Source organism: Podarcis cretensis (genome assembly GCF_951804945.1).
Source record: "Podarcis cretensis genome assembly, chromosome: 8".
Lineage (NCBI taxonomy): Eukaryota > Metazoa > Chordata > Lepidosauria > Squamata > Lacertidae > Podarcis > Podarcis cretensis.
In genome coordinates, this window is record NC_137177.1 from 22,150,187 (window position 1) to 22,397,394 (window position 247,208).

General features: G+C 44.6%; 6 protein-coding genes and 3 long non-coding RNA genes across 15 annotated transcripts; 3 read left to right on the plus strand and 6 right to left on the minus strand.

Annotated features, from left to right (window-relative positions):
* Positions 1-671: 671 nt before the first annotated feature.
* On the minus strand, positions 672-17,951 carry SMPDL3B (sphingomyelin phosphodiesterase acid like 3B). Of its 4 annotated transcripts, XM_079986155.1 has the most exons (10): positions 17,630-17,951; positions 15,603-15,809; positions 14,009-14,225; positions 12,917-13,014; positions 11,306-11,449; positions 9,712-9,884; positions 7,844-8,024; positions 6,386-6,519; positions 2,047-3,193; positions 672-2,016 (listed from the first exon to the last, which is right to left on the minus strand). In XM_079986155.1, the coding sequence occupies exons 2-9, from the start codon at positions 15,661-15,663 to the stop codon at positions 2,822-2,824; spliced, it is 1,380 nt and encodes a 459-aa protein (XP_079842281.1). In that variant the 5' UTR covers positions 15,664-15,809; positions 17,630-17,951; the 3' UTR covers positions 672-2,016; positions 2,047-2,821. The 4 variants fall into 4 exon arrangements, with proteins under 4 accessions (XP_079842281.1, XP_079842280.1, XP_079842282.1 ...); XM_079986154.1 differs by lacking the exon at positions 17,630-17,951 and having other exon boundaries at positions 15,603-16,256; XM_079986156.1 differs by lacking the exon at positions 17,630-17,951 and having other exon boundaries at positions 14,009-14,222; positions 15,603-16,254.
* A 147-nt stretch (positions 17,952-18,098) lies between these two features.
* Positions 18,099-25,781, plus strand: RPA2 (replication protein A2). Its single transcript, XM_079986531.1, has 9 exons — positions 18,099-18,250; positions 20,324-20,415; positions 21,266-21,367; positions 21,692-21,805; positions 22,379-22,453; positions 23,244-23,357; positions 23,648-23,761; positions 24,939-25,033; positions 25,134-25,781. Exons 1-9 carry the CDS (start codon positions 18,232-18,234, stop codon positions 25,216-25,218), a joined length of 810 nt encoding a protein of 269 aa, XP_079842657.1. The 5' UTR covers positions 18,099-18,231; the 3' UTR covers positions 25,219-25,781.
* A 3,335-nt stretch (positions 25,782-29,116) lies between these two features.
* THEMIS2 (thymocyte selection associated family member 2) lies at positions 29,117-48,409 on the minus strand. The gene is made up of 6 exons (XM_079986075.1): positions 48,253-48,409; positions 40,670-40,810; positions 37,326-37,556; positions 34,671-35,701; positions 31,443-31,614; positions 29,117-29,504 (listed from the first exon to the last, which is right to left on the minus strand). The coding sequence occupies exons 1-6, from the start codon at positions 48,344-48,346 to the stop codon at positions 29,407-29,409; spliced, it is 1,767 nt and encodes a 588-aa protein (XP_079842201.1). The 5' UTR covers positions 48,347-48,409; the 3' UTR covers positions 29,117-29,406.
* Positions 48,410-54,416: 6,007 nt separating this feature from the next.
* Positions 54,417-68,255, minus strand: PPP1R8 (protein phosphatase 1 regulatory subunit 8). Of its 3 annotated transcripts, XR_013841428.1 has the most exons (8): positions 68,117-68,255; positions 63,157-63,217; positions 61,738-61,891; positions 59,636-59,856; positions 58,998-59,142; positions 58,734-58,798; positions 56,298-56,927; positions 54,417-56,222 (listed from the first exon to the last, which is right to left on the minus strand). XR_013841428.1 is itself a non-coding variant. In XM_079986226.1 (7 exons), the coding sequence occupies exons 1-7, from the start codon at positions 68,203-68,205 to the stop codon at positions 56,574-56,576; spliced, it is 1,089 nt and encodes a 362-aa protein (XP_079842352.1). In that variant the 5' UTR covers positions 68,206-68,255; the 3' UTR covers positions 54,417-56,573. The 3 variants fall into 3 exon arrangements, 2 of the variants coding, with proteins under 2 accessions (XP_079842352.1, XP_079842353.1); XM_079986226.1 differs by having other exon boundaries at positions 54,417-56,927; XM_079986227.1 differs by lacking the exon at positions 68,117-68,255 and adding an exon at positions 65,927-68,086 and having other exon boundaries at positions 54,417-56,927.
* Positions 68,256-69,141: 886 nt separating this feature from the next.
* On the minus strand, positions 69,142-88,097 carry STX12 (syntaxin 12). Its single transcript, XM_079986341.1, has 9 exons — positions 87,864-88,097; positions 83,485-83,554; positions 82,677-82,776; positions 80,149-80,286; positions 75,602-75,645; positions 74,499-74,604; positions 73,170-73,242; positions 72,087-72,169; positions 69,142-70,612 (listed from the first exon to the last, which is right to left on the minus strand). The coding sequence occupies exons 1-9, from the start codon at positions 87,970-87,972 to the stop codon at positions 70,520-70,522; spliced, it is 816 nt and encodes a 271-aa protein (XP_079842467.1). The 5' UTR covers positions 87,973-88,097; the 3' UTR covers positions 69,142-70,519.
* A 143-nt stretch (positions 88,098-88,240) lies between these two features.
* Positions 88,241-99,363, plus strand: LOC307221795. Its single transcript, XR_013841525.1, has 3 exons — positions 88,241-88,729; positions 97,915-98,001; positions 99,168-99,363. It is a non-coding gene; the product is annotated as an uncharacterized lncRNA (long non-coding RNA).
* On the minus strand, positions 97,200-108,139 carry LOC307221790. The gene is made up of 3 exons (XR_013841518.1): positions 107,628-108,139; positions 103,724-103,876; positions 97,200-97,344 (listed from the first exon to the last, which is right to left on the minus strand). It is a non-coding gene; the product is annotated as an uncharacterized lncRNA (long non-coding RNA).
* An 8,860-nt stretch (positions 108,140-116,999) lies between these two features.
* CITED4 (Cbp/p300 interacting transactivator with Glu/Asp rich carboxy-terminal domain 4) lies at positions 117,000-122,550 on the minus strand. Its single transcript, XM_079989293.1, has 2 exons — positions 122,227-122,550; positions 117,000-119,118 (listed from the first exon to the last, which is right to left on the minus strand). Exon 2 carries the CDS (start codon positions 119,103-119,105, stop codon positions 118,431-118,433), a length of 675 nt encoding a protein of 224 aa, XP_079845419.1. The 5' UTR covers positions 119,106-119,118; positions 122,227-122,550; the 3' UTR covers positions 117,000-118,430.
* A 7,938-nt stretch (positions 122,551-130,488) lies between these two features.
* Positions 130,489-222,939, plus strand: LOC307221815. Of its 2 annotated transcripts, none has more exons than XR_013841546.1 (3): positions 130,489-130,532; positions 167,420-167,539; positions 222,666-222,939. It is a non-coding gene; the product is annotated as an uncharacterized lncRNA (long non-coding RNA). The 2 variants fall into 2 exon arrangements; XR_013841547.1 differs by lacking the exon at positions 130,489-130,532 and adding an exon at positions 155,246-155,328.
* The last annotated feature ends 24,269 nt before the right edge of the window (positions 222,940-247,208 follow it).

Here is a 247,208-nt window from a genome sequence, read left to right on the forward strand (position 1 = left end):
TACAAGGAAACTCAAAGAATCGTAGGGTTGGAAGGGACCACACATTTGAAACCTGGGTCTCAAATAAGCCTATGTGGTAAGATGTCACAATACATACCCTTTGACTTGGACTTTAAACATGCAGTCTCTGTGACGAGAAAAAAAAACAAGGTTTGGGTTTTAAAATGTACAAGTGGGACCTGCAACAAAATATTGCAGTGTATTTTCACCTTGCAGGAGTGCTTCACTCTCTTGCTTGCTTGCTCTCTAATTTTATTTAATTTATGCCCTATCCATGTGGTTCCAGGCCTATTTGCCAGTCAGCCATAACATACTACATTCCATCCCTCCCTTCTGACACAACATTCCATGGTTACTGAGCATGCTCCAGCCTCATTTTACTCTTAAGTTTGCTTTTTTAAAAAAGATTGTCCTTCTATTAACCTCAGAATTCACCCAAGCGTTTGGGTACCTCCCTCTTGTTCCTTCATGGTTCCGTTTTGGTTCCATTTGTGTTTGCACTTACCAACTACATTTGTTATTAGAGAGAGTAATGCATAATTTTTTATTAAAAAAACCCTGTGGCACTTTGCCCTTTACTTTGTATGGCACACCCTTCTATCACATGTTTATATTCCCCCTTGAAAAGTAGGCAGCACATGGGTAAATTAAAAGCAGAAAGTAAAAACAAAAGGTATTCATCCTGTATTCAAACTGTTCCAATCACTCTTGATACATTCCCCAGAAACAAGGCCATCGCTTGTTCTTCTTTGTATTTGTTTTCTTAGTTTCGATTACCAGACAAATATTAATTTTCATATATATTACAGACATTGCTGAAAAGAATAATATTTAGCTTTTGGAGATGTGCATTTTAGTTTCTTACATTCTCTTGTTCCTTGTGTTCCGACTACTCCCAGGTTAGTTACATACACACCATTAGAACAAGATAACATAACATAATAAGAGCTTTTGTTTCACACCAATGGCCCATCTAGTCCAGCATATTGGTCTTAACAGTGGCCAATTCAAAGCGCATCCCTTCCAAGAATCATGAGACCCATAGTTCACTATAATCCCTAGCACCCTTAGCAGACTACAATTCCCAGAATTCTTTGGGGGAAGTTGTTCTTTAAATGTATGGTGCAAATACAGCCTTAAAGCCTGGAGGTTTCTCCTTTTGGTGTTCTGCTGATTGCCAGGGCTTCAAAGCACCACAAAAACAGGTCACCTGGAATCATGATGCCAGGTGATTTATGGGCAGCGCCACCCATATGCCAAACCTGGCCTGGGCAGGGAAAGATAAGAATCCGGCCCACCAGGCAGACGCAGTTCCCCACCCCTGTTGCATAGGCAGTGGTGCAATTAGGTTATTTTAGACTTTGGACTTAATGGTGTTATGGGCCTGCTAGGAGAGGATATCTCGTTATCCAGGAAAAACAAATAAATAGGGAGCAGATGAATAGTTGTGCACAGCAGAATTTCAAGGCCAGAGGAATTAAAAGTATTCAGAAACTTCAAATGATAGTACAGGACACAGCAGCTCAAATTTTCTTAGGAGCTTCAGGACATATATTTGGTTATCATCTTGGGCTTAATGCACATAGCTTCCCAAATCCTGGGAACCATAGTATACTCCCCACAGGGTAAACAGGTGTCCCACATAAGTTTTTAAGAATGTAAGAACCCTGCTAGATCGGCCAAGACTCATCTAATCCAGCAGACTGGCCAGCAGATTTGGCCAGCCAAATGCCTGTGGGAAGCCTGAGTGCAACAACAACTCTTCTCACTTGTGTTTTCCAGCAACTGGCATTCAGAGGTGTATCGCCTCGAACCGTGGAGGTAGAACATAGCCATTCTGGCTAGTAGATACTGATAGTCTTATCACCCGCGAATTCGTCTAATCTTTTTTAAGTCATTCACATTAGTGGCCATCACTACATTTTCTGGGAGCGAATCCCACTAACTATGTGTTGTGTGAAGAAGTTATTTCTGTTATCTTCCAACATTCAGCATCACTGGATGTCCCCACCCTCTCTCCCTCTCCCCCCACTTCCCCACTACCACTATGCATAGTTTTATACACTTCTGTCATGACACCTCTTATTTCTCTTCTCTCTAAACCGAAAAAGCCCCAAATGCTGTAACCGTTCATCATAGGAGTTCCATTCCCATGATCATTTCACTTCCTCTTTTCCGAACTTTTCCCAGGCAGCATTCCAAGCAGCAGTCGCACCACAAGACTTGTATGACGACAGAAGAATATTGGCAATTTTATTTCCTAATGACCCCTTGCGTGGAATGCACTCCCCCCCCCAGCTGCCGCACATTGGGTCAACGACGTCTTCATCGAGCTATTTGCTATGACCCAAGCACTCGTTCCTGGTCATTCAGTGCCATTTCAGAGCACAAAAGCATACATGTGAAATTAGACATTTTTGCCCCACTGTGCATCATTTTACACTTGATTTACATTGAATTCCACTTGCCATTTCACTGCCCATTCCCCCAGTTGGAGAAATCCTTTGGGAACTCCTTGCGAGAGGAGACCACACTAAGCTTTGTTTCTTATTCTGCTAAAATGGTCTTGCCTGATGCTGGAATGATGTTGTCATAATCCTGTGCTCAGACAGTCCAATAGCCCATGGAAGGACAGTGAGCTACAATAGTCAGCCATTTGTATGCATACTTTCAATCCTAGGTTTGCCAAAATGAATAAAACCCAAACCCCAAGAAGGGTGATCTCCTTAGGATGCTGAGGCCTGTGGCAGTGGTCGCATCCTGTGCTTTTTCTGTGTAGAAGCCAGGTGCCCATGCTCGTATCATGGTTCATTCAAGGCTCTCAAAGGCCTAGAGTAACAAGCCCCATCACGCAGCAGAAGAACAGAAGACCCAACTCTGGGACTGAAGGCACTGCTGCGTCACTTCTGGCTTGAATACACTGGTGGTATTTTGCAAAATCAACCTCCCTGATGGCACAGATGTGGTCGGTCTGGCAGGCGTCATCACAGTCTGAAAGGTCGTATTGAACTGAATTATACTGGTAGTATTTTTGTAGGTAGCTTTGGTCTTTCTGAAGCTTCTCCACCAGCAGCTGCATGGAGTGGGTGGAACCATCTGGGATCTGGAAAGCTTCTGTTAGGCTGTACTCTTTCTCCCATTTAGGGGCCCCCATGTTAGCATGCGTGAGGTTTAAATAATAAGTTACCATATCCTGAAATGGAAGAGAAGACATTGGGTCAAAGGTGGGTATTTGGTTAAACATATTTTGTTTGTTTTTTTATAATAATATTTATTAATTTTATAAAACAAAAATCCACATAGATAACAACAAGATCTTTCTCATTAACCACGTTTCATTCACATCTTTGGACTTCCTCACATCTCTTGTTCCTGCTTTCTAAACACATAGATTTTTCTAGCAAATTATTCACTTAATTCAATTTATATCATTTAATTATCCAATATTAAATCTCAAATCTTATAGTTTAAAACACTCTAGTTCTAACATATTGTTCATCCAAAATTTATCTTTTCTTTCAATCACATTTAAATTTATATTCTTTGTAACTAATTTGTTGGAACCATCTTATTGCGGATCTTACATCTTTCTTAACATTCATACAGTTTACAATATTTTTGTAGATAGTCCTTAAAATTCTTCCAATCCTCCTCCACCAATTCTTCTCCCTGGTCTCGGATTCTGCCAGTCATCTCTGCCAATTCCATATAGTCCATCAGTTGCATCTGCCATTCTTCCAATGTGGGCAAATCTTGAGTTTTCCAGCTTTTAGCAATGAGTATCCTTGCTGCTGTTGTGGCATACATAAAAAAGGTTCGGTCCTTCTTTTGCACACTCTGGTCCACAATGCCCAAAAGGAAGGCCTCTGGTTTCTTAAGAAAGGTATACTTAAATACCCTTTTCAGCTCATTATATATCATTTCCCAGAAGGCCTTAACCCTGGGGCAAGTCCACCAGAGGTGAAAGAATGTTCCTTCAGCTTCTTTACACTTCCAACATTTATTATCAGGCAAATGGTATATCTTTGCAAGCTTGACTGGGGTCATGTACCACCTATATATCATTTTCAAAATATTTTCCTTCAAGGCGCTACATGCGGTAAATCTCAGACCTGTAGTCCATAACTTTTCCCAGTCAGCAAACATAATGTTGTGCCCTATGTCCTGTGCCCATTTTATCATAGCTGATTTGACCGTTTCATCCTGTGTATTCCATTTTAACAGCAAGTTATACATTCTTGAGAGTATCTTAGAGCTGGGTTCTAACAGTTCTGTTTCTAACTTTGATTTTTCCACCTGGAATCCTATCTTTTTATCCAACTTAAAAACTTCTTTAATCTGAGCATAATGTAGCCAATCTCGCACTTTATCTTTTATTTTCTCCATACTCTGCAACCTCCAATTATCTCCGTCTTTTTCTATTATTTCCCAATATTTCGGCCATTTGGCCTCCATATTGAGTCTTTTCGGGGCCTTAGCCTCCATTGGTGATAGCCACCTTGGGGTTTTGTTTTCCAGTAAGTCCTTATATTTTATCCAGACATTGAATACTGCTTTTCTGACAACATGGTTCTTAAAAGCCTTATGTATTTTAACCTTGTCATACCACAAATATGCATGCCATCCAAAAGCATTGTTGAATCCTTCCAGATATAAAACATCCGTGTTTTCAAGAAGTAGCCAGTCCTTCAACCAGCAGAAAGCTGCTGATTCATAGTACAACCTTAAGTCTGGCAGGGCAAAGCCCCCTCTTTCTTTAGCATCAGTTAATATCTTAAACTTAATTCTGGGCTTTTTGCCCTGCGAGACAAATTTAGAAATATCTCTCTGCCACTTCTCAAAACACCCCATTTTGTCCACAATCTGTAGAGTTTGAAAAAACAACATTCTTGGCAATACATTCATCTTAATAGTAGCAATGCGTCCTGACAAGGAAAGTTTCAATCTTGACCAGATTTCTAGATCCCTTTTAATTTCAGACCAACATTTTTCATAATTATCTTTGAATAAGTTCCTGTTTTTGTCTGTTATGCTTACCCCTAGGTATTGGTTAAACTTATTTTGACCGACTAAATGCTGAACTCTTTAAAACACAAGAACGTACAAAATCAGCAGGCATCGTTTTAGAAAAGGTATTCCCTGCCCCAGACTCATGGAAACTTTTGGAAGGGCTTACTGGACTAGGGGCTATGGTTAGCCTTGCAAAAAAAAAAACCCACAACAAAAAACCCCCCTCATGTTATCAGTATTTATCCTAAGCTGCTTTGTATGTTCTTTGTGCTAAAAGAAAAAAAGAAGCTGGCTGCCATTATTGTTTTAAAAGTTTTTACAGTGGTACCTCGGGTTACAAACACTTCAGGTTACAAACGCTTCAGGTTACAGACTCTGCTAACCCAGAAATAGTACCTCGGGTTAAGAACTTTACCTCAGGATGAGAACAGAAATCAGGCTGCAGCGCCAGGCCCCATTAGCTAAAGTGGTACCTCAGGTTAAGAACAGTTTCAGGTTAAGAACAGACCTCCGGAACGAATTAAGTTCTTAACCAGAGGTACCACTGTACAATAAAATACAATAAAAAAATCTCCCTGTCTCTATCTCACTCAACAAACATATACATGCCAACGACCTTTTTCTAAGATGGTGTCTGTTGCAACATGCAAGTGCATTTTGGGAAAAAAAAGGTAATTAAAAATAATGGCTTAAGTATTTTAATGCAAGAAACAAGGTACCGTATTTTTCGCTCTATAGGACGTACTGGACGATAAGACGCATCCTAGTTTGGGGGGGAGGAAACAAGAAGAAAAAAATTCTGAACCCCAGAAGCCAGAACAGCAAGAGGGATCTGGCTTCTGGGATAGCCTCTTGCTGTTCTGGCTTCGGGGACAGCCTTTGAAGCCTCTGCAGGGCAGCGGGGTGAAGGCTTTGCGCAGCCATCCCCAAGCTAGAACAGCGAGACGGAGCGCTGCGCAGCAAGACGGAGCACTGCGCAGCGCTGCGTCTCACTGTTCTGGCTTTGGGCTTAGCCACGCAGCCTGCATTCGCTCCATAAGACGCACACACATTTTCCCTTACTTTTTAGAAGGGAAAAAGTGTGTCCTATAGAGCGAAAAATACGGTAATTAAAAGCCCACATTAGCAGGACTGTGCCAGCTGCTGCTGTCTTCATGGCATCTACTGCCTTGCTGGCACTATGTAGTGCAATCCAGGGCAAAAGATAGTCCCAGCCAATCTCTGCAGAAGGCTGATCCACTTCTCTGGTCTTTACTGGGCAGGATTAATAACTCTGCCAGAATGCTCTCCCTCCAGGGACTCATTGTCAGGTCACCCTTGACATGAGCGCTTGCTTTACTAGAGACAAACGCAAGCAAATGACGGTGCCCCCTACCTTCACCAGCAGGGTGTCACGGTCATATGTGAAGACCCGGATGCCAGGGTTGTTGGCCCCATTGTGCACGCCTGGTAAGGTCGTCTTCCATGGTGTTACTCCTGGAGCTAAAAACATGACGCTGGTGGGAGAACCTGGAAGAAAAGGCAATATTAAACTTAAATTAGACCGCTTCCCAACAACTGAGTATTTAGGGTGGAACAGGCATGTTCTGGTCACTCTTTTAATGAGGTGCCGGCAGGATATAGTGATCGAAACATCCTCCTCCCATGTATTCCCTGCTCAGAGCTCCAACTTCATTTTATTTTATTACACAATGGAAGAACTGCAACCATTTCTTCCAAGTGTAGACAACCCCATTGTACAGCTGTTTCAGCCTATACAGGGGGTTAATTGCCTGTACTTTGGTACCTCAGGTTACAGACGCTTCAGGTTACAGAGTCTTCAGGTTACAGACTCCGCTAACCCAGAAATAGTACCTCGGGTTAAGAACTTTGCTTCAGGATGAGAACAGCAGGAGGCCCCATTAGCTAAAGTGGTACCTCAGGTTAAGAACAGTTTCAGGTTAAGAACGGACCTCCAGAACGAATTAAGTTCTTAACCCGAGGTACCACTAGATAGTGCTGTAGGCATTTCCTTCTTTATGGTCTACAACTCCTCTTTCCAAAACAACTCTATCACCTTAACCCTTGCATTCCAAACTAATACTGTCTTATATTCATTCTGCCCTCCCTGCCACGTGGGGCAATCATGCTTGAGACTGCAGCAAGGCGAAGTATTTAACCCTTTTCAGTCCCAAAGAAAATTGGCCCTCTCCAGGATTTGAGGCTGGAGTGCCCAGTTCATTACAGATTTTTTTTTGTTTTTGTTTACATACGTCTGGAAGCAGAGTCGCTATTTCACTTCTAGCTTAAAACACAATAGCAATGTCCATAGAATGGCATTAAATTATTATTCTTGTTTGTGCTTTTAAACTGCTGGTTTAAATTATATTTTGAATTTTTAAAAACTTGCTTCAAACTTTGGCTGTTACTGATTATTCTGGTGTATATGTTATCATTTTTTTTGTAAACCGCTTCGAGGTTTCATTTGCAGTTAAGCAATATAACAAATAAAATAAATGAAAAGAAAATGGTGAAAAGAAGGAGCAGATCCAAGGGGGCACAGCAGAGTTTCACCAAAGCATGCTGGACCTTTGATGCAAACCCATCTTGGTTCTATTGAAAAGCAGTGTAAAAACAACCTGATAGCCTACAATGGATTTCTGAACTTGTAGGCATAGGAAGCTGCTGTATACTGATAGACCATTGGTCTATCTAGCTCAGTATTGCCGACACCGACTGGTAGTGGCCCACCAAGGTTTCATATGGGAGTCTCTCAAAGTCCAATATGGAGGTGCTGAGGAATGAACCTGGGACCCTCTGCAGGCAAGCCAGATGCTCTACCAGGGGGATGTACCTGTGTTACTGTAAAACATCCTAAAGCTATCAGTGTGATGATGCCCAAAGAACTGTGCCATGATCGCTCCATGATGCTTCTGAATTATTTCAGTATATCTCTGGTTAAAGTGTTCTCGGAACCAAGGCTTGCCCCGTTTCTTCTCAAAGAAGCCAGGAGGGACGTGCCCAATAATATAGACCTGTAAAGAGAAGGAGAGAAGGAGAAAAACATGCTAAGGTCCAAGTGGACAGAGCAGTAGGACCTGCTTGGCAATACATTCCTGTACAGCCCATACGCCCACCAAGTAGCCATAGGTTAATAAATAACCTCCCAGCCTCAGAGCCTCATCTGTGCAATGGGAATTATAGTGATCCCTCACATTTATTTTCAAATGCTGAAAACTAGAGCTGATATTTTAATCATATGGGTTTATTGATTATATGAGCATACATTTGCATAAGGGTAAAAGCCATATGTCTGATGCAAGAAGAGGCTTTCTTTGTGTTTAGGGTAATAGGCACAACCATAGAAGAAGCTTTCCTTCCTCTGTGGGAGAGAAGTGAGAATGTCTCTTTTAAGATGCTGCCTGCTAACTACAGTGTTAATAAACATTACAATAAAAAATACATATTTTTCAATATATACAAACACACACACATATATATACACACTACATAGTAGAAATCTCTACTATGAAAGCGATGACAGACCTAGACAGCATCTTAAAAAGCAGAGACATCACCTTGCCAACAAAGGTCCGTATAGTTAAAGCTGTGGTTTTCCCAATAGTGATGTATGGAAGTGAGAGCTGGACCATAAAGAAGGCTGATCGCCGAAGAATTGATGCTTTTGAATTATGGTGCTGGAGGAGACTCCTGAGAGTCCCATGGACTGCAAGAAGATCAAACCTCTCCATTCTTAAGGAAATCAGCCCTGAGTGCTCACTGGAAGGACAGATCCTGAAGCTGAGGCTCCAACACTTTGATCACCTCATGAGAAGAGAAGACTCCCTGGAAAAGACCCTGATGTTGGGAAAGATGGAGGGCACAAGGAGAAGGGGACGACAGAGGACGAGATGGTTGGACAGTGTTCTTGAAGCTATGAACATGAGTTTGACCAAACTGCGGGAGGCAGTGGAAGATAGGAGTGCCTGGTGTGCTCTGGTCCATGGGATCACGAAGAGTCGGACACGACTAAATGACTAAACAACAACAGTAGAAATCTCAAAGCAGTTTATCTAAAATACACCTGACATCCTTGGGGAGCTCTTGGCACTCCAAATAAGACCTGCTGCTAAATCCTACCTTGGTCCTCTGTTATAAAAATGGCCGCCTCAGCACAAGAAGCTCTGCTGATTGGCTGGGCCTAGCTATCATATTCATCTCCCACAATGCCCTGCAGTAGCACCACTCCAAGGCATTGTGGGAAATAACGATGAGACAAAACGCAACTACCTGGTCTTGCCTGTAGTATTGCTTCAAGTACGGGCACCTGCCCTTGCCAGATAAGCCTGAGAGGGCCCACAAACAGACAAGAGGGCCCACTAAGAGGTCAGTTTGCTGACAGACCCCTGAAACCTGGAGCCAGCCTCGCTACAGCAGACACATGCCACAGTCCTAAGTATCTGGGATGGAAATTTGTATTTCACACAGATTTTACCGAATATATGTCACAGCCCAGTACAATGGTGCCTGCTTCATTTCACCTAATACTTTCCCTTGAGCCCAATCTATAATACTTGATATTATGCAACCTTGCCCCCCCCCCAAAAAAACTCTGATTGATACTGTTTCTGTGACCAATCTGTAGTAAGGCCTTCACCAGTCATGCAGCTTTCAACTGGGTAAGCTTAGTAATCCGTAAACAATAAGGCAAGTTTAAGGAACCTTTTCTCCTGCTTCTGCTGCCTTGGTCAACATGTCTTCCAGCCAAAGGAACTGGCCTCCTGGATCTTCTAGGCTGCTGGTTTGATTATTATTGTCATAGTACAAGTTTGTGTTGAGGACAATCATTCGCCTTGCCGGGCCAAGACCAGATAACATCTGACTGTAGAAAGCACCTGCAAAACAACCAATAACACAGTTCCATCTAGTTTTGTTGTGTTCCTCATGCCATCTCATTTGCACTATACATTTAAAGCAGTAACAGATCACTTTAATCAGCACTGGCTTTCCCTAAAGAAGGTTTGAATTCTCTTAGTTAATGCCTTTTCTATTTTTGCTGAAAAGCCATCAAACTGTCTTTTGAAGAATGGGCAGATTAGCACATGTCTATGACAAGTGAACAGAAATTTTAACACCTTGCCTTACTGATCTGTCAAATAGATACTAACCAACTGGATCAATCACAAAACAAAGAGATGGAAGCTATACGGAACCGAAGATAAACTACCCTCTAGATCAGGCATAGCCAAACTCGGCCCTCCAGATGTTTTGAGACTACAATTCCCATCATCCCTGATCACTGGTCCTGTTACCTAGGAACGATGGGCGTTGTAGTCCCAAAACATCTGGAGGGCTGAGTTTGCCTATGCCTGTTCTAGATCAGTGTTTCCCAAACTTGGGTCTCCAACTGTTTTTGGACTACAATTCCCATCATCCCTGGCCTAGCTAGGGATGATGGGAGTTGTAGTCCAAAAACAGCTGGAGACCCAAATTTGGGAAACACTGCTCTAGATTCTCAGGGATAGAGAACCGGTGGTGCTCCGGATGTGGTGCTCCATGTCCAATTAACCCCAGTAAACATGGTCAATGCTCAAGGATGAAGGGAGTTGTAGTCCAACCTAGAAAAAGGTCCTGTTCCCACCAGGACAAAAAAAAAATGATGGAATAAAACTGTGATAGCTCAATGCCAGAGCACAGGCTTTTGCATGCAGAAGGTGTCGGGTTCAATCATACACATTATTTGAAATCAGTCTATTGGTGCATCTGGCTCAGTATTTCTATAGAGACTGGCAATGGCAATCTGGGATTTCAGAGCTGGAGTTTTTCCCATGAGGCCTACCTGGAGACGCTAGAAATTGAATTTGGGGGCCTTCTGTGTGCAAAGCAGGTCTTCTCTACCATGGAGCTACAACACTTCTCTGACATCTTCAGTTAAAAGGATCAGGTAGCAGGTGAAGATAGGTATCATGCCAAACCATCTGCAATCAAAGTAGACCAGAGTTTCCCAAACTTGGGTCGCCAGCTGTTTTGGACAGCTCCCATCATCCCTTGCTAGCAGGAGCAGTGGTCAGGGATGGTGGGAACTGCAATCCAAAAACAGCTGGAGACCCAAGTTTGGGAAGCCCTGGAGTAGACCATACTGAGCTAGACAGGCAATAATCTGGCCTGATACAAAGCAGCTTCTGACATCCCCCTGCTTGTGATCTTTTGGTTTTCTTTTCACCTGCACAGATGGATGCATTTCATTTTGGCGTACTGGATCCCTCTTCAACCTCCCATGACCCGTATCAGTTCCTCAACTGGATCTAGCACGCACCTGCTCTGAATGTTTGCAGAGAGCTGTTGCTGAGCCAGTAGCGCCAAAGGTCTGCAGTTACATCGTAGATCCTATTCTCCTTAGCTGGAAATTGATTTTTGGGGTGGAAGTCATGATTGCCCATTGCAGGATAGACCTGAGTTTCTGGAAGGGATACAAGAAAACAACAGTGCAGTGGGTTTAGAGGCAGAGAAAGAGAAGAGTTTTTGCATCCAAACAGGCTGGAGGTGACTGCAGAACAAACAGCTCAATGCTGGCCCTATCTGGAACCTGCTTTGTTGTCGCTTACAACAATTAACATTACAGCATTTTCCTAAAATCGTAATGTCAGGCAGAATGCAACAGAGGCAAACACTATATCTACTTGATTCAGCTGGCAAATGGCACCTTGTGTGAGGGCTGCCAAACCAGCATATCAAGCCATGGTTTGAAGCTGGCTTACAAATCACAGTTTGGGCCAACCGTGGTTTGCAAGTCTGTCTGAATTCATGGTTAAGGGCCATTAAGAGCACCATGGACTGCATTTATGAACTTCTGAAGCAGGGCGCTGAGCAGATGGAAGAAGAAAGCAGGCAAGCAGCTCTGAGCCTGCAGGCTCAGACCACGACATGGGTTTATAACAATGGTTAGTACAAACCATGATTTAGCATGACAATTCGACTGACACACGACTATGCTACAGGGAGTAAGGAAAGAGTGCAGCAAGAAAGGCTTATGGTTGTCACTCCAATGTGGGAAGAAATTAATGGGAACAAGCTGGGGTCTAAATATCTAGGGCTGCAGGTGATCCTTGACTTACTCTGGTGCAAGTGAGAGGATGAAAAAAGGGAGGGGAAGGAAGTGTCAGAAAGAGAAAGAAGAGGGTGGTTGACTCACGTTTGGCTCTGTCAACCTGCAACAGATTACCTACAAGGAAATTGCAGGCCACTACAGAAAAAACGCAGGTGGGACGCAGGTGGCGCTGTGGGTTAAACCACAGAGCCTAGGACTTGCCGATCAGAAGGTCGGCGGTTTGAACCCCCGCGACGGGGTGAGCTCCCGTTGCTCGGTCCCAGCTCCTGCCAATCCAGCAGTTCGAAAGCACGTCAAAGTGCAAGTAGATAAATAGGTACCGCTCTGGCGGGAAGGCAAACGGCGTTTCCGTGCACTGTTCTGGTTCGCCAGAAGCGGCTTAGTCATGCTGGTCACATGACCCGGAAGCTGTACGCCGGCTCCCTCGGCCAGTAAAGCAAGATGAGCACCACAGCCCCAGAGTCGGTCACGACTGGACCTAATGGTCAGGGGTCCCTTTACCTTTACCGAAAAAATGCCTCCTCCCGTAAAATAACTACCTGGATCATAGAATCATTTGGGGTTGAATTTATTAATTTTTCTAATACAGAATATACACAACCCTACCTACACTTATGGGGTCAGCCCTGCCTGTTCTTGACACTCTTCGAGGAACTACATTCCGCAGTTTGGCTCCATTGTTGAAACACGTAGGAGACTGAAGACATTCGCCAGCCTTAAATCCTTCTTCCTGCAATTCAAAACCCATTGACTCTGTTTCTGGATTATTATTTTTTTGGCACAGCCTTCTTACTGCCCAATTGTTCTGACACACCCTACCTGGAAATACATGTTTGATCAGGTTGGTTAGGTTTTCAATTATCTCCAGCACAGTATCTTCACCCAGTTTCTCATCAGCTACATGAGGAGTGTCGTCTCTGGAAAACAGGACAAAGGCTATTTGGTTCGAGGACAGAGATACTGGGAAAAGTCAAGTCCCTGGATAGATGTAGAGGAGTTAACAAATTAAGAACATAAGAGGAACCAAAAGGCCCATCTGGTCCAACATTATTATTATTATTTTTAAATTTATTTTGTATATTCTGTTGCCAAACAGATGCCTACAGGAAACCCATAAGCAGGTGATGAGGGCAATAGCTCCCTTCCACTCATAGGCCCCAGCAACTGGTATTACCTGTAGGTAATATGTAGTCATCATAACTAGTAGGCCACATTCACACCATGCATTTAAAGCACAATGACACTACTTTAAACAGTCATGGATTCTTCCAAAGAATTCTGGGACCTGTAGTTTGTTAAGGGCGGACAAAGTTGTTGGGAGACCCCTAGTTCCCTCACAGAGCTATAATTCCCAGAGCGGCATAACAATCAATCCCTCTTCACAGGGAACTCTGACCATTGTAGCTCTGTGAGAGGAATATGGGCCTCCTAACAATTCTCAGCACCCTTAACGACCTACAGTTCCCAGGATTTTTGTGTGTGGAAGCCATGCCTGTTTAAAGTGGGAGAGTTAAAGTGGTGGGAGTTGCAATTCAGCAACATCTGGAAGGGCAAAGGATCTCCACACCTGGCTGATACAAAGGTTGGCCAAACTTGAGTGAGCAATGAAATGGCAAAGAAGAAAGTCATACAGTTGTACCTCGGGTTAAGTACTTAATTTGTTCCGGAGATCCGTTCTTAACCTGAAACTGTTCTGAACCTGAAGCACCACTTTAGCTAATGGGGCCTCCTGCTGCTGCTGCACGATTTCTGTTCTCATCCCGAAGCAAAGTTCTTAACCCGAGGTACTATTTCTGGGTTAGCGGAGTCTGTAACCTGAAACATATGTAACCTGAAGAGTATGTAACCCGAGGTACCACTGTATTTGTTTTGTTTACGGCAAAAAAGAACAACGCACAAGCACTTCCTTACCCAGTCCAGAGAATGAAGTCTGGGTTCGGGAGGACCTGCTTCATAGCATAAACAGAAGAGTTGACAAGAATCCATGGAGCATCACACAAGTAATTTCCCCAAGCCCCTGGATTGGCCACCGGTTGGGCGCCAGCGGACGGGCACACCTTCAAGGGGTCTGGGCTCACTTTGTACTGTGGGTCCAGATGAAGGTCTGTGATGTGCCAAAAATAACCTGCTAAGGACAAAAGGAAATTTTTTAAAAGGAACTTAAGAGCCCTGCAAGATCACGCCAGGGGCCCATCTAGTCAAGCATCTTGTTATCACGGGGCAACCAAGTACCTGTGGGACCTGAGAGCAACAGCCAAACCCTTGCACCATGGTTTCCAGAAACTAGTATTCAGGAGCCTACTGCCTCCAATAGTGGAGGCAGAATATTGTCATCAGGATTAGTAGCTAGCCATTGGACTCAGCTACACTCGTCAACTATATTGTTATAACCGTGTTATAAACATGTGGCACCAGATGGCACTGTAGAGCAGCTATCCATTGCCAATAGGATTTTGCATTGAGAGCTCGTATAGCGTTTTTTAATCAGTGTAGATCCAGCCATTGATAGTCTTATGAAATGGTTCTGCTTTTGCTTTAGGAAGTGCTTAGTGAAATCCAGAGCAGGAGTATGCACTCCTGGGCCATATAGAGCCCACAGCCAGATTTCATCCAGCCCACTAGATCCTTCCCCTCCCCACCAGCCGTTCTGGGGAGGGGGAGGAACTTTTGTGTTGTGCAAGGCGCACAGTTGTAGCTCCTTCCTCTGCAGTAAGATCTGCTAAAAGAAGACCAAAGTACAGGCTGAGCTCCCTGACAGAGGGCAAACTATTATTATTTATCAATTCATATATCTTGCCATGATAGGCTTCTAAATTGTTTTAAAAGCCCCATTACACATGCATTAAAACATAAACATCCATAATTAAAATACGCAATAAACCAATCCCTTAATAAAACAACACAGCAATTAAAAAAAAACAACTAGCTGCTACACCAGGTGTGGGGGACCTGTCACCCTCCTGATGCTGTTAGGGATCCAGTTCCCATCAACTTTGACCACAATAAATCATCTGCATTTTAATGCAATTTTCTCTTAATCTACACAGTTTTGATTCATATACAGATTTCTGCAAGCAATTTCCCCCCAATTAATACATTTTTGTAAGCTTTTTTATGTATGCATTTGAATACACACATTCTCCTAACAGATGGAGAACTGCATTTTAAAATTCAGGTGCATGTGAATTTCAAAAGATAATTGTGTATCAGTTCACTTGTGGGTTTGAGGTAGTGGGAATTGGGCAATTTCTCATTAAAATGCAAACAAAACTAAATTCCAAACCCCCCCCCCCATCCCTACATAAAACATGGGTGTGAGAGGCGCAACCTTATCTTTGTCCTCAAGCAGCAAAACCTCATAGGTTGGCTCTGTGCAGCCAGGAGTTAGTGCCATGGCTGTCCAGCCTAACTGTGAAACAACCAACCTGCCTTCTTCCCTTAACCCCCCACGGCTGAGTTGTTTCCTCTCAAACTACCAACTTGTGCAGCCAAAAGGGTAAGTTACCTGAGGCAGCGGTTGCAGCTCTGCAGTGCATCAAGAGCAACAGGACTCCCAAAAGACCCATCTTCCGCTGCCAGCGATCCCTGGCTGAAGTTCCACGCCTGTAGTCGCAGCTCTGGGAAAAGTTAGCCGTTTCCTCTATCAGATCTCTGACTCACAGGCTCCTTTTGCTGCTGCAGCAACTCTGCTCTGATTCAGAACTGTATCTTCCTGTTTAGCAGAGGGTTTGCAATACTTTTTTAAAAAAAGGTGTGTGAGACTTGCAGGCTTTTACCAAAGGTGTATGCTAGGACGCTGAAGGAGGCAGCGAGCTAGCTGGCAACTGCGTTGCTTTGGAATCTCCTACTCTGGGACTTCAGTCGCTGAAATACATTGCTGACCCAGCAGGGAAGAGTTGGCTCGCTTCTAATTTCTTGGCACAAGGGCCAGCTTGGCATGGCAGAGAGTTGGAAGTTCAAGCTTTGTGGCCCTTCCTCCCTACGTCAAGAATATGCAAGTTCAGGTGAACTTTACTGGCAGGGAGGAGCCTGGGTTGCTGTTATTGTACCCGACCTATTTAATGCTTCCTTTTTATTGGGTGCACTCTTCCCACCTTGGTTCAAATCTATGCTTCCAGGTGTCATAAGAAAACTACAGAGATAGTGCAGGATAGTGCGCACCCCGGAAATTATCTCTTTCAGCTTCTGCCTTCTGGAAGAAGGTACAAGGTTATAAAGACTAAGACTAGCCGCCTGAGAAACAGTTTATATCCAAATGCGATTTTGGTTTTAAACACAGTGTAAGCCTTAAGGTAGTCTCTATGGGAGTATATTGTATTTAATTATGGTGTATCAGAGTTTTTAGGGGATTAACCAGGCTGTGATAGCAGGCTTGTTAGTTTTTGAATGTCTGATGTAGATTTTTTCAATTTCATTGTTTTGTATGGGACAATGACAATAAAGATTATTGTATCTTATCGTATTCCTTACATGATTGTTATGAAGACAACAATAAAAAGAAACAGGGAAAATAACAGAATTTGGTAAGTTTTTAAGGAGTCTATTGAAGCAGCTCCTGTACATTGGAACTCCCTGCCCCTAATTTTAGGCAGGCATCATTACGGTATTCCTCTAGACACCTGCTGAAAACGTTTCTTTTGGCAGACCCAGACAGATGAGCTGATAAGTTGGATGCATCTGTTCCTAAATTTGTATTAGATGTTTTATTGTGTTGTATTTAGATGTTTTAATATGTTTTTAATAGCTTTTAGAAGTTTTAAATAGCTTTCAGGTGTTTAAAATACGCTTTTATTTCATGTATGTGTAAGTGTAATTACAGAACTGTTTGCTGTCCTGGGCTTCTTTTGGGAAGCAGGGTGGGATATAAATTTAATAAATAAAAATATATAATATCCAAAAAAACAGCGTGGGAGACATTTCATTCTCCCAGGACACTCTGTAAGTGGTCTTAAAGTGGCGATTCTGGAACAAAGGAATTCCTAAAGGAGGCTGCAAAGTGAAGCTACTGAATCAGGAGGCTCAATGAACTTGTGGACTGAACATAGACAAAGGAGTTTCAGCACTTCATAGGTGTTACTTGGTTTGTCAACATCAGGAGGACCTCTAAGTAAGCCATTAACTATGTAATGATCACTATCTGTGCTTTTCTGAATTTCATTTCCCTCTGAACCCGCCGAGTTGTATTGCCAAGTCCGACTCATGAGTAGATCTATTGAAATGAATTGACTTAAACTAGCCATGTTGATTAATTTCAGTGGGTCTGCACTGAAAAGGACAAACCCTGGAGAAAGACAGCCTACTGATTACAATTCCACTTTAGACTGTAGTAGCCCACAAAAGCCCATGCCATAATAGATTTTGTTAATTTTTAAAGTGCCACAAGACTCTATACATTGATTTCATATCCCCACTTGCTTGCCAGACGTTAACCGTAGTATCTAGGTGTGCAATGCAATGAAAACCTATAGCTAATAGCTGAATCCTGGCTTGTTCGAATGGAGAAGCAGAAGTGCTCCAAGGAACTCTACTCACATGCATTCCTTGAGTCATGAAGCCTCGAATCAATCATGCCGGACCAGTCCAAATGCACTCGCAGGGTGGAGTGCAGTTGTGCAAATGCAACTTTCTAACTCCCACCCATCCCTACATTGAAATTTGTGGTGAGCAATTAATAAGCAATGGTCTACTCTGAAGGCATATGATGCACCTGCCTTCCTGAAACGCTGTTGGCCTTTGCATATTGCTTTAGCGTGCGCATAAGAGGCAGCCACCGATTTGGACAGCTTTAGCCCGCCGCCATCGAAAGCCCGACCAGCCAGCCTTGGCGTTCGCACGAGTACCTACAGCGTCGCGCTTCTCCGCAAGACCCTTTCCTCTATACTCCCGGGGCTTCGCGCGCGGCGCGTCAACAGGACCCGCCCCTCGGGCGAGTACCTCCCCTTTGCCTTTCCTCGATTGGCCCGCTCGAGTGGGCTGGCCTATCCTGAGCGCTCGTTTGGCGCGCTCGGGATGGGGCGGGGCGAGAGAAAAAGAGCCTGGTGAGGAAGGAGGAGGAGAAGAGCTCGTGGCGCCGCTTTCCTACAAGGGTCCCTCTCTCGGCGTGCGCTGCTCCTCCTGCTCCTCCTGCTCGCGGCATGTGGCTCGGCGGTGCCGGTGAGCGGCCTGGCGCGGTGCCCGTGCTTGTGGGGACCCGCCGTTCCGCGGAGGCGGCTGGCCAGGGAACGCCGCGGAGCCTCTTCCCCGGGGTGGGGGTTTCGGGCTCCCTCTCCTCCCTCGGGCCCCGCTTCTCCAAGCCCAGAGTTTGGGAGTCAATCCAAGTCTCCTCGACGTGCCTCGCCTCAGGCCTGCAAAACCCCGGCGAGGGAGGGGGGCACGGGAGTAGGCAGGGTTTACGTGGGGGGAGGGGCAGAACCTCATTGAGTTACTTTATTAAAAATTGATTCAGGGCCTGTCCTCCCCCCTTGTCTACGTCCAGGGGGGGGCAGTTTTGGGGCGGCGCCCCTGAGCCAAGGCTGGCTACCATGGGTAAAACTAGGCAGCGTCCCCACGTTGTAGAAGGCCTCTTCCCTCCCCCCCACCAAGCAAAAAACAACCCTTTGTGCAGCAGCTTCGTGCCTCCTTTATACAACCAGCCAGCCTCCGTTTTGTATTTTGCATTGCATTCATTGCATTATTAATATTAATTGCGTTATTAATCCTATAAGGAAAAAGCTGTTTATCGTTGAGCAACACAGATAACTAGTGATATTGAGTCACAAGGTTGCTGGAGGAACTAAGACTCTTTTGTTGGGGAAGTCATTTAACAAGATAGGCGGAGTGGAAAGGTACACAGATATTGGCACAGGAGCACGTGCGTTGGGGTAAAAGATTCAACACGGCTCGACCGAGTTGCCGAGGGGCTGCATAAAGCAACCAGAAGCAGCTTTTGTTCCATTCTGAGTTCATTTGGCTATGCAGGGCTGTCCTAACCACTAGGCGGGGTTGTTAGGTTCTCGCCCAGAGAAAGCACCAATGCGTGTCCTGCATTACAAAGAGCAGTGGTGGGGGCTGTACTGTTGGAGAAGCTGGCCACTGACACTGCTGCTGCAGCATGCTTAGTGCTGGGATGGGAGGGCCAAAGGGGCCTTTTAGTTTCTGGTGGCGGCAGCTGGGTGGCTACGCCTGCAAGGAAGGGAGATGGCTTTGGGGGAAGGCTTTGCTGTGCAGAAGGTCCCACATTCAGCTTCCAAGGTAGGGCTGGGAGGTCCTCTGCCTTGAAACCCGGGATAGCTGCTGCTACCAGTCAGTGTGGACTGTACTGAGTTAGGTGGCTTAATGCCATGACTCTGGATGAGGCCTCTTCCATACACTTCTGAGGCTTCAGTTCCTGCACCTGATGGCTTGGCTTTGCCAGGCAAAGTTGGGGGAGGTGGGGAAGATAATAAACCACCCAATCACCACCCCATGTCACAGTAGGATTCTCATCATCACTTGAATGAAATTGTATGGACTCTCCTTCCTTGGAGGTTTTTAAGCAGAGGTTGGATGGCCATCTGTCATGGATGCTTTAGCTAAGATTCCAGCATTGCAGAGGCTTGGACTAGATGAGCCTTGGGTCCCTTCCAGCTCTATGATTTTATTGAATTTTAATGAATTGGCGAGGTGGAGGTAAAAGGTGTATCAAAGTGGGAAGAGGGCAGCTCTGTGTGTAAAATATCTGGGTGTGGAAGAGAAAGTTGTGGGTGATCCTCAGACAGAGGTGTGGGTTAAAATGACTGGTGGACCGTGCCTTCAACTCTTTCCCTTATGCTCAGGTGTTTTGTCACCTACCTCTGGCCATGCAGCTTACCTTAACTTTGCATATGAACCAGTGCTGCTTTGTTTATGAGTAATAAGCCAAGAACAAACCTTAGGTTCCACTTAAGGTTTGTGGAAAGAAAATTGGGTGCTGGTTCACATGTAATATAAAGCCAAGTTTTGTGAGTAAGCTGTGGTTTATTTCTGAGCATGGCTTATTGTTATCAGTGAACCAGAACAGTGTGGTGGGCTTTTTTTTTGGGTTACTTGGAAGCTGCAACTAATGGCTTCTAGGATCCTTGTGTCTGTCAACTCTCCCTAAAGTGTTCTGTAACTTCTTTGATAGATTTTGCTCCATTCACTTGGATGACTTTTGCTCTTTTTAAGTTCAGCGACCTAACAGTGTGAAAATAGCTTTGCGACTTAATTTTTTTCTGATCTCATTCCCAGGTGGCTATGACAATAGTTATGGTGGTAGTGGATATACACAATCACCTGGAGGGTTTGCATCACCTTCAGCAACCCAAGGCGAAAGAAAATCGGTACGTAAATTGCCTGTAACAAGTGAGGACTGTTACACTTCTGAAATATTATTATTATTTGCTTCCCTTCTGAAAGAGTTGTCGTATTGGTTTCATAGAATGAAATGCACTTTGTTACAGAAATAATGTTTGGATCACAACTTTTCCCCTCATCTGAGGACAGAGCTGAATTTGCTGCTGCTAGGCTAACCTGTTGCCCTTGGGTGTAGTGGTGCAGACATTGTTCCACCACCACTGTTGAAGTAAGAGTCAGTTGCTAGTCTGATTGGTGTCTGTATTTGGAATGGGCTAGGGCACTATCTTGTTCTTTGCCTTGGGCAGCAAAATGTATTGTGTGGGCCAGTTGTGCTGTACTGGTCCTCATGACTCATTAGCATGTTTATTTTATGTGCAGGTTTTAATAGCTGGCTTCTTGGTGTATAACAGTTATAATAGTTAGCACCACAAAAATCCCATTCTCTCGAAGCTAGAAATTGACATTTTAACATTTAAACTTGATAATGGCAGTCTTAATTTATGTGGAAAGAGGTAAACTGTGATTTCTATTGGTGGCAGTTTATTTGTGGATCATATTTTAGGAATTTTTACAGGCTTTGTAGTTTGTTATGCATTCATTTTAATTGTTTGCAGTGATCCATAGCAGTACAATGATAATTAATTAGAACACTTTTACTACTCTTGCTTATTTTTTTAAAAGTTTCTCATTTCTTCCTCTAAGCATTCTTGCTGTTCTGTGTATATATTTTTTTCAAGCTGCAACAAAACTTGTTAATTGAACTCTGCAATATATATTTTTCTTTTCAAAGAGCAAGTTCCTGAAGATGAAAATTTTAAAATATTGTCTTTGCAGAGGTCAAGATCACAAAATATTGTTCCCTGTACAGTGTCCCAGTTACTTTCTGCTGAACAGGTAGATGATGCTTTCAGGGTCCGAGATGTTGAGCTTTCACAGGTAAGCTGGCCAGCCACACTGCTGTATATTGTTCTGGGATTAAGGAAATCTGCCATGTGCCACTTGGATTGTTTTACTAAAGTACTCCTCAGAATTTCCCTACCTGCTTCCTTAAATCGAGCATTCTTCTCAATCATGAGACATCTCTGCTGGTTGTGGCAAACTATTATTCATTTGGGGTGGATAGATTTGTGGGCATTAGTTAATAATATATAGAATGTTACATTATTTAACTAAATGCCCTTGAGATAGTTTCTAAGCTCGTGATACAACTTGAAGCTAGAGGTTGTGTCATTAAGAAATGTCATCTGTTTCTCTGTGCAGGTCATTGTTGTTGGCATAATCAGGCAAGCAGAAAAAGCACCAACAAACATTCTCTACAAAGTGGATGACATGACCGCAGCCCCGATGGATGTCAGACAGTGGGTCGATGCAGATGTAAATATCAGTTTGTCTAAACTAAGAGAGCCAGCATAATGTTATAGTTAGACTAGAACTGGGGAGACTTGGTGGTAGGAGACTTGCCTGGCATCTTACCTTTCCCTCCTTTTCCTGTGCAGCAGAAGTAGAATACATAATTTAAAATAGCTAAATAGTTCAGATTTGCTTGATTGAATTATTAATGCAAGTTGAATAGAATTTGACTTCATTTGGTGCAGAATTTTTAAATTTGGCCTAGTGTCTGCCCAGTACCTGCCCATGATTGTTCCACAGGTTTGTTATCAGGCAACAATGTATTCTTGCTTGTACCCATTGCAGCAGAAAAACTTGTAGGGAAGCAGTCATAAAAACAAGAGGAGCCCTTCTGATTGGACTGTGCAAACTATTGACATCTCTAACTGTGCCATAATTGTGAAAAAGTGAGAAATTGTGTTTTGAATGGCTTTACTCATATTGTTGTATGGATTATATATGATGGTTGTTAAAGTTAAAACACTTTCTCAAATTTGATTACCAAATTGCTGGTAAAGGCCAAGAAACCACTGTCCTATTCTCAATTTTATTATACAGGAGGCAGGTAGTGAGAATGTTGTGGTGCCTCCTGGAACATATGTGAAAGTTCTAGGCCATCTGCGATCTTTCCAGGTAAGAAGACAAGATTATCCATTACTAATATTACTCTTCCCTCCCACACACCAAAAGGACTAAGCCTTGCTGTACAGAGTCCTGTTCATTTTTGTGTGACTATTAATTACTCAGGTAGGAAGGATGTGTGCTCCTGTGAAATCAGTCCTTGATACTTAAATTGAAATGTGTTCCTCCTTGGTTGGGAATTGTATTGTATTTAGTTTATTAGTAGATACACTCTAGCTTCGTTGCGATGGAAGACATGCTTCCAAGCCTAATATACCCCTCCCCATTTTATTCACCACTATATAAAATATAGTGTCAGAACAAGTGGATTTGGCATATGTGAAAACAATATTCCCTCTAGAGAGAGAATATGATTTGTCAACTTCTGGTGTACCAAATTCATTATAATTTGAAAATGTTGATTAGTAGTGGTTCATTTACCAGTGTATTCTTGGATGCAGAAGACTCTTTAAGATGTGGGGCTAGTCCTCCACAAACGCTGAAAATTTGAGCTTTGGCTTTAAAGGGGAGAGTGAAAGTTTCTTAAGATCATGAACATAATTAGGAAAATGCACTCAACCATTGTTTTAAGATGCCACTAAAATTAGCAGGGAGCACATTTACATTTTTTTAAAAAGTTTGTTTCCCCCTATCACTAATGTAAAAAATTTAGAAGCTAACATTTTATCTGTAAGTTGCCTTGAGTCCCTGCCAGGAAAAAGGCAGAGTATAGATAAATATATAATAGTAATACCTGGGCAATAACCGTTCAATGAGATGTCATTTGTTTCCTTTATCACAGAACAAGAAGAGCCTGGTTGCATTCAAGATCCTGCCGCTTGAAGATATGAACGAATTTACCACGCACCTGCTTGAAGTCGTAAATGCCCATATGATCCTCAGAAAAGGCAATATGGTACATGTAGAAACGAGGCGCACACTAACCTTTTCATGGAGGGCAAACAACTTTGAAACATACGATTGAGCAGCACAGAAAGTGTTAGCAAGCAGGAGGTTTGCACTAGCACAGCCAGAGGGGCCTTGGGTCTTTTTCAGTGGCACAGGCAACCTCCCAACAACCCTATCTTTTAGAATCTTGTAGTTGCCTTTCAAATGTTTTTTCCCAGTTCTAAAACTTCTAATTTCACACCTGTAGTATTATATAATAACCAAAGTTGGTGGTTGTTCCTTTTCCATGTATCTTAGCCCATGTCAATGAAGATGCCGCAACCAGTTGGTTTGATGGGGATGGGCAACACATCAAGCTATGGAGGAAATGGCGCCTTGCCAGTGAGTGGGCTCACAGCACACCAAACTCAGGTATGCATAAGGATGACAGGACAATTCTGGGCAGCATGTCAGATTTCTTGTATCTCGGTCTTCCAGTGACGGCTTTGTCCAAGGTCTTGGGATCTGGGTCACTTTTGTTGCCTTTTCTAATGAGAAGAAAAACTCCTGGCTTCGAACTCATTGCTTTCAGCCCCTATATCTACAGAGGCAGCAGTCTGACTGCCTCTTCTGAGTTTCTGTCATGCACACAATTTATTGTACTTTGGGAATTTGCCATACAGTCTAGTCATAAATGTAGTGGGTGATAACCAATTCTAGTCATGCTAAGACTAGCCCTTTCAGTGGGTCTACTCATGAGTAAGACTAACATTAGATATCAAGCAACATAAAACACTAAAGCAGCCTTCTAGGAGTGACAGTTGGCTGTTTAGAAAGTGGGGAACTTCCCTGATTGGCAAAAACAAAACCCTAAGAATGAACTGAATTGCAACAGAGGAGATTCACATAAGCTAGGGCCTTGCTGCTTCTTTTTCATGTAAACATTGCTTAAGGTAGAGTAAAAACACTTTTTGCTGTGTTCTTCCCCTGAGATCAAGTACAGAAAGCTGCATATGAATTATTAATTCTGTCAAAATGCCCCAATTACTTTTGCAAATTACTTATTGTTAAAAATACATATTTCCAACACTTATTTTTGATTGTTTCTATTTTGTCTTTTTGTTAATAATCAAGGCAGCTAAATAAAAAATGAATATGATCAGCTAAAATGTTATAATTTGATGTGACAGCGACAAACACACAGTAATAGTATGAAATACCAAACCATTCATCATAGTATAAAAAGAATAATATCAGAATAAAATCCTGTTTGGATCATAGCTTGCTAAAGACCTTCCTGAACAGGAAGGCCTTGAATTGTTCTCTAAAAATGTGCAAGTAGTCTTTGTCAGTAGTAGTTTAACCTCTTTATTATCAGTTAATGTTAGTATATTATTCCACTGCTGAAAGTTGATTTGCTTTTGCTACACCTCTGTTTAGAATTTCAGCAGTTATGTTCATCATGACAACAGGAGGAATAACATTCTTTCTTAAAATTGTGATGTGCATTGAACGTATTTCTTAAAGCAGATTGAATATTAGTATTGGAAGTCTATACTGCACTGCTATTTGTGTTTGGGTAACACTCTTTTATTTCTTTCTGTTCAAGATTCTGAATTTGATTAAAAGCTCCACATCTGCTGAGGGGATAAGTCTTCAGGATCTGCAGTCCCAGTTGCGTAGTATTAATCTGCCAACACTGAAGTACGTATATATAGGCAGCCTAGGCTTTTGAAAGGAGAACTTACCCAGTGTTTATCTCAATTTTCCAATTGGATCTTTTATTTCTTGTTCTCTTTTCCAGGAAAGCTGTTGAATTTCTTAGCAGCGAGGGACATATCTATTCCACTATTGATGATGAACACTTTAAATCTACAGATGCCGATTAATGCTTTGTTTAGATATAATACCTTGGTCTAGTAAACTGTTAGACCAAGATCATCATATCTGAACTGAGCTGAAGTGTCCTTTGAATTTGACTGTTATGGAATAAGTGGTTTCTGCCCAGATCAACCATCAGATGATAATGCAGAAGTGACAACAAGCTGTACATTTATAGAAGGAGGTATCTTTATCTGTTGATGGTGAACTTACTATTCTGGATAGACAAAAGTAGTGCACAAATTTATAATAGTATTAAGGATACACAAGCAAGTGTATGTATTTCAGAAGAGAAAAATGGGCTTGATGGGAAGAACATACAAACTTATAAGTCTTTGATCGTGTTATATTTTGGGCAATTTTGGAAGTGATCACTCCACCCAGCTGTGACCCTTGACTGGTTGCCATGGTTTGGAAATGGCATGTCAGATTTCTCCATAGGTAGAAGAAAAATGCTTAGAGTTATATTTTTTTTTAATTCTGAACACGTCTGTTCCCCACTGCACTTTGAATGCCAAGTAGCCTTTTTTCAAGAAATATTTCCTATCTCAATAAAGCTATTTTTATTTTGCATCAGTGTTTCTTTGTCTTTTGTTGAGAATAGTTGATCATGCAATTACTATATATAGCAAGCACAAGGGTGGGGAACTTCTCGGTCTGCGGGACTCTGGAATCTAGTGTGGCATATATATTTTACTGCAGTACTGATAAGACCTAAAAGCTAGGCTTTTTTTTAGTGTGGCATAAAAGTAGTTCAGTGACATTAAAAAAGAAAGTCAGGCAAGCCTCAAAATTTAACCACCACTTGAATCATAGAATCATAGGGTTGGAAGAGACCACAAGGGCCATTGAGTCCAACCCCCTGCCTAGCAGGAAACACCATCAGAGCACTCCTGACATATGGTTGTCAAGCCTCTGCTTAAAGACCTCCAAAGAAGGAGACTCCACCACACTCCTTGGCAGCAAATTCCACTGTCGAACAGCTCTTACTGTCAGGAAGTTCTTCCTAACGTTTAGGTGGAATCTTCTTTCTTGTAGTTTGGATCCATTGCTCCGTGTCCACTTCTCTGGAGCAGCAGAAAACAACCTTTCTCCCTCCTCTATGTGACATCCTTTTATATATTTGAACATGGCTATCATATCACCCCTTAACCTCCTCTTCTCCAGGCTAAACATGCCCAGCTCCCTTAGCCGTTCCTCATAAGGCATCGTTTCCAGGCCTTTGACCATTTTGGTTGCCCTCCTCTGGACACGTTCCAATTTGTCAGTGTCCTTCTTGAACTGTGGTGCCCAGAACTGGACACAGTACTCCAGGTGAGGTCTGACCAGAGCAGAATACAGTGGCACTTGCATTTTAGTTACGCTAAAATAGACCGTTGTCAATACACAATGCAAATGCAACTGTGCAGTTTTGAAATAGGCAAAAGTCTTATGTTGAAACCCTTAACATATTTGTGTTCCCAGTACACTGGTAAAAAAACAGCTGCATTTGAATTGCAGACCCATATCATTTTATGCTTTAGCACTTTTTTTTTAATGGTAGCTCTTAGGCCCCAGAAATATGTCATCTCCAAGGGAGTTTGGCAGCCCAGATAGGAGGGACCCCTTATAGTTTCTATGTACTGCATTGTGTTTGGCATGGTTGCTTTTTGCCTAAGGTTACCACATTTTTTTTCGATGAATCTGGGGACTCTTTCCAACTTTAATGGATTTTGTATGGGGACTGATTGGTAAATCTGGGGACTGTCCCCGGGAAATGGGGACATCTGGTAACCTTATTCTAGCCTAACTTCAGGTCCTCATTTTACTGTAAGGGTGGGGACAGGCGACAGTACTCTAAAAACCCTCTTTGTTGCCAAAGCTAAGTCTCCTGAAACAAGGAGATTGCAGTTTCTTCACCCTGGGTGGTCTTTGGTAATGTTTTTTTTTTTTTAGTATTCTTTTTATTAACTTTCATTTATCATGCACACACAACGAAAAAACAAAACCATTTACAACAACAACTAAGACAGAAAAAAGAAAAAATTACATTAAATCCAATACTTATTAAATTAAGTAACAGAAAAATAAAAAGCGACGAAAAAAGCACCAAAGAAATAAAAATAAAAATGAACTAATACATAACACATACTAGCTGACTTCCTCCCTCCTGAATTCGGGTTCTTAATTTTAAGAGTTTCATTTTTACAGCTGGTGTTGGTTAATTGATCTATCTGTACATCGAAAGTTTCTTAACAAGCCTGCTATATTTGGTAGGTTACTATAGTTACCTTCAATATATGTCATAAATTTAATCCAATCGTTATTTAACTTTGTATTCTTTTGGTTTCTAATTCTCTGTGTCATTTTAGCTAATTCGACGAAGTTATATAGTTTCGATTGCCATTCCCTCACCGTTGGTATATTTCTATTTTTCCAATTTTGGGCAATTAACATTCTGGCTGCTGCTGTTGAATATTGAAATAAAACTCTGTCTTCTTTCTTAATTTCCTTTCCAACGATACCTAATAAGAAGGCCTCTGGCTTTTTAGGGAATGTATATCTAAATATTTTTTTTAATTCATTATATATCGTGTCCCAAATTTTTTTTATTTCTTCACATGTCCACCACATGTGTATGAAATTGCCTTCTTTTATTTTGCATTTCCAGCAGGCCTTGTTTCCAGTCTTATACATCCTACTTAACTTCTCTGGCGTAATATACCATCTATATATCATCTTCTCTAGATTTTCTCTGATTGCAACACTCGCCGTGAATTTTATTCCTTCGTTCCACAATTTTGACCATTTTTCATACTCTATATTATGCCCCAGATCTATTGCCCATTTAACCATAACTTCCTTAATTTATTCATCTTTTGTGTCCCATTCCAATAATAAATTGTACATTTTAGATAATAATTTAGATTTACTTTCTATTATTTCAATTTGAAATTTGGATTTCTTTTCATTCATTCCAGTTTTTTTTTATCTTTTAACCAAATTGCATTGATTTGATGGTACTGTAACCAGCTTGTCAACTTTCCCTTCAGCTCCTCATATGGCTTTAGTTTCCAGCTGTCTTCCGATCTTATCAATAGATCTTCATATGTTAATTTCTGCTCCTCCATATTTATTTTTTTAATAGTTAGGATATTTATTGGGGACAGCCACCAGGGTGTTCTCCATTCTAGCAATTTTTTATTTTTTCCCCAAACTTCATATAGTGGACCCCTAATGATGTGATTTGAGAAACCTTTATGAGCCTTCTCTTTATTTGCCCATAGGTAGGCATGCCATCCGAACCTATTGTCTGCCCCTTCAAGGTCCAATAAGTCAGTATTTTCCAAGGTTATCCAATCTTTAACCCAGCATAGGCAGGCAGCCTCGTAGTATAATTTTAAGTTAGGGACTGCAAGTCCCCCTCTCTCCTTTCGATCCGTAAGTAATTTAAATCTAATCCTTGGCCTCCTTCCCTGCCAAATAAATCGTGAAAGAGTTTTCTGCCAATAGGTCTTTGGTAATGTTGATTCCTTGCAGTGCTGGTGACTTATTTTGGAACCAGACTTCCTTTAGGTAAAGCATAAGGACACACGTGAGGCTCTAAAGACCACATTTCATACGTTGTGCTTTCTTCAGAATGGAGAAAGTGGTCATGGTCTGCCAGTTTGGGGCTTGGAGGTTATAATTACAGTCGCACACAGTCTCCTGGCACTGGGCTCAAAAGCAAGGCTGCTGCTGGGCAAAAATAATGGGGAAAGAACGAGCAGCTTGTTATAGTGGCCTAGGGATGGACAAATCTGTTTCTGGTGTAATTTCACAAGTGTTCTTTCGCAAGTCCATTCTTAACCCATTTCTACATCAACCTCAACACGAATGCACACGAAAGCTCATACTAATAACAAACTTAGTTGGTCTCTAAGGTGCTACTGGAAGGATTTTTTTTTATTTTGTTTCGACTATGGCAGACCAACATGGCTACCTACCTGTAACTAGAACCTCTGAACATGGTTATCTGAATATGTATTTGAGCTCAGGGTCCATAAATTCAGTGAAGTGTGCAGTATGACATTCTGATTGGTGTATTAGTCCAGGAAGTGTAAAGTTGATCTGTTTGCTTAAAAATACAGAATTCACCTCATTCCTGAACTGGCTCTGACCATGGAAGTGGGGAACGAAAGACCTAGCCTAGCACTGTGGCTTTGTAGACAGGTATCTCAGTGTTTAATAACAGCTCTTTGCAGTTTGGAAGTCATTTCATAAACCTCCTTAACTTCTTCATAGTCATGATCCGAATCATCACTGAAAGCTGTCCCTGAAAAATAATTCATGTAAAATATTTATTATATCCCACTATGGTACTTTCGCATTCTGAAAGGTAGCATAAAATAATAATAATAATACACACTTCAAATCAAGCAACAATTTACTGAAGGCAGCAAAAGAAAATGTAAAAAAAGTCATTGCAGGGCAATTTATTCTATATCCGCAAGTGTTCTGCATTAACTGCACATTGACCTGCTGTATAGGATTGTTTGATGAGTCAGGTGAGATTTTCACAAAGGAGGCACCACTGTAGAAATGGCTGTGTCTTGCCTAGTCTAGCTGGTTGGCAGTTCAGACAGGAAATATAACGCAGGACCTTGGATCATGATTTAAAGAGCATAGCTGTCAACCTTCCCTTTTTTGCGGGAAATTCCCTTATTTCAGTGCCATTTCCTGCTGCTATCCCAGATTGTTAGATATCCCGTAGAGTCCCGTAGACAGGTGAGGCTGCTGATCCCTTATTTTCAAATCTGAATGTTGACAGCGATGTTTAAAGAGGCATATAAGGATCACTTGCCATATGAGCCTAAAAAAATGAGTTTGACACATGTACAACCAACATGAACTTAGGCCTTCAGATTCCTGCAGCAGGAACTTCACTCACTATTCCCCACAAGCAGCCCTGGTCAGCATAAATAGGTAAATTATTTTATAACACTGAGGCAGGTAAAGAAGGATAATGTTGCCTCAGCAAGAATGTGAAGCCAGGTCTCTCTCAGGCTATGTCCAGTACTCTACCATCAATACGCTGAAGGGAGTCATGCAATTAATTTGATTCCCTTCCTCCCTCTCTTTTTTTTTTTCTTCTCCTGCGATGAGGCTACATTTTAATATTTTAATGTTGTGTTTTATTTTTGTTTTTAAGTTGTAATCATTCATCTTGTTTTTATTATTGCTTGTAAGCCGCTCTGAGCCCGGCCTTGGCTGGGGAGGGCGGGGTATAAAAATATTATTATTATTATTATTATTATTATTATTATTATTAATTAATACAAATCATTTTTATCTACTTATTCTGTTGTCCTAGTGTTGATATCCAGGGACTTGCAGGTGAAGACCTCTACTGTTGATTCCATTAATTTCTAAGATTCCTTGCTGCTAAACTACATTATAATTTAAAACTCCATTCTAATCTCTGATGCACAAGGTTTCCCCTTATTGAATACAGGTGCAATTGGAACAGTTTACTTGTTAAGGTGTGTCCATCCTTTTCATAATTTCTTGGGAGTAATCTGATTTCATAGGTTCAATTTCTAAACCATTTGCATTTCTAAATGATTCAGTCTTGCAATGATATTTATCATTAAAAGTACTAGCATTCAGCCTCTTCTTGGACTTTTATCCTCATTTTCTCAACATCTGTGCTAGTCTGGCAAACTGCACCCCTGTGCTCCCAATCCATCTATTCTGACTAGGGTCTTTCACGTCATCTGCTATGTGATCTTTTAACTGCAGCTAACCGGGATTGACAAGAGCATATGCTCTTTTGAGTTATGGTCCCTTTCCCACTTAGCCTGTTTGCTCCCCTTTCCAGAGAATACTGAGCTAATGATTTGAGAGATCTAGGGAGAATTTGATTGGTTTGATATGTTCAGTGCCTTCACTGTAATTCAGAGCTGGGGAACCTCAGGCCCAGGGGCCAAATGCAGCCCTCTAAGCCTTACTGCCTGGCCCTGGGCAATCTACCCAGGCCAGAGCCCTCTCTAGGCTAGCTTCATACGCCCTTGAGTGTTTTTGCTTGGCTGGAGTGTATCCTTGAACTGATAAATGACTTGCTTTCCTGGATGGAAGACAATGAGGAATGTGTGTAGAAGCTAGCTTACTCAACAAAGTATTCATTGCTCCACCCACTTTTTCCTTTGGCCCTTGGGCTGAACAAGGTTCCCCACCCCTGCTGTAGTTGTTCACAAGCAAAAAGTAATTATACCTGTGGTTTGTTTCCCGGGATTAGAACACTCCTGGAATCTTTGACTTTCGCATTCCATGGTGTACTCATTATGATTGTTCAGGACACTCCCACTTGCGCCTGTTTGCTTAGGTCCAGAGAAGGGAAGTTTTGCAGGCTCTCTAGATGTGCTGCTTGACTTGCCAGAAGGTAACTGGTACAGGAAAACAGAACAAGTATTTTTCCCCCCTGAAGGCAATTTATATCTTAAGATGCTAAGACCAGTTTAACAAACCTACTCAAAACCCAGCCCTTAACTTCTGTCTTTAAGAAGGAAACTTAATGATTGCTTCAGAAGCCAGTGGGATAAGCTAGGTAAAGGTAAAGGGACCCCTGACCATTAGGTCCGGTCGTGGCCGACTCTGGGGTTGCGGCGCTCATCTCGCTTTATTGGCCAAGGGAGCTGGCGTACAGCTTCCGGGTCATGTGGCCAGCATGACTAAGCCACTTCTGGCGAACCAGAGCAGCACATGGAAACACCGTTTACCTTCCTGCCGAAGAGGTACCTATTTATCTACTTGCACTTTGCCGTGCTTTCGAACTGCTAGGTTGGCAGGAGCAGGGACCGAGCACGAGGAGCTCACCCCGTTGCGGGGATTCAAATCACCAACCTTCTGATCGGCAAGTCCTAGGCTCTGTGGTTTAACCCACAGCGCCACCCACACCTCTGTGGGATAAGCTACTGCACAGTAAATAAGCAGAGGCTAGCAGGCTAAGAAGAATCTTTTAGCAGTGTGTTAATAGTTGAGGGCAGAGCTGGATTTTGTGGAAAGTGCCCTCCTAGAGTGCCAAAGTGGGAAGTGGGTGTCTGGCTCAGGAAGCAAGGCGGTGGGGTTGAGGTGGGGCTCCTGTGTAGTTAGTTAATTTTACACTTAACTGGATGCTTAAGATAGTAATGTGTATTACAGTCATACCTCATGTTACGTTTGCTTCAGGTTGCGCGTTTTCAGGTTGTGTCCCACAGTGACCCGGAAGTACCAGAAAGGGTTACTTCCAGGTTTCGCCACTTGCGCATGCACAGACGCACAAAATGATGTCACGCGCATTTGCTGAAACGGCGAGTCGTGACCTGCGCATGCTCAGACGTGGGTTGCGTTCTTTTCAGGTTGCGAACGGGCCTCCAAAACGGATCCCGTTCGCAACCAGAGGTACCACTGGACTTCCTGGACTTCAAATGGCCTCACAGGGGTTGAAGTTATTACTTTGCATAACTGTTGTTGGACCATTCCTGTTTATTGTGTTGAGCCATCTACCCTGCCATCCTCTGTACTGTCAGAAAGTCAGAACGAACTTTCTGAGCGTAAACACTGTTAGACAGTGGAATGGTTTCCCTTCAGAGGTTGTGGACTCTACTTCCTTGGAAGATTTTAAGCAGAGGTTGGGTGAACATTGTCATGGATGCTTTAGTTGAGATTCCTGCATTGTGGGGGGTTGGACTAGATTATCCCCTTTGTCCCATCCAACTCTATGGTTCTATGATTGTATGTTTCCATTATTCTAAGTCTTAACCAGATGGTGCTCTTGCTTGCCACCTTCTGTCTACTCAGCTATCCCCTCAACAGCTGAGATAAATAACACAAACATTTCATCTTATTTTGTCAAGTTGGGAACTCTGACCTGCATGGCCAATGTTGTACTAACATTCCTTTTCTTTCTTTTTTAATTCACTGGAAAAATGATAAAAGGTAAAGGTAAAGGTACCCCTGCCCATACGGACCAGTCGTGTCCGACTCTAGGGTTGCGTGCTCATCTCGCTCTAGAGGCCGTGAGCCGGCGCCGTCCGAAGACACTTCCGGATCACGTGGCCAGCGTGACGAAGCTGCAGCTGGCAAGCCAGCACCAGCGCAGCACACGGAAACATTGTTTACCTTCCCGCTATAAAGCGGTCCCTATTTATCTACTTGCACTTAAGAGTGCTTTCGAACTGCTAGGTGGGCAGGAGCTGGGACCGAACGACGGGAGCTCACCCCGCCGCGGGGATTCGAACCGCCGACCATACGATCGGCAAGTCCTAGGCACTGAGGTTTTACCCACAGCGCCACCCGCGTCCATGATATCCACGCCCAATTAACAAATCAGTGGGTGGCAGGGGGCGAGCACAATTGTGATTATATCCATGCATGCAAAGTTAGCACCTTGTGTTAGGAATTAATCATTCATTCAACTCATGCATCCAAGTCATGAAAGGGCCACCTATACAATTTTTTAAAAGCCATTCAGAAGTTGAACAAATGGAAGAGGGGAATCAAAAGGCACAACTTGTTGGGAGACATAACTAGGTTTGGAGATAGTTCTGCCCTTACATCAGTATTATTTTGTCTGCTCCTAGGGACAGCACACAATTTGGCTTTCCCAATCTTTCAATATGATGAAACTGGTTCTGAACGAGTGAGAGTTATCTTTATTCATTTTTAGATTATGTGTACCTGTGTCGTAGCAGACACAATTTTAGAAGAAGGACTCCCAAATGAAAGAATGCCTCTTCTGAAATACCTGCAATCTATAAACTTTTAAGGCCACAAAATACAAATAAGTATTCTTTAAAACTTAAAGTATTCTTTTAAGTATTCTTTTAAGTTTTAAGTATTCTTAAAAACTTGCTGGCTTATTAAGCAGTGGTAACAAGCTGTGCTATCATAATAATTAAGTAAATGATAATTTTAGGTTATATTTTAGTGGCCAAGTTTTAATTTATATATTTTTTAACTTGCTATATCTGTATTGTCCCTGCTATACCTAATTGCAAATTCAAATGTATCCCTATCGTGTTTTATGACTTCCTTGATACTGTGGACTGGAACTGGTCTGTGACTGAAATAATAAATTCAATCAGTGGCACCTCTTTCATCAGTTTTTTGGAAATGCATTACAGTGGTACCTTGGTTTACGAACTTAATCCATTCCGGAAGTCTGTTCTTAAACCAAAGCGTTCTTAAACCAAGGTGTGCTTTCTCATAGCAGCAGGGGACTCAATTTACAAATGGAACACACTCAACAGGAAGCAAAACATGTTCTTATTCCAAGGTAAAGTTCACAAACCAAAACACCCACTTCCGGTGTTCTTCATCCAAGTTGTTCATAAACTAAGCTGTTCTTAAGCCAAGGTACCACTATAGTTGACTAAACGGTTCCAGTCCTAGTATTTAATGCTTTGCACGAACACATCCTGCCCCTGCTGTATGTCTCTAATTCTCCCGTATTCCTTATTACCTTAGATGTTTCTGCTGCATTCTTCTCTCCTCCTTTGGCCTTTCTGAGGTCCATGTTGCACCTGGAGTCCTTTCGCTTTGGAGGTCTCGGAGGTGCTGATGCATTGCTGGGGAGTAACTTTAGCAAACGATAATAAAAGGCCTCTGTCAACTCTTCCACCGCCGGACTGGAAGTGGGAGGGGTGGCCTTTGCTGGCCCTCCAGTGAAGAAGAGAGACATGTCCAACCACTGTGGAGGAATGTCAAAGGTGAGAGCTGGCTCCTTAGCCAGGCTGATGGTGAGAAATTGCAAGTCGATCCTGGTCTCCAGGGTCAGGACAGAGGAGCAGCCTAGAGGATCAGAGGCACAGTCAGTGCTAAGCACCTTGACCTCACAGGGCAGCTGCAGGTGCTCCACTGCCTCAGAGATGGTATATTTCCGGCTGTCACGGACATCCTCTACAAAGCCAGCTTCCAGGAACAGGGGCACATGGATTTGCTCTCTGTCCTCATCTCCATTGTCCCTGCAGCACACAAGCACGTCCATGGCTGAAGGCTTGTTGGCCCTCGTGACCCGCAGCACCTCTAGCCGGTCTCCTACACTGAACAAAGGAAATTCCCCTTCGCTGGTCTCACAGTCCTTGGTGACAACGACCTGCAGTTTCTTGGCTGTGGCTAAACTGAGGGCCAGCTCCGAAGTGCAGCTAAATCGGCGTGGGCATCGGCGAAAGCGGCCTTGGTAGCTGCTGGAGAGGAGGAAGTAGCAGGTCCGGGTCTTGCCTTTGCGAGAAGAGGCCAGGACCCTCCATGCTGAGGACTTGCTGTGGATGTGAATCTGGCAGCCCTTCTGTAGGCGGGAGAACCATTCGCTCTGGAAGACAGGCAGGCTCTCTGGGGCCTCAAGGATCTCTGCCTCCGCTGGCAGGGCTTCCTCCATTGCCAGAACCTCGCTGAGCACCAGCGGCTTAATGAAGTGGATGTGCTGCGACTCCTTGGTGACGTCGACCACCTCTACATCCAGGGTAGAGTTGATTTGCACAACGTCATTTCGAACTGGAGAAATAAGCACCACATGGTCATTAAGAGCCCTGGGAAAGATTCCCACAAACAGGAACCTGACCACCAGTTGAGATATCCTGTGGAAGCTGTGTTTGGAAGTTGGGTGGAAGGCTTAAGGGAGAGAGGACTTAACATACCCGTATTTTTCGATCTATAACACGCACCAGACCATAACACGCACATAGTTTTTAGAGGAGGAAAACAAAACAAAACAAAACAAATATTCTAAACGAAATAGTGGATATATGATTTTTGTGGTTCATGCTGTGGCCACAGACATGTGATCTGATAGTGAGTTTGGAGTAACCCAATGCAAAAATCCTGAGAATCCATGTGGATCCATGCTTTGTAACCATGGAGGAGGGAAGGAAGGGGAACCATGGGTCCTCTGCTCACGACTGCAGCAGATCCCCCCGCCACCCGCAGGCATTCGCTCCATAACACGCACAGACATTTCCCCTTACTTTCTAGGAGGAAAAAAGTGAGTGTTATGGTGCAAAAAATACGGTATATATATATATATATATATATATATATATATATATATAGTGTGTGTGTGTGTGTGTGTGTGTGTGTGTGTGTGTGTGTGTATCCACCTGTTGCCATCATTATTGTCTAGACTCCAAAGACAGCCAATCTTGATCTCAAACCAGTAATGCAGAGGTAGGAAACCTGTCTCCCTCCTGCGGGACTTCAGCTGCCATCAGCTGGAGGGCCACAGTTTCCCCATCAACTGCTTTAATGATGTTTCATGCTGTCCCCCTTTGCCCAGTTTACTGTTATATTGAGTTCCTTGTTTCGCTGCTTTCTCCCCTGGCATTTATTGTCTTACCTGTGCCTCTTGTGTGTTTCAATAGTATATATTAATTTTTTTTTAAAGTGTGTTACTAATGTAAGGTTTTAGTCAGTTGTGAAGGGCAAAATAAAACACAAAGAGGTAATATGTAAGTGAAGGATTGGGGGCAGGGAAGGGGAAAGAGTGGCACCAGTCTAGTGCCTTCGAGGGAAAAATCAAATCCTTTTCTGGCAAGGGTAGCTTAGCAGTGTCACAAGAAAGAAGCAAATTGCAAGAAATCAGTTCCACCGTCTGGCTGCAGTGTTAACTCAGGACTGGAGAACCTGTGCAACTGGTCAGATGTTGCCGGACTACAGCTCCCATCATCTTTGACCCTTGGCTATGCTGGCTGGGGCTGATGGGAGTTGTATTCCAGCAAGATCTGGAGGGCCACAGTTTACCAACCCTGTTTTGATTTCATACTTCAGCAGTTTGAAGGATGGTTGTGTTTCAGCTTGCCTATTTCTTCAGAGAGTGCCAGTTAGATAGGTTTCAGAGTGGAACTGAATTGAATTTCACACAGCTACCATTTTTGTAACCCCTAAACGGCATGGGCTTTCCCATTGCCTGCTATCAGATTTTTTAAGCAGGGAGATATCGGGGTCTGAACCTGGAACTTCCCGTGTGCAAAGAAGATGCTCTATCAGGAAGGTATGTTCCCCAAGCAGACATTTTGGCAGATGTGTACACATGCACCTTGCCTTGGCAAAGGCAAACCAAATCACGCTCTTCCTCACCACGCCTTCCCAGCCTAGAGGAAGCCGCAGCTCAGTCTATACTTACAATGCATTATCGCTTTCACTTTATACGTTGGGTAGAGCTGGACCTCACTCTTGCCAATTTCCGGGCAGGTTAGCCTCTTCCGCCGCAAGACTGCTGAACGCAGGACCTCCTGGATCGTGTAGCGCTGTGGCTGTTGGCAGTCCAAAAACTTGTCCTTGCGGAAGGGAGAGCCCCGAGAGAAAGATTTCCTCTTTGCTCCATGCGGCAGTTCTGAACTGGGCTGAAAAAGACCTGGGTGGGGTATGCAAAATTAGAGTTGTTATTTTAAGTAGCTATATCCTGAGAAGGGGCCACCTGCAAATTGCCAGGGTGGCGGTGATGGAGAGGACACCGATTTGCATAGCAACTTCATGTGCTAATTTATATGTACAGACTCCAAATTATAAGTAATTCCTATTGCTTTGATAGGAATACAGTACAATCTCACCATAGCAGGAAAGACCAGGTGGCTCAGGCGACTGCTCAGTTCATCTATGGGCAGCTCCAAGTCTGCTGCTCTCTCTTCATAGGGCTCTTGATCTTTAAACTAGACTTGGACTGAACAGCCCTTCAAAGAGAGAAATGGCCAGTGTGGTGAGCTGTGGCCGCCTGCCTGACACCAGGTTACCTGGATGGGGCAGGGCAGTGGCGAGGTTGCAGGCAGGGCTGGTACAGCAGCAGAGACAGTCGGGTGCTTCCGCTGGTGGTCTGCACTGCCCCAACCTCACCATTGCCTTGCTGCATTAGGTAATAAATAATAATAATAATAATAATAATAATAATAATAAATTATTATTTATACCCTGCCCATCTGGCTGGGTTTCCCTGGCCACTCTGGGTGGCTTCCAACAAAATGTTAAAATACAGTGGTCTGTTAAACATTAATAGGGCTGCCTTCAGATGTCTTCTGAAGGTAAGCAGCAGCGCTGGCAGTGTCAGGAGGAGAGTCCTGCCCCACCTGTTCCTGGCACTGTTCCGTGTAAAGCAAAACATATGACAGCTCTATACATGCCAACTTTCATTACAAGCTATTTCTAAAGCAATAAAATACAAGGCAAGAGCTGTGTACACGCCGGAGTGTTAATTCACATGGGCTTTTGTGCACCATCATCCACACACAAGCACTTTTGGTTGAACTCAAATCTCAGTGTTTCCCATTCACAAACGTGGGTGGTACTTGATGGGATGCATTTGCACACTGTGTTTTTGTCTCCTCCCCACAATTAGTACTGTACTTCTTCACCCTCCCTATTCCAGGAATCTAATGTCCATTGTGGCCATGCATGCAGGTAGACCAATTTTTTAATAGGGAACAGGTTTTCTGATATATTGAACCTGCACAAAACAGAGGGTTAAGAAAATAAAGTTGGAGGGGGTGGGTGGGTGTCAGACCCCAGCAACATCCCACTAAATAGTGCCTCTCACCAGTGGAAGTAGGGCGTGTCGGCACCCGTGTCCAAGTATAAACTCTGTGCAAGTACATTACATTGAATGCTGAATAAACAGGTGATCAGGAGGGGCCCAGTGTACATTTAAAGTACATTGCTTCCTCCAGAGAATAATGGGAATTGTAGTTACTCCCAGTCCCAGCACCCTCAACAAATTACAGCTCCCAATATTATTTGCTTTAAATGTATGGTGTATATACGCAGCCTGAGCCTGGTCTACCTCACAAAGTGATTGTGTGCCAGGTCCTGCCTTGTCTTCTAAACCCCTGGCAAATCCTGCTCTTGCAGATGACATATTCACTCCCGAGAGAAAAAGCGCCAGGCTCTTCTGTTTCCTTGCCCTACGAGAGGGCTCATGTGATTCATATTGTTGTGAAGTTTGAAGAGGAGAGAGTTAATGTCGCCAGAAGTCCCGGTCCTTTGGCCTGGAGATGCCAGGGATGAAAACTGGGGCCTGAATGCAAAGCCCATGCTTTACCGCTGAACTATGGCCCAATGTATGGCAGAGTGCAACAGCTAGATCAGGGCAGATGGCTGACAGCATGCAACACCTCTGCTAAGACATCTGCACTGGCCACCCATAAAATTAATAAAATAATAATAATACTTTTTAAACATTTATATCCTGCCCATCTGGCTGGGATATAAATCCACTGAGGTCATCCAGAGTAGCGATGGCAGCTGTTGCCCACATTATAGAGCCGCAGCTTGTCTTAAGCAGAAGTCGGGTACAGTGGTACCTCGCAAGACAAATGCCTCGCAAGACGAAAAACGCGCAAGACGAAAGAATTTCCCGTTTTTTGAGTTGCTCCGCAAGACGAATTTCCCTATGGGCTTGCTTCGCAAGACGAAACATCTTGCGAGTTCTTGCGAGTTTGTTTCCTTTTTCTTAAAGCCGCTAAGCCGTTAATAGCCGCTAAGCCGTTAATAGCCGCTAAGCCGTTAATAGCCGCTAAGCCTCTAAGCCGCTAATAGCCGTGCTTCGCAAGACGAAAAAACCGCAAGACGAAGAGACTGTATTTGGTGTCACTAGGCCCATGGCCCTCTTCTCTGTCTCGATACTGTTTCTGCTAAGCCACTTCCTGGTGTCTGTTCTCTTAATACAGTGGTACCTCGGGTTACATACACTTCAGGTTACATACGCTTCAGGTTACAGACTCTGCTAACCCAGAAATAGTTCTTCAGGTTAAGAACTTTGCTTCAGGATGAGAACAGAAATTGTGCTCCGGCGGCACAGTGGCAGCAGGAGGCCCCTTTAGCTAAAGTGGTACCTCAGGTTAAGAACAGTTTCAGGTTAAGAATGGACCTCTGGGACGAATTTAGTACTTAACCCGAGGTACCACTGTATGTACCTTCCTTCTGAGTCACTATATTTCTATCCTTGCCTTACTCTTCGAGGCGTCTCTTGAAAACTCCTTTTTCCTGCTGACAGGACTATGCCCTTGTTTAATATTTTCTTGAGTAGCCAGTCATTTTCATGAATTGTTTCATACTGCTTTTGAAAGGTGTTTTTGTATTGCTGTACACAGCCTTAATATTCTACAAGAGGGTGGGTTTATAAATGCTGTTATAACTAACTAAACAAAATGCAATTTCAGCCAAACCATGCCTACCTGCCCAAAGCACCTGACATTATATATGACATCATGTATGTTAAGTTATATAAGGAGAGACTGGAAGCAGAAGTGGCTCACGAGTCGTGTGTTCCAGCGGAAGTCCACTGTAAAAGTAAACGTAAAAAATCCACACACACCCAGTCATACAGGAAGGTTCACATGCTAGACCCATGATCTGTGAAAATTCCACTGTGGGCACTACTAAAAAGGGCAGAGAACACTTTTTTGTATTGTAAACTGCCTTGAGAGCAGCTGAAGGACAGAGTACAAATTTAATCAAACAAGCAAACAATGCACATACCTTTAAAATCCAGCGGCAGCTCATATATGTGCCCATTCTCCACATTCTTGCAGGAGATGTTCTGCAGCTGAACATCAATAATTTTCATCAGATCTCCTGTTGATAAGCAGCATTCATTGCCAGAGACTTCATAAACAGATCCTGGAGAAAGTGGAGGTCTTAGTTAGTATTCAGGAAGCCAAACTGCTAGCAGGGTGGTTAAAAAGACAATACTGTAAAAACATTAGTCATCATCAAATATCCTTTTTTAGGCATAGCAAACCACACATTATCAAACAGACACTGTAGCACCCTGCTTGTGGTTAACGCTTAGCTGGAATGAAATATTCAACGCAGCAATAGAGAAATTAAAATAATAATTTATTTGTCAGACAAATAAATATGAGGCATAGTGGTATATGGTTACCAAGCTCTGGCCTGGCCTCCTGCCATTCTGGCCAGCACTTATATTTCCTTAATCCAGCCCCCTTGCTCCTCCTGTGGCTGCCTCTGTCCAATCAGCCTGGTTAAAATTCCTATTGGCTGTTTGCTAGAACCAATCACAAAAGATACACCCATTTCCTTCTGTCCTTTTATGGGAATCAAAAAGCTATATATTCTTCTATCTATAAATGACAAATAAGTAGTAATATATCTTACATGTGTCTCAACAAGGAACCTTAATTACCAGCTCACCTCTTGCCCTCCTTGCCCTATTGCCTTCCAAAACAGATGGTTAATCTTGAATTTTTATCTTAAACATATGTCAAGGATTTTGAGTTCACATCAACATTGAGAGATCTCCTTCATTTGAAGGTTTCTAAACAAAAGGCCTGACAACCATATATCAGGAGTGCTCAATGGCGTCTCCTGTCTGGCAGGAGGCTGGGCTGGTGGCTGACTTAATTTCAGGATAGTTACAACTCTTACAACTATATGAAATAAGAATCTAGCATTTCTTAAATCCTTTGCATAATTATATTTAAGCTAATATATTTAATACATAAATAACCTTTTAAAAGGAAAAGAAATCTTAAAAGGATCTTAGTTTAAGAAAGAAACAGCTTTAGAAAAGACTTCCCAAAAATGCTCTCTTTCTGCCAGCCAGACCAGTTGCTTTTCAATTTGCTCTTGGCCTTTTTAACCTTAGGAAGAAGATATGGCTCATTTTACTATTTATCAACCCTTAATTTGTAGGGTCAGTGTAACCTTGGCTCTCAGCCTGTAATTTCCTTTTTACGACTTTGAGAATTGTTTTCTGCTATAAATCAGGGGGCCCCCTTGTCTAGGAGTAAAAACATTGCCAAGGTTCTTAGGCAGCTGCTCTTCTGCCTGGCATGAAACAATTGAAAATCTTTAAGCTCATTTTAAAATACAAGCCCTGATTAAACATATAAGCTTTAATAAAAATGCAGGCTTATGATTAGATGCCTCAACACCATATACAAATTGTGCAAAATACGAGCTCAGCATAACAAGGTTTGTCCCAGTCAGATCTGTAACTCCAGAGGAAATCAATTTGCATAAATAATACAGTACCACATCACTGATCAATTAAGAACCACTAAATCTCTTTATAATGGCCTAGTCTTTCTACATGGACAGCACTCAAAAATTCAGCCATTATTAAAGTAATTTATAATAATAATAATGTTTTTAAAAATTACTTTAAAAACATTATTAATTAATTAATTAATTAATTATAAAAGACAATATGGTCTAGTGGGTAGAGTGTAGGACCAGAGCTGTGGTGCTTCTAGTTCAAATCCAGGGAGGTACTTTGAAGAGCTGCTGTCTCTCAGTTTTAGGAGCCCCCTCTCTTCTCTCTAATGTTGGGAATGGCAGTATTGTCCTACCTTTCAGGAATGCTGTAAAGATTTTAAAAAGTAATGAAAAGCATTCTACAAATGCTAAGTATTATTATTATAAGATCAGATTATTATTATTATTATTATTAACCTAGATAGAAGTAGGGCACACAGCCACTCTAGGTGGGAGAAGAAATGCAACTTTTTCTTACAGGTTTGGGAGTGGGGGGGGGAACAAATCTGTTCAAATAGCATTATTTGTTCCTCTTTTTAATGACCCTTGGAAAAGAGGTAGCCTACATCTGCTTCGTGGGGACGCAGGTGGCGCTGTGGGTTAAAGCCTCAGCGCCTAGGGCTTGCCGATCGAAAGGTCGGCGGTTCGAATCCCTGCGGCGGGGTGCGCTCCCGCTGCTCGGTCCCAGCGCCTGCCAACCTAGCAGTTTGAAAGCACCTCCGGGTGCAAGTAGATAAATAGGGACCGCTTACCAGCGGGAAGGTAAACGGCGTTTCCGTGTGCGGCTCTGGCTCGCCAGAGCAGCGATGTCACGCTGGCCACGTGACCCGGAAGTGTCTCCGGACAGCGCTAGCCCCTGGCCTCTTAAGTGAGATGGGCGCACAACCCCAGAGTCTGTCAAGACTGGCCCGTACGGGCAGGGGTACCTTTACCTTTACCTTTACATCTGCTTCATCAAGTGCATGCAGAATCCAAATGAGGGAAGGGAAGGCACAGGTGTGTGTCTGACTCAGAGCCAGCCTCAAGATTCAGGACTGGATAGAAGTAAAAAGCCACACAGGTGAGCGATGACTCAGGCCAGTGCTCCCTTGCCCTAACAGACCAGAATCAAGTGACTAAAACCAGCACAACACCTTCCCACTCTTTCTCAGATCTCTTTTTCCCCATTCTTCCTTGCCCGCCCCATCTAACCCCATTTTGCTCAATATCCTTTTTCCCAGCCACCAATCACGGGCCCCATCACCTTGAAGCAGACTTCCCTAGCTCAGTACTATGGAAATGATCCCTGAAAGCATGAGACCATGGGTAGGCAAACTAAGGCCTGGGGGCCGGATCTGGCCCAGTCGCCTTCTCAATCCGGCCTGCAGACAGTCTGGGAATCAGCGTTATTTTTACATAAGTAGAATGTGACCTTTTATTTAAAATGCATCTCTGGGTTATTTGTGGGGCATAGGAATTGGTTCAACCCCCCCCCCCATATAGTCCTGCCCCCCACAAGGTCTGAGGGACAGTGGACCAGCCCCCTGCTGAAAAAGTTTGCTGACCCCTGCATGAGACCAATGAAATCTGAGTCCTTTGCAGATATTAAACCTTGATTCACATCTTCCTCTCTCTCTTTCATAAAATTTGTACGCTGCTTGTTTTTTAAAAAACCAACCCTCCAAGTTCTTTATGATGCTTTTAGCCTTTCCAATTTACATGTTCCTAATTTGTATACATGCCATCCTCAAGTTGGTATTTTCTATTCTGAGCATTCGTCAATGCACACAACTCTATGCCACTTTCTGCTGTCTGTTTAGTAGGGGAGAGAAAGGGGAAGCCCGCCGGGCCTGAAATAAACCAGTCCTCTGCTGTTCCCACCCCCATACAAGCTACTCTGAAGGGTTCTGCTTAGCTTTGCCCTTCTTTAGCCCAAGGCGCTGCAATCTGTCACAAGAACTTCCTGATTTCCCATACCCAATCTATTTTGTCTTCCTGGTAACATCACCAGTTCCCACTTTTCAACTCCTCTGACGCAATATGTGTAGTTCCACCCTTCTGCTTTATAGCTTCCCTCAATATCTTCCATGCTCAGGCCAAAGAAAGAAAAAGCCCAATGCAATTAGCGATGGGGGAGAAATAATCTGAAATGCATACTACCAAAATTGCAGTGTCCAAAACAATACACAAACTGAAACCGCCCTTTTTCGAAATTCATACTTCACAGAATTATTGCAATGCAGTTCTTCAGCCGTGTAATGTTTGCAAAAATGCATATGGGTTGTTGTTAGAATCTGTCTCGAAATGCAGTTGAGTGTTGCCTCCAGGGGCGAAGTCAAATCAGTGGAGAATCACAGCGCCTGCTGTGGCTGCAGAGACCAGTAATGTCTGCCTCTCGCTTTGTTTTTGTTGCATTAGCAGAACCAAAGTGAACTCTGCAAGGCACACACCCGGGCAGTGTATATGGACGTCCTGGGCTGCCTCGACAACATGACCCATCCCCCTCAGCCTTGCTGATGTGGCACCAACCTGGCTGCAGGAGTTGCTGGAAGGAGGCGTACAGACGCCATCCAGCCATCTTGGGGACTCCATTTTGGATTTGAGTAGGTTTTACTCCTTAGGCTTTTCTTTTCCAGAAGAGGTCCCACAAGGCAGCATATAGGTGAAGTGTGCATATTAGTGATGATTACACCCAAAAATGCATTATATAAGGAGAAATTGCTTTGCAAAAATGTGCATACAGTGGTACCTCAGGTTAAGAACTTAACTCCTTCTGGAGATCCGTTCTTAACCTGAAACTGTTCTTAACCTGAGGTACCACTTTAGCTAATGGGGCCTCCCGCTGCCGCTGTGCCGCTGCTGCACAATTTCTGTTCTCATCCTGAAGCAAAGTTCTTAACCTGAAGCACTATTTCTGGGTTAGCAGAGTCTGTAACCTGAAGTGTATGTAACCTGAAGTGTAACCCGAGGTACCACTGTATTGGACAAAGTGACATACTATTGTGTATAATAGGAGAAATTCAGACTAAAATGCTGATGAATTTTCATAAGGACTTAAATAAGTGAAATCTCAAACCAATTTGGATCTTTGAAGGACTGAACTTAAAGAGAGAGAGAGAGAGAGAGAGAGAGAGAACACTGAGGGAAACCAAAATTGACAGATTTACCCACCCATACAAATAAAACAGAATTCAGTACAGGAGACAACACAGGAGCCCTGGCTGGATCAATGTGTGAGAGAATGAAGTGAGAAAGCAAAGCCCTGCTCTCAATGTCTCCACACGTGAATACCACTTTAGACCAGGGATAGTCAAAGAAGTGCCCTCCAGAGAGATTGTTGGACTGCAGCCCCCATCATCCACAACCAGCATGGCCAGTGGTCTGGGATGATGGGAGTTGTAGTCCAGCAACATCAGGAAGGCAATCATGGGCAATCTCATGGGCAATCTCTGCTTTAGCCCTATCCACATTCAGCGCAAAGGTCTGGAGGATCAGATAAAAAAGCGGGCAAAGTAAACAAGTCAGCAGGAAACAATAAAGAGGAACCCTGAGCAGCAGTTTCAAATAGCATGCATGCCACAAACGCACACCATTTAAAAATAATATAAAATCTAAGATACACTTAGAATCCCCACGCACTCTAGACTCACACATATTTGCTGAAAACAGGTTTCTTTCTTCAAACTTTTATTTTTCTTACTTTCTCCAAAACACTGATGTAATTGCACACGTGATTGTTGTGACACAGAAACTTCCATTTTTCAAAATTGTGTCAATTATAAAGGTGTCTTAACAACATTGGTCATAATAGCAAAATAGCAAAATAGTATTCCGTCAAAACAGTATCTTAACACCATCTTAGCCATCTCTTAATGTTTTATTTCACTTTCCAAATTTACTCCAATAAAACTTTGAGGCTAAGATGATTATCATTACATATGTCTTTTAAAAAGGTTGCTCATTCTCCTCTTCCCAAATTGTGGCATCAGAATGCAATGTTCAGGCTCATTGGATGCTTTTGGTGTCTTAACACCATTTTTCTACCTAGTATACATATATAGCCTGAAATGTGGAGGAGAAAGACTTTGTGCTGGCCATTGGGGCAATGGGTTTTTCCACCTGCCTTGCCCCATCAACCAACCCTAGGAACATTATCTGTAGATGTCTTTTCACAAACTGAATAGAGTGGAAGATTATTAGTCATGGAGGTGGGGAGTGTGGGGGTGTGAATTCAACAAAACTTAAGCTTATTTTTTATTTGCTATTTTGTTAATGTTAATATTGTTTTATATACAGTAGTACCTCAGGTTAAGTACAGTGGTACCTCAGGTTAAGTACTTAATTCGTTCCGGAGGTCCGTACTTAACCTGAAACTGTTCTTAACCTGAAGCACCACTTTAGCTAATGGAGCCTCCTGCTGCCACTGCACGATTTCTGTTCTCATCCTGAAGCAAAGTTCTTAACCCGAGGTACTATTTCTGTAACCTGAAGTGTATGTAACCTGAAGTGTCTGTCAACCTGAAGCGTATGTCACCTGAAGCGTATGTAACCCGAGGTACCAATGTATTATGAATGCTGTAGTGCATTGTGAATGCTGTAATTGTGTTGTTTAGCTTATTTTTTTAGTTGTTTTGTTAATAGTGTTTTATAGATGGTAATTGTTTTACTGATGATTTGTTAATTGTTTTATATGATTTGTGTTGTATTTGTGATGCTCTGTTATGTTATTCATTGTTTGTAAGCCACTTTGCAATTTATGTGAATGAAAAGCGGCATAGAAATAAAACAAAATAAATTGAATCAAGTCAAGTCATGCCACTTCAAGATCCAGCTTCTTAACCAGCCTGACTCATTGCTGCCCCAAGGCCACCCTCCTCTCCAGCCTCCACTTCCACCACCGATTCTGAACTGCTCTCTGTCACAGACTCTTCCTGTTCACTAAACCCTGTTACCTCTTCAGCTTCCGACACCCCTCCTCCCAGTCTGCTCTCTCTTCTCCCTCTGGCCACTCATGGTCATCCCACCGCCAATCCCTGGGCTCTGAGCCTTCTTCCCTTGGGGGTACCCCACAGCTGCTGCCTCCCATCACCTCCTCTGCATCCAGCTAGCCCATGGCAAGTGGTCCGTGGAAGGAAAGGGCTTGGGGACCACTGTTCTATAGTGCTAGCAATGGAGCTCTATTAATTAACCTTGACCTTCCATCCTCCCAAGTAAATTTGTTGCATAAATGCTGCACCATGGCTCCTGATCACATCCAGAAACAGCCTTGCTCAAGTCACTTAGGAAGGTAAGAAGAGCTCTCAGAAGACAGGAAAAAAGGTTGATCTAGTCCACCATTCTGTTCTTCACAACGGCCAACCAAATGCCTCTGGCAAGCCCACAAACAGGCCCACACGAAAGCAACAGCCCTCTCCCATTTTCGCTTGCCAGCAACAAACATTTCAAGGTATACTTTCCCTGAACTAGCAGTGACTAGCAGTCACTGATTGACATATACTGTCAATTTGTTCATAAGAACAGGGGAAAAAACATGCCAATGTCTTCTTCAAGGAGCTCGGGTCAATCAGAACTAAGGTTTCCATTTCCCATAGTGGACAAGCAGATACCTTTGGCAAGTCCAAAAGCTGGGTGAGAGATCAGCGGCGTCTCCTGTTCCCACTTCCCCACTTAGACACAGTTGTGGAAGGAGTCCTCACGCACGACTCTTTCACAGTGAGCAACACAGTCATTGCTTCCCCAAACCCTGAACACTGGCCATTTCACCCGCAATGGCTACGCAAATCAATCCTGGCATATCTTAACAGCTTTGGACAGGTCTGGGCAGAGGGGAAGCAGCCAGGGACACTTGCACTGGACCGCGGAGGGCTAAGTTTAGAAGGGGCTTGCTGAGCTTATGCCGTCCTGCCAAGAACAAGACTCACATCCCAGGCCAATCTTGGCTTTGGTTTAAGATTGTAATTAAGACAAAGCTTCAGCTGCAACCAGCATGCTCAAAAAGCTCCATTACTTGTCTTCACCTCCCGCCTCCCAACTTTAGAATGAATCTGCTGGCGGCAAAGAGAGAAGCAGTCAGTGATGCTCACCTTGGAAGTAGACTCCAGAGCAGATCTTCACCACTCTAGGCAAGGAGCAAAGATCCAGATCGCAGATGTACTGGTGGAAGGAAACAGAATCCATAACTCCTGTTGCAGGCAGTGCTGCTGAAGTGTGTGGGAGTCTCTGCTGCTCTGCAGGACAGCTGTGCTGTGTATGTTCAGCTGTGATTTTCACTTCCTCTTTTAAGGGTTGTCTTAAAGGGGTAGGCTTCCCAAGACTGGGTTTAATGCTTGGCACTTAACAAGAAGTGCAACACAGACAAGAGGTAGTGGCTTATTGTGGTGACAGTGCACCACATAAATGGGCTGTGTCACCTGAGCTTATCCTAAAGGTAAAGGTAAAGGTACCCCTGCCCGTACGGGCCAGTCTTGACAGACTCTGGGGTTGTGCGCCCATCTCACTTAAGAGGCCAGGGGCCAGCGCTGTCCGGAGACACTTCCGGGTCACGTGGCCAGCGTGACATCGCTGCTCTGGCCAGAGCCAGAGCCAGAGCCAGAGCCAGAGCCGCACACGGAAACGCCGTTTACCTTCCCGCTGGTAAGCGGTCCCTATTTATCTACTTGCACCTGGAGGTGCTTTCGAACTGCTAGGTTGGCAGGCGCTGGGACCGAGCAGCGGGAGCGCACCCCGCCGCAGGGATTCGAACCGCCGACCTTTCGATCGGCAAGCCCTAGGCGCTGAGGCTTTAACCCACAGCGCCACTTGCGTCCCCACCAGAGCTTATCCTACTGGTGGCCAAATTGCCATTTAAAGTACTGTAGGCGAGTTTGACAGGAAATCATAATGCAGTCCCTGGGTGATTTGGGACATGTTCACAGCCTACAGTTATTATTATTATTATTATTATTATTATTATTAATAATAATAATAATAAATTTTATTTATATCCCGCCCTCCCCGGCCGAAGCCGGGCTCAGGGCGGCTAACAACACTAAAACAGTGCAACATTATAAAAACATTAGAAAGAGTTAAAGCACTCTTATATCATGTTAGCAGTCATGGGGAATCCTGGGAACTGTTTGTTAAGCGTGCTGGAAATGGTAGATATGTGAGGTTAGCACCTTTTGCAAAGTTCCCAGGATTTTTTTTTTTTTTTTTTTTGGGGGGGAACCATGACTGTAGAAGTGTGCTTTAACTGTATGGCATGGATGCGAGTGGTGTCACCCACCAAAACCGCCCCGTTGGAAGTGGCAGAAGAGTGCTTTTGCACCTTTTTGAAGCAGGCCTGCAGGAAATGTACAGTTTCGCACAAGGAAGTTCTCAGGTTCAGGGAGGGATCATGATGTAGTGGTAGAGCACATGCCTGCTTTGGATGCAGGAAGTTCAATATTCAGTCCCTGGTATCTCCAGTTAAAAGAATCAGGTAGCAGCTGATGGGGAAGACTTTCTGCCTGACCTTAGAAAACCACAGAGGAGCAGGGATAGGGGATAAATCTGACTCAGTTCACTTTTAAAGGCAGGTCTATGAAACTCATGCCTTACAAAAACAACCAGAGAACTGAAACACAGCCAGCCACCTTTCAGAATCCACACCGATCCAAATTTTGCAACGCAGTTCTTCCAACCAACCAATGCTTACAAACACGCATATTATTAGGGGACAGTATGTATGCAAATGAATATACTGTGGTGGAGAGTAACACACAAGAATGCAATCTATCAGGAGGAGAAATTGCTTGCAAAACTGTGTACATTAATCAAAGCAACATGCAAAAATGTGTTGATCAGGAGAAATCTGCATTAACGTGCTGGAGAATTTACATGATTTTTAAAAAAATTGCTGCAGAAATGTGGAGAACTGAATTTAACATTCATAAAAATGAGAAATTAAGAGAACTGAAATTGACAGATCATTCCACCCCTATAGAGGAGACAGTCTTCATCTGGGTGGCCCAATGCCTTGACCTGATATAAGGCAGTTTCCTATGTTCACATTGGCTGCAAACCAACTTTTGCACATCTAGCAAGGGTTTTATGCTGATAATACAGTTACTAGGGGCTGCTTCCCTCTACACATGACCAATCCCCTCCCCTTTACAGGTCATTCCTCCTCACCCCAAGCCTTCTCCCCCCTCCACAATGCTTCTCCACCTTGCACTGGGGTGGGGGGGAGATGTGCTTTATATGTATGGTGCATATGCAGCCTAAGTCATGTTTAGAAATGCATTCAAGGCACCTTTTCAAACAACAAATACTCCCTAGAGGATGAAGTTATATGGAGGTTCAGAACAACAGATACTTAACCTGAAGGAAATACTAATCAGTTGGAATCTTTAACTTTAAAATCAAAATATATGCACACTTATACAGCAACACTGATACAATATGCAGTCAAGCAAGTGCCATCTCATAGATACACTCCCACTGAAGCTGGATAGAGAAACAATAAACAGAGGTGGTTTTTTAATGGAAAAAAATGATGAGTTGATTTAAAAAACCCCACTGATGCGCAATTTTTAAAGTTTCAGCTTCAATTTCTCTTTCAAAGAATAGCCTGGTTGAAAATGAAAGCTAAATTTGATGCAAATGCATAATTTGTTAGAATTTCTCTATGAACCTCTTATGAAGTGATGAAGCTTTTGTTTTCATTCTTTTATTCATTTATTTTTTAAAGAGAACTTTGTGGAAAATGCTATTCCGACAATGCCTTGGCCCCCAACATCAATTATCTGCTGAAAATTCAGCAGGATCCTAGCAACACAACATTTAGGGAACCTACTGAGGAAATGTTTATTTAAAGAAGGCCTAGTCGTTTATTAATTTATTAATTGTACATCTATAGAAATGGTTTTATTGCTTTTAGAGTTTGTATGAATGGTTTCAATTGTTTCTAGAACTTTTCTGGGGGGTATTTTATCTCGTTTTTATCTTGCTGGACACAGCTTTGATGGCTTCTGGCTGTGAGTCAGTTTCTAAATTTCTAAGTAACTAGATGAATACATTACATACGGGAAGCCTGTTCTTCTCCAGAGTCCGGTCACTGATGACTATTGACATCTATTTCCTGGAAGTCTCACTTTACACATGTACGCCTTTCAGATCTTCTTTTTGAAACTCTTAATTTCCCCTCCCCCCAACACACCTATTTTCATGCATCACCAGGCAGAATCACACACATTCATGACCAACTTTTGTAAACTCAATAATGGCTTTAAAACAAACAAAAAAAAGTGAGTCTGTTTTGGTCACCCTTGTTACAGGATAGAGGTTCAGTGGTATGACTGGCTATCCATGGTACTTGGGGCTATCACTTTGCTGTGGTCTAAACCACAGAGCCTAGGGCTTGCCGATCAGAAGGTTGGCGGTTCGAATCCCCGCAAAGGGGTGAACTCCCGTTGCTCGGTCCCTGCTCCTGCCAACCTAGCAGTTCAAAAGCACATCAAAGTGCAAGTAGATAAATAGGTACCACTCCGCCGGGAAGGTAAACGGCATTTCCGTGCACTGCTCTGGTTCTCCAGAAGCAGCATAGTCATGCTGGCCACATAACTCGGAAGCTGTCTGCAGACAAACACCGGCTCCCTTGGCCTATAGAGCGAGATGAGCGCGCAACCTCCGAGTTGTCCACGACTGGACCTAATGGTCAGGGGTCCCTTTAGGGTAGGTTGCTGGCGTCCACAGGGTGGGGGCTAGTATTGCCCCCCCCCATGGAGGGTGAACAGAGCAGTGGCCTAACACGTTTATTTGCAACCACAAAAGGGGCTAATTAGGCAGCTTAATGCACTTATTCACAACACCAGCCCAATGTGCTTTATGCAACAGCCAGAGTTCTAAAGACCTTGCAAAACTTAGAATACAGTGGTACCTCGGGCTACAGACGCTTCAGGTTACAGACTCCGCTAAGCCAGAAATAGTACCTCGGGTTAAGAACTTTACCTCAGGATGAGAACAGAAATTGTGTGGCGGCGGCGTGGCAGCAGCAGCGGGAGGCCCCATTAGCTAAAGTGGTACCTCAGGTTAAGAACAGTTTCAGGTTAAGAATGGACCTCCAGAACGAATAAAATTATTAACCCGAGGTACCACTGTAATAGAATTGTGCAGTTGGAAGGGACCCCAAGGATAGTCTAAGTTCAATCCCCTGCAATTCAGGGAATTCTTAACATACTTGGCTTTACAAATGTGCTAGCAGTTTTCTTTCACTATGTATCAAGAGCCAGTGTACTATAGTGGCTAGAGTGCTGGACACCCCGCCTCAACTCGACCACGAAGCTCGCTGGGTGACCTTGGGCCACTCACTATCTCTCAGCCTAACCTATTTCACAAGGTTGTTGTGAGGATAAAATGGGGAGGAGAACCATGTTCACCATCTTGAGCTCTTTGGAGAAGATGTGGTATAAAATGTATAATAATAATAATAATAATAATAATAATAAAAACTTGGAAGTCCCAATTAATACAGGAGCATACATATACAGTGCAGGATGTAAAATTAAGGTTTCTTTCTGAAATGCTATAGTTTGTATACAAAGTGTGTGTTGGTTTTTTCCTTTAATTTCCTGTAAGATTCTCAATTTACCAATCAGGAGGTAGTACCTTTTCAGTTCCTGATAAAAGATCAGGAATCATTTCTTTTGCAGGGGTAGGGAGTAGAAATCTATTAAAAACTTGCACAACAAAATATAGTACAAAAATAAATAGCCCTCAGCCACCCTTTAAATCAGGTTTAGCCACAAGCACAACCCCCCTCCCAAAAAACCCCACCCCAATTTGTTTTCAGCATCACCCTATGCATCAAGTTCAGTGGTGCCTACTCCCAGGTAAAAAGGAGATTGCAACCCCATTTGGCTTTATAATGAAATATGCAACCTGACTATGCGCCTTTATTTTCAGAGACGGAAAACTCTACATTTGAGTAAGGCTTCTGAGGGGAAGCAAGGAGGACCACGGGCTGGAAAAATTCAAAAGATAGGTGGTTTTCAGACCTTTATCCATAGGGGCTGAAGCTCTGGCTCTCTCCTTCAGCAGGGTGTGATGGAGCCGCAAAACCTGAGCACCCCTTCTTTACTTGGGAAACAAAATGTACTAGATTTGCCCCCTGCACCATCAACAGCCTTATAACAGGCTGAAATTCTACAGATGAAGAGTTCCCACCATCACTGCACCTCCATAGTGGGAAAGGCTGCACACACCTGTTTAATTTCACCCTGCCACCCAGCTTTTAACGCACCAACATCCTGCAGTTTCCTGCACTTTGGTGGTCATAGAGTATAGTCTTCCAAGGCATGTAGAGTGGCCTTGGTGCAACCATGGTGGCCAAAAACGCAGCAAACCAAGAGTCAGGTTTCTTTAAGGAATGAGTGGGAATTAAAGCAGCCTGCTTCTAGAGGCCCACTCTCATAAAAGAAAAAACAGGGTTTCCTGGTTCTCCTTTCCATTGAAGCTACACAACCCCAGCAGGAACCCGGACCATCTGATACATCAGTCATGCAAGCCCAGCAATATGGCAGTTCACCATTCTAACTGAAATCTGTCAGAATGAACATGCTCTGCTTGTGCGGAAAGAGCTATACAGGTTTTCAGTATGTTTCTGGATGCACTTCAAAGTGCTGGGTTTGATCCATGAAGTGTTTAAACAGCCTGGGTCCACTGTAGTCATATATTGTATTCTATAAACCTACCTGCTTACTTAGATCAGGGGAAGGGAAACTGTTGTCCTCCAGATGCAGCTGGACTCCCGACTCCCATCATCCCTGACCACTGGTTATGCTGGCTGGACCTGATGGGAACCCAGCATCTGGGTGGCCCCAGGCTGCTTGCTTCCAATTTTGATCCTGGCTGGTGGACCTGATCTGGGTACCCCTCTCCTTCCAAGGTCAGATGGATGGCAACATGAGAAAGGACTTCTGCAAGCACATGTTTGGAACACCATGCTTTGTGCTAGCGCTTCTGTCATTTAGGTGCCATTTTATATTCCTAGGCTTTTTAAAAATTTCTTTATTGGACTCTTGCTTATTGCTGTTTTTATTATTTTCTGTTAGCTTGTTCACGGATTGATGTTCTTCCTGATTTTCTAAAAACACAATAAGCTGCTTCAGAAAATACTGTATGCTGGTTTGGGAAAAGAAATATTTAAAACAAATAGACCAGAAATGGCAAAGGAGCATTTCCTGGCCCACTGCGCTGTTAAGATTTGGGACACACATTGAACTCTCAATTTGGCAAAACAGTCATTTAATTTACAGTGTAGTAAAGGTTACAGGTAAAAAGCTCAACAGAGTGTGAAAAGGCCTATTACACAAATGTACAAACTTCTGTACAGAGCCCCACACCTTTCACTCATCCTCCCCCATGCTCAATGTTGGCCAGAACTGGCTTCCAAGAAATTTAAACTTTGAAATTAAAAGTCTGCACCATCCCATGGAGGTGAGGGGCCAAGACCAGCAATCAGTAAAATCCCAAGGGACACATCTTGCAAAGCAAGTCACTTAAAAAAAAAAATCATTTAAAATCCAGCAAGGGAAACCTTAACTGCTTTAAACTGGTCACATATCCTGAAGAGCTGCCTTCCATACCAGAAGACTGCTTAATAGCCGGGTAAAAGTTAACTAAAAATATCCCAAAGATGAGAGGTTGCAAGTGAGGCTACAGAAGATTTGGAGTATGGAATCCTACAGCTCACAAGCCATTTCATCACAACCTAGATTATGATGTTATATAACTACACAATATAGACACAACTTCATCTTCACAAAAGGGTCCTATGTACACTGTCAGATGAAACAGAGAAAAGCAGATTGTGTAGAAGTGAAGTGACTTCAAGACATTCCATTCAGACTCCCCCCATGATAGAATACATTGTCTCATTTTTTAAAGCAGCAGCAGATATCCTGAATTATTTGGCCCCAAATCTCTGTCCTGCTCAATACTTTAGGTGGTAAATGGAACCTTGGATAGTTGTAACGTTTCTGCAATAATAGACACAATCTAGCTTTTTAAAATCCCACTTGGTTCATTTGGAGGACTTAAGAATGTGGTTAACTCCCCACCCCCCTGGGGAAAAACCAAACCAAACAGGATGTGCCTGACTCTGGCTGAGCTTTGACCACTGTTCTGCCATGTTGTACTACAGGGAACAGTAAACCACTGGAGATGCTAACCATCTAAGTACACAGAACCAAGAAGAGACTCATCAAGCAGTGTGATTAAGAGCCTGCCGAGTGCCAAGAGCCTGGATAATAAGACTCTCAAACAAAAACAATACAACTCTGCTTCCATAGTTACTTTAGTGTGTACAATATACACATCTCAATCATGTCTTTTGATTCCAAACATCTGGAACTAGAGTCTTAGAGCTACTTTTGGTTCAACGAAAAACTGAAGTCAATAGGTCAAACCGCACAATGGTGGAGCTGAGATCCGGAAACTATTTTAGCTCACGCAATATCCCCATTTGACAGAACTGCAGTCATTATGCACTTAAGAAACTGGATAACCTTTCATGGGCTTTGGGATTAGTTAAAAAAAAGAGAAAAAGTGACAAATTCTGCTTGTGTATAGGAAACCAACCCACACAGAGTGTTATGCAAGTACACTGCTTTTTCTCTGGAAGGGCCACTGTTAAAAGTACCTTAAGAGCTCTCATTTGATATTCCTTTCCTTCTTGGTGCATTCAATCTAGAATGCTAAGCAGCAAATAATCTGCTTGATTTTTATTTCTTACCATTTCCCTGTGCTTCCAGCCTTCAAGATGATACTCACTTACAAGGCAAGCACAACGGGGTGTACCTAGACTAAAGCACTTCATGATCCGCATGTTTAAAAGCAAGCTATGGTTATCTGACTTACATGAGTACTACTTATACCCAAACCAGGTGCTTCTTTAGAAAACTGATCAGGTTCACATACACTTCTGAGGATGAATATTCACCTGAGACCAGCTGGTTAAGCTGAACTCTGCAAGACAGAGTTGTTAATTTTGACTCTGTGTTACCTGACAGTGCCCCTTAAATTCATGAATAACCTTAGGATAAAAATAACCATTGTGCCCCTTAAATTCGTGCCCCTTAAATTCGTGCCCCTTAAATTCATGAATAACCTTAGGATAAAAATAACCAGGGTTGAGTAAAAGAAGAAAAGGCTGTTAGGCAGTGTGGTTCCGCAGATGGGGGGGGAGAAGAACACCTCTCTTTTCTAGATGCCTGTAGAGTTCTTCCAGAGGTTGGTTTTGTAGGGGAGCTGACCCCTGTAACCTGGCTATGACACACAGTTAGGACCCCGATTCTGAAAGCTGTGGGTGCTGCACTTGGAAGAGTTTTTTGTCCACTCTGGCTGGTTGTGCTCCTGTCTCCCAGGACAGATCCAGCTCTGCTCCTCAGATCAAGAGAGAAGGGGTAGGCTTCTTGCCCGGCCAAGCTTCTTTTGCATACTTCTTCTTCTTGGGCTCATTCACAACTTCGGGATTAAAGACAGCAGGGTTTGGAGCTGGGTTCATGGTGACCGTTGAGGGTGCAACCGGAGTCAAGTCCACATCCGGGGCAAGATTAGGATAGGGCATTGGCAGGCCTCCAATGAGCGCAGTGCCATGAATGCTATGGGCCTGGGCGCCTGCCTCGTTGTGAGTGGGAGGCAAGCCGCCGTACAATCCTCCGCTATAGGGAAAGTTCTGCATGCGCCGCGTGGCAGACTCATCCGCGCTCAGGGAACCGGAGTTGTCCATCCGCTTTTTCTGCAGTAGAAAGGACAACTATTTAATTTTTGAAACAACCTCTCAATACAAACCACTGCAGAGGAATCTGTGCTTCCCTCTTTCCAAATATTCATTGGTATATATAATACGGTGTATGAAGAATTAGCGCCTGAATCGGCTTGCTTTTCATGTTCGATGTGGCCCTCGAGTGGATGCAATGAGTTGCTTAATGCAACTACTTTGTAGCATCAAGCCCATTCCTATCTGTTCCATCATTACTTTTATTAAGTACAGTGGTGCCCCGCAAGACGAACGCCTCGCAAGACGGAAAACCCGCTAGACGAAAGGGTTTTCCGTTTTGGAGGCACTTCGCAAAACGAATTTCCCTATGGGCTTCCTTCGCAAGACGAAAGCCCATAGGGAAATCTCCAGGACAGCGGGGAAGCGCAGCGCGTCTTCCCCACTGTCCTCGGACCTCCTCCGAAGGCTGGCGGTGGGGCGGAGAGACCTCCTCCCGCCGCCAGCCTTCGGATGGCTGTCCTGAAGACTTGAGGTGGGAGGAGGGTTTTCCTTCCCACCGCCAACTTTCAGAATGCTGTTCTGAATGTTGGCGTGGGGAGGAAAAACCCTCCTCCCACCGCAAGCCCCGGGAACAGAGGAGAAGCGCTGCGCGCCTTCCCCTCTGTTCCCGTACCTGTCCTGAAACCTTGCGGTGGGGAGAAAAGCCCTTCTCCGCACCGCCAGCCTGGCAAGCGGTCTCCATAGGAACGCATTAATTGATTTTCAATGCATTCCTATGGGAAACCGTGCTTCGCAAGAAGAAAAACTGGCAAGAAGAAAAAACTTGCGGAACGAATTAATTTCGTCTTGCGAGGCACCACTGTACTTGCTGGAATGAACCTGGCAAGGAGTAATACCCTCAGGGAATTGGTTGCTTAGTCACAACACAGTAAGAGGTTCCAAGGATGTTATCTGTTTTATCTGGTTTAACCTAACAACTCTCCTTTCCTACCGGAACATAATGTCACTTGGCAAGGACAAAAAGCAGAGAACAGTGGGAAACATATTACAGCCACCTAGGAAGCTGCACAGAATACAACTGCATTATAGAGCAGCAGGATGTGGTATTAACAACATATTACTTTTTTGACAATCCAAATCTTTCCTGAGTTCATGAATTCCAAGGCACGGGCCTAAGTAAGGCTGTCACTTGCAACTGTGACTGCCTTGAGGTGGCTGCCTTTGGTGTTTTCTTTCTAAGTACAGTGGTACCTTGGGTTACATACGGGTCAGGTTACAGACTCTGCTAACTCAGAAATAGTACCTCGGGTTAAGAACTTTGCTTCAGGATGAGAACAGAAATTGTGCAGCAGCGGCGCAACAGCAGCAGCAGCAGGAGGCCCCATTAGCTAAAGTGGTGCTTCAGGTTAAGAACAGTTTCAGGTTAAGAACGGACCTCCGGAACGAATTAAGTACTTAACCCAAGGTACCACTGTAATGGAAACAACTCATTGATCGAGGAAGGAGCACAGCACGAGCTTGCCAGAAGCCTTTTTGTTGCATTAAAAAAATTGACTACTTATAACTTAACCATATCTTTCTAAATAAAAAAGAAATTAAAAAGGTTAAACTGTAATCCACAGTACAAAGCAAAGGTAAAATGTCATTAGGACGCAGCTGCAAGTCTTATTTACATGTCTTACCTATAAACGTATTTCTATTGGTCTAGCAATAAAAAGAACCAAACATCTGGATCTAATATTATCCTGGCTACAACTATCCCTATCTAAGATAGCAGTTTTCACAGGCTATGTTAACAGGCTGTTTTCTCATTTAGAAGCATACCTTCACTGGGACAACTGCAGTCTGTACCATGTTTCTGAAGCGTCCAACAGAAGGGTCCACATCCTCTGTATGGGTAAATCAGATTGAAATACTGTGGTTAGTTTTAAAATGGATTTTGAAGAGTGTATTCAGCACCGAAGGAGATTTAATGCCAGCTTTCTCAAAGTGAAAGGTTACCACCAGCAAAACCTCTATACATTAATACTCACAGAACAGACAGCAATATGCAGCAAGGCCTTCATAGAACACATCCACAATGCTCACCTGGATTGATGATTTCGTCATCATCACTGAATGTTACTCTGGAATTCTTTCGTTTTCTTTTTGGTCTCTGGATATCCAAATTTCCTTCTTCTATAGTTAACGTGGAGATCCTCTTGTTATGGGCTGTGTTAAATTCTGTCAGGTTCTAAAAAACCAACAAAGAATAAAGATTAAACTCCCCATCTCCTGCCTCCATGAGCATTTAGGATTGGACAGGCTTCAAGGTGCCCACAATATTATAGGAGCAAGCCAACTGCAAGTCAGCTGGTAGCCTGCCTGAACAGTCACCTGTTTTAGCCGGGGGAGAATGGGAATTTGGTCTAGTGGTCTGAAATAGCACAAGACTCACGGTTGTGGGTTGGAGCCCCACTTTGTGCAAAATGTTCCTGCCTTGCAAGGGGTTGGACTAGATGACATTCACAGACCCTCCAACTCTACAATTCTATGAAAAGGTCTGGCCATACTGGCCAGACCATGGGGGGCTGCAAAAGTAGGCATGTCACACACAAGCACAGACTAACATTTGCAAGGTCAGAAGACTTTTGTTCTGGTGCTGTTGCTTATGCCATGCTTCCAGCCAAGGAACCCCATGCTCCCTCTACAAGGGAAAATGGGTGTCATGCTGTGGGTGAACTCACATCTAATTCTGTCTCCTCTTCTGGAAGTCCAAGCAAACCCTTGAGCTCGTCGTCCTCACTGGTCATCTTCTCGTCTCCTTTTACTGCAGAGGGCAACGTCTGAGGTTTTTCCCTCAGAGTATAGGCCCTTGTGGAGGCGCCAAAGGAAACTGTAGAGTCAATGGGAATCTGCTGTGGTTTATGAGGCTCCAAACGAATATGACCCAAAAATGTGCCATGTGCTGGGAACATTGGAATAAAAAAAGAAGAAACTATCCATTAGCTGTCAGTTTATTCAAAGCTAGATGTGGGGCCCCACTGAAAGTGTATGAAATTATTTCACTGTGTTCTTCCAGGAAAATCTGAATTAGTTGATTTAATGAAACATTTGCAACCCAATTCTCCAAGGCTTTTGAAACTGCTTCCAAGAGACAAGCAGCACTAAACAGCCAGTGTTCTGCAATTTTGCTTGCTATGGCAAACGATCCATTGGCCTCTGGTATGAGTCAGAAGGAACTTGAGTGGTTAGAGTAATTCTTCAGCTTGAAGAGGTTAGTTTTGTTTGTTTATTTTCATACATTTCTGTTCTACCTTTCTTCCGTTACAGAACTCAATGTGGTGTATTGGCTTTGCGTTTCCCTCCTTACAATCAAGAGGTATATACATATGAAGTAAAGTACATAGGTGTTCCCATCCAGGCACTGATCAGACTATATCTGCTTAGTTCAGTAAGGTGGCAGGCTCATGTGCCTTCAGACCACAGCTGAGCTATGCTTCCAGGAGGAGCTGCAGTTCTAGGGCTGGCTGTGTTGGCACATGTCGTGGCAGCAGCAGCACTTTCCTGCCTGCCCAGTGCTCTCCAAGCAAAGGGTGAGGCTGGCTGTTTTGGTGATGAAGACATTCAAAAGGGCCTCAGCATCGCGTTACCAAAATACTCTCCTCCTCCCAACTCCAAATTCGGAGTTAGGGAAGGGGCTGGAGATTGTTCCTGAAGTTGCTCTTGGTTTCCACAACTATGGGGTTGGCCCCAACTGCTCCAGCTCCAAACTTAAGAGCTGGCGAGGAGGGGAAGTGAATGTCCTTGACAAACATGTAAGCTTGTAATTGGGGGAGGATTCTGGCACCCTCAAATTTTGGCTTTAGGACGATGACCAGCTAAAATCTGTGAACCCTTAAAACAGCAATGAACACAAGTCAATAATATACAATATAAATTGACAGTGGCAACACAAGACCACAGTGTCCCTTTCTGAGTGTGAGCTGAGTGCAGCAACTTATCTGAAAAAGCCACAAGAACAGATCAGGGATGAACCTCACTAGGGAGGCCATTCTAAAGCCTTGGAGCAATTGCAGTGAAGGCCCTGTAATGATAGTAATAATAATAATATAGCTATGGGGAAGAAAGATGACTTGAGAATGTTGCTCAGAAAAGTACTGTTTCAACAGCACCTTCTCCAATTTCCACCACCTACTGCCATGGGAATCTTAAAACTATAGTGGAAACCACCAGGGCATCCTTTTTGGAAATGACACCATCAGGGTTTGAAATTAGCAGGGCACCAGGTGCATTTTGCACCTAAAGATTCTCTATTTGCGAGCACCTCAAAAAGCCCAGGTGCCATTTTTTGCACCTGGCTGACACTCAAGGATTACTGAAATGTAAGTGCTTTGAAGCCTCGAAGTATTTATTAAGGACAGACAATATGTTAAGGAGTTTAACGATAAAGAGTAGAGTGTTTTGAAAACTGAAGTAAGGTACCAATATTTTTATTGTAAACACCAAATTAACATGTATTAACAATTTCTGATAAAAATGTGATATTAACAATGAATTGTGTATTAGTTCATGCTTTCCAAAAGAATAAATAAAAAGTGTTGCCAACCCCCCTCCCCAGTGGGGACTAGGCATTCTGTTTTGGTGCCCACAACCCAGGTCCCAGAAGCCATTTGGCTCCTAGCTTTTCTATCCCAGTTTCTAACACTGGCCACCATGGTTCCTATAATGAAGCCTTATTCTACTTCAGCTAAATGTAAGGATAAACAAATCCAGATCTCTTGAAAATTCACCCCAAGCATTCCTTCTGCACCACCCACTCCACTTGGTTAAATATCAATCAACTTACTGCTGTTGAGGTCTATAAGAAAAACCCTCTTCAGATGTTTGTGGTAGACTAAGGCAGCATGGACCCGAGAGCATGACTGGTGATCAATGGTGAAGTCGCACAGGTCAGGGTTTCTCCCAAAGAGATAGTATTTCTTTTCATCAATGATCAGTTTCTATGATAAGACATCAGACAGACAGCAACATAAGGTCACCAAAAGAAGACATTTCCATCATGACTGCTGCTGCTACAGAAGACTATAAGCTATCAGCAACAGAGGGAAGGGCTTATCCATTTTTTTATCAGTGCTGCTAGACCAGGCACCCCCAAATTCGGCCCTCCAGCGGTTTTGGCACTAATTCCCATCATCCCTGACCACTGGTCCTGTTAGCTAGGGATGATGGGAGTTGTAGTCTCAAAACAGCTGGAGGGCCGAGTTTGGGGATACCTGTGCTAGACCTTTCAGACAGTAGCCAGAGGAGTGGCCATATTCAGTTACAAATTAAAAATGATATTCCATGCCGCAATTATGTTTCTGATTCAATGCTATTGGTAAAGATACAAACAGCTTTTACAAGTTGAAATGGGAACAAAGGATCAGCTTCACTGCTGTTGAAGCCACAAGACAGGTAAGAACTCATTTGTGCCTCTGAGTTATAACCCAGTGTGATCCTCCACACACTGAGCTTGATTACTTCATGGCTTATTTTGATGTTGCACTTTTTAGACCTAGCCAATCACTAATTATACCTCTGAACTCGAAACAAGAACAAAGGTAAAGATGGCTTGGTTAGTATCAAGTGCTTAAGAAACCTGTGTGAATTGAACAACATGTGTACATTGCAACTGACAATTTACAATGTGCTTCTTTCAGCTTTGTGGGGCTCAAAAGGTATTCCATCCTAGGGGATGCTTACAGCTCAAATAGACAGGCACTTAGTTTGGAGGTAAATATCTCATGTTAATAAGCAGAGATATGGGCAATTCTTGTGTCAACACAGTCCATTCCATCCTTGGCATGCTACATCAGAACTTGGACCTGGGAGCCCTTCAGCATATCACTTTGTCATACTTGTCTGTAAAATGGAAATATCTGGGATTCAGTTACTGTGAAAACTAACACAACCCCCTCAGAACAGCAAAAAATAGGTTTGCCCTTCTTGTTCTGAACTGTCACCTGTTAAAAGGTGATGCCAGAAGGAAGCACTGGGTACCAACACCTGCTTCTAAGGTACTTTGGAATACTTGGATGCATAGTGGGTATTCAAGCAAAATGGGAAGCAACTCGGGGAGCTTGCTGAAAGTGCTCATCAGACATAGCAGGAGAAAAAGGGGAAAGGATGCAGGAGATTTTATTGCTGTGCTTGATGCTTGTGATTATTTCTATAGCTACCCAGTACTAGGAGTGTATTCCTGGTCCAGGATAATTTGTTTTCATACCTCAATAAGTTTGTCTCCTTTGACTACATCCAGGTGCAACCCGGGTGGAGGCTTTCCTGCCCTAGGAAACAAAAACAGAAATATGTTTTGTTTTGGAATAAAGTCACATTTAGAACCCCTACAGTTACCCATTGATCTGAAGTCACCATAAAAACAAAATCCAACTCTCACACTTTCTTTCTTAAGCAATACAGTGGTATCTCGGGTTAAGTACTTAATTCGTTCCAGAGGTCCATTCTTAACCTGAAACTGTTCTTAATCTGAAGCACCATTTTAGCTAGTGAGGCCTCCTGCTGCCGCCGTGCCGCTGGAGCACGATTTCTGTTCTCACCCTGAAGCAAAGTTCTTAACCCGAGGTACTATTTTTGGGTTAGCAGAGTCTGTAACCTGAAGTGTATGTAACCCGAGGTACCACTGTATGTTAACCATAAATGCTGCAACACATTGAAATTAGATAGATGGAAAACCTGGACTTTAACACAGGAAACTGGTGCAAAAAGTATGAGCTGAAGTGAAATTAATAGTCAGCACCTTTAGGACACTGCCATGTACATGGGTCTTCAGACAATGTATAGTATGGCACTACCATAAGATGAGGGACGCAGGTGGCGCTGTGGGTTAAAGCCTCAGCGCCTAGGACTTGCCAATCGAAAGGTCGCGGTTCGAATCCCTGCGGCGGGGTGCGCTCCCGCTGCTCGGTCCCAGCGCCTGCCAACCTAGCAGTTCGAAAGCACCTCCGGGTGCAAGTAGATAAATAGGGACCGCTTACCAGCGGGAAGGTAAATGGCGTTTCCATGTGCGGCTTTGGCTCGCCAGAGCAGCGATGTCACGCTGGCCACGTGACCCGGAAGTGTCTCCGGACAGCGCTGGCCCCTGGCCTCTTGAGTGAGATGGGCGCACAACCCCAGAGTCTGTCAAGACTGGCCCGTACGGGCAGGGGTACCTTTACCTTTTTTACCATAAGATGAGATGCTGGTCACTAGCTTACATGGCTCTAAAGTGGAATAGATTGGGCCAGGCCTACTCATGACTATTGGCAACAATAGTGACCAGAATCTGCATTAAGAGAAGAGCCATAGCTCAGTGGCAGAGCACACACATTGCATGCAAAAGGGCCCAGGCTCAATTCCCAGCATCTCCAGGTAGGGCTGGAAAAACTCCTGTCTGAAAGCATGGAGAGCTACTGCCGGTGAAAGTAAACCAGGGATGGGGAACCAATGCACTCTAGGCATTGTTGAACCTAAATTCTCATCATTCTGGATCACTGACCATGGTAGGTGGGGCTGATGGGTATCCAACCGTATCTGGTGGTTCTCTATCCCTGAGGTGGGTGGAGCACTGGTCTCTGTGTAAGGCAGCTTGCTTTGATATTGCATACTAGTTGGCCTTTTGCCTGATCCAGTTGGGCTTTGCGCATACCTTCAGTGAAGTAAGACCTACTGGCACACCCCTTTTGATAAGAACTCCTCTACAGTAATGGATATCTCATTTAAGCAATTTAGTATGGAGGAAAACAAAAACTGTGTTTGCAAACACTTAAGGTTTTCTGTGTTATTCAGAAGTCATTATACTTCATTTAGAGGGGCTTGTTTGTAATATAGTGGTACCTCAGGTTAAGAACTTAATCTGTTCTGGAGGTCTGTTCTTAACCTGAATAACCACTTTAGCTAATGGGGCCTCCTGCTGCCGCTGCACGATTTCTGTTCTTATCCTGAAGCAAAGTTCTTAACCAGAGGTAGTATTTCTGGGTTAGCAGTCTGTAACCTGAAGCGAATGTAACCCGAGGTACTGGCCTAAGAGAGTGAGCTACAAATTGCGAGTTCCCCATTCAAATATGCTATGAAGTCACTAGGTGCTTCCGCCTAGTGTCTCACACCATCTACAACATAGGGATAATATTCACTTTAAAACAGAAGTGAGGAATTGGGTCTGGCCAGTGGGCCGAATTCTTATTTCTTCCAAACATTGCCAGCAAACTTGGGCAGGTGGGTGCAGCTGCCCACCTGCCAAAGTTCAAAGGGGCTCACTTTGACCACCATTACAGTGGAGCCCTTTTGAAGTCTATTTGTGGGCATCGTATGAATTCAAATGGCACCTGCACTGGGACAAAGTGGGGCTCGCGAATCAAGGAGCCCCATTTGCAAAGCAACAACTGGGAGCTCACATCAGGTTCTCAACTGTTCCGTTATAGCCACATATTTACCTGTCTCACACGTGACATCACACACATTGACAGGTGTGGGGCAGGTGGATGTAGTTTGGGGGAAACGGCTTTGTTAGGCCTACCGTAATTAGTTCCATGAGCTGGAGGTTCTTCGCCCCTTGCTTTATAGGGTATTTGTAAGGATAACAAGATAATGTATATGAAGTGCTTTGAACACTCAAAACAATACAAGGTCTTATTAATTTAATTTTTTCAGAGTCCATTACTTAGGTTTTCTCCATTAGAAAGATGAAGCTCACTCAGTGCATGTCACAATGCCTTAGGAACACCAGGGGTTGTCTTATACTGAGTCAAACTATTGGTCCATTTAGCTCAATATTGTTAACACTGGCTGGCAGTGGTTCTCCAGCTTCAGGCAGGGGGTTCTCCCAGTGTATTTGGAGATTACAGGGACTGCACCTGAGACATTCTGCATTCAAAGCATTTCTTGCCCAATCTGTGCCAAATATGTACAAGAACTCACTGCTAAATAGTTCACTGCTGGAGAACAATACCCAGGGGCACTGTTCCTCTGTGTGGCCGAGAGAAGCAACCATATGAACTTACCTGAGCCCCAAGGTTAGCATCAGAGGCCCTCCTGTCATTAGTTAAAATTCAGGTTGGTGGGCAGAGAAAGGTCCTTCTTGGTGGTGGTGACATGATTGTGCAGCTCTCTTCCTAGGGAAATCCTACAAGCCCACTTCCTTCCAATTTTTAGATGGTCTTTTAAAATTTGTTTTTATTGTCAGGCTTTTTAGGACTGGTTGGTTTTTTGCTGATTAGATTTTTATACTGCTGTTTTTGCTGTGTGAAACTGTAATTTTTATTTATTTATATTTCCTGTTTTGTGAGCTGCTTTGGAAAAATAGTTTTTAAAGACAGAAGAAAAAGCATCTAACAACAAGGGTGGGGAAATATTACAATATCCTTCCACAGAAAAAGATAAATTGGAACTTGATTATATGAAAAATATGTCATCTATCTTCCACTCACTATAATTCTTCCTTCTGTCATTAAAAAAAGAGTGACACAGTGGATAGCTCCAGCTATAATTAGCACAGAAGGTAAAACTTTGCTAAGTCACAACCCAGAGAGCTCTTCTGATGATTTAGCAGCCCCGTCATCATAAAGGAAGATGTGTTCATTAGACTCTCAAAGGATATTAATTATATAATTCATTGTTTAACCAAAAACTGAAACATGACATCTGTACCAAAAGATAAACCTTTGTGGGCAGTTACCAAAATCCTTTCACACTGTGAACATATATGACATACTTCCAGTCCTGTCATCAAAACCTGTCCTTCCAAGACCAGTTTTGGCAAAGTGGGTTGCAGACCACATTACACTACACCTTCTGTTTTGGAGGGAGGAAGAAACTTAACCTCTAAGTCACTTTTGTATGTATTTATATATTAGGATGAAAAGGGCATATTCTATAACTCAAATGCATTCCAATGTGTTATCCTACAAAAACTCATCCTTTCCCTTCAGTCCTTCAGCATAGTTTCAGACAGCTGGGGCAAGCACATGGGTAGACTTGGGGGCAATCTGTAGCAACTGCTCCAAGTGAAGGGTCATCAGTTTGGCCAGAGGGGCTCACTATGACCATAGTGACCACTGCTTTTTGTCATAAAAATTCTTACTCAAAAACAAATTCCCAGAAAACGCAAGTGCAGTTACCTATGTAACTCCTAGAATTGGCACAGAAGAAAATTGTTTCTGTATGAAGAAATAACTGCAGGACACACACGCTTAGTAGGCTCAACACCCATTGAAGCAGAATACCGAACAAGCAAAACGAATGATGCATTTCCAGCAGGGAGTAATCCCCCAAAGACACATTTTCTTTTGCTTCTCCATCCCACAATACTAACACTTTTTTAAAAAAAGTTTTCTGAATTTTAGACATACTTGCATGACCTAGTTCTCAAAGAAAACAAAGAATTTTCCTGGACACCTAGGTGCAATTAGCATGTAAACACCTCAACAAAGACAGAATTCACAGTGCTGGCCAGTACCTGACAGCGAAAAGCACACATAGGCAATACTGAGAATATATTCCTTAGATGCAGGTCACTGTGTACATCTTTCAACACAACTCCAGAGAGCCCCAGGTTTCAAGTTTTGCTTAATTGCCCCAGCCATAAACATGACCTGCTACTCAGACCTTAACAAACCGTCATTCCTCTTTGCAATAAGGTTGTCTCTCCTCCAAAGCATCGCAGCTACGGGATTAAAATGTGCCTCTGCGCAGGAGCACACAGCCACAAATGCTTAAGGTGCAGATCAAACATGACTAGAAACACTCACTCCCATATTTCCGAGTTTAGCAGTACTGAATGAAATTGTTTTACTAGGGAGGCATGCTCAGTGATAAAACGGGTCGTTTCCCCCCTTGCCTTCCAGGCGCAGAAATACCCTCCCTTCACTAAGAGACAGGCACTCTGCTCATGTTCAGAGACGCCCTTTTAACTCCACACAGCAGTGTAAGAAACACGTTCTCTGTCCATGCTCAGAAGCACCTTCCGTGGGTTTTTAAAAATTGATTTTTTAATATATATTAAATATATATAGGTGCATAACATTCCAGGGCGCGTAGCACTTTCCCGGTCCTTCCCCCGCTTGCAGGGGCTGCTGCACCCAGGCCCACCCCCCGCTTCATGATGCCGCTCCCGTCTCCCCGGGGGAAATATAGGCCCTTCTGCACGGCGGGACCCTTTCCTGCTCTCCAGTGCCACAGGCCCCCGCCCTCACCAGGTCGGGCAGTCAAAAAGTGGGAGGATCCCGCCACCGCCACTGCCGCCGCCGCCGCCACCACCGGCAGAGTTCGCGTTCGCCGCCATCTTGTGACTGCCCCCATTCAGCTGGGCGCGGGGCACGCCGGGAAGCTGGAAGACCCGGCGGGCGGGAGGCGATCCCGGGATGCACCGCGGCGAGGTGGGTGTGTGGAGGAGGGAGCAGCGCGGGCGCCATCTGGTCTGGTGTAGAGAAGCTCGAGCGCGGCGTTGCGTAGCGACGTCAAAGCGACGGTACCAAAAAGCGCGGGAACCTGGCGGTGCGCTTCGGCTTCAGCTCCGATGTCTGTCAGTCGCGTGGGATGCCGCGGCGGCAGCGGCCATGTTGGCGGCAGAAGTCCAAACGGCCCAATGCGGAGCGCTGGGCTTCGTCTCATTTCCCCACTCGGCCCGCTCCTTAACTGCAATCTGCAGGCTTCACTCTCATTTTCCTCCCCTTCACCTATTTTTGATGTGTAATTCATTTCTTACTGTATTACAAATGGTATAAGCACATTACACATAAAAGGGGAAGAAGCGTCGTGATGCACGTTATCAGTCATTGTATTAAATTATCTTAACTTTTTGTAACACTGGCATCTCTTGAGCAAGATTTTGATAAAACTATTAGCTCTAATCCATTGGTTCCCAATTGCTGATGACCCTGTGCATATTATCCACTTTCACTTTTTTTTAAAAAAAAAACCCCTCAGAATGGGGTATACACTATCAGGAACAGCGTTTCAGAAGTTCCTGTCACTTGTTTTAAAAACTAATTTATTATGATGCAAACTTCCAGACACAAATTCACGTCAGAAGCATTAAATTTATTAAATTATATTATGCACTTCCTCCCAAAGGAGTCCAGTATAGCAAAAACTAGCAGCATAATAAATTATCGGAATGTCAAAGACTTTACCCAAAGACAGTTGTTTTCTCCAGGCATTGAAAGTGATTTGAACCTTGCATTTAGGTCTGAGCTGAAGAAAATACACAATGTCAAAACACTTTTAAAAAATGTTTATTGACAGTTAAATGGATGGAATGATGGAGCAATAGTGCAAAGAAAGATGTGCAACTGAGGGCATCAATCTTCTCCAGCGCCAACTTTCACAGTTTAGTAATTTCAATAAGTAAAATGTGAAAAAGAATAAATAGTGAGTGTGTCAGTAAAAAGATTTACAATTCTACCCAAGAAATTGCTACAAGTCTATAAACAAGTCAACTTTTCAGCCTTTTTTTACATCAGTTATCCTGCAGGAGTGGAATAGACCTAAGAGCTCTACCCAGCAATTCAGAGCAGACAAAAAGTCTAGGTCAGATCTCTCAGCCAAAGGAGATAAGTAACGTTCCTAGCCTGCAAAGGTGAAAATCTTCTCTTGGAAAGACAGATTTGCCATAGTTGCTCACAAAATGTATAACTATTTTTCTATGCCCCCTCCATTGTTTACCCATAACAGGCTCTGTGCTGTATTTTTTACGTGCTGCAAATGTATAATATATGGGCTTAGAGGTACAAGTTGGGAAGACAAGAGTAAAGCAGCCCACCATCAAATACAGCTTCATTAGGCAACAATACATTTGGACACACTGCTAAATGATTCACTGTCACCACAAAAATGGATCAAGGAGAAAACTTCTTACTGAATACTAGATACAAATATCTCTAGCTCAGAAAAGTAATCACGGGGTACATTCTCGGTTCCAAATGCAAGTGACCAAAACATTTTTCATGGTATACCATTAAAAAAGATGGGAGATGTTTAAAGTTCTCTTGAGAAGTTTAAAACAAAGGCTACTGTGTAGCTTGGACTTTTAATCACAAGACTACCATGCTGCAATGATGAGCAACTTCTGGAAGTTTCAGAAGTGGTATACAAGGCAGCAGAGGAACTGAAAAAGAGTTGCAGCTCACCGCACACTCTTAAAGCAAATCTCTGGATCACAGCAACAAATTCATTGGAGAGTTGCTTAGTTAGTGAAATTCTGGCGTTCTCAGAAGTTATTCCTATGCAAGTTGCTTATAAAAGCAGTATGTATTTTTAAAAAGTTAAATTTGTAGTGTATGTTGTCAATTAACAGGTTACCAATCACACTCTCCAACACTTTATATTCAGGACAGCAATAGTATAGTAAACAAAAAAACCCCACAAGTTTTATTACATAAAATAATTTTACATTAACTGATAAATACTGTCTTCATGGTTCACTAAATCCAATAACTAGTTATCTTCATGTTAGTTTCTATATATTATAATTACTAGAGGAAAACCAGTTTGTGTTTCATCTCTCAATCAATTCATTCCACAGGGTTTGTCTACTTGTTTTCCCTTTGGGGAGGAAAACAACAACTCTGCAATTAATTCAGTTCCACATAAGGGCTTCATTTTGATGCCTGCCAGATAATAAGTCCCAGGATTAGAACAGCCACAGACAGACCAAGAATCAGGATACAGATCTTCTTACGAGATTTCTTCTGTTAAAAGAAAACAAATAGGGAAAAATCCATTTACCCCAGGAAGATGGTAAGAAAACAACATTCAGCTCATTAATATTTGTACAATAGGAAGGTGGGATGTGTTTGGATGCAATACTTAACCAAAGAGGAATAAGATATCAACAAGAAGAGGCCAACAACAGAAATTGTCAAAAGAGTGCTTAAACAATCAAGGCTGAATATTTAACATGTATTTAAAAGGAAGCAATAGAAGGTACAAATTTATTGCTAGTGGTGTTGACTGAGAGAAACAACCAGGTAGATTTGTGCACGAAGTGGGGCTTTCCCCCTTCTTCTTTTCATTAAGGCTCCATACTGCTTTGAAAGCTCCTTTCCAATTCCCCAGTTTAAATACACCAGCAGGTTTCAGCATATGATAAATAAAATGCTGCTGTTCAGAAAAACAATGAAAATGCCTGTTCATGCATAGGTTGCTCTGTGCACATTTCTGAATCACTAGCAATATCATAATCACGACTGTCAGATTAAAAAATGCTTTATTGATAGGTATGGGGATATTGACTTATTTTGCTTCTGTATTTTTAACATAGGGAAATTTTCTGAAATGATGTAAATGGCTACCAGAGCCTTTTCAGTCTTGGTGCTTCAGTTATGAAATGCTTGCTAGACATCACTCTTTCATAACTCCAGGGCCAAGCAAAGATATCATTTTCTTAAGTCTTTTAAACTCAGTGTCCCATGGCGGGCTTCCCCCTTGTTTTATTCTACTTGAGATTTATAGTTTAGTTGTTTTTATAGTTATTTCTGTCATTTTAATTACTGAATATTATGCTAAACCACATGCAAAATTTTATTAAAGCGCGGTACATAACTACCTGTAATAAATATGTCATTGGCCCATGTATCATTTGCACTTTTCATGTAGCTTTAACATTAATATTTTAAGATGGTGCCACACAGTCCGGGAGATAGAAATAGAATGTGTTAGAAATTCAAGAGAAGAAAGGACACAGCCAATTGGGTAGGATGTTGATGTACACAAGGTCCTGGGTTCAACAATGGGCAATTCTAGCTTTCCACCACTCTGTTACAGGTCCTCATATATAGACTTCAGTTGTGCTTACTGCCTCTAGATTGTGCAAAGGGTAAATTCACTGGGAAGAATCTCTCCATTAAAAGCTATGCATTTTTCCATCAGTTTGAATTTCAAGGTGTCACAAGGAATTGAAAAAGAGAAGTATGTAGATACCATTTTCCTTTCGTTTTAGAAGAACCATGGGTGGTATCCAATATTAAAGCCAGCTCACTGAAATTAATGGGCAAGACTAACTTAGATTCATTAATTTCAAAGGGTCTGCTCTGAACAGAACTTGGCTGGAATCCAATCCGTCGGCTTCAAGAGGCTTTGCTTTCTCTTTTCTGAAGAAACTTAGCAAGACTGATTCCGCTCCCGCCTCCCTTCCTTTTAAAGTGGTTGTGCACACATTGTTACCTGATAATAAGCGGCTCTTTGTAATTGGTCATTGGCACTTTCCACGTGGACTTCTGCATTTTCTACATTTGCTTCTATACTATCTATAGGGAAGAAGAGCACACACAGATGTACAATTCTCTTACAACAGCCTGTATATATAACAACAACAGCCTGTATATCAATGATTGGGAATCTTGTTCTGTCGAGGGCTCCATTGCTGCAGGAGTAACCTATGGAGTGGTGGTGGGTGGGGCCAGAGCTAAACTCTGAATCTTATGAAATAAAATTAATTAATTAACTTACTTGGATGGGGTCACTTGCTTCTCTTCCCATCACCCTTCCTGCCTGCTTGGTGGGCTGGGGGGGGGGCAGGGAATGATCACTTTTGCCAGAGGTCAGGCAATGCTGGCAAAGAACTCCTCACCCGACCCTTCCATTTGCTCCACCTGTTTTCAATTTTTTTTGCACCATTTTGATCTTCCCCACCTTTCTATTCTCCCTCCACCCACATGAAATAAGACCAAGTAACACAGCTTTCCCACCCCTTAACATTGCTATAATTAGGGTTTCCATACGTCCAGAATTTCCCGGACATACCGCAGTCAGAAGCAGTGTCCAGGTGGAAATTGGGGAAATTTCGGGAAAATACGGATGTATGGCAACCCCAACAACTTTTGTGTCCAGGTTTTCACTTTTTGAAATAAAGCCTGCTTAGTCAGTATATAAAATGGTTTTATCATAAAAATCACAGGTGCTGTGAGCCCTGATATACTGTGTCTCATAATCCACTGACAAACTACTACCAGCTCATTTTCAAAAGGTATAGCGTGAACAAGTACTTACGGCCCCACCTTCTGAAGTGGTAAAAAATGCCTCTATTTTGCCCAGTTAAAAAAAAAAGATATATTTGATAAAAAAATGATATATTTAGAGCACACTGCCTGGCACAAAGAACACTCAATTTGTTTCAAAGATCTCCAATATGAATTCTCAGCTAGTAACACACCATAGGCTGAACATATAACCATAAGCATCCATAAAAAGTTGCACAATTAGCAATTTGGAGGGAAACTGTCATAGCAAACACAGGTAACATCTTACCAATCATGTCTCCCTGATCATGGATCATCATAGCCAAATCTTTAAATATCTGGTTCACATCCAGGATATCTGCCTGAAAGGAAGAAGGTCATGAAGAGTTACTCTCTCCAAACTGCATGTTTACAGAACCCATTTGAAAAAGTAACACAAATGGACATCCACTCTACTATGGTTTAGATCTAAATAGCAACACCCACATGATGAGGCTTTCCTGCCCACTTTTCTGCTATAGTAGTTTGATCCCCTGAAAAGTGAACCCCGGGAAACTGTCTTAGTATTATTTACAAACATTTGAGATGACATGGTTTATAGGGTGTATAAAAATGCCAAAAATTAAAATTACATTTTTATTTTTGGATCAGAGTCCTCACATCCCTTTGAAATGAAACATTTACAACCACATTTTCCAGAATTTATGAAGAGGTCTCTGTCTTCAAAACTTGGATGAGGTTTCTACAACTTATCCCCTGTTCAACACCAAAGAAACATCATTGGCTCCATCTGTCTGGTTCCTGTATTCCTAAGTGCGGCTTCTTGCCCACCTGACCTGCTTATACATCCTTCAAGCAGATCTCCTTTCTTTTCCTAGTAGCTCCTACATTTGTTTCCAGCCTGGGATAGCCACATCCTTCACTCCTCCCTTTCAGCAACTTCAAGAGAGTCACAGTCTATGTTTTCTGAACACTTGCCCCAATCTTTGATTGTGTATATACTAGGGGTGTGTGATAAATTTGTGATAAGTATTTCTACAAGGCAATACTGTATACTGGTGAAAGAAAGGTTGAGACTTGACAGCCTCCCAGGGGGTAGCTCAGCTGAACCGATACTTTACAGATACTTTGCCACAACTGTCAGGACTTCAAAGTGCAGTACAGGGTTGTTTGAAAAGCAGTGTGGGACTGCTTGCAAAGGGGCTTTCAAACCTCACCCCACCCAATTGATCTTTAAACCTGTAGCTTTCAGAGGTTCAAAAAGCAGCATGTAACTCTTCTGTTTTGGTTGTATTCACCTATTCCCAACGGGGTACTGGAGCATACAGCTAATGCAGAATCAAACACCACCACGCCGCATATCCGATGATTGGCATGTGGGCATGGTTTCCAAAAAAATGGCCCCATGAGCCAAATTATACCCCCTGGCAGGTCAAGATTCCTGTGGGTCAGAGGTTCCCCACTGCTGAGTTACAGCATATCCCAGTATGCAATTAAAGAAAATACAGATGGGACCAGTGTGGTTCAGAAGAACCTTGAAGTCCTCGCTCAGACCTATTTAAATAGAACAAAGCGATTTTTAAAACTTTGCATCTGGTTCAAGTCCTAATCCACTCACCTCCAACTGCCTAATGGCAGTTTCTCTCTCCTTAATTAGTTCAAGATCTTGTTCTGTTATTGCTACGTCTTCCTCTTGAGACTGCATCTGATTCCACTCTTCATTGCTGCAGGGAGAATGCTACGTTACAGTCTGCTATTCCAATTATTACTGAATACTCACTTGGATTTTCACCTAAATACCTGATTTGTATTAAAGGAGGGAGAGTGCTCTCCAAATAATGAATCACTTACCTATTTCATAATTTATTGCAAAAATATTTGTCTGTTTTTATTCGTTTCTCCAATGAAAATTCCTATGCTCAGATCATGAGTCTACTACTCCAGAAAAATCTGAATCTGTTTTTATAGGTATTTTATTGATGTATTTTTGCCACCTAGGTTACAAAAGCTTGCAGACATCATCCGAAAGTGAATTAAAATACATATACTGGCAACCGTATGCATGCTAATAGTTCATTGGGACTGAAAGTACCAAGAAAATAATTTGAAATGTCCTATGACATAGAGAGTCAGAGTTTTCTTGCAACTCTGCCCCCAACAGTCAAATGTAAAAATAATGTTGGTATAAGTCAGGATCTGTATTTATACTTAAGTGCAACAGGTCTGACTGAGATGTAACAGCTCAGTCATCGTTTGACAATCAGAGCTGTGTCCAAGACTGGCATACTCCCTCCTAACCCTCCCAAATTACCTCTCTCTCCTCCTGGTTTGCGTTAACAATTACTTGCTCAAACCAGATGCCACAAACAAGTGCTCACAAACCAGTTTGCTTCTAAGCCAGAATTCAAGCCGTGGTTCAAACTCAATTTCCAAAGTCTGGATACAAACCATGGTTCAGGTCTTGGCCGTCATTGATGCAAACTGGGAAGTAACTGAGGGAATCAGAGAGCATATCAAGGGAGCACACCGGCCTGACATCTGAAATGGGCCATTTTTGTTCTGATTCAAGAGTAAGAAGCTTATGTACTATTGGAACACATTGTTAATTCACCAATGCCTGCGTTTTCTTCCTGTTCCCCACCCATTTTTCCCCAAGTCAAGAGATATGATTGCATTTGAAGAGATAAAAATGATTTGTCACTTTAAAGAAGGAAACATTACCTGTCAAATGAGACCAGCTGTTCTTCCCTGGACCTGTCATCTCCCTGGAAAAAAGAATTTAGTTCTCATCAGTCAACAGGGTAAGGTTTGTACTAAGTAGGCTGGAGGATGTGATGAAACACTGAAGCATTATAATGCCTGATCACTATCAGTATTCATGTCCTGCTGATTTCAATGGGCATGACAAAGAACGATAGATTAAAAGGCTTTGTGATAGTCAAGAGAAGATAACTTATTTTTAACTAAAAGATTTTAAGGTTGCCTTTCAAACTAAGCTTCCAAGGTGGCTAATAAACCAGTACAGGAAGTTGGGTGTTTTTTGTTTCTAAAAAATACCAATAACTTGAACAGAGCAAAACTAAATAGGAATGGATAATGATCTCATCCCCCTTCATGGATCACTGCCTTGCCATGGCGAAGGGGCTTGAAGAACTCAGAGAAGCTATGAGCTATGCCATGCAGGGCCACCCAAGATGGACAGGTCATAGTGGAGAGTTTTGACCAAACGTGATCCACCTGGAGCAGGAACTGGCAAGCCACTCCAGTATCCCTGCCAAGAAAACTCCATGGACAAAGACAACGGGCATATAAAAGTTATGACGCTGGAAGATGAGCCCCTCAGGTTGGAAGGCGTCTAACATGCTACTGGGGAAGAGTGGAGGGCAAGTACAAGTAGATCCAGAGCTGATGAAGCGGCTGGGCCAAAGCCGAAAGGACGCTCAGTTGCGGATATGCCTGGAAGCGAAAGCAAAGTCCAATGCTGTAAAGAAAAATATTGCATAGGAACCTGGAATGTAAGAACCATGAACCTGGGTAAGTTGGATGTGGTCGAAAATGAGATGGCAAGAATAAATATTGACATCCTGGGCATCAGTGAACTAAAATGGATGGGAATGGGTGAATTCAGTTCGGATGACCATTATATCTACTACTGTGGGCAAGAATCCTGTAAAAGAAATGGAGTGGCCCTCATAGTCAACAAAAGAGTGGCAAAAGCTGTACTGGGATGCAATCTAAAAAATGATCATTCATTTCGATACGAATCCAAGGCAGACCTTTTAACATCACAGTAATCCAAGTTTATGCACCAACTACTGGTGCTGAAGAAACTGAAATTGACCAATTCTATGAAGACTTACAACACCTTATAGAAGTGACACCAAAGAAGGATGTTCTTCTCATTATAGGGGATTGGAATGCTAAAGTAGGGAGTCAAGAGATAAAAGGAACAACTGGCAAGTTTGGCCTTGGAGATCAAAACGAAGCAGGGCAAAGGCTAATAGAGTTCTGTCAAGAGAACAAGCTGGTCATCACAAACACACTTTTCCAACAACACAAGAGACGACGCTACACATGGACATCACCAGATGGGCAGCATCAAAATCAGATTGATTATATTCTCTGCAGCCAAAGATGAAGAAGCTCTATACAGTCAGCAAAAACAAGACCTGGAGCTGACTGTGGCTCAGATTATCAGCTTCTTATAGCAAAATTCAAGCTTAAACTGAAGAAAGTAGGAAAAACCACTGGGCCGGTAAGATACAATCTAAATCAAATCCCTTATGAATACACAGTGGAAGTGAGGAACAGGTTTAAGGATTTAGATTTGGTGGACAGAGTGCCTGAAGAACTATGGATGGAGGCTCGTAACATTATACAGGAGGAAACAACGAAAACCATCCCAATGAAAAGGAAATGCAAGAAAGCAAAGTGGCTGTCCAACGAGGCCTTACAAATAGCAGGGGAGAGAAGGCAAGCAAAATGCGAGGGAGATAGTGAAAGATACAGGAAATTGAATGCAGATTTCCAAAGAATAGCAAGGAGAGACAAGTAGGCCTTCTTAAACAAGCAATGCAAAGAAATAGAGGAAAGCAATAGAATGGGAAGAATCAGAGATCTGTTCAAGAAAATTGGAGATATGAAAGGAACATTTCGTACAAAACAAAATAAAAAAATTCCTTCCAGTAGCACCTTAAAGACCAACTAAGTTAGTTCTTGGTATGAGCTTTCGTGTGCATGCACACTTCTTCAGATACACTGAGTGGCAGACCAACACGGCTACCTATCTGTATTTCGTACAAAGATTACCATAATAAAGGACAAAAGTGGAAAGGACCTAACAGAAGCAGAAGACATCAAGAAGAGGTGGCAAGAGGAATTATACCAGAAAGATATAGATGTCTCGTATACCCCAGGTAGTGTGGTTGCTGACCTTGAGCCAGACATCCTGGAGAATGAAGTCAAATGGGCCTTAGAAAGCACTGCAAATAACAAGGCCAGTGGAAGTGATGGTATTCCAGCTGAACTATTTAAAATTTTAAAAGATGATGCTGTTAAGGTGCTACACTCAATATGCCAGCAAGTTTGGAAAACTCAGCAGTGGCCAGAAGATTGGAGAAGATCAGTCTACATCCCAATCCCAAAGAAGGGCAGTGCCAAAGAATGCTCTAACTACCGCACAATTGCACTCATTTCACACGCTAGCAAGTTTATGCTTAAAATTCTACAAGGAAGGCTCAAGCAGTATGTGGACCGAGAACTCCCAGAAGTGCAAGCTGGATTTAGAAGAGGCAGAGGAACCAGAGACCAAATTGCAAACATGCGCTGGATTATGGAGAAAGCTAGAGAGTTCCAGAAAGACATCTACTTCTGCTTCATTGACTATGCAAAAGCCTTTGACTGTGTCGACCACGGCAAACTATGGCAAGTTCTTAAAGAAATGGGAGTGCCTGATCACCTCATCTGTCTCCTGAGAAATCTCTATGTGGAAGCTACAGTTAGAACTGGATATGGAACAACTGATTGGTTCAAAATTGGGAAAGGAGTACGACAAGGCTGTATTTTGTCTCCCTCCTTATTTAACTTATATGCAGAACTCATCATGTGAAAGGTTGGGCTGGATGAATCCCTAGCCGGAATTAAGATTGCCGGAAGAAATATCAACAACCTCAGATATGCAGATGACACAACCTTGATGGCAGAAAGTGAGGAGGAATTAAAGAACCTTTTAATGAGGGTGAAAGAGGAGAGCGCAAAATATGGTCTGAAGCTCAACATCAAAAAAACGAAGATCATGGCCACTGGTCCCATCACCTCCTGGCAAATAGAAGGGGAAGAAATGGAGGCAGTGAGAGATTTTACTTTCTTGGGCTCCAATGATCACTGCAGATGGTGACAGCAGCCACGAAATTAAAAGACGCCTGCTTCTTGGGAGAAGGGCAATGACAGGCCTAGACAGCATCTTAAAAAGCAGAGACATCACCTTGCCAACAAAGGTTCGTATAGTTAAAGCTATGGTTTTCCCAGTAGTGATGTATGGAAGTGAGAGCTGGACCATAAAGAAGGCTGATCGCCGAAGAATTGATGCTTTTGAATTATGGTGCTGGAGGAGACTCTTGAGAGTCCCATGGACTGCAAGAAGATCAAACCTATCCATTCTTAAGGAAATCAGCCCTGAGTGTTCACTGGAAGGACAGATCGTAAAGCTGAGGCTCCAGTACTTTGGCCACCTCATGAGAAGAGAAGACTCCCTGGAGAAGACCCTGATGTTGGGAAAGATGGAGGGCACAAGGAGAAGGGGAAGACAGAGGACAAGATGGTTGGATAGTGTTTTCGAGGTTGCCGGCATGGGTTTGGCCAGGCTGCGAGAGGCAGTGGAGGACAGGGGTGCCTGGCGTGCTCTGGTCCATGGGGTCACGAAGAGTCGGACACGACTAAACGACTAAACAACAACAATGATCTCATCAGTCAAGCCCTCTGTTGCACGGCATGATCACTCACTCGCCCAACTCCTATAATTAATCCTCTTAATCCTGTGTGTGCCACAAGTGTGTGCAAGGGAAACATATGCAATCCAGGGTCACTACTCACATGACTTCCTGTCCTTAAATACGAGAATTAGTCAGACTCCTATCTACTCAACCAACTTGGCCAATGCTGACCTCAATGCTGAAGGAGGGAAAAACTCCCTAATGCAGGGGAGAAACCATTTTAATGCAGTGTTTTGGAAGTGTTTTAGTGGGAGCGGGAACCTTACTCAACATTTAAAAATAAAGATAGGAGAATTCGCCTAATTACTGTGGTCCAAGGGGTGGCTTTGAGTCATAGACCCAGGAAGTAATTTCCTCTCAGCAAAGCACTTACCCTGGTAGGCTCCTCAGATCAATACAACACATCAGAGGTCTGTTCTTGGTAGGATGACCTACCTGATGCCCCTGGCTGATTAAACAATCTCTGACCTTTAAAATTTGTTTGTGGCAGGGGGTGTGGTTGTTGTTGTTGTTTTATGTATTGCCTCCAAGTGGGAACCATGGTGTACTCTGAACACACTTCAACTATATTTTGGTACTGTGTTTGCTGAAAGAGTAATCTCAACCTCACAGAATAGGCAGAGTATAGGATCTGTTATGAACCCTAGCTAAAACCAGGGTCAAGAACTGTCATGTTTACAGGATATAATGCAAAACATTTAAAGCCTTAAAAAGAAACATTTGAAAGGAGCCTGTAACAGCCTTTTTCTTTAGGAGAGGCTTGGCTGACCAACTTACAGAAAGACGAGAACCAGCTCTTGCCCGGGCAACAGTCTCCTTTTCTTTTTCAGACACTCTTCTTTGCACCGCCTGAAAGTTATTTAAGGCTGCGGAAAAGTCATTCATTAAACGTTCCTTCTGAAGTTTCTGCTGGCGCTAGAAAACACAAATTATGTCCATGGCTTATTGTGTAGAACAGCAAAAAGGAGCATCCAATAACAAGGAAAATGTATATGCCTTATTTCTACCTTTTATGGATTCTGTTTGTAACAGTAATCCAACAGGATTTCCAAGGGTTATTTCCAAGGTGGAAATAACACCTTGTTCCACAGATCAAAGTACAGCTTCACAAACTGTGAGGGAGGAGACACACAAACCACAGCATTTCCAGTACATGTTTCTGGGTCTATACAGTGGTACCTCGCAAGACGAAATTAATTCGTTCTGCGAGTTTTTTTGTCTTGCGATCTTTTCGTCTTGGGAAGCACGGATTTTGGAAAAGCTTCAAAAATCACCAAAGTCTTCAAAAACCTCAAAAAAGGCTACCACACCGCGTGCTATGAGTTGCTCCTCGAAGTCAAGTCACAACTGCACCCCCTGAATGCACGGTTTTAAGAAAAAGGAAACAAACTTGCAAGACAAAGGAAACAAACTTGCAAGACGTTTTCGTCTTGCGAAGCAAGCCCATAGGGAAATTCGTCTTGCGAAGCAACTCAAAAAACGAAAAACTCTTCCGTCTTGTGAGTTTTTCGTCTTACGAGGCATTCGTCTTGCGAGGTACCACTGTACTGTAGTTTATAGGCATCTGACAACAGAAATGCAACTGAGCAAAGTGGACTAAGGCTGCAATCCTAACCTCTGGCTATGCTTGATCAGCCCGATTGCTCATACCAGTTCAATAGCTCTGGTCTAACATTTGGGCAGATGGGTACATTGAGGTGCTCCTCACCAGTAGAACTCCCTTGCTGATGTTGGAGCTTCTCCCCTAGACAAAGCTGGTGAAGCCCAGCAGGGCTGGGCGGAAGGAGACCTCCGCTCCATCCAAACCCCCTCCAGCACAGCACATCAAGGGCTTGGATTCCTTTGCCCAGCCTCCATTCCATCTTCCTTTGAAGTTAGTGGAATACATATTTATTTAACTTTTTTTTGCAGCTCCATAGACAACTTGTCTTTTGTTTGCTGGTGCAGCAGTGAGCAAAAAGGCAAACTACTTAAGAATGTTCTACAGAAGCTGTAGGCAGGAATGGGGCAGGGAAGTGAAAGAGGAGTTTCAGCTGACTATCATCGCAATGCTACTTGGGCAAGAATCTCTCTTTGGATTTGATATTTGGATTTGATATCCTGCCTTTCACTCCCCTTCAGGAGTCTCAAAGCGGCTAACATTCTCCTTTCCCTTCCTCCCCCACAACAAACACTCTGTGAGGTAAGGGGGCTGAGAGACTTCAAAGAAGTGTGACTAGCCCAAGGTCACCCAGCAGCTGCATGTGGAGGAGCGGAGACTCGAACCCGGTTCCCCAGATTACAAGACTACCACTCTTAACCACTACACCACACTGGCTCTTATTGTTTATTGGCATTACACACTGAAATAGAAGCCCCTCACTTTCAGCTGTGCTACCATTTGATATGACATGGGGAAGTTCATCAATAGGTCATAGTTAAGGAGAAGTGATTTCCCCCCCATTTAACCTCTTTCTCCCTTCCTCCATGGTTTGCAAAGCAAAATAATACAGAAGTGGATAAAGCCTTTTTACACACAAGCAGAGGTACGCAGGCAATGCACAGGCAGTCTTAAAAGCTGGCCTCTTAACTTTAGTATTAGTTTTAGCCCATGTGCTGAATCTTCCTATTATCATTTCAAACACTTCTCTGCACTGTGTCTTGCCCATAGCTAGTCACCTCATCTGCTTGCCAGGTGTTGAGGAGAGCAGCAGATCTTGCTTGTTATTAGACACCCAGAGCATCTCATATCTGCTGTAGGCAAATACCAGTCTGCATTTATGGCTCAATATATGAACATTAGCAGCCTGGGAAAAGAAAAGAACTGGCCTAGATAACATTCAGCTTTAGACTAGCATTTAGAGTCCTAAAACTGAGTGTTTACATCCATTTCATGCACTAGCAGATACTGAAAGATTCCCTTGCCTCCAACCATCTGTTGTTTCCTCACTCACTACAGCAGATGGAAATGAGGGATTAACCCTCTTCCCCAGAATACTAATTAAATTCCAATGGAAAAACCACCATGTGCCAGTAAATTGCAGATATAAAGAGTTCAGCCTTTAAATTAGGGATGGGAAACCTGTGGGCCTCCCCATGTTGGTGCATTACAATCTCCATCATTCCTGACCATTGCCTATGCTGGTGGCTGAGGTCCACAGGTTCACCATCCCTGCTCTAAATGGACCTCACTCACCTTTTCACAGTATCCTACACATCCCATCAAAACAATGATGTTGGTATTCCATTAAAAACATCACTAATATCGCCATTATCAAGAAATAAGCTTTCCTTCCAATCTATTGCAGCACAGAAGACTCACATACCTGTTCCGATGCAGATAAGGGGAGTGGCAGGGAGCCCAGCTCCTTCAGGTATTCATTGGTCTCTTTGGCAAGCCGGTTTGCTGTGTTCTGCAACTGCTGTCTATGAAAAAAGAATGCATTCTTTTGATTTCTAGACTCTTCAAAACGGAAGCTTGAGCACATAAACAGGAACTATGATACCCACAAATCTAATTTTTCATTCACTCGGTTATGCAGCAATTTAGGACAGCCACATGATTCTTGTTGGGTGCCTCCCAATATTAAAATTTCATTTCCCCCAGAAGTGAATAGACATTCCTTCCACATAAGCATTTCTAGTCTCTTTGGTATTAACAAGTTGTACAGCAGTTTGTTACTGTGTCCAATGGCCTACAGATGCAGCCACATGAGATGGAGAAGTCTTGATGTAGAATGGGCAGTTTTTTAGACTGCAGGTGGAGAATCACATTCATGAATGTTCTGCTACATTAGCTATGCTGGCAGAAGCTGATGGGACTAAAAGTCCAACAGCACCTGTAGATTCCCCATCCCTGCCCTATATGAACTTACCCAAAGTAGTGTACTAGCACAACAGGCAACAGTCTGGGCTAGAACCCCTCTCCTTAAAATACTATAGCTATTTTATTTTGTGGGATACATGAGCAGGAGAGAGTATTAAAAAATGCTATGCCTCCCCTTGCAGACTTAAGTGGCATCATCTCTTCAACCAACCACATTCTACTGCCCATGCAGGATATTCAAAATTTATCCAGGTATTTGGGTTTGCCATTGTAATGTGCACTTTAAGAACTGCTCAGGTCATACGTACAGGTTTTCCTGCAGTTTGCTGGAGTCCTGCTTAGTTCCCAGCTGACTCATCAAGTTCTTTATCTGAGAAGCTGTGGAAGCAAAGTTGATTGTGCGTTATCATTGAGCATAAAAGTTCTCCTCTAAGGAGGTATTGCCAGGGGAAAAAACCATTGCTGAAATCATAGCCTGATCCTAACTATAATTACTTGAGGATAGGTTACATCCATTTCAGTGGTGTGTTTAGCCTAAAGCTTCAAAAGGAATTTAAAGGGGATTTCACTATTTTCAGAAGGAGACATTCTTTGGGGCAACACAAAGTTGTCTTTCAATGAATTAATTAAAAAAAATCTAACAGACTCTTGTTATGACTGTAGAGAGTACTGGAAGAAAACTTCAATCGATTAAAAAACTACTTCTGAAATCACTACATGTCAGCAATAAGTGACAAAGTGCAAAGCAGCAATAAAGCAAGTAAGTGACAGTGCAAAGGTTAAATCTAAAATACAAAGGGAGGGAGGTTGGGGAGAAGAAGACAGACACACTTACTTGGGAGGCCCCATTGTAGCCTTCCCTGACCTAGTGCTCTCTAGGTACCTTGGGGTACAACTCATATCAGCCCCAACCAGCACAGCCAACAACCATGTTCAGCCAACATGGCCAATGGGGGTTGTAGACCCAAATAACTGGAGAGCATCAGATTAATAAATGATATCCCATTGAATTCAATGGGACTGACTTCTCGTAAATTTCCGTAGGAATGGGCAGGAAGTCTTTCTTTGGAACTTAATATTAATATATATTTCAGTGACTTCCTTCCTTTTTTCTTGTACAAATTAGCAACTTTTTGAAAGACGAATTGAGATGAGGTAGAGACAGGTCTAAAGACAGAGACAGGAAGAGAACTATTCTGCATTCACATTTCAAAACTGTTCAGTCCCGGGTTGATGCTTATTTTGGCCTTATGTTGGTAAACCACAGAACAGATAATTAAATCAGACATAATAAACACCTTCTGAGAGTTATAAGCAAATACAGTATATATAGTCCTAACACTCACGGCTTGCTTGTGCTAGGTTGTGAACATGATGAGATCAAGCTAGTCTGTAACAATGCTTAAATAAAGCCCGAAAATATCAAAAATCTTGCAATTGTGAATTACTTGTGCAGAATCACAGAACAATTGTCTTGAATATTAGTCTGGAAGAGCATGCACATTTGACTGTGTTTCAGCATAACACTAAATCCTGGTTTAGTGTTAGGTGGACAAATCTCTATGAACCCAAGAAAGTGTCATGCTCGTATGCTGCTGCTCCCCATCTTGTGGCTACATGGGATGAGAAGCATGCAAGCCTAACACTTTGTTTGTGCTCACAGAGGCTCATCAAACCACAGTTTAGCATTATGTGCAAACTGGGCCACAGCTTCCTAATCAATCAATTAGCTTCAGAGTGTGGCTGCAGTTCAGCTACAAGTCTGCTCAGAAGATGTGGATTATCTAGGCCCATTTCATTCCAGCTTCGAGTCCAGCTATAACACCTAAAGTGCACTGGACACCTAGGTGGCAGAAGGGCAGGAGGACGACAACCCTGCTGGTTCTCTTACTCTCAGCAGCTTTTGATACCATCAACCACAGTAAACTCCATGAGTGATTTGGTGAGTGGGAAGTAGACAATACCATGTTACAGTGGGTCTGCTCCTTGTACCGGGACTGTTTCCTGGGAACAGCATCAGGCAATTGTTGCTCAATACCATAGAAGTTGACCTGTGGTTTTCTACAGGGTTCAGTTTTGTCCCCCTTGCTGTTTGACGCCAAATAGAGCCACCCAGTGTTCGAAACTCCCATTGTTCTAGGCACATTTTGCGCCAGGGAATTTCATTAGCATGGGTAGTTTTTGAGCTCTGGGCGCAATACTGCGCCTAAGATTTCAGATTAAAAATGCAGAGTGGAAGGAAAGGAGGACCTTTTTCTGCCTAGCGCTGAACACCTTAACCTGATTTTATATAGTTTTGTTGTGATATATTACTTGGTTTTTGTGTACCTTGGTAATAGCTGCTTCAGGCATTTTTTGATAGAAAGATGAGAAACATATGTAACAAATAATTTATTTACTAAAATATTTATACACCATTATTTATATTAAAAACTCAGAGTGGTTTACAATATTAAAAAATAAAACATGGGATGCATCTGGGAAAAGGGCGCTTGCCTTTTTTCTAGCATACTTCTCATGCTCCCAGTCACAAACTACAGAGGCAAAATGTAACCTCTGAAGGTTGTTTTATATATATATCTACCAATATCAAAGCAGACACAAATGTTACTAAAGGTAGTTAATTCTTGAAACTAACTGCTTATGCAAATTGTCTACTCCCCCCAGCCTTTATTTAGCTCCACAACACCTGAGATTAGGACTAGTGGAAAGGCTGCAGTGCAGTAGAGTGGGAGCTGCAAGATTTTTTTCCCCAGCCACAAAAGTAGTACAGTGGATGCTCGGGTTGTGAATGTGATCCGTACGAGATGCACGTTCGCAACCCGCAGCATTTGCAACCTGCGTCTGCGCATGTTGCGATTCGGCGCTTCTGCGCATAGCACGATTTAGTGCTTCTGCGCATGCGTGACTGCTGAAACCCGGAAGTAATCCATTCCGGTACTTCCAGGTTTCGGCAGTCCGCAACCCAAAAAAACGCAATCTGAAGTGGCTGTAACCCGAGGTATGACTGTAGCTGTGTTCCTCTCTACATTTGCACTTCAGATGTTAATTTATACATAAAAATTGGAAAGTCTGTCAAAGCTCAAGAAGTCTGTCCTTTCTTCCTTCTGTAGCATTTGTAAATGGGAGCAGAAGAATGGGATCAGGCAGGTAACTATGTATATTTTCTAGGCACTGTTGTCAGACTTAAGACTGGGTGAGTTCTAGGCGTAAATAAAAGTCAAAGAGACGACATGGCAAATAGGTCTCTTAAGGCCCATCCCGATTTGCCCACAAAATCCTCGTTTTACATAAGGGCTTTGTCCTCTTGCAATCTATACTTCAGCAGTTTATATTCTGATGTGATTTTAAACCCAGAGTTTTGGCATCCATTCTCCCTGTTTTCCACTATATGCTGTTTCAAGCAACCCCACCTCTGAAGAAGTTGCTTCACACTAAAAAAAAAAAAAAAAAAAAAAGAGAGAGAACCAAAGATGCCCCAAGCTGACAGGGACACTTTTAAAAGGAAGCATATGTCCTTTTTGGATTTTTGAAGGAGAGGGAAACTTCAGATTTAGGAAGGAGAAAGTTTGGGACAGCAGCTCTCTCTGGTGATGATTGTATAGATGAGGGGGAATTAAAGGGTACATATTCCATATTAAGATGAGGTTGGATGGGCCCTTACTAACTAGACTCAAGACAATTGCCTTCCTCAAAAGCACTTTTGTGTAGCTGGAAACAATATATAGAGACTGTTACGCAGTGATCACATGCAAGTGTATTTTGCTACATGTACACATAGGGAAACCAGAAGAGATGTCAATGGTTTGGCAGAATTAAGACACACAATGAAATACATAACCACAGGGCCATTATATTCTATATGCAGGTCACACCTCTTGACTACAATGAAGTGACTGCCTTTTAGTCAACAAAGAACACGTGAAGTGGCCTCAGTAATACTTATAATTGTTAGGAAGCTATTAGGTGAAGCATGGGCAAGGTAGCAATGAGCAGAGATTGACTCATCCCTTTGCAATAATTCTCCCACTCATAATGAATATGAATAAGGAGACTGCTTGTGGCTTTAACTTCTTCTTTTTTTATAAATACAGATCTTGCTTCCTCTTGTTTGTTGGTCTATTTTACTGTATTTTTTGAAAGCAATACTTTATGATGCAGACCAAACCAAATAAATAAAATAATCCTTAGGACAGAAACACAGAGGTGTGGGGTGTAGATAAGGGGGGACGGACCTATTGGGGGAAAAGTGGGCCTTTAAAAAAAAAGAGAGAAAGCCATGGGGGTGAGGGATTATAATGGCTTTCTATCGGTTTAAAATATTGTCTTTAATAGACCATCGGGGTAGAGAGCGGGCAGTCCCTGCGGATTAAAGTTCGCTAAATGGGGGCCCTTGGAACTGCCTGCCACTGCAGCTAAAGGAATCAAGTGTACAGAAGGTCGAAAAATTGCCTTAGGGAGCTGTGAGCCGCCTTGAACGTATTGTAAACGGAAAGGCGGGATCTTAAAAGAAAAAAAAGACGAATCTAAGGAGGATAAGGCGGAGTTGGGAGGTGGAACACATGACAGGGGGGCGGTAACAGAGATTGTTTAGGCGGTCGGGGGACAGAATTCAGGAGGCCTGAGGGGACAAGACTTAAGACACAGCGGGTCGTGTGGGGAAGGGGAGGAAGCGGTTTTCACTCACTGCATTGTGCCAGGCGCTGTACATTGGTGCTGCAGGTCTGGATAATGGCGCTGAAGTCCCGGGGCGGAAGCCCCCCGGGCCGGTACGTCTCTAATGGGCCGTACGACATGGCCGAGCCTGAAACCCGGACAGAAAACGAAAGAAGGGAAAGCACACGATAAACAACACAGGATCCGTGTCACGGTCAGCCGAATCTGACTAGCGCCGCTTCCGCCGCCTTCACGAAGACGCACGCGCAAAGGACAAGGCCCTGCCTTCTTTCCCCCTGCTCCGCGCAGGCGCGGGGAAGAAATGCGCGCACCCGCCCCGCAAGTGACAGCCTGCGACGCGACCTGCCCTCGGCTTCCCCTTTCCTAGGCGGGTTCTGCGCGTGCGTCGCGTTCCCCTCCTCGCCCCGCCCGCCGAGACGCGCGCGGCCTGAAAAAATGGAGGCTGGGCGTCATGGCAACGGGATGCGGCTCGGAGATGTCGCTGCTTTGGGGCAGGCCGCAACCGCGGGCGACGCCTTTGTAGTGAATGTACTGTACATCCAAGGGCGGATGTAGCTCGTCCCGCACCCGTTAATATGCAGAAATACACATTGCCCCTTCTGCGTCCCGTCGTTCACTCTTTTTTCTGCTACCCCTACAGATTATGCGGGCGGCCCTTGGCTACAGCTGCGCCTTGCCAGGCATCTTGTGATAAGGTTCCTCTCCCGGTCAAAAGCACGATTATCCGTATGGCATATTTTCCTGGGGGTAACTGTCGGTGTATGCAGTGAGCCCTGCTTCCAGATCAACGTGCACCGGATTGCATCTTTGCCACGAAATTCTGTGCATGCTCCTTGAGAGGCAAGTTTCACTGTGCTCAGAGGAATTTGCTCCCAGGTAAATGTACATAAAGGGACGCAGGTGGCGCTGTGGGTAAAAGCCTCAGCGCCTAGGGCTTGCCGATCGAAAGGTCGGCGGTTCGAATCCCTGCGGCGGGGTGCGCTCCCGCTGCTCGGTCCCAGCACCTGCCAACCTAGCAGTTCGAAAGCACCTCCGGGTGCAAGTAGATAAATAGGGACCGCTTACCAGCGGGAAGGTAAACGGCGTTTCCGTGTGCGACTCTGGCTCGCCAGAGCAGCGATGTCACGCTGGCCACGTGACCCGGAAGTGTCTCCGGACAGCGCTGGCCCCTGGCCTCTTAAGTGAGATGGGCGCACAACCCCAGAGTCTGTCAAGACTGGCCCGTACGGGCAGGGGTACCTTTACCTTTACCTTTAAATGTACATAGGATTGCATCGGCGCAAGAATCCTCTGCAAATTTACTGAGAAACAAGATGGTTTATTCCAAGTACTGACACGCGTTAGCAGCGAGTTCAGCAAGACTCCCTCGGAAGTAGGCTTGGGCAGGATAGCAGCCCATTCAGCACATTTCATTATAAGTTTAATTAATTGGAAATCCCACTGTATTCAGGATGGTGTGCATTGGATTGCTGCCTTGGGTGTAATATTGCACTATTAGTTGTTGCTGCAGAAGCAATAGTCCATAGTACCTTTAATAGACTTACTGTGGCATCAGAAGTTTTTGTGAGCTAGTGTCAAATCATATTCATGAAGTGGCAGATATATGCTTGCATGGGGAGTTGTAAAACAGAGCCAAAAATGTCATAAAATGTGAGAGGTGCAGTCATTACTCATGCAAATTGGAAGGCGTAGAAGTCCTCGTTTCCATTTGGCTCCACCTGTTCATCATTTATGTATTTATATATCTGCCAACTGAATGCATCTGATGTGGTGGACTCTGGTCCATGAAAGCTTATGCCACAATAAATCTGTTGTGTCTTTAAAATGCCCCCCAATTCCTTGTTAACTGGTTGTATCGCAAGGCTTAATTTATAGCAGCACTTAGCCCTAGAATCTCTTCTTAGGGATCACGTCTATGATAAGTGATATAATAAAAAAATGAGAGTATAGAGATGGGAAACCTGCTGGATTCCAAATCCCATCAGCCACAGCCAGCGTGGTCAACCATCAGGGAAATTGAGAATTGTACTCCAGCAACATCTGGATTGCCACAGTAACTGCACTGGCCTGACAGCACTGGCTGCTAATTAGTTTCTGGGCCCAATTTAAAGTGCTGGTTTTGACCTATAAAGCCATAACCGACTCAGGACTCTAATACCTCAAGGACCGCCTCTCCGCATATGAACCAACCCTGCAAGCCTCATCTGTGCCTCCTCCATGAGAGGTCCAGAGGGTGGCAACATGAGAACAGGCCTTTTTTGCAGTGGGTGCCCCTTTGTGGAGACTCACCTGGCACCTTCGTTATATATTTTTCAGCATCAAGCAAAAACACTTTTTCTCCCAGGCCTTTGGCCAATTAAGCAATCTGGGCTTTTAAATGGGTGTATGTTTGTTACTATGTTATGTATTTTTGTGTTTTTTATGTTATAACTGCTCTGTGATCCTTGGATGAAGGGCGGTATAGAAATTTAATACACAGTAAAGTAATAATTCAACTGAGTACTTTTCTTTCATCAGACTGGGATTCTCAAAGCACTGGCAGACAATGAAGTTGTGTTCAAACAATCACATCTCAGCGTAATTAGCCAAGAGGATCTGCTTGATTCTGAGCTGGTCTCAGTGCTGTCATGTGGTGGCATCAGCACCCATTTTGAGCTGTATACCAATTTGGTACAAATTGGGCTTAGTCATTCTGCTATCACCACCCCCAGCCACAGCTGTGTCACTCTCCAGTGTGTGGGATGGGTTGGGTAGGATTGCATCCTAACTGTGCAAGCCTTATTTTGAACTGTTTGTATGATTCCTTTTAATTGATTTTATCCACTCTATGCTTTTTTGTAATCTTTATGTGCAGCACTTATAAACATTGGTGACTAAGCAGTATATAAACAGCTTAAATTAATAAACTGGGTCCAGCTTTAAAAGCCTGAATGTTTTTGAGGGCCAGGCAGCATGGGTTTGCACACATCACTAGAAATCACAGCAAGATATGAAAATGACATTGAAGTTGTTTGATTGAAGGACACATCCAGTCTTCTGAAAGGGCTTCATTTCAGCATTGTATATTATTGATGAAATTCAACTTCCTTTCCTTTTCCTGAAGCTTAATGACTTGACAAAAAAAGGATCTTTTTGTTGCCTTCTGCTTTGCATACTGAGGGATTTGATGAGGTGACAATCAGAAAGCCCCCTGTGAGACTAGCCTGCTTTATTGTGCAAATTTTCCAGCCTTGATAATTTTCTGCATTGTTGTCTGACTTGGAAGAAGGAGCCTTGTCTCTGGATGCCTCTGTAGTCCTTGTGAGTTCACAGTGAGGGATGCTGTGCTGTGACTGGATCTCCTGAGGCAATTTTCATCTTCTAAAAGTAGATACAAGGGGCTCAGTTTAGATCAGGGCCACAGCATAGGGGGGAGAGGGGATTGATTGAATTCATATCCTTCCCAGCCAGGCGGACAGGCGCAGTACAGGTGCCTGTATATATATTTTCTCTTCACAGATAACAGCAGCTTTGATGTATGTGTGTGTGCTTTGGATCTGGGTCACGGCATGGGAGAAAGTATTAGATCTCTTTCCTCTCATCATGGAACATCTAGTTTGACACTCAGAAACATAACTCACATACGTTCTGCATATGATAATTCAAAATAGCATTATCTGCTATTGTTAGCTGTTCTAATTAATGGGCAACACTTGTCAGATTGCATATAATCTTCAATTATATTCAAGCCAATTATATTCCGTAGTAACATCCCTTTTAACCAGGACTAAAAGTGCAACCCTATTATTATTATTATTATTATTATTATTATTAAAATTTCTATTCTACCCTTCCTTCCAAAGGAGTCCAGGGTGGCAAACATCAAAATGTTAAAATAATGCAATTTAAAGAACATTACAAACATTTGAAAGTGATCACGTGCCCCACTGTTACTAATGTTAAGGTATCTTTTAGCCATCAAATGCCTCAGTAGACATTTTAGAACATTTTAAAATTTATCCTGAAATTTCCTTGGGGTAGGGGAGCACCTGCTTTGCATTTTAAAATTCTCAGGTTCAATCCTCAGCATCTCCATTTAGGGCTGGGAGAGACCCCAGTCTGAAATGCTAGAAGAGATCTGCTGCCAGTTCACTGTAGACAATATTTAGCTAGATGAACCAGTGGTCTGGCTCAGTATGTACCTAATAATGAGTGAGACAGATGCACCTATACGTTTCTACTCAGAATTCAGTCCCTGTTAAGTTTAACAAGGCAGACTCCCAGGTTAGCAGCAACCTACAACAAATTCTGAACAGAAGGAACTCTGTTTTGAGCAATTTGCTATGCATCAATAAGGCTGCCTGGATAGGGGTATTGTTAGGTGGTCGCCCAGGTCCTATGGGCTTAGCTATCCTGCCCCCTTCCTTCCCTTTTGAAACACTGAGCACACTGCAAAATGCAGTGCTGAGACCCCAGCCTCCTACCCCAGCTCTATACACACCATACATTTAAAGCACATGACTTCCTCCAGAGAATCCTGGGAACTGTAGTTTATACCTCACTTAGCAAGTACAGTTGCAAGGATTCTTTGTCATGTACTTAAAACATATGATGTGTGCACAGCTTATTTTTATTGACCCCAAATATTTGTGCAAATTTGTGGCAGGCCTGAGTGCTCTGAGCACCCGGTGACACTCCTGTGCATGCTGCAGCTGCTTTAAATTTAATTTTTTAACAGATAAACTTGGGAAGGTGGGAGGTTCCAGTTGTGTTTGTTTGGGTCCATGGGTGCATTTGTTGAGGATCACCATGTTAACAAAGCACAATGGCTTTAGGGCAATTCCCTTTAACTCTCTGTCAGATCCCAGAAGGAAAATAATTGTTAGCCTTGATAACAGAGAGGACAACAATAGAAACAGGTCACACAGGATAAGTATTAACCTTTGGACACAATATAGTCAATGCACTAAAAGTTGGCGTGGGGTGTACGGAAAAACCTTTGAAATATTCTTTGGCTGACTTGGCTTTTATGATAAGTAAAATATGGATACCTAGAAAGAAAGTTTTGGGAGAGCTGTTCTCAGATCATACGCAGGAAGTCTAGTTGGCACAAACCCTCTGGAAAAGGGGTCTCTGCTCTTTCGGTGCCTGTGGACACATTTGCAAGCCAGAGAAACTGCAGTGATGACTACGCACATACCGCAACCTGTTTTATTGGCTACAGAGGAATGCTTCTTACAAGCCTTATTTCAGCAGGGGGGTGGGCACATTCTGCGAGTGCCAGGGAAGACTCCTCCCTGTAGGAGCATGATCTGGAATTGCTGCCAGAGAATTGCATTTTGGAAGAAAACAGGCAGCAGGGGGCAGCAGCATCCCGTGAAAGCTTTTCAGTGGCGCACATACAACTTGATAAGCGGAGCTCAGAACTGCTAAGTGTTATGATGAAATGGCAAGCTTCCTTTCTTTGTTTATTTGCTTTTGCTGGCTAAGTTTCAGAATAGCAGGAGCTGGTTCTCAGGGCATGTGTCAGTGACACATTTGCTCTTGAAAGCCACTACCCTCCCCACCACAAGAGAGACCTTCAAAGTAAGCAGGGCTTGTTGTTATCCTGCAAAGCTTTTAATAACTCAGATGCCAGAGACCACTGCCTCCTTTATGCCCCGTTGCGGTGTTCAGTCTCAGCCTGAAATATCTTCTGCTTAGGATCCATCTTGTCTGTGTGCAGAGTTCATATAGGGAAGACACTTTTTAAATATATAAATAGACAACGTATCTTCTGGGCCTTTAACAGTTATACACTTATAACTTGCTACATGAAGCTTTCCCCAGCAGGGACTGAAAAAAGCTTCACCTGTTGATTTCAGCCTACCCTTCAGCTGTTAAAATCACATGGTCTCTGTCCTTAAAACAATGTGACAACCCTAGAGAGATGTGGCCTCTTGATAGCTGTCTCACCTGTAGAACTTGCTTCTCCTAGCTAGATGCTTACTAAAGTCTGCAATTGCTATTGAGCTCTCTGAGTGGGCTGGCTTTGGAAAGATGAGGTTGAACGTCAAGCTGTCTTAAGTTGTGCACTAGTATTTTAACCATGTCTTATTTATCTGGGCTCTCAGGGTGGTTAGAAAGGTAACGAGATCAGGGCTGCCACCTGAATAAAGACATCTTAGTCAATTCATCCTATGAGCTGGATCACGAAATCCTATAGTCTAGTTACATCTGTGTGAGGGGATATGCTGCCATATCCTACGGCTGGCATAACTTGAGCATAGGATTGCACCCTCAACTAATTAAATTTGCAAATTAAAAAAATTCTGCAATACTTCATTTGTCTTTTAAGTGCTGCACATGTGTGTTGTAGCAGTTATCATCTGCAGCGTGTGGCAAGAGGGTGCCTGCCACCTGCATTTTTTATGAGTATTAAAAATGATAGGCATTTTTTTTAAAAAAAATTGCCACCAAATTAGGGATACCCTTGAAGCCTTAAAAAAAAAAAATCTGATTGCTTGCTTTAAAAGTTGCTGTGCTAAAATTAGTATGTAACACCAGCAATGTTAGAGAAGTAGCATATTTCTATTTATTTGTTGGCATTATTTTGGCACTCAGGTGTCTCACAGTGACACATTAAAAATAGAATTAGCAAAGACATTAAAATCAAATATAAAAACAACAGTAAACGAAAGCTAGAATACTCATCTGAAAATATACTTAAAAGGAACAAGTCCTATCTACCCCACTTCAAAGATGAGCAGAACTAAGACCACTGACCTATCTAACTACCCTCCCAATTAAAAACCCAAAGAGTAGGTAAATAAGTACATTTTTCTCTGGCACCTAAAGACAAACAACAATAGTGCCAGGCATGCTTCCTTGTGGAGAGCATTCCAGAAGTGGCAGTCATTAAAAAGGTCCATTCTTGTGGCGCCACCTTCCACTCTTCCCACATTGAGGGCACGTGAAGAAGGGCCTCAGATGACAAATGTAGTGTCCAGATTAGTTCATGTGGGAGAGGCAGTCCTCAAAATACAGGGGGTCCTGAGCTGCAGAAGATTTATAGCTCAAAACCTGTATTTTGTGTTAAGCCCAGAAACTAAGCATACCTTAATAAAAGATCAACAAATTGGACACTTCATATTGAGAAGTAGCACTCACCCACTTCTGAGACTTCTTCCTTTCTTCCTTTCTTCCTTTCTTCCCCGTTGCTCTTTTCTGGGAGCCTAGTCATTACAATGACCAGGACCTGGGAGACCCGTGTTCAAATTCCCACTCAGCTTTGAAGCTCACAGGATGGCCTTGGGCCAGTCACTATCTCTCAGCCTAACCTACCTCACAGGGCTGCTGTGAGACTAAAATACAGGGTAAATGGTGGGGGGCGGGCACACACGACAACCATTGAGGAAAAGTGGGACATAAATATAATAAATTTTAAAAATTATTTCCAGAGGAGTAGCTGTGTTACTCTGTTGCTGCAAGAGCAAAGAATCATAAAAAGGTAAAGGTAAAGGTACCCCTGCCCGTACGGGCCAGTCTTGACAGACTCTGGGGTTGTGCGCCCATCTCACTTAAGAGGCCAGGGGCCAGCGCTGTCCGGAGACACTTCTGGGTCACGTGGCCAGCGTGACATCGCTGCTCTGGCGAGCCAGAGCCGCACACGGAAACGCCATTTACCTTCCCGCTGGTAAGCGGTCCCTATTTATCTACTTGCACCCGGAGGTGCTTTCGAACTGCTAGGTTGGCAGGCGCTGGGACCGAGCAGCGGGAGTGCACCCCGCCGCAGGGATTCGAACCGCCGACCTTTCGATCGGCAAGTCCTAGGCGCTGAGGCTTTAACCCACAGCACCACCTGCGTCCCAATGTGATACCTTAAAGACACATTTAGGCCCCCTCCAGATGTTTCTTTATTTCATTCATACAAATTTGTGCTTTTGATGGCGTTGGGGTGGTAATACATGCTTTCAAAGCTGCTTATGGCTGCAACATTTTTGGGGGGCAGGAATACTGCTTTGTTTTCAAACAGTGTTTGTCCTTTGGTTTCCTGATGAAACCCCGTAACTTTTCATACTGCGAATATTCTGGGGTTTGTTTGGTTTTTGTTCCACTTTTGTTGCATTATAGGTCTGGAGTTGCCACTCTAGACTACAGTGATGCCATAACATTGGTAATAATAATAATAATAATAATAATAATAATAATACATAATTTATTTATACCCCGCCCATCTGGCTGGGTTTCCCCAGCCACTCTGGGAAGCATTGCAGAACGACTAATAAAGAAGAATGATGTATGATGGTCCAATATAGTATAAAGGTAAAGGTGACCCCTGACCATTAGGTTCAGTCACGGCTGACTCTGGGGTTGTGGTGCTCATCTCGCTTTATTGGCCGAGGGAGCCGGCGTACAGCTTCCGGGTCATGTGGCCAGCATTACTAAGCCGCTTCTGGCAAACCAGAGCAGGGCATGGAAATGCCGTTTACCTTCCCGCTGGAGTGGTACCTATTTATCTACTTGCACTTTGACGTTCTTTCGAACTGCTAGGTTGGCAGGAGCAGGGACTGAGAAACGGGAGCTAACCCTGTCGCGGGGATTCGAACCGCCAACCTTCAGATAATGCATCTGTAAAAACAAAACAACAAAACCAGGCTGGAGGGACTCGTAATATGAGTTTCTGGGCACCAGAGTCCACTTCATCATATGCATGGAATGTTATTATCATCTGGCCGTAGGGTGGCAGTAAGGTCAGAAAGAAACCAAATGCAGAATATGCCGATTGTGATAATTGCATTGAAGCTTAAATGTGAAAAATAAAAAAAATCAGTGACCATTCAGAAGCTGTGCTAATGATAACATCCTGGCATTTGTAAGCCAGGATTTGTTGCTATTGCTGAATAAATGGCACCACTTGTTCCTCATACCTGGTTTATATTCAACTGTTGTGATCCGCACATCTGTGACTATGAACTTTGACAAGTGCTAGTGCCAAAACAAATGTTTGAAGAACTGCTGAGAGCACGACATGTGTGAGTATTTAACCTCTGGGGAAGATTGCATCTGATTTGCATATCTCAGTCCCCTGTGCCTCTACTCAGATGTAAGCCCTGTCGAGTTCAGTGGTGTTTTCTCCCACATAAGTGATCACAGAATTGCAGACACAGTGTTGGGTTTATAACCAGCTACTCAAAGAAAGCTATTTTCCATCTTTTAGGCTGCAAATGGCTAAGACAGGTGTACATGCATCAGACAAGCCAATACTTTTTTTCCCTTGGGAGAGGATGGAGTAGCATTGGGACTTTCATGGCCTTACCTGCAAGGGTGCCTTATAAAACCAGTCCAGAATGGGATCAGAACCAATGGAAGAAAAATGCAAACAGGGGAGTAGGGAGCTAAGTTCAGCCCACCTCCCAAGGTTCTGGCAGCAGAACATTGAAAGTGGTGGATAATCACACTTAGGACTGCATCATAGTTGTATTTTCCAAGGATTGTGTCCAGTGCTAGTCCTCCTCACAGCATCAGACCCACTGAAATAAATGAACATGAGTAAGTTAGGTCCGTTAATTCCAACTGTACCACTCTGAGTAAAGCTTAGATTCTCAAATGTCTAAACAAACGTTGATACCTTTTTGAAGCAAGAACAGGTTTGCAACATTTGGGAAGCATGGAAGGTAGTAGAAAATTCCCTTAGGTACACTCATCAAGAAGGTGCAGATCAGATCAGTCAGCACCACGATTTGCAGAGGTAAAATTCCTCAAGCATCTCTGGGTTGAACTAAGAATCATTGCTTCTCTTCAGTACTTGAATTAAAGTGGGAGGGGGTCTGTTTCTGTGATGGCCCCTGTAGCTGCTGTCTTCAGAAGGCTTTTGAGGGAGGAAGGCATGGTGTAACTAAAATAATAATAATAATAATAATAATAATAATAATAATAATAATTTATTATTTATACCCCGCCTATCTCTACCTATCTTTGAACAATTTCTATAACAATTGGTCATTATTAGAACTACTCTTTATCTTTAACAATTGGTGTCCAAGTTGCCTCCCCCGGCTTCCATCTCCAATCCTTTTTCCTTTTGTGTCCTGTCTTTTTAGATTGTCAGCCCCTGAGCAGAGGCTGGGGGTGGGAAAGATTTCTGTGACCAGAGCTTCATCTCCTCTCCACCCTGAGACCAAACTTAGGTAAAGGTAAATGTACCCGTGACCATTAGGTCCAGTCATGGACGACTCTGGGGTTGCGTGCTCATCTCGCTCTATAGGCCGAGGGAGTCGGCGTTTGTCCGCAGACAGCTTCCGGGTCATGTGGCCAGCATGACTAAGCCGCTTCTGGTGAACCTGAGCAGCGCACGGAAACGCCGTTTACCTTCTCGCCACCTATTTATCTACTTGCACATGCTTTCGAACTGCTAGGTTGGCAGGAGCTGGGACTGAGCAATGGGAGCTCACTCCATTGCAGGGATTCGAACTCCGACCTTCTGATCAGCAAGCCCTAGGCTCTGTGGTTTAGACTACAGCGCCATCCGCGTCCCCAGAGACCAACCTTAACCCACCTGCAAATCACATGACATCAGGTGATTGAGAGGTGGCTGGCTTTCCGCATCTGTCAAAGTTGGTCTGCAAGGCAGGGCGAAAAAGATAGTGAAAAAAGCAGGATTGAACTCCCCTTCCAGCAGCTGATAGGTGGGGAATTCAACACTGCTTTTTGCCCAGACCAGCTGCATTAGCATTTCTACCTGACATCTCATATATGACATCAGGTATGGGGCTGGAGGGTGTGGTTTGGGAGGGAACAGCCTGGTGTGACAAATGCAGATGGCTGGTAGGCCAAATTTGACCCATGGGTCAGATGTTTCCCACCTCTGTTTTAACTGATCGGTGTAAGCTGTTCAGGCAGCCATTTGTCCTGAGAAGGGGATTAGAAATGCTCTTAAGAAATTGGGGGAGTCAGAAGTTGTGAAATTCAGTAAGGGCTCCTCTACCTTTCCTTCCATAATTTGAGCACTGCTGCTTCCCTACAAGAAACCAGGCATCTCCTTCAGCAGTGTGTGTGTGTGTGTGTGTGTGAAGGACAGACTGGCATCCGAAATGGGTGAAGCCAGGTGGGTATGAATGAAGTCCAGTCATTGTCAAAGTGCACCAGATGCAAGGCTTTCAAACCGAAAGGATAAGGCGGCCCTTTTTCAGCTCAAAAAGCTGTTGATTCACACTGTGTTCTTCTGACAGCCAAGCGGAAAGTGCCTTTTCCTGAACCTGGTTATTTATATACAAGAACTTGCTGGTGCTCATGCTAGGGGCCAGCATGCTTGCTTGCAAAGTTATTCTCTCTCCCTGCTTTCTATTCACTCAAGGATGTTTCAGATCTGGGTGGAAGAAAATGGAGCTTGATTATGATCTACTGCAGGCATTCAACAGAACAAAGGCATTCATGTCCTTGTTTGGGAGTTTAATAAAGTCCAATGAATATCTAATTAAGTTTCAAATATCTCTGCCTCGCAGTCAGCATGGTTTCCAAAAACACAAACATTTGTGCAGGGTTTGAGTGTGTGCATGTGTTTTCCTCTCTGCTGTGATGACTGATTGCCTCTTAGCTATTCCCCCCCTTAAAATGGTACTGAAACGTATCAACGCTGAATTTCAAAAAAATGGAGATGGGGAAGCTGGGACCAATTGGATGTTGTGTTCCCTGCCTGTTGGCTGCACTGGCTGCCTGGGGCTGATTGGAGCTGAAATCCTTCAACATTTGGAGGACCTTCGCTCAGGTCGTGCTTGCAGGTTTCCTGCAGTGGGCTGGCCACTGTGAGAACAGGGTGCTGGACTAGGTGAGCCACTGGCCTGATCCAGTAGGCTCTTCTTATGTTATTATGTCACTGCTTCCCTCTTCTTGCAGGGAGTCCACAGCAGCCACACCCTCTGACCCCCAGCTATGTGAGTACTTTGATCATTTGCTTTTTCATCACATTTATATCCCACCTTTCCTCCACAGAGCTCAAGTTGGCAGCTGTGGAGATTCACTACAGTGGTTAAGAATTTGTTCCAGAGGTCCGTTCTTAACCTAAAACTGTTCTTAACCTGAGGTACCTCTTTAGCTAATGGGGCCTCCTGCTGCCGCCGCACGATTTCTGTTCTCATCCTGAAGCAAAGTTCTTAACCCGAGGTACTATTTCTGGGTTAGCAGAGTCTGTAACCTGAAGCGTCTGTAACCCGAGGTACCACTGTACTTTTATCCTCACGACAATCCTGTGAGGTAGGTGTGACCGAGATATAGCGACTGGCCCAAGGTCACCCAGCTTCTTGGCTGGGTGAGGAGTTATACCTGTATCTCCCCTGTCTTCATATTTAACCATTTACACTATTTGTGATTACTTTGATTGTTCACAATCTATGCACATGGCACTTTGCAAGGAACAGTTCCGATAAGTCACTATCTCCCAAGGGACTCACACCCTGAGTGCTGGCAATTACATATGTTCCATTCGGCCCTATTTACTAGGGCTGGTCCCTATTTTGCAGACATTACTGCCCCTGTTTTTGCAATGGTCATCTAATCTAGCCTCCAACCTAGTGCACTGACAGATGTCTATCCAGTCTCTGCTTAGTAATAATAATAATAATAATAATTTATTATTTGTACCCCGCGCTGCCAGGGAAGGATAGCCTACCTCCAGTGACAGCAGGCTGGTAAAAATGTTGTTGGTGTGAGTTCCTAGAGATGGCATTCTCCTGGGTCTGGCTCTCACCCTGGCATCTCAGTCAGTTTAATCTCCCCCCTCCCTTTCACTTTATCTTCTCTCTCCCTGACATGCATGTAAATGCACATAGGTGAAGACTTACACACACTTGCACACAGCTTGCCATTCTGCCTGATTCCAAGACAGCCTTTTGAACTGTTGATAGCAGATTGTCAGACAGGGCTTGTGTAACCTGTTGCACTCCAGATGTTTTTGCACTCCAAATCCCATCAGCTCTAGCCAGCATTGCCAATGGTCAGAGTTCCCTATCCTTGCTGTAGGACAAACCCAGGGGTCAGCAATTTTTTTCAGCAGGGGTCCGGTCCAATGTCCCTCAGACCTTGCGGGGGGCTGGACTATATTTTGAAGGGGAAAAAAGAACAAATTCCTATGCCCTACAAATAACACAAAGATGCATTTTAAATACAAGGACACATTCTACTCATGTAAAAACATGCTGATTCCCGGACCATCCGCGGGCAGGATTTAGAAGGCGATTGGGCTGGATCTGGCCCCCCCCCCCGGGCCTCAGTTTGCCTACCCATGGACAAACCTCTCCCCTCTCCAACACATATTTAACCAAAGGACTGCACACTTTATTGACTTTTAAAATAGCACAGGACCTGCTGTTGCAGAGTAAATGATCACGTCATGAAAGCAGATGTGTAAATGGTCTTGGAGAGGCTTGGGCAAGTAGCCCTTGGTGTGGGTGTTGAGGGTGTTAAAAGCTTGTTTCTATCTTTAGCTGTGAAATGTTGGAAGGGATGTAGTTGTTTGGTGAGAAGGGGAAAGTTCTCTGCACTCGGAGGCGTTCTCTCTTTATGCCTGCGTTTTCAGGCTAAACCCAGCGCTGAAAACAGGGTCTATGGTTGAACTCTGTTTTGCCCAGGCTCAAAATGAAGCTCATTCCTTGGAATCCAACAATTTGGTTGGAAGAGGCAGCGGTTGGTGGTTACCATCTGTTATTGCATTGTGATATTTGAAGCCGTCTGTTTAACGGTCTGCAGCGTTAGTCTTCAGCTGCATTTGATGTTGCAACTAATATGTGCAATAAGGTGGGGGGGGGGAGGTCAGGGTGGTGGTGGAGAGAGTCTATTGACTGTGGCACAACAGTGAGCTTTTACTTCCACCTCACTCCCCCGTGCGTTGCAGATCTGTGATCTTTCTCCCACTTTCCCTGTCTGTTATGCCCATTGTTGACTGCAAGCCTTCTGGGAAGGTGTTGTGGCACTTTGTCACATTCTCCTGCACAGTGCCTAGCAAGTTGTTAGCACTATAGGAATATAGCAGAAGAGGTGAGCACCAAGGTAGCACTCTTGGGCACAACCTGAGGGTGTGGTGCCCCCACAGCATCGGCTCAAAAATCCAATTTATTTTGGCCCATAAGTCTACAAAGGTTGGCACAGTCTTGGGTGCAAGATCTGTTGGCATGCATACTTATGGTATGATAAGGTTAAGATCAATAAGGCCTTCAAGAACCATATTGTCAGGAAAGCAGTATTTAATGTCTGGACAAAATACAAAGACTTATTGGAAAACAAAACTCCGAGGTGGCTTTCACCCTTGGAGGCTAAGGCCCGAAAAAGACCCAATATGGAAGCCAAATGGCCAAAATATTGGGAAATATTAGAAAAAGATGGAGACAATTGGAAATTGCAGAGTTTGGAGAAAATGAAGGATAAAGTGCGAGACTGGTTACATTATGCTTAGATTAAAGAAGTTTTTAAAAATGATAAAAAGTTAGGGTTCCAGGTGGAGAAATCGAAGTTGGAAACAGAACTGTTAGAACCAAAGACTAAGGTATTATCAAGAATGTTTAACTTGCTGTTAAAATGGAATACACAAGACGAAATGGTTAAATCGGCTATGATAAAGTGGGCACAGGACATTGGACATAACATTATGTTTGAGGACTGGGAAAGGTTGTGGACCACTGGGCTGAACTTCACTGCATGTAATGCTCTGAAGGAAAATGTAATGAAAATGATATATAGATGGTACATGACCCCAGTTAAACTTACTAAAATATACCATTTGTCTGATAATAAATGTTGGAAATGTAAAGAAAGTGAAGGAACATTCTTTCACCTCTGGTGGACCTGCCCTAAAGTGAAGGCCTTCTGGGAAATGATATATAATGAGTTGAAAAAGGTATTTAAGTATACCTTCACTAAGAAACCAGAGGTCTTTCTTCTGGGTATGGTCGGCCAGAAGGTGTTAAAGAAGGACCGAACATTTTTTATGTATGCAACAACGGCAGCAAGAGTACTCATCGCTAAGAACTGGAAAACTCAAGATCTACCCACACTGGAAGAGTGGCAGATGCAGCTGATTGACTACATGCAACTGGCTGAGATGACTGGCAGAATCCGAGACCTGGGAGAAGAGAGGGTTGAAGAAGACTGGAAGAAATTTAAGATTTATCTACAAAAATATTGTAATTTGGTTGAATGTTAAGAAGGGTGCTAGATCTGAATTTGACGATAAGTGAGATTAAGGAAAATACAAACTTTCTGGAGAACTGTTAGATTTTATTTAAATGAGCGGATATAAGGTTGTAAACAAGAGGATAATTTGCTTGAAAATTTTTTTCAACGATGTAAGTGGGAGCGGGAGACGTGAGGGAGTCCAAAGAAGTGAGGAAACTATGTTATGATATAAGTAATGTTGTTTATTATTTATGTATTGTATTGTATTATTTATGTATTGTATTCAAAAACTTTAATAAATATTTATAAAAAAAGAAAAAAGATCTGTATCACTGGAGGGCTGCAAAGTGCATACACAGCAATATATCGTGCCTTGAAATGGTCTGGTGTTCCATCTGAGCTTATAGATGAGTGCCTGAGGGCTTCTTCAAACACCTTTGCAAAATTGATTGCAAACTCCGGAATGGAGATGCTAAGATTGTAAATTAATTCTAATTAAAATACACTGCCTGACTCTTTTTCAAAGATTATAGGGCTCTTCCCTCAACACACACACCAGATGCATATTCTCTGCCTATCCTCCACATTTAGATGGAGCGAACGTCTGCAGCTGCCACCAGTGTGGATTTGATGCATTTGTAATGCGCATCTGATTTGCATCTTATCTGTGTTGTCTGCTTTGAGAAGATACCAGGGAGCTGGCATGCCTGCAATACAGTGATGTGTGGCTGTGTTGAAGACTGCTACCTTGAAGAGGTCACCTTGCCACACTGCAAAAACCAAGGTGACAAGGATCTTGTGAATCAAGATCTTCTGTAGTCTGCTGTACTTTGAAGTGTTTTAATTGTTTAATTGTTTTGCATACTGCGCATTGCCTAGAGGTTTATCGCCAGGAGTGACCTAAAAAGATATATAAATGAATGAATGAATGAATGAATGAATGTCAATTTCTCTTCCTTTATCCATCTTGTCTGGTACAAGAAATGTCTGACAGTGATGATGATGTAATTCATTATCCTGGCCGTTGCACTAGTTCAGCATTAGTGGTCTCCTTTGATGAAGAATGAAAGAGAAGCATCTATGATTGCTACTATGCCAAGGCACAGGAACCAGTATTTGAAATTGGCACCCATGAATCTGGGTGGGAAAAGGCACTGCTGCTCCCCACTTGTATTAGCTGTTCCCAGTTCATACTGTGGTCCCTATGAGATAACCAGCTTCATATAACTAACATGCTTAAGTAAGCAATGCATGAAGGGGTTAATACCATAGAGTAAGCTGTCCTACCAGGCTTAGCTGTGTCCCCCTGCACCTTGGGAGGAACTAGATAATAAAGCATTTGTTCTCCTCCAGTCTACCCTGAGAAGCAACCTGTGTCAACAGGTTTGAGTTGTTTGCTCCTGCTCAGACTGCATGGCTATCACCAGCCACCAATAATTTAGGAACTTTGATCACTTTGTAAGATCTAAGTTTTACTGCCAACATAACTTTTTTTTACTGATGTATGGAAAAACACATGAACCAGACCTTTGAGGAATTTGTAAGTGAACCAATTTCAACTTACCGAATGTGTGATTTTTTTCCTGTGCTCCGGGAATTGGGAAACTTTGGAAAGAGAACTTTTAAAGTACTATTATTGTCTTAATACATTGTCAGCGAAGCTCAGATGCTGACAGGAGAAGAAGGAGCAGGCATAGGGAGAGAACAGTTAGCAGCAGAAAGCAGAGAGGAGGGGGAGAGCAGCTGTAATCTGAGCTCTGACCAAAGGGACAGACAGATTTGTGAGAACTACGATAGTGGGCAAGATGTTGGAATACAGAAAATACGCTCTGCCGAATCTTGTAGGATTTCAAAAGTGGCAGAGATGCGTGAAAGATACCGGAAGAGAAGGTGGAGGCTTCCGTGCTGGGGAAGGAGCTCAGTCCGGGCAACTCCATCTTCTGGGGAGGACGATGAGTAGAGGAGCTCCGTCTTAGTTTGTTGTTTTAGCAATAAATCTGAAATAATTAACAGCCAGAGTCATCTTGCGTTTGTGGGAGAGACCTAGCCATAACATAACAACAACAACAACAACAACAACAACAACAACAACAACAACAACAACAACATCATATTATTTATACCCGCCCATCTGGCTGGGCTTCCCCAGCCACTCTGGGCGGCTTCCAACAAAATATTAAAATACAGTAATGCATCAAACATTAAAAGCTTCCTTAAACAGAGCTGTCTTCAGATGTCTTCTAAAAGTCTGGTAGTTGTTGTTCTCTTTGACATCTGGTGGGCGTTCCACAGGGCAGGCGCCACTACTGAGAAGGCCCTCTGCCTGGTTCCCTGTAACTTGGCTTCTCGCAGGGCAGGGAGGAAACCGTCAGAAGGCCCTCGGCGTTGGACCTCAGTGTCCGGGCAGAACAATGGGGGTGGAGACGCTCCTTCAGGTATACTGGACCGAGGCCGTTTAGGGCTTTAAAGGTCAGCACCAACACTTTGAATTAGGCTCGGAAATGTACTGGGAGCAAATATACATATATGATTATCAATAACATACTATATTCTGTATAAACTCATTCCAATTGCACGGGTTGTTTTGGACCTGGAAGAGGGAGGAATGGGGGCGGAATGGGGCAGGGCAGGCTTAAGCATGCTCCGCTAATGTGTACTTTAACCCAGAACGCAACCCCTGCAGAAATGGGGAGTTGCCTGGTACAAAATTAGATGTGGCAATGGTCTGGCTTAGTATAAGAGCAGATTCCTATTTTTCCTATGTTCCTATGTTGAACAGCTTTTAAAGAAGATTAGAGAAATTCATAGACTCAAAGAGATGGAAGGCACCCTGAGAGTCATCTAGTCCAAAACCCTGCAGTGCAGGAATGCTTTGGATTTCCTGGATGATGAGCCTATCAGTGGCTACTACTCATGAGAGTTATCTATTGGAGTCTAGTATCAGAGGGCAGTATGACAGAGGCAGGTGCAAGAAGCTGGGGCTCATTAACAGGAGTGCTGTTTCGCTCATGCCCTGGTTAGCCTGCATGAGAATACAAGACTAGATGGGTCCCTGGCCTGAGCGAACAGATATTCTCGACTATATTGCAAATCTTGGCTGCGCAATGTGCTTGCTACCACAGGGAAGATGACAAAAGACCTTTGGATTTTGTCATCCAAGCCAAACAGTCAAGTCAAACAAACACACCCACCCATGCAGCAGATCCACAAAGCTGCATTCATCTTTCGGAACAGAAAACAGCGCACTGCCTTTTACACGAGGGGTACTCAATGCAGGGTTGAGTTGCCGCCTTCATACAGTAAGAAACGCTGGAGTACCAAAGCGCAACTCTGTGAAGAAGCCCATCCTGGCCCTTTGAGGGGAGGACCAGGGCCAAGGTCAAATTTAATTTTTTTGCTGCACCTTGAGTGAAGTGCAAAAGCGCTACTGATTTAAGCTGCTTGCACTAATCCTCTCCTTCCTGGGTGACTTCCAGGCTCTACTTTGCACCCTCCTTGGTGCTTTTGCCTGGCTAGAAATGTGTCCTTGCCTGGGTGGAAGGCCGAGATGTGTGTCAGTGTGTGAAGAAACTAACCTGCTGTAAAATGCACACAGGGCCGTCTTAAGCATATGTGGCGCTGGGGTGCAAAGATCTGCCCAGCACCCCTAGGTTGCCCAGAGTTGTTGACCATTTTTTAGGGAGGACACCCCAAAGTTGTTGTCCTTTTGACCTTTTTTAGGGATAGAACCCCCAAAGTTGTTGACCTTTTTTAAAAGTAAATAGTTATTTACCTTTGGAATAGTTATTTACCTTTAGGGACTCACAGCGCCAACCAACGGGGGTGCCAGCGCCCCACACACAGGGGCTTATGAAGGTGGGTGTGAGTTCCATGCTGGGGGGAACGGCTTGCAACTCTGCTTGGATTTTGCAACAGAGACAGGAAACGAACAGCTGTCTGTTTTTTCTTGCTGGCTTGCCTGTGAGGCAACCCAACGAAGAACCATTCACAACATTTCTGTGTTTTGAAACACATCTTCCTCCGTTTTGCAGGAGTGGCATCAAAAGAAAACCAAGCCAACTTTGTGGGATGAAGAAGGTGGAGTGTGGGGTTCGAGTAGTCCAATTATGCACAGCTATTCCATCCTCTTCTATAGGTACTTTATGGGGGAAATGTCCTATGTGTAGCCTTTCCTGACCTGCTGTAGCCTCCAGCATTTGGGGTCAAAAGAAAGTGATTTAAAACAACTGTTTTTGAGACATTTCATTCCGAATCTGCTGGACAGATCCAGACAGAGGATGATGACAGGTGGGTGTCCTGCCCCCCACAACATAAATCCTGGCTACACCCATGGCAGAGAAAGTAGCCTACCATAACAAAGGTACAGTGGTACCTCGGGTTACATACGCTTCAGGTTACATATGCTTCAGGTTACAGACTCCGCTAACCCAGAAATAATGCTTCAGGTTAAAAACTTTGCTTCAGGATAAGAACAGAAATCTTGCTCCGGCGGCGTGGCAGCAGCAGGAGGCCCCATTAGCTAAAGTGGTGCTTCAGGTTAAGGACAGTTTCAGGTTAAGAACGAATGTCTGGAACGAATTAAGTACTTAACCCGAGGTACCACTGTATAACAGTCATGCATTGTTCCTCCTATTTTTGCCTGCAGCCCCACCCACCACCGGGATGCTGCTCTCAGAAGGTTCTCCAGAAGGACCTTAATATCTGATGAAAAGAGAATGAAATAGGTCCCAGCCCCTGCCCTAGGGCATTGTGGGGAATAAATACGGTGGCTCCCAGCACTTTTTAAAGCAACCACCCAAGAATGCTGCCTGTTCCCCTTACAGAGATTGCAGGACATTCAAGTAGGCGACCATACCACTTCCATTCTGTAAGCCGCTCAGCACGCAGCTGTATTGACGTATGTTCGTTTATTTTGTTATACGTTAATTAAATTTGTATAGTCACTCATCAGTAAATATTCCCTGGATGGCTTCCATAAAAAGGAAGGGAAGGAGGGGAAAGAAAATATTGACAATATAAGATACAATAATTAAAATTAACAATAAACAATAAAATACAACTGTATGAGAGTGTGTAAACTTTTGCTGCAGCAAGGACAGTGGTATACACAGTTTACAACTTGGGTTAGGGGAACAACAAACGAAGTTTCCTACAAACAACAGAGTTTCCTACAAAGTTTAAAAGCCTGGGTCTTTGCCTCAAATTGAAACCACTGCAAAGTCATCAGATGAACCTCTCTGAGGAGTCTTTTATGCAGCTGGGGTGCCACTACCAAAAAGGCTTTCTCCTTGGGAGGCCCCTGTCTCACTTCACTTGGCAGTGGCAGCAGAGGATGTGGTTTGACCGACAAGCATCTGAGGGCATGGAGCCTAGCAGTGCGTACCTTTAACTCGAGACATTTCCCTCCCCTTTCATGTCATCCTGAACAACAACTTAGCATAGCTGCATGGGAAGGAGCTGAGCTTTAATATGGCGCTTGATCCAATTGCCTCTGAAAAACACTGCTTGCACTCTGCTGCCCCATTCTTACTCTGGCACATTACTCGACTGCAGTGGTAGATGGTGCCCATTGGAACTGGAAGGGCAGAAAGCAAGGAGTCTGTTATGTACTGAGTTGAATAGGATCCAAAATGGAGCAGTCTGATTGGTCCTAGAACAATAGGATCCAAAATGCAGAAGTCTGATTGGTCCTAGAACAATAGGATTCAGAATGCAGCAGTCTGATTGGTCCTAGAACAATGCAGCCGTATGATTGGTCTGCAGGAGCCACCCAATCCGGCTCCAGATGGAAGTGAATCCACAACCTGATTCGCCTACAGGAGAATTCCGGAATTAGCCAATCACGTGCAGCCCATTGTGTAAATAATGTATATAAAGCAGATACTTTGAGGGGACTTTCATTCTTCCTCACCACTATGAGCTGAATAAAGAGCATGAAATCCACTCTCGACTTTGAGTATATTTCAGAGTCCAATCGCAGGGGGAGCCAGAGCCAATTGCAGGCAGAGGGAACAAATTTTAATTTCGACCCCATCCTCCTCCCTGCTGTGTTCTACAAAGGCAAGGCTGAGTCTACGGAGGGGGAAGGTGGCAGCCAGGACAAACCCCATGGACTGGTTCTAAGGCAGGCAGGTGGGTAAAGGCTGACTGAAGGCAGGCCATGGCTTTTGGGACAATGGCCCCTTGGCCCTACGGAACAACTTCCATTGCTCAAATGTACTGTGAAAACCGCAGACCTACTTTCTAGCTAAAGCTGTCAGGATTCTGTTCCAAAGGACCAAGGAATTCTGAAATCTGGGTCACCTATTAATAAATGCAAATGAATCCAAAGTGCATATATCTTATTACTTTGCCTAATACGTTCATCATAGGGAGGGGTAAGGAGCTCAGGAGGAGTATCCCTTGGTCTCTGGAAGTCCTCTTTCTGGTTCTGAAACCTCACCAGGTATTTACTCACACATTTCCAAGCAGAAGGGACTAGGAGCTTGCTTTTTAAAAGCAAACAAATTAAAAACAGCATTCTCGGCACGCTAAGTTTCGTGCCCGCTGCTGAAGCCTGTGCTTATACAAACAATACAAAACAACAGTAACAATAGCAGCGTTGTGTATTTGAGCGCTGCCTAGGGTTGTGCAGCCGTGGCTTGTGTCATAAGAATTCTAAGGTATCAAATATAGAATAATGGAGATGAAGGCCGCTTAACCTACAGACAGTTGTTTTTGGCAATGCAGTTCCTATTATCGCCCTGCGTTTCCTAGTTTAGGGATGATTTCTGGGCTTGCCACTTTGCAGCTTGTTAAACCCCAGTTTGAGAAAACCTAATGCACTTTGATGGCTCTAGCCTGAAACATAGCTGACAATCAGTGTAGCTCCTTTAGTGACTATCTGAACAAATTGCCCAGCTCCATTGTTCATTCAGAACCTTGCCACCCTGTTCAGGAACCAGCTGTATCCCTGCTGATCCCCCGTTCAATTTGTATAGTAATCGGTTCTTGTTTTATTACGGATGTTAAGCACTTTCATTGACGTGTTGATTTGCACTTTCTGTTTTATTTCTGTGCTGTATTGTCTGTAAACCGCTTTGAGAGTTACCGTACTGAGTGGGAAAGAAGAAGAAGAAGAGGAGGAGGAAGAGTTTCGACTTCATATCCCACCTTTCACTCCCCTTAAAGGTAAAGGTAAAGGGACCCCTGACCATTAGGTCCAGTCGTGACAGACTCTGGAGTTGCGGCACTCATCTCGCTTTATTGGCCAAGGGAGCTGGTGTACAGCTTCCGGGTCATGTGGCCAGCATGACTAAACCGCTTCTGGCGAACCAGAGCAGCGCACGGAAACGCCGTTTACCTTCCCACTGGAGTGGTACCTATTTATCTACTTGCACTTTGACGTGCTTTTGAACTGCTAGGTTGGCAGGAGCAGGGACTGAGCAATGGGAGCTCACCCTGTTGCGGGGATTTGAACTGCCGACCTTCTGATCGGCAAGCCCTAGGCTCTGAGGTTTAACCCATAGCGCCACCCGCATCCCTTTACTCCCCTTAAGGAGTCTCAAAGCGGCTAACAATCTCCTTTTCCCTTCCTCCCCCACAACAAACACTCTGTGAGGTGAGAGAGGCTGAGAGACTTCAGAGAAGTGTGACTAGCCCAAGGTCACCCAGCAGCTGCATGTGGAGGAATGGGGAAGCGAACCCAGTTCACCAGATTACGAGTCCACCGCTCTTGACCACTACACTGCCAGAGTGCTGGACTAGGATGTGGGAGACCCTTGTTCAAATCCCCACTCAGCCAGGAAGCTTGTTAGTAACTTTGGGCCAGACACCTCCCTTGAAGGGTTGTTGTGAAGTGAAAATAGGGTGGGGAAAACTATGGGTGCTACTTTCAGCTCCTTGGAGAAAACACGGGATATAAATGTGAATAAATAGTTTAATTTATCATTATTATGAATATTACGGCCATACTCTCAGTCTCCTTTCTCTGCATCCCTGTCCTGTCAGAAGATTATGCATGGATCTGAGCAGAATGACAATTTCCAATTTCCAAAAGTGTAGCTATGAAGGTCTGTTGCACCAAAATTAACAAAAAGCCTTTTAGCATCTTAAGGACTTGAAGGGCTTTCTGTGCTGAGGCAGCATATCAAAGCTCTAGCAACAAAACAAAAGGAAGCATGCCCCAAGATGGCAGCATAGTCTTAAAACAACAACACCCAATGTCTAATGCTAATTATGCAACTCACGTGACTTTAAAAAAAATGTTTAGTGGTATGACAAGCAAGTTAATTCCTGGCAGTCCAATTATTCTGTTTACTCCAGGCACTGTGTGTCAATATGCACATGCAGCTAGGTGTGTGCATGCATGTGCACACATGTGCCACACATGAGCCTTGGAGCAAAAGGAAGAAAGCAAAAGAAAACAGGGCACAAGAACGGGCTGGTAGTGTGCACAGGCTGTACACAGTGTAAAAATAATATAAAATTGTGCAATCTTGCAGAGTGGACAGAACCCCAGCCCTCTGAATTTATTTTTCAATAGGGTAGAAGCTCTTTTTTCCTGTCCCTGTGGATTGGCATTAAGAGTTCTCTGGAGATGTTCAGCTTTGCTGGCTCTTGGAGATCAGGAAAGAAATTGGGATAGCATGACTTAAGAACCCTGTAAGAGGCAAAAGGTCCATGCTGCTCAGTTTCATGTTTCACTCAAGTACCAGCGAGAGGCTTCCAGGAAACAATATATACCGGTAGTCCTCTCCTCTTGTTCTCAGAATAAATACACTGGGTCATACCTGTCTCCCCCTATGTCATATCCAGAGCTGTAGCCACATTTTTTGCCTGGGGTGAAGCCTCCAGAGGAGCGCCACTGAGGCTCCCAGCCTGTGTGTGTACACAAATGTGCACAAGAACGGTGTGCCAAACTGGGTCTTTGACCGAGGTGAAATAAAGCCTAGTTTCGCCCCTGCCATATCAGGCTGTCAGTCTTGGCCAACAGCGTCTGCTCTGGCTGCCCCCATCATTTGCTGCCTGGTCCTTTGAACTGGAGATGCTAGGCAGGGACTGAACCTGGGACCTTTTGCATGTGCTGTATTGTGATCCGCCACTCAAACCCACAAGTTGGATTGCTGATATCCTGCCGTATTCTGATTTGCTTCAGTTCTCAAATCTCCCCACTGGCAAAGAACGTGGGTTTCACACCTTCGCAGAAGCCTCTTCTTGGACCCTGATAGTCTGTCACAGGACTAGCCTAGATAGTACCAGCATAGCTGGATATTACCAGCATAGCAGAGATCCAGACAAGAAGAGGAATTAATCCACCTATTTCCTCAGCATATGATGAGCTGTTGTGGTTAAACTGTTAAACTGCTGTTGCTGTTAAACTCTGTTAAACTATGTTAAACTGGGGGGCAGTGGATGTGTTTCATCTCTGCAGACATTTGGGAGGGATGTCAGTGGAAGAAGTGGGATACAGGTTGCGTACACACCATACATTGATATCATGTTTTTTTTTATTGTTATTATTATTACTAGTGCTTTTTTCTAAAAAAATGTTCAGGGGCACTCTCATTTTCCTACTCATATTGAAATACTGCCCCTCAATGAGGCCAAACTTAGATTCACAAAATGTTTAGGGGTATGCGTCCCCCCAGAAAAAGCGCTGATTGTTGCTAATAATAATAACAATAATAATAACAATAATATACCGTTCTATACCCAGGGGTCTCAGGGCGGTTCACATAATAAAATCAAGATATAAAACCACAAAATACATAATAAAAATTAAAACAAGTTATAGCATAAAGCTTCTCCCCAATAATCCTGAGAACTGTACTTTCCCCTTCACAATGCTATAGTTCCCTGCACCCTTAAGTAACCATAGTTCCCCAGATTCTTTGGGGAAGTCATGTGCTTTAAATGTGTGCTGAGCGCCCAGTCACAGAGATCATGGCAACAAGCTGAGAGCAAGCTGTTAAGAGCTGGAGAGAAGCTCCAGTTCACATACCTGGCAATAACTAGAGCAAGCCAAACGCTGTTTGGAGAAGCAGTCTCTTCATGTGAGAGGAGCAGAGAATAATCCCATCAATGAACAATTGTTCCAGGCCAAGAGGCACATGAAGTGGCCCTTTGTCATGAGCGTTTCCTGTTGTTGCGCAGCAGGCTGGGGTTTGTGTATGTTGACCGCTAGTCAGCTGCTGAGAAAAGGTGACCGGGCTCAGAACAATCCATGATGCAATTGAAAGCAGGAGGCAGCTCGGGAGTCATAACATTTGTTCACAGCTCTGCCAGGGGTGTTAATAAGCCAGGATTCAGCGCTGGCATCTGTTCTGTGATGCTATGGCTTCTTAAAACATGCCAAGACACAACATCGGAAACTGCCTTCTAGCAAGTCAGGTCATCATCGCTCCATCTGAGTACAGAAGAGCCTTGCGGAATCAGGTTGATGGCCCATCTAGTTTCACCAGGTGCTTATGAGAAGCCCCCCAAGCAGGACCCATGAGCAAAAGCACCCTCCCTTCCTGTGGTTTCTAGCTCCTAGCATTTGGAAGCATACAGACTCCAACCATGGAGGCAGAGCACAGCCATCATAGCTAATAGCCATGGATAGCCCTATCCCACCCCTAAACTGGTCGAATCCTCTTTTAAAGGCAACCCAATGGGCGGCCATTGCTGCCTCCCATGGGAGCCAATTCCATAGTCTAATTATGTGCTGCGTGAATACTTTGTAAAATCTGCCCTGAAAGTGTCCACGTTCAGCTTCATCGGAAACCCACGAGTTCTAAAGTTACATGCAGTGCTATTTTTCTAGAAAAAGAGGTGCTCTGGAACTCACCATGAATGCCTCCCTCGTTCTCTTGGAATGGCGCCTACCTGAGAGGTGCCAGAACTGGGTTTTATTTTTTTTGTTTAAAGAAGCAGTTTTGCAAGCCATTTGAAACACCTCTCTCTCTCTCTCTCTCCCTGAAATCCTGGAGTGGGCTAGATAGAGAAATGGTCTCATCTGACAGAGGGAAGATGCCATATATCAAAGTAAAATATGACAAAAGTTGGAAGTTACAGTGGTACCTCGGGTTAAGTACTTAATTCGTTCCGGAGGTCCGTTCTTAACCTGAAACTGTTCTTAACCTGAAGCACCACTTTAGCTAATGGGGCCTCCCGCTGCCGCCGCATCGCTAGAGCACGATTTCTGTTCTTATCTTGAAGCAAAGTTCTTAACCTGAAGCACTATTTCTGGGTTAGCGGAGACTGTAACCTGAAATGTATGTAACCCGAGGTACCACTGTATCCCCCCCCCCTCTCTCTCTCTCACACACACAGTGTCTCCTCTGCAACAACTGTACATTTCCTGGAAATGTGAATATATCCCTGGTGGTGGTTGTTTTCCAATTCCTCTTTCAGGTGTTGTTTGTCTGCAGGTATTAAGAGGTCCAACTGCTCATTACCAGAGAGACCCTTGCTACTTCTTCTTGACAGCCCATTTTGCACTTTTTGCTGTGCCCTGTACACAGGATCACATAATACTTTACATCTAGGAACCAAGAATTATTTCTTTGTTGCCTCCTATTCAAATCCTGAGCCGTCCCAGAGCTGCTTACTTTCAATAACTTCGCATCACATTCCTGCAGGCCATCCTTCCCCTATTAGGTGCCCTCTAGAAGTTTTGGATGGTATCAGGTTGGAGAAAGTTGCTTCAGTCATACCCTGAGACCAAGCTGTTGTTTTACAGCTCCAGTGCAAGCATGTAATAGGGTAACTGTATCTGAACAATAATTATTGATTGCATTTATATGCGATCAGGCAGAATGCCTTCTTGGTAGTGGAACCCTCCCTGTGGAACGCCCTCCCATGAGATGTCAAGGAGATAAAAGAACCACAAAACTTTTAGAACACATCTGAAAGCAGCCTTGTATTGTGAAGTTTTTAATATTTGACATTTTATTAAGCTTTTGTGTGTGTTGGAAGCTGCCCAGAGTGACTGGGACAACCCAGCAGATGGGCTGGTTACAAATAATAATAATAATAGAAATAATTTTATTATTACCCCACCTTTTCCTCTAAGGAGCTCAAGGTGGCGTACATCGTTTTCACCCCCCTCATTTAATCCCCACAACAACCTTGTGAGGTAGGTTAGGCTGGGAGGCAATGACTGACCCAAAGTCACCATGTGAGCTTCCAAGGCGAAGTGGGAATTTGAACACTGGCCTCCCAGGTCCTAGCCAGACACTCTAACCACTACATAATGGTAAAGGTACCCCTGACTGTGAACCCCTGATTGCGGACGACTCTGGGGTTGTGGTGCTCATTTCGCTTTATTGGTCGAGGCAGCCGGTGTATAGCTTCCGGGCCATGTGGCCAGCATGGCGAACCAGAGCAGCGCACGGAAATGCTACATAACACTGGCCAATATCAGGAGCCAATAGCATTTTTTTACTGGAAATCCAGGAAAACTGTTTTATCTCCTGCTTGACTGCAGATCTATCCACAACACAAACCTGTATTGTTTCATCACAGGTACACTGCGTAAAATCAGCAGTTTTGAACTATACATTAGAAGCTGTGTTCATTTTCATATATTGTTTCATTTTTCTAACACAGCTGTTTTTATTTTAATAAATGCTTGGCTAACTTGTTTTTTCACATCTTCTTTCATTGGTTATTTTATGCAACCACTTGGAGGTTTTCATGAATAAAATAAATACATTTCACACACATACAAAATATAGCTGTGCTGGCCCACAGGAGGGTGGGGGGAATCCAAAATCTTGAGTTTTTGTGAGGATAATGTGGAGAGGGTCAGAGAGCCACCTTAAGCACCTCAGAAGGAAGGAGGGATATAAGTGGAATTAAAGCTATGCTCCTAGGAAAACACAATCAGAGGTCACCACTAGACTTTGCATAAGAGACACATGGGGTGTCCAGTTTTTGAGAAGTTGCAATAAGATCGAATTTTACAAGCATGGCAAAATGGCAGCACAGACAGGGGTACAGACAGGTCAGGAGAAAATTTTAATTTGCTGTTCAATGTGAACGACCTAAAATCTACCCTGTTTCGCTCTGCTCTGAATTCTACATCTCTGTCCCATCTGCTTCTCCAGAAACACTTCACCACAAAGTATTAAGGCAGCCAGTTAACAAGGGCTTTGTAATCCAGGGCATATAGACACACAGGAATCAGCAAACCTGCTGAGATAAGCAAGTCAACTCCTCACTAAACCATTATCACAGGAAGAAACTAAAATGCTAAATTTAATCAATAATTACGATAGGTGGGGTTTTTTGGCGGCAGGTGGTACAACAGTAGGAATAAAGAACCGGCACTGGATTGAGTTACTAGTTGTGTACATTGGCAAACCATGCAGGAACGCAGTTAACTGCTAGTATATCTCTGTTTCCCTTTTACTCAAGGCACACCAACAAAACCTAAATTTAGTCTGGCCGCAAACGCCAAAATGTTGTTGACTCATCTTATTTAGATCAGAGAGACTACCCTGCCAGTTCTATATAGAAGACACACATTTGAAGCTGACAGCGGGAGGTGTAAAGGTAATTTCAAAAGGCATCTTTAATATAGCCCCCCCCCGCCTTGCAACTCATGTGAAGTCATTGAATGTACTGGAAGCTGTATTATACAAAGCCAGGGCACTAGTCCACTGAGCCCAGCATTGTGTACACAGACTGGCAGCAGCTCTCCAGGCCAGCAGGCAAAGGTTCTTCCCAGCACCTGCTCCTTTGAGATCCTTCTTTAATGGGATCTGCCGTAACTGAACCTAGGAATTTCTGCGTGCAAGTGAGGTGCTGAGCAAACAGTCCCTCCTCTTGTTTCCAGACAAGCGAGAAAGTCTCGCTTAGCTTTGCACATGTGCTGTGGTTTCGTAGAGAAAACGGGACGACTTAGGGTTGTCCAAGAGACACATAAGCTCACCCAAGTCACTTTTTAGAAAAAAAGACAGGAAACCCAGAGACTTTCAACCACTTCCAGGACCCACGCTGCATTTTCTAAACAGGGAGGTTTAAAAAGCAAGAGGCACAACCCAAACAAAACAGGTTCAGTGTTGAGGTTTTAGCTTTTATTTTGGAAAAAAAAAAATCACCTGTACATTCTCACTTCATCGATCAACAATGATGTGCTACCGTGTGCTTGCGACAAGAGGGGACAGTAGAAGCTCCAGAGGCCTGCCAACCTGAGCAGCAAACTTTCCAAAAGCCTTTGGAAATGAGACCGAGAAAGGAAACAAGCTGCTCAGCCGCAAACTTATTTTCCTCTTTTCCGAGAAACACAATTAAGAACTAAGAATTTACATTTGAGCCCCAGGAGGGAGGGAGATAAGATAGATAGGGTCTGGTTTTTGTTTTTTTTTCAGCCTTGCTCTCAGTTACTGATAGCAGAACAAAAACCCCATGGAAGTGTTGGAGGGGCATGCATTCCCCAGCCTTTATTGTTAGCCCTTCCCAATAATCTCAGAAGGCAAATAAATCCGAGCCCTTCCAAATAAATAGGGACTAGAAACACACAAGTGATAAATAAGATTTTTTTTTTAAAAAAAGAATCAGTAATATACACAATTACAAGGATTTTATTTGGTTTCAGAGGCAGAGAAAGAAGAGCTCCGATGGCATCTTAAAAGCCAGTGTTTGTAGTAGCTGGAAAAGGAAGTCAAAGGATCTTATAACCAATTGGTTAATCCCACTCTCCCCTGCACCGAACCCCAAAATGTCATCCGCTGAAGTTTCGCTTTCAAAACAAAACAAAAACAAGATGGAAGTAAAAAAGAACACAGAACAAAACACAACCTGAGGGCACTGATCTCTTCAAGTCAAGGAGAGAGACTGGTTGCTAATTCCACAGTACTGAGGAGCAATAAAGAGATTGAGGCTTACAAGGAAGAGCAAGCCATTTATTTATTTTTTTTACCTCCTGCCCACTCTTTCAGCGAAAGAATGGCTTAAAAATAAAAACCAGACACTGAATGTAGAGGGGCTTGCTAGACTTTCTTGACAAAGCCAACAGCGGAGTGGATTCTCAGCAACTTGCCCCCCTTTGTAGTCCAAACTCAAGACGGTAGTTTTTTGTTTTTTTTTGTTTTTTGCAGGGTGGGGGAGAGAGAAGGCCATGCAGGTGAAAAAAAAGGCCATTTTGTTTTTCTTGAAATTCTGTAGCTGCCATAGGCACAACCCGAAGACACGACTCCATCTCTGCGCCGTCTCGTCTGCAAAAAACAACAACACAGACACCTTTCCGATTCCTCCCCCCTCCCCCTACACAAGAGGAGCACAACAGTGCAAAGCAAAAAAGAGGGGGGGAGGGGAAGCCTCCAAATGATTGTCCATTGTTATTTCCAGGAGGTGGGGGCAAGGGTGACCTGGGAAAGCCTGTAGATCTGTGCAGGGGGAAGATCAGGAAGTAGGGGTGTGTGGTGGTGGCGGTGGTGGAGATCAAGCCACAAAGAGAAGCGCCAGCTCCCACAGCAGAGCCACCTCAGCAGCTGATGGCGCTGGTCTGCTGTTTGCTGACAAAGTCCGAGATGAAGTCAAACTCGTTCTGTCCCAGAAAGAGTTCGGGCAGCTCCTGAACCCGGTCCAAGCCGAGCTCCATGACCAGAGACGTCAAGACCTCTTCGTCGATGGGATCCGTGTCCATAACATTCAAGGTCAGGGCTGGAGAGGGCAGGTGCTGCATCCCCAGGTGCTGCCCGGGTCCCATCCTGTATTGCGGCACCCCTGCCCCAATGGGCCCGTTGCTCATGCCCATGAGGGGGTGGCCCTGGTATTGCGTGTTCAGTTTCTGCAAGTGCATGCTAGCCATGAGCTGCTGAGTGCCCACCGGTCCCAAATATTGTTGCTGCTGCTGCTGCTGCTGCTGCTGGTGTTGTTGTTGTTGTTGCTGCTGCTGCTGCTGCTGCTGGCTCGGATTGCTGAACATCATGGCGCCTGGGACCTGGTGGTGCCCCATCTGTCCATTGATGCTGGGCCTCTGCCTCATGCCTCCGTCCAGGGCAGGGCCTCCGTACTGCATCATCTGGTGGTTGGCTGGGAGCGTCCTTAGCACATGCTGCTGCTGCTGCGGAGGGCCTTGCATCCCATTCATGCCTATCCGGTAGCCCTGCATCCCGTTCACCCCGTGGCTCATCGACATCATCATGTGGTCAGCCATCGCAAGCTGGGCACTGGAAGACAAAAGGAGGAGGGTCACGTACAAAGCGGCACGGGGTCCCGTCCCCCCAAAAAACCATGCAGTGTTTGAAATTAGCCAGGCGCATTTTGCACCCTGGCGATCAACCGCTTGCGACCAAGTGAAGATGCTTGGAGCTGGACAGCGCCCGATATCTCTGCCACCTGGAAAGGTGTGTGCCCGGGGATCCTACGACCACACGCTAACACCACACCCTGTAGGATTCTCTCAGTTGTTATCTTTTAAACCTGCACAAACTGGAATGAATTTCAAGAACCCCAAACGCTTTTTCTGTGCAGCCTGAGCAACAGCAATCACCGTTAAGAAAAAGAGGTCGGAATAGGAATACATGTGGACTGTCCCTGGATCAAGTGACTTTTCTTCTTCAAGTTCTCCAAATTATTAACCTAGCTCAAGGTTGTCCTCTGAACTAGCCAGATGTTCAACTGAGAATCAATCGCAGTCAGCCCATCATTTGAAAATCAAGACTTTAGAGCCGCTTCCCCAAAAATGGCGACTAGACATTCTGTTTTGGCGACTGTAACTGTGGTTTAATGGGCCATTTGGCGTCTAGCTTATATACCTGAGTTTCTAACACTGCTGCCACGACATATGCAAGCCTGCTCCTGGGATAACAACACATAAGTCCAGAGTGAGGTGGTCAAGGCCTTTTTTGGCAGCCCCCAGCCTTGGTGCCTCCTTCCCAAAGCTGGTAAGCAAGGAAGTGGGCTTTGGAAAGGCGGTGTGAGGCTCTGACAGAGTCCCAGAGTATTCCCACCTCCTTCCCAAAGCCTCCTTAGCACTTTCCCACTTGGTGTGAAAAGTTGGGCTGCCCCATTCTAGAGGGTATGGGGCTCCCAAGTGCCCCCTTCCCCTGCTCCAGAAGTTAGATTTTGTATACATCTTTTCGACAAGGTGTTTCATAGTGACACACACACACGGCTTCTGCACCATTCATCCTCTCAACCACCTTGCAAGGTAGGCTAGGCCAAGAACTCAGCGGAGAGGCAAACCTGGTTTGCGAGTTAACAGGTGCACATTGTTTCTCTAAAACAGTGTTTCCTAAACTTGGGTCGCTAGCCGTTTCCCCCCCGAACTACAATTCCCATCATCCATGATCACTGGTCTTACTAGCTCGGGATGATGGGAGTTGTAGTCCAAAAACAGATGGAGACTCAAGTTTGGGAAACACTGTTCTAAAGCCAGGGTGGAAAATGTGTGGCCCTCCCTGTATTCCTGCCCCCAAATTCTAATCAGCCTCAGTCAGTATGGCCCAATGTCTAGGGCGATGGGAGCATTAAGTGTGGCAACATCCGGCTGGACCCAGGTTGTGCCCATCATGGCTAGGGCAACGGCCTAGAGCCAATGCACTGAAGGAAACTGTGCTTTGTGTGCGCGCGCATGCACATATAGAATTACAAGCTCTCTCTTATCTACAGTGGCAGATGGCAGGGACTCCCCCTTCCCTAACAGGTCATGTGGTAGAGAGGCTTTGGGGGTGGAGGAAAAGTTTATAATGGGAGGCAGCTACAGTGTCCACTAAGGCAGAACTGTCCAACAGCCATGGCCAGCTGAGAAGGGGACACACATCCAAGGACACAAGAGACCACAAAGCCCTTCCTGGGCCAGGACAAATGCAACAGCCCATTTGTCACAACAGCCAACCAAATGCCTCCAAAAAGGCTGTTAAACACAGCCTGTTAAGCACAACCCTCTCCTTGTTGCTGCTGCTCCCAAGGAACTGGCAATTCTGAGACATGGAGGTTCCATATGAGTTGGAGTGAGGAACTGCAACATGATGTTGCAGCGTACGGTCACCACCCAACAAATAGTCCCGTCCTGGGCACCACAGTCACCCTGGAGCAAAGGCTATGTAGTTCTGCCTAGGCCTCCCAGGGGGAGGAAAAGGAAAAGAACGGTGTGTGAGGGCAACTCTTCTTCCCATGGCTTTCCCCCGCAAGGCTATCTAGTGCTTCAGGGACAAGGTTTGGGCTGTCAGCCTAAATCCTTTTGTATGTATCATGGTTCTTGAAAGTGCAATAATGGGTGCTTAAGGTCACAGCATACATCCCTTCTCCTTTCAATCCACAACTCTTAGGCTGAGGTTTTAAAATTCTGTTCTTCAAGTATGTAGAAACAAGTACCTTTATCTCTCTCCACCGATGCCCCCCCTTTACTTCCCAGCTGACATGCACTCAGCCAACAGGATCTGATTATCAGGATGCACTGCCCTATCCTAACAGACTGGCCAGGCATGCACTCATCCAACCCCCTTTTAAAAACAGATCTAAGCTGGTGGCCCTCTTAACCCAAGCCACGGCGCCCCTCTAGGCGCCCCCTAGAGGAGCGACAGGGGAACGACAATACTGCCCCCTAGCGCACGGGAGGATGAAGATCCGCCTAAGGACGCAGTAGGCAATGAAATCGAGGTTGGTTACCTCGCCACCTTCCCTAAGTCACCGATTTGTCATTCCTGCCCAACCCCGGGACACCTTAAGCAGCTTGCAAATACGAAAGCAGGCCGCTGGCAGCGAACAGAGCATTTATGCAATGGGTTTTACATCCCGGATAAACGAAGGCGACCTTGTGCATGACAATAAAAAAGTCTGTTGCAACCTCCCCAACGCCGTCGGATCGCAGAACCCGGCGCTGGTAATACGCCCCGCAGAATGCAAGCAGCAGCGCGCCCGTTCCCTAACCCGCTTCCCATGGCCAACCCCCCTCCCCGCTTCCCTCTCTTTTTCTCTCCCTCCTCCTCCTCCTCCCCTTTGCCGGCTCCAGGCAGCTCCCGCCCCGGCACATTCCGCCAGCACAAAGATCAGCACTTTGAACACACAAGTTTAACCCTTCCCTGCCTGCTCCCGAGCAAAAGACAATGCCGCCGAAGGAGCGCTCCGCGCAAATGAAAACTCGGGCTGGTGCTGGGCTGGAAAGGAGAAGGAAAAAACCCGTTTTCCTGGCCACCTCGACGAACGGCAGGCAATGCAAAATAAATAATAATAATAGTTTTCAGATCGTGGCCGTCTCTGCGGAGCCTCTCGAAGCCCAATGTCACCCTCCTTTCCCCGCCGTGGTTTCCTCGACTCCCTCCTCGGCTACATACCCCAAAGGCGGCGATCCGAAGGGAAGGCTGCAAACTCGCAAATGGCCCGGCTGAGAAAGTCACCTCGGCAGGAGGAGGAAAGCGGCGGCGGCTCCTCTTTCTTCCCTTCCTTACACGCGGCTGCTATTCCCACGAGCGAGCTGGCCAGCCTGCCCGCCGCGCTTGCAAAGGCACCTCCAGCCCGGCCGCATCAATTCCAAGCGGCGGGTCCTTCCTCCGGCGGCGGCGGCTGCGGCTGCTGCTGCTCCTCCGCCTCCTCTTTCTCCGGCTCCCAGCCGAACCCTCGCAGGCGCCGCTGTGTGTATTTGCAAGTAGGTTAAACTTCAGCGTTTTTTAATATATATACATACACACAGAGAGAGAGGGAGAAGCCGGAGAGGGGGCGGAGCCAAAGTCCCCGCCCCTGTGCCTCTGATTGGTCCAGCTCTCCCAAATGGCTCTTCTCCCCCCTCCCCAGCCTGGATGCTTTTTCCAAAGCGGCGAAGAGGGGGCCGAGATGAAGAATCGCAGGGTCCCGCCTACCTGTTTTTGTTTCATCTCCGAAGAAGGAGGGATTGCAACACAATGGCGGGAGTTTGCAGCATATGCAAAGGCAGGAGGAGGAAAGGACGGATGGGGGGAAGCGCTGCCTGCCTGTCTACCTGCTTGCTTTCTTCCATCTCTCCATCTCTCCTCCTTCCCTCTCCAAACCGGCTCGCCTAACAACCCTCTTTGCCGGCGTTCATCTTGCACACGACGGCGTGCGCGCACGTAACGTGTGTATGCATGCAAACAAACAAACACGAGGACAGAGGGAGAGAGTGGAAAGCAGGGGGTGGCGAGGAGAGAATTCTTGCAGCCTTTGCTCTCCCCTGGCGATTGGCGAAGCGTGAGCGGGTGAGAGGGCGCAGAGGGATGGCTGCCGGCTGCCGGCCAAGATATTGCGAGGCGCATTGTTTATTATTAACTCCCGGGCCCCGGTGGGGAGCGCATTCCTCGCCCCTGACCTGCCTTTTGTTATGCAAATACGGAGGGGATGTTAATCTGCTGCCACGCGGTTGGAAAGAGGTGGCCCTCGCGAATGGCTCAATTAACCACAGGGCGCTGGACGGGGAGGAGCGGGTGGCGCAATACGGCGCGTTCCCGCTGGTCGCGCGCGCGCGCGGTGCCTTCCTCCTGCTGCTGCTAATTTCCCAAGCGTTTTCCAAGAAAAGCGAGGAAACTTTTTTGTTTATAAGGGCATCTGAGTGACTCGTCCCCTGAATTGCTGTTTGGGTTTTTTTGGGTTTTTTTGTGCGCACCCCACTTTGCTTTTCATTCTTACGCGTCAACTCTGCTAACACCTGAAAGGATAACAAAGGAACTTCAAAGGGAGGCTGCAGTGAGAAGCTGCTGCGTGAGAACTTCTCAAGAAATTCAATTCCTTTCGTTTGGGCCTGAATACAGACAATGGTTTCCCACCTTACATGCTGATTGACTCAGCATTTCTGAAGGTGTAAAGGGCCATTGCATATTTTGCATACAAACTCTAATTGAATTGTTCCAGCTTGCCCCCCCCCCCATTCCAATTGCCATATAACTTCTACCATTTCCTCCTTATACAGTATTGCTCTTGTTATGCCTATCACCAGGGCCTGCTTGTTAGAAGTGGGTCACGCCCCTACTGGTTGGCTTATGCATTCGTTCGATTGGACATAGTGGAAAGACACACCTACTCCTTATCTGTTCCATTGCTTGACCTTTTGGCTTCACTTTCCAAAGCCCGCCTCCAGTTTTGTGTCTCTTTGCTCAGGGCCTATGTACCTGACACACTTAATCGACTACTTACTGAAGCAACAAATGAGACTTTGGCCCACATGTTTGTGTGATGAAAACAGCCTAATTTCAGATTGGTTGCAGTATCAAGTTGCTAGATCTCAAAGAGTAGGATTTTTCTCTCTTCGCTAGGGTTGTAATATCTGGAGGGGGTTTCCCTTTGGGGCAAAATCCAGGACAAAATTCACCTTTCAAAAACTAGGCTAAAACCAAGGATTCTTATGGTATTACGGTACATTTGTTTGTTTGGAGTTTGTATTCATTTGACCTTTTCATATTGCTAAGACAAAGCTAATCCTATGAATTGCATTACTAGAATATCTAGGACCAGGGTAAAACTGTTCAAAATTATTATTTTTGCTGCTGCTACTGCCAGAAGTGCAATGTTTACATTAACAATATTGAAGCGTACATTTACAATATTGAAATGTTGTTTTCCACACTGTGTTCTTTGTTGCTTTTTGCTGCTACTACTATTTTGCTACTACTACTGTTACGAAATTGTGCTTTACAAAATATTTCTATTGAGAAATATAGTGTAACTGAACCACTGCATTGTTGTAAGGCTCTTTAAATTGCTCCCAGACTTTAGAATTACCTTCCTAGAGAGGCTAAACTGGCTCCTTGCTGGCAGGTGAAGACTATTTTATTCTGAAAAGCTTTTGGGAACTTTTTTTCTTTTTTAAAAAGGAAAGTGCTTTGAATAGTGCTTTGCTGTTTTTACTGTCTGTATTTTAATAGATTTGGTTTTATAATTTTTATATAGTTTAATTACTATTACCTTACAAGAAAGGAGATTCTGACTAAACGCAAGAAATAACTTTCTGACTGTGAGAGCTGTTTGATAGTGGGGTGGACTCTCTCTGAAGGTGGGGACTCCCCTTGATTGTGGGATTTTAAGCAGCGGTTGGGTAGCCATCAGTCATGGATGCTTTAGCTCAGTGGTGTCCAAACTTTTTTCAAAGAGGGCCAGATTTGATGACGTGAAGGGCCGTGGGGGCCGACCAAAGTTGTTGACCTTTTTAAGAGTTGGAGTTGTTGAGCTTCTTTTAGGATTGAAGTTATTGAGGGTTTTTAAAGGATTTTACCCCAGGAAATAAACTGCCACAGGGGCCAGATTAAATCGACCAGCGGGCCGGATTAGGCCCCCGAAACAGACTTTGGACATGCCTGCTTTAGCTGAAATCCCTGCATTGGTGACCCTCAGTGTCCCTCTCCCAACTCTACAGTTCTAAGATTCTATGATCCTGTATATGGTTTTCAGCTTTCTGTATGTTATCCGTGTTGTTTTTATTTCTGTAAGCTGCCTTGAGTCCTGGTGTGAGAAAAAGGCTGGTTATAAATAAACACAATTCTTGAGGAAAGGCTGCATACAAATAAACGCAATGATGATGGTATGGTTGTATGTTTGGGAAGGACTGAGAAGTATGCCTTTCCCATCCTTGTGCAAAAGACCTCCACTTTTAGACGTGAGGCCTCTGCTTTTGGGTAGCAGCGAAATGGAGCAGATGAGAATCTTCTGTTCCTCTTTCTCAGGTATACAAAAATAGCATGTGATGCGGACCTGTTGCCACTTCCTTGGAGTTAAGTGGCTTGGGAAAGCACACACCAAATATTGACTTCAATTCAGCTCTATTTGGTCCAGGAACTTTGTTCTAGCAGTTGGGCTCTTCCTCCTGCTGTTTTCAGGCCTGGTGCCACACAGCACAGCATCCTTGAGTAGCTACCAGCTCCAGCGCTGTGGCACAGCCCGCTGCTGATGTCTGATTGGTGCTGGCTGGGTGGCCAGCTCCACTTCCCACAATGCACCACTGTTCTGGGGGCATTGTGGGAAATTAAAATGGCTGCCCACCACCCATTGTGGGGTTGGCAGTTATCATTTATGTTTCCCATAATGCCCCTGATGTGGCATGGCTCCAGGGCATTATGGGAAATTTAGATAGCCCCTTGCTGTCTGCCATTGATGAGAATGCTGTCACTGCCAGGTGAACCCACTGATGTAGAAGAGGACCCACTTTTCCAAAGGTCTACTTCAAACTTGGAGCCAGCCTGGACTATACTTCTCATTGGGTCTCTTTTACCTACCTCACAAGGTTGTTGTGAGGATAAAATGGAGGGGAACCATCTTGAGGTCCATAGTGATAGGCTCAGTGAAAAATACATCAATAAATACACCATACATTTAAAACACATGGCTTAAGCCCCCCCAAATCCTGGGATTTGAAGTTTACCCCTCACAGAGCTACAGTTCCCAGGAGTCTTAGCAAATTGGAGTCATTGGGGGACGCGCCACTTGATTCAAATATGCTTTAAATGTATTGTATGGATGTAACCATAGATGGTGCTTGAATTCCCCCAAAGAATCCTGGGAACTGTCATTTGTTAAGGGTGCAGGGAATTGTAACTTTATGGGTGGCAAATTGTAGTTCCCAGGGCTTTTTGAGAGAAGCCGTGTGCTTTCTTTCAGTGTATGATGTGAACGCAGCCAATAACTGATGGATAAAAGTGGTATGTCCCTGGAAAAACAAACCACACATCTCCACCTTTACTTGACAGAACAGAGGGATTGGACCCACCCTTTAAAACAAAAATGGTTAAAATGTTAGAATGATGTTGGATAGAAATTAAGTGGTTTCCAGCTGTAATGCTTAAGAGACATGGAAAATAAGGTTTTGAAATAAGTAAAAACTAATGGTGAGGATTTGCTGAACTAATAATTTGAATTGGAATATAAGAAAGGGAGGTAGGAGGAGGTCTGGAAAATAAGTTAAAAGAAAATAAGTAAATGGAAACTCTATGTGTTTTTAATTGTTTTTATTTTTTGTATTTTTGTATTTTTGTTGTTTCTTTTCTTTTTGTTTTACATTGTATTATTCTTGAAAACTTCAATAAATATCTTATAAAAAAAATAAAACAAAAATGGTTAAAACAAAATGATAGGGGATCATGGGAGAATTTCATAGGGGCTGGTGAAAATGATTTGATTCCTGTTCATGTTGCATACAAATAACCTTGTGAGCAATGAGGGGTCTTATCCAACTCAGCCAAAAGTGGGTGGTTTATATCCAAAATACAAAAGGTTTCATTTTATTTCTATCTCTTCTTTGCATTGTGGATTTATTTGTGGGGCAGAACAAGTTTGACTTCATCTCGGATTTTGGCACCAGGGCGGCTGGCAAAGGAAAGGGGATTTGCGCAATGCAATTAGAAATGAGACGCGGGCTCTGTTGTGATGAGGCAATGTGCAGAAGTGATGAAGGTTGGGAAAAATAATCCCAACTTCCCCTGTGGATGTAGAGATTGCTGGAGTCTTAATGGCTGCTACCACTCAGGGAATAGATTCTGGAGTCATTGTGGATTCACTCACTGGAAAACAAACAGCAGTGCAACGTAAACAGACGGTTAGGAATGATTTGTAGTTCAGGATGCTGTTGTCTGATGATTTCAGTGAATGAGGGCCCTTTCGGACGCAATGCTTCTCATATCTGGAAGCCTTCAGCCCAGGGATGGGAATTCTGTAGCTCTCCAGATATTCTTCAACTCCATCTCCCATTAGCCCCGGCCAGCATGGTCAACAGTCCAGGATGATGGGAGTTGTAGTCCAGCAACACCTTCGTTGCCACAGATTCCCCCATCCCTGCTTTAGCCAGTTTATTGCAATACCTTGAATATTGGACTTAGAGCAGGGAGACATGGGTTCAAGTCCCCACTTATCCTAGAAGTGCCCTCGATAAACTTGGGTCTGTCAGTATCGTTCAACATATCCTACTAATAATATGTAATCATACCTGATTGCTCATTCATGTGTAGATAAATAAGTTGAAGCGCAGGGCTGGAAGATTCTTTCTTTCACTAACTAACTCAGAGGAGCTGAGTTCCAGATGGAGGTCTGTCTTATCACAATATGCCAGTCAGCCATGTAGCTCACTGCGTGATCTTGGGCCAGCCTAACCTACCTCCCAGGGTTGTTGGGAGCATAAAATGGGGGGGGGGGGGAATGTAATAATTTATTAATCAGGCAGTTTCTGTTCCATTGTCAAATAGCTCTTACTGTTAGGATGTTTTGCCTAATGTTTAGCAGAAACCTGCTTCCCTGGAATTTCCTCCCATCAGTACTTTGCCTTCTGGAAAAACAGGGAACAAATCTCCTTCATCAGCCTTCTGTGTGTAGCAGGCATGCATGGGGGAAGTAACATATGGTAGCTTAGTGGCAGAGCAGCTGCCTTGCAAGCGGAAAGTCTCAGTTTCAATCCTGGTATCTCCAGGTTGGGTCAGGAATTCACCTGCCTGAAACCCTGGAAAACCCCACCCGCTCCACTCCCCATCACGGACCACTTGAAAATTGCTGACAGTCTTGGAGGACCACTGAATGGTTTTCCTGCCTGTTGTCACAATTGTTCTGCGCTGTGTTAGATGCTACATGGTTTCTAAGAATATTTGTATTGTTTCTTCCGTTGCACATATAACACTACAACTGAATTTTAGGGAACATAAATTGTAATGCAATAAAACCTGCTATCTAGCCCAAATATTTCCTTATTGTGATTGAATAAAATGCATGCATGCCCCCTTTTTAATCTCGGCACCCCAGAGGGCAAGAGATTTACTATTCCGAAAGGTGAACATTCCACAAAAGTGGCCCAGTATTTTCCTACAGGCAGTGGGGATGGGCAGCTACAGCCCCTGCCCTGACCTCACAATATTTCAGCTCTTGCCATTTTTCTAAAACAGTGTTGCTGCTCTCATGGCCAGAGATTTTTTTTACAAGGCATCCCTTCATGGCCTCAGCCCTCCATCGTTCTTCTACCCTCTTATTTACCCCTCATTTCCTTGTGTTTACAGTGTGTGATATATTTCAACACTCCCTGTGGACCAGTTACAATGCTACTTTCCCCATGTTTTACCCACAGGGAACGTGGTTGCATGAGTAGAGTATGAGGTCACATTCCACCCCCAGGGGATATATATTTATAGATTAGTTTCTGGGCCATGTGGTTTCCTCCCTCTCTCCCCCAGCTCCAAAATCAGCAGGTTCTTGCTTCAGCCTCTCTTCTTCACCGCCAAGGCAAACTCTCTTACTTCTCTACATCCCTAGTACTGTTTAACACAGGATCTTTTCCTAAACGAGTACAAGGGGAAAATCCACACTCATGCAGCCTTCTTACTTGTGAACATCACGCATGGGTCCATTCAGCCATGTCTTCGTAGAAACTGATTTAATAACAAAACAAGAGCTGATACCTACCCCTTCGCTAGCATTGCTGGGGATACGGGGTGGGACAAATGAAGATGGATTGGATAAAGTATTGATTCTGTATTTATTGTTAGCTGCCGGGTGCCAATTGTTAAGAAGATGGAAATATTTACAGGGGACAAATAAGGATTTATGGTACAGTCAAAACAGCCTATAACCGTTGCTCAGAAATCAAGGTCTAAGTCACACTTAGAAAAAAAGCTCACTGAAATCCATGGGAAATTACAGTACCATGATTAACTCAGTGTCAGATGATTTTGCCAGGTCTACTGTTTTCTGTAGGGTTTTGCTGCACTAGAAAGTTCCCCTGAAGAATTCATTGGCAGGATTGAACTCCCTGCCCATCAGCTGGTGGGTGGCAGGTTCAATCCTGCATTTTGCAGGGTCTGGCTGCACCAGTGACTTCCCTACAGGGAACAAAGGCACTGCTGAGCCAAACAGGATTGGACTCCCCAGCCAAATGCTGATGGACACAGAGTTTATTCCTGTTTTCTCGTTGATTGGATGCACAACTCACATCTCTGTCTGCCCCTACACCTAATATCAGGTGTGGGGAAGGTGGGCATGGGGTTCCTCACCCCTGCTCTGCTCTACTCTTGGCCTGGATCCAATTTTATGTACTACAACATGCTAGACTTTGGCGAATTTCCTTAAAAATAGCTCAAAAACTATAAGAAAAGCTCCACAACTTTAGTAAAAAATACCAAAACACCACCCAATTTTGAGGCAACTGATGAACACAGCTATGTTACCATATATTTATTTAAAATATTTGTAGGCTATGTTTAGGAGTATACCCTTTCAAGATGGCTTCCAATAAAAATCACCGATGTACACTATATTCACAAATAAAATGATAACAAACCAGGATCTAAAAAGACAGACAGCTGCCCCAGGGATGCCTGGCCAAAAGTCCATTGAGAATGTGACCAAGCTCAATAGCAGCAGAATCCAAATAAAGAAATGCTTTTAGGAAAAAGCTAGTGGAAACAGGAGAGTTTTCAGATATTTCCCCCCCGAATGCAATAAGTAACAAAATAAAATAAAGATTGGGGATCCAGTACTGAGCAGGAGGTTGGACTAGGTGTCATCCAGAGTATGTTTCCAAGCAGGCAGCTGCCATTTCCCCATAGTTAATTGTTTAAAACCATCCCGCTTGGAATGTAAACATGTCAGGTGATTTATACTTAGGTTTTTACTGTTTTGTGCATTGACTTAATGATCGCCCTGCAGTGTATTTTTGCGTGTTTACTCAGAGGTAAGACAATGCTGCGTTTACTGGGGCTTACTCCCTTGTAAGTATGCTTTGAATTGTAGGCTCCGTCATCCTAGTATTTTTGACTGTAGGCCTAAGTCAAGAGACAGTTTGGGGGAACGGACTCTATAGTAGCAGCCCATAAATTATCAGCCACTAGAAAAGGGCAGTGGGGATGTCTTTCCACTTTGGATGAGATCCTGCACAACTCTCAGGAGCTAGAGACTGCTGACCTTCAACACATTTGGGAGGATTCCTTCTGTTTACACAGGGCCTGCCCCAGCAGGAGGTTGGGTTGGGTGCTCAGGGGCTGTGCTTAGAAGGAGGGGTTTTGGCTTTTCAAACAGGCGATGACTAAGTCGATTAATTGCTTAATTATGTAATGATTGTTTGTAACTTTGGAACTGTCAGTGTGGACTTGCCAAATCCAGCGTGTGCAGCTCTGTTATGTATACCTGTGGAGGGAGTACATGTGCGCACACACCCATGGATGCAAATCCATGCACGGCCCTGACCATGGAAGTGATAGAGATTGCACAGCTGAGCTTACTTCTGCACTTTGAATCGGCCCTGCAAAGCTGTGTCTTTGGCCCCATCTGCAGTATGTATTTAAAAGAGTAACATACTACTTTAAACAACTATAGCAGGGGTCAGCAAACTTTTTCAGCAGGGGGCCAGTCCACTGTCCCTCAGACCTTGTGGGGGGCCGGACTATAGTTTGAAAATAATAATAATAATGAACAAATTCCTATGCCCCACAAATAACCCAGAGATGCATTTTAAATTAAAGCACACATTCTACTCATGTAAAAACACAGTGATTCCCGGACCGTTCGCGGGCCAGATTTAGAAGGCGATTGGGCCGGATTCGGCCCCTGGGCCTTAGTTTGCCTCCCCATGAACTATACTATAGCATCTCTCAAAGAATCCTGGGAACTGCTGTTTGTTAAGGGTGCTGAGAGTTGTTGGGAGAACCCTATTCCCCTCAAGGAGCTACAATTCGCAGAGCGGTTTAACAGCCAATCTTTCTTCCCAGGGAACTCTGGGAATTGCAGCTCTATGAGAAGGATAGGGTTCTCCCAATAACTCTCAAGATACAGTGCCCAGGATTCTTTGGGGGAAAGCCAAGTGGTATGGTGCCATTTTAAATGTGTAGTGTAGATGGGGTCTTAACAAGAGACTTATTCCTCTTGCAAGAGATGCTTAAAAGTCAAAAGTCAGGGTGTCCTGTTGCATCTGTGCTCGAAGAGTATTCCATGGCATGGGACTGGCATGACATTAGATGCCTGAATTGTAGTTGAGGCCAGCTGGGCCTCTGTAACTGGTGGCAGTTCCTCCAGATGATCTCAGACTGAGCTGGAAGGTATCCTGGACCCAAGTGCTTCAGGCAATTGTGAACAAAAACAAGAGCTGTGAACCCGGCCAGTTCAGATCCTCTAGCAGAGGCAGAGCCGTAGCTAGGTGATCTTGCGCCCCTGGCAGAACGGTCCAGATTGCGCCCCCTAGCCACCGACAAATTAGCTCTTCTTTCCACCTCTCCTCCAACCCTCCCTCCACCCATTCAATTCACCCTCTATTTAAAACCATTTCCTATGAGACAATAATCAATATTTATATTTATGGACATATTTTTAGCTGATTTTGTGCCTCCTTCATCAGCTGTGCCCCTGGCAGGGGCCCACCTCATCATCCCCTAACTATGGCTCTGAGCAGAGGTGTCATATGCTATACGTTTCCGAGCACAATTTAAAGTATTGGTGCTGACCTTTAAAGCCCTGAACGGCCTCGGTCCAGTATACCTGAAGGAGCGTCTCCACCCCCATCGTTCTGCCCGTACACTGAGGTCCAGCGCCGAGGGCCTTCTGGCGGTTCCCTCATTGCGAGAAGCACAGCTACAGGGAACCAGGCAGAGGGCCTTCTCGGTAGTGGTGCCCGCCCTGTGGAATGCCCTCCCAACAGATGTCAGTGAGATAAACAACTACCTGACATTCAGAAGACATCTTAAGGCACCCCTGTTCAGGGAAGTTTTTATTCTGTGATTTTAGTGTATTTTTGGTTTCTGTGGAAGCCGCCCAGAGTGGCTGGGGAAACCCAGCCAGATGGGCGGGGTACAAATAAGAAATTATTATTATTATTATTATTATTATTATTATTATTATTATTATTATTATTATCATCATCATCATCATCATCATCATCATTAACAACTGTACCCAGCACCAGTCTAGCTGCTACTTTCTGCACACGCTAGAGCTTCCAGACGAGGCCCAAGGGCAGCCTCACATAATAATCCAATCCTGAGGTGACCAGTAGCTGGACTATGGTGGGCAAGTAACCTTATACAGTGGTACCTTGGGTTAAGTACTTAATTCGTTCCGGAGGTCCGTTTTTAACCTGAAACTGTTCTTAATCTGAAGCACCACTTTAGCTAATGGGGCCTCCTGCTGTTGCCGCGCTGCCAGAGCACGATTTCTGTTCTCATCCTGAAGCAAAGTTCTTAACCCAAGGCACTATTTCTGGGTTAGTGGAGTCTGTAACCTGAAGCGTATGTAACCTGAAGTGTATGTAACCTGAGGGACCACTGTACAGATATGCCCATAGCTGACATACCAGGCCAAGTTGGTAAAAGGCACTCATAGCCACAGAGACCACATTTTGATGCTAACAGTGTTGTGCGGATGCTGCAAAAAACTTGCAGGCCTAAGGAGCACCTAGCCAGTAAAAAGTTTGTGAACCAAGAGGCCTCCTCCTCATTCTTGCTGCTGTTGCCTGCTGTTGCCTGCCTCTTTGAGCACGCAAGCAGAGACTAGCATGAGGAGATGAAGGAGCATGCTCCATTTCCCTGTCTGGAGGTTGGCCGTGGGCTCCCTTGCTGAGGTGTGGGCCTGCTCGAGCCGAATCACGGAGCACACATGGCCCTAGTCATAGCACAAACAAATGATCTATCTAGGCAGTTCTGAGAGAGCCATATAATCATGACAGGAACAAGCTCCACACTTTCATGGGCGGGTAGGATGTCCTTGGCTTGCCCTGGCAGCTGAACCAAAGTCACCTTGTCTGCACGGAGTCACTATGAAATGATGCGACTTGCCCCAAAAAGTCACATGTGAAAAAGTTGGTGGGGAGGACCAGCTTGCTGTTCAGCAAATGGCCTTTGCTAGAAGCTGTTCCAAAAATAATGTTATGAGTTTTCTATCAGATTTCTGTGAATGGGTCCCCCCCCAAATCAATGTAGGTTACCTGAGGCACACTTGGCCAGAGATTTAGATTTATTAATAGTTCTGGCAAAGTTGCCAAGTGCCTTGTATTTTTGTTTCAGGAAGATTGGATGATTATAACTGATGGTTGGGAAAGGCTGGAGAATCTTTCTACCCTCCCAGCTGAGGAATGTTGAAATCTAATCAGTGGATGAATGAATGGTTAAGAAAGAATCGAGATATCTTTACTTTTATTCATTGCTTACATTTTAATCCCACCCTTCTTTCAAAATAGCTCAGTGTGTTGTTGTTCATATCCCACCACCAGTTTTATCTCCACAAAAATCCGGTGAGGTAGTTGATATATAATGACTGACCTAAGGTTACCTATTCTGAGAGGGGTTGTGGTGTTAGCCTGTTGCAACAAAAAACCAACCAAGCAAACAAACAAAACAAAGAACCCTGAAAGACCAACATATTAACACATAAACGTAAGGCAGCTTCTAGACTGTCTTGACCGTCAAATTCAAAGTACGCAGTAGAAGTCACTTTGGCTTTCTTTGCACAACAAACCTACTTCCAAATGGAGCTTTTTTTGTGAGCAAGAAAATGGTAGGAAAACGTACAACAATTGCTTGGCGTCACTTGAGGCCCCCACTTGCATTATACATTTTTATGTTATTTCATTTCATTTATTTAATAAAATTTATACCCTGTTTCGCTGTAAAAAACAAACAAAACCGAAGCAATTTACAATACATTTAAAGCAGTATCATACTACTTTAAACAGTCGTGGCTTCCCCCAAGGATTCTTGGGAGTGCTAACAGTTGTTAGAAGACCGCTATTTCCATCAGAGAGCTAAAATTTCCAGAGTTTCCTGGGAGGAGGGAATGACTGTTAAACCGCTCTGAGATTATCAATAGAAGTCGAAATTAAAAACAAGGGGTTTTTTTGTGTTTTTAAACAGAATATACAGAAAATTGTCAAAAGAGCATTATAAGCTACAATTACAGATTAAAACAGATGTCAGCTTTATATGTCTGGGTAGGTTTGCCTAAACAAGAAAGTTTTTAGCAGGTGTTGAAAAAGGATACAGTGAAGGTACCTTCCTAATGTCAAGAGGCAGGGAGTTCCGCAGTGTAGAAGCTGCCACACTAAAAGATCAATTCCTTACAAATACGTAAAAGGCACCATGCTCCACTTTTAAAAGTGCAAGTTCTGCAGACTGAAGCACTTCAGTAGGCATATGTGAAGCAAATATGAATCCATTTCGTAAAAATGAACGAAAAGTGATGCCAGCCACACACTGTGCAAATTCCCCTCTATACATTTATGCAACATTTACGTTTGGTTTGTTGCCGAGGGCGTAGGAAAAGCACTCCGTGGCCCCATCCCACTTGTTCCAGACTTAAAAGTAGCAAAATAAAAATGCAAACTTCCTGAATTGTTCTCTTGTATTTACTTTTCCTCTTGGCCTTTGGAGGCTGGCTTTCCTGCTACGCTTCCCACTCTCTTGCCTTGGTGTTTGCTTTTAATTAAAAGCAAAAGAGGCAGCTGAGGGGAGACCCGAGTCAATTTAGCTCCGTTTATTGGAGAGCAGCCATTCTGGAGGCTTGCTCCACTTCCCCCAACATTGCTCAGAACTTGGAGCACTATTCGTAATTAGCTGGTCTTTGCTCATCATCCTTGGTCTTTGCTTTGACATAAACATGCACAGCAAGTTCCTACATGGTCTAATTAAACACCTCTCCCCCATGAGGAGGATGTGAAAGGCTTGTAATACCTGATGGAATAAGAGAGCGCGGACAGGGTGCAGCTGAGGTCTACTCCTGTTGGTAGTTTCAACAGGAGCCAAGCCAGAAGATGGGCTCGTTTCACCTCTCCTGCCCTCAGCAAAGGGCTTCAGAACCAGCTCTTCACAGGGCTTGGCATCTGAAGCCTGTTTTAAGTGCCAGGGATCTGGCCTGGGAGCATGTGGTGCACTGTGTCAATACGAGAGAGAGTGTGTGTTTGTGGGCATGTGAAGACTACAGTGGTACCTTGGGTTAAGTACTTAATTCGTTCTGGAGGTCCGTTCTTAACCTGAAACAGGTATGTATCCTAAAGCATATGTAACCCAAGGTACCACTGTGTGGCACCTCGGGTTACATACGCTTCAGGTTATAGACTCCGCTAACCCAGAAATAGTACCTCAGGTTAAGAACTTTGCTTCAGGATGAGAACAGAAATCGTGATCTGGCAGCACGGCGGCAGCAGGAGGCCCCATTAGCTAAAGTGGTGCTTCAGGTTAAGAACAGTTTCAGGTTAAGAACGGACCTCCGGAACGAATTAAGTACTTAACCCAAGGTACCACTGTATGTTTTTTTCTTTTAAAATCATGCTAAAAAGTGGGGGTCGTCTTATACTGTACATGTGTAGTGCATAGGCTAGACGTTTGATTGGTTGCTCAACAACTCTGTGCCATCTCCCACCATTTTGTTAAATTTGAGTCCCCCCAAATAGGGGGCGTCCTATACATGGGGGCGTCTTATAAACAGAAAAGTATGGTATTTGTTTTTTTAAAAATGAAAAGTGAAAATCTCTAACCGTTTTAATTGTGCAGGGCAAGCATCGACATAGGTTACTGAGCACCATTCACTAAGAACCAAACTTGACCACCTCAGGGCTGCTTCTCGGTTGCATCCACACACAACTCCCACCATCCCTGGTCATGCTTGTTGGGCTGCTCCGAGTTCTAGTTCAGCGACATCTGGAGACAAAACCAAAGGTTCTCCACACCTGGCCTATGTGATGCAGCTAAATCATTTTAAAATACAGTGGTACCTCGGTTGTCAAACGTAATCTGTTCCGGAAGACCGTTCGGCTTCCAAAACGTTCGAAAACCGAGGTGCGGCTTCCCATTGGTTGCAAGAGCTTCTTGTAGTCAGCGGAAGCTGCGGCGCACATTTGAGTTCCAAAGAGTGTTCGAAAATGGAAAAATTTACTTCCAGGTTTTTGGCGTTTGAGAACCGAAACGTTTGACAATGGAGGCATTTGGGAACCGAGGTAACACTATATATGACTCTGCCTATTTCTGCATTCTGGATTTTTGGTAAAGATTCGAAGCACTGAGCTTTGTGAACTCAGGCTGGCGTCATCTTGATTATATTTTGGCGCTTCCTTAAAACACTCTTATTTAAGAAGGCCTTTGCAGCTGTGCCATTCCGATTCTGTTTCTTCCACACTGCAGCTGCGTTTAATTCTGAATATTGTTTGTGCTTTTTCTTTTTTGTACATTGTTTTATCTTTATTATAGCGACTTCAGTGAAGAGGCGGCATAGGAATGTTTGAAATATTACTGCTAAGGAGGTTCCTCGTCCCCTTTAGGCCCCAGACAACAAAATTTACAGCTACAGGCCTGCCAGGAAGTACCACTGTGGAAAGGAGCATTTGTCAAGTTAAGCTGAGATTAACTTTACATGGTTAACCTTACTCTGGAAGAGAAAGCTCTGCAGCCCTACCCGGTGAACTGTCTGCCTTCAGTCTGAATGTGGAGTGGGATGCTTCTGCATGCTTCAGCTGAATCTGTGAACAGAAACCTCCCAACTTGTTTCATGCACTGGCTCTGTTAGTCTGAGGACCCTGCTTTTTGCAGTGTTCCTGATCATGTATTCAGATGCGGGTGGCGCTGTGGTCTAAACCACTGAGCCTCTTGGACTTGCCAATCAAAAGGTTGGCGGTTCAAATCCCCGCAACAGAGTGAGTGCCCGTTGCTCTGTCCCAGCTCCTGCCAACCTAGCAGTTCAAAAGCATGCCAGTGCAAGTAGATAAATAGGTACCACTGCAGCGGGAAGGTAAATAGTGTTTCCGTGTGCTCTGGCACTTGTCACGGTGTCCTGTTGCACCAGAAGTGGTTTAGTCCTCCTGGCCACATGACTCGGAAAGCTGTCTGTGGACAAACACCAGCTCCCTTGGCCTGAAAGCGAGATGAGCGCCGCAACCCCATAGTTGCCTTTGACTGGACTTAACCATCCAGGGGTCCTTTACCTTTTACCTATTCAGAATTTATGTGGGTGTGGCAATATCTGAAAAACCACCTCCATCTCTACAGACTGGTTTTAAGATTGGCAGAGGAGTCTCTCTGGATAGTTCCACCACTTTTGATAATGTGAGGAATGGGAACTGTTTTTATGGAAGCCCCTAAATTGTGTTACTCCCTCCTCACAGATCTAACGCTACCATTATTCAATTTCTGTCATATGCTGAAGGCACACCTCTTTATCCTGACCTACCGGCAGTGAAAGTTCTTTTTGCTGGGACCCATCTCTTGCTGAATCAATATTCTTCTAATCTAGTTTTACTCGTTTTAATGATTGCAACTGTTTTATTTGTTTTTATAACTATATATTATGTTGTAGCTTGCCCTTGGGCCTTATGGCGAAAGGCGGGTGAGAAATCTTATAAATAAATAAAAATCGACACCAGTGGTTCCCAAACTCCCCCCCCTCACAGACCACTTGAAAAGTGCTTGGCAGACCACTTAAGGGTTTTGGGTTTTTTTGCCTGCCCTAGCAATTTTAATGTGCTGTTCTAGATGCTGTATGATTTGTTACTGTATTTTTGTTAAATACACTGTGGAGCACAGGAACAAAGCTAAGGAAAAACACTTAGAATCATTGTGTTGGAGGGTCCTTGCGGGTCATGCCATCTTCTGTGCAGTGCCATGTATGATATTTTAGATTTTATTGAGCAAAAGCTCAATATCCTTAAGAACAAAGGGACTTGCGTCTCTGAAATGCCAGGTAATGTACACGTGTCGTATCTATTTATCTCTTCCTAATTTTTAGACAAAACAACATTGTGGAAGAGATTTTGCTGGCGTCAATGGACTCTTAGAGTTCTGCATTTTGGCAGCTGTTGTCAAAAGGAGTTCTGCTTCTATTACGACCCTGGCATAATTAGTCACACTCACTACTACACATTCACTGTTGTGTCATGGGCAGAATCCATTTTCCTTCTCCCATTCACCCCTTGGCGGGTGGCCAACCACCGAAGTTCTAGCAGGCCATTATTATTGTTTATTATATAGACTTGATTTATGCCACCCCTCATTGGGTGGAGATGTCCGCTTTGGGTGACACATATAACATGTGAGCCAGTGTGAGCTCATGGATGCTGGGCACAGGTCATTTGGGCTTGTCTTGGGCTGGGTTGCTCCCTTGGTTCACCTGGTTTGGCTTTGGTGTGGCGGGAGGAGAATGTGGAAGAGGACAGTGTCAGGACTCCCCCACGCCCCCCCCGGCAGCAGCAGGAGCAAATGACATTATCTGTTGGAGCACCTCAACTCAAGGTGGCATCTATGAGTGTGAGGTGCCCTGATTTAGCCTCATAATCATCTCATAATAAGGTGGGCACAGGTCGTAACAGCAACGGGCCCAGTGAACTTCGTGGCTGGTCAGGGATGTGGATCCCAGGCTTACCAGTCAATATGATGGGGGGAAGGGCTGCAGCCCTTTCTGCTTTTGCAGGCAGAAGATCTCCATTTCCCAGTCCAATCTTCATCTCCAGATTAGGGCTGTGAACATCAACAGCTTGAAACCAGGGAGGGCTTCTGCTAGTCAGCACAGATCGTATTCTGCTAAAGGGACCCTTGCCACTTTACTATTCTACAACTGTCAGCTGATCCCAATAAATTTGGCTATTATGCTATGAACTATAATGCTCTTTGGGATATATGCATATATACAATACATCAACACAGGGGCCTGCATTTTTGGACTGCACTTGTGGGTGTGGCTTTGAGGACCACCACGACAAGCTTCTACTACACTTTACCACCACCACTCTGTGATCTCGCATGGGTCACATGACTCACACCAGAGCATGGCCGGGAAGATGTGTGGCCTGGTTTTGGGAGTTAATATGTTGCAGAGTATACCAGGCTGCTTTTTTGTTTACAACAAGGAGCCCAAGGGCTTGCACTGCCTGTCAGCTTCCTGCTTCTTGGTCTGGCCTTGCAGAACTCAGCAGGGAGCAGGGATAAGGACAAATCTACACAGAATTGGCTCTGCCGGTTATGGTCTGTGACTCCACCTACTGCGGGGCTCGCTGCCCTCCACCCCACCAGCCCCAATGGTCACCCACCACCCTTGCTCTCTTTACAAATTTACAACTCAGCATTGCTTATGGGAAGGGCTAACTATTCTGCAAGGGGGTGGGGCAGAGCCTAAACACAGTGTGTGAATCGGCTTTTGTTTGCACTGCAGAACCTCCCCTGTTTCACAAGACCTCGCCTTTAGCTTCTTTCACAATTGGCTGTGAACTAAGCAGCAGTGCAATTGTTCTCCATAATTGGCAACACTGGAAATCAAAGCTCATTGCAGGAACTTCCAAAGAACACAAACAGCACCAGCAGACACATGTGTGCATGTGCTTGAGGGATTTGACAGCGTTCACATTCCCCACTGTGCTCTGCTTAAGGCTAGTCTCTCTAGATCAGCATTTCACAGGGTTCCGGACTGGAGGGGCTCCCACATCTGTGTTTATTGTTGGATTGGTGTTCCTCGTGCACAAACATTTTTGCAGCACCCACCAGTGCTGGATTAACCAATAATAAGACTAAGCATGTGCTTAGGGCACTAACAAAGTAGGGACAAAAAAAGAGAGGTTCTTGTTGTTGTTAAAAGCATTTGACATTTGATTTTTCAAAGGAGGCATCTCCAAAGGTCTTACTCTGGCCCTGAAGTCCACACAATGTTGTTGGTGGCAGGGGAAGACATGTCAGTCCATGCTTTTTCTCAAGTTAAGGATTTACCCTGTCCAAGAGAAACCCAATAAGAGTAAAAACAAAATATCCCAATGGCCCATTTGCAAATTATGCCCCCTTTTGGAAGCACCCTCTCCCTCTAAGCATAAGAAGAAGAGTTTAGATTTGATATCCCGCTTTATCACTACCTGAAGGAGTCTCAAAGCGGCTAACATTCTCCTTTCCCTTCCTCCCCCACAACAAACACTCAGTGAGGTGAGTGGGGCTGAGAGACTTCAGAGAAGTGTGACTAGCCCAAGGTCACCCAGCAGCTGCATGTGGAGGAGCGGAGACGCGAACCCCGTTCACCAGATTACGAGTCCACCGCTCTTAACCACTAGGAGTAAACCCTACACAAATCTGCAGTGGACTCCCTAAGATGGTTGGATGGCACCATGTACACCTACAGTCCTCCTGGCACTCCTGAAGCCAGGCTGGTGCCAAATGTGTGGCTCTGCTTTCCTTTGGACCACAACAGCACGGCCAAGAGGAGGGTTTTGTTGTCTGAGCAGCCGAAGACCTCCATGCGCACTGCCCAGTCGTGCACCCCGGGGGAGGTCATTTTGGTGCTGCTAATGCAGTGATTTGACTTCAATCCATTGTCTCTCGAGACAGTCAGATGCCAACAAAATAGATATATAAAGGCTACACCTCTGATCACTCCTGGCCATTGGCCATGCTGGCAGAGTCTGATGGGAGCTGGAGTCCAGCAATGTTTCCCACATTGGTTACCCCCAACCCAGGCCACTTAGGAGTTTCAAGATGATTACCAAGTCTTTGAATTGCTCTGGAAACTGGTGGAGGTACTGCAGGATAGGCATGATATTGTCTCACGAGGCCAGCACACATCACATTCCTTGCTACTGCCTTCTGGGCCAGCTGAAGGTTCCAAAGGCAGCCCCCCCCCATGCAGGGTGCAATGCAGTAATCCAGTCTAGACGTCACTAAGGCATGAGTTGCCGTCGCCCCACGTGACCTCAGGAGCAGGAGCAGCTGGTGCACCCATCTAAATTGGGTAAAAGATGCACATAGCTGCTACATGGGCATGAAGGTACAAGGCCAAATCAAGAAGAAAACCAGACGCCTGATTCTTCAAGTACCACCCCACCCCAAACAGGGCTGAATTCCTTTCTTCGCCATTTGTGAGCCTGGCAGTCCTCCTCTCCTGGGGCAGGTTTTTAAGCCCGCCTGGTAGCGCTTGCTTCTTCTGCTAGACCTGGAGTGGGTAAGTTGTATATGTGACTCACGGCCAGCTGGAGCTGTTCCATCAAGAGGTCACAGAGACCTGTTTTACAGGTTCCTCTCTTCTTTTTTTGGTTATTCCTAAGCACCCAAGAAACGACTGAGGTGTATGAAATCTGCTGTCATTGAAGGGAAAAGCAACAACCTTGTGCCCTAAGCAAGGTGATTCCCTCACCTTTACACCTTTACGTTTTGGCCTTGAATGGGCAGCAGCTGCCTCCATGTTCCATCCCTGCTTTGTGGCATGTGGCAAGCATACCTGGCTTCACCCGTCTGCCACGTGCGCACACACCTTGTTGCTAGAAACCTCTTGCGCTGAGCACAAGGGCAGGAGAGCAGAGTCCACTGTTCTTGTTTAACCATTTCCTACGCAAGAACACATGGAGATGACGCGGTAAGCCCAGGTCTTCCCAATTGTGTGTTTTTCCTGCTTTTAAAAGGCCAACCATGCCTTTCCTTGTCAAACCAGGTGAATAAGATAACTTTTGTCCCCTTCCTGTCCCGCACAGGCAGATGGTGCAAATCTGCATAAAATTTGTATATGCTGATAGACATATATAGATGCAAGATTAGGCTGAATTTTCGGGTTGGGGAAAGGAGGGACACAAACTCCAGCTGCCAGCTTATTTTGAGCTATGGGGTGCTAACAGGGTTTCCTGGGCCCAGTGTACAGTACAGTGGTACCTCGGGTTACATACGCTTCAGGTTACAGACTCCGCTAACCCAGAAATAATACCTCAGGTTAAGAACTTTGCTTCAGGATGAGAGCAGAAATTGCGCAGCGGCGGCGGCACAGCAGCAGTGGGAGGCCCCATTAGCTAAAGTGGTGCTTCAGGTTAAGAACAGTTTCAGGTTAAGAACAGACCTGTGGAACGAATTAAGTACGTAACCAGAGGTACCACTGTATGTGGATTGGGCCCTCTTTTGCCTCACCCGCAGTTTATTAGCAAGAACGGTTGCTTATGTACATATGAATGCCAGAGTTTAGAAAGTTCATTTTAAAAAGGAACGAGGCCTGGTTCAAGTTCCACTAACTGCAGTTCACATTAACTTGCAGTGCTGGGTTCAAATCATGCAGTACTATGGGAAGTTTCCCTAAGTATGCAAGCTGGGAAATTAGTCACCTTCTTTGGTCTTATACGTTCTACTGTATAATCACGAGATCCAGAAATCTGCGTGGATGTGGTTGCCCAGAAGCAGGCAGCTGTCTTTTCCCCGCGCACAAATAACAGAATCTGAAAATATATGCCCAGCGTCTGCTAAACTAGAAACTAGAAAGGGTCTGCACAGACTTTCTAAGGCTATTTCTTAAATTTGCTGCTGTTCACTGGGTTCCTCTGCCTCTGCGCACATAATTCAACCAGCTGTCCTCCTCACTGAAATCAATGGGGGCAGCCCCTCTTCCCTCAGGGTATTTGAAGCGCCAAGGAGCCGTGACTCAGTAATAATAACAACTAAAAAGCCTTCTTCCTGCACTTTTACATGCGCCAGCTCTATTCTAAGCGCAGCTCCAGCCAGCATGGCTAATGGTCAGGGACGGAGGGAGCCCAACAGCACCGAGTGTGCTGCTCTGGTTCTGTGATTACTGGCTTTGGGGACCAGGCCCGTTGGCAGGCCAACTCTCATACTCTGCAATATGAAGCGGCCCCAAACTGGAACACCATCTTCTGGGTGAGTCACATGTGTGAGTCACATGACCTGCATGAGATTGCGGACTCCCAAAAATGCTTTTTGGGGGGCACAGTGCCCCAGAATGCATGTTTTGGGGCACTGCATAATATCACCGCCTTGAAAAAAGACCCTTCTGGGGGCGAGAGTGCGACAAGAGATTGCAGGGGCCATTGGGACCACTGTTCTCTCACAAGAAAATACGGGACTGTTCCATTTCCCCCCTGGGACAGTTGACGGATATGAGCTCTGTGTTACAAATATGTCTGCGAATGTGATGTGAATGCTGGCAACATTAAACCTGCCGTGTGGGAATCCCTCACAGACAACCGCAGGGCCTGGAGACAGACAATCAGGTTGTGTATCCATAGCAGTGGCCAGAGGAGAAATGACCGCTGGGTGGAGCGCAGAGCGGAGAAACGCCATGGCGCATCTGTAGCAACGCAACCAGACGCCTTCATCTGCCCCAGCTGCAACAAAACATGTCTTTCCTGCATCAATCTCTACAGCCACAGCTGGCGTTGCAACTGTCCAACACTTGGACTTCACAAAGGCATACTCCTCCATTGTCTCCAGAGACAGACGGATGCCAACAATAACAATCTCTCAACCATACACTCACACTCATTTTGTTGTTGTTGTGAACAATTCCTTATTGTTCTTCAGCCAACATGATTCCCAGAGTGCTGCGCAGAGAAAATATAGAAGCAATCAGATCAGTGCAATGAAATAGAATACATAATCCTTTATTTATTTATTTATTTATTTATTTGCTTGCTTGCTTGCTTGCTTGCTTGCTTGCTTGCTTGCTTGCTTGTTTCAAAAGACGCAGTTATATAACAAGGTCAAAGCCTGGAGATAAAAATGTACAAAGCCTCTGGGAATAACAAAGAAAGGTCTTTGTTTGGCATCGAAGGCTGTGTATACACGATATATTTAAAGCACAATGGGGTCATTCCATATCAAGTGATCCAGCTTTTTTTACTTCATGTCATCCAATTTTCTTAACATTTTGTACACTTGTTGAATGATCAAAACTAAGTTGAAATCTTTTTTTTTTATCTCATCCCGTTTTTGTGTTATGAGGGTTTGGAATTAAAAAAACACAGACAATTTTGGCTTGCCGGACTACACAAAAACCTTAAAAGCTCAGCCCAGAATCGAGATACATCAAAACTAAAAATACAAATCTCTTTAGAACTTCATGCGCTTCAATATGATATGTCACATGATAGAGTTACTTTGAATTTTAAATTTAAGTTACAAAATTTAAAATTTAAAAAAAGTTTTTTAAAAAATTAATGTGATACAACATTTTTTTAAAAATGCATTGATTATTTAATATTTCTAAGAGCTACCTGCAAAATTTCATCTTGGGATCTCAATGGGATCACATTAAAACTATATATATACCTGTATATATTTTACATACAAAATATACAAAAGAATTATGGGCGCTGTAGTTTATCCCTCACAAGACAGTGTTCCCTGAGAAGAGGGATTGATGGTTAAACCACAGAGAATTGTAGCTTTTTGAGGGGAATAGGGGTCTCTCAGCCCCCTTAAAAAACGACCATGTCCAGGATTCTTTAGGGGAAGCCATGACTGTTTAAAATAGTATGATACTGTTTTAAATACATACCCTCTAGTCTAGTATAAAGCAGCCCCAAACCGGGTTGCCATTTTCTGGGGCCTGTGTGAGTCATGTGACCCATGTGAGATCGCAGCCCCCACAAATGTACTTTTTTCAGACATGGCGCCAAAAAATGCCCGTTTTGGGGTGCCATGCAAGGTCACTTCCCTGAAAAAGTGCTTCCCTCCCCCAGGGCGAGAGTATGGCCTGAAATTGCACAAAATTGCGGTGGCCATTTTGGCCGCCATCTTCTCACATGAATAAATAGGATGCCATTTTTCCCCCCAGGACAGTTGGCAGATATGTAAATATATAATGTAGATGGGGCCTTAAAAGTTCAGGTCTGGCAGGTGGGTCAACAGGAAAAAAAGTCTTTTTGCAGTTGTGGCATGCTGAATTTGGAATGCCCTCCCCAGAGAAGTGCACCCGCTACCAAAAACAACGTTGTTTTATCACTTTGTAAAAACTTTTCATTCAGCATCTTTTATGGTGGGGTTTACCAAAATGGCTGCCCCAATTTTCCACCTTCATTTGGAGGTGAAGATTTGAGCATTGGTTTCAGTATATTTGGGGGACCCTCAGTACTGAAACCCTGCAATGGCTTGAGGATGTGGGCAGATAACGGTTTTTGTTTTGTTTCATAGCTTTGCTGGATTATTTTAGTATTGTTGGATTTTTTTGGGCTGCGGTTTCCAAGGGTAGTTTTGTTTTCATTTTCGTGCTTTTTATTAAGCTGTGTGCTACCTAAGAGTCCTGTTACTGGTTTACAGCAAAGTCCCAGATTCAATCCCAGGCGTCTCCAAGTTGAGCGGGACAAAGACTTCTGCATGAAACCCCAGAGAGTCGCTGCCAATCAGTGTTGACAATATGGAGCTATTTATCCATTTATCAAAATTTATATAAGGCTTGATTGCAATAAAACCTTAAGCAGATTGCAATGAATTAAAATGAGCAATAAAATGGGCAAAAACAATTTAAATTAGCATTAAATTCAAAAGAGATTAAAACAGCTGGATGGACCAATGGAGGGAATTGCTCCAAGGCAGATTCCTAAGCTCTTAAACTTTGTGTGTGTACATGTGTGTAAATCAACATATCAAAATATGAAATGTGAAATATGAGGATGAACTAGTTATTGTTGCATCATACTATAGGGACGCCTGAGACTCCCTTTGGAAACTTACATGATCTCTGGGGTGGGCAGAGCTCCTGCCCTTTAGTAGTTGTATAGAAGTGGGAATGTTTGCTGGATTATTTATTTTACATACCGGTCAAAAGTGTAGGAGCCCTGTCCTCTTTTGCTTCTGGTCATCCTAGTGGTCGCCCTAAAAACAAAATTGTTCTTCTTCTGCCAGTCTACCACTTTGAAATAAAAGGAAGTAAATGAAGAGAGAGAAGCCTTTGAGATGAAGCTGGGACCTAGGCTAGCTCTGCCTCACAGCTGACAACATCACCATTCTCAGAACTTCTGGCCACATTCATTTTTGAAATGTGGGAAGTGGAAATTTGGCTTTCAGTACAACAACCTTGTTATCTAGACACTGACACTTGCCTACACAGCAGTGATATCACGGTGCTTGTGGCACGTTGTGGTGTAGGCTATGTGAGTTTTATCAGGGAGGAGGAGGGTCCTGTCTTTAGACTGAGGAGGACAGAGCACACGCCATTTAAAAAAATAGAACAAAAAGTTCTGTTCAGACAATATCTCTGTAAGATAGTGTGTTCCTTCACAGGAAAGGTGGAGCTCACATCATCAAAATGTGAGCGGCAGGTGGGCTGATTTGCTAATGAGACAGGGTGTTTGTGACACCAGAGGAACCACGTTTCATGTGGGCAATCACAACAGCAACAAGTGTGGAACCTTGAGAGAAGAGCTGTGTATTCCAAGAGCAAAATATTATGGTTTGAGTACAGTGGTACCTCGGCTTAAGTACTTAATTCGTTCTGGAAGTCCGTTCGTAACCTGAAACTGTTCTTAACCTGAAGCACCACTTTAGCTAATGAGGCCTCCTGCTGCCACCACGCCGCCAGAGCACGATTTCTGCTACTTTCTGCACATACTAGAGCTTCCAGACTAGGCCTAAGGGCAGCCTCACATAATAATCCAATCCTGAGGTGACCAGTAGCTGGACTATGGTGGGCATGTAACCTTATACAGTGGTACCTTGGGTTAAGTACTTAATTCGTTCCAGAGGTCCGTTCTTAACCTGAAACTGTTCTTAACCTGAAGCACCACTTTAGCTAATGGGGCCTCCTGCTGCTGCCGCGCCGCCAGAGCACGATTTCGGTTCTCATCCTGAAGCAAAGTTCTTAACCTGAAGCACTATTTCTGGGTTAGCGGAGTGTGTAACCTGAAGCGTATGTAACCTGAAGCGTATGTAACCCGAGGCACCACTGTACTGGGGAACTGTGACATCCTCACAACAGTGCTAGCTAATGTGGCAGACTACAGTTTCTATCATCCCTGACCATTGGCCATGCTGGCTGAGGCTGATGGGAATTGGAGGGCACCAAGTTGCTCATCCCTTGGATATAAGCAGAGACTCAAGGACAAGCTATACAAAACAAATGCCACGTGGACTGTTGAAAAATGCAGAAGGAAACCCTTGCACACAGAGCTAGCTGCCGGTTTTGCAGGTCCTTTGGGCAAGTTGCTCTCAGTGGGACCCTTGTCCTCTTGAGAGAGCCTCCGCCACCATCCCACTTGCCCTGGCTTCTGCCTAGACCATGTGAACAGAGGCTCTTATCTGAGAGTAAGGAATCAATCTTTATTGAGGCAAAGAAGGGATACACATTGCATCTTGGCCATGGAGGAAGGACTAGAAGTCTAGAAGCCATTGATAGCTTGATCCTCCATGAGTTGGCCTAAACTTCTTTTGAATACATCAAGTTGGCACCAATCACTTTGTCTTGAGATTTATAGCAGGGATGGATAACCTGCAGACCTCCAGAGGTTCAGGATTATAACTCCCATCATCCCTGACCGTTGGCCATGCTGCCTGAAGCTGATGAGAGTTGGAGCCTGACAACATCTGTAGGGCCGCAGAAATCTATGTCCCCACTGTGGAAGCACGTGTGGATCCAGAATTGGCCTCCACAGTCACTTCTGGACTCATTGCTAAAACCGTGTTTATGGAAGACAATCTTACTTGGCTTTGAGTGATCGCCAAAGAAGAAGAGCCCTGGTTTAGGGCACAGAAACAGATGAAATTGATCAAATGCATCTTACATGTGCCTCAAAGTAGTTGTGAGCCTCCTTTGAACTGGCAAGGCATGGAACCCACTCACAGATGCCTCTCCACCATGTTGCCCCATGCCTTCCTCCTTCCTGCTCCTTTCCTTTCTTGTAGACACCTCCAGGACTTGGTACCTACAGGGTTAAGCCACTCAACAGTCATGGTGACTCAGGGCTGGGAAATATGATAAAACGAGCCACAGCTACTGCTGCTAATAGATATTGCACTTGTCACCACAAAGAAGCCAGAGGACTCGTTTAATGTGGTTCATGCCATCACAACAGCAGAGGCTGCGATGCGATGGAGCTAGACAGAAGGGGAAGGAAGCGGAGGGTGACTCTCATGGAAACAATCCTGGCTGAGATCCAGGGTGGCGTGGGTGGCGTGCCCATTCATTGAAGAGGGCTGGGGACAGGGGGCTGGGCTGCAGTCCTGATAGGAGCCAACACTGCAGCAACGATGCACTACTACACTCTCTATGCGGTGGCTGCCCATAGGGACAGTCTGGGAAATGAAATTGGCCAAGAATGCCAAGCCCAGATTATAGGACCATCGGAAGATGCCTTAGGCCAAGTCTGGTCATTGGTCCACCTAGCTCAGTACTGTCCTTGCGGACTGGCAGTGGTTCTCCAGGGTTTCAGACAGTGGTCTTTCTCAACCCTATCTGGTGATCCCGGGGATCAAACCTGGGAACTTCTGCACACAAAGCAGATGATCCGCAACTGAGCAATTACCCTTCCTCAGATTGTCGTCTGGGCTGGCAGGGGGGACCATTTTGTTGTTGTTTAGTCGTTTAGTCGTGTCCGACTCTTCGTGACCCCATGGACCAGAGAACGCCAGGCACTCCTGTCCTCCACTGCCCCCCGCAGCTTGGTCAGACTCATGCTGGTAACCTCAAAAACACTATCCAACCATCTCGTCCTCTGTCGCCCCCATCTCCTTGTGCCCTCCATCTTTCCCAACATCAGGGTCTTCTCCAGGGAGTCTTCTCTTCTCATGAGGTGGCCAAAGTACTGGAGCCTCAGCTTCACAATCTGTCCTTCCAGTGAGCACTCAGGGCTGATTTCCTTCAGAATGGAGAGGTTTGATCTTCTTGCAGTCCATGGGACTCTCAAGAGTCTCCTCCAGCACCATAATTCAAAAGCATCTATTCTTCGGCGATCAGCCTTCTTTATGGTCCAGCTCTCACTTCCATACATCACTACTGGGAAAACCATAGCTTTAACTATACGGACCTTTGTTGGCAAGGTGATGTCTCTACTTCTCAAGATGCTATCTAGGCCTGTCATTGCCCTTCTCCCAAGAAGCAGGCGTCTTTTAATTTCGTGGCTGCTGTCACCATCTGCAGTGATCATGGAGCCCAAGAAAGTAAAATCTCTTACTGCCTCCATTTCTTCCCCTTCTATTTGCCAGGAGGTGATGGGACCAGTAGCCATGATCTTCGTTTTTTTGATGTTGAGCTTCAGACCATATTTTGCACTCTCCTCTTTCACCCTCAATAAAAGGTTCTTTAATTCCTCCTCACTTTCTGCCATCAAGGTTGTGTCATCTGCATATCTGAGGTTGTTGATATTTCTTCCGGCAATCTTAATTCCGGCTTCGGATTCATCCAGCCCAGCCTTTCGCATGATGAATTCTGCATATAAGTTAAATAAGCAGGGAGACAAAATGCAGCCTTGTCGTACTCCTTTCCCAATTTTGAACCAGTCAGTTGTTCCATATCCAGTTTTAACTGTAGCTTCTTGTCCCACATAGAGATTTCTCAGGAGACAGATGAGGTGATCAGGCACTCCCATTTCTTTAAGAACTTGCCATAGTTTGCCATGGTCGACACAGTCAAAGGCTTTTGCATAGTCAATGAAGCAGAAGTAAATGTCTTTCTGGAACTCTCTAGCTTTCTCCATAATCCAGCGCATGTTTGCAATTTGGTCTCTGGTTCCTCTGCCTCTTCTAAATCCAGCTTGCACTTCTGGGAGTTCTCGGTCCACATACTGCTTGAGCCTTCCTTGTAGAATTTTAAGCATAACCTTGCTAGCGTGAGAAATTAGTGTTCAGGGGGGACCATAGCCACATTCATACCATGCTTTTAAAGCATTATCATACCACTTTAAACAGCCATGGCTTCCCCTAAAGAATTCTGGGAGCTGTAGTTAAGGGTGCTGAGAGTTGTTAGGAGTTGCCCTGTTGCCCTGCAAGAGTTACAGCCCTACGCTATATTGCTGCTTGCTTTTGTGACTTTTAAACTCTGCTGGGGGCTGTCTGTGTGTTTAGCCCCATGCTTTGGGTCTAGGGATCCAGCCAATTCTTTTATCAATTACTCCACACATCGGTGAGCTATATACTTCCCTCCCACAAAACCACTCTGTGAATTATAGCTCTGTGAGGGAACAGGGGGCCTCCTAACAACTCCGAGAACAAAACTACAGCTTCCAGGATTCTTTGAGGTAAGCCATGACGGTTTAAAGTGGTATAAAAAGTAAAGGGACCCCTGACCATTAAGTCCAGTCGTGACCGATTCTGGGGTTGCGGTGCTCATCTCACTTTATTGGCCGAGGGAGCCGGCGTACAGCTTCCGGGTCATGTGGCCAGCATGACTAAGCCGCTTCTGGTGAACCAGAGCAGCGCATGGAAATGCCATTTACCTTCCCATCGGAGCAGTACCTATTTATCTACTTGCACTTTGAGGTGCTTTCAAACTGCTAGGTTGGCAGGAGCAGGGACTCAGCAACAGGAGCTCACCCCGTCATGGGGATTCGAACCGCTGACCTTCAGATCGGCAAGTCCTAGCCTCTGTGGTTTAACCCACAACGCCACCCACGTCCCTTCAAGTGGTATAAGAGTGCTTTAAACATAAGGTGCAGATGTGGCCTAAATTATGCTGGTTTTAGGCCACCTTCCTTGGCTTCCAGATTGCTTCTGGGTATTCATTTTGGCTAAAACGACCTGGGGGATTCCAGTCCCAGTGACTCCTTCACTTTTGTATTCTACCTCATACAAATCTTGAACTTTGTATCGGTTTTGCACCACCAGAGCCCTGTGTCATTAGGAAAGGCACGTTTTTGCTTCCGATTACATGTTATGCTGAAAAAGAAACATACTCATCTTAAAACTGAAAATACCCCGCAAGGAAGTTAAGTGAAACCAGCAGCCAAGTTTCTAGCTCCTTGCTGTCTTGCTGTTTGCTCCAGAAAGTGCTGCAGAATGAGACACAGAGGCACGTGGCCCGCAGCCTGAAACCTCAAACGGCTGCAACAAAACTAGAAAAGCAACAATGCTGCATTAGATATGTTGTTGTTGTTTAGTTGTTTAGTCGTGTCCGACTCTTCGTGACCCCATGGACCAGAGCACTCCAGGCACTCCTGTCTTCCACTGCCTCCCGCAGTTTGGTCAAACTCATGCTGGTAGCTTCGAGAACATTATCCAACCATCTCGTCCTCTGTCGTCCCCTTCTCCTTGTGCCCTCCATCTTTCCCAACATCAGGCTCTTTTCCAGGGAGTCTTCTCTTCTCATGAGGTGGCCAAAGTATTGGAGCCTCAGCTTCAGGATCCGTCCTTCTAGTGAGCACTCAGGACTGATTTCCTTCAGAATGGATAGGTTTGACCTTCTTGCAGTCCATGGGACTCTCAAGAGTCTCCTCCAGCACCATAATTCAAAAGGAGGCTGCAAGAAAACTAGAAAAGCAACAACGCTGCATTAGATATAGATGGGTCATTTTGGAAGGAACAAGGGGAACATGTGGTTGTTGGCGACTGCAGAGGAGGGATGGGAAACCTGGGGCCCTCCAGATGTTGCTGTGCTACAACTTTCACCAGCTACAGCCAGCATGGTCAAGGCTGATGGATGATGGGCGTTGTAGTTTAGCAACATCTGAAGGGCCACAGCTTCCCCATCCCAAATATAGAGCGTGGTCTAACGCCATGCTAACTTTCGCAACTCTGCTAGGCTCTAGCACGGTTTAAAAATAAATAAATCATGAAGTTGTCACATTTTGGGAGTGAGCGAGGCATTGTGTGGCAAGGAAAATGCAGTCAGCTCTCTACATGTGAAAACGTAACTTCTCTGTCATAATGATTTGACATTTCAGCAAAGATGTGGTATGGCTTCACTGGAGTAGCTTGTTCCTTTGGTAGGAGTTACAGTGCGAGACTAGGACCTTGGGAGATCTGTGTTCAAATCTCCACTCAGCTGTGAATCTCAGTGGGCGACCTTGAGCCAGCCAGCTACTAGCTGAGTGACTAGTTATGCATTGCCAAAAATAGCACTTTTAAAAGAGGGCAAAAGATCCCACCAATTGCATATGGAAATGTATGTGCACATATGCAGATTCGGAAACAATGGCTATCGTGTAAAGAGAAATACAAAACAATCCATCTCACCATAATAGAGGCTGGTGCGAAGCGACTTGCATGCCCTCTCCGAGTGCTGACCAGGTGATCCTGACTCTTAAGGGGCAACTTCAAGGTTCCACCTCCTGCTCTCCATTTTTATGCATGCTTATCTTTAAACCAGACCTGAATCAGAGAGCCCTCACAGAGCTATGATCCCCCAAATCCTTATCAAACCACAGTTTCCAGGATTATTGGGCTGGGGAGTGATGTGTGTTGGGTGTACAGTGGTACCTCGGGTTAAATACTTAATTTGTTCCGGAGGTCCGTTCTTAACCTGAAACTGTTCTTAACCTGAAGCACCACTTTAGCTAATGGGGCCTCCCGCTGCTGCCGGAGCACGATTTCTGCTCTCATCCTGAAGCAAAGTTCTTAACCCGAGGTACTATTTCTGGGTTAGCGGAGTCTGTAACCAAAAGTGTATGTAACCCGAGGTACCACTGTACTTTGTATTATGTAGCTCTGTTCCTGGTCCCCAACCCAGATTTAATTCAGGGAACCAATTTTCCTCTGACAAAAGTTATATTTTAAGCGAGCCTGGGACAAGGAGAAGATGGTACACTGGCCCTACATTTTAAGACGCCTTGATCATTTTCAGTGAAGTCTTACGCATGTTCACCTGAGAGTTTTACACATGTTCACCTGAGAAGCCCCATTTGAGTTTAATGGGGCTTACTCCCAGCTAAGAGAGTGTAGGATTGCAGCAAGGTCTGCCGTTATAACTAAGCTTCTAGTCTGGCCAGTGCTTCATGTTCGGGTCTGCTGAGAGGCTGCGAGATTCTCTGGGCAGATTTCGTAGTTTCTGATGTCTCCATTTCCCCCTCTGTGTCTGTGCTCCATCCTGAAAACAGAAACCACGATGGGTTTCTCAACTTCTCTATTTGTATCATAAAACAACTAACACCAGCACCTTCTGAATCTTACTGATTTTTTCCCCCTCGCAAAGTTGTTATTCTTTCTGAGTAGCTCTGCTCCCATTTTGCAATTGGAATTCAGTTGCGTCAGATCTTAAAGCTCAACGTGGAGTTGCTCATGAAGACGTCTTAGAAACTGCAATTGGTCCAAAATGTGGCAGCCAGATTTTGGGGTAGGGTTCCCTTTAGACCTCATATAACCACTGCTTTAAAAAGAATTGAATTGGCTGCTGTTCATTTCTGGGCCCAATTCAAGGTGCTTACATTAGTGTTTAAAACCCTAAATAACTTGGGTCCCAAATATCCGAAATACCATCTATATGCCCACTTCGTTGCTAAGATTGGCAGAGGAAGCCCTCTTTCTAGTACCCGCCCCCCAGAGGCTCAGGTGGCGGCAGCCCCAAGATGTCAAATTCTCTCCCCACAGAGGTATGTCTGGCACCTTCATACAACTTCCACTGAAGACGCACCTCTGTACCCTGGCTTTTGACACTTGAGGTGTACATATTTCAGACCTGATTTATTTTTGTGATTGTAAGTTATTTAAAACTGTTTTTAATATTGTGTTTTAATGTTGTAAGCTGCCCTGGGACCTTTGGCTGAAGGGTGGTAATATAATAATAATAATAATAATAATAATAATAATAATAATAATGGTTCATGGTCTATCAGCAGAAAAACAAAGATAATGGTTGCTAGGAATTTGCACGTAACACTAAACCATGGTTTATCGGACTATCGTTGACTGAACAATAGCTTACTGCTATGTGTGAACCCTGCTCAGTGTCTTAACTTTGATTTGTTTACTCCCAATAAACCATAATCACCTGAAGCCATGGTTTGTTGTTGACTTACCAATAAACCATAATCACCTGAAGCCATGGTTTGTTGTTGACTTATAAATCCTGCTTTGTTTTAAGTATAGCATGGTGTTATGTATGAACCCAGCAGCCTTCCTTAACTGTGGTTTGTTCCTGGACAACTCCACCCCAGACTCTCACCAAGCTACAAAAACACAAGGCAGGAGCAGTTGGCAGACAAACCTCCTACAGAACTTGGGAGCAGGGGCTGCCATATGGATAATTACTGCTATAATTGCCCAGTCTCCCTGCCAGACAACCAGTTATGTATTGGGGACCTTGCCAGAGTGTTATGTGGGCTGTCCACTTCTAGGAAATGGATGTTGAGTGAACCGTAGTTTTTTTAAAAAGAGATAGACTGGGTGGGTAGGCCAGAACCATACCATTGCACCATTTCCCATGTTAATATTCCACATTGCCCATCCTGCGGCTGCAGTAAAATTAGGTGCTGCAATAGCAGCCAGTAGACTTTACCGTTGTACCTTGGATCCCAGAGGCCTTGTGAGTCGAATGTTTTGGCTCCCAAAGCCCGCAAAATGAGTGTTCTGGTTTGCGAACGTTCTTTGGAACCCGAACATCCGTCGTGACTTCCACAGCTTCCGAATGGCTGCAGGAGCTTCCTGCAGCCAATCGGAAGTCGTGGCTTGGTTTCCGAATGTTTTGGAAGTCGAACGGACTTCTAGAGCGGATTCCGTTTGATTTCTGAGGTACCACTGTATTTATTGTCATGCACTGATATCCTGCCTCCCTTCTGTTGTAGAACCCATAGTGGCATAGGAACTGACCAGACTCAGACCTGCTTAGCTGCAACAAGATGTTGGCTTCATGAGCCTTCAGACCATTCCCTTCACAAACCTCTTCCCCTGCTCCCTGTGCAGGTAGGTCACAGGCACAAGCAAATCTGTGCATTAAATCACTGTGCAATTTATTTTCTTCTTTTTTTTGAACAAACATCTCTGCACACAAATGCAGCAAGAACATCTCCCCCACCAACATGAATTCTGCCACTCTGCTTTATTTATTTGTTCATTTATTTACTTAAAGGAGATTGTACACCTCACTTCTCCCCTACAGAACAGATGTCCAAAGCAACTAACAACAAATATGTTATCATATTTGCTTAGTTTCTACATGAACTGAGGCTTTGGCATAGTTTCTGTGCGACGCTGTTCCAAATCAGATAGACACCTACAATTCTGCATCGCCTGGTTATTATTTTTTCTTGTTTTGCCTAGTAGGGAATTAATTTTATCCAGTGTTGGTCATTTGTTCTGTATTGTATGATATCCTAATGATTTGTTCCCTGCTATGCTTTTTTTTTTTATAACCAATTGGTTTCTAAATATACTTATAAATCAGAGATGAGGAATCTGTGGCCCTCAAGATGTTGCTGGACTACAACTCCCATCATCCTTGAGCACTGACCATGCTGGCTAGGGGTGATGGGAGTTGCAGTCCAGGAACATCTGGAGGGTCACAAGTTCCTTATCCCCATTATAAAAGAATAAAATATAAAGTGCTATCCGACGTCAATCAGAATAGACCTATTAAAATAGAGTTTCCACCCAATATAGTTGGATATCATCCATAATCATCAAATATTTTTGATTAAGAATGAGATTATCAAAAAAGAGAAATACACAGAAGAATCAATAAAATATGATGGCCAGATTAAAACAATAAAAGCTAAGCAGCCAAGAAATCAAAAGCTGGAGTGGACAGTTTCAAACAGCATTAGAATGCCGGCAACATAAGAGATACTCTAACCTTCCATGGCATGGATTCCCCAACTTTGGGGATTTCTCGAAAGACCCACACAATCTCCTGGTGCCTTCTGAGTGCTGTAGAACCATTACAACTGCAGCTCTTGTTCCAAGCTACAGTATAGTGTTTGTAAAAAAACCTGGAGCATTATTTTCCTTTTTCTGCTCATGCACTTAAGTGCACTAAAAAAGGAAATTTAAATTATCTACTTTCTGCTAGGGATTGGTGTAGTAGTAGTGCATATAGCATTTTTTTTTAAGGTGTTGAGTAAGCAACAGCATAAGAGGACACCTTGCAGAACAGGTCATGGCAGTGTACAGGCGGGCAATTCAGACAGGCAGGGCATCACAGCATTACTGAGCACGTCACCAATCACGTCGTAGATCACTCTTTACCGGGTGACACAATTGCTCTTTGCTAGTCTATGCATGCAGGGCTTGGGCTGTGGGGTTTTTGTTGGAAGCCAAAGGCATCAGTGAAAACCTGCACATGAAAGAGAGGGAAAGGAGGGGGCAAGTGGGGGGGCGAACAACTGGGAAAACACTTCAGTGAAACAGCTGGGGGTGCGTGAGAACAAATGGTGTCAATAACAGAGGAAAAGGCTAGTTGTGGAGGGCAGCCAGTGGGATACTTCAAGCTCAGGTTCCTAATTCTTTTTAATGGTATAACGATGTGCTCAGAATAGATCAACCAGCTACATAGCTATGATGCCTATGACAACGATGTCTCATGCTGAATGTAACTGACATGTAGAACAGACTCTGTCAATTGAAAGGTTAAGGTAAAGGGACCCCTGATGGTAAGGTCCAGTCGCGGACGACTCTGGGGTTGCGGTGCTCATCTCACTTTACTGGCCGAGGGAGCCGGCGTACAGCTTCCGGGTCATGTGGCCAGCATGACTAAGCTGCTTCTGGCTAACCAGAGCAGCGCACGGAAACGCCGTTTACCTTCCCGCCAGAGCGGTACCTATTTATCTATTTGCACTTTGACGTGCTTTCGAATTGCTAGGTTGGCAGGAGCTGGGACCAAGCAACGGGAGCTCACCCTGTCGTAGGGATTCAAACCGCCGACCTTCTGATCGGCAAGCCCTAGGCTCTGTGGTTTAACCGACAGCGCCACCCGCGTCCCATTAATTGAAAACAAAGACATTCTATGCACCTTTGTTATTCGTGGAAATATAACCATCACCACCACCAACTTCATAGCTTTGAATAGTCATCTGCAAGTACAAAGGGTGATTTTCTTTCCTGTATTTTCAGGAGCTTAACCTGGCCAAGATCCATTTGCATTTTCTTTGATGAATTTCTTCATCATCATTATTAAAATTAAAATTAAAATTAAAATTAATATTGTTGTTGCTCTTGCAGCTATCTCTTAATGCCAAAATGGTGTTCTCATGCCCTCCAATGGTGTTCTCGTACCTCACCCATCTGACTGGTTGCCACTCTGGGCAGCTTCAAACATATATAAAAACGCAACAAAATATTAAACATCAAAAAAGCTTCCCTACATAGGGCTGCCTTCAGATGGCTCGGGGTGGGTGGGTTTGGATAACTCCATATCCTCCAACATTTTCCCCATGAAAATAGGGACATCCTACCATACCCTCCAACATTTCTCTGAAGAAAATTGAGACGTCCTAAGGAAAGGAGGGACATTCTGAGATCAAATCGGAAAGTAAGATGGCTTCTGTAAGTACAGGACTGTTCCTGGAAAATAGAAACACTTGGAGGGTCTGTGTTCTATAAGTTTACAAAGTATAAAAACCAAGTTACACTCATCATTAAAATATAAACAGTTAAAATCACCACTTGGAGACTGTATACCATTGAGAGATTTTTAAAATATTAAGTAGTAGATACATGTTTTAACATAAACAAACATCCCCAATTAAAATACAAATAAAACAGTACCGTTAAAACAATACAGCACTTAAAAGCAGGGGACTTAGGTCACAGAATCAGGACAGTGCCTGTGTAAGTGCGCCTCATGGTCACAGACTTCCAGCAGCTGGTTCTTGGCCTGCAAAGACTCTCCCACCCCTGGTCAAATGTGACATTTCCTCTCCTTTCCTCATCCTTTGGTGAAGTCTTTCCCCACCAAGTTCCTCTGGCTCTGGGATTTCCTCCTTCCCTAAGCACAGCAGAAAGGAAGATTGGCACTGCAGACTGCCACCTGCTCAATTTAGTAATTGGAAGAACTATTAAAAAATGTTTTTATTTTGGCTCCAGTTCTATTGCACCTAATCCAGGTGGCCAACAATTAAGGCAAGAGCGGACTGCGCTCAGTTAAAATGCTTTTTAAAAAAAAATGCTACTATGCCTACTGAGCCTTTTCCTGCTCTGTGCTTTATGGAATTGGATGATACCCAACTCTGGAAAGCAGCTTGTCAAGATATTGTAGACTATTATTATTTTCCAGAACTAAGCTCTGCTTTGACCTTGAATAAATGTCAACTAAGGGATGGACTCTTCTGGATAGAATTCAGAAGGGACTTGCAAGTGATTAGAAACAACAAATTCCAACCCTTGGTACCCACTTTTGAAAACAGAGCATTTTAGAGCTCGTTATCTGACCAAACTCTCACCAGCTGCCTTAAGAAATGCCTTTACTGAGCTGTGTATCCAAGCGATGCCCACTGCAGTCTCGGACGGCTGCAACAAGAGACTTTGTATTTGTGGTCAAGCTCAGGTAGAAGTCATCACTCATTATCTATTAGCCCACCCATTATAGAGACCCAAGAGATTGCTTTCTGAAACCTTTGTTCACACAAGCAAGTACAGTGGTACCTCGGGTTACATACGCTTCAGGTTACATATGCTTCAGGTTACATACGCTTCAGGTTACAGAATCCGCTAATCGAGAAATAGTGCTTCAGGTTAAGAACTTTGCTTCAGGATGAGAACAGAAATTGTGCTCCGGTGGTGTGGCGGCAGCGGGAGGCCCCATTAGCGAAAGTGGTGCTTCAGGTTAAGAACAGTTTCAGGTTAAGAACGGACCTCCGGAACGAATTAAGTACTTAACCCGAGGTACCACTGTAGGTACACCCTAGCAGAAATGGTTCAGTTTCTTTTGAGTGACAATAATAGGTGGTTGGAATACCTCTGGAGGGGCCAGGGCCTCTGTTGATGAGAGCCCTGGTTTGAGAAACATTTCCTCCACTCCCCAGCAAAAGCAGGTCTAGCACTGTTTCTATCAATGAGAATGATCCAAAAAAAGCTGTAGACCAACCCTTTGCTATGTCAAGTCCTGACAGCTCTAAATCCTCCCGTATCACTTGGGAGGAAGGGAATCACACAGCAAAGTCATGTACAGGGAGGAGCAGCAGCTGCTGACTCAACAAATTCCCTGCTAAATTATCTTTTTTTTAAAAAAACCCATATACACATGTTGAAACAGTGCAGCGTGAGTAACAACTTGGCTGAAGCCCAAAGAGTTGTGCTTTGTTCCCACCACTTCCCTTGGTAAGAACTTGTGATTCCTAGTTGCCAGTATACTAGATGGCATTCTGTCTCCAATAGTGGAGGCAGAACTCTCTGCACATTCATAATTTTACTTGCATGCCACCTTTCTACGCTTCAAAGCATGCTCAAGACGGCTTGCAATATGAGAAAGATACATAACTACAACATAACAAAAGTAGTTGTAAACTTCCCCACCCTTCAAAAAAATATATGCATGAGTTTTTACAGTAGAAGCAAGAGGTGGAAATGGTTAAGTCGAACTTTGTTTACCAGCGCTCTCACCCAGCGGTATCGATGTGAGCAATGATGTTCCTGTTGCCAGTTCTGCAAGGCAGATATGAAAGATCATGCAAAGGAAAGTCAGTGTGAAAATGGGGTTGATGGAGACATTAGGTGAAGCCATTAATGCAATGCAAACGGCCTTTATGAACCCCATCCATTCTCATTTCTTTTTGAACCTGGTGTACATCTGCATCAGAGGGAGCTGGCAAGATCTTGAGGTGGTAGAATGAACTATATTCTTTTGAACTTGGGTGATAATGTTTTTTAATGTCCCATCTTTTTCTTTAATTGAAAAAAATTCCCTGGATATTTTTTTTTAAGCTAGCACATCAGGAAGGAAAAAACCAGCAGCCTTATGCCTGTTGTGCTGATTTTCGACCTGCAATGATTAAAAATATATATATTTTTAAGGGAAACGTTTCTAAAAGAGTGGCTGGGGAAACCCAGCCAGATGGGCGGAGTATGAATAAATAAATAAATAAATAAATAAATAAATAAATAAATAAATAAATAAATATAATAATTACAGTCATAAAGGTAAAAGGTAAAGGTACCCCTGCCCGTACGGGCCAGTCTTGACAGACTCTGGGGTTGTGCGCCCATCTCACTCAAGAGGCCAGGGGCCAGCGCTGTCCGGAGACACTTCCGGGTCACGTGGCCAGCGTGACATCGCTGCTCTGGCCAGAGCCAGAGCCAGAGCCAGAGCCAGAGCCGCACACAGAAACGCCGTTTACCTTCCCGCTGGTAAGCGGTCCCTATTTATCTACTTGCACCCGGAGGTGCTTTCGAACTGCTAGGTTGGCAGGCGCTGGGACCGAGCAGCGGGAGCGCACCCCGCCGCAGGGATTCGAACCGCCGACCTTTCGATCGGCAAGTCCTAGGCGCTGAGGCTTTAACCCACAGCGCCACCTGCGTCCCCAATTACAGTCATACCTTGGGTTAAATATGCTTCGAGTTGAGCACGTTCGAGTTACGCTCCTCGGCAACCTGGAAGTAATGGAGCATGTTACTTCCGGGTTTCGCCGCTTGCGCATGCGCAGACGCTCAAAATGACATCATGCGCATGCGCAGAAGCGGCGAAAAGCGACGCGTGCGCGCACAGATGTGCCGTCGCTAGTTACGTTTACCTCTAGATGTGAACGGGGCTCCAGAATGGATCCTGTTCGTATCTAGAGGTACCACTGTATTATTATTATTATTATTATTATTATTATTATTATTATTAATATGATTCCAAACCTGCAGTCTGAAGTGGCACAGTCCATTCTACCACTTCAGGGCTTTGCCAACTCATTCTGATTCCTTCGTAGAGCAGTCCATTGCTATACTTGCAGGCATGAGGAATATTCACAGCTTGGGACACAGCAATGTTCTTGCTGCTGCTTTGACAGGCACCACAGCAGAACCACTGCTGGTCAGCGTAGACAATATTGAGACCGATGGGCCAAAGGGAGCTTCATGTATCCCTCCTCCTGTGACTACCTTGGCCGCCTTGCCATTGACGGCCTTGACTTCCATGAATTTGCCTAATCCCCTTCTAAGGCCACCCAAGTTGGTGGCCATCACTGACTCCTGTGGGATCGAATGCCATAGCTTTAACGATGAGCTGTGGTACTTCTTCAAGTCATAAATAAAGTCCAACCAGTCAGCCAGGAAGTGGCATGGAAGTGGAAAGAATCCGCATGCCAGTCTGCATGAACTAAAGCACCAGGAATGCCACTGCCGGCTTTTAGCCGAATGCTACCTCTCTTCTCATGCTAATAAATCTTGTGTTTTAAGAAGTTTTAAGAAGTGGCTCTGTCACAGTCGACTTGCAAATGAAATAAATATGAATGTCTGGAGGCGGTTGGAGGATGGATGGCGGCTAACAGATTGAGGTTGAATCCTGACAAGACAGAAGTACTGTTTTTGGGGGGACAGGAGGCAAGCGGGTGTGGAGGACTCCCTGGTCCTGAATGGGGTAACTGTGCCCCCTGAAGGATCATGTGGGCAGCCTGGGAGTTATTTTGGACTCACAGCTGTCCATGGAGGCACAGGTCAATTCTGTGTCCAGGATGGCTATCTACCAGCTCCACCTGGTACGCAGGCTGAGACCCTACCTGCCCACAGACTGTCTCACCAGAGTGGTGCATGCTCTAGTTCTCTCTCGCTTGGACTACTGTAATGCACTCTATGTCACTCTTTGAAGGTGACCCGGAAACTACAACTAATCCAGAATGCGCCAGCTAGACTGGTGACTGGGAGCGGCCACTGAGACCATATAACACCTGTCTTGAAAGACCTACACTGGCTCCCAATACGTTTCTGAGCACAATTCAAAGTGTTGCTGCTGACCTTTAAAGCCCTAAATGGCCTTGGCCCACTATATCTGAAGGAGCGTCTCCACCCCCATCGTTCTGCCCAGACACTGAGGTCCAGTGCCAAGGGCCTTCTGGTGATTCCCTTGCTGCGAGAAGCCAAGTTACAGGGAACCAGGCAGAGGGCCTTCTCGGTAGTCTCGGTAGTGGCACCCGCCCTGTGGAACGCCCTCCCACCAGATGTCAAAGAGAAAAACAACTACCAGACTTTCAGAAGACATCTGAAGGCAGCCCTGTTTAGGGAAGCTTTTAATGTTTAATAGGTTATTGTATTTTAATATTCTGTTGGAAGCCGCCCAGAGTGGGTATGTATAAATAAATAAATAAATAAATAAATAAATAAATAAATAAATATCCTGCCTTTCCTCCAAAAAAATCTCAAGGTGGCGTGCATGGTTTTCCCTCCCTCCCTCCCCAGATTTTATCCTCAAACAATCCTTAGGTTAGGGAGATGGGCCCAAAGTTATCCAAAGAGACCTTCAAGGCTGAATGATGATTTGAACTGTCTGGCACTCCAACCCAGGTAAGGGAAACCTTTGGACTGCCAGACATTTGCTGAACAAACTACAACTCCCCTCACCATTGGCCATGCTGGCTGGGGCTGATGGGAGTTGTAGTTCAGCAATTTCTCAAGGGCCAAAGGGTCTCCACACCTGTTCTAACCAGGTGCAGAACACCAGATCTTGCAGAATCCCTTCTTTGCGGTATCTTTGTCCTAGCCTACACACGTGGACTGTGTCACTTCAGACTGCAGGTCGGTGATACAGCTCGCAGCTACACCACAATGTACATTTAAAGCACTGTTACACTACTTGGAAACAGTATACATGGAAATATACTATGTGAGGGGTGCTGGGAAGTGTAGCTCGGTGAGGTCAGCACACACAACAAACTAAGGTTCCCAGGATTCTTTGTGGGAAGTCATACTGTTAGTTGTTGAAGAGTGCTTTAAATCTATGGTGTGGATGCTCCCATAATTTTTCAATATTCTCCCATTTTTTAAAAAGAACAACAACAAAAAAACCCTACAGGTAAAAAAGCACACCGAGCAAGCATATCAGAACAAACAGTCCCAGCTTTCACCTTGTGCATTTTTTCTCCTTGCAGTGAGTTTTCCCACAGGCAAGCATTTAAAATACAAGAAGACAATCCTCCATCTGCAATCTGAATTGGCACAATCCATTCTGCCTTCTCATTTCCACATCACTCTGCTGCACAGGTAGATGCAAGCTTTGAGTAGACACATTCCTCCATCCTTGCTAGAAGTATTCCAGTTTAATTGCAGGCCAGCCCATCCCAGGCTTTATACTGGACTAACAGGACAGAAGACATTCTGGGGAGGAGAGCTAGGCAAGAGTAGTTTCGCTATATGCACGTGTAGGACTGAGACATAACACTGCTTGTGTCCATTGCCCTTTGTAAGAACCAATTTCCTACCTCCTTTCTGCCCTAACAAGGAACTCCAAGGTAGTTTGCAAAACAGGAAAGAAAAAGAAAGCACAAAAAATCAATTTAAACCAGACTTCTCCAAGCTGGTGCTGCCCAGATACTTTGGATTACAAAACCATCAGTCTCAGCCAGCATGCCCAATGACCAGGGACAATGGTCCAGAACATCTAGAGGGTGCTGGGTTAGGGAAGGCTGGTTTTAACCTGTAACAGAACACAAAACATTAAAAACCAATAAGGGTGGAGTTCAAAACCTTCAAAGTCAACTTTATTATTTACTGAAACATTCTTATAACCCACTTTTCCAAATGTGATCAAGCTTTAAAGATATATATCAGGCTTGTGCAACTGCGATCTATTCCGGCTATAAAAAAGCTGGCAGTGATCCACCCACTGGATTGACCAAAGTTGTTGGGCTTTTATTTTGGGAAATCAAAGTTGTTGAGCTTTGGGAGGAAAGTCAGATTTGTTGAGCTTTTTCGGAGAAGTCAAAGTTGTTGAACTTTTTTTGGGAGCTCAAAGTTGTTTTCTGGGGGTGGTGGAAGGGGTCCCACAATCTACCACGATCTACCACAGGCACCCCACAATCTACCAGTAGATCGCAATCTACCTGTTGGCCATCCCTGACATATATTTTCCCCACATTCGTTCTCCCTCACCACCTTTCCCTCCTTCTTTTCCTCCCTCCCACTCCCATTCCCTTTTTGTTGTGGGTGGAAACTGAAAGCTAGTGTGGTGTGGTGGTTAAGGTGTGAGATTAGGACTTGGGAGACCTTCAAATCCCCACTTGGCCAAGAAGCTAGGGTTGCCATATTTCATAAAGTGAAAATGTGGTCAGAAAATTTCAGAAAGTGAAAATGTGGTCAGAAAACATACGCCCAAATTCGACTGACAAATCAAGGACATTTTCAGGAAATTCCGGACATATAGCAGCCCTGAGGAGGCTCACAGGGTGATCTGGTCAATAAGAAATCAGCTGTGGGGAAGCAGATTTTGGCTAAATGTTAGGACAGGGCTGAGGAATCTTTGGCCCTCCAGATGCTGCTGAACTACATCATCCCACGCCATTCACCGTTCGGCCTGCAGCTGATGGGAATTGTAGTCCAACAACATCCAGAGGTTCCCCATCCTTGCTGTAGTTGGAAGCTCCCTGCATTTTACTGGGAGTCAGATTAGAAGACCACCAAGGCCCCAACTCTAAAATGTGATGATCTTAAGATTTGTTTGATCCTTGTGGCAGGGACCTATCTGTCTTACCCACTGAACTCTGTCATGTATCCTATGCCAATGGTGACTGGATGGATGGTTAAATAGGCAAATAGATTTATGGGCACTGGCTAAGAAAGAGATGGTGTGATGTACTGCTTTTCACAGAGGGTGCCATCATCTGAAGAGGGTGCCACATTGGGAGGCTGTAATGGGAAGGTAATCTTGGTGGAAGGAATGTGCTTCAGAAAACACACAGCTGGAGATCTTAGCTGAGCATCCGAGCATATTCCTGTTGCCTTCACCTTCGGCAGACACAGCCCTCTGTTATTTTGCAAATCACTGGGAAATGCAATCACCCAGGGCCCCAACATAGCTGAGAATGTTAAGTGTTTGAAAGGCTGCCTTGTCTTCTGCATTGAGATTTCAAAACAATGTATTCCCCAATAACTTTACTATTCTGGGCACACCCTGATAGCTCTAACATTTTTGTGGGTACGTGCCAGAGATTCTGATCCCAAAGCTTGCCAGTCCATGCTAAAGTCTGCAAACTCCACACTGACTTCCTATGGTGTGTTCGCTGGTATATCAAGGCAAAAGGTCGCTTTCTTGTAATGAGCACTTGGTTGTGTGATGCAGTGCCCAGCTGAGATCACAGGAAGCTGTCATTGGGATGTGTACACACACAGCAATTTGTTATAAAGCTGCCTTCGTTCTGAGTCAGACCACTGGTGGCATCTCCTGTGCCTTGCAATACAGATCTGTAGAAAGTAAATCAGCAAACCCGCTGCTGGAGTTGGACATAGGGACACCATTTCTCCACCTGGGTCACTATTGTCTGCTCTGACTGCCAGGTACTCTGCAAAGTTTCAGGCATGGCTCCATCCCTGTGGTACTGCTGGAAATAATTTAACTGGAGATATGTGGTTTGACTCTGCGAGTTTCTGCAATGTGTTGTCATGGGTCCTGAGGTGTGGGGAGCTGGCCGGGATAGGAGAGAGGAGTGCCTGACAGATAACAACAGCAGCAGCAGCAGCAGCAGCAACAGCAACAAGAACAACAACAACAACAACAACATTATTTATACCCCGCCCATCTGGCTGAGTTTCCCTAACCACTCTGGGCGGCTCCCAACAGAATATTAAAAACACGGTAAAACATCAAACATTAAAAACTTCCCTAAACAGGGCTGCCTTCAGATGTCTTCTAAAAGTCAGACAGTTGTTTATTTCCTTGACTTCTGATGGGAGGGTGTTCCACAGGGTGGGTGCCACTACCGAGAAGGCCCTCTGCCTGGTTCCCTATAACCTCACTTCTTGCAGTGAGGGAACAGCCAGAAGGCCCTCGGAGCTGGACCTCAGTGTCCGGGCAAAACGATGGGGGTGAAGACGCTCCTTCAGGTATATTGGACCTTCAAAGGTAGCCCCACGTAGATGACTCTGGGGAGAGATCCAGTGGGCTGCCACCTCTTGAGGGGTCAGAAACCACGTCCAGTCCTGCCTCTCCAGGGTGTGTGTTGTCACCCTGCCTTCCTCCATCGCCTAGGTCATGCAGATGCCAATGAAGGCATGAACAGACAAGGCTGTTCTAGCCTTCTCAGAGAAGTGCTAGGTTGGTTTCCCAGGCTCAGGATGAGAACCACTTGCCATCTTAAGCTGTGCCAGCTCCTTTCCCTATTTTATAATGGGTTTGTAGGGTTTGTAGGGTTGTTATATCATTGTTTTTGCTTGCATAGCCATATGTAGCACCTGCTGTGCCTTTGAACTGTGTTTTGCCTATGTATTGCACTGATCATTAAATATATGGGAAGAAACTGCAATCCAAGTTCTTCGTCTAGTGCAGGGACGTCCAACTCCCAATAGACTGCGATCTACTCACAGTATAAAAAAACTGGCAGTGATCTACCCACTGTCGTAAAAAGACTGCCAGTGATCTACCCAAAATTGTTGAGCTTTTTTTAGGAAAACCAAAGTTGGTTGTTTTTATTTATTTATTGTAAGGGGATCGCTGAGGGACCAGAGATCTACCAGGATACCCCCGATCTACCAGTAGATCGCAATCTACCTGTTGGACATGCCTGGTCTAGTGGGAGCCAGGACAAGCATGCGCTCAGGCACTTTGCCACTCTCCATGCATCTCCCTGAGACATGCATACATCCAGTAATTTGTATATGAAAACAAATTAATAAGTTTGGTTCAGGTAGGTTGGGCTCAAATGACAATAACAGTCTCCTGTTCCAAAACAAGTGTTAATGACTATAGTAAAACTGAGATGACTGTGTTATGGCTGCTTGCCAGGTCAAAACCCATTTATCCACCAAGGCATTTTAAAGTTGATTAGTATTTAGACTGTTCTGCTGGTTTGACCTGTCTCCTTTTGTTCTTCACTATGATAATGTTGTTGTTTTTATTGCTAATTGTATTGTGCTTTGATTGTTTTCGTTTCAGTTTTTGTTCACCGCCCTGGTACGTTTGTGGAGGAAGGGTGGTTTACAAATGGTTTTGCAGTACAACCCTAGACATGTCTACACAGAACTAAGTCCCATTGTGTTCGGTGGGGCTTCTCAGGTGAGTGTATATAGGATTGAAGCCTCAATGCAGAATTAAAATAAATAAATACATCAATAATCAATCACTGCTGTTGTGAATAGTTGGATTATATTAACATACACAGAGCTGTTATTGACTGTACTACTGTACTTGCATTTCATTGCCACTAGATTACATCCTAACCCCCAAACCCCTATAATATATCCTGCCAATTAAGGATTAAAACTTCATGCATCTATCTAGTGAACTGGGCTGCAGTCAAGGAAAGCATATGCTACAATTAACCTATTATTTGTTTTTAAAGCAATGCAAACCCTGCTGTTGTTTTTGTATGTGAAGGCAAACATAATTCTACTTCTACCTATGTTGGCTTCTCTGAAGCACAGTGAATGCTTACGCCAGTGAACACTGCAACAGTCTCCCAACATTTTACTAGTGGTAGTTAGAGAGCTTGACCACCATAGCTCTCTGTTAGTGACATATTTTATGCTGCCGGGTATTTTCTCCAGAGATGGAGCTGACCTAGGAGACTGAACTTTTGGTTATTTATTCTTGCCTTACTCTGTCAATGAAATCTGATTGTTTGAAATGGCTGTACGCTGCTTTGATACGTGGAACTATAGAATTGTAGAGTTGGAAGGGACATCTGGTCCAAGCCCTTGCAATGCAGGAATCTTGGCTAAATCATCCATGACTGATGGCCATCCAACCTCTGCTTAAAAACTTCCAATGAAGGAGAGTCCACAACCGCCCAAGAGAGACCGTTCGACTGTTGAAGACTGTTGAAAGTTCTTCCTGAGGTTTAGTCAAAATTTCCTTTCTTGTAACTAGGATCCAGTGGTACGGGTCCTGCCCTGGTTTGTCGTGCCTAGTTGTTAGCGAGGACAACAAAATACAGTGGTACCTCTGGTTGCAAACAGGATCCATTCTGGAGGCCCGTTTGTAACATGAAAAGAGCGCAACCTGCAGCGGCACGTCTGTGCACGCGCGGGTTGCGATTTGCCACTTCTGCGCATGCGCATGACATCATTTTGCACTTCTGTGCATGCGCAAGCGGTGAAACCCGGAAGTAACCCTTTCCAGTACTTCTGGGTCACCGTGGGACGTAACCTGAAAGAACATAACATGAAGCGGACGTAACATGAGGTATGACTGTAACCTGTTTTTTTTGTTGAAGGGCTGATAAAGGGATGGTGACCTCTGGGCACGTTCCTCAGGTGAACTATTGGCAAGTTGCAAGAATGAATCAGGATTCCATTGACTGGGTTTCCTGTCCAAATTCCCCTCCTTTCCTTCAAAAAGCCTCTGCCCTACCAGGAAAATGCTCTTAACTCACGCTAGAAACAAGTTAGAGATTAAGCAACGCAAGCCAGTGAAGGTGACACCATCGCCTCTTCTTCTTTTCACTATTTAAGTCATACTTTTGACCCTGACATACTGTACCTTTGCTCCACCACCAGCTCTCATTTTGCAAGGCCTAACATGGCTATAATAAACACTCCAGGGTTAAGATCCCTGGCTCAGCCATGAAGCTTACTGCCAGGGTTAAGATCCCTGGCTCAGCCATGAAGCTTACTGAGAGGCCATGGATCAGTCACCATCTCTTGGCCCTCACAGGGTTGTTGTGAACATAAAAGGGAGAAGAGCATATGTCCTGCCATGAGCTCCTTGGAGGAAGGGTAGGATAAAAAAAGCCCCAAAAAGCAGATGAAACATTCAGACAGGTCTCTTCCATCACTAGGAACATCAGATTAAGGTTTCAGAATTAAGGCTTGTTTCACAAGCATAGCTTCTTCAAGCAATTGTTGCATTTATATATCCAACCTTTTCTTCCATTGTGGAACCCAAGGCAGCATATGTGTGATTTCCACATAGCTATTCATTCCATCCCTGACCAGATCCATTCCAGGTGAGCTTTAACAAGGTGCCTTTAGACCAGGTGTGGGTAACCTTTGGCTCTCCAAATGTTGTTGAACTACATACAATACATGGCCCATGGCGCTCAGATGCCAGGTTGCAGTAGAAAGATTTGTTCTACATTTTAAATTCTGTGTTGCAGCTGAAGATGAAGCAGCCACGGAGGGGCAATTAATCATAGAAGTTGCCTACCTGTTGTCTAATGTACTGAAGCCCACTTGTTTTCCCCCCTGACATCCTTTTCTTTGTGCATTCATGATGATTTATGCTCATGATGCTATTGGGGTGGTCCTGCACGGTCCTGCTTTCAATACTGTTGGTGCTGCAAAAGTTTTGGGCTGGTCACACTACTTTCAATCAGTGGTAACCTGTAACTCCTTGTTGAAATCCTGTAACTTTTAATACCGCAAACATTCTGGTTTATTTTTGTCCTGCTTTCATTGTTCTCTATCCCCTCCAGACAGCAATTATGCGGTAGCATTGGGGGAGCGTCACAGAGCAAACTAAAGCAGAATAAATCTGCCACTAATGTACAGTGGTACCTCAGGTTAAGTACTTAATTCGTTCCGGAGGTCCGTACTTAACCTGAAACTGTTCTTAACCTGAAGCACCACTTTAGCTAATGGGGCCTCCAGCTGCTACCGTGCCACCGGAGCCCAATTTCTGTTCTCATCCTGAAGCAAAGTTCTTAACCTGAAGCACTATTTCTGGGTTAGCGGAGTCTGTAACCTGAAGCGTATGTAACCTGAGGTACCACTGTACTAGCATTGTGTCAGGACAGAACTTTTTGCAGAGCACACATGCAATAAAACGGCAGTCTGGAGGGACACCAAATCAGCCTTCCCTCAAGTGGTGTCCTCCAGATGTTTTATGTTGAAATCCCATCAGCCCCACCCAGCTTGCCTAATGGTTAGGGCTGCTGGGAGTTGTAGTCTGACAACATTAGGAGGGCACCAGGTAAGGGAAGCTTGGTGTCAATTGTAGATTGATACCTTTCAAGAAACCTATCAGTTTCCAGATTATAACCTAACAGTCCGAGTGAGATCTTGCTAGAGTCCTTAGCACAGGCACCCCCAAACTCGGCCCTCCAGATGTTTTGGGACTACAACTCCCATCATCCCTTACCACTGGTCTTGTTAGCTAGGGATGGTGGGAGTTGTAGTCCCAAAACATCTGGAGGGCCAAGTTTGGGGGTGCCTGCCTTAGCATATCAGACCACAAACATATGGGATGTGGGAGATCTGTGATTGAACCTCCCACAATTTCTTTGCATTTTAAAGTAGCTACTGAACAGGTGAAGCCTGTCCAAACAACAGAGAAACTCCAATGAAATATACTCAGAGTCCTATAGTGATTTCATGCTCTTTATTGCAGCTTGTAAAACAGTGACTGAATCCCCCCCCCCCCCAAACCTCAGGCTTTTACACAATGAGTCCCATCTGATTGACTGATTCTTCCTCCCTCCTGAAGCCTGATTAGTCTTTTCCTGCAGGCCAGTCAGTTGTTGCATTCTAGGAGCCTAGCAGCCTAATAGGCTGATTAACTTCTTCCTGGAGCCTGATTGATCTTCTCCTGCAAGCCAATCAGTTGTTGCATTCTAGGATCCTACTTGCTTATTGTTCTAGGATCCAAGGTTAGTACCTAACATCCGCCAATGTGACCAAAGCAAAGAAGTATAAATTTACAATCTTTGCACATATAATGTAGGGAGAGATTTGAGCAAATAATTGGGGTACATTACTAATTGGCCTTCTGAGCATCCCATCAACAGCAGATGCATGGCTAACTGGGATGGAAGAGGTCGAATTAGTCACAAATAAAACACACACAATAGTACTGTTTCAGGTACCTAAAAGTGCTATATTGGAAAGTAAGAACTGTCCCTGATATGATTAAAAATTGAGTGTGAATTCAGTTCACTGCACTGAGGCTTTTTGTGAGAAAAGTGGTGGCTGAGGCATAAGAAGGTAAGAAGAGCTCAGCTGGATCAGATCAAAGATCCATGTAATCCAGGATCTTCTTTCCCACAGCAGCTAATCAGATGCCTCTGGGAATTTTTTTAGGGATGCCTCAGGAATGGGGTCTTTGCAAATTCCGATGCGAAATGTCCCACTCCACCCCTTTGGAGCCAGGGTGAGGATTGATATTTAGGTTACATGCACACCATAGATTTAAAACAACCTAGTTCCGCTTGAACAGATGTGGCTTCCCACCAAAATATCTTGGGAACTGTGGCTTGCTAAGGATGCTAGGAACTGTAGCTCTGTGAGAGGTGAACTGCATTTCCCAGGAAATCATGACACTTAAAGGGTATAAATCAAAGGTCCAGTCAAAGGTGACTATGGGGTTGTGGTGCTCATCTCGCTTCAGGCCGAGGAAGGTGGCGTTTGTCCACAGACAGCTTTCTGGGTCATGTGGCCAGCATGACTAAACATCTTCTGGCTCAACAGGACATTGTGATGAATGCCAAAGCGCACGGAAACACCATTTAGGGAAGCTTTTAATGTCTGATGTATACCCCCAGATGGGCGGGGTATAAATAAATTTATTATTATTATTATTATTATTATTATTATTATTATTATTATTTACCTTCCCGCCACAGCAGTACCTATTTATCTACTTGCATTGGTATGCTTTCAAACTGCTAGGTTGGCAGGAGCAGGGACTGAGTAATGGGAGCTCACCCCGTCAGGTGGATTTGAACCGCCAACCTTCCAATTGGCAAGCCCAAGAGGCTCAGTGGTTTAGAGCCACCCACTCCTGCATTTTACAGTGTGGAGAAGGACTTGCTTATCTCCTAGTTTTCACATTCCCTGTATCACTGCCTGGAGGAGCATCACTTCTCTCAAAGTTGTGGCACAGTTCCTGGTGGTTTGAATGCATCAAAGGAAAAGAACACTCGTTTCAATATGTAATTTGAGATAAGATATGCATAAAAAAAAAATGATTCATGCAGAAATGGAACAGGATTGTGGGTGAAATTATTGTGGAAATAAACTGGTTTATCCATCTCTAGACAACGATATAAACAGTGCCCATTCCACAAAAACCTGCCTGTGTGTGTGATTGCTATCGGATCCATGCCCTCAAATGTATCATCTTCTCTGACATAAACAAACTGCACATGCCAATCATGTATCCAAGTTGTGAAATGGATTATGATTGCAACATTTAAAAGGGTAATCAAAGATTAAAATAGTGGAGGGGTGACCATTGAAGATTCTCCATGCCTAGGGCAACAGAGTGACCAGAGGGGGTGGCATCAGGGCAAGGCTTTGGGGCAGGCACCTGGGGGGTCCACTGGCAGAATGAGCAGGAAGCCCCCCCTAACAAAACAGAGCTGGCTTAGCACCTCTTCAGGTGAAGTAATACACTTCATTGTCTAACCCTGTGCCTTGCCCATCACTCCTTGTTCCTATCCTTAAATCTAGAGAGTCAAACATTACCTAACAGCACCTCTGGGTATTTGAAGAAGACCATGGTGTAAAAGGGCCTGTCTGAACAGCTTTCCCAAGAAAGCTGCCGATCCTCACCTTCTTGTTTAGGTCCGAAGGTTGAATTCGGCTCTGTCATGCCACAAATATTTCAGGCCTCAGGGAGACAGGCAGGCATCATTACTGGGATGGCGTTGAGCAAAGGCGGCGGTTTGGATCCCTGACAGAAAGTCATACGGACCCTGCAATTACAGTCGAACGCGCCCATCCTGTGAGAAATATTCTTCCCAATCCTGTCTCTCCACAAATCACCTTGAAGAAAAACGGGAAGGGAAGGCCCACGTTCAGCGATTGCACACGTTCTCTCTCATGATAAACGTGAGTGTCAGAAAGTGGTTTGACCACACATGTTTTCGTTACGAGTGGGATGAGTTTGATGGCTATTCCAGAAAGTATCCACTTCTGATTTCATTCAAAGGAAACTTCTTTCAGACTCTGTACCGTCACCCGATGGCAGCCTGTCAGGCCAGTTGCCTCGGTGTGGATCAGCGGAAGGGATTCTTAATAAGAACTCTCTGATACTTTGGGCTCTAGCAGTGTAGACAGGGGTGGCCTGTCCTATTTCACTGCCTGAGGCAAAATGGGAAGGTGCTGTCCTATACATGGTTACTGACATCTTGGGAAGGTCATGCAAGGCCTCTGTGTAATTTCGGGGCTCTCACAAGATATCGCCTGAACCTGCCACTGCTGCTTCTCTGTAGGCAACCCGCAGGAGCATCCCTTGGATTTCACCACTGGAAACAGCTGCCTCAGTCTGCCTCATGCACAGGCCGGCCCTGCCTCTACCAGACCCTCCAAGTGTCCCTATTCTCCAGGGACGTCCCTGATTTAGAGAAGCCATCCCGGTTTCTGATTTGATCCCGGAATGTCCCACTTTTCCTTAGGCTGTCCCATTTTCATTGGAGAAATGTTGGATGGTAGAGAGTTATCTGACCACCGAGCTGTCTGAAGGCAATCCTGTACAGTGGAACCTCATGTTACTAGCAGTTTTGGCTTACAAATGGACCTCTGGAACAGATTAAATTTGTAACCGGAGGTACCACTTCATAGGGAAGGTGTTTTTTTTTTTAAAAAAAAATGTTTAATGTTTTATTATGTATTTATATATGTTGGAAGCAGCCCAGAGTGGCTGGGGCAACCCAGTAAGAAGTGTGGAGTATAAATAGTAAACTTATCATTATGGAAACGGACATCCCTATTAATAGAATTTGAGGGTGGTTTGAGGTGAGCAGAGTATACAGTTAAGAACAGCACAGGTGGGAATGCCACAGTTGTGAACCTTTGCCTGTCTTAAAACACAAGAGCATTGCTGGAGCAGAAGTGGAGCTCTAGGTTGGGTGTTTGTGTAATAAGAATTTTAAGGTCTTGGGTATATAATAAATGTTCATAAATGTACCAAGCAAACATGTACATAAATATATAATCCACGTGTCTAAAGCAGCACGGGAAGACAGTCCTGAAACCATTTTGACTCCCAAGCTGACCAAATATTTCTCTGCAAGGAGGGAGGAGGTGAAAAAAACCTTCCTTGTTACTGGCATTTAGTAATCACCATTTCAAGTGAATGGGCAGACTACCAGGAAAGGCAATCAGATAAGGCATTATCAGAAAACCTGGCACACAGGAAAAACAACAACATTCAAATTTCTGTTGTAGACCACCTTTTCTGTGAAGTAAGTATGATGTTTGTGGGGGGTGGTCTTGGGTTACACCCCTTCTGTGATGTATGTATGGAGGGGTGGGCTTGAGCTCCAGGGCAGGGAATTTAAAATGTCTATATAAGGGCAGGCACACCTTTGTTCTGGGTCCTCCTCCATCCTCCTGCGTGTGAGGGGAGCACCCTGTTGCAACTGCTTTAATAAAGATCAGGCTTACTAGCTGCTTTGCTTCTCAATATTCTCTGGCTGGCCTCTGTTATTTTCTCCTACCAATAGGGAGCCCATATAAGGACTCTATACGGGCTCTTGGATAAGGGGAAAAGGGCAGATTTTGTTTACAACATTTGTCAGCTGCAAAATGAATTCTGCAACACTTTTCTCTGTGAGATTTCTTTTTTAAAGTACAGTCATACCTCGGGTTGCAAACATGATCCGTGCGGGAGGCACGTTCGCAACCCGCAGTGCCGTGTCTGTGCATGCGCGTGACGCGATTCGGTGCTTCTGTGCATGCATGCGACATCATTTTGTACTTCTGCGCATGCGCGAGCGCCAAAACCCAGAAGTAACCTGTTCCAGTACTTCCAGGTTTGGCGTGGCCCATAACCCAAAAACGTGCAACCCGCAGTGTTCGCAACCTGAGGTATGACTGTATGAGCTAGGAAGGTAGGGTGGGGTGGGGGTGGGGAATTGCATTCAAAGTTTTGTTGACACCGAATAGCTTTCCTCACTGCTGTGCAAACAGAGGGTTCGTTCAGCAGAGCAGATAGCCAGATTCAAAGGTGGTTTATTGTAGCCTGTGGAAATCAGCAACACATAACCAGCCTGGACAAAAGCAAACTGGTGTGTGTAAGTGTGGATGACTCAAAAGTGTCTGTTTGTCAATTCCTGTCCCACTGTTGTACTGAGTCATCTGAACAAGATCAGCATGGGGCTTGGTCAATTATTCTGAGTGTTTAGTGGCAGGTTTTCTCTTACGTATGTAATGTATAGAAGAGAGACCCCCATACCCTCCAACATTTCTCTGATGAAAATAGGGACTTCCTATTCAATAATAATAATAATAATAATAATAATAATAATAATAATAATATTTATACCCTGTAGAACTGACTGGGTTGCCCCAGCCACTGTGGGTGGCTTCCAACATATATGAAAATATAATAAAACACTGAAAACCTCCCTATACAGGGGTGCCTTCAGATGTCTTCCAAAAGTTGTATAGTTACTTATCTCCTTGGCTCGGGGCTTGCATCACTCCATGCCCTCCCAACAGACCAGGTTCATCCCAAAATCATGATAAGCCAGAGGTTCCAGCTCGTATGCTATAGCGGTTAGAATGTTGGACTAGGATTTGGGAGGCCAGTGTTCAAATCTCCACTTGGCTTTGAAACTCAGAGAGTGACCTTGGGCCAGTCACTGTCTCTGATCTACCTCACAGGGTTGTCGTGAGGATAAAACGAAGGGGAGAACCTTGAGGTCCTCAGAGGAAAGGCAGGAGAGAAATGTAATAAGTCCATAAGCTTCATTGAACTGTCTGCTCCCTTTGATGACATTTCTTGGAGGCTGATTTGACTCACAGCTGAGAGCTAATTGCAGTTCATTCTGGAAGCTGTGATATGACTGGAAGCAGCGCGATCTACGGACAGATGAACTTCTCCAAAGCAGTGAATCACCTCCAGGAAGCAACAGCTTCCCCTTTCACCGCTCCAATTCATCTTATTCATTCTCAGGCACCAAAATGTCTTTGACTAGCCCTGCCTGAATCAGCCTCCCGTTATTATGAAACTAAAATTAGATTAAAGCTTCTTGCCTTGTCCTCAGTAGATTGGGTGATCTATTGTTCCAGCTCTTTCACTCTTTCCTGTATTCAATGTTCTTCTAATATTGTCATTAGGATTTATTTGGTGTGGGGTTTTTTGTTTGTTTGTTTGCATTGTACTGGTCTTTGTTTTTGGCCTTTAGGATGGGAGAAGATAAAAATAAGATGAGCAGAAAATCTTACATGCTAGCTTTTCCCAACCTGGTGCCCTCCAGGTGTTTTGAACTACAACTCCCATCAGCCACTGCCAACATGATTATCATAATTACCGGTATGTTTCTTTCTTCACAAAAGTGACCAAAAGCCACTTACAAAAACAGTGAGACACTAAAACAAAGTATAAAGCAACCAATCACAATTTAAAAACAGCTATACAGTTAAAAGGCAGCTTTTTACAGATCATGCCACAGTAAAAGAGGCTACAAATACCTGAAACCCTCCAAATTGAGGGTCAAAAGCCCAAGGGGAAAGGGAAGTTTTTGCTTCACATTTTAAAATAAAGATGGTGCCTAGTTTGCTTCCATGGAGAGAGCATTCCACGAGTGGAGAGCTGCCATTGAAAAACTCTGTTCTTGTGTTGCCACTTTCCAGAACTTCCATGGAAGGGGCACATGGACAAGAGCCTCAGATGACAATTGCATGGCCACCTGGAGTCCAAATTGTCTGGGGTGTATTAGGTTGGCCTAAGCTCCTCTACACTGAATCTGATACGCCACATTTGTAAGAATTCAAATGTGGCAGCACCCAGTGCCGGATTTACATATAAGCTAAACAAGCTATAATTTAGGGCCCCACTCTCTTGGGGCCCCCCCAAAAAAATTGAAAACAAAACAAAACTAGATGTACATTTCCAAAATATAAGATAAAAAACACACAAATAAAATAAAACCGACATACAGCAACACTGGCAAATGGCTTTAGATACCTATTAGGTCCATAAATTACCATATAGCATATATTCAACACACAAAAAAGTGACAATTTGTTGTTGACAAAGGACAGCTGGACATATAAAGGGCCCCATTAGCTTCAGTAGCTTAGGGCCTCATCAAACCTAAATCCAGCCCTGGCAGCACCCACATTTTGGAATTCCCTTCAGACTGGTGCCTTCACTGTGTACTTTTCGGAGCCAGCTAAAAACGTTTCTGTTTAAACAAGCCTCTCCAGATATGTAGAATGTTTAAATATATTTTTAGCTTAGCAATGGTGTTATTTTTTTGAATTTTTTAAATAACTGTTTTAAATGGTTTTTACTGATAATAATAAATATGAAAGTTAATAAATAAAAAATATAATATAATTACATTGGTTGGGCATGGGTGGGGGAGATAAGCAATTGGAATGACGGTTGCATCCAATGTGTGATTAACCTGGAAAGGGGAGAAGAAAAACCCCAAACAGAACATATAAAAGCGGCATACATGTCCACAGCATCCCTGAAAAGACCACCAAGCCAATCAATCACGTATTTGGCCAGTGAAGCCACATGCTGCCTATACACAGAGGGAGCCAATGAACTACTGAGGACAGGACTTTTGATAATAATGAAGACTCAGGGTTAAGAACAACCATTCATAGCATATTACAGCAGGGCGGCTGTGTGTCCGTTACATAGGACAGTCCTCTTTTTGAAGGCGTCCTTTATTTAAGGCCAGCTGAAACTTTAAAAACCACAAGAAGGCAAAGTGGGGGCCTAAAATGTGCCTGTCAGCAATGAGCACATGGACAGCAGATTCAGCAGGTATATGGGTCACAATTTCCCCTAATATAGTGAGATGCCTTGGATTTCTATTTAAATCACAGTACAGTAATGATTTATAAATTTATATCTATGCATACAGATTGGCATACTGTATGCAACTTCCATGCAGATCGCCGTCCTCCTTTTTGACAATGTGTAAGCGGTCTCCTTACCTTGAAGCGCAACTAATTTTACTCTATGTCGTCTCTTTAGCGATGGAGCAAAGGACTAGATGAAAGCATGGCAAGCAAGCCCTCTTAAAAGCTAGGAAAGGAAACACTCCAGCAAGTCCCCACGAATATATATTAACATGAAGCTGGGTCATTTGATGTTTGCCCGGCTAGGAAATCCACTTCTACTTAGGCAAAGTTTAAAACAATATTTGCCTATCCTTTCCAAGGCCTCCCAAAGGGCTTGCAAGAAAGGCACCGAAATGAATGTATTCATTTATCCAGAAGCACAGAGTGCCTTGCTGGCAGCACCAGGATGGGGGGAAAGGAGTGAAGTGCTTTGTGGCTGCCTCCTTGAGCTGAAATAGGCATTGCTTTAGAGTCGCTGCCAGGCACTTAGAACACAGGAGGTTATGGAAAACCTTTAGAACAATAGCTTCCTCGCTTCATTTCTCTCCATTCTCAGGCAAGAAGGCACACAGCTGAATGTACTATGTACACTACAAACACTTCAGGGATGGGAAAACTGTTTTTCAGTTGAGGGCGGCATTCCATTGAAGCTAATATTTTGGGGTCCCACATATTGGCGGTGGGCAGGGCCTAAGTCAAAAGTGGGTGGGGACAGAACTGAAAGTGGGTGGGGTCAACCCCTCTTTGTTCTTTCTGCCACCCCCCTCTCCTTTTTGGCCACCCCTTCCGTCTGGTTCCTCCTCTTTGCCAATCACATGAAATTAGGCCTGGGGCCTAATTATTATTACGTTTGTATCTTTTCTCTAGGCTGAGAGTTGGTGACTGGCCCAAAGTGACCCAATGAGTTTCATGGCCGAGTGGTATTTTGAACCCTGGTCTCCCAGGTCCTAGTCTGACATTCTAACTAACCACTACACCCCACAGTATGGAACCACTGAGCCTCTTGGGCTTGCCAATCAGAAGATCGACAGTTCGAATCTGTGCAACGGGGTGAGCTCCTATTGCTTTGTTCTAGCTTCTGTCAATCTAGCAGTTTGAAAGCATACCAGTGCAAGCAGATAAATAGGTATCACTGCAGTGGGAAGGTAAATGGCATTTCTGTGTGCTCTGGCTTCCGTCACGGTGTTCCGTTGCTCCAGAAGCGGTTTAGTCCTGCTAGCCACACAACCCGGAAAGCTGTCTGTGGACAAACGCTGGCTTCCTCGGCCTGAAAGCGAGATGAGCGCCAGAACCCCATAGTTGCCTTTGACTGGACTTAGCCACCCAGGTGTCCTTTACCTTTTTTTTACCTAGAACTGCACAGAATTCTTCTGCAGATCCATTGGTCTTTAAGACACTGCAATACACCTTTTTTGGTTTTTGTTACAAATCAGGGCCAGTGGAAACTGCGGGCTATATTTTACTAAATATTCTCTTTCCATACTCATACATGCCCACATCTCTGTACAATGCATTCAGACTTTCCTTCCTACAGGGATTACTGAGCAAAATCTTGGATGTCTAAAAACAAAATCCAGGCTTACAAGCAACATCTTGAAGGCCTAAAACATACACACACACCCAGATGCATCCCCCAAGCTGTGAAACACACGTTCTTTAAAGAATCAATAAGTGTGTATGCAGATTCCCAGCACATGAATATTTCATGGTTCTCAGTACAAAGACACAGCATAGGTCTGATTATGCTGTTGTTTTAAATAAGCAAACTTAGTTGTTAATGAGACCCCTATGCATATTTAGGGAAGCTGAATAATTTATGAAGAGTCAAGAAAGGCAGGCTGGGTAAAGAAGATGAAGACCAATCAGTTTGGGTGAGATTTTATATCATAATTGAGCATGGGTGCGGAGGGTGAGCAGATCATCCCCTCAGTGACCAAAACAAACCTTCTAGGAGGCAGGAACATAGGAGGTGGTCTTAAACTGAGTGAGACCATTGGTCCATTTAACTCAGGATTGTCAACGTATTGTCAGATTAAGCTGCAGGCTTCACTCCTGGTGGTGCCCTTCTGTCCATTACTGGACAGAAGCAGCTGCTTGTGAAGACTGTTTGGAAACTTCAGCTGCTGCAGAATTTGGTGACCAGGTTGCTCAATGGGGCCAAAGAGTGTGAGCACATTAACACTAATCCTGGCCCAACTGCACTGGCTACTAATTAGTTTCCAGGCCCAATTCAAAGTGCTGGTTTTAATTTATAAAGTCTTAAAATGACTCAGGACAGCAATACCCCAAAGACCACCTTTCCCCTAATGAACTGACCCGGACCCTGCAATCAATATCTGAGCGCTTCTTAGTGTGTCTCTTCCACAAGAGGTCTGGAGGGCAGGAACATGAGAACAGGGCCTTTTCTGCAGTGGCTCCCCATTTGTGGAATGCTCTCCCCGGGGAGGCTTGCCTGGCACCTTCGTTACATATCTTCAGGCACAAGGCAAAAACATTCCTTTTCTTCCAGGCCTTTGGCTAATTAAACAATCTATGGCCTTTTAAAGGGGACGCGCGTGGCGCTGTGGGTAAAACCTCAGTGCCTAGGACTTGCCGATCGTCAGGTCGGCGGTTCGAATCCCCACGGCGGGGTGCGCTCCCGTTGCTCGGTCCCAGCGCCTGCCAACCTAGTAGTTTGAAAGCACCCCCAGGTGCAAGTAGATAAATAGGGACCACTTACCAGCGGGAAGGTAAACGGCGTTCCGTGTGCTGCGCTGGCTCGCCAGATGCAGCTTGTCACGCTAGACACGTGACCCGGAAGTGTCTGCGGACAGCGCTGGCTCCCGGCCTATAGAGTGAGATGAGCGCACAACCCTAGAGTCTGGCAAGACTGGCCCGTACGGGCAGGGGTACCTTTACCTTTTATGGCCATTTAAACTGGGCGTAGGGGAATTGTTTTTGCTTGTTACTATGGTATGTAGTAATAGAATAGAATAGAATAGAATAGAGTATAAATAACATATTTTACATTTGTTTTACAATATGAAAACAAACTGCCTTGTGATTCTCGGCTGAAGGGTGGTATAGAAATTTAATTAATAATCCAAATACAAATACTGACTGGCGGGACCTGGGACCTTCTGCATGCAAAGCAATTGCCTTTCCCCTTTTCAAATTAAGAAAAAAATGACATGCATGAAACAGGGTTCTAGTAAAATCAGTTTGTGTACACACTATACACACGGGTTCCCCCAAAGAATACTGGAAACTGTAATTTACCCTTCACACAGTTACAGTTCCTAGTACTTGTTACAATCTACATTTCCCAGGGCTGTCCCGAGACATTTTGGTGCTTGAGGCAAACCAAATGTCACCCCCTCCCTCCCACCAGGGAAGAAGGAGTGAGTGAAGATCTACATCAGGAACGGGGTGGGGTGGGGATAAAGATCTACGTGGGGAACAATGGTGGAAGGAGACCAGCAGCACCCCCTATTCGCCATGGGGGGAGCTGCCAAGGAGGTGGCAAAACCAGACTCCCAAAGAGTGTGTCACAATTGCTGCTCTCACCTTTCCTGACACCTTGGAGGCCAGATCTGCTGCACCTGTGGACCCTGCCGCCTGAGGCAGCCATCTCACCACGCCTCATGGGTGGGCCGGTCCTGGTTCCCAGGATTGCTTGGGGGAATATATGGTGCATACACAGCCTTGGACTCAGAGTCCAGTTGAATTAAGGTTGTTGAACTGAGCCAATTTAGTTCTGTTGAGGGAGTGCAACAGCCTATACAAACTAGCAATGCAACTCCCAGGACGATATTTGACAACAAAGGATATTTCATTAAGGCGGGTGTGTGTGTGTGTGTGTTCCACAGCATGTGATCCTCCTATGTGATCCCCGTTAATATCATGTGATGGTAAAGAGCTGCAGTCCTACACACAACTCATTAAGAAGCAAGTCCTATTAGCATCAGCAGGGCTTAACATCTGTGTCAACATGAGCAAGGCTATACTGTAAACAGTGAAGTCTTGATAGAGGGAAAGATTTATTTCCCATTGGATGAAAGGGCGGTTGTGCATGTTACACTCTCCACAGGGAGGAAAAGTGGGGGGGAAAGAGCTTTTCTGTCCTAAGTCCATGCATGTATCTAAAACCACAGACCAAGTCAATGGGACATGTGCACAAGCAAGGAAATAACAGATGTTACATGAATTGCAATAGCAATAAAATATGTAGTCACATATAGGGAAGTTTATAATGTTTGGTGTTTTATTGCATTTTTAATCTTTTATTGGGAGCTCCCCAGAGTGGCTGGGGCAACCCAGTCAGATGGGTGGCTAATATAGTAATAATAATAATAATAATAATAATAATAATAATAATAATAATAGACTAAGGCATCTTGAGGGCTTTTGTTGTGATCTATGCTCTGCTTGTTTTATTGATCAGGGGTGGCATCCGACAACATCAGCCAAACTCATCCATTGAAATTAATGGGCTAACCATTACTTTCAATGTCCTTACTCTGAGAACGTTCGTCATTGTTTAGTCGTTTAGTCGTGTCCGACTCTTCGTGACCCCATGGACCAGAGCACGCCAGGCACTCCTGTCTTCCTGAGAACTTTAGGCTGTGACAAAAAAACCCTACAAAACTCTTTTGGGTCAAGCTAAATGTAGCTGGCCACTTTTACGCTTCGCACGGGGGGAAGGAAAAGTGCAGTATAAACTGGGGAGAAAAACACACAAAACACGGGGCAAGTTGCAAAACAGCCGAAAGGTGTGTTGCGGCGAGGGGGCATGCGTCCCTAGTGATATCTGTATCAATATCTCTTATCTGTGGGAAGAGGGTGATCTCTTGGGATAACTGGCGCCCGCAGATGTCCGAACAAACGTCTGCCAGGAGACAAGAGGCCCTGTTATTGCGAAGGCCCTGTTATCTCTGAGGATGCTGGGCTAAGCTTGCAGGCCAAGTGGGACAAATGCTCGCCTGTTCTGTTCCAAGGCGGGTTGGCAGGGAAGGGTGTTAGGTGTCTCTGATGGGCTCAAGATGCAGAAGGAGGGCGGGTGAGGGGGGGGAGAGACATGGTGTTGTTTCAGAGAGGAGGAATGAAAGACCGGGGACGAAATTGATTTCCATAAATATTTGAGCAAGGCTGAATTATTTATGACCCTTCAGTGATACAATGGAGGTGGCAGCGGCAATTGGGGGGGGGGGTGAATTGGGCAGGGGTGGCGGCTGCGAAGACACCCAGGGGAGACAGCTGAGGATTTTCGCCTGGATTTCATTTCTAAATGTTGCTGGTGGTTCTTTATGTTGCCTGGCCCCCATCACTAGCCTGGGCTGGTCCTGGGCATGAATTTACCCCAGCACAGAGCCAAGGGGACTCTTGCACAGATCTCCCCCCTGGTGCCCCCACCCTTTCCCTCTCTCTCTCTCTCCTCACCCCTTCTTTTTATCTGTCTTAATCTGCCAGCCGCCTAAGTGAGCGGCAGGCCTTGCCGTTTGATTCCCCGGGAGGACTGTAATTGGAAGCCTTTGTCATTCAGATGAAGGCAAAAGAAAGGAAAGAGGGAGAAAGAAAAGGGAGAAAGGAGACGGAACAAGATCTCTTTGTCTGGGGTGCAGCTTACAGCACATGGCCGAGCGAGATGATGCCCCTGATGATCCGAGCCGCTCCCGTTGCAAGGGAACGGTGAGGGTTTTGCACGCTGCCACCGAAGAAATCTAGGAAACAAGGGGGGGGGGCTATAACAAAATGTTGCAGTATGGAGTGACCCCTGTTCAGGATTCCAGCCATTCCACTCTATTGCCGCACAACAACAAAAAAGCCCAGCATTCAGCATTCCATCCCCTCCAACATTTCTCCGATGAAAATAGGCACGTTCCTTTCCGTGACGATCATTTTACTATTTATACCCTACACATCTGGGCAGCTTCCAACATATATAAAAACATAATAAAACATCAAACTTTTTAAAAAAGAAACTTCCCTATACAGGATTGCCTTCACACAGCTCGGGGTGGGGTGGGGTGGGTGGGTCGGATAACTCCATGCTCTCCAACATTTCTCCAATAGGTGTATCCTAAGGAAAAGCGGGAGGGGCACGGGTGGCGCTGTGAGTTAAATCACAGAACCTAGGACTTGCCGATCAGAAGGTCGGCGGTTCGAATCCCCACGACGGGGTGAGCTCCCGGTGCTCAGTCCCTTCTCCTGCCAACCTAGCAGTTTGAAAGTACGTCAAAGTGCAAGTAGATAAATAGGTACCGCTCCAACGGGAAGGTAAACGGCGTTTCTGTGCGCTGCTCTGGTTTGCCAGAAGCGGCTTAGTCATGCTGGCCACATGACACGGAAGCTGTACGCCAGCTCCCTCGGCCAATAAAGCAAGATGAGCACCACAACCCCAGAGTCGGTCACGACTGGATCTAATTGTCAGGGGTCCCTTTACCTTTACCTAAGGAAAAGCGGGACATTCCGGGATCAAATCAGAAACTGGGATGGCTTCTCTAAATCAGGGAAAATAGGGACACTTGGAGGGTCTGCCATTCCTTGCCTTCTGAGCATGCTCACTCCTCTCTGGGCTGTTTGAAGGAGCCCACCCCACATTTCCACCCCCCCATGCTTTTACAGACTTCAGGTTCCCCCCCAGCCTGCAGATACCTGCTTCTCTTGTGGTGATGCTGTTTTGGCTACATAAGCAACTGCACTCAGAACCTGAACATCAGAGAGGGATGGTGACAAAACTATAGGACAGTGCCTTGCACCCGCTGACATAGTCTAGCTCAAGTATTGTCTAGTACCCACTGAACTGGCAGTGGCTCTCAGAGATTTCTGATAGGTTTCTCATCTAGCCCCTAGCTGCAGATGCTGGATATTGAACCTGGAGTCTCAATGGCTGAGCTACATCTCTTTTCTTAAAGGTCTTGGTGCCATGGCACCTGAGAGAGGTCACTGAGCGGCACCTCCACCATTTGCATTTTCTGCTAGTGGTGACTGAGCAACAGGCTGCAAAGAAACACATCCTTTGTGGAGCAGACCTTGTCAGTCATTGAAAACCCTGAGAGGAGGCTGAGTTCACACCACACATTTAAAGCATTGTGATGCCCCTTTGAACAGTCAAATGCCCCCCAAAGAATCCTGGGAGTGGTAGTTTGTTCAGGGTGCTGAAGCCCCCTTTCCCCTCCCAGAGATACAATTTGAAGAGCTGTTTAACAATCAAGCCTAGGACGCGGCTGGTGCTGTGGGTTAAATCACAGAGCCTAGGACTTGCCGAACAGAAGGTCAGCGGTTCAAATCCCCACGACGGGGTGAGCTCCCGTTGTTCGGTCCCTGCTCCTGCCAACCTAGCAGTTCGAAAGCACGTCAAAGTGCAAGTAGATAAATAGGTACCGCTCTGGTGGGAAGGTAAACGGAGTTTCCGTGTGCTGCTCTGGTTCACCAGAAGCTGCTTAGTCATGCTGGCCACATGACCCGGAAGCTGTACACAAGCTCCCTCGGCCAGTAAAGTGAGATGAGCACCGCAACCCCAGAGTCGGCCACGACTGGACCTAATGGTCAGGGGTCCCTTACCTTTTACTTTAACAATCAATTCCTCCTTCTGTGCAAGAGGGAAATGCAGCAGAGAAGGAAGAGATCTGGGCTACAAATTTTCTCCCTGCCAGGCCAGTTTCTTTAGCTGCAGGGAGAAGTTTTTTTAAAAAATAAAAATAAGGGGAAATCGTCAAATTAGGGTCCATTACTAGCAGTTTTGTAGGCAACAACCTCTGGTACAGAAAGCATACCCAAGAGGTGGCAGAATAATATAAAGACGCTGGCTTGAAGTACAGGGGGAGGGAGGGAATAAGTTTACAAGGCGAGATAGCAAAGAATGCATCCTGATGGAGCACATCTCGATAGCATGAGACATGGATGCATTGCGCAATTTGAGCACAATTGGCATTTGAAAGAGCATGAAAACAGTTCACGTTGCACAGTTCCTGGTGCTTGGGAAAGGGAGGAGACTTCTGTTACTGAACTGCCATCATCCTTATTTGACCTGTAAGATACAATTACCAGTTACAGACGGGCATCGATGTAGGGAAGAAAAACAAGAGGGAAGCCAGTTGGTGCTGTCAGGGCAGGACTTTGGAGTAGCAGCCAGAGGATCAAGCACCAGAAAGAATAGGACGACCCCCAGACGCAGCACAGCTGGCTTGTCACATGCTGGTCAGGTGACCACGGTCACATCCACACCCTACTTTTAAAGCACTCTCGTTCCACGTTAACAGTCACAGCTTCCCTCCCAACAAGCCAGGGAACTGCAGTTTGTTATGGGTGCTGAGAGTTTTCAGGAGGCCTCTATTCCCCACACCAAGCTACAATTTTCAGAGTCAGTCCCTCCTTCCAGGGAACTATGGAAACTGCAGCTCCCTAAGGGGAATAAGAGTTCTCCTAACAACTCTCAGCACCCTTAACAAATGACAGCTCCCAGAATTCTTTGGGGGAAGCTATGACTGCTTAAGAAGAGGGACGCAGGTGGCGCTGTGGGTTAAAGCCTCAGCGCCTAGGACTTGCCGATCGAAAGGTCGGCGATTCGAATCCCTGCGGCGGGGTGCGCTCCCGCTGCTCGGTCCCAGCGCCTGCCAACCTAGCAGTTCGAAAGCACCTCCGGGTGCAAGTAGATAAATAGGGACCGCTTACCAGCGGGAAGGTAAACGGCGTTTCCGTGTGCGGCTCTGGATCGCCAGAGCAGCGATGTCACGCTGGCCACGTGACACGGAAGTGTCTCCGGACAGCGCTGGCCCCTGGCCTCTTAAGTGAGATGGGCGCACAACCCCAGAGTCTGTCAAGACTGGCCCATACGGGCAGGGGTACCTTTACCTTTACCTTTATGACTGCTTAAAGTGGAATAAGAGTGCTTTTAATGTATGGCACAGATGCGCCCTGCTCATGTGCCCTGCTCTACAGACGGAAATCCTCTATTGCAATGTCAGTCAGAGAGCAATCCTCTGTTTCTAGTTCTGAGAAGATATGGGCAATGTTTAGTGGGCTGGGTTTTGTGGCTTGCATAGCTCTGTGCCCTGCAAAAAGCAGGAAAAATGAATAAATTATAGAAAATAAGGGCAGGCATGAAGAATCACCACATTTTTCTGTGTATAAGACTATGTTCCCCCCATATTTTTTATGTTTAAAATTGGGGGTCGTCTTATACACGGAATGTTTAAAATATTTATTTCTTAATTTTGGGCTCAAAAAATAGAGGTTATCTTATACATGGGGGCGGGGAGGCAGGTGGCGCTTTGGGTTAAACCACAGAGCCTAGGGCTTGCTGATCAGAAGGTTGGCGGTTCGAATCCCCGTGACGGGGTGAGCTCCCGTTGCTCAGTCCCTGCTCCTGCCAACCTAGCAGTTTGAAAGCACGTCAAAGTGCAAGTAGATAAATAGGTACCGCTCCAGTGGGCAGGTAAAATGGCGCTTCCGTGCGTTGCTCTGGTTCGCCAGAAGCGGCTTAGTCATGCTGGCCACATGACCCGGAAGCTGTACGCCGACTCCCTTGGCAAATAAAGCAAGATGAGCACCGCAACCCCAGAGTCGGCCACGATTGGACCTAATGGTCAGGGGTCCCTTTACCTTTACTTTATACATGGGGGCATCTTATAGATGGAAAAATATGGTATTTGATTGGCATTATTTATATGGGACATAGAATTCAGCTTCCTTTGGTACACATTTTGACAGAGCTGTCCATCCTACAGCAAACTTTCTCAGTCTGTGGCCTCTGGTGGTCCATAAAGTCTGGGCAGGTGGTCTGTGAGTCTAGCACCATCCTTGTTCAGTTTTCTACATATGCTGAAGACACACCTTTTTACCCTGACCTTTGACACCCCAGACATATATTTTTAAGACCCACCCTATTTTTGTGATTGTCATTTGTGATGTTGTGATGCTCCAGCTGTATGCAAGTAGTCTGTGGGAAGGTTGCAGAACAGTTGAGCATATTTGCTTTTGGCCATCCATCTGAGTTTTTTCCCCTTCTTCAAAAGATGGATATCAAGGCTGTTTTGACCAGGGCTGCTTTTTATCAACAAAATAACCAAGCTTTGGTATGGGGCCTAATTCAGTTTGGTGCAGGCTGCTATTTTTCCCTTTTAAAAGTACCAGTCAAAGAGGCACTTCTCAGCAGCTGGTCCAAGGCCTGTGATTTTCACAATACTGGGCTTCTTGATTACGCTGAGTGGGAAGCATATTAAAATATGAGACATGTATGTGCTTTGATTTGCAGAACAAAAATTAAGTTTATTAAATGATCTGCAGAGAACTCCGAAAGGGGTCCGTGAAAAAAGGAAGTTTGCAAACTACTGCTATGGAAGATTAGCCCCAGGGTTTTTGGCTACCCTTGGCGACTTAAAATATACTCTGCCTCCACCTTAGTGCATGCTGAGCAGCGTAACAATAGCTTATGAAGTGATCAGGATTTGACAACATGTTTACCGCAGTGCATAACGTTTTGGGGGGTGGGGCAATTGACCTTATTAATGGAGCCATTCAATCCTTTCAGATTTATTTCCCAAGGATCAAGCTAATCTTCGCCAAAAAGACCTTATCATTCCCTTCCTTGCAGCTTGCCAGAGCAGTGATAGGATTGTCCTGGAAAGAACAGTTGCAGCCCATTTAATGAATTGTAGAGCCTTCTCATCATCACCACTGCCTCCTTCAATATAGCCCCCTCTCCAGTGTTGAGATCAGCAGAAAGGACTTTATTGGTAGTTCCACTGCCCTCAGAAACTCAGGGCAGCCCAGGAGAGGTCCTCCTCTGTGGCAGCCCCTAAGTCGTGGAATTCCCTCTCTGCAGCGGAGCATCTGGCACCATCATATGTTGAAGACACATCTTTTGATCCTGGCTTTTGACACGGGGGGTGTACATATTTTAGGACCCACCTAAAAGATCGTAATTTGTTTTAAAATGGGTTTTAATACTTGCTTGTTTTTCTAAATATTGTGGCCTGTCCCGAGAGGCAGGTAACAAGTCAAAAAAATAAAACTAGGGTGGTCATGTGTCCTCCTTTGTAGGGCTGGCAGGGGACAGTGCCCTGTTTGAAAGAGTCCTTGATCTGAAGGGCTGTCTGGTCCAAATTTCTTTTTAAAGTTAAAGTGCGATAATTAGGGAGGGCAGGAGGATGGTGGCTGTGGAGTTGCCTGGACAGGAGGCAGAGCAGAAACAACAGGTCACTTGTTCACAGTCACCCCTGCCATAGTTAGATAGGTCATATTTCTTTTTTATTGTACAGTAATTATTTCTCAATGTGCATCTATACCTGCAAATCACCACATGTGAATTTGATGCAAATCTGTGTCCTCTTCTTTACTAATGCATTTCTTCTTCTTCTTCTTCTTCTTCTTCTTCTTCTTCTTCTTCTTCTTCTTCTTCTTCGAAATTGTCATGCAAAATGAAAACGACCAAGTGGCTGAAAAAATAGAAGCTGTTTGCAACCTTTGTGGAAGGTGCAGAGTTCAAGCTACATCCATGTTATGTTAAATATGTTTGGCATCGAGTGATTCTCAAAACTTTAAATAGTAGCTGTGTCTGTCTGCGACCAGATTGGAACCATGGCGAGGCTTTCTTCATTGTGACACCCCATTAGTTAATTAATTAATTCTTACATATTATATATCAATTTTATAACACTCTCCCTACCCCAAATATAGTTGATTGGTACCTACTTTATTGTCCTTTCAGCAAAAACCTTTAATTTTCATGAGCTTTTAAGCTTTTAAGATGCGGTTTTATGCTGCTTTTACAATGTTGTGGCTTTTAGCTCTATCATTTGAATAATACTAATACTAATACTAATAACAATTTTTAATGATTTCATTATTTATGTAAACCTGCCTGGTGATATGAAGAGAGGTAGATGAATACTAGTAACAAACAAACAAACAAACAAACAAACAAACATACACAACAAAGAGTAGAGACTAGATGCCGTGATATGGTCTTCTCATAGGTTAGTTTGGTTTAAGATCTCTTTGAATCAGCAGAAGTTGGTGCCATCCCATAATATTCTGACTTCCAGTTGAACTGGAATGCTCTGTGTGTTGTCAGGAGTGCTGCTCTCGAGAAGTTAAAAAAAGCAGTATTTTCTCAGTTCCCAGACCCGTGAGTTGTTATCCTAAGAAGGTGAGATTAGACTGCTGGTGACATGGAAGGTAAAAATAAACCCCAGACATGCCAGTTTGGGAAATGAAGGCATTTGGCACTCACTGGTAATAAAGATTTAAAACAGAAGACAAATATTTTTTGGGAAAATGTGACAATGAATTTGGATGAACGAAGGAAGTAAAGGAAGCCGTCTTACGACTGGTATACCTCCATCTTGCTCAGATGATTGGAAGATACACTTACAGCTCTCACTACGGTTTTCGCTTTTTAACTTCAAACTGCCTGTGAATTTTGACCAGGAGATGGGTGGGTTTTCTGGATTTAAACAATCATTTGAAGCTGCTATTATCAATTTCAGGGGTGGGGGTGGGGGCTTGTGTCAGTAGTTTTTCCAACTGTGAGACCAACAGTTTTCATGGGGTGGTTTTGACCTGGAAAGGCACGGGAAAGGTTAAGTTTATCATCTCTTGGCACCACTGCACCCATCAGTGTTAGAGCCTCCTGTTCCTATTTTAATATCCAAAACGTATCAGGAGATCTGAACACAGTTCAGCTGTTATCACATGTGATTTACTCCCACCCCTAGGTTCAGAACAAGTGAACCAGTGTTTCTTTCATTTTGGCCAAATGGTATTCAATCTGCAGTATATGCAAAGTAGGGAAGTAGGGAACTCTACTTCCTCCCCCTTAGGGTTTTATCTAGTTTGAAGACGAACTCTGTGTGACTTGACAGCCGACACACACTGCATGCATTTTGTTGTTGTTTAGTCGTTTAATCGTGAGAGACTCTTTGTGACCCCATGGACCAGAGCACGCTAGGCACTCCAGTCTTCCACTGCCTCCTGCAGTTTGGTCAAACTCATATTAGTAGCTTCGAGAACACTGTCCAACCATCTCGTCCTCTGTTGTCCCCTTCTCCTTGTGCCCTCAATCTTTCCCAACATCAGGGTCTTTTCCAGGGAGTCTTCTCTTCTTATGAGGTAGCCAAAATATTGGAGCCTCAGCTTCACGATCTGTCCTTCCAGTGAGCACTCGGGGCTGATTTCCTTAAGAATGGAGAGGTTTGATCTTCTTGCAGTCCATGGGACTCTCAAGAGTCTCCTCCAGCACCATAATTCAAAAGCATCAATTCTTTGGCGATCAGCCTTCTTTATGGTCCAGCTCCCGCTTCCATACATCACTACTGGGCAAAGCATAGCTTGAACTATACGGACCTTTGTCGGCAAGGTGATGTCTCTACTTTTTAAGACGCTGTCTAGGTTTGCCATTAGGTGTCTTTTAATATCATGCAAGAGTATAAAAAGGAAAGGGGGGGAAGGCTCCCCTTTTCACTTACTCAGTGCTTCTTGCCTGCTGGGACCAACCTGGCTGCAACAAAGCCTTTAATCTGAAAAGCATTTGAGCAGCTCAGTGCAAAACACAAAAAACATGCTTGTGTCATCCTGGGTGAATGCATTACAAAGCTCTTCCATAAGGTGTTAAAACTCAGCTGGGCATTTCCTTCCCTGCAGATTATGCAACAGGGTTAAATCTCATTTCAAACTGCCTGCAGTGTGAAGGCGCTGTGAGAGGTTTGTCCTTTTCCCTCTACAATAAAACACAACACAACACACCCTGAATTGTGTTACATGTGGAATCCAGCTTCTTGGTCTAGAGCAGGGGTGGGGAAACCTCCTGCCCGTGAGCCAAATTATCAAGGCTGTCAAGTGGTGAATACCAACAAGATGTTTAATTTTGTAGACGTTTTATTATTTTAGGACAGTGCTTTGAAGGCTACCCATCTCTATTTCAAAAACATGCACAGATTTTGTCTGAAAGAATGAACTGGAACACAACAAGGCTAGCTCACCATTTATGTAGCAAGAGAAACGAATGCTACTGGTGGCAAATCTACACTCATAAGGTGCAGAGCCGGCCCTAACATTAGGCAGTGACACAAGGCAGACCCGCAACATACATTTAAAGCACATACAACACATATTTAAAGCACATGACTCCCCCTAAAGAATCCCAGCATTGACTAGGGTGTGGGTGAGGGGAGGTGCCATTTGCCTCATCGCCTCAGGCAGCAAAATGTCTTAGGCTGGCCCGGGCCATGAGATCACACAAACAGTAGGTTGGTTTCCAGAAAGGTCCTTGAGGTGCAAACCGCACCTGTGTAAGCAATGCAGGGAAGGTTGTTTTGACGACGAGTCCTTGAACAACAAGTTTTGCGCGGGCTAATCATTACCCTGGTGAAACATATTGGAAGCTGACTACTATTGCACAGGCCGCCTGCCTGACTTTAGGGCACTCCCCCAGCCAAAGAGCTGTCCAGTCCAAGGGTCTGCTTTAAAGATAAAGAACCCTAGGAAAGGAAGAGCAGCAGGGGCCTTGAAGCTGCCCATATACTGCAGTTGGTACTTGAACAGCAGATTGAGCAGCCACCCAGGAAACCTGCTCACAATCTTTCTCACCATGGTGAAATGTGTTGCATATAAACCTAAGTTGTTGTTATTATGGATACTCTTTGTTTTGGGGATTTTGGAAATTTACAGCAACCTGCATAGCGGGGGTGGGGCAGGGGGAAGTAAGATTGCATGAACATAGTGATAGTAACAGCTTCCCTAATGCAGGGCTTCCCAAACGGAGGTCCAGTGGTCTGTGACTTCTTCCCATTCAACCGTCCCGATTTAAGCGGGACATTCCAGAATTCCAGAAGCCACCTGGCTTCTGAAAAGATCCCAGAATGCCCCACTTTTCGGTCCAGCACTGTGGGGCGAGTTAGCTGGCCACCAAGAGAGCGTGGGACAAAACAAACAAACAAACACAAAAACAAACAAGCGTCCTGATTTGGATCACACAGATGCCTGAGTGCATGTGAGCTTCATTCAGCTGGTCCATGGCATGTCAAAGTCTAATGATACTCGGTCTCTCTCCATGTTCCTTGGCCTTATTCTGTGGGTAGACACCACCCAATCGGCTCCTCCAGATATATATGGTTTTTGTGCCAGCAAATAGGTTGGAGGTTCAGATGTCATTGTGTTAAAAAAACAAACACCTACCCCATCTTCTGGAAAGTCGCGACTCAGCTCTCTACAGAATTCAAGGAGATAGTATGACTAAAGATGCTATAAGATGTTAGCTGAGGCCTTCATAAAAAAACAAACAAACCATTTGGTGGTATCAGGAGAGCCAACTTGGGCTCCAGTTTATGCGTGCCCAATGCACGTGATGTCATGATGTCAAGTTGCCACATGTCATCATGACGTCACACGTGCCCCTCCGGCCTTGGAACCTGACTTCTGGTGCCAACAGAAGTCAGGTCCGGGGTCTCGCAAGGCCTCAGACAGCGTCTCCAAGGCCTTGTGAGGCCTCAGACATGATTTCCAGGGCTTTGTGAGGCACTGGAAGTTGTATCGGGGCTCCTGCAGTGTGGGTGCTAAGCACCCACCACAAAACTTTTGTGGGTGCTCAGGCACCCAGAGCCCCCTATAGTTGGAGCCCCTGGGTGGTATGTTGTTTCTTTCCTGATCTTTTTATCCCAGCTCTCCTTTTGATGGTTTCGTACTGCAAGACTTGAGCTTTGATGCCAGTTATAATAAACGGGTGCGTCTTGTCGGTATTTTAAGCAAAACGGCCTGATGCTGGCGTGTAAGTGACCCCTGGCGATATTAACTCACTACTCAGCAGCACAGTCCTGAGATTATTAGCAGGCCTAGCTGTAGTTATAATCAACAATGGCACATTGAGTTCAGGAGGGAGGCCATCCAGAGGGCAGTGCCAGGGATTATGTGGTGCCTTGGCAAGACTCAGATTCAAGGCCCTATGCCAGACAACAGGCTATTCCTCCTGCAAACTGTAGTGGCTGAATTTTGCAGGTGTATTTAGTCATCCCATCCCTTCAAGCAAGGTCCCAATGCCTTCTTTGTTAATTACAGTTTTGACTTACCTGCTATAAGCTAATCATATTTCTGGAAGAAGAAGAAAAGCCTCTGGAGAAAGGGAGATATTGAGCAAAAGGTTGCAAAGCCAACTTTTTAATATAACATGATCAGACTGATTAAAGCAGGGAGGGGGTGGGAGGCAATCTGGCACTTTTAAATCCTTTTGATTTCAGTGGGGGGGGGGGGAGTTAAGTATAGGCAGGTGTCCTCTTGCTAAATCCAACCCTATGCCCCTCCCCAAAGTGTTGTGCTTTAATTTTCCCCATGGGCTGAATGGCAGCTGTTCACTGACTTTTATACAAGAGAAAGGAAACGGATGTACTCAGGGACACCAGAGGGGTAAGAGATGAACCTACATTTTTTTTCTTGGACACCCCCGTCTCCTGGGTACCACAGATTTTGTCCAACAGTCGGGCCCACTGCAAGATCTTTGCTCTGTGCTCTAGGACTCAGGTTGCGTACCTGCAACATTGTATTCCAGAACAGCGGCATAGCATGGTTTGCCAGTGCCCAGGGTGAGTGCAAGCTCTGGGGGACGGGACGTAGAGGATGGAGGCCCCGCCCCCATGCCAGCTCAGCCCTTGCCATTGATGGAGTGACATCAGCCCAAGCCACTTTGCAAGGCTGGGATCATCCTAGCCTTGCAAAGTGGTGCAGGGCTTGCAGTGTGGCGTGAGCAGCACTCCCCCCCCACCCCCATGGACCCAGGCGCTTGCCCTGGCAGCCCTCCGTGCTACACCTCTGTTCCAGAATAAATGGCAACCACACACTTGTTTTTTCTACATGTTCTGCACACAATCTGTTGCCTCCTTTTTGCCCCTGAAAAACACTTATTGGGAAATGGGTTTCATCCTGAAAACAAAAGCTCATTGCAAATTGATTTTTGTATTACTCTGCAGTGTGTCCACTTGAAAATGGATGAAAACAGTTGTAGGTAGTCCCAGCAGTGTGTTTGTGTGTGTGTATCCATACCTGTCCAACAGTGTTGTGGGTGATCGTATACCAATATCACATTCACCACTTCCTTCTTCCCTCAACTTGGGCATGTGCCGGGATGAAGATATGTGGATAATCTAATCAATTGAAGGGTTTTCAAATGCATCTGAAGTAACCATACCTACTTGTGAATCTTATATGACTTTTGTTGTTATCGTGCAGTTTAGATTTTTCTTAGTTGTTTTGTTAAGAGTTGTATAGATCGTATTTTTTTTTTACTGATTAGTTGCTAATTATTCTATATGATGCTATATTTGTGATGTTCTGTTATGTTCTTGTTATTTATTGTTTGTAAACCGCTTTGTGATTTATGTGGATGAAAAGCAGCATAGAATTACAATACAATACAATACAATACAATACAATACAATACAATACAATACAATACAAAACAATATAATATGGCAGTGGGAGATGGGTTGGGGGACTAGGTATTCTTCTATCCAGCAAGACTCTTCTCAGATTATTGTGTATGAGGAGGAGATGTATGTCCTATTCTTTAGGCTAAATTTCCCATTATGTGCACATATTCTCCATTTCATGATATGAAACCACTTAGCATGATTATACATTTTGTTCAGTAACTGGACCCGATTTCAAGCCATTTCTCCATATTTCTCCACATCATGCAATTCTTACAAATTGCAGCACATTGACAGAGGTTCATGTCTATTTTCTGAAAAGGAGACCTCCATCTCTCCACTTAATGCAGCTGATTTGAAAAGGTTACTCAGCAAACATACACCAACCCTGTGAGATTACTTGTTCTGAGAGGTGGTGGAGGGTGCAAGGTCACCCAGTAGAGATTTGAACCCAGATCTCTCCAATTCTAGTCTTTGGTGTAAGCTTGGGAGGTTAGACGATGTCAAAGCAAATTTCATCCAGTACTTTCCAGGGCATTTCCCCAGTCCAATCTTTTGGGAAGAAGCAAGTTTGTTGCCCCAGATCTTCCGGTCAACTATAATTGCGCAACCTGAATTTGCCGGTATGCGATTGCAGCGAGACTAAACCAAGTTATTACCGATCAAGTTCTCATAGGATGGGAAAGCCTGCTACGTTCTGTAAACAGAATAAAGTTCACAAACCCACTGCTCCCTGGGAAAAGAAACAAGGCAATAAGAAGCAAAATGTGGAACAAGGCAATAGAGATCTTCTGGTGTGTACACAGCATCAGGGAAGGGTGTTTATGAAACTTATGCTTATAGTTGTTTGTGCCTAAATCAAGTTGTTTCTACAACAGGACCCTTTTGTGCTGGTGTGGGCAGCCACATATACATCTCCCCCCGTCCCCCCAAAAGAGGACATTGATTTGCATAAATTTTGCATATGCTTATTTATACTGATAGGTATGGATTTGGAGAGAATTATTATCCAACCCCATGGGACGCAGGTGGCGCTGTGGGTTAAACCACTTGCCAATCAGAAGGTCAGCGGTTCGAATCCCCGCAACGGAGTGAGCTCCCGTTGTTTGGTCCCAGTTCCTGCCAACCTAGCAGTTCGAAAGCACGTCAAAGTGCAAGTAGATAAATAGGTACCGCTCCGGCGGGAAGGTAAACGGCGTTTCCGTGCACTGCTCTGGTTCGCCAGAAGCGGCTTAGTCATGCTGGCCACATGACCTGGAAGCTGTACGCCGGCTCCCTCAGCCAATAAAGCGAGATGAGTGCTGCAACCCCAGAGTCGGTCACGACTGGACCTAATGGTCAGGGGTCCCTTTACCTTTACTATTATCCAACCCCAGGGCATCTCACCACAGTGAGGAAGACTGTGACAAGAGGATTCTCCCTTCTTAGGGTTCTTCAGTCTGACTTGACTGGGCAGCCCTTCAGATAGAAGACTGTCCTGCATAAAATACAGGCCCAAAGGCAGGAAGTTTACATTCAAAATATAGGCCTGTGAAATGCCCCCCGCCCCATATTTAAGTACTACTTGTGAAAACGGCCTCTGAGATACCCCTTTCCATCTTCTGCCTTGGGAAAAGAAAAGGCTGCGCAAATCTTGAGTGAAGTCCCCAAGATGGTTGGGTGGTGTCTTGTATACTTCCTTCCAACAACTCCTACAGCCAAGCTAGTGTATTGCTCTGCTTTCCTTTGGACCACCTCAGTGATCATCTGGGCAGCCCAGGACCTCCATACACACTGCCCAGGCTTGCACCCCAGAGAGCTCACTTTGTTGTTACTAACGCAGGAAAAACAACGTGAGAGGCAGCAGTTATGAGTTACCAGTCTCTGCAGCCACAGCGGGCGCTGTGATTCTCCAGCAGTTTGATTTTGCCCTCCAGAAGCTCACTCCAATGTCTCTTGAGAAACAGACGGCTAACCAACAAAGACATCCCTTTCAAGAAGCATTTTAAAGAGCGGGAGTAAAAGAAGGAGACAATGGGAACCTTGCTGGCCAATTTCTCCTCTGATTCCGAGGATGGCTTTTCAGTCCAAGGTGCTGGCTTTGAGCCTTAATGCCCTTAATAGTTTGGTGTCAGGATACCGGAAAGATCACCTTCTTTCACATATACATATCCTGAGACCCTCTTCAGAGGCCCTGCTCTGGGCACCCCTGCCAATCAAAACGAGATGGGTGGAGATCAGTTGGAAGTGGCACCATGGCTATTGAAGGCCTTTCCTAGACAGACTCGCTGATTGTAATGCCAGCTTCCGGGCCTTTAACAAATCTGTGGCTTTAGTGTTTTGAGCCACAGACGACGATAATATAGCAGTAATATTTCAGCCGCAGTTCTCAGGGTGGTATACAAAAAGTGCAGTAAAATACAATGTAAAACCCACAACAAAATTATCCAACTCAGAACTCGGTTACTAAATAGCAGCAAAACAAGAAAATAGCCTGGGTACTTTTAGTAATGTGGTAAAATTGGCTTCATTTTTTCTCTCCGGTGAGTTTCGCTCTACCGCCTCCCATGCTGACATTTATTTTTGTCGTGCAATTTGGTTTTGTTTGTTTGTTTGAAACAAAACAGTATCATATTTTTATTACTTGAAGTTGTGAGCCACTCAAGAGACTAACCATGTCGTCGGGCGTCCTGGAGAGATTCTGCAAGCAAATACGTAAATAGAGAAATAAAAGCTAAGGAGGAAACAGGTGGGTTGGTGGGGATTCCCCGCTAATGAAAAGTCACATTATTGCACAATCAGCCTCCTGTACAAAGTCCAGTATTGTTGGCCTCAGCAGTTTAGCATCTCCCGTCTGCTAGAGCCCTGGGGGTGTAACTCTGCGCAAGTGGGAGGGGGTGGGTAGCAGAGGGGGACGCTTCAGATATGAACTACATCTCTATCCAAAACATTTTTTTTATTTAAAAAAAATCCTATTTTTTAATCCTTTCTTTTCACAGGCATACATCGAATAACATCAAACATTAGCATGTATATATTCCAATGTGCAATTTTTCCAATTATTTTTTGTGTCGTAACTGTAAGCTGTAAAATATATCATCTGTGGTTATCAATAAGTTGCCGTGAGTCAGTGCTGGTCCTTTATGCCTTATTTTCTTTGCTATTATTATTTATTTATAAAAAATATTCATATGCCACTATGTCACAAAAAGAAAAAGAAAATATCAAAGTGGTTTATATACCTAAAACATATAATAAAGACCATATTTAAAAAAAGGTAAAAGCAGACGTCAGTGGAAAGATGTATTCGTAATTGCCTGCGAAGGCCTGACTGAAACAGAAAAGCTTTCAGCGAGTGTTTAAAAGTGGACACAGAAGATATACTGAAGATATATTATTTGTCTACAAAGTCATCTTTGCTTGTTTGTTTTCAGGACACTCTTAAGTGTTTTGCTAACTTTTTTTTCTGATCGTGACATGTTCCAACCAAAAACTTTTTTTAAAAAAAATCCTCTGGGCTGGGAAAAATGTTTTGGAATAAGAACTCCCCCCCCCCGCCCCGTTTTCTCCTCCCCCATGTTCCCCTTGAAAGGGCTGCAGAGGAGCAGACAGAATTCAATTGCTGAACTGTCTGCTTGCCATGTGCTTGCTCCATCTCTAAGGTTAAAGAGAGGCCTGTCTGTGAGACATGGGACCCCCAGCAGGGAGACAGATGGCATTTTACTGCCTGGCTGGAAGTCAGATTTCTTTTCTGTTTCATTCCTTTTCTTTTTCTAGGAGACTGTTAGCAAGCAGTTGGGGGTTGTTGTTGTTTTGACCTGCTACCCAATGAGAGCAAAACCAACCCCTTACCTGGTCACCTGTGGTGACTGAAAGCATCCTCCTGGTGACCAACCAAGAAGGTGTTTGTGAATTAGAAAAGAGATAGTTATCTATTCTTACAGACCCTCCAAGTGTCCCTATTTTCCAGGGACATCCCTGATTTAGAGATGCTGTCCCGGTTTCTCATTTCATCCTGGACATCCCTATTTTCATTGGAGAAATATTGGAGGGTATGGTAGGATGTCCCTATTTTCTTTGGAGAAATGTTGAAGGATATGGAGTTATCTAGCCCTCCCCCTCGAGCTGTCTAAAGGCAATCCTGTACAGAGAAGTTTTTTAAATGTTTAATGTTTTATTATGTTTTCATATAAATTAGAAGCTGCCCAGAGTGGCTGGGGCAACCCAGTAAGATGTGTGGGACGTCCCTATTTTCATTGGAGAAATGTTGGAAGGTATGTTCTCAACCTTCCCTCCAGGCTGTGGATGTGCCACAAATTATTAAGAAGTAGCTGGGCTGCTGCAGAATCGGGCCACAATCTCTCCTTTAATGAAAGCTGCCTTGAACAAGAAACATTGCAAGGCCTTTTGCTGCCTCCAGACAGGACTTGGCTACAAATAGGGCAATGAGCTGAAATCGATCAGGGATGGTTCACAGGGAAGAAGAGCACCAAGTTCTGTACAGAGAACTAATATAGCTAAGTACCTGAGTGAACCGCAATCCAGGAAGTCACTGAATCTTGCCTCTGCCAAAGGTGACCTTTGGCAAGCTGCAAGCTTTCAGCCTCAGTCCATCTATCTGTAATATAGGTGATAAGGGGTACATAAGAAGCAACCTGCCAACTCAGGACAGAAATCCAGCGTCCTGTTTCCACAGTGGCCAACCATCTGCTTCAGACGCTGCTAACCTTTCTGGCGGGCCAAAAACCCTCCACAGCTCTGCTTCCCTCAGTGAATCTGCCTCCTCACCATCATTGCCACCAACCAAGGCCGGATTAAGGGCTCATCCATATTGTCGTTTAATATAGTTCTCCTGCATCTCCATTAATTCTCTGTTGTCCATATGTTGTTCTCCAAATCACTGTCTTCCCCCACCCAAATCTTAGAATCATAGAATCATAGAGTTGGAAGAGACCACAAGGGCCATCGAGTCCAACCCCCTGCCAAGCAGGAAACACCATCAGAGCACTCCTGACATATGGTTGTCAAGCCTCTGCTTAAAGACCTCCAAAGAAGGAGACTCCACCACACTCCTTGGCAGCAAATTCCACTGTCGAACAGCTCTTACTGTCAGGAAGTTCTTCCTAATGTTTAGGTGGAATCTTCTTTCTTGTAGTTTGGAACCATTGCTCCGTGTCCGCTTCTCTGGAGCAGCAGAAAACAACCTTTCTCCCTCCTCTATGTGACATCCTTTTATATATTTGAACATGGCTATCATATCAGCCCTTAACCTCCTCTTCTCCAGGCTAAACATGCCCAGCTCCCTTAGCCGTTCCTCATAAGGCATCGTTTCCAGGCCTTTGACCATTTTGGTTGCCCTCCTCTGGACACGTTCCAGTTTGTCAGTGTCCTTCTTGAACTGTGGTGCCCAGAACTGGACACAGTACTCCAGGTGAGGTCTGACCAGAGCAGAATACAGTGGCACTATTACTTCCCTTGATCTAGATGCTATACTCCTATTGATGCAGCCCAGAATTGCATTGGCTTTTTTAGCTGCCGCGTCACACTGTTGGCTCATGTCAAGTTTGTGGTCAACCAAGACTCCTAGATCCTTTTCACATGTACTGCTCTCAAGCCAGGTGTCACCCATCTTGTATTTGTGCCTCTCATTTTTTTTTGCCCAAGTGCAATACTTTACATTTCTCCCTGTTAAAATTCATCTTGTTTGTTTTGGCCCAGTTCTCTAATCTGTCAAGGTCGTTTTGAAGTGTGATCCTGTCCTCTGGGGTGTTAGCCACCCCTCCCAGTTTGGTGTCATCTGCAAATTTGATCAGGATGCCCTTGAGTCCATCATCCAAGTCGTTGATAAAGATGTTGAATAAGACCGGGCCCAAGACAGAACCCTGTGGCATCCCACTAGTCACTCTTCTTGATTTTTCTCACATCAGGGATACTCTGAAAAGTAGAGGGTGAGCCCTAAGAGGCCATAAACTGCGTCTCAGAGACACCATAATATTCTGGGGGTGGGGAAATGCATATCATTTTAACAGAAAGGCCAATGAAAACAGAAATAACAAACTCTTATATTTGCATATATCCCGGTACATAGGCAAGGATGCAACTAAAGCAATCCAACAATCTAACCAAAACGTGTATCTTGGAATAAGTCTATTTGCCTAGGAAATGCCTTTAAATGAAAACACCTTATGATTTCTTACTTATTTCTTACTTATGAAAACTGTTTGTGTACAGCGAAACAGGGGAAGTTGCACAATTTAGCAGTTACTAAACGGAAGAGTCAACTTGCCCGCCACTAGTGCTGTTTGACAGCTTAGTTATATAAATGAGTGATATGTCATTTCGATAGAAATTATAGCTATTGCTGCACAGGTATGAAAAATGATGGTTTAACCATTAAGTGTATCCGTATGATAATGTCTGTTTCTGGGTCTGTTTCCTTGCCTCCCCTACTCTTTTAAAAATCAATCTATCGGCATTTAATTACTTTTAATTATGATCTTTTCTCTGTTTATAGCTTTTTCTGTTTTATCTGGGGGGTTTTGTATTTTTATTTGCAACCACCTTGAGTCCTCGTCTGGGAAAAAGGCAGGATAATAATAATAATAATAATAATAATAATAATAAACCTCAGCAACTGATATTCAGAGGCTTTCTGTCACCGATCTATTTGGGCATCGTGCGTACTCATCATGGATAGCCTTATCCTCCCATGAATTTGTATTTTAAAGCCGTCTAAAGCCAGTGGCCATCGCTGCATTTTGCAGCAGGAAATCCCGTTAAGTTAATTATGCTCTGGCGAAGAAGATGGCCTGCAGGGTTCTTCCCAGCCCTAACTCTCTATGGTTCTGCAACTTCCATCAGGTTGACAGTCGAGCAAGAATTTCAACTTGGCTATCCCACCTCTTAGCTCCTTCAACAATCTATCCAGCAGCTACTCTCTTCTGAACAATTAATCCAATATTCAGTGCTTTTTTCTGGGGAGATGCAGGGGTATGCATACCCCTAAACATTTTGTGAACCTAAGTTCGGCCTCATTGAGGGGCAGTATTTCAATATGAGCAGGAAAATGAGAGTACCTCTAAACATTTTTTTAAAGAAAAAAAGCACTGCCAATATTGATTCTAAATCTGCTGACTCTAGGTTTGTTCATGGTGTGTGGGGCTTACCAGAATACTGATGAGAGTGAAACACACTATCTACACCCACCGACCCACCCACATCCTGCTTTTACTGTGGCTACTACAACCCAATCTTGACTTGGGGCTAGTCTGAGTGGCACTTGATTCCTTTAATCTGAGTTACCAACATTTTCAGACACATAAACTCTCACCAGATATTCTTCCATAGGGGCTCATTCTGAGTTCAGATGGTAGCTCCTACCCTGCCTATATCTCACTTCGTCTTCCCGCAGATCGCTGCCAGAGTCAAAGCTATGGTTACCACAGAATTATAGAATCACAGAATTGTAGAGGTGGAAGGGATCCCGAGGGTCATCTAGTCCAACCCCCTGCAACACAGGAATCTCAGCTTGTGCATTCTTAGGCTGCATATGCACCATACATTTAAAGCACATGACTTCCCCTAGAGGCTCATGGGAGCTGTAGTTCATGAAGGGGGCTGGGAATTCTGGGAAAGTCATAATGACCTGATGCAGGGTTCTAGCAGTTCCAAGGGGCAAGGAAATCACTATTAAGCCACTTTAAGTCTACTTTGCACACGGCACAGACTTCCCTGACACCTCACCCCTCCTTGTAAGCAGCAGTGACTCCCCTGCCAGAAAGCCAGGACCTTCCACACTAGCTGTTCTTGCCGATTTCATATATGTACAATGGGAATATTTATAGGGCCACTACACAGAGTTGTTAAAGAAGAAAATAAAATAAAATAAAATAAAATAAAATAAAATAAAATAAAATAAAATAAAATAAAATAATAAAATAAAATAAAATAAAATAAAATAAAATAAAATAAAATAAAATAAAATAAACTAGAGGGTGCTCCAGATAGGAGGGCTGCCCTTCCAGAATTGCTTATCCCAACCTAACCGCTATGCAGCTGAACTGACCCTAATGCAGGAAGCAGATTTAGATGCTCCAAGCATTGGCACATACTGCAGGAAGCGCCCCTTCATGGGCTGATTCGAGAGCAAAGGTGTACTGGAATCTGAGCAGAGCCACAAAAACATATTGACTCCGGACTTTGCTCTTTCTGGCTGCTTAAAATAGAACAATAATGGTAGAAGTTAAACAAATAATGTTGTTCTTCTTGTCCATGCTCATGGTTAGATCCTTTGGGAAGGCCCTTGCAAGCACGTCCCAGGAGGCTGTGCACCACAGCTGTGTGGCAGGCAGCAATCCAACAGGGGAATCCAATTCCAAGAGAGGAAGAGGCAGTGATCAGGAAGCCTCCATCTTTCACACGAGAGCCCTTCAGAGATGTGAAGGTATAGCTTTAGACACTTCTGTCGTGTCTCCAGCTCTCATCCTCCTCCCCTAAACTTAAAAATCCCCAAACATTACAACCTTTCATTATAGCCTAATTACTCCAGCCCCTCTGTAAGGGATTATTTCATATGGCTCTTCCATTGAATCTGATGCTCAGCCTCTCAGGGGCCTGGATATCATGGGCAGCCTTTGAGGACAGGGAATCTGATTTGCCTCTGTTGTTAAAAAACAACAACAGCCAACAGCCAGCCCCTTCCTTCAGCCCTCCTTTCTGCCTCTCCCAAATCTTTTCAGTTCACAATTACCATATCTCTTTGTTTGGAGCCACACTTCTGTCTGTCTGCCTGAGCAGCTGAGGCAGGATCCATGTGTCGTCCCTATTCAGGCTCTTAGTCTGGGCTTGCTTTGTGCCTCTTGAAAAGAATGCCAGCGTCGTTTGCATAAAAATGTGCTTAAAACCGATAATGTGCCCTGCGCATGGAGTGTGTGTGTGTGCATGTGTGAGAGAGGGCCGGCTGGGCAGGGGGTAAGGAGGGCCTTCCTTTGCACTCATTAATCAGGGACAGAGTAGCAGGTGCCTGCTCTGACAGCAGCGGGCTCTGACTTCCTGGCTTCTCCGCATTCAGAAACAAAAAAACGACAGCCAGCCGGCGGCCCTGATGCCTGGACTTGCTCTTGGCACAGAGATTTGATGTCCTAATCTGTGAATTCCAGCGTTTGCTCCCAAGAGGATGATGGTTCGTGCAGCACCATTGGTGCACAGAGCACCCACAGAACCCTAGAATTGTAGGGACACCCAGGGTCATCTAGTCCAGCCCCAAAATGCAGGAATCACTTGGAGAGGCAGGTCCTTGAGGAGGTCACCATCTGAAATGGGCAATTCAAACAACAGGTGGAGTAGACATGGGCAGGAAAGGAAGAAATTGAGCAAGCATACTCTACTTACAGGGACGTGGGTGGCACTGTGGTCTAAACCACAGAGCCTAGGGCTTGCCGATCAGAAGGTCGGCGGTTCGAATCCCTGCGACGGGGTGAGCTCCTGTTGCTCGGTCCCTGCTCCTGCCAACCTAGCAGTTCAAAAGCACGTCCAAGTGCAAGTAGATAAATAGGTACCACAGCAGTGGGAAGATAAACGGCGTTTCTGTGCGCTGCTCTGGTTTCACCAGAAGCGGCTTAGTTATGCTGGCCACATGACCCAGAAGCTGTATGCCGGCTCCCTTAGCCAGTAAAGCAAGATGAGCGCTGTAACCCCAGAGTTGTTCACGACTGGACCTAACGGTCAGGGGTCCCTTTACCTTTACCTTTACCTTTAGTCCACTTACATGTAGTGGTGGTGGATGGGGAGGCACGGCATTTGACAATGATTGACACCCAGGGGAGTTGTACCCCACGTTTAGTCAAACACAGAGTAGATCCATTGAAAAGACTAACTTGGGTCCATTGATTTCAATCTGTTTGCTCTGAGTGGACATGCTGCTGGGCCTTCTGCAACCCAACACGGTTCAGAGGCAAGGCCAACCATTTATCAACAATTCCAGAACTGGCAATCAGTAGACCCTGTTGCTTGAGCTGCCACGAGGGTTTGTCAGGCTGGTACTGACCCATGACAGGGATTTCTTGGTAGTAGCCCCCCATTTGTGGAATACCCTCCTGGGTGAAGTGTGCATGTCCCCCTCTTTATTGGCTTTCAGGAGGAATTTAAAAACCTACCAATCTTTACCCAAACATTCTCCTTGCCACTCATTTCCATCCCCTCACCCTGTTTTTCTGTCTACTCCACCCCAAGAGTCACGCAGCATGTCATGACTGCTGAGCAAGCTCACTGGAATGTTTTGGCGGCCCTCCCCCTTGAATTTAAATATTAATATGATTTTATTTGATTCTAGAACAAATCAGCTTCACTGTTTTAAAATCTCCTTCCAAACTGTCTTAGGGGTTTTCCCCTAAATATTTTTTTTGTACTTCTGCAAGTGTTGGGGTTTCCCAGAACATGCTGATACCTTCTTCCCATGTACAGTTGTTGCCCTCTTGGCTACACAAGCATTGACACTCCCACTTGAACTTCAGGAATAGAAGGAATGAAAGCACTTTGGTGGCCAAGGAATGAGGAGCCCCTGTTTGCATCCACATTCAACCTTGAAACTAACTGGCTGTCTTTGGACTTCTCTCTCTCTCTCCCTCCTCCTCCTCCTCCTCTGCCTAACCTACCTCACAGGATTGTTTTGAGGACAGTGTAAGTAGCTAAGTAAGTAGCCGCTCAGGGCGGCTAACATCAAATATAAAATACACAATCAAACAATTGATTAAAATACAGCTTAAAAATTAGAATCAGGATAAAATTAAATGACTGCCCATGAATTACAACCATAGGGGTCGGGTACCTCAAGTATTCATCAGGGCCATCTATCCTTGTTGGTCCCACATGAGCTGATAAAAGGGCCAAAGAGGTAACTTACAGGGTCCCATAAAGGTAAAGGGACCCCTGACCATTAGGTCCAGTCGCGGACGACTCTGGGGTTGCGGCGCTCATCTCGCTTTACTGGCCATGGGAGCTGGCGTACAGCTTCCAGGTCATGTGGCCAGCATGACTAAGCCGCTTCTGGCGAACCACAGCAGTGCACGGAAACGCCGTTTACCTTCCCGCCAGAGCGGTACCTATTTATCTACTTGCACTTTGACATGCTTTCAAACTGCTAGATTGGCAGGAGCAGGGACAGAGCAATGGGAGCTCACCCTGTCGCAGGGATTCGAACCACCGACCTTCTGATCGGCAAGGCCTAAGCTCTGTGGTTTAACCCACAGCGCCACCCGCGTCCCATATAGGGGGGTCAAACTAGGCCTGGACCAAAGGCCAGGTGGAACAGCTCCGTCTTGCAGGCCCTGCGGAAGGATGTCAAGTCCAGCAGGGCCCTGGTCTCCTGCAATAGAGCGTTCCACCAGGTTGGGACCAAAGCCGAAAAGGCCTTGGCCCTGGTTGAGGGGAGGGAGAAGAACTCATTGGAGTAAGGGTAGGAATAAAATGCAACAAATAACAGAAGATTCCAGATTTGCAGCTCCATATATGTGCAACTTTCCCCCCGACATCACACCTTTCGGGGTGTCCTAGTTTTGACTTTTGAAATGGGGCAACCCTATAATAGCTATGCAACATTGTCAAAAAAGAGAGAAAATGCATCAGCAAAAAAAATGGTGGTGGTGACGATGCAGATTTGAATAACATTTGCATGTGCTCATTTATGCGTACCAATGCAGATTTGGCGAAACTTATGATTTAGATATTGGGACGCAGGTGGCGCTGTGGGTTAAAGCCTCAGTGCCTAGGACTTGCCGATCGAAAGGTCGGCGGTTCGAATCCCTGCAGCGGGGTGCGCTCCCGCTGCTCGGTCCCAGCGCCTGCCAACCTAGCAGTTCGAAAGCACCTCCGGGTGCAAGTAGATAAATAGGGACTGCTTACCGGCGGGAAGGTAAACGGCGTTTCCGTGTGCGGCTCTGGCTCGCCAGATGCAGCTTTGTCACACTGGCCACATGACCCGGAAGTGTCTCCGGACAGCGCTGGCCCCTGGCCTCTTGAGTGAGATGGGCGCACAACCCCAGAGTCTGTCAAGACTGGCCCGTACGGGCAGGGGTACCTTTACCTTTACCTATGATTTAGATAAAAATACAATACAGAATAGTGAGGAAAACTTGAGACCAAGGTGACTTGTGTACCCATGAATGTCTGGAGGATCTTTCCACTGAGGGGAAGGGAGGTAAAGTAAATACTATAAAAAGGTGGGAGCAGTCTGGCTTCTTACAAAAGAAATGCACATTTTGCCTCATATCTCAGGTTCTACAAATGCGAGAAACTTGCTTTCTCTTTTAAAACGAAACCTATGGCTCATGGGTGAGGGGAAATGTCCCTTTGTGCCCCCCCCCCCCCGTGGATGCCAATATTTGTCTCTGCACAGTCTGCTGTCCAGGGGTTGGGAATGAGGCGAGATAATAATAATAATAATAATAATAATAATAATAATAATAATAATAGGTGACTGAAAAAGCAAAGTAAGGCATATGACCATCTCATGAGGTGTTTGCTCCGTCTTTAAATTGTTCTAACCTTCTGGAAGCTATCTGGTTAAATTATTTTTAATGCTGGTCTGTATTTTTTGTTGTTTTCAAAAAAAAATCTCTTCAGTTTCAGTATAGTTTCACTGTTATTTTATTATGGTTAAAATAGCCTTCCTTTAGTGTTGACAGTTGCCTCAGCCGAGGAAAGGTGCGGTATCAATGCTTTAAATAACAGCAGCAGACGGAGCAACAACAACAACGAGAAATGCGCAGGCCTCTGCCCAAGATCGCCTGGCACTTCCGATATAAACAGCTCCAGTCTTTGCTTCCCTAGAGTTGGCTGTGGGTCACGTTGCCACATCACGAGTTCGGGACGCTACACACTATCTGCTTCATCCTGCACACTGTTTACTTGGAAGTCCGTCCCACTGAAACCGGTAGGAATCTGGAGCAAACATGGGCTAGGTTAGAAAAGCTGGACTTGTAGTTCCTCTTTGTGCGGCTTCACTAGTTCCCTTCACTGCCAGCCTGAGGCATTTCCTGCTGTTTTGTTCCTGGGAACTCATTTACATTCAATGTAGCCAGAGTGGGGAGAGCACACATTTGCATGCGGAAGGTCCTAAATTCAGTCCCTGGGATCTCCAAGGATCCTTGCGGGGAAAGCTCCCTGTGTTGACAGACACTGTTAGTCAGTGTAGATAAAAGTGAGCTAGATGGACTAACGGACAGATTCAGTATAAAGCAGCTTCTTATGCATTTGCACAGGTCCTTCTCAGAGCTTTTGAGGACACAACCCATAATAATCTGGGTTGTCAGATCTCCAGGTTTGACCTGAAGTTTCCAGGTTTGCCTGGTCCTCTACAGGTGGCAGGCAGAGGGTTTAAATCTCCAGGTGGGTGAGAGTGTCAGTTGTCCATCATCATCATCATCATCATCATTATCATCATCATCATCATCTGTGCATGTAGCTTGCAAGCTTCAGCTCAGCAAGAGCTGGCTGCAAAATATAGCATAGAATGTGTGGGGGGTGGGGTGGGGGGGTGGGGGTGGACAGCCTTCTCCACCACCCTCTACCAATTAACCTCAATCTCCAGGGTCTGCCGGTGTGACAATGCCAGGGCTCTGAAATCTCAGGGTCTGAGATGCTTCTGACCTCAGGAACAACAATAGTAATAGTAAGAGCAACAACAATGCCCCAAAATAAGGCACCAAAAAGAAAAAGAGTTACACTTAAAACAACAATAGCACATAAAATACAAACCCACAAAAACAAAATAAAGCACCGAGAAAGAAAGAGGAATATATAATTTGAATATTTTTGTATTTAACGAATGATTTTCTAGCCCTTTTCTGGGCAAATTGTTTGCTTAGATTTACAGCTTTAAGCTGAGAGAGTGTGTCGCACTTTGATCCGACGCATATGAAAACAAGGTGTGAAACTTATCATATGTCAAAAAATGAACAAGTGTCTAAATCTGAGGTTCCTGTTGAGCTTGGGTTCCAGGCCAATTAACCCTCATGCACCCACCACCTCTAAAAAAATGGCCTTACATGTTACTTGATGGAGATAAGTGGTGTGCATGCTTGAATGCGGTGCATGACAAACCCATAATTTGTTGATTTATTACATTCATATTCCACTTTTCCCTCCAAGGAGCTCACAGTGGTGTATATGATTCTCCCCTCCCTATTTTATCCTCACAACAGTCCCATGATATAGGTTAGGCTGAGAGATAATGACTGGCCAAAGGTCACCCAGTGAGCTTCATGGCTGTGTGGGGATTCGAAACTCTGGTCTCCCAGGTCATAGTCCAACATTTAACCATTACACCACACTGACTCTCATAGGTAAATTTGATTTGTAGTCTGTTCTGACTGATGCCCATTCACATAGAATGTGTTTGGACAAAAGTTATTGGCTCCATGAATAATCTCATCTTCCAAAAGTGTTTTATGTGTCCTAAAAGGCTTAGACCACTCAGGAAGTAAGACAAGAACTTTATTGACCTTCTCCTACAAGAACACAACAGACACAGGAAATGCTAGACTCCACCCAGATGCAATTAAGGTCAATGCCACCTAGTGACGAAACCTATATAATTGCACTATATAATTTAGATGATATACTTTCTCCATGCCATGTGAAAGTAAATCAACCCAGACGAATGAAGCTATGGCTCCCTTCAACTGGTTCTTCCCTAAAATATTCTCTTGACTGCCTCTAGTGATACACAAGGAGAGACCCTTTACATCTTGCCAGCCCAAATACTGTGTGTATATATTGAGTCTATTGCAATTGTACGATTAAATCATTTCTTGATGAGCAATTGGGTAGAATGCTTCCTGCATACTTGCCCTTATTTCTCCATGGTTGCCAAAGATTCTTCTTTCTCTTCTTTTTTAAACAAAAGCTGAACTTTTGGGGAGGGCCCTGGAATGCGCACGAGGGGAGCAAGCCTTCACAGCCCATCCTCAAATACTGATCCTTCTTGAAACCCCTGAGATTCCTAGGTTGTTCCAAACCCACACACTCATAGGAATTCTAGCCTGGGATTTATTAACGGCACAGTAATGCCCATTAGAAGGACGTGGCTGGCGCTGTGGGTTAAACCACAGAGCCTAGGACTTGCCGATCAGAAGGTTGGCGGTTCAAATCCCCATAATGGGGTGAGCTCCCGTTGCTCGGTCCCTGCTCCTGCCAACTTAGCAGTTCAAAAGCATGTCAAAGTGCAAGTAGATAAATAGGTACCGCTCCGGCGGGAAAGTAAACGGCGTTTCCATGCGCTGCTCTGGTTCGCCTGAAGTGGCTTAGTCATGCTGGCCACATGACCCGGAAGCTGTCTGTGGGCAAACGCCGGCTCCCTTGGCCAATAAAGTGAGATGAGCACCGCAACCCCAGAATCGGTCATGACTGGACCTAATGGTCAGGGGTCCCTTTACCTTTTAATGCCCATTAATGCAGGTCCCATTCACTTCACTGGGGCTTGCGAACTTAGGCAGCTGCCTGTCGCCGACTCAGACTACTGTTCCATCTTGCTCAGTACTGTATACAGTGATTGGCAGTGGCTTGCCAGGATTTCAGATGACTTATTCCCAGTCCTACCTGGAGAAGCTGGGGATTAAACTTGGGTGGACCTTGTGCACGCAAATACTCTACCACTGAGCCACAGCCCTTCCCCGAGTGTTGCAGCCGCAACCTACTTATTTCATTATGCATTTTATATTCTCATTTTGTATTTTTCTGTTGTGAACTGCCCTGGGATCTTCGAATGAAGGACAGTGTATTTGATAATAATAATAATAATAATAATAATAATAATAATAATAATAATTTGATGCAAATAAAAAATGCAGGAGCAGGGGCGTGTAACCGAAAGGATCCATAGGATAGGATTCTCGGGTTAATTCCCTGATCACCTGATTAAGATGTGCAACATGCATGTGGGGCCTTTGCCTTCAGTTGTGAAAGCTTTGGAAAGAGCAGCTCAGAAGTTTGCACAACCTTGCTGAATGGTGGGCGGCCGTGCGTGCTTGCGCAGAAGGGTGATGCATGCAGCTAGATAAGGAATTCAACCCCAAAACAATTGCACAACTCCGCATTGCTCAAACCGAAGCTTTGTTTTTAGCCTGGTGTTTCCTATTCATCATCAACGTGATTAATTTCTCTCTCTATTCCTTGTCCCCCCAACCCAGTAAAAAAAAACCCCCCACACTGAACCCATCAGTCACCTCGTTGACGTGCCTCATGATGAAATTTTGTCTAGCAGAATTTCCACGTTCAAAACAGAGGCCACAATCCTAAATGCAGTAGCAAGGCCACGTACCCTACTTTACAGAGAACAGCCCTCTGTTTCAAAGAGCTGTCAGAGGAGAGTCCTATTTGAGTACCGTCCAAGTCTGATTCAAAGATAAGGAATCATAAAAAAGTACGTGAAGGAGCCCTGAGTTTGCTCAGCAACTCCTGGTCACTTCCAGATTACCCGTTTATTGAGAATTCATCCAGATTTGTTTGCAGGGAGATTAGACAATGTTGCATCAAGGAAGTGTTATCCCCCACTTTCTAGTGTGTCATCCTATCACTTTGTATGTGTTACTTCCATCAATTTATTAATTTTTATGCACCCCCCCCTAATATATACATTGGTTGCTGCACTGCCCAGCAAAATTGGGATAAGTGTGAATTCTGAAGGATATTTGTGAATGGTTCGCACAGTGCTTTTGTTCTGGAAATTGTGAATTTGATAGATTCAGCTTCAAATGAAATCTGGATCCAATTTCTATTCCATCCCTAGTGATAACCAGTAGCTGTTGCTGCTGTAATAGTTTTTGCGCTGTACAAATTGTTGTATGTTGCTGCTGTTATTAATCATTTTCATTATTAAGTCATGGACGCTACCAAAAAGCCAGCACTGAAACAACAACAGAGATGTACCATCAGTGCTTAGAGGTTTACAAGGTAATGCCTAGCAATCGTTTCTGTATTCATTATTTGTTTCTCTTCCTATGCTGAGCATCACCTCTGTACCGTTCAGGTCTGCGGTGCACAGATAGGCAGCTACTCTTCAAGATTGATGGCCACAGCTATTCATAATTTAGCCTTTCTTCCACAGCTGAAGAGAGGGGTCAGAAAGGTGTCGATAGTCCTCCTTTTCATTTGTGCAGGTTATGAAGTCATGCCATATAGTGTGGGAATCTCAATTGCCTGCCACTCCCTTGACTGGGCGAATCTTGGATGTCAATTCCCCTTGCAATTGCTCCTTGCCACAATTCCTGATCCCAGCCAGCCAGGGTTAAGCAGTTGGAAGCATTCCAATTATGCTAAGGATAATGCTAATAATAATAAGATGTCAATATGTCCTATATTACAGAAGCCAGTCCACTATATGAAGAGGGCTGTCAGAGGGCAAAAAACCCCCAACAAACCCCTGGGATAAGCCTAGAGCTCTTGGAACATCTCATTACTTGGAGAAGTGGACAAATTGACCATGTGCCCTACATTAACGGAGGCTAGTTCTTTATTTGAATGGCTAGCAGATACATCACCTTGCCAACAAAGCTATGGTTTTCCCAGTAGTGATGTATGGAAGTGAGAGCTGGACCATAAAGAAGGCTGATCGCTGAAGAATCAATGCTTGTGAATTATGGTGCTGGAGGAGACTCTTGAGAGTCCCATGGACTGCAAGAAGATCAAACCTGTCCATTCTTAAGGAAATCAGCCCTGAGTGCTCACTGGAAGGACAGATCCTGAAGCTGAGGCTCCAGTACTTTGGCCACCTCATGAGAAGAGAAGACTCCCTGGAAAAGACCATGATGTTGGGAAAGATGGAGGGCACAAGGAGAAGGGGACGACCGAGGATGAGATGGTTGGACAGTGCTGTCGAAGCTACCAGTCGACTAAACGACTAAACAACAACATCTGGTTTAAAGATCATCATAGGAATGGAGAGGAAGGGGGCCTTGAAGTTAGCACATCTTCCCCATTCCCCATTCCACCGTCTTCCCCATTCAGGTGTGATGCACTGTATTTCTGTTTAGATTTTAGTCATTAATTCCAAGGTTTGCAGATTTTCGGCCAATCCGTGTCCTCATTTGCCCTCATTTTTTTGTGATGCATTTCCCCTTTTGGGCAAGGTGGAAGTCACCACCTTGTCCAAAAATGTAAGTAATAATAATCAACAGGATCTCCATTGGGTGCCTGTGCACAAAAAATCCTTTGTCCAACACACACATTCCGACTCTCCTAAGAACTGGCATTTTGCTGGTGTAGATATGATGCAGAGGATTAAACAGGCACAATCTCCCCTCTTCTTGGTAAACCACCCCATCCCTTTTCCTGCCTTCCCTCCCCACCCCCCAAAAAAGAAATATGTGTTTGGGCAACGAGAATAGTCTGAAATCCCTGGTTTAAAATTCTACCTTAGAACCAAGTGAATAATTCCCAATGAATAATGTAATCATTCACAATGAATCTGACGTGTTTCTTTTGCTGTTTGAGAGCCTTCAACAACAGATGCCAATTTCACATTAACGTGGTTTTTTTTTGAGGGGGCTGTTCTTTCCTGCACTTGTATAGAGTGCTGTTCACTATACTATGTGTTTATGGGCTGCTTGTCATTCAAGTTGGGTTCCTGGGCATGATTGGCTAGTGTGACATGCCTGTTGTCGCCGTTGGATGATTGGACGGGCAGGTGAGCGCTTCTGTTACAAATACCTGCGCGTGTGCACTTAAAATTCCGTTTCCATGGCTACTCATTCATGCCGCTTTGAAATTCACTTTCCATCAACGCCAGTGCCAATAAAACTCAATCACTTCAGTGTTTGTAGAAAGCAGGCAGAAAAAGGGACAGGAGGGTACATTTGCAAGCTCTGATACGTTTGTGACTTCTGAGTTTTGCTTGGCAAAATCCGGCGTGGTTCCCATTTGCGGGCTTTCTGCCCACTTCTCTTATGAACAGTACTGGCAGGTTTATTTTCCCCAGAGCTATTAGCCTGCCTGTACAGGGACGCAACGGCGCTGTGGGTTAAACCACAGAGCCTAGGGCTTGCTGATCAGAAGGTTGGCGGTTCGAATCCCCGCGACGGGGTGAGCTCCTGTTGCTTGGTACCTACTGATAGGTACGGTTCGCCAGAAGCGGCTTAGTCATGCTGGCCACATGACCCGGAAGCTGTACGCCGGCTCCCTCGGCCAATAAAGTGAGATGAGCGCCGCAACCCCAGAGTCGGCCACGACTGGACCTAATGGTCAGGGGTCCCTTTACCTTTACTTTACAGCTGGAGTTGATAGGTTGCAGGGCTTACAGAAGAATCACCTCCTTCCTTTTTGTTACATGCATTCCAAGGTCCACCAACTGGAGCAAGATGCAAAATTTTGTCAGTGAAGCAAAATGGCCGCTTGTGGGTGGAGTCAATTATTAATTAATTAAATTTATATCCCACCCTTCCTCCCAAAGGAGCCCAGCAAACAAACAAACAAAAAGACAAAACAATTAAAAAATACTTTAAAAATAATTCCAGTACGGATGCAGACTGGGGAAAATCTCTAGGCTTGTTGAAAGAGGAAGGTCTTCAGTAAGTGCCAAAAAGGCAACAGAGAGAGTGGAGAATAAATAATAAAATTATTATTATTAATAATTATATTCAAGAGGAGGGAATTCCAAAGAGAAGTACCACAACACTAGAGGCCCAAGTCCACTATTGTGCAGAATGGAATTATTATTATAGAAACTATTACTATTATTATTTAGATTTATATATTGTGCTTCATCAAAAGATCTCAGGGCAGTTCAGCTGATAGTGTCTGCATGAGGTTCTCACCTGTCATCAATTGGGTATATAAGAGGTAAGACAATTTTAAAAAAGATATTCTGGTCCCAAGCTGTTTAAGAGTTTCCACGCCAGACCAGCACCTTGAATGTAGCCTGGTAGCTAATTGGAAGCCAGTGCCATTCTTTCAGCAGTGGGACAACATATCGGCGCTATCCTGCCCCAATGAGCCGTTGAGCTGTCACATTTTGCACCAGCGGCAGCTTCTGGACCAACCACATAGAGTGCATTGCAGCCATCCAGCTTGGGGGTTACTAATGCATGGATGACAGTGGTCAGCCTATCCTGGTCCAGAAATGGCTGTAGCTGTGTTACCAGCTGAAGCTGGTAGGACCTCTACTGACAAAGATGGATCCAGGTGGACCTCCAGACTACAAACCTGCTCTTTCAGGGGGAGAATGAGCCCAAGGCAGACAGTTGTCCAATTGTCTAAAATAGGACACACCGCCACTCTACTGGCCAGAGGAACAATGGCTGCTCGGTCAGTTTCAGCTCCTTTGTCCAAGCAAGACCAGCAACAAGAGAAGATCAGCATTGTCAGACTAGACCTTCCCCTTCTACTCTCCCCTCCCCTCCTATTTTGTATCTTGTCTTTTGACATAGTAAGTCATAGGGCCTGAGGGCCTACGTCTCATTTTTTGACTGACGTGAGATGCACTGGGAACGTCTGAAAAAGTGGATTTTTAATCTATCTATCTCTTATCTATCTATGCAGTTACAACAGTGTGCGGGAAGTGCAACAGCAGGGATCATTCAGTTTGCAACTGAAGGGTTAATTTCATTAACATCCGCTGGACAAAAGGGGGGTGGGTGGAGGTGCTGCTTAGCAACCAAGCAGAGTGACCTGCAGTTTGCTGAGGTAGCAGATGCCTTGATAAGCTGCGTAGTTCTGAGGGAGTTTTTCTTCTGTATGTTTGGTTGTAATATGATGAGAACAAGGATTGACAAGAAAGACAAAATGTTGCTGTTCATTCCTCCTCTGACTATACCGTTTTCCTTCAGTTTTGTTCAGTAGAGTGTTGTCAAGACTTTTCTCTCTGGACTTTGTGTATTTAAGGGACTTTGCTAAACATGTCACAAATACCTTCGTTTTTATTCAACCCCACCCTGTTTTTCTATTGTCTCTTTCTCTCTTCCACCTGACTAGGGTTACTGGGCATTCTCAGTCCTCATCGGACTGGGCTTTTTTGCCGAATTGGGTTGCATTTTTAATTTTTTGGGGTACATCTGCAAATTTCAGGGGTATGGTTTTCAGTACTGTAGCTTGGTATTGTTGGCACCCAAATACTTGGTGTTTGCTTTTAGGAGGAGCTAGGCTGGCACTGAGAAAGGAAGCTGGTTCTTTTTTTTCCCATTTCTTTGCATTTGCATGATTAAAAGAAAGGTGTGTGTGTGTGTGTGTGTGTGTGTGTGTAGTCCTTTTGTCCTTAGTGGAGCAGGGAAAGTAGCAAAAAAGGATTAGTAAGAGTGGGAGACCGTAACTTATTTAGAGGCGCAGCAAACAGGAATAACAAAGTTGATTCTGTTTGGAAAGTGAGCAAACAAGCTGCCCTAGTCAGAAAGCGAAGCCAGCTGGGCTTGAGGTCATGATCCAGGACTGTTCTCCTGCACAGAAACATGTAGCTACTGATAACAACACTTAACTGATTACAGTTACCTAAATATATCTCCTTATCGTGGAACTGGTTTAACAGTGCAAATATTTTTAAGCTGTTTTTAAAAATTGTTTGTAGGTATATTCAGTTTTGTTTTATTTTGTTTCCTTAATTCTGGGTCAAACAGGTGCCTAGCAGAATGCTTGTTTTGACAACAGACATAGAGAAGAAGAAAGTGCCACAGTAGATTATTTTTTAAAAAAAGATAAATGTCTGCCAACAAAATTAGTGTTATGCATAAGAAACAAAACAAAGGGGACACCCCACACATAGGGCTCCATCTGCACTACATATTTAAACCGGTATCATACCACTTTAAACAGTCATGGCTTCCCCCAAAGAATCCTGGGAGATGTAGTTTGTTAAGGGGGCTGAGAGCCATTAAGAGACCCCTATTGCCTCCCCAGAGTTACAATTCCTTGAGTGGTTTAGCAATCAGGTCTTCTACTTAGGAAACTCTGGGAACTGCAGCTCCACAAGGGGGGAGTGATCTGGAGACACTCAATGCAATTGTGGGCAGCACCTCTCCCTGTTCCTGGCACTAAAACAGCAACAATAAATTAAATAACTAACAATTTGCTGCTGTCCTTTCATGACACTCCAGACCAGCTGCCTGAGGTGATTTCTTCCCTGTGCCTAACAGTAGGGCCAGCATTGTCTGAATAACCTAATGCAGGGGTCAGCAAACTTTTTCAGCAGGGGGCTGGTCCACTGTCCCTCAGACCTTGTGGGGGCCGGACTATATTTTGAAGGGGAAAAAAGAACGAATTCCTATGCCCCACAAATAACCCAGAGATGCATTTTAACTAAAAGGACACATTCTACTCATGTAAAAACATGCTAATTCCCAGACTGTCCGTGGGCCGGATTGAGAAGGCGATTGGGCTGCATCCGGCCCCCAGGCCTTAGGTTGCCTACCCATGACCTAATGTGTTGTTTGGCCATCTCTGGGAGCTGTGGCCTAGTGGGCAGAGGCTGAGGGTTAGCACCAAGGAAGAGCAAGAAGTTTTTCTGGAAACCATGATTCTGGCACCACATGAATACCACATCCTTTCCGTCCCTGATCGGACTTGAAGGAGATTTGATTGTGAGGCTCCTTATATTGCAGTGCAACAACTAGAGCACAGCATTGCATTGTACTCACTGGAGCACAAGTGGGGAACCTGTGGCTAATGGTCAGGGATAGCAGAAGCTTTCTCTCTACCCCTTTTCAGCCTGAGGGCCAAATTCCTTCCTGGGCATCCTTCTGGGGGCCACATGCAAGTGGTAGGCGGGGCCAGAAGGAAAAGTGGGTGGGGCAAAGTCTGCTCACTTGCAGAGTAGGGCTGTAAAGTTGGATGGAGGTATCCTAAGGAACTCTGAAATACATATCAGCCACTTGCTACCCTGGGATCTGCCTGCTGAGGGGTAGATGCCTCACTCCACCTCGCGCAAAGGCTAAGCAACATCTCTGCCTGCATCTGGGGTTCTCTGCCCTGCCCTGGATGACTTGGAGGGGGCGGGAGAGGAGGGAGGTTGAGAAACAATAGCTGCAAAGTGCTCCCTTTGTCTGGCGCCGTCCCTGGCAGGCTGTGTGTGCTTCTTTTTGTCCTTCATTCCTTTGTCTGGAAGGGGAGGAAGGAGGAGGATGGCTGCCCTTTGAGCAGATGGCTGCTTGCCGCTCTTTGATGATTTTCTGTTTTTTTTGTGGGGGGAACTCCAGACATTCCTAGAAGGGCCTGTTATGGAGAGGGGTAGAATTGACAGTGTGTGTATGTATGTGCATCAATGGCTGTTCCTTCTCTTGTTCTTTTGTGTCAATACTGGGCTCCTGGCTGAGAGAAGGAGGGCTAGCTTTTCTTTCTTTCTTACTCTGCACATGTTCAGTTTCTAAATGAGCTGCACTGGGGCATTGCATAGACCAGGGGTAGGCAACCTAAGGCCCGTGGGCCCGATGCGTCCCAATCACCTTCTCAATCCGGCCCACGGATGGTCCGGGAATCAGTGTGTTTTTACATGAGTAGAACGTGTCATTTCCGTCAACATTTTTTTTTTAACGCTGAATTCTAATGTTTGAATTTGTTTGCTGGTTTTTCTTGCACTCTAATTTTTATTGAATTTTAATGCTTTGCCATTTTGGAAGCCGCCCAGAGGACACTGCCATTGGGTGGCATAGAGATGCTATTAATCAAAATCAAGAAATTATTATTAATAATAATAATAATAATAATAATAATAATAATAATAATAGTAAATGCATAGAGTTGCATCTTTGGATATCTGCACACAACTGCGTTTTGTCTTTGAAAGCGAGAGAACATGTGTTCATGAAATACAGCCCTGTTTTAATTCCAACATTACTGAGAACAGGCTACCCCACTGCAGCCCGGCTATATGACTGCAACTAGAGACCAATTATCCCTTCTCACCCAGGAAAGTCAAGAAGGCTTTGTTGTTGTTGTTGTTTGGTCATAAAGTGACTAATCTACTCCACCCTCTCTTTTTAAGTATTCAGTTGCCTATGCTAAGAGTCAGTAGGCCCTCCAAGAATGCCTGATTTCCGGGGGCAAGAATGCTGCTAATCTGATAGATAATAGGGTTCTTAGTAGGAGCAGAAAATAGCTGCAAGCTAGGAAACTTGGCTTCCTTTGTTTGCAAGGCTGGGCACTTCAGTGTATCTGATACCACACACTCACAGAGGGGTCACTGAATTGGTCTGGCAGTGGAGGTGACCGGGCAAGAGGAACACCTAATGATTGGGCTGGCCCTGTTCCTCTGTGAAGTACAGTATTTTTTGCTCTATAAGACTCACTTTTTCCCTCCTAAAAAGTACAGTGGTGCCTCGCAAGACGAAATTAATTCGTTCCGCGAGTTGCTTCGTCTTGCGATTTTTTCGTCTTGCGGAGCGCGGATTCCCTGGGTATTAACGGCTTTGAGAAAAAGGAAGGAAACCCGCAAGACGTTTTCGTCTTGCGAAGCAAGCCCATAGGGAAAATTGTCTTGCGAAGCAACTCAAGAAACGAAAAACCCTTTCATCTTGCGCGTTTTTCGTCTAGCGAGGCATTCGTCTTGCGAGGTACCACTGTAAGGGGAAATGTATGTGCGTCTTATGGCGCGAATGCAGGCTGCGCAGCTATCCCAGAAGCCAGAACAGCAAGAGGGATTTCTGCTTTCACTGAGCAGCGATCCCTCTTGCTGTTCTGGCTTCTGAGATTCAGAATATTTTTTTTCTTGTTTTCCTACTCCAAAAACTAGGTGCATCTTGTGGTCTGGTGCGTCTTATAGAGCGAAAAATATGGTATGTTACATGCCCATCTGATCCACTTATCTTAGCGGTGTTTTAACAATCAATCCTTCTTCACAGGGGATTCTGGCAATGGTAGCTCTACGAGGGGAATAGGGGTTGCCTAACAACTCCCAGCCCCCTTAACAAACAACAGCTTCCAGAATACTTTGGGGGCTTCTGAATTCATGACTGTTTGAAGTGGATGGTGCAAATGTGGTCCATCTAGCTCAGTATTTTCTTTTGACAGTGGCTCTCGAAGATTTCAGAGAGCAGCCTTTCACAGGCCCACCTGGAGATACTGCGGATTTCACCTGGGACCTTATGCATGTAAAACTAGGGTTGCCATATTTCAAAAAACAAAAACCCAGACACCCTGAAACTCCAAAAATCCCCACAATTTTCCAATTGACTTGCCTAAGATCCAGGACAAAGCGTCACCTTTTGGAAATTTCCCCTGGACATCAATTCTGCCTTTGAAATCCCAGCAATAACTGGGGAAGTCTGGGTATATGGTGGCCGTATGTAAAACTGCTCCTCTGCCACTGAGCTCCACTGTTTCATGTGCCTTCCAGCTACATCCCGGGTCAAGTTTAGCTGCAGGAGTCGATTTGCAGGCCTGGCGGGGCCTTGATCTTTGAGGTTGTTTGTGTCAATGATGTTGATAAGACTGCTATTGGCTTCTTGTTTCATGGGGCAAAATTTCCAGGAAACCGGTATCTGGGTTTCTGATGGACTATATCTCACCAGGGGAGATATAAATAGCTCTCTTCCTGGTTTGAGTGTTGTTTTGCAGTTTAAGATGTACCAGAAAAAGAGAGAGAGACGCAAATTGACTCACACAGCTGGGATTTTCACAGAAACATTTCTAGGTAGTGCAAAGGAACTTAAGACTGTACTGGCATGCATTCAAAACAGATCTACGAACAGAAAAACATAACAGAAACCTTGTGACCCAGGAGCCATCTGTCTCAGCATGACAAGGTGTCCTGTTTTGCAGGGGAAACTTCTCTGTTTGAGTGGCCGCCTGGTCCTATTCCAGCCCAGATATAACAAAGCATAAGCGAAGTCAGATCAAGACTGTTAAGGACTCCGGTGCAATTCTTAGAATTGCTCCCCTTCTCCTCCAGAAAGGACCAGAAAATAAATATTTTGGTATATTAAAGACTGATATATTTACAGTATTATGGCATAAGTTCTCTTGGTCTACAAAAATACTGTGGAGACTGTGGGGTTTCATAACTCTCAGCAAAGCACACACTCCCCCCCCCCCCGCAACCTTGATAAACAAAAAGAAACTACTCTGATAGCTAACATCATTTTTACATGTTTATAGAAATTTATAGAATAATTTTTGTTTTATTAAGAATAATTTAATTGTGTTAAATTTATTATTTGACTTTGCATTCCTGTACCCACTTACCTGGGAGCAAGCCCCCTTCATTGCAGACCCTTATGTCTGATGTACTGTCAGTTATACAGTGAAATCTTAATGACTGCCTGAACTTCAGCTCCTGCAACAAGGGAGACATGCCTAAGCTGCCTCTACAAATTTTCAGATTTTTCACTTGCCATTTTGGGTGGAGTGGGTGGAATCTCTAACATCTATTTGTCCTTGTTGTGTAGTGGCAGAAAATAGCTTGTAGGGAGTACCCAATCTCTGATAAGCCCATTACAGGAAAGATGCTAGAAAGATAGGAAGAGGAAAGTATAGACATTCCAAGGGCTAGAAAATCAGTGAGAAGCAAGAAGGCATTCAAGGGGAAGGAGAAAACAGAAGCTGTTTATGATCCCAGGGATTCCTAATGTCTGGTGCCCAAGCACCTTACTCATCAATCACAGCTCTGACTTCACTCATTAGCTAAAACCACTGAAAGACATGAGCAGCAAGGATGGCCTGTGTCACACTTAGAAGGTTGCCTGCACATTTTGCTTCATAATTTTCTGCACAGGATGGCTAGAGATCCCTATCTCCTTCCTCCACTCTCCTTTTAAAGTTAAAACTCACTAGTCTAGGCCCCTGCTAGTAGGGTTCCTAGTGCAGTTGCTCCAGTTGCACCATTATAATCTAGCTATGACCCTAAGAAGGAAGGACAGGGACTCTGAAGTTGCCACCAATACTTTGTACCTGGTAGGAAGAAAGACTAATTTGGGACTTTCCCTAATACTAGGCAGTTGTATCAATCTGCCCACCTCGATTTGTCATCAGAACCTAACCAACAAGTTCCACGTGCAGCAGATACTTTTCTGAAAGCAAGGGAGGGTTGTATCCATTGCATAATACACCGTGCTCCACAACCGTCACATTTCTTCTTTTCTCAACCAGGATTACGTAAGCATGGCAAGGGATTTCGTGGCTGCTGTCGAAAGAAATCTTCTAAAGGATGCTTCCAGGTGTTGGCTTTCTCCGGTGACTGGAATGCTCGTGTGACTAACCAGCAATGCTCGCATGTCGACGTGCTGGACACCCACAAGGAAGATGCCATTGGTGCCATTTCCGGTGGTGACAGCTGTCTGCAAGCACAATCACCAGAGGAGTGGCAAGCCAGCTATGGTAGCTTCGTCCCTCCCAGCCCCATTCCATGGGGTACCTGCTGGGTTTGTTGGGGTGACTGCCGAGTGCAAATATTTTAAACAAACAAATAAAACAACCACAGAAGTTCCCTGACAGAGTTGTGCAAGCAGTGGCAGACCTACCTTTTGGGGCCCCTGAAGCTTGAACTGTGATGCAGGGCCCTTCACAACTAGCAATGAGGTCTTCAATAGGGTTGTTCCACAACAACTCACCACATTTTTTTTAAAAAAATCAACCACTACACCTCAGATTTTGATTAAATTTGCTGTACTGAGTTATCTCACATGTCAAAGTCACTGGTCTGAATAAAAAAATCCTATGCCTTATAGTTTTCAAGTTATGAGTGAAGGATGAGAATTAGGGAATTGCTGTATACACACATGACTTCTAGGGCTCCTCCAGGATTAGGAGCCCTGCAGCTTAAGCTTCCTTAGTTTCATAGTAGATCTGGCCCTGCATGCAAGTAAACATAAGAAGGGTGTACAAGTAGCTAACTTTAATGGGAACTTAAATCCCAAGGTGCTCCCAGGTGACCTGTTTACTGAGCATTCATCCTGATTTCTTTGCGGGGAGATCAGATGATGTTGGCATTCGTTCTGGTTTGTCTGCAGGGAGGTTAGATGATGTTGCATCATGCAAATGTTATCCCATACTTGCCAGTGCACTTTCATGCCACTTATTGCAAAAAGCTGTTTTTTTGCAGAAGTGGGCTTCTTGTGCAAGAGCTCCCAATACAGTATAATTGCACACCCTGAATTTACCTGTATGTGATTGTATCCTACCTGCAAATAGCAATGGCCTGAAGTACTCCTAAGGAAATCTCCAGGATTTTGAAATAGTTTTTGTTCCCCCCATGGCGTTTGCCTCCTAGGTGGGTCATAAGGAAAGGGTTAAAATGAATGTGATGTGATTGGCCAGTGGAAACTGATAGGAGGAGTTAGAATTAGAGTGGGAGCTGTGTGGAAGTCATTTGAGCGTTGGGAGTTGGAGAAGGAAGAGGGAGGAATAGTCTGTGGGTTGGTCGAGTTGTGTTGTGAGAGAGTGAGAGGAATTGTTAGGTGGAGTCAGATAGTTGCGATAATCAGTTTGAAGTTGTTAGAAACGAATAGGACAGTTAAGGAAATAAGATTAAGAAACTGACAAGAAAAATTAACTGAAACCATAAGCTTGTTCATGCCTATAAATCAACTTGATTATTTGTTAATGTTAACAACTGACTGGACTCCGTGTGTACCCGTGAGAAACGGGTTGGTGGCAGCGAAGAAAGCAATCACAGTGGTGGCACAGGGTCAATAAACTGTCAAATGTCCGGGGAACCTGTGTGATCGCCACCCCCCTCCCAATTTGAACAACCCTCCCCACTAATTTCAGTTCCTGGGGAAAACACTGATGGCTACATAGCTGTAGCGCAGGAATAGAGGGCATTTTCCAGCTCAATAGGCACATTCCCTCATGTATGGTGTCAATGTGACGTAAATCAGTTAACGTTAGCATAAACTTGCGTGTGAGCAGAAATAATTCTGGAAAAAAAACAAAAACAAAAAATATTTGTTTTTAGATGACACATTTGTGTTTCACAACAGAAATGATCTCAGAAGAGGTGTTCAGCGTTTCCAGACTATCTTCAGGTGGGATTCAACCACAGACAGGCAAATCCAGGTTGTGTCATTATAGCCTATTGGGAAGTCTTGTGGAACAAACCTGCTTCACCCCCAAAAGATTGATTTTTTTGCAGTAAGGAAAGTGGCGAGAAATTGCACTGGAAGCTGTGGGACAACACATGCTTTGATACGTCATCTAACCTCCAAATCAGAATGAATGCTCATTCTGGATGAATTCTCTGAAGCATTTCAACTAGAATTAACTGTTGACTTGTGTGTGAGAGCAAACCAACAATCATGCTTCTTCGAAGACGATGCAGCCCTTTTTTAAACAAATCCAGTATTTTGGCTGAAAAGAAATCTGCCTCTATTTATTTATTTTGAACCATGCTAGCATTGGCTTTAAAATATAGGTGTCATTTTCTTTAATTTCCTTAAATAAGTCACACCCCCAGAAGTAAATATATAGCACTCCTCCTTAAACCCCTGAAACTTTCCACAAAAGTATTTTTGTGGCACTGTCGTGTGGTAGATTGAATTAGTGGATTTCTAAGCACAGGGAAGAAATTTTGCAGCCAGTTCATCGTGAAATTCTTTTGCAGTTAACCACCAATTTTTTTTCTCACACACACCCATGCTGTTTTGACGGAATGGTTTGTTTTTTCACGTCTGTCAGCTTGGAAATCCGCACCCTCCTTTTCTTCAAAATGAGAACTTTTCCTCAGAATTTTCGAATGGAAGAAGCTCGCTTGTTTTCAGGATGTCATGATGAATGACTCATGGGCTTTGGACTGATCCTTTGGTGCGATGAGGAAATTCGAGAGCTGACAAGAGGAAAGAGGCAGCTATGGATTTGCTAGGGCATATTTCCTTGTCTAATTGGAATGCTTATTACAATTTGCTGTTCCTCCAATGGGGATTTCTCCCGACTCTCTGATTTCAGTATCGGCTTCATAATTGCATTCAGTTGCATTCTCCGGAGGTAAACAAGAACTGATACTGTTTTCAAGAAAATGTAATGCAAAGTTAGCCTAGCGACTGCAGAGTTTGAACCAACCCCCCTCCCACTCCCCACAACCACCATTAGCTGACGTGATTATTACATCAGCACTCCTTTTCCTCAGCTGCTGTTTGGGGAGAAATCCCCATTGGGACGCTGGTGGGTGGAGGACTTTAATGTGTGGAGGGGATGTGTTTCAGCACTCGAAGGCTCCTGTCTCACCGCCTCCACTTTCAGTTTTTAGTCCTAAGAGGTCAGTAGCGATGGGAGGAAAACAGAGGCCCACCAAAAATGATATATGAGGCCATCCTTAGATCAAAAGTGACTCAAAATGCATCAGTGACCCTAATGGGTCTTCTGAATGTTACACGTGTCCTTCCAAAGTCAACAGCATTCAAAATAAGAATTTGTGTACCTCTCCAAACCACAGAGCCTAGGGCTTGCCGATCAGAAGGTCAGCGGTTCGAATCCCCGTGATGGGGTGAGCTCCCATTGTTTGGTCCCAGCTCCTGCCAACCTAGCAGTTCGAAAGCACACCAGTGCAAATAGATAAATAGGTACCGCTCTGGCGGGAAGGTAAATAGCGCTTCCATGCGCTGCTCTGGTTCACCAGAAGCAGTTTAGTCATGCTGGCCACATGACCCGGAAGCTGTCTGAGGACAAACGTTGACTCCCTCGGCCTATAGAGCGAGATGAGAGCCGCAACCCCAGAGTCGGCCACGACTGGACCTAATGGTCAGGGGTACCTTTACCTTTACCAAACCTTTGAGGATGAGATACCCCAGCACTTGGGAATGTGACTCTGTATCAGAGAATCTGCTTTGCATGCAGAAGGCCCTGGGTTCAATCCCTGGCATCTCCAGGTAGGGCTGAGAATATCTCCTTTCTGAAAATCCAGAGAGCAGCTGCCTGTCAGTGTTGACAGTGCTGAGCTAGATGGATCAATGGTCTGAGTCAGCAGCTTCCTGTGCAAAACACACACGAGCGGTGTGTGGCTGCCCCGTGTGGTGAACCACTGAACTGCAGTTGGCAGTGTTCTTCATGAAATGGGACTACGTGGTCCACCCAGGCTGGCCATTGGATATCCCTGGGAAGGAAGTACACTGATCTGCTCACTGAGTGAAACCAAAATCAACACATTACCCCGCCTCAGTCACAAGAGCTGCCTAACTTAGCACTCCCCAAGTTAGCCCTCAAGGGCAGTGGAAGATGTTGCTCATTGTCAGTGTCAAAGTGAGATTCAGCTGCAAGTCTGGTTGGCTTTTGTACACACAAGGGGAGAGAGGTTCATTTTGTCTTTTGCCTCAGGCTGCAAAAGGTCTTGAGTTGGCCGGGGCAAACAACAACCAAAATGATCAAGGGGGTGGGGAAAGTCACTGGTGAAGAAATATTTCAGTGCTGGGGACTTTTGGGTTTAGAGAAAAGGCAAATAAGAGGTTGTCAGTTTGCATTTCTTAGTACAGAAAGTATTGATCTGATGTGTAGAGATATTTCCTATTCTAACTAATATATGAGGGTTCTGGAAGCTTCTCTGTGTTAAAGAAATAAGCAGAAGGTTCATGATGGTTATTATTATGGTGCCTCTCCCAATATGTAACCCAAAATAAAAACAATATTAAACCATAAAATGAAAATTTTAAAACAAAACATAACATAGATTTATTGCGACATGACAGGATCTGATTTTCCTTACATTATTAGTATAGTATCCAGATCAAGGAAAGTAATATTGCCACTCTGTTCTGCCTTGGCCACCAGCCCAGTGAGGACTGAGCATGCTGAATGACTGTTGAGGGTGGGGGAATGGAATGGAATATCCTGGAAAAGGGTAAAGCTGGACGGAACCTTGAGCAGGACAACAGAATATCCCAGAGAAGGTCATGGCTGATTGGAACCCTGAGCAACGCTTTCCTTTGCAGGTTTGACTTGTTTTATTTTCAACAAAATTTATCACCCATATTCCCCTCTGCGAACAGAGATGTTCAAAGCTGCTTGGAAAAGCACACAAAAGAAGAAAAAAGCTCGGTTCATTAAAAATGCAGTAAATATAACAAAATTGCACCTTTTGTGTTGAAGTGCTGCCTGTCATTACTCAAATGTTTCGGTACAGGGTAATTTATGCGCTAAATCAAGGAAGGCTTCCCAATGGGAGGAGCCGGTGTTTCAGTTTTGCGAGCTGCTATTTAAGCAGGAGGCAGAGAATGGGAGAAGGAGCTGCTGGGAGAAGCCAAGGATGATAGCGGCACGTGCATTTTGTATGCTGCTTCTGTGGCAAAAATATATATACCTCTGTAAAGAAAAGTATGAGAGCACTGCCCAGCAACTGTACCTGTTTTTCACAGATACATTTGTGCTATCTGTGAGAGCCAGCGTGGTGTAGGGGTTAAAAGCGGTGGACTCGTAATCTGGTGAACCGGGTTTGCTTCCCCGCTCCTCCACATGCAGCTGCTGGGTGGCCCTGGGCTAGTCATACTTCTTTGAAGTCTCTCAGCCTCACTCACCTCACAGAGTGTTTGTTGTGGGGGAGGAAGGGAAAGGAGATTGTTAGCTGCTTTGAGACTCCTTAAGGGGAGTGAAAGGTGGGATATCAAGTCCAAACACTCTCCTCCTCCTCCTCCTCCTCCTCCTCCTCCTCCTCCTCCTCCTCCTCTTCTTCTTCTTCTCCCCCCCCCTCAGGAAAGGAGGGGGCAATCAGCCCGCCATAGAAATCATCGAAGTCTAAAAAGGAATATACTTCCTACCCACTCCACCAAATAAAAACATATCTGGGCAAGTCATAAGAGAAATTGTGTTAGGAAGTTTTTTTCATTGCCACTATGAGGTCTAACAACTTTATATACAGTGGTACCTCGGGATGCGAACGGGATCTGTTCCAGAGCCCCGTTCACATCCTGAACATAACGTAAGACGCAACAGCGCATCTATGCATGCGTGGGTCACGTTTCGCCACTTCCACACATGCACGTGACATCAATTTGACCGTCTGCGCATTCAGGACAGCGAAACCCGGAAGTAACACGCTCCGTTACTTCCGGGTCACTGCGGAGCGCAACTTGAACATGCTCAACCTGAAGCGTATTTATCCCGAGGTATGACTGTATGTATAAATACCCACGCGCTGAATTCTGAAATGCTACAGGGCACTTTGTTTATGTAAGGATTGGCACTCAAAATTGAACTCAGAATGAGTTTGCTATTAGTTCTTGGCATCCGTATGCCTCGAGAGACAATGGAGTGTACCTACAGGGGTGAAGTCAAACCGCTGTGTTAGCAGCACTGAAGTGACCTCCCTGGGTCACAAGCCCGGGTGGTGTGTATGAGGGTCCTAGGCTGCCCAGATGACAAGACCCCCTCTCAGTCTCGCTGATCTGGCCAAAGGAAAGCAGAGCAATACGTTTGACACGAGCTGGACTGCAGGATTTGCCGGAAGCAGGCATGCAAGGTGCCAACCATCTTCAGGACTCCACTCTGGATTTGTGTAGGCTGTCCTTCTTAGCCCTTTCTTTCCCCGAAGATGTCACACAAGGCAGCAGAGGTTTAGGATCAGAGTTTTCCTTCTCCTAGATGGGCTTGTTCCCAGATTGACAAGCTCCATCTGCTGTTTTGTAGGGCTGGGGAACTGTGGTGCTCTAGATATTGACAGACTCCAACTCCCAACAGCCTCAGCCGTAATGGCCAACGGTCAGAGATGATGGGAGCTGGGAGTCCCACAGCATCTGGTGGGCTACAGGTTCCGTGCCCATGGCTTATAGTATAAATAAATGTGCAGGCCAGAATGCAAATAAATGTGCAGGCCAAAAGCAAGGTACCAATGAGTTGTACGTGTTGTTGTCCAGGGCCACGTTACTCATATACAACAAACTTATTTTTATTGAAGGGCAGTAAGTACACTGGTTTATTGCTGGAAAGTACAATGAACAGAAAATGAAAGAAAATGAGAAGGGAAAGTTCAAGGGTAGAGTTGGAGCTCAGCCCATTATATCAGGAGGTTATAGTTAACTATAATGTTCAGTATAGTTAAAGCTATGGTTTCCCCAGTAGTGATGTATGGAAGTGAGAGCTGGACCATAAAGAAGGCTGATCACTGAAGAATTGATGCTTTTGAATTATGGTGCTGGAGGAGACTCTTGAGAGTCCCATGGACTGCAAGAAGATCAAACCTCTCCATTCTGAAGGAAATCAGCTCTGAGTGCTCACTGGAAGGACAGATCCTGAAGCTGAGGCTCCAATACTTTGGCCACCTCATGAGAAGAGAAGACTCCCTGGAAAAGACCATGATGTTGGGAAAGATTGAGGGCACAAGGAGAAGGGGACGACAGAGGACGAGATGGTTGGATAGTGTTCTCGAAGCTACCAGCATGAGTTTGACCAAACAGTGGGAGACAGTGGAAGACAGGAGTGCCTGGCATGCTCTGGTCCATGGGGTCACGAAGAGTCAGACACAACTAAACGACTAAACAACAACAACAACAAAGTGTTGTCACATTGCAGGTTCACTCTAAATTCAAAAGTTGGGGCCTGTATGAAGTTTTAATCCCAGCCAAACAGAACAACTTTCCTTGTATCAGAGAATCCAGACTGCAGACATTCTGACATGTGTGTTTGCTGACAACTTGGAATGTTCATGAACATTCTGTGGCTCAGCCAACCAGTGCAAGAGGTTTCAAGGCCACATGTGCAGTACAGTCTAGTTTTCATGCTTCAGAGCACTACCATAGCCGTTCAAGCTTCTATTCTCAACCCAGCCTATGTTCCTGCTATTCTTAGCATAGTAAGAACACAGTAAGCACACAGAGCTTTTCCACATCCTGCTCCAATAGTTTAAACAGAGGTGAGAGTTTTGACTCGGCCAAAGCATTACTAGGGGAATTAGGGGCACAGCATTTCAACCTTCTTCCAAAATGCTAACGCCAAGAAGCCAGAGGGCCTGTCATGAGACTCGGGAGAATTGTTGGAGAATTCTGGCCAAAAGGTGTTTGCTGCTGATGCTTTTGGTCTGCAAAAGATACGTAACTGATTATGTTTTTCTTACCATGAAGGCCTAATTAGGGATTGTTTCCGCCTTGAACCCCAACACAACAATCAGAAAGTGAAGGACAAGGTGGCTTCTCCCTCCAATGTGCCAGCGTGGTGTAGTGGTTAAGAGCGGTAGACTCATAATCTGGTGAACTGGGTTCGCTTCCCCGCTCCTCCACATGCAGCTGCTGGGTGACCTTGGGCTAGTCACACTTCTCTGAAGTCTCAGCCCCACTCACCTCACAGAGTGTTTGTTGTGGGCGAGGAAGGGAAAGGAGAATGTTAGTCACTTTGAGACTCCTTCGGGTAGTGATAAAGCAGGATATCAAATCCAAACTCTTCTTCCTCTTCTTCTTCTCCATTCCAGGATTATCTGGAGGGGAGGGACAGCAATATGCACCTGACTGCCTGGCTGTGGCATTGTTGCTGCTTACTGGGAGGGAAAGTCAAGGCAGGAGGTCAGTCGGCATAGTGTGGGTCACCAGCAGAGTCAATCTGGGCTTCTGCTAGTATGCCCATAGAATGGCTACTTCTCCACTGCTTTGACCCTGATTCCAAGCTGGGAAGCAGCAGTGGTGTCACAGACAGGAGGCCAGATGTGTGACATTGCCCTTCCTTCCGGCTGCTCCTGCTCTTTCTGCAAAAGCCAACTGGACGGGTGGATCCTCAGTCGCACCTGAAGGCTAGCTTAGGGAGGCACAAAGCAGATGGTGCGGCACACACAGCTCTGTTCGTCATCACCTGCCCCATCTGCCACCCGATGCAGCTGCCTCCCTCTGCCTAACAGTAGGGTCAGACCTGCTTCAGATCTTTCCATATTCAGTCATATAAAAGACTTGGTGGACTCACACACAGCTCGGGTCCCACAACGGGGATGGAAGGTCTGGCTTAGGGCCTCCCTCCACTGCAATTTTCCTGGGAACCATCAGCTGCTTGGTGTCTGTTTCTCTGTGCTTCTCTTTCAAGGGCCGCTAAAATAGAGGCAATAGCCACCTCTTCCTCTGTTCGTGCTAAAACTGAATTCTAGGAATGAACAGAAAGCCCCGTTGCGCTTCTGCTTTGCAGACATTCTCTCTCACATTTTCCGTTGCACGGAGAAAGCAGAACTAGACTCGCAGCACCATTCCCAAGATGATATCGCATAGCCTTCAGAAGAAAAGGTTGCTCCCAACGTCACTCATTGTTGCTTTTCTTTTTAGGGCAGGAAATTCTCATAGCTGGCCTTTTTCACCTGCCTAATTCCACACACATATCTTTTTTCTTGGAAGGGGAGGTAAGTAGTTCCCACGCCAGATTTTGCAGGGCCTTCTCTGAGTGCCCCCCCTTCATCACCACTCTCCATCTGCTTACCAGCAACCAGATGAGGCGCCTCTCTGCTCTTTTGCCTTACTCTCGTCACTGGTCACACAAGAACCCTACCTTATGTAGACCAAGTTTGTGCAATTGCTGTGAGTGTCTGGGAAAAACAAAACAAAAAACAAAACAAAACAAAACAAAACAAAACAAAACAAAACAAAACAAAACAAAACAAAACATGGTGTGTATATGTGAGCGGAATGGCTCACTGGAGGAGGGCATGGCTGGCTCCTTTCAGGCCTTTTGGGAAGTGAAAACACACTGCAAACGTTTCATTCCAAGTTCCAATTAAATGACCATTATTAGGGGTTTCCAACCTTTTTGTGCCCTGGGACACATTAGGAAATCTAAGCAACCAAGAAATAGTCAGGGACGCCACCAAACACCCATTTCACAGAATCTCCCCCCCCCCCCGGCAATGCTCAGAATTCTACCACAGAGAAACAACAGGCAAAACATCTACATCCCCATTAACAAAACACAGACAAAAAAACAGGCAACCCCCACAAAAAAGAGCAGGTACCAAAAACAAAACAAAACCCTTAATAATAATAATAATAATAATAATAATAATAATAATAATTTTTTACACCCTGCCCATCTGGCTGGGCTTCCCCAACCCTCTCAATTATTTTTAAAAATAAAAATAATAACTTGGATGGGCAAATTTCCTGCTTGGCAGGGGGTTAGACTTGATGGTCCTTGTGGTCTCTTCCAGCTCTATGATTCTATGATTCAAAGGGCTTTTGCGGGTGTCTAAGGGCATTACGAACATCACATTGGGGACCCCAAATTTATACAGACATACAGTGGAACCTAAGGGACACAGATGGTGCTGTGGTCTAAACCACAGAGCCTAGGGCTTGCCAATCGGAAGGTCAGCAGTTCGACTTCCCGCGACAGGGTGAGCTCCTGTTGTTCGGTCCAAAAAGTGCAAGTAGATAAATAGGTACCGCTCCGGTGGGAAGGTAAACGGCGTTTCCCTGCGCTGCTCTGGTTCACCAGAAGCGGCTTAGTTATGCTGGCCACATGACCCAGAAGCTGTACGCCGGCTCCCTCGGCCAATAAAGCGAGATGAGCGCCACAACCCCAGAGTCGTCCACGACTGGACCTAACCTTTACCTTTACCTTTACAGTGGAACCTCTACTTGCCACCATAAACTGCTCCAGCGGCCCATCCTTTAGGCAAAACGGGTCTCTGGTAGAAGCGCCGTTGTTTGCACGTGCAGATTGCAGCAGCCACTTCTGCGCATGTGTAAATGGCGGAAGCTGCTTCTGTGCACGTGCAAATTGCAGCAAACCCGGTATTTACTTCCAGGTTTGCCGCAGTCGTGACTTGGATCGGGCCCAAGTAGAGGCGGTCATAAGTAGAGGTTCTACTTATGCCTGACCTCAAGTTGCACCTTTTAGTGCTTTTAGTTTGTTCTAAATGTAACTTAATGGCCACAGGTTCAGTCCTTGGCTCGGTTAGGTCTGGGAGAGAACCCCGATGAAATCCTGGCAAGCCACTGTCAGTCAGAGTGGACAATATTGAGCAAGTTGGACCAATGGTGCGATTCGGTCTAAGGCAGCTTCCTGTGTTAATTTGATGCTGTCCCACTCCTGATGTTCTGACCACTCCTCTGAGGATCGCTTTGTCTTCCGTGCCATGTCATGTTTGTATGAGAGAAAAGCACAGGGGCAGCAGACGCAGCTACTACATGGTGCACTCAGCAGGGGAAAGCTCTGCAATGCTGCAATACCTTAATCTCCACCTGGTTTTGATTTTAGCCCCATCCACTTTTGCTGCTGGCTATTGGAGACGCGGTTGGCGCTGGGGACGTGGGTGGCGCCACGTCCCCAGCGTTGGGGACGTGGGTGGCGCCAGGCAGGCAGATTTCTGTGAATCCCAGGGAGCCTGGGGTGCTGTTGCAGCTTCCCAAGCAGCTGGGGAAGGAGGAGGCCATTCTGATGTCAGCTTTTATTAAGAACGTGCACTTTGACTTTGCCCTTTTCATTTAATGCCAGCATTATCCTGCCTCCCTCTCTTATTTTGCATCCTGCCCAGGAAGATTTCTAAAGGACAACATGGAGTGTACAATGAATGTACAGAGAGTGGCCGGGGGGGGGGGGGGAGAAGGGGGAACAGGATTGAACCCACTGGGCCCGCTCCTGATCTCTGTGCATGCAGCAGAACTCCTGAACAACGCCTGCGTATGAACACACATAGTTATGGGATCTGCGCCCTGCGAAGGTATAGCTTATGTGTTGCAAAGGGATAGAGGTTATGCACTCAAAGGGATTGGTGCTCCTCATGCATGCAAGTTTTGTGCAGCGTCCAAATGCCAGCAAGTCCCCCCGCCCAATTTAATTTGGATCTGTCTTTTCTGTGGGTTAAACCACAGAGCCTAGGGCTTGCCGACCAGAAGATTGGTGGTTCGAATCCCCACGACGGGGTGAGCTCCCGTTGCTCGGTCCCTGCTCCTGCCAACCTAGCAGTTCGAAAGCATGTCAAAGTGCAAGTAGATAAATAGGTACCGCTCTGGCGGGAAGGTAAACGGTGTTTCCGTGCGCTGCTCTGATTTGCCAGAAGTGGCTTAGTCATGCTGGCCACATGACCCGGAAGCTCTATGCTGGCTCCCTCGGCCAATAAAGCGAGATGAGCGCCGCAACCCCAGAGTCGGTCACGACTGGACCTCATGGTCAGGGGTCCCTTTACCTTTACCTTTATTGCTGCCATACATCCCTCAATGGGATGACCTGCAAGGGAATGTGACCATCAGCAGGACAAAGGAACCACTTCTTTTTTTAAAAAACAAAACAACTTACTGTATTTGGCAGAGAATGATGGATTTAGTTTTTAAAGGATTAGGAGTGTTTACTTTCATATGGTTGTTTAAATAAATGGCATTTTAAATCAAGGACCACCACCTGGTTAAAGAAATCTTTGCTGATTAGTTGTATGAGTTTTAATCAATTCATCATGAATAATTTTGCAAATGAATGTTAATTCTGAAGGGAAAATGTACTTTGGTTTTTGATGCTAGGTGCTTCACAGCAAACATTATTTTAGATGAAATGTTCTTCTTAATGCCTGCCAACTCGGTTTTTGGAAGTGCGCTTTTTTTTTTAAGGAACATTTTTCTTTTAGACATCTGCTGCCTGATTTATCAGAAGCACCTTTTTAATCCATCAAATGCTTGAAGTTGATTGATCAAAAGGTTTTAAGTTGATTAATCTGATTCATCAGTTAAACTTTGCAGCCTTATTGTTTTTTTTAACCAGTTCCCTTTTCGACCATCCAAATAACTTGTTAGAGTGAGATATGATAAATACGATTTCTTTTTAAAATCTAATGTAAAATAAAAAATCTGTTTTTCATTTTTAACGTCCCCTCCATGAGTTTTGTTCATCCTGGTGAAGTTGCTCTCGTCCCTCTTTCCTGGTAGGTCCTCTCTGTTGATTACAGCTAATGACAGGCATAAAGGAATGTAATAATAACCAATAATATTAGTAGAAAGAATGCCTGGTTTAAAGTTTTCTACTTCACTACCTCTCCGGGCTTTACATGTTGAATTTCTACCTGCCATGCAGTTGTAGAGCCTGGCCATATAAAAGCTGGCAACCTTAAAAGTGAAGGTCTTCAGGTTCAATAATACTTCTTGATTTGTCTTGAAAGATATGAATGTGGGGGGAAAATTAAGAAATAGGGAAGGGTGTGTTGCAACGTTGCTACTAGTTTCTCTCTGCTAGCATCTCTCTCACTCTCGTTGGAATCTCCTCCCCACCCTCTACTAATTTCCATCTCCTCTATAATTCTCTTTCATTCATAACCAGTTGCTGTTTATGACTGCTGGTTGTGTTATTTTTAGCTGCAGAGACAGGCTAAACACAAAGGAAGCACATGCAGATTAATAAGCAGGATGGGACTGAGGCCCAGCTAGCACCTAACACAGCAGATTGCAAGGCCTGCTTAGCACCCAGTATTTGAGCCCTCCCTTGGGTTGCCAATGGTTCTCACTGGCCCAGCTCCCTTGCCTTTTAACTGCAGTCTGACACGCACATAGGTTAGCAAGTTAGAAGCTTCTCTTGGCATGGAGATGAAGCAAGGAGCAAGGCGTGGATCTGCCAAACTTCTCTGACTGTGCAGTTGCTAAAAGCACAGGAGCAGGACCAAAAAGAAGTTGGCAACCCAAGCTTTTATTCTAACGTATCCTCTAACAGTCTCAAAAATTTGGAGATGCTCGTAACATCTCAATGTTCAGACCAGCGGCCACTGCCTGAACATCCCCTCTCACTATTACCACACACTGCTGAAGTTTGCCTTCTGAGGATGACTGATCCAAGATGTAATTTATAAAGCAAGCATGGGCAAACTCCAGTCTTGTGGGATGTATTATGATGACTTTACTAGAACTCTGCCATCCATCAACCAAAGCCAAGTTCAAAATGGTGGTTTGGGGTCTGAGCCAATCCCTTACTTCACCTGGTGGGCTATATACTGGGATAGTCTGCGTATACAAGTACAAATCTCCATCTCCACCACTGCACAGCAGGGATTCCAACACAAGCCCTCAGACTAGTCAGCAAAAATGCCCAAAGACCTGGAGAAAGGCAGCCAGTTGGGTGGACAGTGTCATTATACAGTTTCGTCACCAGGTGGCAGTGGACCTAGTTCTAGTTCAGTCGTTTCCTGTTCCATTTTTCTTGGAAAGAGACAATAACGTTTTTGACTTGCTTCCTGATTAGTGTGTCCTGTAAGCCTTCCAGAAAAATTGCTTATATTTAACACCTGAAGAACATAGTGAAGTTAAATGCACCTAGCATGATTTTTTTTTTTAAAAAAAGAATGACTATTGTTAATAACATGAAATCCTTGACTGACTTAATAAAAAACACCAGTAGTTATTAACTAAACTTTAGTCCTTCACATTTCTGCAGACTCTGGAGAGGGAAGTCAGTCAGTCAGGGTTTTTCTTTCTTGAAAGAATTCAATAATTTAAATTTAGACATCTACACAAATATATGAATACACATACATATCTTACTATATAATATTTTTTGTAAGTCATCATGCTGCAGTTCTCCTGGCTGCCAATAGGTGGCCAAGCCAACTGCAGCATGAAGATAGAACAGCAGGCAGGGATATGCAGGCAGGCAGGAGAGAGAGCCACTGGGATGGCAGGTGACCCAGATGAGCCACAGAGGAACAGTCAGGACAGGCAAGCAACTGTCTTACACTACTGCCACTGTGCACTTGACACTTATGTTGCCATTTTGGCCTCAGCAGCATCAGAGACCAAGGTGGAAGAAAATGGCAGGAAAGCAGGACAGCTGCTGGAGAGCAACCTCCTCTTCTTTCCCCTCTCCCCCATGAGCAGCAGTGGCCCATCTCCATCTCCCACAGCTCGCCCCAACTCCACCCTCCTTCACAGTTTGCCCCTATCCCAATATCCCCCTTCTCTCTCCCCTGAGGATGGAGGCAGCAATTGGGATCCTGGGATTGGGACAAACTGTAAGGGAGGGAGAGGGGAATTTGGGGCATGAGGTGGAATTTGGAAAAGGTGTGAGTAGGTTCAGATGGGGAGGTTGAAGGAACTGTTGACAGGGAGTTTGAAGGGGGTGGGGTGTAAATGGAAGGGGGTTGGCAAGGGGGTGAAGTGGGGTTTTGGCAGGTAGGCAGGGTTGACAAGTGATGTGAGCAGGGGTAGCAGCTCCTAGTAATAGTATATGATCTTTTTTTTTAAAAAAAAGGTATGACAAGTCTATCATTATCAATGATAACAAGTGTTAAGTATTTTGATAAATCACATGGGGGGGGATTGCACTCCTCAATATTTACATTGTAATTGTTTTCCACAAATTAAATTAATGAAGCCATTTGCCTCTTTAAAAAGCCTACCCTATCTTGACTGGACGAACCATGTAAGATGATGCTTCTCGCCTACCTTCCAAATTTTACTTAGCTGTCGGTGGTGGTAACCTATTCTTTCTGTGCCACTAACACAATGTGGCCAGAGAATATTAAAACCCACAAAAACTCTTTACACTAGATTTGTTCCCTCAAATGTCCTCGGAATATCAGTGGGGCATCATCTAAAGGTGTAGGGTAATGGTTTGTCCAAGGAGTTACAGTCGTACCTCGGAAGTCGAATGGAATCTGCTCCGGAAGTCTGTTCTACTTCCAAAACGTTCGGAAATCAAGGTGCGGCTTCCGCTTGGCTGCAGGTAGCCCCTGCAGCCAATCAGGAGTCGCGGAAGCCCTGTCGGATGTTCAGGTTCCAAAGAAAGTTTGCAAACTGGAACACACACTGCCGGGGTTGCTGTGTTCGACATGGAGCACCCCCATGCCATGGATACACCTGTGGCTTGCCAAACAGAAGAGGTTTTAACTGCTCTTTTTCCATTGTATAGAATTCAGATGCAGAAGCCGAGCTGCCTCTCTTCAGATCTTCCTCGCATAGTTGACAGTAACGAGCCGCACTGAAACAGCTTCCTCGCAACTGTGCAAATAGAATTAGTGCATCTAAACAGGAAATGGTGGTGCAGTCGGTCGGCTGAAACAACATCCTGGAGCTTCACCAAACTGCCACATACTAGTTACAGCTTTCGTTGTAGGGACTAAAGAAAGCCCATGGGGGAGAGAGAGGGAGGGAGGGAGGGAGGGAGGGAGAGAGAGAGGGAGAGAGACATCGCTGCTGAAATAGTTTTTTTTTGCGGGTGAGTGGGTAAAGGAAAGGGGTTTCAATTCGGAGAAAATGCTAATTCGTACCAAGGAAATGTGGGCACAATTCGCTTTGCTGACTTTCTGCTTGAGTCAGGTTCCCTGACAGGACTGGCTTGCCACGCTAATCCTAAAATGGCGATAGGGTTCGCTCTTGTGCATTGCCAAAAATGGGGCAAACGAGGATGCAGATTCGCCTAAACTTTGCATATGATGATTTGTATCAAAAGAGGCAATCATAGAAATAAATACCATGATTTAAAAACATCTCACAGGAATGGTGACCAGGGAGCCATAAACAAACTTTTGGCATCATAGTGGGGTACTTATGGGAGCAGTGGGGGTGCAGGGTTTTTAAAAAGGGCAACAGAATCACACCAAACTGCACCCCTAATGTTTTGTAAAGTCTTCCAGAAGGGGGCTGAATGTTGCAAATGGGTCATTCATATAGCTCAAACAGGTAATTGGCAACAGCTTTAAAAATGTCTTGGATTTCCCCCTGAAATGACAAATCTAGATTGAAAGGGGGGTGTTGGCACTGGATTATGAAACAATATGCAAACCAAAACGTAGCAAGCCTTTCCTGAATTTCATAACGCAGTACTGCAAACACATAACATATACAAAGGCTTATATTAGAGAAAAGTGTGCATAGAAATGCACTTATTAGTGATAACATTTAAAACGCACTGTGTTAGAGGAAATTGCTCGCAAAAAAATGAGTTTTCAGGTGGACTTCTTTTTTTCGGAAAAAATTGCAGGCTGATGCATGAAACACAGAGAACTGAACTTTAGAGTGGAAGACTGAGAAACCAGAATTGACAGGTGTGCCCATCCCTAGCAGATGCTGCAAAAAAACTGCATGCACGAGGAGCATAGTTCCTGCAGTAAACACCTGTCTGGAGGAAGCACCTTCAGAACTGATCAAACAACAGCCTGAAACTAAACAAGCAGCAGCCTTTAAAAACAAAACTAAACCACCACAGTGAGAGCAAGCAGGAGATGTTGTTGGAGAGTAGCTGAATTCTACATAAGATAAATAGTTACAGGAAAGAGAACCCAGGCGCTAAAAGGTAGAAAGATTTTTGTTTTGTTTACAAGTCTCAGCATAATATGACTCCTCCTCTCCCCTCCCTCTCTCTGGGTCTGGGCATGGCATCTTGCTTAGAATGACCTGGCATGTATTTTCTGCCACTCATTTACACATAAGACACATATTGCTGGGATATGAATCAGAGGTGACCTGTCAATTGAGCATCCATCCTGATCAATTTGCACAATTTGCACAAAGTTTGCAGGGTGATGCCGGCGATTTGTTGAGCATGAATTCCGATTTGTTTTCCCATCAAGCAGTTGTTATCCCACACTTTACAGTACATTTTCCTGTTACTTCCCTTTCTGGAAAAAAGTCTGGTTTTGCAGGTTGTTGAACCTGCACAACAAGCATTGGTCTCCCAAGATCATTGAACACAACACACTTTCCCCCAACCTAATGTTTTCCAGATGTTTCTGACTGCAACTCTATGACATGCTGGTTGTGGTTGATGAGAATTGCAGTACTCCTGCAGACAACCTGTTTATGGAGCAGTCATCCTGATTTGCTTGCACAGAGCTGGCAGTGAGGTTATACAATGTCCAGCCTTTGCCTGGCATTTGTTCCAATTTGCTTGCATGTAGGTTACACATGGGGACGTGGGTGGCGCTGTGGGTTAAACCACAGAACCTAGGACTTGCCGATCAGAAGGTCGGCGGTTCGAATCCCCACGATGGGGTGAGCTTCCGCTGCTCGGTCCCTGCTCTTGCCAACCTAGCAGTTCAAATGCACGTCAAAAGTGCAAGTACCTCCGGCGGGAAGGTAAACAGTGTTTCCATGCGCTGCTCTGGTTCCCCAGAAGCGGCTTGGTCATGCTGGCCACATGACCCGGAAGATGTACTCCCTCAGCCAATAAAGCGAGATGAGCGCCGCAACCCCAGAGTCGGTCACGACTGGACCTTAGGTCAGGGGTCCCTTTACCTTTACCTTTACTTAGGTTACACATCTTCCAATTAATCTATAATTATCCACACATTTGAGTGCATTTTCCCCATCACTTTCCTAACTGCAAAAAGCCCTTTAAAAAATCTGTTGCACCAGAGTCCCAGAGCACTTTAATCCACTTTAATTGTGCCAACATAATTTCCCTGCATGCGATCAGATCCCTCCTATAGGTAATCTGTAATTCAAAACATCTGGATGACATCAGATTAGGAAATGGTAGAGATGGAGGAGAAACTCAACTCCATTCTCATTTAAAGGCAGGTCTATCCAGCTCACACTTTCCAAATCATTACACAGACCAGAACATAGCCATCATTTGAAATCTGCATTTCTCTGAATTTTCCCTTGCAGTTCTTCCGTCAAGTAATGTTTGCAAAAATGCATATACTAGTGGCATAAAAATGCATATGCTAGTGAAAATGGCATTGCATTACAGGACAATGTTTTGCAAAAAGGTGTACATTAAGGGAAATTGCATGCAAACATATTGATATTAGGGAAAAATTCACACTCAAGGCTGATGACTTTTTGTGAGGACTTCAAACAAACAAAATTGCAAGCTGATGTGGAAATGCAGAGAACCAGATTTAAGACTGAAAAGAAAATGAGAAAAAGAGAGAAATGGAAACGGATGGATTCGCCCATCCCTAGGGAATGGCGCCGTGACTGCATGGAGAAATCTGTGTCAGCACAAGCATACCCGACCTGCAAATAGTGAGAACCTGCTCTCCCAAGAGCAGCGGCTCAATAAATCCCTGCCCTCCTGTTCTCTCGCTTTCACTCGGGAAAGGTTGTGTTTGGCTTGGGGGCAGTGCTTAACACTGATGTCCCTTTCGTGTTGCCTAATAACAAACAGAGCAGCATTCCGTGCAGCAGGCAGGCAGATTTCTGTGAATCCCAGGGAGCCTGGGGTGCTGTTGCAGCTTCCCAAGCAGCTGGGGAAGGAGGAGGCCATTCTGCTGTCAGCTTTTATTAAGAACGTGCACTTTGACTTTGCCCTTTTCATTTAATGCCAGCATTATCCTGCCTCCCTCTCTTATTTTGCATCCTGCCCAGGAAGATTTCTAAAGGACAACATGGAGTGTACAATGAATGTACAGAGAGTGGCCGGGGGGGGGGAGAAGGGGGGACAGGATTGAACCCACTGGGCCCACTCCTGATCTCTGCGCATGCACCAGAACTCCTGAACAACGCCTGCGTATGAACACAAATAGTTATGGGATCTGCGCCCTGTGAAGGTATAGCTTATGTGTTGCAAAGGGATAGAGGTTATGCACTCAAAGGGATTGGTGCTCCTCATGCATGCAAGTTTTGTGCAGCGTCCAAATGCCAGCAAGTCCCCCCGCCCAATTTAATTTGGATCTGTCTTTTCTGCAGAAAATCTGATTAGTTTTTTTTTAAAAAAAAACAACAAAACAAAAACACTGTTGACAAAGAGGTATTTGTGATACTGAATGACCTGTTTGCAATATTAAACCCCTTCTGGAAGCAATCACAAAAACGTCAGGGCTGCACTGTGGTCTTCTGCTGTCCCTTTTTAAAAGGTGTATTCACACATATGCCTTTTGAAGATGACTTCTTTCGAGTCAAACCATTGGTGCATCTAGCCTAAAGGTAAAGGTAAAGGGACCCCTGACCATTAGGTCCAGTCTTGGCTGACTCTGGGGTTGCGGCGCTCATATCGCTTTATTGGCTGAGGGAGCCGCGTACAGCTTCTGGGTCATGTGGCCAGCATGACTAAGCCGCTTCTGGCGAACCAGAGCAGCGCACAGAAACGCCGTTTGCCTTCCTGCTGGAGTGGTACCTATTTATCTACTTGCACTTTGATGTGCTTTCGAACTGCTAGGTTGGCAGGAACAGGGACCGAGCAACGGGAGCTCACCCCGTCGTGGGGATTCGAACTGCCAACCTTCTGATCGGCAAGCCCTAGGCTCTGTGGTTTAACCCACAGCGCCACCCGTGTCCCTGTCACATCTAGCCTAGTAGATGCTAATTGCAGCTCTCCGGGACTTCATACAGGGCCTTTCCCAGTCCTATCTAGAGTTATAGCACTCAGAAAATGTTTAATTTCGGAATCTGTCACTTGGAACACTGTTCATGGGAAACCATTGACCATGGTCTCTTTCTGGGTCACCTTGCTGGTTTGGAATACGGAGCAGAGATGGGGAAGGTTTTTTGTTTTAGATCACATATAAAGGTAAATATTTCTAACTTGCACTTTGCAAAACAGGAACTGGAACATGGCAATCCTTTGAAATTTCTGTTCTCTGAATTTTGAAACACCATTCTCCGGCCAAGTCGCTAAAACAGGGTTAAAGCTTGCATAAAATGCATATACCAGTGAAAATAACATACAAACGTGCAATTTAGGAAGTCTGCTTTGCAAAATGTATTTTAGGCAAAAATGCATACAAACACAATCAAATGCTGAAGGATTTTCATGAGATTTTTTTAAACAATAATAAAAACAAAAAGCACACTGCTGTGGAACTATGGAGAAGTGAAGGCTGGAAACCTGAGAAATGGAAAGAAATGGAAATTGTCCATACCCAGAATCAAAGAATCATATAATTGTAGAGTTGGAAGGGACCTCGAGGGTCATCTGGTCCAACCCTTTGCAATGCAGGAGTCTTTTGCCCAACGAGGGACTCCAACCCATGACCCTGGTGCAGAAACATTGCCTTGCTGTGATCCCAGTCCTTCCACTAGGGTGCAAAAAATGGCCGGCTGGTGGGAATCAGGATCTGGAGAGCCACAGATTCTTCATCCCTGCTCGTTCATGTTTTGGATGACTAGTCATAAGTCTTTCCTAGATATCAGCAGATCTCTGGATTTGCTGAACACCCACAACTTTCTGAAGGGTGGCAGAGAGGTGCATGGCATCCTGTCACATTTTTGAGTTTTGAGTTTTGGATTTGATATCCCGCTTTATCACTACCCGAAGGAGTCTCAAAGCGGCTAACATTCTCCTTTCCCTTCCTCCCCCACAACAAACACTCTGTGAGGTGAGTGGGGCTGAGAGACGTCAAAGAAGTGTGACTGGCCCAAGGTCACCCAGCAGCTGCATGTGGAGGAGCGGGGAAGCGAACCCCGTTCACCAGATTACGAGACTACCGCTCTTAACCACTACACCACACTGGCTCTCCAGTGTGGAGTAGTGGTTATTTGTTACAATTAATAACAAATAACACTGTGTCGTGAAAACCTGCTCATCAGACCTGTAATAGCTCTAATGCAGAAGAGCATGAACTAAATAGATGCTGGAGTTACTGCCCCAGACAGGGGTGTCTGTCTTTTCCTCTTTTCAAGGCTGCTTTCATGATCACAATGAACGGTTAGCTAGCGTTCTGTTGAAAAAAGGTGGGCAATTGTCCAAGGCACCAGAAAGCGATGCCAGCCTCCCAAGTACACCTGGGAACATGGTGAGGGTTTGTTTCCTTCTGCTCTGATATGCTGGGACATTTTGTTCTTTCATTGTGACACAAGGTTGGGTGGCTTAGGAAAAATATCATAATTGATGCCATCCTTCTCCCCGGACAGCAACCTGGAGCACGTTGCTGAAATAAAGCGTTATATGCATTGCTGGGATGGTGGTTCCTGTCAGCTGAAAAGGGAAAACACTGTTCCCTAAAAGTAAGGGAACAGAGTTGTAGAGATGGAAGGGACACTAACAGTTCAAACTCCTTCAATGCAGGAATCACAACTACACAATCCCCAACAGATGGACACCCCCAACCTCTGTTTGCAAACCTCTGATGAAGGAGATCCCCGATGAAGGGGCATCTGTTCCACGGTCAAATAGCTCAGAAACTTCTTCCTATTATTTAGTCTGATTTCACGAAATTAAAAGACGCCTGCTTCTTGGGAGAAAAGCAATGACAAACCTAGACAGCATCTTAAAAAGCAGAGACATCACCTTGCCAACAAAGGTCTGTATAGTTAAAGCTATGGTTTTCCCAGTAGTGAGGTATGGAAGTGAGAGCTGGACCATAAAGAAGGCTGATTGCAGAAGAATTGATGCTTTTGAATTATGGTGCTAGAGGAGACTCTTGAGAGTCCCATGGACTGCAAGAAGATCAAACCTACCCATTCTTAAGGAAATCAGCCCTGAGTGCTCACTGGAAGGACAGATCCTGAAGCTGAGGCTCCAGTACTTTGGCCACCTCATGAGAAGAGAAGACTCCCTGGAAAAGGCCCTGATGTTGGGAAAGATGGAGGGCACAAGGAGAAGGGGATGACAGAGGACGAGATGGTTGGACAGTGTTCTCGAAGCTACCAGCATGAGTTTGACCAAACTGCGGGAGGCAGTGGAAGACAGGAGTGCCTGGTGTGCTCACATCCATGGGGTCACGAAGAGTCGGACATGACTAAACGACTAAACAAACAACAACAACAACAACAACAATTTGAATTCATCGGTTCGGGTCCTACCATCTGGAGCAGCAGAAATCAAGCTTGCTCCATCTTCCATGTGGCAGTCCTTCAAATATATGATGATGGCCGCCTGATCACCTCAGAATCTTCTCGAAGCTAAACATACTCAATTCCCTCAACTGTTCCTCATAGTTTCCAGCCCCTTTATCACCTTGGTTGCCCTCCTCTGCACATGCTGCATCTTGTCAATATCCTTCTTAAATATGGCACTATTTAGGTCTGTAATCTAACTTGAAGCCTCAAGAAGTAAGGCTTATAAACAAATCCTAAATGCTTATAGCCCTAATAAGTGGCGGTGACATTTCTGTCAGGAGGGTGGTGGTGAAAGCCCCATTGAACTCAGACTTCCGTCTGAGTCAAACTGCCTAAAATAGTACTGTAGATCAGGCTAGGGCAGAGATAGCCAGCACAGTGCCCTCAAGATGCTGTTAGGCTCCCATCAGCCCCAGCCAGCATGGCCCATGCTTAGGGATTATGGGAAATGTAGTCCAACACAATCTAGAAGGCACCATGTTAGCCATGCCTGCACAGTGCCATCTGCCTCTGACTAGTTCTTAACAGGAAGGTGTTTGCTGCCCATCCTTTAAAAGGAAGCTGGTCTGCCAGCAGTTTCTGCAGGCCCTCCTGCCGTTGATAGAAAAACCAGTCATAAATCAAGCATTTGTTTTGTTCATAGCAATCCATTCCCACTGAAAACTGTACTAAGAGGATCTAATTACACATAATCCCAGTGGTGTGCAATTGTTAAAACTCATGCTGACATTAATTTGTGGTTTCAGTTTAAATTCAGCCGTATGGGCAAGGCCTGAAACTGAAGCTGTTGTTGTGAACAGTAACACAATTCTTTGATTAAAAGAATTATTATTGAACTGTTCGGGATACTCATTTCCAGGCCAAGCCCAACCTGCAGGAAAATGGAACCCATCCACCTTGAGCTCCAGTTCCTTTCATGGTCTAGTAGAAGCCAAATATGCGCAACTCTGCCCACTGGATACCAGATCATAGCATGATTTTGGGACCATGTGGACCACACAGCCTCACTTCACTGTCAGGAAATGTGGTGATAGGTGTGCAGCTGCCTCATGTGGTGATTCACAGAACTGCAGTTGGTGCAGCCCCACCATCCCAACTGCTCACCTGACCCCCCCCCCCTCCAGCTCCCTCCAGCAGATAATAATAGAATCATAGAATTGTAGAGTTGGAAGGGAGCCCAAGGGTCATCTAGTCCAACCCTGCCATGCAGGATCTCAACTAAAGCATCCATGACCAATAGCCATCCCAACTTCTGCTTAAACTCCTCCACCAATGAAGGAGAGTCCAGCACTTCCTGAGGGAGACTTTTCCACTGTCAGACAGCTCTTACCATCAGAAGTTCTTCCTGATGTTTTAGTCAGAGTCTCCTTTCTTGTAACTTGAAGCCATTGGTTCTGGTCCTACCCTCCAGAGCAGGAGAAAATAAACTTGCTCCATCTTCCATGGGATAGCCCTTTAGATATTTGAAGATGGCTATCATGTCTCTTCTTATCCAGGCTCAACATACCCAACTCCCAAACCTGTTCCTCATAAGGCATGGTTTCCAGACCCTTGATCATCTTGGTTGCCCTCCTCTGCACACATTTCAGCTTGTCAACATCCTTCTTAAATTGTGGTGCCCAGAACTGGACATAATATTCCAGGTGTGTAGTCCAAGTTCCACTATCATGTAGGTTTCATAATTTGGGAAAGCAAGCTTGTATTTTTACTCGTCCTTGTGAATGCACTTAGCATTCCTTAGGCATATTAATGAGGCTGAGGCTCTTTGAAGGGGGTATATAGTTTGAGCCATCTGGTATTGCCCTTACTTTTGCTCCCCTAATCTGTTCGGGGCAGAGATTTTCACCTGTCAATTTAACCTGCCTTACCATATTGATCATGATCACATGTTATTATTCGATCAGTGCATTGTTGTTCCATTAGGACAAGACATTTGCTCCACAAAGCACATGTTGGTTCAAATATATACAGTGGTACCTCAGGTTAAGTACTTAATTCGTTCCGGAGGTCCGTTCTTAACCTGAAACTGTTCTTAACCTGAAGCACCACTTTAGCTAATGGGACCTCCCGCTGCCACTGCACCGCAGCAGCCCGATTTCTGTTCTTATCCTGA

Bases quoted from the DNA above. Each gene is read 5' to 3' on its own strand.
- SMPDL3B (XM_079986155.1), bottom strand. From the start codon at position 15,663: ATGGGTCTTTTGGGAGTCCTGTTGCTCTTGATGCACTGCAGAGCTGCA. The intron at 6,520-7,843 runs GTACATCCCCCT...CTTTTCTTCCAG, and splicing joins GATGTTTTACAGTAACACAG to GTTCTCCCACCAGCGTCATG. The intron at 3,194-6,385 runs GTAGGGGGCACC...CTTCCATTTCAG, and splicing joins GTGACACCCTGCTGGTGAAG to GATATGGTAACTTATTATTT.
- RPA2 (XM_079986531.1), top strand. The intron at 21,806-22,378 runs GTAAATATCAGT...TTTATTATACAG, and splicing joins GACAGTGGGTCGATGCAGAT to GAGGCAGGTAGTGAGAATGT. The intron at 23,762-24,938 runs GTATGCATAAGG...TTTCTGTTCAAG, and splicing joins TCACAGCACACCAAACTCAG to ATTCTGAATTTGATTAAAAG.
- THEMIS2 (XM_079986075.1), bottom strand. From the start codon at position 48,346: ATGGATTCTGTTTCCTTCCACCAGTACATCTGCGATCTGGATCTTTGC. The intron at 35,702-37,325 runs GTAAGTATAGAC...TTATTTCTCCAG, and splicing joins AGTGAAAGCGATAATGCATT to TTCGAAATGACGTTGTGCAA. The intron at 29,505-31,442 runs GTATAATTACTT...ATTATTTTTCAG, and splicing joins TCCCGGGAAACAAACCACAG to GGACAGCTTTCAGTGATGAT.
- PPP1R8 (XM_079986226.1), bottom strand. From the start codon at position 68,205: ATGGCGGCGAACGCGAACTCTGCCGGTGGTGGCGGCGGCGGCGGCAGT. The intron at 61,892-63,156 runs GTATGAAAACAA...GTCTTATCATAG, and splicing joins AAGGAGACAAACTTATTGAG to AAACTGATCATTGATGAAAA. The intron at 59,857-61,737 runs GTAAGTTGATTG...CAATGTTCCCAG, and splicing joins TCTTATAGACCTCAACAGCA to CACATGGCACATTTTTGGGT.
- STX12 (XM_079986341.1), bottom strand. From the start codon at position 87,972: ATGTCGTACGGCCCATTAGAGACGTACCGGCCCGGGGGGCTTCCGCCC. The intron at 82,777-83,484 runs GTACGTATGACC...CTTTTTTCATAG, and splicing joins AGCAAACTGCAGGAAAACCT to ACAGCAGTTGCAGAACACAG. The intron at 72,170-73,169 runs GTAAGATGTTAC...TCTTCCCTATAG, and splicing joins TGATCAGGGAGACATGATTG to ATAGTATAGAAGCAAATGTA.
- CITED4 (XM_079989293.1), bottom strand. From the start codon at position 119,105: ATGGCTGACCACATGATGATGTCGATGAGCCACGGGGTGAACGGGATG.